Here is a 250,991-nt window from a genome sequence, read left to right as displayed (position 1 = left end):
CGAATATGGCATGCAGCCTTTCTGGCAGCATGGCTGTTTTGTCTTTTCTGGTGCGAACGTGTAGTAGAGCGAACCAGCTGGCGGGCCGACTAGCCTGAATCCCGTCGGCCGCGGTCATAAAAATGAGCTTAAGATGGTTCTTGGCCTCAATCATAAAAGTTGTTATAAAGAAATGTGAAATATATATCATTTTTGAGGATCATCGATCAATACCGATTTGCTGGTAGAAGTAACAACTGTGATACGAGAAAATTTCTTGCCAGAATCGCCTCGCAGCTGCCGCTGGCCCGCCGTTGCTGTCCGGCTCACCTGACGCCCGCAGCTGTCCGCTAGCTCCACTGCTGAAGGCGTCGCAGAAATTGACCATATCTTTAGTTTATTTTGAGATTATGCTGCCGACAGCTAAGCGATATATTAAGATACCTTTTATTGTAGTGCAGGCGACTTCCGAAGCGGCGTCCGCTGCGCCTTCGATGCGAAAGGAGCTATAGGCCTAGCGACGACAAGGGCAACCAGGCAGCATCGCAATTCGTCGGCCGGCGCGACCGCGGGTGGCGCCGTTGTCGAAAGCTCGCTACTTGGGCAGGCATGCTTTGTCGCTGCTCGAGTACATATCAGGCGGTCTTCCTGTTAATATAGCTATCATGTCTTATTTTCTGCTGCGAATTTCAACACCAAGCCAAGCAGCGGTCGGTCACTGCTGCGCGGTGGCAAAGCGTACGTTTCGAGCTTGGGCCAACAGGCGCATATCGATGCTTGCTGCTCCGAGTGTCCCTGCTTACAGTGGAACTGCAGTTTGCAAGCGGCGATCGGTGCAGCGCGCCGGCCAAGTTTTCGTACATGTGTCCCTCCCGTCGCGAATGTCACACTTCCCATGTGCACTTCTGAAGGATGCAAACATGTCTATCCTCCGTGGCGTCTTGGGGTTCTCAGCCTGGAAGTGCCAAGTTCGAGTCCGCGTGTTTGAGCATTGTTTGCTGTCTTTTTTTATTTTTTAGCCTTAAATAATCTCTCCTTTGTTTACCTGCGAGCGACTGGATTTATTTTTCGTGCCATGGCTTTCTGGCCCAACAATCAGTGCCGCTCAATACTAGGCGGCACTCAATCTAGGTTTATAATCACGATTGTTAAGGAGTTTGATTTATTTAAACGAGTTATGACAAAAAGAAGAGTGAGAGCGAGAAATGACCAAGTCGGCGGAAGGTCTCGCACGTCGTCTCGCTAGTGTGACGTGGTAGTTGGCGGAAAATCGGCCAACTGCCGTCTTGTGGGAGACCTGGCGCCGACGTCGACACGCGGTCGACTGTTTTCGCCGGCGCAGTGTGACATAGAGCCAGACATCACGACGACACGGTTTTGGCAGACCGAATCGGCTGACTGTTGGCCTAGTGTGATAGGCCCTTAAATCTACAACAGACGACAAGCAAAGGAATCCGACGCGCACCGCAATCCAGGATGGCGAGAGCATGACCGGTTTTGAGGGGAGCGCGCGCGCCCTCTCTAGACCGGCCGTGGGCGAGAGAGACCGGAGAGGCGCTGGGCTGCCGACGCTGCTAGCTGGGGTGCGACAAACCGGAAGTCTCATACCGAACGTCAGCGAATGACGTATTGCGGACCAAATACGGTCCAACCAGGACGGGGCCCAGTCCCTGAGCTCTTTTCTTTATTTTTTTTTTCTGGTGCCCCGCGAGTATGAGTTGCTGGGGGGGGGGGGGGGGGGGAGCGTAATTTTTGATCCTCTATATCTTCGTAGTTATTGATGCTTGCGCAAAAAATTTTGCGCAGGGGTAACGAGTCATGGAATGCCTGTCTCTCGTCTGCTTTACGTAACCTCAATTAATTTATTGCATAGTCCCTTTAAATTACTTCCCTACTGCGCTGCTGCATGCAGCGTCACGGCAAAAAACCAAGTCGATCGTCGCCCCGTGTCCGACGAAGGCCACATTTCCTCGCGCTGATCTCCGTGCGCTCGCATTTCCACGTGCCAGGGCTCACTGGGAGTCACTATGCTGTGTGTGCACTCAGAGAATAAGTCGGGCGATTGTGATTTCCGCTAACTGGCGCCTGCCACTGGGGCCGCGGTGGCAGGGACACACGGATGTCCTTCAAGCGGCGAACGCTTCCTCAACGCAACACGCTCAAGCTCCCCAAGGGTTCAGTGAGAGCCTCTCCACTGTTTTTCAGCTGGCGACGTTGAGCGATGGTGAAAAGAGAATGCTGGAGTAGAATGTTGAACCGAGAGGGTCAGGGTTGTTGTTGTTGTTGTTGTTGTTGTTGTTGTTGTTGTTGTTGTTGTTGTTGTTGTTGTTGTTGTTGTTGTTGTTGTTGTTGTTGTTGTTGTTGTTGTTGTTGTTGTTGTTGTTGTTGTTGTTGTCGTCGTCGTCGTCGTCGTCGTCGTCGTTGTCGTTGTCGTTGTCGTTGTCGTCGTCGTTGTCGTTGTCGTTGTCGTCGTTGTTGTCGTCGTTGTCGTCGTCGTCGTTGTCGTCGTTTGCGCAAAATATGTTCATCATAGCCACCAGTGTCGGTCTCCAGCAGCGTTGCTGCAGTCGATATTTTTTCTTCGAGTGCAAACTCATAATGCTGCATTTATGCGGCGTGCGCAGGCGCAATACTATGGTGACATCACCCTCGGTACGCCACCGCAAGTGTTCAGAGTAGTCTTCGACACTGGATCCTCCAACCTGTGGGTGCCTTCAAGCAAATGCCCCTTCACCAACATTGCCTGCAGTGAGTAAATTATCATTTGTCTCTCTGGTTACTGCAAAATCGGACACGTGAAGTAGTGAAACACTTTTTATCAACTCACCGTTGATACTTGAGGTCGTGCAAGTGTTCTTGAATACCTACACACTTTTGCTGCGAGTACCATCTGTCATGGCTCCCCGTCAAAGGAGGCAGCTAGCTCCTACCTTGTACCGTTCCGTTTTATTGAACATGCTGCCTTTTGCGACTAAATAGCGTCAAGCCTTCCAAGAAGTGTTAGTTCGTGCCACGAATGTTATACAGCAGAGCAGCTTTTGTTCTGAAAAAAAAATGACAAGGCCGGCTACGTAGATAAGGAGCTTGAAACATCAACAGAAAATAACGTCGAGAATGGGCATTTCCTTAATTTCCTGCCCAAGGGTTTTATCGTTACCAGACCACAAATGCTGCAGCGTGCGGTAGAAGGTGAAACCTTAACATTTCGGGCTCTACCAGCTCGGCACCCCGCACGGCCGTCTCTTGTCCTCCTAAAAACGTCATGTCCCACCGTGTGGTGCAGCCAAAGCCGGGAGAGTAGGCTAACTGTCCCAATTAGGCCTGCACGACGGATGGACGGATGGACGGATGGACGGATGGACGGATGGATGGATGGATGGATGGATGGATGGATGGATGGATGGATGGATGGATGGATGGATGGATGGATGGATGGATGGATGGATGGATGGATGGATGGATGGATGGATGGATGGATGGATGGATGGATGGATGGATGGATGGATATAACCTTCGCTTGGTTACTTCTATCCGCTTAAAATCTACTTTCCCTTCACTGTCCTTAAACCCCAATGCCTTGAATAAATCAGCCTCGGTGCTTTCCACTGTAGGGTGAAGCCCTTTACAGAAAAGTATCAAGTGTTCAGCCGTTTCCTCCTCCTCTCCGCACGCAACGCACAAAGTGTCTATCTCGTGGTACCTGACTCTATATGTCAGTCCTCAAAACTCCCGTCCTGGCCTCGAACAACAAAGAGCTTCCCCTACAATTATCACAGATATTTTCTTTGGCAATTTCCTGCTTAAAGATCCTGTATGTTCCCAGTGCCGATTTCATCAGCATCCCTGTTTTCCAGAGAGGTCTCTCTGTTTCTTTAACCTTTTTCTTAACAGATAAATGCTGATTTGCCCCCCTACTGCGGTCCAGATATTTGCTTGTCAATTTTCTAGTTCGCTTTCTCCATTTCGTGTCAACATTCTTTATATACAGGTATCTGAAAACTTTCCTAGCCCACTGCTTTCCCCCATTTTTCTTAATCGCTCCTCAAATGCTATCTTACTGCTAGCTTCTCTGCTCTCGAACGACGCCCATTCCATATCACCCTGTACCCCCTGATTTGGTGTATTGCCATGTGCTCCCAAAGCTAGCGTCCCTACGCCGCGTTGTTTGATTTCTAACCTTGCTTGAACATCTGGTCTCATGCACAGGACCACATCACCGAAAATCAGGCTAGGAACTATCACCAATTTCCAGATCCCCCTTACCACTTCATACCTATTGTGACTCATCATTCGTGACTCATCACTCGCATGTTCCTGCCTGCGCAGTGCTGCACCACAAGTACTACAGCAAGAGGTCCAGCACGTACGTGAAGAACGGCACCCAATTCGAGATCCGATACGGCAGTGGTAGCGTCAAGGGCGAGCTGAGCACCGACGTGTTCGGCCTGGGTGACGTGCGGGTGCAGAGCCAGACTTTCGCGGAGATCCTGCGCGAGGCCGGGCTGGCCTTTATTGCGGCCAAGTTCGACGGCATCCTTGGCTTGGGCTACCCGCAGATCTCGGTGCTCGGCGTGCCGCCTGTGTTCGACAACATGGTTGCGCAGGGCGTGGCCGCGAAGCCCGTCTTCTCTGTCTACCTGGACCGCAACGCCTCTGACCCCAACGGCGGCGAAGTGCTGTTCGGAGGCATCGACGAGGCCCATTACACCGGAAACATAACCTACGTGCCCGTTACCCGCAAGGGCTACTGGCAGTTCCACATGGACGGGTGCGTACCTCCTGGCGCGCGTTGCTCTTCCCCGAAGCGGCGAGCATTTTCAAAATGTCCGCTCAGAAACTACGGCTCATTCTGAGTATTTGTGCACGCTTTGCTTAAAGCTTGCGTTGAAGGTTTAATGTGTTAAAAAGGTGTATTTATTAAATGATGTTGTTGCAATTGCGTTAAAACCTGTAGCTGCGATAGTGAAATATGTTAGTATATCACAAGGGATGCTCTGCAGCGCTCGTGACAAATTAACCCGCCTGTAGATTTTCCTGAATCTTTTTTGTCCTCAGTCGGCTGTGCGCCGGTGATTGTTCTATACTACTAAGCTAGCTACCGCACCATTTGTTCACTGAGCTTATGTACTCTTGCTAAAAACCAGGTGAAGCGAATGTATCTGATGCAATGTGAGGGAAAAAAGCATTTCTCACAGCTGAAAAGCATTATCCTAAAATGCACCACTGGCTGTTTCCGCTCGAGCTTAATGAAGACGGAAGAATCGTCAATCATTTGAGCACAAAGCAGAACGACGTAACGCAACCTCAAACGGATCCTCAAATGGAGCTGAAAGACACACATGTGCAGCGCACTCTGTCTTGGATTGTCTCCAGGACTTTGTTGCATAATTACTCCCTTGTAAGCCAAACAACTTCTCGGCCGTAATATTAACGTTTGCTGCAACTTTCAGTGCACGCGAGGGTCTATTTAATTACGCAGGCTGAAAGTAGGCAACAACGCCACCTTCTGCAACGGTGGCTGCGAAGCCATCGCTGACACTGGAACCTCCTTGATCGCTGGACCGACGGCTGAAATCGAGAAGCTGAACCTGGCCATCGGAGCCGCTCCGTTCACAGCAGGAGAGGTGACGTTTCCTTTCCTCCTTCCTCCTTGCCCAAGTTTCTAAGTTCCGATCAGAGTATAGATAGCCTCTCTTACGTCGGGGGGGGGGGGGGGGGGGGGGGGGCGGACCCTCCGTCAGGCGCTGTTACTGGGCAATAGGAAATCGTGTGGCCATGTGCCGTGCAGGCAATGTTCGCATCGATATGCGAAACTAAATGTGCTAGCTTCCTGGTCTAATCCAGCTTCCATTGTACAGTGTTTTGCATCTCTCCTTTATCCTTTGAGAAGGCAGTCTGAAACGAAGGTAACCCTTAGCTTGAAATGATGCAGCAATCGAAATATTCATTTAAAATACCCTATAGAAATTTCCAACACCTTTTGCGTGCGATATACCATAGTAATCATGGCGAGAAATTAGTCGTTTGTTAAGTTTTAAGATACCAAGCGCCAGGAGATGGAGGCGAAGCGTTAATTATCTCCTTGAAGCACTGAACACTGCATAGATTTCGTAAACGCACCTAAAGAAAGGACGCGCACTTACACGCCACTGGCATGCTCCACACCACTGAGCTCGGAAACAGCTGTCAGCTCTCCACACGGTGGAAGCATGCAAAAAACGCGTCTGCTAATGTCGATGTCTTGACCACCACAATATGAAGTCTTGCCCTTCAGGACCTCCATAGCTCTTGTTTCCCCCCCCCCCCCCCCCCCCACCCGAAAAGTGACATCCGTAATTTTTGCCGAAGTGGAATTTCATGTATGGGCTCCTGCTAGCGCTTTTGCTTGATTTCCGCCCGCAACCACCACCTCTAAAAGAAGGACGAAAATACTCGCACACGAAAGGGGTAGGAACACCAACATCGAAAGTACCTCCTCTCCTTTTAGTTCTTTCGTCGAGTACTCTTCTTTATTTGGCCTTTTACCTTTTTTCCCCTGTAGTCTGTCTACAGTCAGCTCTAACGTAGGCTTTTCTTTTTCTACTGTAAATATTATTAGATGTGTTCGTCCTTGTATATTTCTTAACTCTCTTCACTTTCACTTCAGCATGTTCACGGATAATCTCTAAGGTGCAGTAGAATTCATTGCAAAGGGAAGGTAATGGTTTATGTATAAATGGCAATAATTTCTTTTCGATACCGTTTACCGTATTATGGGAAAGAAAAAAATGCGATGCCAGTGCAATAATGACGGTTGCAGTACTGTTAGTGATCAGAAATAATTCTCAAACACAGTTGTTTGCTGGCTGCATCATTTCCGTGCGTAACACGAACTGTTTGCTGTACACATTTAAGGTTTAACCCACTGGAACCTCAGTCTGTAGAAAGTGATGCATGCTTAGAACACTGGCTGCATAACAAAAGGGTACAGAGGGCGGTGCAGCCGTAACTCTCTGCCCCATTTTTATCTCCCACCCACTCCACTAGCCCAGTCCACTAGCTGCCGTTGGGCAGCCGGGTCAGAACTGGACACCGCAGCCTCCCATCGCTCGAGGTCTGTGAGTTGCCAATCGGCTGGTGGAAGGAGATTAGAGCAAGAATAAAGAATGTGTGCAAAATCCGCTTTCGGAGCGCCGCAGGGGTGCATACTGGCGTGAACAGTCCCGGGTGAACCAGGGCTAGTGGGCAGGGGAGAGGAAGGTGCGGGATTGTAGCTGTCGCCACGTCACCTGCTGCAATTTAGTGAGAGACTTGTGCGGAGGGGGATACGTTAGCCGTTGCTCACGGTAGTGTAGAGTGATCTCGTGATACGCGACCATTCGATCTCGAGCGTCTCCCCAGGCGTCGGCGGCTCCTGCTCGGCTGACGAAACCTCGAGCTAAAGAATGAGCCGCCTCGTTACCTGGGTGGCCGGCGTGGGCCGGGACCCAGAGAAGCTGAATAGGTCGGGTAGGGGCGGGAGACCGGCTTAGAAGCCGGAAAGCGGGTTCGGAGATGCGGCCTTTTGCAAAGTTTACAGACCGCGGTCTTTGAGTCGCTGAAAATGTGGGTCGCCGATGTAGTAGCGATGGCTAAGGCTACGGCTTCCTCTTCCGCTTCCGCAGGAGTGGAGGCAATGACAGTGCCTGGCCGTAATAGAGGTGTACCAATTGGACACTACCGCCAGGGCAAAGGCGGAAGAGGAGGTGTAAGAGGCTGCGTCGACGTAGACGCTCTCAGGCTGTGCGCCATAGTGTTTGTGTAGGGCTGCAGCCCGAGCAGCACGACGAGCCGCGTGATGCTCGGGATGCATGTTCTTGGGGAGGGGTGAATGGTGATGAGGTCCCGTGTGCGGTGTGGGAGGGAGAAGGTGTGGGTATAATAGCCAGGGGGGTGTAGGCCAATGGCGTCAAGAATGTGACGGCCGGCTAGGGTGGAGGAGAGCCGATCAAGTTGGGCAGGTCGATGGGCCTCTGTGAGCTCGGCGAAGGTGTTGTGTACGCCCATCTTAAGAAGGCGTTCATTCGACGTGTGCTGGGGAGGTTGAGTGCCGTCTTGTACGCCTGACGGATGAGGCTGTTGACTTTGTTCTCCTCTACTCGTGAGAGGAAGAGATAGGGCAGGGAGTATACTACCCGGCTAAGGACGAAAGCCTGGATCAGGCGGCGGAGGGTCGTGTTCCCGCATGCCTCGGTGTTTGTTAGCGATTCGTCTGATGAGGCGAACGGTTTGTTGAACGGTAGCAGTGAGCTTGGTGATTGTGGCAGTGTTCTTGCCATTGTTCTGGAGAACCATCCCCAGGATGCGAACTTTGTCTACCTCTGGTATGCGGGTGGCATCAATGGTGACATCGAGGCCAGGTGGGGGGAGTTTTGTCCCAGTCTTCCCCGAGGGGGGCGAAGGACCAGAAGTTCCGATTTTGTAGGAGAGCATGCAAGGCTGACCTGATGGGCATAGGAGGTCACCACATCTGCCCCCGCTTGTAGTGTCTCTTCAATGGTGCATGCTTAGAACACTGGCTGCATAACAAAAGGGTACAGAGGGCGGTGCAGCCGTAACTCTCTGCCCATTTTTATCTCATGCACACCTTTGTGGGAAAGCATCGCTTAATTTGTATTTGTTTTGCATTTCGCCTCCATCGAAGCGCGGCGAACCCGGGCGCGGCAGCCGTGTTTCGATGGAGGCGAAACGCAAAAGGCGCCCCTGTGCTGTGCGATGTCAGTGCACGTTAAAGATCCCCAGGTGGTCGAAATTATTCCGGAGCCCTCCACTACAGCACCTCTTTCTCTCTTTCTTTCTTTCACTCCCACCTTCCTAGTCCTTTCCCTTACGGCACGGTTCGGGTGTCCACCAAGATGTGAGACAATTATTGCGCCATTTCCTTTCCTCAAAAAAACAATTTTCAATTTTCTTTCACTGCAGTATCTGGTGAGCTGCAAATCCATACCGACTTTGCCAAAGATCACATTCAATCTCAACGGCCATGACTTCGTGCTGGAAGGAAAGGACTACGTTCTGCAGGCAAGTACTTCATCCAAACCAACGCGCGATTTTCCGTTACCGTTAGTCATTGAACACTTCACCAGTTTTTCACTATATCGTGAATCGTTGAGAACCCATCTTTGTGTCATCACTTTCTGCTGCCAATTCACTCATTTTTTGCCCCGTTTTCAGAGCGGTGTATTTCGCACTCGCCTCTCTCGCTGACTGACCTATGCACATGTGAAACACAACAGGTCTGTCTCTCTGTGTCGGGCGGCAGCTCTCAGGCCGACAACATATGCCAGAACCTGAAACAATACGTGATTTAAATGCGGCGGGATTATCTCAACGGCGCAGTTTTCTTGATTGTCGAACCCACCTGCAAAAACGCAGACCCCTCTGCAAGTATACTTTGTCGCTGCGGACGTTGTTTTGTTAGCGTGTTCCCGATTTCTTGAGGCTGACGCCACAGAGACCCTGTTCTTCGCAATTTACGCAACTTGCCCCCCTCCCCGCAGGTGAGCCAGGCGGGCATCCCCCTGTGCCTGAGCGGCTTCATCGGCCTGGACGTGCCGGCTCCGCTTGGGCCCCTGTGGATCCTGGAGATGTGTTCATCGGCCGCTACTACACCATCTTCGACAGGGGCAACGACCGCGTTGGTTTCGCCGAGTCTCGCTAGAGCGGAGTGGCCCTTGCTTGCAGCGCGGACGGCCCTGCTTTAACTCTTTCAAACATTCGTTTTGTGTGACTGTTTGTAGACTCGACAATAGACTGCAGGGTGTGCGCATCCAAAACGCCCTTGCTAACGCCGACTGTGGCGCTGTATCTTCAAGCGAACGCCAGGGCCCTCAAATCAAGTCGCCAATTGCGAGAGATGAAATAAAGCAGCAGCCGTTTTCGACACTGCATGAGCTGTGCGCCTGTCGGCAGATTTTTGTTTCATTTTTGTGCGCGCATACGAATAAAAAAAAAATTAGACGGAATAGGCGGAGTCGGCTGCATGACATTTTCGTGCGTCTGTATCCTGCCCGTCTGTAGTTGGAAGATATAGAGCTATAGAATACTGAAGAATGTCATCCTTAAGACGAAGTGACGAGAGAACAGGCGTGAATATACAAATATGCAGTATAGTGGGACAAATGAAAAAAAATAAGGCCCATGCGATTTCGTAAACGGCCCACCCGAATATGCAGTCAACACGACCGCAAAAACGGTGCCATCAAAAGTCCAGATTTTTCTACAACGATGTATTAGTGATCTATGATTAGACGCACATTTCACCGACAATTGGACTGTGACTTGACCAAAAAAAATAGCGCTCACGACCAAACACCGCGTCATCTCATTAACTCGATCTGACCGCCTATTGTCTAAACGCGAATGCGTCGAGTCTCAACAAAAGACAAATTTTTTTACAGCGTTTTTTAGGCTCTCATTTTTGCAAGAGGCCGAGTTCAAATATACTTTTTCAAGGTGTTTTGAACTCCCTGTTCATATTCCGCTGAAGGTAGGGGTGAATAAAAATTAATATTACGCATCATAACCATTTTCAATATTTAGCAATTGTTTGAATGTTTTAATTACATCAAAAAAATTCTCCAAAAGAAAAAGGAGGGATATCAGAGAGAACAGGAAAAAATAGTATATTCCGGCTTGCATAGATGTACATCTACAGCTCACTCATTCCTTCTTACATTGTCACGCGCATATGGGATCGGAGAACCTTTGCGTCCTTTTTTAAATGCCTCTACTGCAGGCTGACGATCGAGGTCTCACCGAAATATCAGCTGTCATTCGCAATAGGCAATATCGCCACAGCAGTACTTGGTCGCCGCGGCAGCGTGATGTTAGTCTATGCAATACTCCCGTTCAAGGCCATCGAAACCTTGTCATTTCTTCAAGCTGCTGTACACAATTTAGTCGAAGTGTTTTCAAAATATTTGAAAGTTAGCAGACAGCATCTCTGAAGCGCTGTTTTCACAGACGTCGTTAAAAATGTATCGAGTATCAATATGAAAAAAAAAATCTGGAGATTTCGTAGGCGCAAATAATAATAATCCAGCTTGCACCTTGTTGCATCTTTTAACAAGCTGGATTTGCATGCTGAAATTTGCCCTTTTACTGAATGAAATATTGCACGGCGGGTGATGGGCGGTAATTTCTAGCGCCCAATGATGCGCGCAAATTTTGCCGTTTAAGCTCATAGGGACGGCGTCCAGCATGCAAAATGTGAGGAGATGAGAGGGAAAGACGCGAAGACGTTGGAATTCGTATCGTGACTGATGATAGCTAAGCTTCTAACAAATGCATTTAAAAAATTTGTGCTGGAGGATGATTCGTGAAGCGGCGTCCTTTAGCATCCCAGAAATACCGCAACTTTATTTAAAGCCGCTTCCATAACCTCTTTAAGTTGTATCTATGGCTCCTTATCTGCGAGTAAAAACTCTCTCCGACGACAGTGTGAGTCATGACTATGACTAGACGGCCTTAACGAAGAAAATAAAAACGTTTATTTTGGAGGCCAAAGTATATATATATATATATATATATATATATATATATATATATATATATATATATATATATATATATATATATATATATATATATATATATATATATATGTATCGGTGAAGCATACTCTTACACTTTCATGTACTTTCGCGAAAAAGGCTTTTTTTTGCAAATCGATTTCCAGCGTCGTGCCTGTCAGTGATGCTGAAAGTGTAGTTGCAGAGGAGCGGCCTCAGAAAACGAACCGATATAAGGTTCATTGGCTTGCTCCTGTGTTCGGAGCTGTCATTGCTATTGCGCTTTAACAACTTCAAAGCACAAGGAGCTGGGACGGCGTACTCCAATAATGTAGTCAGAGGCTTCTGTAAGGTCTGGTCCTCCTGCAGGGCGCTGTCAGCAAAAGCTCTTAGAGAGTCCAGGACAAACAGAAGTTAATCATATGGATACAGCAATCCCCCTCAGTCTTGGCTACGAGTGAAATGCAGGAGCAGCTGGTTGCTAACCGCCTTCGTATATATAAAGAAATGCAGTTCTCGCAGCCTGTCCATATGCTCACCTACAACTCGTACGCTGTCGCCGCCCACATAGGCGGTGGCCGAGATCTGAAGAGATGGCAGGTGCTGCGGCAAAACTGCCGTAGGACTGAAGAGCGGGCTTGTTGGTAACACATCTTTACAGAACAGCGCGACAAAAACACGGACAAAGAGGGAGTACGACGATACAGCGCTGGTGTCGTCGTACTCCCTCTTTGTCCGTGTTTTTGCCGCGCTGTTCTGTAAAGATGCCTCAGTCAGTCTCTGCCATACCAATTTCGCTCTTGGCAGCTTCGGCACTGCTTGCACAGCTAGCGTCAAGGGAGGTTTTGGAGTTCAAGTAGAAGCTGGCTGGCCAGACGAAACGGTATATCAGCGAGCCCTGACATAGCAACACTCTCTTTGTGGGCAGTATTGGACGCAGCATTAGACGCAGCAATGCCGGTCTTTAGCAGCTTTTCGAGGCCTGACAGTGCAGCCCGAACGTCCAAGATGTTGCACCCGGATGACATGTGTAAGCTTCCGAAAAGGGATTCAATGGGATCGCTGTTGAACTTTCAGGTAAGCACGAAAAAAAGTTTCTCTTCTGCCAGTAACTATTTCACAAATGCCACTGTGGAATACGTGGTTATAAAAATGGCTTCATACGTTTCGTTTCGTTTCGTTTCGTTTGTTTGTGTGGAATGTCCACACCTTTTCTTTAACGGTTCTGAATACATAGGAAAAGTGATCTCAAGTCATTCCAGTCGCAGATCATCCCTGTAGTCGAACTGACGAGTATCTGAAAAATTCTGGTGTATGTGCTGCATTGAATCACTAATATCATGAAGCACGAGCCACCGATAAACGTTTTTCATGAACGAAATTGTTGGTCCTGCGGCTGAAAATGACTTGGCACAAGTGTGCCCAGCCTGATCCCTGAGGTGTTCCAAGGCAGCGATGATACTCGGAGACATGAGCTGGACGATTCTTGCCACATTCATTTATTCGAAGTTATTGGGATAGACGTGCTTCCTGCTCAGATAACGAACACTTTTTACAAACTAGTCCTTCTGCAGCTCGTAGAGGTCTTTTAGATGTTGAGCATAAATCTGACCCTTCGGGCCAAGGTCACGCATTAGAAACTGTCACCTCACGTTCTTCAGCACATGGCACGAGTCGAAGCTAATAAAGAGAAGCCTGTCGTGTTCACAGGGGTGTTCGATTCGGTAGGTGAGAAGGCCATTTCCGAGCAGTTTCATGCAATTCACGTTCAATTTATGATTGTCAGTTACTAGGCGAACAATCCTAAATCCACAGACTTCAACTTTCTGCATGACAAAAATCAGCTACTTATGCAGTTGGGGCCCTGTTAGCTCTTTAGTATAGAGTATGCAACTGGAATTCGAAGCATTGTTGTCAATCCACTCAGCGCTAGATTAAGGGGGGGGAGTGCTGCAGCCCAGGACATCGCCTCGGACAGTAGGAGAAGGGGGCCCATTTATTCTAACCTGCTTATTATATGGAACCATAGGCAACGGAACTTTGAGCGACATATATGAAGCGAGAAAACTAGAACGAGCAGACGCCCCCCCCCCCCCGCCTAATTTAACAGCATGCGTTTAGCCTGATCATTTGGGGAGAGCTTGCCGAGCTGCGAAAACAGAAATCTCCCGCCACCCCGGCGGGGCCCTCTTTCTTACGAAGCGAGGTGCGTTTGCTAGGAAGAGTTTTCGTGGTTTCCTGTCAGTCCGTCTGTCCAGTGCTGTCTGGAGAGGAGGGGCAAGAGGGAAACATCTAAAGCATGTAATGTGGGATGAGGATCTAAAACATCCCTTGCCCCTCGCCTCCACCACGCCACCCTCCACCTCTCAAATAGTTCCGCCGCAGTCCTCATAGAAAGGATGTGCTGCAGTACGCAACAGTGCCTCCCATTCGACTTTTCTTTACCGTGATGGTAATTTGGGAGAGGGAGGATGAGCCCGATAGCAGATGATGATGAGTCTGATGGCAGAGTCTAGGCAGGAAAGGAAATGAGACGTCACACGTGCTTTTGTCCGCGTGCCGTGGGGCATGGAATGTTCACTGTTCGGGCTAAGGATGTGGAAGAGTGAAGGGTGAAGTTGGAGAGCTGGACACAAAGGCCTGTCTCCAGGGCCCACTCCTGCCTAGTGGCTGCGCACCCTCGCGCGCGCTCGACGGAGAAAGTAGGTCAGACTGGCCGCCAAACTTTCCAGAAAGAAGTAGAAAAAGATGATTCAGAGGCGACGGAGGGCGGTGGTGGTGAAAAACTGCAAGCCCTAATTGTTACATCCTGGTGATGGGATTGCTCTTGGATGCGTGTCGTGGCCGGAAGGTGATGCTTCTCAGCGACTTCCAAAGCCCAGTCCACTAGCTGCCGTTGGGCAGCCGGGTCAGAACTGGACACCGCAGCCTCCCATCGCTCGAGGTCTGTGAGTTGCCAATCGGCTGGTGGAAGGAGATTAGAGCAAGAATAAAGAATGTGTGCAAAATCCGCTTTCGGAGCGTCGCAGGGGTGCATACTGGCGTGAACAGTCCCGGGTGAACCAGGGCTAAGTGGGCAGGGGAGAGGAAGGTGCGGGATTGTAGCTGTCGCCACGTCACCTGCTGCAATTTAGTGAGAGACTTGTGCGGAGGGGGATACGTTAGCCGTTGCTCACGGTAGTGTAGAGTGATCTCGTGATACGCGACCATTCGATCTCGAGCGTCTCCCCAGGCGTCGGCGGCTCCTGCTCGGCTGACGAAACCTCGAGCTAAAGAATGAGCCGCCTCGTTACCTGGGTGGCCGGCGTGGGCCGGGACCCAGAGAAGCTGAATAGGTCGGGTAGGGGCGGGAGACCGGCTTAGAAGCCGGAAAGCGGGTTCGGAGATGCGGCCTTTTGCAAAGTTACAGACCGCGGTCTTTGAGTCGCTGAAAATGTGGGTCGCCGATGTAGTAGCGATGGCTAAGGCTACGGCTTCCTCTTCCGCTTCCGCAGGAGTGGAGGCAATGACAGTGCCTGCCGTAATAGAGGTGTACCAATTGGACACTACCGCCAGGGCAAAGGCGGAAGAGGAGGTGTAAGAGGCTGCGTCGACGTAGACGCTCTCAGGCTGTGCGCCATAGTGTTTGTGTAGGGCTGCAGCCCGAGCAGCACGACGAGCCGCGTGATGCTCGGGATGCATGTTCTTGGGGAGGGGTGAATGGTGATGAGGTCCCGTGTGCGGTGTGGGAGGGAGAAGGTGTGGGTATAATAGCCAGGGGGGTGTAGGCCAATGGCGTCAAGAATGTGACGGCCGGCTAGGGTGGAGGAGAGCCGATCAAGTTGGGCAGGTCGATGGGCCTCTGTGAGCTCGGCGAAGGTGTTGTGTACGCCCATCTTAAGAAGGCGTTCATTCGACGTGTGCTGGGGAGGTTGAGTGCCGTCTTGTACGCCTGACGGATGAGGCTGTTGACTTTGTTCTCCTCTACTCGTGAGAGGAAGAGATAGGGCAGGGAGTATACTACCCGGCTAAGGACGAAAGCCTGGATCAGGCGGCGGAGGTCGTGTTCCCGCATGCCTCGGTGTTTGTTAGCGATTCGTCTGATGAGGCGAACGGTTTGTTGAACGGTAGCAGTGAGCTTGGTGATTGTGGCAGTGTTCTTGCCATTGTTCTGGAGAACCATCCCCAGGATGCGAACTTTGTCTACCTCTGGTATGCGGGTGGCATCAATGGTGACATCGAGGCCAGGTGGGGGAGTTTTGTCCAGTCTTCCCCGAGGGGGGCGAAGGACCAGAAGTTCCGATTTTGTAGGAGAGCATGCAAGGCTGACCTGATGGGCATAGGAGGTCACCACATCTGCCCCCGCTTGTAGTGTCTCTTCAATGGTGCCGACATTACCCGTGGAGGTCCACAGGGTGATGTCGTCGGCATATAAAGAGTGCGAGAGGACGGGAATGGCTGAAAGAGCCTTTGCCATGGGGATGAGAGTTATATTAAATAGAAGCGGGGAGAGTACCGATCCCTGAGGGGTACCTCGGCTACCGAGGGTGAAAACAGGGGAGGAGAGAAAGTGAGCCAAAAGTGATTTCAGCTGTGCGGTGGCAGAGGAAGGCTGAGATGTACTGATGGGTACGAGTGCCGACGTGTAGGGACGACAGGGCGTCCAAGATGGCCGAATGATGTACATTGTCGAATGCCTGTTTTAGATCCAGGGCCAGGACCGCGCGCGTGGAGGACGTCTTCTGAGAGCTGAAGCATGATATCTTGGGTGGACAGGTGGGGACGAAAACTAACCATCGTTGGGGGGAAGAGGAGGTGGTCGTCCATGTGTTCCTGGAGGCGACCAAGGACGACGTGCTCAAAGAGCTTGCCGATGCAAGACGTAAGGGAAATGGGACGGAGATTCCTTATCTCAAGAGGCTTTCCTGGCTGAGTCCACTGCGAAGGGAGGGTTCCCGTTCGCCAGCAGTGATTGAACAAGTCTGCAACAGCCTCCACGGACTGGCCGTCGAGATTGCGGAGCGCCTTGTTGGTGACTCTGTCAACGCCGGGGGCGGTCGTGGTCCGAAGTTTGTGCATGGCCCCCCGAACCTCCGCCGGAGAGATGTCCGCGTCAAGTTCCGGGTTGGGGTCTCCTGTGTACGGGGGGAGGGGGTGGGAGGGGTGGTGGTGAGATATTGATCTTTGAGGGCTTGGAGTAGTGCGCCGTCTGAGAGGGGGAGCTGGTGCAAGATGCGTGTGACATGCTTGTGTTGGATGGCCTTCGTGTGACCCGGGTCCAGGAGATATCTGAGGAGGGACCAGGTGTCTTTGAGGCCTAAATTGCCACTCATGCGATCGCAGACCTGGCCCCATTGTTGATGGGCCAGATCGCGTGCATGTGTTTCAATCTCGCGTACGAGATGAGCGATACGGCGTTTGAGGGGCCGATTGTGCTTTTGATTGAGCCAGCGCCTTTGCAGGCTGGCATGTGCTTCCCACATGTGGAGGAGCCGGCTGTCAGCAGCCGACGTGTCCTCAGGTTCGGGAATTGTGGAGGTAGCGCGGGCGACATTGCGATTGTGACTGGCGGTTTATTCAGAGAGGTCCGTGATGGTGTTCGGGGTTAGGTGCCGAAGTTGGCGGAATTTGTCCCAATCCACCACCTGTGTCCCTCGTCGTCTTGGCGAGGTAATGGAAGAGATATTGACCTCTGTGGAAATGATATAATGGTCGCTGCCAAAGGAGTGTGTCGTGTTGATCCATCGGCTGTCGCGAATGTGTTTGCTAATTGTGAGGTCTGGGCTGGTGTTGTGCTGAACACTGGAACCAATACGGGTGGGGATCGTGGTGTCATTCAAAAGGAAGAGGCCTTCGTCCTGAATGAATGACCACAGGGAGGTGCCTTTGCGACAGTTCTTGCGGTACCCCCAACTGATGTAATTGGCGTTAAAGTCGCCCACTACCAACAGGGAATTGTTCTAACTGATCGAGAGCGTCTTGCGGAAAGCCGCAAGAAGAGGAGCAGGAGGACCTTTTGGGGGGCTATAGAGATTGAGGATGAAGAGGCTAAGTGACTTGCGTGAGGGAGAGAGAAGCTCCAGCGGGAGACCGTCTATGTCGTCTACCTGTAATGGGTGCTCTATCGCAGTGAGATTGCGATGTACGTGCGTGGCGAGCCTGGTCTGTGGCTGGGTAGAAGGTTCGTATGCGGTGTAGTTTCGGAGCTTCACTGACGTCAGAGTTTCCTGAAGCGCAATGACCACGGGGGCGTCGCGGCTGGAGAGGGTTTGTAAGTAAAGCTGCAGGTTATCTCGCTTTGAGCGAAAACCCCTGCAGTTCCACTGCCACACCTTAATGCGTTGGGGTGTCGCAGCCATGTTGGGCAATGAAGGAGAGAGCGGAAGATGCAGGGGGTGGCGTATGACCTCTGGGGAGAGGCTAGTGAATCTGTCTAGAATTTCGCGACATTGGCCTCCAGATTGCTCTGGCGGGTTTCGAGCGCCGCCACGCGGTCAGAAATGTTCTTCATCCACGTTTTAGCTTCGGAGCGGAACGTGTTTAGCGTCGCCATCATGCGTTTCTCAAAATCTTGCATCGAGAAAATATCTTCTTGAGTCTGGTTATATACCGCGTTGTAGAGTATCCCTTTGACGGCGTTGTCGGGGGCCGCGACGTATGTCTTCATCGGATACTGTTGGTCGTGGAGCCTGAGTTCTTGAAGTTGGACATATCGTTTCATTCGGGCTTCCGAGGGTGTACTCACGGTGAACGAGTTATTGTAAGGGTTGATTCGCAGCTTGTCCTGGCTCCACGCTTGCGCGTAGTCGATCTCTGCGCCAGTGCAGAGAAGCTGGAGAAGAGCTCCGCCGTTCACGGGCCGCAGGTCGAGACCACCGCCCGGGCGGAACACAATCTTGAGGTCTGAAGCTGGTAGACGAGGAAGTGGAGCGTGTGAGCGGATGAGTGAGCTTGCCTGGACCTGCCCGGGAACTGGACGCTGCTGACGCGTCATTGGACGATGACGGCTTCGTGGTGGGGTAGAGCTTGTTGTGGGCCCGCGGACGGCGCGGGACCACCGTTGATCATTTTCGAATTCTTCTGGGGAAATCACTTCGCCATCGACGCGGTACTCCATCTGTGACGATGTAGACCCGGAGACGAACAGGGCGATGAGCAGCCGGCGGCGTTAGGCCTAACCGGTGACGGCGTTCCACGCCTGGCGCGACAGGAAAATTTTCCAAAATCGGTTCCAATGGGCGAAAAGGGCCGAAAAATGGTGCGTAGAGGTGCACAACACCTTCACTGACTGTGTCCGATAGAAAGCAGGTCACTTCAGGTCGATATTCCGCCACCACGAGCAAACGTTGACGGAGCCCATGTGATGCACGTCCTCCATCACAGCGGCGGCGATGCGTCTCCCACGGAGGGCGCGTAACTTCGCCCGCGCTAGAAGTCGCCCTCTCCAGTTCGTTCTCGCGCTCGGCGTCGACAGAACGAAAGAAAAATCGAGAACCTCCCAGAACAGACGTTTGCTCCTAGCCAATAGGAAGACGAGACCGGAATGGGAGAAGGAGTGAGTTGGTACGGACTCGGAAGGAGGGAATTTGTACAACGAACTCTATGCGTATGTGAATGCCTGCTTTGGCGCTAGTAACAGACAGACGCGGCGCGCGTCTATGAAAGGAAGTTGATCGCGGGCTGCGATTGAGCCCCGTGCCGCCGGTTAAGCTTGCATAAGCCCGCCCGCTGAGGAGCTCCCGGGGGACGCACCACTCTCTGCCAGCCACGGACCATCCAGGCAGCGTGCGCCAGTCATTGGGACGGCCACCGTTGGACACCTGCGGTCGCGTCGGACTGACGAAGTGCCCGGTGCGGTGAACAATTAGCGGTGAACCATTCATGCGAAAATGCTCTGTGGGAAGCATCAAAGTGGTGCGTCTAAACGAAAGGCGAAGTTAGAAAGAGAAGAGCGCGAAAAGAAGCTACCAAAGGTGACAAAGTACCTACTGAACGCAGCGTCCGCGGAGCAGTATGATCGCTCTACCCAGAGTCCGTGTCAAACTCCCATAGTACCGACTGTGCTTCTGTGGAGTACTTGCCCACTCCATCACCACAGTTTCCTGGCAAGAAGCAAGGTTTGACTCATCTTGGTTGTCTGGATCCTGTGAAAACGGTGCCAACCTCGGTCGTCCATATTTCTGAGCAACCGACGCTAACCGAGCTCTGTCCTGTTCCTGAGTCAGCAACGTCTATGCTACTCGGCCGGGCCCTGTCACAGTGCTCCAGGTGTCCGGTCCGCCCCGCCCGATTTCTACTACTGCTGATCAACAGGTGCCACACCTCCCCGATGAGCCTCCTTCCACGACGAGCGCCAGGAAACAACACTCCAAGAACCGACTCACTTGTTTCTGTTAGTTTGGCTTCAAATAATCATGTTCCCACCCACAAAGTGTGCCTCGAGAGGACGGACGAATGAGACGGCTTCTCGTTGCGGCAGCAGAGAAGTACAGACACCCCCGCAGCAAGAGATACGTTGCGAGATTCTCCGAAGTGACCCTGCTAAGTGGCCGGACGTTATTACTGACAGATTTCGGGGTTTATGCCTTGAGAAAGGGCCGCTGTATTTTCAAAATCGAGCAGAAAATTTTCCGTCTTCGGAAAGGCAATACAAAACTCAGAAACGCTATATGTCACCTCATCTTTTCTTGCGAAAGGCTGTAAATGGGGAGGCGTACGAGCGACACTGGTTAATGTACTCGGAGTCCAAAGGTTCCGTTTACTGTTTCATGTGCAAACTATTTGCTCTTTCAAGCAACCCCAGTGCTTTCACCACGCCCAGTTTTTCTCATAGGAAAAGAGCAGAAGAAAAGGTTTGCGCGCATGAAAATAACGTCGAGCACTGGAACTGCGTGGCAGCATGGCTCGCCCGCTCTAACTCGAGCAGCGCAATTGACAAGGAGCTGGCTAAGCATCTTGTCACTGAGACCGCTTACTGGACAGAGGTGTTGAAGCGCGTAGTCGTTGTAGCTAAGCTTCTAGCTAAGCGCAACCTAGCGTTTAGGGACAGCGAGGAGATTTGTGGTTCACCGAGAAATGGCAATTATATGGGAGTGCTTGAGGCCATTGCCAAGTTTGATCCCTTCCTAGAGGAGCACATCAAACGCTACGGGAACAAAGGAAAAGGTCACCCATCGTATCTGTCAGAAACCATTTGTGATGAATTTATCGAGCATATGGCAAAGGCTGTCAAGGAACGTCTCGTTGACGAAGTGAAACGCGCAAAATACTTCTCTTTAATTGTTGATTCGACTCCAGACCTTACTCACGTTGATCAGCTGTCAGTTGTTTTACGATACTATTTAAATGGGAAAGTGTACGAACGCTTTCTTGGATTTGTTCCAATCGAATCGCATACCGGCTTGTATCTTTTCGATACCGTGATGTCCCTCTTGACGACCAATGGCATCTCAATTGATGATTGTAGGGGCCAAGCTTATGATAAATCGAGTAATATATCAGGAAAATACAAAGGACTGCAAGCTCAAATCAAACACCTGAACGAATTGGCTGTCTACGTCCCTTGTGCTGATCATACATTGAACTTAGTTGGCGCGTGTAGCGTTGGCAGTTGCCTTGAGACAGCCAAATTTTTCACTGTAATTCAGAGACTGTATATGTTCTTTGCTGCCTCACCTAAGCTATGGACGTATCTTTTGGACAGCATGGGCGGAACGGGCCATCAGCTAGTTTTGAAAAGTCTCTGAGACCAGGTGGTCAAGAGACGCTGAATCATGTAAGGCCATTCTGAAAAACTTCAATGCAGTCTTGTGTTGCCTTGAAGCTATATCAAAGAACGACGAAGAAAACGGTGAAACTAGGAACGAAACGCACTCTCTCTTCAAGAAAGTGACAAAACTAGAGGCTGCATTCATGGCCATTTTCTGGAGTGAAATTTTGGAGCGATTTGGCAAAACGAGCGTAGCACTTCAGAGACCAAGCGTAGACATTTCAACTCCTGTAGACCTGCTGAGCTCTCTAGAGGCTTTGTTAATTATTTGCGACCTCTCTTTGATACCTTCGAAGAGAGAGCACGCACGCTAAGTACCAATCAATGTTATCAGGATGAGGGCAAACGCATCGTTTTGAGTAGGCACCCGGACGGAAAGAGCAATGGTGCGCTACAAGGTAGAAAAAATTTATCTTAGAGACCTACATTGTTGTACTTGACAGTCTAGGCTCTGCTTTGAGAGAGCGAAAGGCTGCCTACACTGAACTCTGCGAAAGGTTCGGATTCTTAAAATTGCTGACAGAAGTTGGGAGCGAGGCTTCTCTGGCACAGCAGGCTGAGAAGTTGGTGAAAACCTACAAAAATGATTTGTAGCCAGCATTTTCTGCTGAAATCGTTCAGTTTGCGAACTTTCTGCACAACTCTGTGTGCCAGGACACGAGTCCCCTGAAAATAATGACGTTGCCGCACAAAATAATGCTTATTGATGTGTTTCTGAACCTTTCTATTGCTTTGCGTATGTACTTAAGCATACCGGTGGCAAACTGTGAGACCGAGCGATCGTCTTCCAAGTTGTCGCTGATAAAAAATCGCCTTCGTTCGAGCCTCTTTGACGACAAGGTGAACTCGCTTGCTATCATGTCCATTGAAAGTGACCTCCTCCGCGATCTGTCCTTCGAACAGACTATATCTGATGTCGCCAAAGCGAAGGCGCGAAAGATACCATTTTAAAAGAGAACTGTCTGCGCTATACATGAATAGTTCCAATAAGTTCGCTGTGTCGCCTCCCAGCCTCCTCCACATTGCCAATGAAACGCTGAGCAGTGTAATTCAAGATATGCAAATCTTCGTTGCTCGTCTCTTGTTTGTTCTTGTGACATTTAGCGGACTTATAAAGAAGAGTATTTTTGTTGTTTTTCATAGTGTCACGTTTATTTGGTGTCGTCCTTGCTTCTCTTGCATTTAACGAAAATATTTTCAAATAATCTTTTGTAAATACAATTGGTAATTTTCATCTGTATTCTAGTGCATTTTTATGGTGTTTGTATTGTCTTAAGTATTGTATATATCTATTGCATATTTATAGAGTGACGTGTATAACGATTACTGCAGTCTAATGCTTGAGTTTTAATAAAGAATGTTTTGGATGCAATCATGCCTCTCCTCACGGGGTTAAACTTAGTGATGCAAACACAGCCTAGCTTCAGAAGGATCGACATCTGAGCTGTGTTGTCTTTTCTACGTTCTGGTTCGTCATGAATGCACTAAACTTTTTCTTAAAGCCTAGCTTTTGCTGAAAACAGAATGTAGATTAATCACAAAGTGAACATATGTATTGGTGTTTACAGCAGCACGCGTTTCAAGCAAGTTTTGTTGGTTTCCTTATAATAATAGCAATAATAATAGTCCCGTTGATCGAACTTCATTCTTTTTAATTTGGTGGAATTAAAATGAAACATGGCATATTTCCAGTAGCATAGCAGGCGACCGAGGGGGGGGGGGGCAGTATAGGGAAAGGGGGCCTGCATACGCATTAGCCCAGGGCCCCCATTATTCTTAATCCTGCCCTGAATCCACTGATGACAAAGCACAGGAGCGAACTGTCCAAGACAAGGTCACCGTTTTGCTCTTCCAGCCCAATATCCACTTGCCCAACAAAGCAGTCACATTGCTTGTCGTATTGCAGCTTCTCCTTTACTCTCATTTCGTCCACGATGAGCGAACAGACCTTTGACTGTGGTTTGTCCAAGTTCTTGGCTTCAGATATCAGCCGAGTTTCCACCAATTATCTAAAGCCGGTCTCACAACTTGTAGTTCCAATATAGTTGGTTAGTCTTTCGGTCTGGTAGATTCAAAAGCGTCTCACCTCGAATATGTGCGTAGGCCTTTGTTGACAAATGCCTCAGTACCACACAGCGTCGAGTTTTCTTCAGACCAGGTAGGTCTTTTTTTTTTTCATGAAATTGGTAATTTGATCCATGAGAAACAAAGCTGAAGCCTCTTTTTCGGCTATTTCTCTGGTGTAGGAAATGTCTGCCGTCAAAGAATCCTCTTGTAGTTTCTTCAGCGCCATTTTAATTGTGCTTGTCAACGGTCTACTGCAATCTCAGTATCCGGCTCCTCATGTGTCTCTCTTTTCTCTTCCACTTAGCTTTTTCTGTAGCGAGCAAAGTAGAGTAAAACGAGCTTTTGGGCAAGTTGGTTACTTTGCTTCCACATAACTGCAGCGTAAAAAATTACGAGCACAAAAAAGGGGAGAAACACATACGACACGGACAAAAGCTGCTTGTCCGTGTCGTATGTGTTTCTCCCCTTTTTTGTGCTCGTAATTTTTTACGCTGCAGTTATGTGGAAGCAAAGTAGAGGTCGATTTGCTGTCGACCTGGACACTTTTATCGCACGTAGCCGTCTGGTCAGCCTTGAGTACGCATACATTTTGGCGCTGTAAATCTACAGCATGGTGATCTCTTGCTTCGCCGGCAGCATTTACAGTGTCCACGGGCTCCGATTCTCTGAGATCCTATGGTGGTTGCACCTCGGCGGCGGTCGTTCACCTGTAATATACCTTTAATAAAGTTTTTTTTCAGACAGACGACATGCTGAGGACGCTGAGGATACCACGATCCCACCAATCCCACCCAGCCCCACCCACAATCCGCTCCGGCTGCTGCTGCTCTGACTGAAGGGAGAACGGGAATGACGGAAATGAAATGGCACGGGTAGTACACTGTAGCACGGGTCTGCCCACTGGCTCGAGCTGAGCCAGGCCGGCCAGCAGGGACCCCGGAACAGGGGGGGTGCAAATGGGGCGGCCTCCCCCGCCCCCCAACATTTTTCAAGAGGGGGCAGCGCCTCCCCTCCCCCCCCCCCCCAGTCTCCAATTGCTTGCACTTGGATCAATTTCTGAAAATTGAAACACTTCAGTTCTAGGACTCTTAATGCAAAGCTCAGTGGAGCTGAGCTACTTCGCTTCGTAGCCAGTTGTAAAGCATTTCGTATATGAGTAACCTAAGCCGTCATGTCCCAACAGATGTCGACTGTGCAGTGTACATGATCATGATTACCAGAATTTAAACAAACTATGCACAAACTTTTTTAACCGGTTGACCACTCCTCGTGCGCACATCTATAAAGTTGCCCATTTCAGTTCGTTTTATATTGCCGTGAATTTTTGCGCCGTTTGATCGTTCGCATTCAAAACCGCCGGCACACGGCTTTATCGTTTTGTTTTGTAATGCTAGATGCAACCAGGCTTATCTCCGTTGATCGTGGCCACGTGCAAATGCTTCCACATTTTTCCAGATTGGTGTAGTTGCTGTTGGTTCTTTATCTCGAAGGTTCGTTGCCAGCTTTAAATTGAGCGCGGCCAAGAACTGCATGCATTCATTTCGATGGCCGCCCAGCGCGCTGGTGACTACTGCCACCGCCGAATCATTCAGTTCTTAGTGGGCAGGAGTCAGCCCCTTAAACAGTTTATTTTGGAAGCCTTTTAACGCGATAGCGTTAAGGGCCCCGTGTCGCAAAAAATCAATTGTCGTCGGCAACGGCCGTGAGCGAAAAATCCCTCCTCCTGCTCGCAATGTACGCCACTGCTCCAACAGATAGCGCACGACGGCAGCGCCTCCCGCTCGTCTCGTTCGGGCGCAGTAGGGCCGTGCGGGCACGCAGGAATCACGCGGTGAGCGGCTAACAACGCAGCGCACATCCAAAGCACGTTCACCACGAAGCTTTGCGGCTTGCTGCCCGTTCGTTTGGCGCGGAAGCTATGCTGGCGTTCGTGGCATCGGGTTTGTCGAGAACGATGTGCCGAGGAACTACGACTGCAACTTGAGTCCCGCGCGTTTCGGCAAGGCGCCTTCCTGGTCGCTTCATTGTAGGTGGGGAGTGGCTCTATAAGGCAGTAGAGAGTTCTAGCGTATCGTTACCGTGCTTACGTTACCGTTTACGGGGCCCGGCCAGCGACATCTGCGCATGCGCCTCACTTACCGGTCCGGTGGTGGTAGTGGTTTTTTATCAAAATAATAGTAAAAAGGAAGGAAAGGATTTTTGCTAGCCCCGGCATCTGCCATCGATACTGAAGCACCTGAGCTGGGGCAGCGGAAATAAAGGATAGCAGGCAGAATGGAGAAATTAAATGCAAGAGGTGAGGGGACAGGAAGAGGATTGGAGGGCGAGGTAATATACGCAAAAACTATTTACACAATAAGAAATGTGTCCAGGTTCCTGTTCTGTCCCCCAAATTGGGAAATGGCGTAGCGCTCCTCGTTTGGTTGGTTTATGGGGTTTAGCATCCCAAATCGATTCAGGCTATTATGGACGCCGTAGTGAAGGGCTCCGGAAATCTCAACCAACTGGGGCCCCCCAACGTGCACTGCCATCGCACAGTATATACACGGGCCCCTAGAAATTCGCCTCCGTCGAAATGCGTCCGCCACGGGCGGGATCGAACCCGCGTCTTTCGGGTTAGCAGCCGAGCGCCATAGCCACTGAGCCACCGCGGCGACATAGAGCGCCCACGATGCCGAAATACCCTTACAAGACACTTCTTGTAGCAATTTGCGGATTCCTTTCGATGAAAGTATTGACAAAAATTATCTGCTAAAAACGATCTTCATTAATAATGTTTATAAAAAATAATTATATAAAATGCCTAGCAGTTCAGCATTGCTAAAAAAGGAAATATTGCGCGAAAGCATGGTTATTTGCAGGTGGACACCACCGCCACACAGTACCACAGAGCGCGATTGAGGTGTCCACTGACCCTCTTACACACCTTTCCTTTGCGCCCAATAATAATAATAACCAAAACAGCGGATTTAGTGCACATTATTTATTTAGGATTTAGTAGCGACTTTTTTTGTTCCCTTGTGGGAACCCGACCGCGGCGGCCTCGTTTTTACGGAGGCAAAACGCCAAGTCGCTCGTGTGCTGTGCGATGTCAGTACACGTTAAAGATCCCCAGGTGGTCGAAATTATTCCGGAGCCCTCCACTACGGCACCTCTTTCTTCCTTTCTTCTTTCACTCCCTCCTTTATTCCTTCCCTTACGGCGCGGTTCAGGTGTCCGACATATGTATGAGACAGATACTGCGCGATTTCCTTTCCCCAAAAACCAATTATTATTATAATTATTAGTACACATTAAAGATCCCCAGGTGGTCGAAACTATTCTGGAGTCCTCCACTACGGCACCTATTTCTTCCTTTGTTCTTTCACTCCCTCCTTTTATTCCTTCCCTTACGGCACGGTTCAACGGTTCAGGTGTCCATCGGGATGCGGGACAGTTACTGCGCGATTTTCTTTCCTCACAAACTTTTTTTTCAAGAAGGGGAGCAAACGGAAACATCTGCAGTTATAACTTAGCAATGTTTTCACCGTCCTGAGTGCATGCAAAAGTAGTTGTCAGTTGGGAAGTGAAGTGTTTATCAAGTACCCATTACCGGTCAGAGACGATAAAGACAAGTTGGGCTTAACGTGGCCCATGGAAAACTATTATTTTCTGCAGCCCACACAGTAGGCTCGGCAGCTGCCTTCATGGCGACATATCGATGGAGCTTAATGTTTCCGACGAGAATTCCGGTACAGCAGCCGCCGCTCCTGTCTAACCAGTGCAGGTTTAAGGGGAAAGCCTTTAATGGCTCACCGTTTTCGGTCCGTGCGTCCGCGCAATCTGTCACACTATTTCGTCATCAATGGCATAATTGCTATAACCCATATACTCTTAGCAATTACTAAGTAATGTACGGTTAGTAATTAGTGACCAATTAGTCATTAATTAGTCATTAGTACAAATATACAATAAAAGTTAATAAGAACAGAAATAGAAATAAAGCAACATTTCGAACATAAACGTAAATGAAAACTTTAAAAATAAAATAAATAAATAAATAAACTCAAAAGAAAATAAAAATGAGCCAAAATTAATCAAGACATAAAAACAACAAAAGAATTGCTATGCCTACAGGCGCCGTGAAACCCCGCGTTCTAGGAAGTTCTAGAAAGTTCCAAGCTTTGGCATTCCTGCACGTAAGCAGACTTAAGTGCCCTCGGAATTTTTTCACTGTAGAGTCAGCAATATTCTCGTTTCAGCAAAATCCATCTTATCATCAATTCACACCAGGAACTTGTCAGCAGCGTCTTATCCGGCAGTGCGTTTCTCTCAGTCGGCAGCTCTCCCATCATAGGTGAGCGTTGTGTTCCATATTGGCAGCGTTTCAATCCAATCACTGTCGGCAGCGTTCAAAATTCAATAGTGCCAGTTTCAGAAGATAGCGTTTCACTTTCAGCCAGTGGCGTTCCATTCTCAACCCCCGTCTCCGTCTCAACTGACAGTGCATGCTCATCCCCGCTGCGGTGGCTCAGTGGCTAGGGCACTCGGCTGCTGGTCCGGATCGGCTGCTGGTCGGCTGCGAGCCCGGGCACTCCGGATCAGTAGCCGAGCGCCCTAACCACTGAGCCACCGCGGCGGGTCCAGTAGTAGTAGCTCTTTAGACTTTAGATATGAGGGATGTGCCCCTGCGGGCCAGCGACTCCTCAGGCAAATTAAGTTACCGCGACGTCTCCGGCTTCCATCCATTGAGCGCCATATGCAGTCCTCCTTTTCAACGGGTCACCTGGCTGCAGTTGACAACTCAGGTAATTCCGGACTTCCTCTTTTCCTTATTCTATCTTATGGACTATTTCCCCTTTTTGCTTGTCCGAAGTAGTTTTCTTGCCATTGGCAACAGTACAATATATACAACCTGCATCATGCCTGTAAATACTTATTTTGCGGCATTTCTAGCCACTTCAAGCACTTGCTGCAATACGGATGTTTCGAACATGTTCCTTTTGTTGTAAATCATCCAAAAGTTACCCGTTATGCAGCAGACAGAAGGTCCTAATTAACGGCATGATAGAACGGAGTGCACACGCTTTTAGATTTGGAAACCGAAACTGATGATCCTCTTTCAGTAATATGTGGAAGTTAGGTTAGACTTTTAAACACTTTCTGCACTCTGAGACATCCAGAAACATGTTTTTTGTCGTTAAAAAACTAAAACTTGTTGTTTCAAATCTGAAAAAAGGATGAAACAGCATGATCGGGCGCCGCACATCACAGTCTCCCAGCCTTTGAAACCGAAATTGGATGGATGGATGGATGGATGGATGGATGGATGGATGGATGGATGGATGGATGGATGGATGGATGGATGGATGGATGGATGGATGGATGGATGGATGGATGGATGGATGGATGGATGGATGGATGGATGGATGGATGGATGGATGGATGGATGGATGCGGCGGAACCCTTTAAATCAGGCGGTGGCTCAAGCCACCTAGCCATGACTTGTGAAATTTTACTCCTGTCTTGCTCTTAGCCACCAATCCTATAACCTTCGCTTGGTTACTTCTACCCGCTTAAAATCTACTTTCCCTTCACTGTCCTTAAACCCCAATGCCTTGGATGGATGGATGGATGGATGGATGGATGGATGGATGGATGGATGGATGGATGGATGGATGGATGGATGGATGGATGGATGGATGGATGGATGGATGGATGGATGGATGGATGGATGGATGGATGGATGGATGGATACGGCTGAACCCTTTAAATCGGGCGGTGGCTCAAGCCACCTAGCCATTTCTTGTGAAATTTTACTCCTGTCTTGCTTTTAGCCACCAATCAGATAACCTTCACTTGGTTATTTCCAACCTCTTAAAATCCACTTTCCCTTCACTATCCCTAAACCCCAATGCCTTGGGTAATACCCCTGTCACACGGCCAGTTTCAATCACCCTCGAGTCGAGGGTCTTCGAGATTCTCAATCGCCATCGAACTCGCCGCTGCTACACGGCAAATCTCAATGGCCATTGAAATGGTTCTCGTGTCTTATGCCAAGCTTGTGTGGCGCCACAATCGCTACTTTGGATTTTGCAAAAATAACAAAAATATTTGATAAATGTATACTAAATGCTGAAATACAGGCATACGCGAAAGTCGTTAAAAACCCTTTTAATTGCACGTACGTGACGGACATATGCATACACTGCTGTAGCCACTCTAATACAAGACGAGCCAAAACCAAGCCAGTCCAACTGCGTCGGAGCGCTGCTTCGTCAGGCTTAAGACCTGGGAAATCGCCATGATTTCTGAAAAACAAGAACTATTTGTCTCTTAAAACTTTATGCGAGGGTAAGAATGGCCAAACCGAAGGCGAATACAACAGCTTAGAACACCATATTGCTTTGAGGGATTAGCGACGAAGCCCGCTGCGAAGCGGGCGGGCAGGGCGCCGCCATGTTGTCAACGTTAAGTACGCAAGCAACGCAGACTGCAACGCAAAAAATGGGCTTAATGCACTTAAAACCAGTCTAATATAATTTTAGAATAATTCTACAGACTGCTTGCATTAAATTTTATGCGAATAGTGTTTGTTCATGTTTTTGTACCGTGAATGTGTCGTGTACGAAAGCGCGCTTGGCGCCGCTCGAAGCAACGCTAGCAACCTTGGGCAGCGCTCGAAGGCCGGCTGCGTTCCAATACTCTAGACGTCTAACAAGACGTCTAGTGTGACGTCTAGGAAGCAGTCTACATGTCCATGTATTGGAACTTGTCTGGTGCTCACGCCGCCTCGCGGCATAATAATGTAACTAAAGCTTATGAACAGTTGTACTACTATTTTTCACAAACTGAGCAATAAAGATAATTAAAAACGTGTTTTCAACAAGTTTACACATTTCTTCTGGAATGAATTTGCGCGTAAACCGGACTGGTGGATGTGCCTATCGGTCAGTCTACTTGTAGCAGACGGGACCGCTCTCCGAAGACGACGCTAAAGAGATATGCGATTAATCTTTTATTATTGATGCTCAACTGTGCATGCTCCTCGAGCGTGCTCGCCCAGACGGTCCTGTAAACATAAGAATACGAAAGACTGTAATTAATATGCGCGAAATACGATACGGCTATTATACACTGCAACAGGAAAACACATACGTGACATTAAACCCGCTGTCTGCCGTACGTGGCACTCGGAGACAGCGAGAGACCTAAATACAGCAGCGATCTTTAATCCTGCAACGACTAAAATCAATTCGCAACATGCCGGTGTATTTGTTCTGAGAGTGTAGAGATAAAAAAGAATGCACGCGAAAGAGTTGATGCAACTAATACAGCAACAGAAGAACACATTTGTTAACCGTCACGCCAGCCGTCTTAACGCCCGTCGAGAAAACCAACGACAGCGACGAGTATTCTCTAAAATCAAGTGCTAATTAAGATCCGGTATCGTCCGGATCACGTAAACAGACCTACAGCGTCTGCTGCTGTAGCAAAGCTCTCAACTGCACGATTTTCTCCTGCGTGATTCACTGCTAGGAATCGCACGTGCACGAAGATTAATTAGCCACTAGTTTGCGTACCAAATAACATTATGGAATGACTCACATTTTTCCTTTCCTATACTCCGTGTACAGTCCGACGCCCGCAAGAGCACGACTCGCTCATCCGCGTATATCAGATCCGCCATCTTTAGACAGCAAGTTAGCCTGCATCGATGTGGACTTCGGCGAAGCAGTCTTATGAGACTGCTTCGCCGAGAAATGGAACGCGTCCCAAGATGGCGGCTGTCCGGCTAGACGTCTAAGTAGCCGTCTACTTGGTACTATTGGAACGCAGCCCGTGTGGCAGCGCTCGATCGCCTTTGAGTCGATAGACTATCGGTTCGAGGGCCCTCGAAATGCCCGTGTGACAGGGGTATAAGTCAGCCCCGCTGCTTTCCACTGTAGGGTGAAGCCCTTTACAGAAAAGTATCAAGTGTTCAGCCGTTTCCTCCTCCTCTCCGCAAGCAATGCACAAAGTGTCTATCTCATGGTACCTGACTCTATACGTCTTAGTCCGCAAAACTCCAGTCCTGGCGTCAAACAACAAAGAGCTTCCCCTACAATTATCATAGATATTTTCTTTGACAATCTCCTGTTTAAAGGTCCGGTATGTTCCCAGTGCCGATTTCGTCAGCATCCCTGTTTTCCACAGAGCTCTCTCTGTTTCTTTAACCTTTTTCTTAACCGATAATTGCTGATTTGCCCCCTTACTGCTGTCCAGATATTTGCTTGTCAATTTTCTAGTTCGCTTTCTCCATTTCGTGTCAACATTCTTTATATACAGGTATCTGAAAACTTTCCTAGCCCACTGCTTTTCCTCCATCTTTCTCAATCGTTCCTCAAATGCTTTCTTATGCTAGCCTTTCTGCTCTCGAAAGACGCCCATCCCATATCACCCTGTACCCCCTGATTTGGTGTATTGCCATGTGTTCCCAAAGCTAACCTCCCTACTCCCCTTTGTTTAATTTCCAGCCTTGCTTGAACCTCTGGCCTCATACACAGGAACGCATTACCGAAGGTCAGGCTAGGGACATCACCCCTTTCCAGATCCCTCTTACCACCTCATACCTATTGTAATTCCACAGTGCCCTATTTTTCATGACAGCTGCATTCCTACTAGCTTTGTTCATTACATATATTTCATGCTCTGTCAGATACTCAGCACTGTTATTTATCCACACCCCAAGATACTTGTACTTATTCACTACATTTAGCACGAACTCCTGTATTCTATGCCCGCCGCCCTCTTCATTAAATATCATGACTGCAGATTTTTCCTTACTATACTTGAAGCCTAATCTATCTCCCTCTGTACTGCATATGTCTAACAACTTCTGCAGGTCTTCCTTGTTGTCAGCCATTATCACTATATCGTCCGCGTATATTAGTCCCGGCAATGTCCGTTTAATCAATTCCCCTTGCTTGGAAAAAGATGGGTTGAGGCCTAGTCCGCTCCCCTCTAGCTTGGTCTCCAACCCTTGCAGGTACAACATGAACAACAAAGGGGACAGAGGACATCCATGTCTAAGCCCCCGCTTTATCTGTACAGGCCCTGATACATTTTTTCCCCATTTTATGAGCACTCTGTTACCTCTATATACAGTGTTGTGCGTTTTTATCGTGAACACTTTAAAAAATTTCCCCGCCTCAACCGCTGGCTCATTTGCCGTGAAACTGCACACAGAGCATGCGTATTATGGTAACTTTTGTATCGTAGCAAGTTTTACAACGGTGCTTACTTAGTTGAGCCGTGCATGATGCGAAAACGTAATCGTCTACGTAGAGATCGGCAACCAAAACCCGCAGACGACGCTTTTCGCTGAAGGGCGGCAGTGGCGCCATCTGTTTTGGACAGTGGAAACCGTCACGATAAGGCCGCCGAGGCGAGCATTGCAAACAATATTCTTTAAAAGGTAAAGCCTCGTTAAATCATTTGTTCTAATATTTTCCCGCTTAATTAGTCGAAAATGTTGTAAGCGCTTCAGTAGAAGCAGACGAAACGACAGGAACGGCATATTCAAACGGCCCGCGCTCCTTGCAACGCTCTCCTCGACGGCCTTGTCGTGACGCTTTGCGCTACCGCAAACAGATGGCGCCACTGCCGCCCTTCAGCGAAAAAGCGTCGTCTGCGGGTTTTGGTTGCCGATCTCTACGTAGACGATTATGTTTTCGCATCATGCACGGCTCAACTAAGTAAGTACCGTTGTCAAACTTCCTACAATACAAAAGTTACCATAATGCGCAAGCTCTGTGTGCAGTTTCATCGCAAATGAGCCAGCGGTTGAGGCGGGGAAACTTTTGAAAGTCTTCACGATAAAAACGCACAATACTGTATATCTTTTAAAAGATTAATTACTCCATTTTCCACATCCAATGTGCCCAGTATGTCCCACAAATGCTCCTGAGTAACGTTGTCATAGGCTCCCCTAATATCCAGAAATGCTAGCCATAAGGGCCTATGTTCCTTTTCCGCAATTTCTATACACTGTGTCAATGAAAATAGATTGTCCTCCAACCTCCTTTGTTTCCGGAACCCATTCTGTAGTTCCCCTAACACCCCCTCGTTCTCCACCCAAGCCTGCAGTCTATCCTTTATAATTTGCATCACCACCCTGTAAACCACAGATGTCACTGTTATGGGGCGATAGTTACTTACGTCTGCTTTGTCCCCCTTTCCCTTATATATCATGTTCATTCTACTTAATCGCCATTCATCGGGGACTTTCTCATCCACTATCATTTTGTTCACTACCTGTATTAATGTTTGCTTGGATTTTGGTCCTAACTTCTTTATCAACATAATCGGGATACCATCTGGTCCTGTTGATGTGCCACTAGGAACCTTCTTCTCTGCCCTTTCCCACTCTCCTTGCTCAAGTGAAGCTATTGCTGTAGCCGGTCTATCCTCCTTCGATAAATTATGTACCACGTGCTTTGCTGTATAAATTTTTCCGTCATCCTTGTTCCTATGTGTTTTATTGCTTCATCCCCTTCTAGTCGATCGAATACCCCCATATGTAACAATAAACCTTTGTTCTAGCCTAGTTTTATTACTCATTGCATTTAGATGTTTCCAGAATTTTTGGGCTGCCTTTCTATCCTTTTTATTTACTTTTGACATCCATTGGGCACCCTTTCTTCTAATTTTCTCATTAATCAAATAGGATGCGTCCCTTCTACACTTTATGAAGGTATCCCATTTTCTGTCTACTTCGGGTGTTGGTTCCCCCCTCTTCTTGGAATATCTGTGTTCCCTGGACGCTTCCTGGCGCTTTTCTATTGCCCTCTTGACCTCCTCATCCCACCAACTCTTGGGTTTGCATCTTTTCCCTTTTAGCTTTACTCGCACCTTAGCTAGCTCTAGCTCCAGTAATCGAGTTAATTTGGTATAAGTCCATTCTGTTTCACTATCCTCAAAAATTACTTTCTCGATTTGTTTGGCTGCTGCTTCCAATTGCTTTTCTGAGTAAAAATTCCCCCCTGATTGTTCATCTTGCTTTAGTCCTACATTGCTTTTTCTTCTGAAGCTCAATTTGATATGCTTGTGGTCACTACCTAGACTTCTGGAACCATCTTCATCTATGCTCATTACCCCTAATCTATTATACATCCTCTGTGACATTAGTGCATAATCTATCGTCGAGTGCAGACTCCCCGCCTCCCATGTTATGAGCCCTTCACACTTCTCGGTGCTGTTGCATACAACTAAATCATGTCTGTCACACATGTCCTGCAGCATGCTTCCTGTCGAATCCGTGTACCCATCCGTGTACCCATCCTTGGATGGATGGATGGATGGATGGATGGATACGGCTGAACCCTTTACATCGGGCGGTGGCTCAAGCCAGTACCTAGCCATGTCTTGTGAAATTTTACTCCTGTTAGGGTGGCTAGACCGGGGAGGTGTAAAGATCGCGGCGCTTTCCCTCGGCCGCGCCTGACACCTCTGCGCACCGATGCCGCCAGGGGGAATGCGGCGCTGCAGCTAGCGGCGCGGTAAGCTCAGCCGTGTCGGCCTTGCACACGCCGTTGTAGTTCAGTCAGTTCAGTTCGTTTCGTCGCCTGTATTGGAGTGTCTATAGCAGCGTTTTTTTATGCGAGGGCGAGATGCCTTCAACAGCAAAAGTGGCTGCGGGAAAAGTGGAAGTGGCTGTAGGCCATCACAGCTATGCTGAGCGACACAGCGATGCGCGGCTGATACATTGCATTGCAGGCTATGTGGCTAAGAAGGGTGTTTTGACAACTCATTGTGAAGCCTGCAGAAGCTCAAGGGACTCCGGAACAGGAGGGAGGGGGGCGGTTGCCCCCCAGTATTTCTCCAAAGGGGGCAGCGCCCCCCCCCCCCCCCCTCTTCCCTCAAGTCTCCAACTTCTTGCACTCGGATCAGATTTCTGGCTAACACTTCAATTTCAGGACGTTATAATGTAAAGCACAGCGAGGCTGAGCTCGTTCGCTTCATACCCAGCCTTAAAACGTTTAATATCAGTAACTTAAACCAATCATGTCCCAGCAGACATGGTTAATTGACTGAGCTGTGTTCATGAGCATGATTACTAGCATTGAAAAAGTATGGAGAAACTTTTTTAATGCAGTCTATCACTCCTCATCTGTACATATTTATATATATGTAAAGTTGCCCATTTCAATTCAGGTTTTATATACATTACAAATACACTTTTGAACAGCGTAATATGATAATATTAACAAAACGAAATAAAATAATTAAACATTTAAATAAAAGATGGAATAAACAGACAAAGAACTAAAAAACTCCAAGACCTGCCCGCCACTCGAAAAAAACTTCCGGAGTCCCAGCAGAACAGCATGTCTCTGTGATAAAGGCGACATACCCAAAAAACTTCCAGCTGAGGCAACTAACGAGTTGGACCTTGGGGGCCTTTTACATTCGTCAGTCTCATTTTACGATCTTGTCAACGTCCTGGAAAACGAACTTGCGTTCAGCCGAACGCTCTTGCATGCCGAAGCTGCGGCAGAGATTCTACAGTCAATTGGTGATGTGCCAAAAATTGGTTGTTCTGAGCATTCTGTGCGCTGACAGCATCAGGTGTACGTTTTTATTGCCTCACAAGGATTCAGTTCTTGCTTAATTAAGGGTATGAGGATAGTGAGAAGAAACAGAAAACACTGAACCCTTGTGTGTTGTAGATCAAATTCTGCAAAAGTCTCTCCCCCCCCCAGGTGAAAATTTATTAATAGGATTCTGCTTTCTAATGGTTTCATCTGGTCCCAGAAGGAAGCCATAGACCTGGTTTGCTGCTGGTTGAAATGGTCCCTGTAGGGCACCCAATGGTGTTTTGCTTGGATCTACTGGTCCCAGAATTAAGGAAGCCTTCTGGTTTTGAGGGTCAGCTGGTCCCAGAGGGGAACCAATTCTGGTTTGCTGCTTGTTGAAATGAGGCCTTCAGTTGTAAATCGACAATTTCATGCCCACATGTGTTGCTTCACTGTCTAGAATCGTCGGAAATTGCTTACATGAGCGTCAAGATGGCATACATGCTACAGGCGCGCAAGCGGCGACAAAAACTGGTTTGTGTGTTGGGCCGGCGCTCGACTACTGATCCGGAGTTCCCGGGTTCGAACCCGACCGCGGTGGCTGCGTTTTTGTGGAGGTAAAACGCAAAGGCGCCCGTGTGCTGTGCGATGTCAGTGCACGTTAAAGATCCCCGGTGGTCGAAATTATTCCGGAGCCCTCCATTACGGCACCTCTTTCTTCCTGCCTTCTTTCACTCCCCCTTCCATTACGGCGCGGTTCAGGTGACGAACGATAGAGACAGATACGTACTACGCCAATTCCTTTCCCCCCAAATTATTATTATTATTATTATTATTAATATTATTGTTGTTGTTGTTGTTGTTGTTGTTGTTGTTGTTGTTGTTGTTGTTGTTGTTGTTGTTGTTGTTATTGGGGCGCTTTCAGCCAATGCGACTGCAGTTGCGAGGTCCTACGGCACGCGTTACAACATGCTCTTCTCGCCGTAGCGGCTGCGTTTCGATGGCGGCGCACCGCACAGAGTCAGTGCACGTTAAAGAAACCCAGGTGGTTGAAATCATTCCGAAACCTTCCACTACAGCGTCGCTCACATCCTGGGCATCGTCTCGAAATGAGCACGCACAATACGCGCTTCAGTCCAGCTGCGCAATGCAAACTGCGCTTGTGAAGCAGCATATTTCATGGGAATAAGGATGCGAGTTCACGAAAAATTATTTTATGGTAAAGATTCGTTCTTTGACACTCGCAGAAAACTCGCGGTAAGCGAAACGGGCTCATTTCGCCTCAGTGGTAAAAATTTAGCCTACGCGATGCGCTCATTTCGGCTGCGCGCCTTTCCGCGCCTCTGCCGACAGCGCCGCCACACGGCATCGGCGCGCTGCGGGGCCAAGCTTCCCCGGCCGGTTTTCACACCTGCCCACTCTAGCCACCTTACTCCTGTCTTGCTTTTAGCCACCAATCAGATAACCTTCGCTTGGTTACTTCTAACCTCTTAAAATCCACTTTCCCTTCACTATCCCTAAACCCCAATGCCTTGGGTAAGTCAGCCCCGCTGCCTTCCACTGTAGGGTGAAGCCCTTTACAGAAGAGTATCAAGTGTTCAGCCGTTTCCTCCTCCTCTCCGCACGCAATGCACAAAGTGTCTATCTCCTGGTACCTGACTCTATACGTCTTAGTCCGCAAAACTCCAGTCCTGGCCTCAAACAACAAAGAACTTCCCCTACAATTATCATAGATATTTTCTTTGACAATTTCCTGTTTAAAGGTCCGGTATGTTTCCAGTGCCGATTTCGTCAGCATCCCTGTTTTCCACAGAGCTCTCTCTGTTCCTTTAACCTTTTTCTTAACCGATAAATGCTGATTTGCCCCCTTATTGCTGTCCAGATATTTGCTTGTCAATTTTCTAGTTCGCTTTCTTCATTTCGTGTCAACATTCTTTATATACAGGTATCTGAAAACTTTCCTAGCCCACCGCTTTTCCTCCATCCTTCTCAATCGTTCCTCAAATGCTATCTTACTGCTAGCCTCTCTGCTCTCGAAAGACGCCCATCCCATGTCCCCCTGTACCCCCTGATTTGGTGTATTGCCATGTGCTCCCAAAGCTAACCTCCCTACTTCCCGTTGCCTAATTTCCAGCCTTGCTTGAACATCTGGCCTCATACACAGGACCGCATTCCCGAAGGTCAGGCTAGGGACCATCACCCCTTTCCAGATCCCTCTTACCACCTCATACCTATTGTAATTCCACAGTGCCCTATTTTTCATGACAGCTGCATTCCTACTAGCTTTATTCATTACATATTTTTCATGCTCTGTCAGATACTCAACACTGTTATTTATCCACACCCCAAGATACTTGTACTCATTCACTACTTTTAACACGAACTCCTGTATTCTATGCTCGCCGCCCTCTTCATTAAATATCATGACTGCAGATTTTTCCTTACTATACTTGAAGCCTAATCTATCTCCCTCTGTACTGCATATGTCTAACAACTTCTGCAGGTCTTCCTTGTTGTCAGCCATTATCACTATATCGTCCGCGTATATTAGTCCCGGTAATGTCTGTTTAATCAATTCCCCTTGCTTGAAAAAAGATAGGTTGAAGCCTAGTCCGCTCCCCTCTAGCTTGGCTTCCAAACCTTGCAGGTACAACATGAACAACAAAGGGGACAGAGGACATCCTTGTCTAAGCCCCCGCTGTATCTCTACAGGCCCTGATACATTTTTTTCCCATTTTATGAGCACTCTGTTACCTCTATATATTTCTTTTAAAAGATTAATTACTCCATTTTCCACATCCAATGTGCCCAATATGTCCCACATATGCTCCTGAGTAACGTTGTCATAGGCTCCCCTAATATCCAGAAATGCTAGCAATAGGGGCCTATGTTCCTTTTCAGCAATTTCTATACACTGTGTCAATGAAAATAGATTGTCCTCCAACCTCCTTTGTTTCCGGAACCCATTCTGTAGTTCCCCTAACACCCCCTCGTTCTCCACCCAAGCCTGCAGTCTATCCTTTATAATTTGCATCACCACCCTGTAAACCACAGATGTCACTGTTATGGGGCGATAGTTACTTACGTCTGCTTTGTCCCCCTTTCCCTTATATATCATGTTCATTCTACTTAATCGCCATTCATCGGGGACTTTCTCATCCACTATCATTTTGTTCACTACCTGTATTAATGTTTGCTTGGATTTTGGTCCTAACTTCTTTATCAACATAATCGGGATACCATCTGGTCCTGTTGATGTGCCACTAGGAACCTTCTTCTCTGCCTCCTAGCGGCCATTCTGTACAATGTTGAGGCGATCTCTGGGGCCATTGAAATCGAGGAGATGCTTCAGGCATTGCACTGAGCCAACTGAGCCACCGCGGCGGGTTGCTAGATTTCCCTTTCTAAGTTCGGGGCCTGGCAACCCTGCTTGCCGGCATTGTGCGTTCAGCGCGAGCAGTTTTGACTCGTAGTTTGCAAGTCTTTGTTACGAATTCCTGCTGCACTTCCTGCTTTAATATGGAAACTTGTGAGGACCCGTTGCCATTCTCAAGACCCAACAACTCCTATGTTATTTCCTGGCTAGATTTTTTGCTTGATGATTCTTTGCTTGAGAAGCACCTCTCTAGCGAGAAACCAGGTTTGCACCACTCATCTTTTTGTCTTAGTTTTTTTTGCCGTATAAGTGTTTATCCGGTGGCAGTTTGTTGTTACAAAAAGTAAATCTCGAGTATGACTTTGCAGCTTGATTTCACTGTTCAGAGCTCAGTGCTGTAACCACCGCGTGTTCTTGGAGTCAGCTGTCATGCTTTTATGTCGCGTGCAAAGCCCGAACTTTCGTTAGGTGCTGGCCGAATCGGCGGCAGTTCCTGTAGCCATTTGTTCCCTGATTGCTGAAAGAATTTCCGTGCTGGCTATTTAATACACAAATATATAACTGCCGTTAAGCTGAATGGTAGTTGAAACTGCTTGAATGCAAGTCTCGGTGCATATGGAAACTTGGTCAAGTTTCACATTCGATGTAATTTTGAGTCGCATGCAGAAAAAAAAGAAACTTTAGCAACCTTGTCTTAAGGAAGGATGCTTTGATTTTAGGTGAGCATGTATAGTTATTCAGTGCTCATTTTTCGCAGATCCATCCCCATTCGAACTTGTCATTCAGTTTTTGGCAAATGCTACCGACCCACCACTCCAAGGACCCAATGGAGGCGCCATGGCCCCAGGCAATGGTCTTCAAGGCATAGTCGGCTTGGATGGCACTTCAATTGAGCCTGGTAATTTTAAGTTGCAGTGAAATCAAGAAATAAGCAAGCATGTAGGGCATCTCACAATATAAATGTTTTCTGCCTATTGTAGCCATTTGGTCACTGCAGAAACCAGCTAAGTTCTTAGAAAGCAGACTTTGCAGTTTAGGTTTCAGCTATGAATAATTTTTTTTTTTTTTTTCACAGTCAACCAATCGAAGTGGCATACTTTGTGGCCACAAAACTGAACTTAAGTAAAAGGCCAATTTCCCTTAGGCAGAACCAAGAATGGTCAGCTCTATGTGGTCATCATCCTTCTCATCACTCCCTGCTTGTTGTGCAATTTGTGACTGACTGCCTATGTGCTTGTTATCTGTATATGTTGCAGAAATGTTGAATGGCCCAACATAATTGGTACTTTGCTATGCTGACGCTCACTGCTTGCTTGAGGACAAGAAATTGCGGGTGTGCGGGAGTATGCAGATTTTACATAACTGATCAGAATTTGAGAATTCAGTTGTCCAAGCTCAATAAATGGACACTTTTTCAATTTTATATGTATGGTCCTAATATTTTGTAGGTTTTCAGTCTATTACACTCGTAGTTTAGACTTTTCAGGAGCAGTTTAGCCTTTGCCTGTAGTTTGTTCAGAGTTTGAAGGTGACACAGCCTTTTAGGCTGCTGTGCACAATAAAGTAAAAACAATTATAGCAGTGGAATGCTTGAATATTGCTTATTTTCACTGTGCTGTCTGTCCATGTGGCTTATTATATTTAAATCTTTTTAGGTAGCCCCTGCCTGTCTAATGTGTTCACGTAGCCCAATGTGCCGTAGGCAGTGTGGGCTGGGCGATGTTATTTTTCATTCTTTTACTAATGCAACAAATAAATATGTGTCCATGTCCAAATTTTCAGTCATTTGTCTTCACTGAGAACCATTTTGTGAATAGTTTCCATAGTCACTGTGTTACCCTATGCAGGGTGAAACAGGGAATGTGTACCGCCATTTGTTAAAGGCACTAGAGCAGACATACAGGACAAAAAGAAAGAAAGATTGGAAGTGGTGAGCTTCCGTGCCCAGATCTAACTGGTATCAGCAAACTCTTAATCGCACAAAAGCCACATCTTGGCCTCCCATTTCACTCACCAGTTTATGACATCGGCCGCTGCCAGTCAGTACAACGTTTTTCTTACATGCCGCTGATGCTTTGGCAGCACATTCTGCAACATGTGGTGCAGCTGTGCTTTTTGTCAACACTGCAACTTTTGCTGGCCATGTCCCATGCCTTACACAATGGCATAAGTGACCTAATAGTTTTGATTCTGAAAAGTGTTCCCAAAAAGACAGCTTTTGTTTTGTTTTGGTTTTGCTGATTGCACTTTGCACTGGACACTTGAAAGAAAGGCCAAGAACGATATGAAAACAAGCCAGCTTCTGAAGTGGGCCAGTTTGCCAAGTGCCCAAGTGAAGTGGGCCAGTTTGCTGCTGTCTCTTGTGCTGTTTTCTGTGTAGCCATCTGAAAACAACCCATATATTTGAAAAGCACACTACGAAAGCAAAAACTTGTACTAGACTATAAAAGGTAGGTTTCTGTTGTGCAGAAAAGCCCCCATGTCACCAATGCAGCTTGTGTTGCCTCCCGCATCAACCTTGCATGGTGCTGCAGTGAATGGGAATCGTAAAGGCAGGTGGAAGGTCGTCTGCATATACTTGGGACATAAGGGATCCCTTATCTGCCCAATGAGATTTCTTCACTGGATGGCTCTGAACGCAAGCAGCTACTTTCCCTTGCTCATGCTTTGAAGTTGAATTATTTCTTGGAATCTTTAGAACCAACCTGAAATGTTTGTTCTTTGCGTTTCCTTTGAGTGAAATTCCACCACAAAAACTGGCAACTGGCCAGAATAGGAAGTGTCTTTTTATTCGGGTGCCAGCTGCCAGCATTGAAAATATTTCAGTCCAGATTTCAGTCTTCTTTCCTCTGGCACCCACGAAGGAAAACTGGAACTAGGCTTGTTGGCAAGCTCAGCCAGTATTTAGTAAGGAAAAATGCTCCTTTCCTTTTTTCAGATGGACTAGCCTGACTTACTTTTGACAGCAGGTGTACTAAATGAGTGAATGAATGCATCTTGCCTTTAGTAGGCGGATTGTTTAAGCCCATGCAAGTCATGTTTTGCAATGGTGCATTCAGGCACTGCTCCTTCTTTTTCTGCTTTTGCTTCAGAATGCATTACATTTTCGTGTAATTTTTGATTGACCAGCTGCCATAAGGTTGTAGTGTTTTCAATACAGTCGTCAAAACTAAATGAGATTTGCTTCATTCCCTCACTTAAGGAACAGTGTAACTGGGGGTTGTGAATATGGTCTAAGAGCAATATAGGCCCAGGCAAAGTGAAAAAACAAACAAACAAACATAGAACTGTCGTGAAACTGTGTGAAGCCTTGTATGCTACATTAGCATGTCAAAGGAGTAGAAGTGTGCTACCAGGAGCAAATGGCCGGCAGTGGTAGCTGAACTGGAGAGAGAGAGAGAGAGACTGAATTTTTAAGGGATAGGGAGAGAGGTTGGCATAAAATGGACTGTTCTAACTGGTTATTCGGTACGGAGGATCGTGGAGTAAAGAGACAAGGAGGATTGGAGTGATGAGAGCAGGGACAAGGTCGGTGCAAGTGTGCGCAAGCTGGTGTCTAGTGGGCCTCACCATAGCCAGTGTCAAGTCCAGTGCTGTGCAAGAAGCCAAGGCACGCATGACTTGACAAGTCAGTTTTTGTGTCCAGCTAACCTGAAAATTATTCAGAAAAATGCCGTTGTACATTGTGCCATACTTATTTTGTACCTAAAGCTTATGTGTAGATGTGACATAAGTTTTGAGGGTCTGCATTTTTAGCGGGTAGTACATTGTCTGGGCCACTAATATTTTTTATTGGTTTTTCACTTCGATCGGCTACTGTGTCAGGGTGATTTGTTAACAGAGTATAGGTATACAATGGGACCATCACTTAAAGTTACTGCTAAGGCCTGATGTGAAAAAAGCACTATTTAAAAAAAAAAGATGTTTTCAGACAGCAAGGTGAAAAAAAAATATATCCATATTTCTAAACATGAAATGTATAATTCTTAGCTCTGTTAATAATCAACTTGGCCCGTATTCTAATTGATCCATGGCCATTTAGGGTACCACATGACAAGTGGGCAACTAACAACTGTTCACTAAAAACATCTCTTCGTCATTTTGTACTTGGAAGCGCCCTGAATGAGTATTATTTTTGGTACTTGAAAACTATTCGAAAATGATTTCAAGAATATTCAGTTCATCTTGATGTTTAACTTGGTGCCATGGTAATTTGTGCTCATTTTAATTTTAAAAATTACTGTTCATACATATCCCTTAGAAATTCCATGCTTGCATTTTTATTCAGGTTATTTTGGACTTGTATGTTTAGTGAAGTATATTCAGGTATAGTCTCAGGCTATTAAGTATGCATTTATTATTTTTTCCTGCTACTTAGCTGAACTCTTCATTGCAAGAGATTCACATTTTTTAAATCTTGAGCCGTTCACATGTGTGATGTTTGGTTGTTAACAAGTTACACTACACTCACATAGTTAAAACAAAAAGATTATGCAGCAGTAAACCTCCTACATATTTGCTGAAAGTGTGGCTTTCTGTACATAGGCACATATAGCAATAGTAGGCATGTCACACTCAAAAGAAAAATTGCTGAACTGTTATTGGTTAAGGCTGCTCTGTTCATGTGCACATGATTTCAGGCTCCCCTGAGGAAGAACCAGGCAATCGAAAATCACAGCCCCTGAAGCTGCTGGCTCTGAAAGCAGCAGCTTTTCTTGGCTGGAACATGGACCTCCTTGAACAAAAGTAAGGCTTCTCATCATCTTTGATGTGTTCACCAAGCTTTATTATGTGTGCCAGCCTTGACGTCACTGTACATAGGCTTGCACAGACAAGGTGTAAAAGACAGGTGTCAGGAGGCGGTAGAGTAGAGGAAAGAAATAGAAATTGTTTACATATTATAAACCTTTTCCATTGGGCGAGGGAGAAGTCGAAATGCCTCCTCTCTTGGCTGTTACAAACTGACTCCGCTACGGTTTCTGCCACACTAGCGCCAGGTGCCCACAGCAACCCAGTGAGCAGTATGGCAGTGCCCAGGGAACCCTCATTGGAAAGGTCTATATACAGGAAAGCACATGCAAGCACTAATAAAAGGATGGACAACTAAATGCAAATAAATGTCCTAGCACTGAATCACTCTTTTGTGAGTGAAGCTTCCTTTGGAAGGGCAATATTTTTCAGATTTCTTTTCATATTTGTTTTTTGTTGGGAACAGAAAGGAACTTCTTCATGTGATGTACCGTCATTTTATTTTGTCTTGTTCACTGTGTATTTTTTCATTTCTTTTTCAGACTGCCGTTGACAATGCAGCAAACATTGATTGCAGAACTTCAGAAAGCAGCTGGTTGCTCCGATTTGAATGAAGAGCAGAGACTGAGCAACCCAGATGCAGCTTTTGCCTGCATGATTAAGTCCCGCTGGGTGGTGCACACACTGATGCGTTCTTCGGTGCCTGTTAAGAGCTCCAAAGGAATTGCTGTTCAGCTGTAAGTTTAGCTGCAATAGGGCTCTAGACATCAATGTTTAGTATATATCGTTTAACTTCATCTGGTTAGATCTCCTGTTAAGCATGGTGCTTCCTGTGAATCGAGCTGCTGCTGTATTATTTATTTCACCTTACTTGTGCATTGGCTAACCTTCTGTGCACAGCTGCTGGCTTATAATGTATTACTGCTGGATTCGCTCACCAGTTTCAACTATAATATTAATCCTTGAACTGTTCCTCACATAGCTCAGTGTGACCATGTCTTTTCGCTCACATCCTCTGAGGTTGGCATGAGAGATACACAGTCAAGAGCCTTCTCATGCTAAGATTTCATTAGTAGACTATTGGCATTTTGAAGCGAATTCAGTATGCTTGTGATTATGCTCACTGTGACACTGTCTGCTTCTGATCTTTTAAAACTTCTTTCAATATTTTGGCTGGTCTATTTTGTTTCCAGTGCATTTAAAAGTGACTTGGTTTGGACTCAAACTTTTCACTTTCTCACAAGCAATTCATCAATATTTTTGTACCTGTCACAGTTCTTTTTTTTTTGCATGATGCATCTGCAGTCATCCATTTACCTAGCAGCAGTTTTTCCTGGCTTAAAATTTCTTTATTATTTTGTGGAAGTTTAAGACTCTGATCATTGAAATGAGTCTTTGGCAGTGGCATGTTTGAATTAGCACGAAACTGTCAAAACAATGAGAACATAATGCATTATGCATTTTGAGCATAATGTTTGTTTCCGGCATTTCGACATATTTTGTAATATCATGTTTTTTTTTTAGTTCATATATTTTATGTGCCCTCATGTACTGAAACATTAATGAATGTAGTTGTTTACGTGAACATCAAAAGGAGCTGGAACCAGCCATGTGTGGGAAGTTGCACAGTGGTACTTTAGAGGCCTGTATGCGAGACATTTGATGCTGTTTGAAGCAATGTTTACATAACTGGATATATTACTTGACTTTTTGATTGGGGTGATATACAGTTCTACAGGACGCTGTTGACGGTCACAGGTGGCAGGTGCAAAAGATTGGTTGGGACGACAGGCTCTCCAGGGAGGCAGCAGCAGCCAAAGAGCATTTAGCTTTGCTTGCAACCTCTCAATGAAACAGACTCTGGCCGCTAAAAGTGAAGTGTTTTTCCCGAAAGACCTATGTAGGAACATAGCCACCAAAATTATGAGCATGCCATGCTGTGACTTGTATATCTTATACCTTATTTTGGAGTCCATAGTAGAGAGGGGGGCTCTCCCCTCCCTTGTTCACTGTGTGTTGTACCGTATTTGTGGGTTACAGCAATATATGTCAGCAGGGCTTCGGAAAAAAAGTTGCAGGTTTCTTTACGTGGAAAGTTATTCACAAAATATGTGTATGTCAGGAAAAAGATGAAAATGCTGCAATTGTATAGTGTTGAAACTGATACTAGAACAAAAAAGGTTATGCCATGAGATGCAAAATCACAGAGCACTCATATGTGAAAGTATCACATTGCAAATATGCATGCAAACAATGGATAATTTTCAACCCTTGTGGAAAAAATGTCTCAAGTCCACGTTTATTTTTCTGCATTCTCATTTTGCCTGAATGCACGTGGCAGTCCTTTATTTCTGTAATGGTGCACATGGAGGTTATGTTAATTAAACCTTCCTGTTAACTGGTGAAGCAGCTCTGCCAATTGAGGTCATTTGAGAAAACTGCAGGAAGGGTTATAAACTTGTATTTTAGTTTAGATTATCTTGGTGCACTTTTGTACAGAATAAGTACACATTTCCTAACTGTGCTTAGACCTTAGAATTGGTTCAAGGTTTGCTGCTCTTGTTTTCTTCACTGCACTCTGAAGCACAATCATTATGGCCTGTTGCCTGCTGAAGAAAAGTTTCTTTTTCATTTTTTTAGCCCTGGGCAGGTGGATCCAACAGTGGTGACTCCAGAAATGGCTGATGCGATAACAAAAAAGGTGGGGGAACTCTTTTTGTTTAGTGCAGTCTTGATAGGTCCTTTGAAGCAAACTTCTTAACCACAAAAGGGTCAGATGACGAGAAAAAAATGCTTAAATAAATTACTTTGTCTTCTTCAGTTGACCCTGAATTTAGGCTAGATTGTCTAGGTCTGTTGCCCAGTGGCTGGTATTTGCCAAGCATTCATTTAACAGTGTATGAAAAACCTGCTAAGTAGGGGACTTTACATCGTTATAAAGGGCTGAACGATTTAACTTTCTGGAGAGCTCGCCTTCTGTTACTCCTAAGTACCGAAAGCTTCGTTATGAGTACCGTCCCATTTTGCCCTGCTTTGTTTCACCAGGTACTGTTCCTGTTTTTTAGGTTGGGACCTCTTAACTCCTTCCTTACCACAGAAAACTAGCAGTCTTGGTGTGATTTACTTGAAGTATTTATTCAGCTTTAAATGCAAATATTTTGGGTTATTGTTGTGAATCAGTAATTTGAAAGAAAAGTAGTCAATTCCAGAAAACAGTTCTGGAATATGCTTATGTGTTGTATTTTGTAGCTGAAATTATGGAAAGTTGTGATTTTCTTTGTGTAAAACTTCCTAATCAGAAAAAAGAAAGTTTGTTCCTGCGACCACTGTGCTATTCACTGAAGCAGTCCCTGGAGAGGCTATAAATTTAGTACAGGTGCACTTCATAGGCATTGCAAAAAACACTAATCTTATGCTCAGCTAAGCACTTTTTGTAGCGAAGCATGCAGTTTTGATACTTCTCGATGACTTGAGGCTTATGTTTAGGCTTTTCAGGAATCAACATAGGCTCAATGTTTTGAACATATTCTTATGAAATTGCTGAATGGATGTCATGTCTGGAACCATCACTGTCACTTTCATGCAGAAATCATCAATCGATACATCAGCAAGATAAATGCCATTTCCATATGTGATCTGTTTAAGATGCTATACTCGATGCGGTTCCATCATTTTGAGAGATTTCACAGAGAGGTGAAAAAAATTCTATGGACGATTATGATACTCCCTAATGTGAAATTTGAGCACAGCTCTGTCTGCTTTGGTGGTGCGAACGGCAAGGTCCTCTCAGTGGTGGTGACGAGCTTATGCTTCGATGGCGTGAACGGCAGGATCCTCTCGAAGGCGTCACCTAGCCTGTACTTCAGCACTGTGAACTACCGGGTCCTCTTGGTGGCGGCAATGAGTTTGTGCTTTGGTGGCACGAACGGCAGGGTCCTCTCCGCGGCGGCATGCACCTCTAGATTTTGGCGTCAGCGGCACTGAGCCTCTGCTCAAGCAGCTTGTTTAGCAGCAGCAGCATACGAAGTATTTCCACTAGTTATCTCGCTCATTCTTCAGAAAGAACTGGCTGAGGCTATTTTGTATTGTATTATATAAGCAGATGGTTTATACTAGGAAGATAATGCTGTGAGTGGCATGGCCGATGCAGGCAATCTATTGCATGCAGCACATTTCGCAGCACCACCCGTCAACGAAGCGGAGTGTGGTACGACTGTGAGGAGGCAGCACATAGGTGCGTGTGGGCGCGTGCCGTGCCAGACAGACCTCCCCTCCCCTAGCCACCCTACTTCCACTCATGCAGGGGTGATGGACGACAGTGCTGATGGTGCCATCTATGAGCGAGCAGTGGTACTCCCGTTCACTTGGTTACACCGACAGCAACGTGGCTCAACTCATGAATGGGCGCTCAGAGCTGCACTCTAAAAAAAGAAAAGGTCGTCTTATGGAACGTGAGCAAACTGAAACCAAAAGTGAGGTATAGTTAAGGGTTGGATCACTTCTGAAGCACCTCTGCTACCCCATTGTCACCCACTGCACCTCCAGAACAGTGCAATAAAACCTGTATAATTTGAGGTCAGGTAATTCTAAATACCGGATAATTCAAATAATTTCTATGGTCTCGTAATTTCTAATGTAAATTTTACTGGATAATTTAAACCCTTGGCCTGCACCAGTCCACTTAATTCGAAAATTGGAGTGTTGTGGGCATGACCAATCCCTATTTTGCTGCAAACCCTGTGAAGTGACGACCCTTCGGAGCCGCAAGACAGCACCACAGAGCAGTGCTGGTGCCTGATGTGAAGTGTCGCAGCCCCAGTACTCCCTGCATCGAAAACAGCATGGTACAGCTTCCAGACCACCAAAAGCACGCCTAGAGAGGAGATGTGCTTCACTTCAATACAACAGGGGATGCCAGTTGCAGTGTCATGTAGTCTCGACGCATGTCAAGGCAGCGTCTAGCAGCGGCACTTGCATCAGAGCACCTCCTTCCATCTGTGGCAGCGTCATTGTGTGTCCCATGATGCAACCATTTTTGTTCCATGTCCGCAACGAGTTGACTGTGCACAACGCTGGCCAGTGCTTTTTCTTTGTTTAGTGTGCTGTGGTTGAGGGTTAGGTTTCCGTGATCTCTGATTACTTTAAGTAATCTCAAAGTTCGTCCAATAAAGGTACCGCATTCCGGCAACAAAATTTTTTCCTGGGTCCCATTTTTTTTTTTTTTCCATGCTTGGTTAATTTGGATATCTTCCGCGGTCCCAGTCAGTTCAAATTAGGTAGGATTTACAGTATTCTGTAGTATAAACCACAAAAAATTGGACCGTTGATAATGCGATATGAGGATATATGCTGTGAGCTGTATTTACTGGAAACATTACCAGGTATGGTACACAAGCCCAATCAACTTTCTTCATGATATAACCTCCCCATAGTGTAGGGTCTATCTGATACACTTTCACTAGAAAGAAGCTTCATTGAAGCACATCATCCAAGAATACATTGCACTGGAAGAAAAGTGTGAGAAATGCACTCCATTTTACACAGACAGGTCAAAAATGGCTCATTATGCTGGACGCGCAATGTTACAAGAAAACTGGGAGAAAATAATATGATTACCTCAAAGTGCATCAATTTTTATTTCCAAATGCACATTGTCTGTGTTGTAATTAAGAAAATATTGCATGATAACATTAAGAACAATATAATCTAGACCAACTAGCTAAGCGTACTGATACAGCTTTAAAGCTGTTATAGCTTTAGTTTAGCCATATAGCCCTGCATTCTGCCATGGAACTGCCCTCGGACTGCACATTCTTGTGCCCTTATTATAACTTCCTCCTTCCATGATGGCCATCCTCTGGGTTCTTCCCATAGTAGCCACCTTCCGGTTTCGCATTCCTCCGCTCTCGCCATAACCTCCCAAGCCACAAGGCCACCCATAGCCTCCCACCTTCTCTCGCTCCCTCTCTCCCCTAAAAGTGAAGAGAGGTATTTCCCTCTCTCCCTTTCTCCACCTGGCCACCGTGGCAGGTAGTCGCCACCATTCGGGAGGTTCTGGGTTCGATCCCCAGTGCCGCCGGGTACCCACCGGTTTTAATGGGTGCAAGATTTCCCCCGGCCTGGTGCTCGGCTCTTCTGGGTGGGATGCTTGGGAAAAGGGTCTTGACCACAGTTGCTCTGATGGATCAGCGATATGTTCCGCCGTCAACAACGTTAAATCGCCTCGTGCGGTAGAAGCCCATTTGTGAACCGAAGCGGTGGCCTTGTGGTAGAGCATCCGCCTCGCATTCGGGAGGTGCTGGGTTCGATCCCCAGTGCCGCCGGGTACCCACCGGTTTTTAATGGGTACAAGATTTCCCCCGGCCTGGTGCTCGGCTCTTCTGGGTGAGAAAGGGTCTTGACCACAGTTGCTCTGATGGATCAGCGATAAGTTCCGCCGTCAACAACGTTAAATCCGCCTCGTGCAGTAGAAGCCCATTTGTGTAACTGAAGTAATAACAGCTTTTGCTGTTTAAGTAACACTTTGGAAACTGAATGATCAGGTTGTGAGACAAAATGTTATTAGAAGTTCTGCTCTAAAAACTTGATACTAATGCGCTGATTGCTCTGATCCTCTCGTGCAGTGGAAAGCCCTACTTAACCATGTAATGGCCTTAGGTGAGTGATGATAGTAAGTACGTGGCAGTATGCTAGCAGACGAAACTTTACAACGAGGGAGTTTCACAGTCTGCAATGGCATGTGTCCCGAGTTTGTGGAGTAATGCCTCAGGATGCACAACCACACTACTTATTCCAATGATACCGTTGTCTCGCTACTCCAATGGCTTCTGAACTTCGTTAATTTCCTTCTGTGACTGAGTTTAACTCCTATTCAGAAGCCAGTTCATGGTCATCAAGGACACTGATTTTTTTTTTTTAGAACTGAATTTAAAGGAATGAATCCGGCATACTTCTCTTTTCTTTTCAGTTCAAACTGAAAACTCCAACCTCTAAGCACAATTTCGCAGGTGTGCATAGGATGGCTTACGCATTGGTGCTCCAGCTGCTTCATTTGCACTATTTCCATAAATCTGCATTTCCCTGTCTTTCTACTCCAAAAGTTGCAGAGTGATCAAAAATACACTTGAGCTGCACTAAATGAAGCAGATCCCTTGCAAAAAATATATATATATATATATATATATATATTCGGAGCAGTGCTTATTTTCACTCAGCAACATTCGAAAACGTTTTTGTGGCTGACAATCCCAAGTGCCTGTGGCGGCCAGCAGTAAAATGTTGCAGTAAGTAAGCCGTATTATGTGCGTGCAGCTAACAAAACTTGACGCTTCAAGCTGTAGTGACTGCGGCTGTGTATGCCATTGAAGTTTACATTTACCGCATTTCTTTTCTCAGTTGCTCTTAGAAATGCTCAACTTGGACACGTTAGTAATTAGCTTTCAGCACATGTGGGTAAACATAGAACCTTTTTAGAGCTGTAAACTGTCATGCGTGTGCAGGCGCAAGTTCTGATTTGCTGGTGTTCTTGGTTTGAGGTCCTATTATCAGCATGCTCTTACCTAAAAGCACTACTTTCTTGCTTATGCCTGACCTGGTATGCCTTGCATGGTGTGAAATTAGTGCAGTAAAACCTCGTTAATGCAGACTTATAGTGACTAGGAAAAACGTCTGAATTTTCCAAAGGTCGGAATTGACAAATAACTCCCAAAAAAACTGCCCAAAACAGTTCGCATAATAGCATATTTATTTAGTGAAAAACCAGGGCTATGGTTCTCTGTTTCTGAGATGGAAACAGCATGGCTACGACGATTTCTCAGTGTTCAGTCAATGCTTTACTACGTGCGCAAACCTGAGAGTGTCGAACCATAACTGCCCCAAAACAGCAAAGGCCCCCGCAGCCTCCTTGGACGGTGTGATGCAGTAGTAGCAGGACCTCCCCACAAGTGTAGTCATTGCACGTGAGGAGGCTCCACCACAATAGTCGTGAACAGTGCGTGACGAGTGCGCATTTTTGACGCACAGGTAGAACGGAAGGACCATACTGCTAGAAGCAAAAGAAATGCAGCGGTACTGAAACAGCAAGGCTTGTTCTGAAAAAAGAAAAAAAGAAGACCAGAGGCGTGCAGCTATTGCTTATAGCTGCCATCGCCACGCACGGGTGCAAAACTCAGAAAAGTGAAAGCAACACCATGCCAGCGGGCCTATTTTTCATAGACTCGCATCTCGGACCAACATCACACCGGCCATTGCATGCAAGTCAAAGGTGCACGGGCAACATTGTACCATGCAAGTCAGGCTTGAGAATATTTGGATGATCACATCCTTTGCACGTCATACCACGGTTCGGCTCCCCCCACCCCCCCACACCTCCTTGCCCATCGGGAGTTTGTCTGAATTGACCGATGTGATCTCAGCTGCATCCAAATTAACAGGCATGTGATGCCATATGCCATAGACTTGCATGGGCATTGGCCGGGACCTCGCCTTTCGTATGAGTTTTCTTGATTTCCTAATTGACGAGACTTTACTATATCAGTATTTTTACTGTCATTGTCTTAGTACACTCTTTTGGGTGGCGTCTTAATTGTATATAAAGAGCTCCGGATGACTCGTTGTGACTTCTTCCAAGTTCCATGCATAGACACCTGTAAAATTAATCAGGCTCATTCTATTCATGACATTGTGAAACTATGCAGAAGTGAACTGCAGGAATTGAGTTTTAGTTTAGGTTTCCATGTACTGTTCTTCTTTTGCATGTAGAATTTACATATCTAGAGATTGCCTGAAAATGCAGTACGCTGACATAGTATTGAGCTTTTGGCACTGGCTGTTTGTACAGCAGTCTTTTCGTGCACAGCCAGACAAGTGCAATGAATGTGGTTTTGCGACTGAGTGACTTCCCTGTAGAACCATGTCCAAAATGTTTTGAGTGGAAAAGAGTGCTGAAAAAAATCATCTCTTCTGTCTTAAAGTGCAAAAGCTTGGAGCACATACATTGGCGACAAACTTTGTTAGAAAATAGAAATTTGAACCTTGCCTATGCACTTTCCAAGTTTGATGAACTTGAAAAGAATTGCAGGCAGCATTGAGTACAGCTAAAAAAAAATGCTGATGAACATGTATGATTTGCGGGTTTTTACTAAAGTACACTTTTCTGAACTTGCATGCAGAATGCCAACATCAATAAAATGTTTGTTTTGAATAGCTTCTTAGTGTAGGTTTTTTTATAGGTAGACTTCACTGAACTTAATGCCGTTGCTAAGAAACTTTTATGAATGGCTCCATTACTCCATTTGTTGTGCTCCAGGGTTGCTTCAAAATTATAGTTCTGATACAGTGTTGCTCACAAAACTGCATCAAAGTACTACTTTTTCTGCTCCAAAAATTGTTCCCAAATTCAAGTTGGCTGGACCATAACTGCATTACTTGAAAGTGTCACTAATATGTTAAATGCCCGATTTTACACCATCATTCAAAATTGATCACTTTGAATGGGTGTAGCAAAAAAAGAGTTCAGCTGTTTGCTAACAGTGTGCTGGATCAGGATGTTGATGTTGCTTGCTCTTTACATGCTTGCAGTGTGAAGAGGAAGTGGAAGAAGCAGTAGCTTTTCTAGAGAAACTTCTGTCTCGGCGAGCGACAGGCGGGTTGAGCGTGCGAGTTCCTACATCCCAGAGCTTCTCTGTTGTCAAAGCAGAACTTTTGGACCCAGAACATGATTGGGAGAAGGGAGTAATTGCCACTGCAGATGATGTCTGCTGTCAGGTGAGCAGAGCCTGCCTTCTTTTGATGGCTAACTTGCAAGCCTTGTTTCATCTCTTTACTATATTTGCGTGACAGTTTTTCAGGAAAACTGCTAAGTGCTGTTTCACGACTGCATTAATGAGAGCAGCGTTAACAAGATGAGAAATATGGAAACTAGAGGAAGTTGAGGTGGGCAGTAAAGGAATGACTACTGCAGTGATGTGCTTGCTCAGATGTATTTTTTGAGACAAGATGTCATTAGCCACTGGCAAGTGTTATGTGGTTTGTGTCACCTTAAAGACTGCTTTTTAAGAATTATAATCTAAGTTTATGATCCACGTCGCATGGTTGCCTTTGGGCCAATGGCAATTGGCAAGCATGCTACAGAACTTTGTCACAAATTTACCATCTTGAAGAAAAGCAAGGGAGTAGCCTTAGCAACTTGTACCTTTCACCAAAAGGAGTTGCCTTGTATGCTGGCTTATGTACAAATTTTGCTGCTGCTGATCAAATGAGTTCTACCAGCTCTTTGAGATCCCATGGGGTTATGTAAGGTTTGGTTTGGTTTATGGGGATTAATGTCCCAAAGCGACTCAGGCTATGAGGGACGCCGTATTGAAGGGCTCCGGAAATTTCGACCGCCTGCGGTTCTTTAACGTGCACTGACATTGCGCAGTACATGGACCTCTAGAATTTCACCTCTATCGAAATTCGACCACCGCAACCAGGATCGAACCCGCGTCTTTTGGGTCAGTAGCCGAGCACCATAACCACTGAAACACTGCAGCGGCAGGTATATAAGGGATGGGATAGTCTGCACTGTGCTGACTCGGCATAAGCTTTTGTCAGTTCCACAAGTGCTCAAACACCATACAGTAATCCCTCGTTATAACGGAGTCAGCGGGACTACGAAAAAATTCGTTTAAGCGGTAATTCGATATAAGCGACCACCCGAGAAAATCTAAAACAGTCGAGCTTTAATTGCGCCGCAGCGGCGAGGAAGTCAAAATACAATGCATTCAGTGAAGCAAAACTTTATTCAGGTGCAAAAAAGGCAGTGAGCTTTGACTGTTTCAAGTTCTTACCGGGCGCGTGCAACCCCTGCTCTAATCTGACCAAGCATTGCACGAGGCCACAGTCGCCGCCCATGCATTCAACCTTGGGCGTATTTCGAATCGCGAAGGCAGTGGCCGCTTTTAAACCGGGGGGGGGGGGTCATGGAAATACTGTGGCTCGAGTCTGATGTTGTGTTTGTTGTGCTCAAAAGACGATTAGCCGCTCATTGTAGGTACGCAGCGCGATCGTGAAAACTGAACGGTAGGGGCTTCACATGATTACGGGCAGTTTTGTTCCCGAGGTGTACAGCTGTGAAGTTTGCAATTGAGTTTTTCGGCGCACTGTTGTCGACGGCACTGTGCTAATTCTACGGTTCGGGTGTCAGTGTTCGCACAGCGTTGCGTCCGCGCCATTGACAGATGTCTACGAACAAAATTCAATGACCCTACCACGCATTTAGAATGTTTGTCTAGTCGGATGGTGTGAATCAAGCATGACTGGCTCGAGAAAATCGCCAGGGAAACACCGTGGTTGCGTTGACCTGCCATGCTGACAGCCTGACTCGCCGCTGGAGACGCTCGGATTTTTCGTGTTTTCGGCAACTTAACGGTCGATTTGCACCGTCAAAAGTGCAACGAAGCTAGGGGTGGTGTTTTATTGCGATGCAGGCTGATTATGACAAGCGGCAAGCAAATTTCTAGACCGGCTTCCACGAAGTCGTCTTCCCGATTTGTTAACGTAGCTCCTCGCGTCGAACACGGCAAAGGGCGTGCGACCAGTCAGCAGCTCAGCAACACCGTTGTTCACTCTTGCAAGCACGACCTGCGAGTCGCCTTCTCTTTTGAAGCGAACACTCTCGGAAATGACGTTGTTCGCGCACTTTCGAGAGTTTCGTCTGCTTTGGCTGATGTGAAACGGTTAGGCTGAGCGACGACTACGGCAGCCAGGGAGCAGCTCAGTTCGTTGCCGAAAGCTCACCTCGCTCGTGACTCGCAAGCGTGAATGGGCTCATAATCGGAGGGACACTTTTCTTATGCTTTTTGGCACGTTTCAGCGCGAGAAATTTTCTTTAGAGCGGTAAAATTTTGCTCACCGAGCGCACCCCTTGGAATACTACGGCTCAAGTCTGCCCGCGGTCTTTTGGCCACTTTTTCGGCATCCAAGAGACCGCAGTTTTCTGGCATCGCAAAGCATCACGAAAATTTTATTTTCGTTTGGATTCTATCACGGGGGACACCAGCGATGCGACTGCGACTGATTCGGGCATGCTTCCGTTCGCATCCGCTGTAAACAGCTGGGGTCATCAGTCGTAGGTTTGGTACTTTTGTGGCCTGTTCTATGCCTGCCTGAGGCTAGTGCGTCGGCGGTATTAATTTGTCACTGCATATGCAAAAGGCTCGCCACTTCACTCTAGTCGGGTCAAGCTCGTGCACTTCCACTAGTGCGGCTTAAAATGCATGTGTTTAGGTCGGGGCGGGAAGAAATTTCGAATAAAGCGATATTTCGAGTAAAACGATTTCGTTATAACGAAGGATTACTGTAGTTAATTGATTCTAATGCACCCTAATTTATAACGCACACCTGTTTTTCACGGTTGGAAAGAAAGTGCAATTGCTTAGATCGTAACGTGCATCAGATTTTTATGCTTCGATAAAGAACCTGAGGCACCTGGGGCCACCCGATTGCCACTGGTACGGTGGATGCGCTTATTTCGATTTTCAACCATTGGGGGTACTCTTTTTTTTTTAGAACTGCCAGGCAGTGTGGCATACACAAAAGGGGGTGAATGTTTTGATTACAGGAACTGTAAGGAGGCTTAGAAATGTTTTCTTTGTGTTTGACTTTTTATGACTCTTCTTTTACTTTTCCGACTACATTTTGGCTCTTTCCATTGGCCATTTGGCAGTTAGTTGTTGCCACAAGTTGGCAACACTGTCTGCCACTCAGTATGCATGGTGAACTTTTGTCAGTGCTGACCAAAAATTTCATCCTCTTCATACTTCACTCTTTCTCATCTTCTAAAGCTAAGTGTTTAGTCAATGCAAGGTGTTTTACGCTGATAAAATAGCACAAGTAATTAACACAATTTAAAAGTGGTACTGATTCTGTCTTGGCTGATCAAAGTAGTCTGGTATAGTATGCTGTCTTGGCTTTACTGAGGAACCCTCGCACAAGTCACTATATTTCTAGTCACACCAGTGTTTTACTGGTAAACAGCTTAATGTATGCATTTTTACTCCCTCAGGTGTCGTATGAACTTGGTGCATTTCATTTCTACAAGGAGAACTACAGGCGGGCTGGGGAGCTTTTTGAAACTGCTCTCTCTCTCCACTCCAAGGTGAGCTACTATGTGTTATTGCTGCTGAAACAGTACCTGAGACCTTTCATAGGTCACTGTCATGATGGCTAGTGTATTTAAGCACAGCATTTAAGAGTGGACACTGTTTTTTTTTAGTAGTTTCCCATGAATGTGTAGGGTGGATATGGGAAGGCAAGAGCACTTCTTAAATGAAGGGGCAAATGCCTTTCCATATCTTTCCTTCCCGTCCTCGACAGGACGAAGATTTTAAGAAGGTACTGCTAAAAATGTACATGAGAGAAAGATTAAGCCTTCGTTGTTTGAAACCGTGATGCCACTTGTGTCAATAACTTGTCAACTGACCTACTTACAGAAGAGGCAGTCTACTTTGAAATTAAGTAACCACGTCTTCCATTCAGCAACTTTTCAATATCTTCACCTAGTTTTTTAGCCATCCCTTTTTCTTTCAGCCTTTTTACCGCATTTTCAAATCTTAAGATGCCCATGCTTGTACCTTGTCAGTTAAATATTCTGTTGAATATTCAAATGTATGGTTTTTTTTAGTGTTTGTTGTTTATTTCTTTCAAAATTAAAGGGGAAACCAAAGCAAAAGGCTGTAGGCCTGACTTGGCCTTGACTTCCTGATGCACCCATACGTCCATTGTTCACACTGATGGGTCGTGTGAACCATTAATTGTGATGTGACCCAATAATCCACATCCTCATTACACCTACAGCTGATGCTGAAACTGGTGTCTCATTCCATTTACACCCCTTCGACTTTTTTACACATGCTGTCAGAAGGCTGACAGAGCTGTCCAGTCCAAGGCATTAGCGAGCCTCTTAACCCTTTCCAGACCTAACCTTTTCCAGACCTAATTACCACATTTACTTTACCCCCGAACGGCACTTACTTTACCCCTGAATTACCTCCAACTTTTTACCCGTATTTAAAAAAAAAATTGGCTGTGGTTTAGTTGTGGTTAACGCTAGCTGAATTGCAAAAGCTTCATTTCCTCGACACGTCGTCTACGCAGCGTCTCATTCCGACGCTTTCGAGAACTCAAACCGGTCTCTTCCGCAGTTGAAGAGTCACTGCTGGACGTGGCACGATTTCTTTTAGCCGCATCTTCGTTACGACGCTTCTCGAGTTCTGTGGCGCGCTCTTCTGGCGTCTCTTGAGCGCGTTCTCTCTTCCTTGCTTCGTTCTGTCGTTGTTGCGTCTCTTTCGTGCTCTCCATAACGACTACAATACACTGAGGTGAAGCGCATATTGTCACCGACAAACGTAGAGCGACACAAAAGGGGGCTTTTAATCCAAAGGCCAAGAAGACCAGCAGCGCGCGTCCGAGCGGGAACGTCATCTTCTTCGCTTCCACACGAGCCCAGCCATGCTGTTCGGCCGCATGGCGGCGCTCGCAGAATGTGAGCAGTGTGGCATTGCCCCCCTCCTTTCAAGAGGCATCGCCTCGATGCTTCCGGCAAAGGGAAAAATAGAATTGAGGCACCGAAAGGGCGAAGGTGCGTGTGGTGGCAGCACTGAATGTGAACTCCGACAATGGCTAACGGGCGTAATACGGCGTAATGAAACGGGCGGTTTCATGCGGGCCACGTGGACGACTTCAGACTTGGGCAGTCGAGAAGAGCGGACGACTCCTTGTGGAAACATTTCATAGTTCACCTCGCTGAGTTGACGTAGCACTTCGTAAGGGCCGAAGTAGCGGTGCAAAAGCTTTTCAGAGCACCTGCGCAAACGTAAAGGGCTCCATACCCAGACGTGCTCGCCGGGTTGGTAAATCACCTCCCTGTGGCGGACGTTGTAATGCCGGGCGTCAGTTTTCTGCGGGTGTCAAATCCGTTGTCTGACAAGGTGGCGAGCGGCTTCTGTATCACGAATGAATTGGTCAGCGCCGGTGACAGACGAAGGGGCACAATCTGGGAGCAGCATGACGTCCAGCATGGTCAGGGCGTCCCGGCCATACACCAAACGGAAGGGAGTGAAGCGCGTCGTTTCTTGGAGGGCGGTGTTGTACGCAAACGTGACGTAAGGGAGTATTTCATCCCAGTTGTGATGGTCAGCGTCGACATACATAGACATCATATCTGCATTGGTCTTGTTCAGCCTCTCAGTCGGACCATTCGTTTGAGGATGGTAAGCAGTCGTTTTTCTATGACTGGTGCCACTGAGACGCAGGACCTCATGTGTAAGAGCCGAGGTAAACACAGTGCCCCGGTCAGTTAATACAACCGCGGGGGCGCCGTGGCGAAGCACAATGTGGCGAACAAAGAACTGTGCAATTTTAGCAGCGGTGCCACGGGGAAGAGCCTTGGTTTTGCAGTAGCGGCTGAGGTAGTCCGTGGCAACATCAGTATACCGGTTACCCATGGAGGACACTAGGAATGGGCCCACTAAGTCCATGCTGACTTGCTGAAATGGGATTTGCGGTGGATCAATTGGCTTCAGAAGGCCGGCCGGTTTTGTCGGCGGTATCTTCCGTCGTTGACACTCACGACAGGTTCGAACGTAGCGTTGGACGACCGCAGCAAGCCGAGGCCAGTAGTACCTGTGGCGGAGGCGTCCTAATGTTCTGGAAAAACCAAGGTGGCCAGAAGAAAGGTCGTCGTGGCACGCAGCGAGAACTTCCTGACGAAGCGCGGTTGGGACAACGAGGAGATGCGCAGTTTCGGTCGGGCCGTAGTTTTACTTGTAGAGGACTCCATCTATTAAGCAAAGCGATGAAAGTCCGCGAGAGAAGAGTCTGGGCGGAGACGGAGCGGTTCCTTCGAGGTACTCGATTAGAGGCAGCAGTTCGCAGTTGGCCCTCTGGTGGCGGGCAACGTCGGATGTGGTGAGAGCGCCGAGGAAAGCAGAATCGTCGTCGGGCGCATCTGGTGGGCACGGAAGAGGAGCTCGGGAGAGACAGTCTGCATCGCTATGTTGCTGACCCGACTTATACACGATAGTGATGTCGAACTCTTGCAACCGAAGGCTATACCGTGCAAGGCGCCCCGACGGATCTTTGAGGTTTGCAAGCCAACACAAGGAGTGATGATCGGTGACGACTCGAAATGGGCGGCGGTACAAGTAGGGACAAAATTTGGTGATTGCCCACACAACAGCGAGACACTCCTTTTCCGTGGTGGAATAATTCATTTCGGCACGGGACAAAGTGCGACTTGCGTATGCGAGCACGCGTTCCACACCGTCTTGCCACTGCACAAGCACCGCACCGAGGCAAACGTTGCTGGCATCTGTGTGCAGTTCTATGGCGGCTTTCTCGTCGAAGTGGCCAATGATAGGCGTAGATTGGAGGCGGGCCTTAAGTTCCGTGAAAGCTGTTTCCTGATCCTGGCCACAGAAGAAGGGTTCGGAGTCTTTTGTCAGGCGAGTCAGTGGCTCTGCGAGCTTGGAGAAGTTTTCAACGAACTTCCGATAATAGGCGCAAAGCCCCAGAAAACGCCGCAAGCTTCGTTTATCTGTTGGCTGGGGAAATGCGGCAACGGTGGCCGTCTTTTCTGGGTCAGGGCTAACGCCCTGAGCGTTCACAATGTGGCCAAGAAACTTGAGCTCCCTAAATGCGAACTGACACTTTTCAGGCTTCAGAGACAGACCTGCGGAACGAATGGCCTCGAAAACAGCACGCAAACGTTTCAGGTGCTCCTCGAACGTGTCGGAGAAAATCACGACGTCGTCGAGATACACAAGGCAAGACTGCCACTTCAGGCCAGTTAGTACGGTGTCCATCATACGTTGGAACGTTGCAGGGGCTGAACACAAGCCGAAAGGAAGCACCTTAAATTCGTACAATCCGTCAGGAGTAGCGAAGGCGGTCTTTTCTCGGTCACGTTCATCGACCTCGATTTGCCAATAACCGCTACGAAGGTCGAGTGACGAAAAGTAGGCAGCATGGCGGAGGCGATCTAATGAGTCATCAATGCGCGGCAGTGAATATACATCCTTTTTGGTAACGTTATTGAGACGTCGATAATCCACGCAGAACCGTAGGCTGCCATCTTTCTTTGCGACGAGAACAACAGGTGATGCCCAGGGACTCGTCGATGGTTGTATGACGTCGTCGCGGAGCATTTTGGCAACTTGGCGGCGAATGGCATCACGTTCCTTCGACGAAACACGATAAGGACGCTGACATAGTGGTCTCTGTTCACTATCGACGATAATGCGGTGCTTAGTTATTGGCGTCTGAAGAAGCTTAGAGGTTGACGCAGAACAGTCGCGGAAAGAGTCAATAAGGCTTTCCACGCGGCGTTTCTGATTGGTCAGAAGGTCAGGGTTCACGTCGATCGTAATGGCTGGTGCCGTGTCCTGTTCCGCTGTTCCGGGGTCCGTTGTGGATAAGGCACATTGGACGTCATGCTCGTCAAGTTCTTCAAAATGGGCAATCACTGTGTTTTTCGTCAAATGTTGGGGTTCGCTACTAAAGTTGGTCACTAAGAGCTCGGAAAGCGCGTGAACAAGGTCGACAAGGGCGCGAGCAACGCAAACTTGCCGAGACAGTAGCAGCGACATGTTCGCTTCGGCAATGCCCCGAGTACCGAAGCTGGTATCACACTTGACTGTGACAAACTTGCTTGCTCTCGGCGGTATCGTTGTGTGGTCGTCAGAGATGCGTAGTGCTGCTCTGTGCGGCTCGGGGTCTGTGGCAACGGCTCGCTGTGTCGAAAACGATACCAATTGCTCATGCAGGTTGACGACCGCCCCGTACTCTTTAAGGAAGTCCATGCCGAGAATTAGTTCTTTGGAACAGTCTCGTAGCACGGCGAAGGAGCCAATGAAAGTTGCACCTCGAATATTTATACGGCAGGTGCAGACGCCAACCGGCGTCACCACATGGCAACCAGCTGTGCGTATCTGCGGCCCATGCCAAGGTGTTAGAATCTTTCTGAGGGTCGTGGCTAGGTGGCTGCTCATGACCGAAAAGTCGGCTCCGGTATCCACGAGTGCTGACACGTCATAGCCATCGGTGGCAACAAGAATTTCGGCGGCGGAAACAATTCTTTGACAACTCGTCGGTGAGGTGTTTGGTGCCGTCGTGGATGGGGTCGTCGGTGAGGTCATCGGTGTGGTCGTCGACGCGGTCGTCGGTGGCATCGTCGTTGCGGTCGGCAGTGAGATCGTGTTCGAGGTTGGCGGCTGGGGTCGTCGGCGTTCGGGTCGTCGCATACAACCGTCGGATGGAGGCTGTTCACTCTCTGCAGCAGCGGCGGTCCTACCCTTGGAGGCCGCCGTCTTCAGTTTTCCCGGCGGGGGGACGTGCGTCTGAATTGGCCAGCAGATGATGCATGACTGGGAACTCGTCTTGGAGACGGTGACCTAGACTGACGTCGTGGAGACGGTGAGGGCAGCACATGATCGGCTAGGTACTTCTCAATGTCTCGCGGTCTCTCGCCATAGCGTGGTCAAGGTGCGCTCGGGGGAAATCCTCTTAATCCCATCCGCCGGTATGGGCAGTTGCGGAGGACATGACCAGGCTTCCCGCAGTGGTAGCATAGTGGCCAGTTGTTGGGTGTGCGCCATACGTCCGCTTTTCTAACAGGGCGCGGGTCACGCAGCTCGACAGGGGAAAGGTTGGTTCGGCAGTAGGGCGGAATGCCCGTGGCACTGGCGCAGGTCTCCACTGGGCTTCACTGTAGCTCATGATGTACGGCTCCGGCTGCGGTGTCTGTAGGGCTTCGCTGTACATGATGTACGGCTCCGGCTGTGGTGCCGGTGGTGGCTGGACCACTCACCGAATTCCGTATATATATATATATTGGCAATATATTGTAAGGGAAGACTTCACGGGAGACGTTTATTCTCATCTGCTGGCACAGACGTGCTCCCAGTGAACTTATGCTTCTTATATTTGGAGTCAACGTTTTTTGTTTTGTTTTTTTTGCTCAGCGAGGGGTGCGAGATGGGAGGGTCTACTTATAGGCGGCACTATACAGTATATATTGCGCGTTATGACCTTTGTAGAGTGGGTTTGGAAAATTTTTGCGCAATTGTGTGCTCCCGTTTTGAAGCCTTAATTTAGAAAAAAAAAGTGTGCAAATTACGCTGGTAAATACTGTAAAAGTGTTCGATATAAAAAACGGATATCCTGAGACTAGCACATGTAGGAGGAGGGTAATTCAACAAAATTCCATTGTTCTTTATCGTTGTTTTTTTCATGATTCTAAATGAAATCAGTGCCACTTATAGATGCAAAATGCTTATTCAAGCAATTTCTTTGAAAATTTAATTTAATATCAACTACTTTGAAACAGAGCTCGTCTTTACTGAAGTATAGCTGTATTGGTGTGTAAGAATGACATGACACACAGCTTGTACCTCTGTTGTTATTTTTTCACCATGTGTGAGAGCCAGTGTGCGGTCCTATGCAAGTGGAATTCTTGAGTGAGCTGAAGACAAGCACTGGCTAATATGAGAGGTGGCGTGTGAGAGTTGGGGCGACCGCATTCCCAGTATCCAGATTTCCATCCTTGAGTTCACAGCATCTAGCTTTCTGCGTTAACTAAAAATTTGTTATGTGAAATTCTCGAAGATTAAGCCAGTACAGAAACTTTTGAAGTATTCACATGGTGAAGGAGCTCCTTCTGGTGGGGGATTCGTATTTTTGATTTCTGCCTTGTTCAGCAGTATCATGCTATGTGCACAAAACGGATTTTCCTGTGATGATTTTTCCGGATGCACAGCATGAACTGTTCGGTGAGTTAGTTGGCTTTTCGAAGGTTGAAAGCTGGATGGGTTTCAACATTCGGCATTGTTATACTACCACTTGGTTCTACATCATCCTGCAGTTTTCTATTTTTTTTTTTGCTATTTCTTCATCGAATGAATCGACACCAACATGTGTGGTGGGCCACTCTTTAAACTTTTTGTTTTCCACATGAAAAGTGCTTGCACTGAATGTAGACTTCTTCTTTGGAGGAAAGAATGTTTATTGGTACATAGAGACTGTGGAAGAAGCGATATTTACATGACATAAGCAGTCACAGGTAACTCAAATACAAGCAAGCTGCTTATTCTCCAGTAGGGCTTCCAGGTCTCAGTGATGCTATTTGGAATCATTATTACTTGCGAAATACTTTGGTGCTTGTAAATGTGTTTTGCTTAAATAATTTATTTCGAAGGAGTAATGTGAGCCATCTGTGGGCCAGCGTGAACTTTGGGAGGCAGGGACGTAGAGACACATTGAAACACGAAGCACAGTGCTGATTAACAGCTTTTAATGAAAATGGGGCGAAACGGGCAGAAATATATACAGTGGGAAGAGGCGGAGAGAAGAATGGCGGGAAGGCAAAGCACATAGAAAATGGGGCCGCAACAAAAGCAAAAAACAAGAACAAAACCTTGGAAAAGATGACGGAACAGCCATCGACGGGAACGCGTAACCAGTGAAACCAGACAATCTGAGGCCGTGTTACAATTCTGTGGGCACATGTGCTGAGAACTGGCAGACAACCGAAAAACAGTCCTGAGAGCAGTCACAACATAAGATCTAGGCCACAAACCAGACACTGAAAGAACCTATAGCTGCGTCATAAAAACAAAAAAACTGGGGAAAAATGAAAAATAAAAAATAAAAATACAGCGCCATCAAAGAACACGCCGAAACAAAGCTAAAAGTTTGAAGCATAAAGATAGACATGTGGCTACGAAAATTGTAAAAACGTGTAAAAACCTTCCCTTCCCATCTTCAAGTCAGATGAGAATCGAGTTAAAACCAATAAATGCCAACGGTAACACGGCTAAACAGGGCTAGAAAAGGCTAAAAACATGATGTGGTGACTAAAAAAAGGTAGAAACATATAAACGATGGTGAACAGGATTCTAAGAACAAACGGGGCGAAAAATTGGCCGGTTCATGGGACAGGGCAAACATCATGGAGGTATGCTCTTTCTTTCGTCGACAGTGCAATTGACGCGGTGCTTACACAGTCCTTTCCTTTCTTATGGATGGCAAGAGCATTGATGATCTCCCTGGCCGGCCTATCTTTTTTTCTTCCAAGGATCGAGATGTTGTCCAAGTTGGTCGTGCATGGGTGCTTAGGCTTATGTGAGGCTTATACCCCTGTCAAGTACGCAAAATAAACTGCACTTACCGTATTTACATGGTTGTAAGTCGACCCCTCATATCACATTTCTGAGAAACAAAAAAACTTGGAGGTCGTTTACGCTTGGCCTTTAATTATAGAACGCGATAGCACTATCCTGCGGCCTCCGCTTATCGCCAGCTGCTGTCGGCTGCCACACGCGGGCGTGCGTTGCGAACGTCGAACTTGTGCCCCGGCGTGCAGTTGTTCGTTTCTTCGACGTAAAGAACGACAGCCATCTTGAATGTAGCCGTGAATGAGCACCAGTCGCTTACCGGACCCAGGAGCACAGATGATGAATGTCGAAGCACTACATTAAAAACTTGTGAAATGCGGCCGGCAGTCATAGGGGAAAAAAAAACTGAGGAGGGAGCGTCTGGCAATAGCCTTGAAGCCTAGTCATAAAAAGTAAAAAGGCATTAAAAAGGAGAAAGTCGGTCCCGCCGTGTTCATGCCACATGATAGCGTGCGGTGACATCTAGCCTCGCTGGGCGCGCGCATGCGCAGACTAGCACGGCAGACTGACTGTAGATCAACCTCCTTGCTGTAGACTTCCCGCGCCATGGGCCACGCAGACGCGCGCACTAAAACATACCAACACCAAAATACTAAGGACTCACTGGGAGAGCGAAAAAAACGGGGGAGGGAGCGGCTTCACGAGCGCTTGGATTGCGAAGGCTGCCCGCTTGACGTCGCGCTCCCTCCCTTGTTTTTTTTCCTCTATGCCGGCAGTAGTCAAATGCGTCAGAGCCAACGAGAAACTACGTGTGAGCGGTGTTGGCTCTTCCGTCGGCTACCGACACTCCCAGGCGCCGCTGCGGTTCCGAGTGGTGGTGCCGTCGCGAATAGAAGAGCGGCCCTTCCATCAACTATAAACGCTCCCTTGAGGGCGAAGTGCGCGGTTGAAAGTAAAAAAAAAAAAAATTGGACGAAGCTTATTAAGAGTAGAACGCGAATGCGTTATCGGGTCGTCGCCGTTTATCAGCAGCTGGAATCTGCGGCCACGTGTGGGGAATGGGCTGATGCCAGTTTGCTGCTTATCGACAGCCATCGTCAGCCGCCGCGCGCAGGGTGGGGATAGCAATTCTGCGTGCTGACATAACAGCTGCTCAAGGCCAGCACCAAGTGCACTTTATTTTGCGTGCTTGACACGGATATTACTTGCACTTTTCGAGGAGATTAGGAAAAAAAAGGTTTTCTTCCTTCAACACAATTCAAGAGAGGAAGTGGCGCCAGCCAATAGCAACAACAAAGCATATGCAGTTTCTACATCCCTTTCATACCTACTAGTTTATGTCGACCATTTGAAAAGCCATTAACATAGGTTGATGAATTGCTAAATGTTGGAACTGTTGCCAAAACGGGACTTTCTTGCTCAGTTCAAGACTATTAGACTCTTAAATTTGGTGATCCCACAATTGGAATCACTGGGCCTGAAAAGGTTAATGTCATTCAGAATACCATACAGGCTGCAAGCCATTGCTGTGACTTGTGGTGTTTGTAAACTTACACCATGGTTTATTGTTACTGTTTTGACAGGTAAAGAAGATGGTGGTGTGCCAGCTGGACATGGAGCGGCTGAAGGGCTTCAGCATGGCATGCAGGCTAACTGCCACTAAAAAGAGTGGTACCCTGCTGGACAAGCTCAAGGCTACCCTGCATGGCACCTGCAAGGTTAGGCTTTGCACAGTGGTAGTCGTGATGTGCATTGAGCTTGGTTAAGCATTGCAAAACATTGAAATTTTTAGAAGCAGGCCATTCTCATTCCAGGTTTGAAGCAAATCAATAAGGCCTGGTTGTAGTCGCCTGTCCATTCAACACTTAAAGGGGCTGCGAAACACCGCTTGAACGGATGCCGGTTACACTTCAGATGGATTCTTTATGTCACACAGATGCTGACTCAAAAAGAATTATGAGAATCGATGCATAGGAACCGGAGTTATTCAATGAAGAAATTTCAAAATACAAGCAAACAAAATGCTGCCCTCAACTCGATTTTCGCGCAGCTTCCCATTCGCACTTCACTCTCCCAATGATGACACTTAGTTCGACGAATCAAAACAGTCTATGTGAGCACGTGGCAGAAGTTCACAATCCATGGTTGCCTGTTCTCTGTAACTCGTTCATGCCAAGGCTGGCAGCGCCGTTTGCATGATTACAACGACCATGTGAACGTCCAGCTGACCCAGCGATGCTTCACCGTCACGTCGACGGCGCAAAAGAGAACACTGATCAGTGACATTCCCTCTCTTATGGATTTGAACTCGAGCGCGAGATACTGCGACGGTGCGACAGCCTGCGCAAGATAGCAGACACATTTAGCATAGCGCGTACCGCTACTGCTTACCGCCAACCATCGCCAGTCGCTCCTAGCGCGTTGGTTGGTCACGGCGAGCAAGGAGCGCGCGCTGTTGACGGGAACGTGGCGCCATCTGCCGCCGCCGCCCGGTGACCCTCCACAAGCTGACGATGCGCACTGCCTGCTAAGAGTGAAACGAACGCATCCTTCCTTGTGACTGAAACGAACGCTTATAGAGTGCAATGGCACGATCGGATCGATTCCGCAAGGCCGCTCTCAGATATATCGAGTAGCCATAAATGTTGAGTGCTAGGTCGTAGGATGTTTACAGAGAGGTGCAAAATCCTTCGATGCAAAAAGTAGCTAGAGCCTCTGGTGGTGTATTTTTGTTTTACTTACTTTACAGTGCTTTTATCTAGGGCAAAAAAGTTGGTTTCGTTAATGTAATATAAAATACAATAACTTGACAAGACGTATCTCTAGTAATTAACACAATTTGCAGTATATTTACTCTTTGTCCAATCATCAAGCTACCCCTAAGTGATGTCATATCCGCTGCTAAAAACCGCCACTGTATGGTGACACCGTCAGTGCCACGAATTTGTTTTTGCGAGCGAATTAAAATATTAAAGACCACAGTATACGCGGTGCGACCGGTGCTAATAGCATCACTATTACTCATTCTATGCAACCAACAGGCAAAACAATGCCCTGAAAATGTGTTTCGGGGCCCCTTTAAAGGGACACTGAGGAGAAATTGAAATTGGCTTGTATCGATAGAATACCAGCTCCTGATCACAAAAACGCCGATCTTACTGAAAACAAAGCTGTTGTAAGCTAGAAAATAGCAAGAACCAAAATACAGGTATCGCCGCCACAGGCCAATCTCGCAAGTACAAGCTTGGTGACGCCATAGGAGAAGAGACGCCACCTTGGAGGAATTTTCCTTCCTAAAAATTTCTGCGAATCACTGAGGCTGACAAAGGAAGGTTGCGCATATCAATATTGAAGTAAGTTTTGTTTTAAAACCAATAGCGCACTTTTATCACACAAGGAAGGCAGAAAGAAGACAACCTGAATGTTGGAAGCAAAGAAAACCGATGCTTGGCGGTGGCTCAGGCGGCCAGGAGAGTTTCGATTTGTTATGGCGCTTCGCGTCTATGAGCTTTGCTTGCCCCGTGGTTTTGTTTTTGATGCGCCTCGATTTACAAGCGCCGAACAGTAGAGAAACTCCAACTGCCGCTTCAAGTGCTAGTTAACCTTTGAAGGAGCCGGTTAAGGCTTGTCAGACGATCGCCACGGTTGATGAAAAACTATGATGGCACAATGGTCGGTGATCGTACAAGGCAGCACTTGTGTCTTCGCACGCTCGCCCGGCGAAACATTTCCGGTTGTGCCAGTCAACTTCAAACTACTTAACGGAAATCATTTATTAGGGACGGAAGACAAGGTACAAGGCAGTTCAGAAAAATTGCTGATGCCCTAGCTCTGTTAGGCCAGGATATACGTAGCAAAAGCGAGGAGATTTCTGCATTGGAAGAGTACATTCACGAGATGCGCCTTCATTGATGGTTGCAAGTTAAGCCATCGTGGCGGAGTGGTAGCGTCTCCGCCTCAAACGCCGAAGGCCCTGGTTCGATTCCTAACCTCGGCACAGGGTTTTCTGTTTTGTTCAGTGCGTGAGTGGGCGGGGGGTTTCAGTGGCTCCTATAGATGCCGCCACCGAATACGTTGGTTAGCGGTTAAGCGCAGGCTCTGTTAAGGCGCGTTTATGCTCCAGCGTAACGCGCGCGCGCGCTGCACGGCGACGTCATGTCAGCCAAAGCGAGACCCTCTGTACTCCAACTGCGCTTGACCGCCGACGTGTTCGGCGGCTTCGGCGCACTCTGACCACACTGGCGGGGAGACTTGGAGCATGTCTCTATTTCGCGCCGAGTGCGCCAGCCGCCGCTGGCCCGGCCAGACTGGTTTGCTGATTCGGCTCCGTGGCGAGGTGCACGTTGTGACTTAATTCAATAGCTTCGGCATTTGGACGGAGCTGTTCTTTTTGAGCTCTCGGCTAATTTAATCTATTCACAGCACATATCTGAAGGCACATGCAAGTGGGCGAGAGAGCCCTATCCAGTGGACCCGTTGGGTCTAGCGGAAGCCGTTGAAGCGTCGTGCGCTGGCTTTAGTTTCAAGCCGCCAGCTTTAGGCACTACTGCACTTGAGCACCCATTCGTTTTTTTGCAGAAAAAAAAAATAAATAACTTGGCCCTTGCAACCGTAGGAGACCTCGACGCCGCCTGCTGCACCGTGTGACCGCGCCGTTCAAGGAATCATGATTCATTGGCCCCAAAGCCCCGGCCAGCCTCCGATGGGCGTAAGGCGCCGACCTTGTCCTGGCCCCTCGCGACTCCCCACACGGGGGTTATGATATTTAGTTTGCAATGGCTGCTCACTGAGGAAGGGGGAAACGACCCGCCGGCGCCTAACCTAACCGTGCTCAAAGCATCGCACGCTCTGTGGGGCTGAGGTCGCTGAAATGCAGGCCGGAGTTTTTGCGAGAACTACGTCGCCGGGTTCGGGAACGGGATCCATCGTAACGCTGGCAAGACGCCGGTGCAAACGTAAATGAAGCGACGGTAGCGACCCCTGATAGATGCCTTTAACATGCGGCGGTGGTAGCTTTCATTTCGGCAGTTGCTAGACCGCACCGCTAGCCGCCAGAAATCACGGAGTCTCCGTTAATGTCACGTTTTACGTCACTCCGTCCTGTGGCGTCATAAGAGTTCTCGAGTTTGAATCGGAGCGGCGGGAAAAACTTTTTCAACTTCGAATACAAATTTCTTTGAAATAAATGCATCCTTCGCTCCCGGACAAGCGGCAACAAATCCATGAAATGCCGAACTATCACATTTTGCTAACAGAAAGAATTTGATAGGGTTCTCCTCAGTGCCCCTTAAATAAGGTAGCATAGTTTAGGATTTAACCAGTTTTAACTTTCTTTACCCTCTTGACTTCCATAGTCGTCAAAAACAATTCTTTCTCGAGATAAATATTCGTGGCTAACTCGATTAAATCAACAGCATGAAGGAAACATACTGAACTAATTGCTTGACTTTAGAACTATTGCAACCACATTTTTCCAGGGACACTAACGTAAAATAGCAAACTTAGTAACATGTATACAGTATTCCTTGGAAACACTACCAATATTTTTTCTGAGCGGAAAGGCGGCCGCGTTTTTGAGAAAACTGCGAACGAAATTCCTGAAACACTTCCGCATTCGAATCGCCTGCGAAATTTGCTCACGTCAGCATTATTTTATGGTGTCGGCATTAGAGTCAACCACAACGAAAATATCAAGCTTGTGTCATGTGACATGACATCTGCCAGCTTTTGCAACAGTGGCAACGGCAGGTTGTAGATTTCTGGCTGGACCACATTCCGTAGCACACATCAGCGCTTTCACGTCTGGTGTTTTTTCATGTTCAGGCGTTATCCACCGGCAGTGCGGGTTTTGTCATCGATGAATCAGTGTCTCGTGCACATGTGGACATCACCAGGTGGGGGGTTTTGACAACAAAAACTGCGCAGCGAGCGAGTGGAGCATTTTGGCATAGGACTATTTCTGCTTCAAGGGAAAGCAGGGATGCACTCTTCAAAAGTGTTTTCTTCATTGTCAAGCATGACTTGCCAACTTTGTGGTCTCGTGATCGATGCATTAGATTACAGTAAAACCTCGTTAGTTCGAACTTCAAGGGACTGAAAATAATGTCTGAATTGCACAAAAGTATGATTTATCGAATGACCCCAAAAAGACTTAACTAGAGCCACTTGCAGCTTGGCAAATTTATTTGGTGGAAGGCTATGCTATGGCTTCTTGCTTTTAAGATGAGAACTGTGTGAAAACGACTATTTTTTGCATTCCCATCAGTGCTTTGTTGCATGCATACTGTCGGGAGCATCAAAGCAGAACTGCTGCAAAGGGATAAGGGCCTCCCTGGCATGCTTCACGGTGTGACACAGTGATGGTGGAGCTCCACTACTACTGTGTCACACCGCTCACAAGCGGCAATATCGCATATAAGGATGCGTCACAGCATAAACAGCGAGTGGCACATGACAAGCATGCAGTTTCAACACGCCAGAAGAACAGAAGAGCCACGCGGATGAATGTGCTCAGCAGTGCCGCAGTGACAAGAAAAAAAATATTGATAGAAAAGACCAGCGGCACATCAGCCGGCACCTAAAACCGCTCATTTGGGCTCGTGCGGTTGGGTGGTGCAGAGCTCAGAAAAGCAATACTGAAACTACGCAGTCTGACTTTTGTTAGAGACGGGGCCATCCATTCGTCGTCATACATGCCGCTGTACGCATTTCAGAGGTACGTGAGCGACCCTGCAGCCTGGAACTCTGGTTTTGAGTAGAGCTATGGGGTCAATCGCATGTCACGCTGGTTAGCTCTGGACACGTAGTCCTTTCGGGAGCCCGTTCGCATTAACTGGTGCGAGACCTGTAGCATCTGAATTAACAAGCATATGATGCCATAGAATTGCTTGGGCGTTGGCGGGGCGGCGCTGGTAGTTCAATTTATGCAGATCTTCTAATCAATGGGATTCAAATCAACAAGCTTTTACTGTACTGTGCATTTTTGGGTGCACTCTCGTTGTTGTTTGCAGTGAAGAACACTGTGCAGCAATCTAGTGAAGTGATTTATTGTTGGATTTGCTTTCGCATTGAGCCCAGCCAGCTCGCCATTTGTGCGCATTAGGGGTTCACTCAAGAACAGGAGTGAACAATGTGCCCTGGTGGGGAACCTGCATCTCTAGTGCTGATGCAGGAACTTCCAAGGCCAGGCAGGTAATAGTCATGAAATAAAAGGTATCAGGGAAAAAATACTGCGGCATCCATCCGCTCGCATGAGCTTGCATCTTGCCCATTTTTCATGACTGATGTCTGGAAGCAAATGCAACGGATCCCAAAGTTTTGAATGCTGATATGTATAAGTTTCTTCTCAAGAAAAACTAACAAAAAACACCTGTTTACTATGACTGTTTTTGTGGGACGCAAAACATGTGTCTAAAATTCTCCGAGAATTCTTCGTGTGTCTAAATTCTTCAACCTCTCGCACGACGCGTTTAAAAAAGTTTATACAAGCGCACTGCCTATAAGGCGTGGCTGGTTCTCCGACGGTACTTACCCATAGCCGTAGAAATAGCGCTGTACGAGAAAGGGATGAACAAGTTGTGGGAGGCGAAGAACCTCTCGTGGCCAAGCACAGTTGCAGGAATCCGCAAGTGGTGGTGCCACGTGTACTTCACTTTTATGTGCTTTTGTGCCTTGTTTTCGGTATGGTGACATATTTGCTGTCAAGGTGACTCTAGCAGCACACTAAGGACGAGGCACAAGAACAAGAACTACGAGGGGACAAGGCGCTGAACTATCAACTTTTATTTTGAAAAACGAGGCGGACCAGTATTTAAGAAGAGCCCTATCAGGCCACGTGACCACGAAAACAAGTCAAAAACCAAACGAAAGATGACACAAAAACTTCAGGTACAAAGAAGCGAGGGCTAGACCTCACGTGACTAAGAAGGGAAAAGCAGAATGCGAACAAGGAAAAAATATAAGATATCTTCATACAAAAGAAACCAACTCAGGTAAAAAATTTGCACAGCTCAAACTTATACAACAAGAAGTTCAACCAAGCATAAAAAACCAAACCTAGAGCCACCTGGAAGGGAAAAAACAAATCGCCAAAACTATGACATTATGCATGATGACAAACTTGATGAACAATGATCAGCCAACCCCAACATGGCAAAAAAATTTGAAAGCAAGAAAGGGGAAGTAAAAACGCTAAAAACAATGGAAATGCCAGCAATGAACACAGCAAGAAAAGAAAGTAAAAAACACTAAAATCTTGACGGTGAGCGTGAAAAAGCCAACAAATAACACGGCAAAACAAAAAAACACCAAAGAAGTTAAAAACCTTGATGTGAAGAAAAAAAACCAAGCAACTTAAAAAGTGTTGTTAATATCTAAAATTTCGTTTTAAAAATGCCAACTCTTTTTCCGTCAAAGAAACTGAAGGTTAGCTGGCACACTGATCATTCGAACGGATTATGTTGGCAGCTTCTATTATCTCACGTGTCAGCTTTTTTCCCTGTTTCCCTATTACTGTGGTAATTTTTTACCTGAGTTGCTTGGTTTCCTTTGTATGAAGATATCATATTTTTGCCTTGTTCTGATTGTTTTTTTCCTTCTTAGTCATGCGAGGTCTTGCCCTTGCTTCTTCATACCTGAAGTTCTTGTGTCATCTTTTGTTTGGTTCTTGATTTGTTTTTCGTGTTCATGTGGCCTGACAGTGCACTTCTTAAATACTGGTCCGCCTCGTCCCGAACAAAAAAGTCATGATCGGAATTCGCACGTTGGAGTGGCCAAGCTTTCTTAGTTTCGAGTAGTAAAATTTGGCTTCCTTTTTCAGTCATTCTCTGGTGGCACTTCCAGCTGCAAGTGCCATCTGCCTAAAAGAAATTGACATTTGTTCAGTCTTCTAAATAATGTGTAAAGTTCTTGTTTATGCTGAGCTTATTTACTGTGAAGCATTTTTTTTTCATTCTTTTTGTTTGCAATATTTCGTTTTGTTGTGCCGCCTGCTGTTTTGCAGATAGTCTCAGCATTTTTTTTAGTTAGGTTTACTGTGTTTTACAGAATCACTGTGTGTACAGTTCTCGTTCTGGTGTACTTCGCCCTGAAAGAACTGTTCAAGCAGTGTGTAATATCACAGTGGTGGGAATGCCGTGCTAATGGCGCCACTCTGCGCCATTCCATTAAACCTGCTACATGCTGCAACAGGTTTATGCTTTTTGATGGAATTGCGCCAAAATACTATTTCAGCAACTTAGAGCCGTGACAAATGTAAAGAGGCTGAGAATGTGTAGCTAAGAAGATGACTGATGAAATTCGACCCCATCCCGTTTTGCTTTCTAGCCCTTTGCCGTCTCTGCTTTTAGTACACAGTGTGTGCGTGTTTTGCACTTCTTTGATGGTGTTGCCAATGCTGTGCCATATGAACACGGTGAATGCACATGCAAAAAAAAAAATACTTTTAAGCGGCTCAAATAGGGCCAAATTTGGGTGCTCCTAGATGTATCGGGCTTTCGCACAGCGCCGTAACATGTTCCATAAGTTCAGTGTAAGACAAGGCCACAAGAACAGTTTCGGATGCACTTCAACTGGTAGCTCGTTTCCTCGAACCTCATTCGCACTCGCTTTTAACAGTGCCGTCAACATCCAGGCTTCCGGTTTGTTTGTGGAGTAGAACCATATTAATTTGAACTTTCAGTCTAGAAAATTGGTTTGTGTAAATAAGAGTTGTAAATAAATTGAGCAACTTCCAGTTATGGGGTGGCATTCTCCGTGGGTCGGCATACGGTAGCCACATTGCACATGCAGATGTGCACATGTGAGCTCAAGCTTGTGTCGCTGCTGGACGTTTTCCACAGCACGAGCTTGAATTATGTTGTGCGAAAAAGTCCCAACAAAGTCACTTCTAAAGCAGCAAAGCGATTGGAAGCAAACTGCAACACTGAACTCATCAGCAGAGAAAATAACCGTGCTCTTTTAGCACCAAGCACGTGAGGACTGATCATGTGCAACAATATGCTTCGTCACTCGAGGTGCGGCTATGTTGGAATGCAAGAAACCTGTGCTATGCCATGAAATGGTGACAGCATGGTCGCTGTCGCCCGGTACGACCCCTGTGCCAAGTGGCCTGTTTATTCATCCCAGCTTTCCCGAACCGAATTTCTTCAATTGGAGCGCATTCGAGATAGCTAGCATCGCAACACAGGAGTGCAATCATGTGCCAATTTTTAAATCTCACGGGCTTTATTTAAGTTTTAAAAAAATAAACCAGGCTAAAGTGATATTGAATAAAACAATTGAAATGGGCGTTTCTCAACATTCACTGTAACTTTTGCACTGAAAAATTTGTGCTAATGTTAACAATACAGAATATCACTCATTTTTTTAAACAATAAGTAAATTTGAGTGCATTAAAGCACAGTATGCAGACCTCGCTAAGACGACTGCCTACAATCCTGCTCTATTCAAATCTTCATGTAGTGCATTGTCATTTTTAAGGCGAAAGCCTTTAATGGCTCATCGTTGTCCGTCCGCCCGCCGCGAAATCTGTCACGCTATAGCTGTCAATCAAATGACGTCAACTCGATAAGAAAAAAAATCCTTTTGCACAGTGGGATTCGAACCATCATCCTTCCGTTCCACAGCTGAACGTGCTAACAACTATGCTACTTCCTGCCAACACATATGTTGTTCTGCTTGTCCAGCTTAAGGACGCTGGAGTGTGTTTGCGGAAAGGCGTCGAATCAGACGGATGCCTCCCAAACGCCCTCCAGTGTCTCCAGCATTTGAGATTCACAAACAATTGTGTACTTAACATCTTAACCACACATCAGTGACACAAGCAGCAACACCGCGCTAAAGGCTTTCGCCTCACCGCACTTTAGGTCAACAAAGTACCCCCTGAATTTTTAAAACCATGGCTCAAGTTAGTTGAAACCCCCTGTATATTCGCATTTTTATCCTATATTTCAGTATCGGGCTCCTGCTACAAAACACGAGGAAGCTGCTCTGAATTGAATTTTTGCCTGTTACAAAGCCTGCTCCAAAATGCTGTTGGACATTCCCACCACTGATGTTATTACATGACCATTCCGAAGTTCTCTGCAGGCTTCTCCTGGCTTAACGTCATCGGGAAAAACATATGGCTTCTGACAACGTGATGCTGCAGGTATGATGCATACCGATGCAGTGTAATCTGGTGAAGAAAGGCTGCAACGCAAGCCGAGGCATCTCTAATCTGGAAAAGAAAGTCGGCAGGGGAACGCTCGGCAAATGAAAAACTGGTTCAGAGGCCAGAGTAGAATATTTTGCCCATTGGGCCATGCCATTTGACGCCACATAGTGTACAACAAGAAGTGGTCTATTTTGCACACCATGCATATTTCTTGTGTTCTTGTAATGGTTATTGGAGTGTATACACCAGACACAATGCTCATCCTTGTGCAATGGGGCTCAGTAAACCTCCCCTATTGACAGCACTCTTCACTGAGTGTGGGTTAAATTGTCATCAGTATTGAACTGTGACGCTTCTATACGCCTTTTCTACTTGCTATGATGTTGCATATGTGCAAGTACATGTGTCCATTCATGTTTCTTACTTGGCTGCATGTATTGACAAAAATGTTAGTTGGCCAAAAGCATCGCAGTGCTAGTTGCAGTGATGATTCTAAAAAATTATAACAAGACCGGGATAGTTGTACAGTAAAAGCTCATTAATTCGACCCTTGTTAATTTAGAAATCCAAATAATTTGAACACAAAGCATGAAAATTATGAAAAAAGAAGCCTTCGTTGATGTCACTGCACATGGCCAGCCAAGTCATGACCTGCATCCAGATATCGTCAGGCTTGGTATCACAGTATGAGCCACCATTGCATAAAATACGAATTTGTTCATTTAAAGGGGCTCTGAAACGGGCTCTCAGTAAAGCTGTGTGGTATTCCTGGGATGTTAAAGGATGCCACTTCACAGATATCCTCCAGCAAGGATTTTTTTAATGCACCTTTTAGAGGCTGAGTTATTTCTACTCAAAATTTAAATTTCAGCGTCTGCATGCCTTTCTGTCTCCTTTCGTCATTTTTTGCATGCTGAAAGGTCGGCGCTCCTCTGCCGACCCCACCACCACCAAAGCGCACGAGGATTCCCTGGAGAGGGGGGGGGGGTCATCTTGACCCACCAGAGCAATGAGGCCGAGGCTGACCGGCCGTGGCTATGGTAGCTGCCTGGCTTCTGAAAGAGTCTAGCCAATAGCCATCTCTTGGCGGAGAAGGGTGTGCAAGCATGAAAAAGTTGCGGGAAAGGTCTCGCCAACTTTCACCTGCGATTGTGGTTTCTCTGCTGCTTGTAGAATTGTAGAAGTTTATTATTTAGCTCAGGTGTTAATGACAACACAATGTAGCGATTGAGCGAGTTTATGTGCTCTGCTCAGACAGTGCTTCAGAGCCCCTTTAATTATTGCGAGTTCCTCACCTTAAAAAAAAGCAATTTTCTGCAGCAAAGAAACAGAGGTCTAATTAAGGGTGGCCCGTTTTTAAATGGCATCAAATAAACGGATTCCTTATAATTTCAGTCGATAACCATTTAAGTGTATATGCTGTGATCAACATGTGTGTGCAAGCTGTGGGGCTCCATGCTGTGTGGTAATGGAACTAGCCTTGACTCTCTTGTGCAGGCAACAGTTCCCGTACTGCTGGAGGACAACATCAAGCGGGAGATTCCTCTGTGGGAGAGGGAGATGGCTGAACTGTATGTTCAGCAGAATTTTGCTGGGTAACAATTCCTCCTCTCTTCTTCCTGTCACTGCATGGGGAGCAGATGTAGTTAGTCTTAATTTTGTATTGAAAGAAATGTGTGTGGGATATATTCCTTATATGTTCATCCTTAGGGCCGATCATTAATCTCATGTGAAGCAACTTCAGTTTCTCTATATTGTTATTGTGTTATCTGATTTGACAGTAAGAAATGCTATGTTAGAACTAACCAGTATTTATCCTTACAATTCGCTTGAAACAGCATTTGCAATGCTCTATGTTAGAGGCTGTTTTTACATCACCTGCAAGTGGAGTTCCATGCTTATTGAATGTATTCAACCATTGGTAACACCTGTCTTTTTTTATGATTATTTGCACATGCTAATGTTTGCACCCCCCTTCTTTTTTCTTTTTGGCTACAGTACTGAGGTGGCTGCACAGGTGTTTCTGTGTAATGCTGTGCGCCGCATAATCAGTGGTGAGCTGTTCATATCTGGAGCACAGGTGAACTTTGCCACTCTTGACAAAGGCTGCATCATGTTCCTTAATGAGGTAAGTAAAAAAAAATGCTAAGGCACCTGATTCACAGGGTGTCCTGTATTGCACAAAAGAAAGCCATTTAAACCGGCAATTTAAACCAGCAAGCAATTTTAAATGTTTGAAAAACTATTTCTGCCATAGGTAAGGTAACATAGATGGCAAGCAATTTATCACTTGTGCAACTTAGCAGTTGTTTTTTATTTCTTGAAATTCAGACAGGTAACAGTAGTAGATTATTCTGTAGTGGATTTGCCTGTTAATACTATTATTGATATGACTGCAAGGAAGATTTATGGCAACTTGCACACACTGGAGCCACCTTTGCTTGCACTGCTAATTGATGTAGCTGTCTACTTCCATGCATTTTTCAATGAAATACTATGATTAGCTAACTTGGCCAACTCTCTGCAATAGGTATTTTGCAGATTCCAGAGAAACTGATGGCTAACTCACCTAACGGCAGTTGAAGCCGGAGATTAACACTAGTAGTGTGTGACACCATCTTCCAGCTGTGACTGAAGCCAGTTACCATTGGCTGACCAGCAGTTGAAACTGCGTAACAGGGGTGTTATAAAACTGATTTTGCTTTCGAACAAGTAAATGTTTTGTTGCCATCTAGTCTCATTGCTTAAGGTGAATTCCACTGGTTGATCTGGATCGGGTTTGCGACTTCCAGTTGTCAGCACACTCTGCGGCAGAACATGCATTCTATCTTCCGAGCAGAGGCAGATTTAGCCAGAAATCCAGGGGTGCGATGCCATCACTTCTGCAATGACCAGGCTGTGTTTGCCTGTTTTCAGCACAGCTTGAGACATCGTCGGTTAACCCTGGACGTTTGTTTGCATTTTTGACTGCGCCGTAGTGCGTCGTTTAATTGTGTAGTTGCACTTCTCGTCCTAATTAATTCGGAAAGCAGTTAGTGGAGCTCAATGACCACTCCAGCAACGATGGGGAGGTGTTTGTCCTAGAGAGGTGCTTATTAAAGGGCTATAGGCATGTAATTTTGTCGCATGTTTTCTTCTTTCAATTGATGCGTTAGACATTAGAAAACACGGCTCAGTGCATGGTATTCACCTGTGATCATTAAATAATTTATTGAATTTCTCTCTCATGGTGCTTCAGTTTCGGTTTCATCAACTGAACGATGGCAGTGATGTGTAGTTGGCTTTAGGTCATGTGAGGCACAGAAAGCTATAAATGCTGATAGGTAGTTTTAACTCACTACAGCGCTGAAATCAGCGTGCTTCATGAGCTGGAATTACAAAAAACAACGTATCAGCAGTTATATTGCCGTTATTTTCGTGCCTTGTGTGACCATAAGTTCAACTGCACTTCATGGATATCTTTCAGTTGATGAAACCGAAATTGAAATAGCATAAAGAAGAAATTCAATTACAAATTATTGAGCAATCGTAGGTGAATACCACAGGGTGCTCCATGTATACCAATGTCTAACGCATCGTCTGAAAGAAGAAAATACACAAGCAAAAATTTGATGTCCATAGTCCTTTAAAAGAATGTTTCCTGAATTGTCTCACAAGCAGTCAGAAATCTTCAGCTACATCGCCACCACAGTGCACAACTATTCAACCAAGTGGTGCACACATACACAGGGCATGCTTTCATCCCCAGTGTTTATCCCGGGTTGTCGTTGACCATTCGGCATAGCAAAGTGGGCCGCACCTCACAAGCTAAGTGCAAGATACTGTGTCATCATCACTGGTAATTGTCAGGCGAAGATGTGCAGGTGGATACCAAGCCCAGCTTTTGGGAAAAGGTTGCGAATGAGAACTTCCATCTGGCTCCCTGTTGGAGCCTATTTGTGTTTCAGTGGACGGTCAGCACTGGGTCGCCGTGTGGCAGATCTACGTAGTCACTCTGGTGTGGATTCAGCTCTCTGCTCCAAATCGTGTAGTTGAATTCGTCTTTACTGTAGTCATTGTAGGGGTTTTTTTTTTACTCTTCATGTTGGCTTTGTTGCTGGCTGCTGCCTTTGTTGGGCCCTTATTGGTTGTCAAGAGCGCCATAGTGACTCATGGCAAGCTCAGGTCATCATCAGATGTGTATACTTCACAACTTCACAACAAGTTTTGATGTCGCAGACTCTTCATATTTGAAACATGTAGAGTTAAGGATAAGCTAAATTTCACACAAGCCAGAAATGATTAGGCACTGAAGCAATATTTAGGCTAGAGCCATCTTGGGTTATATTGACATCCTTTCACAAATTGTGAATTTTTGTTTGCAGCTGCTGAAAAACACTTTTTTACCTTAGAAAAGTCATCTATATGTTGTTCTTTCTTTTCTTAAGCTACATCAATTAAAGTACCCTGAGCAGTTCCTTAGCATTCCGCTGTTTTATGCATGTGGAACCTTTCGTGAAATAAACTCAGGCTTTTGATGCAAAATATTCAGGCTTGAAATGGTAGGAACCTCCCGATATATTTGCATAATTTTTCACTGGAATACTGTTCATCTTGAGAGGGCATTTTCTGCCGTCAGTGTTATTGTTTGTTGGAAATAACATTGCTGCCTATTTTGTTCTTTTGTATTCTGTTGCCAGGTGTTAAATGCTGTTATACCAACTCTGGACGAAAAAGAAATGGGCTTCATGAGGAATTTCGTTGGGTACGTTGCCATTGTTATTCGTCCATCCAAAATTCCCCCAATTTTTTCTTTTACCACGTTTGTGCTAACATCCTAGCTTCAAATCTGAATAGAATGGTAATCAGTCAGATAATTCAGTAGCACTAGTACTTTCAGATATTTGATGAGAATTCAAATATTTGATATTGGAATTCTCAACTAATATGAGCCCCAAACAGCTAGCCACGCATGCATTGCTGCTAAGATTGTTGCTCCCCATTTCAAATCTTTTGAGGCCATATCGCCGGGCCAATGTTAATCTGCTTCAAACTGCATAATTTATTATTACCGCATTTACTCATGCAGTATGATCATTTTTCTTTTTTTGCATAGAATTAGGGCTTCATAAAGGGGGTGCGCAAATTACATGGAGATTTCAGGAGCACGTCCTTAAAGGTGCACTAAAGAGGAATCTGAACTTGTCTTTTTACCGCTGGAACTCGATCTACACGTTCCGAGTATTCTTAGAAACTTCGAATTATTGTCCCGTGCGGCCAATTTCCCTATCTTAAATCGTGTTAAACGTCCCGGCTCCTGCTTTTGAATTCAACGCTTAAGGTAGGAGGAAGGAGGAGTCAGCCAGTGCGGGCAGTGTCTTTCAGCCAGTCTCGTGGCGGCTAATTTGTCCTGGTTCCCGTCTTTTTTTGAATTCAACGTTTAAGGTAAGAGGAGTCAGCCAACGCTGGGAGTGCCTTTCAGCCAGTCCCGTGGCAGCTAATTTTCCTAATTTTCCACTATGTTGTCTGCGATAAACTGTTTATTCACAGAAACCTAAAAAACAAAAAAGCAAAAGCGAAGCCGCCACGGGACTGGCTGAAAGGCACTCCACACTTTGCTTGACTCCTCCTATGTTCAGCATTGAGTTGAAAAAATGGTGGGAGCCGGGACGTTTAATCCGATTTAAATTAGGGAAATCGGCCGCACAGAACAGTAATTTGAAGTTTCTGAGAATGCTCGGAACGTGTTGATCGAGTTCCCGCAGTAAAAAGACAAGTTCAGATTCCTCTTCAGTTCACCTTTAAAGCTCTACAACAGTCATAACCCGTAATATATGCCTTATATTGCCACTTTTACATTGACACTCCAACATGCCTCCCCTCGTTGGCCAAAAAATTCGATACATTCACAGAGCCAGCAGTCGGGCAAATTGAGATAAAAGGTGGCTCAGCTGACTAGCAGCATATCGAACAGCAAACGGTTTGGTAGTTTCAGATTCTGGCACATGCCAGAGGTTACCGGCAATTTGCTCTCGCAACTCTTCATCCGGGAAAGCGACCACCAGCACGGACAAGCCAAATAAACAGCATGCAATTCCAGTTTTAGGAACGTTGGTGTAGAGGCGTCTTCACACCACTCGCACCTTTTGCAGCTGCATATGATGACGCAGCCGCGCTGATCTTCCCAAGCCTGCCTTGCGCACACCAGGGTGCATGCTAGTTGTCTGGCACAGCAGGGAGCGTAAAAGTGCGAGTAAAATTTTTTTTTTTTCGTTAACGAGGGTAATAAATTAGGGGCATGCAAATGATGTAAGTAAATATGGTAAGTTTTTTCTTACTTTTTACCTGTGATAGGTTGCCACGCATACCAGTGTTACAGGTTCATCTGTGCAGTCTGTCCAGTGTGCCTGCCTGATGCAGTATGTCTCTTGCACTTGGCATTTGACATGACAATCGATTTTGCATTTGTTGTTAGATAACGGGCTTGCTGCTACGGCTACCGCAGGTCTCAGCTGAGCAAAGAATGTGCCTTGAAAACAACAATATGCTGTAGGCATTATTGCTATTATGTGTTACGTTTTAAATTGGTTGTTAAAAACACGTACCAGCAATAAGCCTAGAAGGCAAAGCAACGTGGCTTTGGAATGCATTACATTGTTGAAAAGGTCCTGTATGCCTCATTGATTTTATTGGGCTTTTGTTCTCGACACACCTGCATTATGTGTTTTCCTTGCTTTTTTTTTTCCACACCAACACATAATGCAGGGCGTGTTCAAAAATGCCACTTTCAGGGAGAAAATATCGCTGAGCAAATGCTGAGGGAAGATTTGAGTTCAAAACAGTGACTTAAATATCGATAGTGTTGTGCAGTATTGGGACACCTTGCTGTTACATGCCGTGTGACATTTCTCTGTTTAAACACTCTGTTACTTGTTCGCCACGGAAATGATGAAGTAGCTTATGTTGTGTCAGGGCAGTTAGCAATTTCAACTCACACTTTTGCGAGTTAAGACAGGCCTCTTCTGTTACTTTGCTGTACAGAACTTGGAAAGTAAAATGCTACCGTGTACTTAGTATGCCTTGGTGAACTGTGTAACGTCAGGCACACTATTCCCAGACTATGGTCTTAAGAGCTGAGCCATTCTTATGTCCCCCTTGTTTCTGGCTGTAACTGGAAGTGGTTGATCTAATGGATATACTACAAACGAAATGGGTGAGCAGCTTTGATAGTATATGCTTCTTTTTTTGGTTCATATGTTTCTTCGTTCACATGTTCATGTGCAATTTTTATAATCGGGATTTGACTCAAATTTGACTTTTTTTGCTGCTATTCAACAGTATTCATTCAAGTTATTTTTGAGTGAAAATTTCGCTATTTGCAAGCCCCTAAGTTTGCTCCTTCCTGCATTTTATTTTGTTCTCTAATTGGTCTTTTCATTTATAGGAGTGGTTCTGTTAATTTTAGTGATGAGGCACTCTACAGATTTGCACAGCAGCATGGATATTGCTCAGTATAACCTCAGAGTTCTGACATACCAGTACAAGTTATAGTCTGGTGACATGAAATTTGAGCACAGACCAATCACAGTGTTGTCCACTGTGGGGAAGTTTGGCTAGCATACCATTTCATACCCTGCATGTGAGCTGCATGCTGCATTTGCACCTCACTTTCCAGGTACGTGTGCAATGCCTCAGCGGATGTCGCCAAGGTGTTGTCCTGCTCAGGTGTGCTGCGCAAGTGCTTTCCCTCTGAGCAAGTGACGCCACCAGCTGAAGTTCCACCCAAGATTCCTCTGGAAAGAGTGTCTTTTGCTGGTCAGTCTGTGCAGAGTCTGTGGCTTTTTACACAGTGCAGTACCCGTCTACTGGCTAGCAGCCAACTCGTGTGTTGCATTTTCGCACCCATCTTCCATCTGTGGTTGTTGCTGCTCAATATAACTTTTTCTTCAACCCTCAACCTACAGTGACTGGCAAGAGCAGTCTGCCTTTCCCTTCATTAAAGGGCAACTGAAGAGGTTCGAGAATTCAGTGAGCCTAAAGGGGCTGAATGTGTGAAACTTGCAGGTAAAGAGTGCGAAGTCTTTTTGGGCTAACATTCGAAATGGTGAGGTGATCTCTGAATGAAGCCACATAGGCATTCAGGCTTCTCCGCAGTGCACAGCACCAGGCAGGGCCCACAGTGATGACGTCATATACAGTAGCACTATGTATACAGTGAAGAAACGGCTGCTTGAAGGAAGAAAATCAAAGCCTCCGAAGGTAAAGCTCATGAATCGTGGCGGAGGAGTGTCGGACGACACACAGCAGCATGTGGGTGAAGTCAGTGGGAATTAAGGAAGGACGTGGGATTCGGTGGGAACTTTTTATTTTTTGGCATTGAGCGATGAAATTTGACAGCCTTTTTGAAAAGTCCACTAAATGATTAGCTAGAAATTTTCAGTGGTGTATCTTCAGTAGCCTTTATATTACAAATTTTTATGTGCTTCATTGCTATACCAAACATGTAGAAAGCCTGGCATTACAATGAAACATGGCAGGAGCCTGCAGTTGCTCTTAAATTTTAGCCAAAGGAATGGTTCATGCAGTGGCATTTTCCAAATAGCACTTTTATTGGCCTGATTTTTTCTACAACATTATATCTATTCTTGCATAATGCACTCATTATCATCGCGTCAGAGTAGTTGCAGAGTAAAATAAAACAGGAAAGTAATTCAGAAATGTAGGAACGTCACTGCATAAAGAAATTACCAAGGAACACAATGCAATATACCGCATGAAAATCTGTGAAGCCATTGTCATGCTACACTTTCTGTATCAGGGAAGTCAGCCCGTAAAAACATTTTTGAGCAAACTGGCACTAAAGTTGCACAGGCAGTCATATTTTGGTACCTGAGGTCACAAAAGCATTTTTTAAAGTCACTTCTTAGCTATTCTCAGAGAAAATCTTTTTCGATATGAATATAAAGATCTTTAGATACAAATTTTGTATTTTCTAGAATTCTTTTTTTTTTTCAAGATTTTTGCGATTTGTACCCCGCATTCCCCCCAAAAAATTTCGGCAACAATGACATCATCAAGAGTTTTCCCACACTGCTCTGATGCAGTGAAGAGAAACCTAAACATCACCACTGTTTTAATCAGCAATTACATCACCATTTTAAATGCTAGGACAAAGCAACTTGGCATGCTTCACTTAGAATCTTCATACATTCGAATCCTTGAATCACCTCAAATTCTCAAAAAGCCATTTCAGCTTCACTTTAAGTCTTTTGCTGTTTGTCTACAGAGATTGCACTAATTTTCTTTTGCAGCAGCTTGCTAAGCCATTGTGCTGAGCAGTAGTTCGTATGAATAGTACTTTTTATTCTTGAAGACTGGCAATTAAAGTGGAAAGGGGAAGTTTATTGCTGAATTTGTTATGTACGCACCTTCTTGAATGCTATGACTCATCCCAGAAATAATCTGTAAAGTTCATCATTGTTTTTGCTTTTGTTTCCTGTTTCAGTTTATTTACTTGCCAGTGTTAGTACATGTGCAGCATGTGAGCTTCTGTAAATACAAGCATGAATGCTTTCGGAGTTTTTTTTTTTATATTGCATATTATTTTTCTTGTGAAACTGATGCTTACCATGGAACTGCTAGTAAAATAAAGCCTTGTATTTTTTTTCCTGGCTAGAAAATGCGGCCACAAACATAGGAAGGATGGAGCGAGCACTCGTGGCTTCCCATGATCCAGAGGAGATTGTCTCTCTCATCAAATTACTCCAGGGCGTTTCACCTCCTGTCCGATTAACATCACTGAGCTCACATGTAAGTTTAAACTTTTTTCTGATTTCCGGTCCACTGCTAGTTCTGAGGTACAGCAAAACCGCATTAATTTAACCTGTATTAATTCAAAAATTCTGATAATTTGAACTGCTAGCATAGTCCTGGCCTATGTGCATGTGAGCCTGTGGAATGCTCATTAATTCAGATGCTGCAAGCAGTTGACGAAATATGTGTCCTTAATACTGATTTCCATGATGCTTTGTTACCCACACAACTCTGACATGCAGGCAATGGTAGGCGTGGCGATGGTCAATGGACTCAAACAGTTGGCTGAAATATAGTCTGGCCGCATGGTTTCACTTTTTGAGCTTCGCCACCTGCCCGCGGCAATGATGGCTATTGACCAAACATTAGCGAACTAGCCAGCCTAGCTGTGCACCATTTTGGATGCTGATTGGTATGTCACTTATTATTTTAGAAGCGTCTCACCATTCTGGCGCCAGCACTTAAAGTTTCAGTCCACGTGGTTCTTCAATTCTTCTGGTGTAGCAACACTGCGTGCTTATCTTTTCACATAGCTGCATGCTTGCCTTCATATCCTACAGTGTGCATGCAGAAAGCATTTGGTGGAACTGTTTCAATTGTCACTGCCATGCGCCGCCGCGGTGGCTTAGTGGTTATGGCGCTTGGCTGCTGGCCCGAAAGATGTGGGTTCGATCCCGGCTGCAACGGTCTAATTTCGATGGAGGCGAAATTCTAGAGGCCCGTGTACTGTGCGATGTCAATGCACGTTAAAGAACCTCAGGTGGTCGAAATTTGCGGAGCCCTTCACTATGGCGTCCCTCATCCCTGAGTCCCTCAGCCTGAGTTGCTTTGGGACGTTAAACCCCCATAAACTGTAAACCTGTCGCTGCCATGCAGTTCTCACCTCAACAGCAGATGACCGAAGCTGAGATTTTCACCCAATGAAGTTACTGGGATGCAGATGGTTGCACCAGTTTTTTTGGGGCCATTCTGTAAATAAACCTTTAGAATTTGAGCATTCTTTTTCTCTTTCCTGCAGCTCGAATTAACGAGCTTCATTGTATTAATATTGGCCAGTCGTTGCAGTTTTTGTCTTTCTCCAAGTTTCAAAATGTTGTTTAAACAAGTTTTGTAGACCTCCTTGCGCTAATACTGAAGCTTTATGCTGGTTTTGAAAGCAGCGTACTTGTGTTGAGCCTAAGTGTCTTTGCAATATGTGTCGGAACGAACTCAAAAGCAGGTTCTATTGTGCGGCTGTTGTTTGTTACCTGTGTCAGTGTCAGAAAGCTGTATCATTGTTTTTGTGTAGTTTGATCCCGGATATGCCGAATTATTACTTTTATTGAACTGTCAGAATATTACCTTGAAAATTCCTTGCAAAAGTATAGCAGTGTTCACGTTTATCGTTTCCCGTTCAGCGGGCTGCACCCCTGCAAGTAGCGGTTCTCCCAATGGCACTCCTGCGCTAACTTTTCGCGCACAGAGCCGGGTTGGCTGCACAGCCTTGGGCACGTGCTGGCACCACTAGCGCTGTGAAACCATGTGACGAGGTGGATGTGGGGTGTGCCTGATGGTGGATGTGGGGTGTGGCCTTCAGTCCAGCATGCCTATTTTCGATGCTACACCGCTGTCATTTGGGAAATTCGGCGTTCGTTGCACCGTTTGTCACTCGGTGTAGCCAGCCTAGCTGACTGAAGGCTTGCAGCAGCTTTTGCATGGCCTGCTTCGCTGCTGAAGGCGACACAAAAATCAACGGCACCCAAATTTTGACTGAGGTATTATTGAGTAACTGAATTGTACTTCTTATGATCGCGATGACATCTTCCAAAGCAGAGCACAGTCTGCTGCAGCTTCGATGCAAAGTCAGCTAGGTCTAACGACACCCAGTTAAACGTTGTGCCAGCATGCCAGCAGTCCCCATGTCACTGCAGGAGGTGCGCTGCTAGCGTGGGTGCACTGTATTCACGCATCTGGGTTATAGATAAGCTTATCTGTTGCAGTTTTTTCTATATCAAATTATCAGTATATCGAACTATTTCATGATCCTCTTCGATTTCAATATACCGGAATCGACTCTAGTACACTTTATTCATGTGCGCATTTGGAGTTATTTTGGATTTCACTTTCAGTGCAAGCAATAAAGAAGCGTTGCCTTTAACAAGAATCAATTGGGGGAAGCAAATGAAAGCAGGGTGGTAGAAATAAATTTTTTCTTTACAGTGGCAGCTGACTCCCAACCTGCGGGAGTTTCATCGGGGCCTCCCACAGCAGTGGCAAGAGCGCATGTTTGTTCTTCTGGCCAAAGCCCTTGAGCTGCGTTCACTCAAGGTAGTAATCAGTGGCATTTTCGGAGCCTCAATTATTCTAGCATCCCAGCAGTAGTTTTAATAAAGAGATACAAACAAAAGAATTGAAAAGTCACTGAAACCAAAGAAAGCATAAGGAAATGTAACTTTTTGTAAGGTAGTTTGTAAAGTGCACAGCTTTCATATTGCTTGGTGTCATTAAATAAATTTTCTGCAAGTAGGCTGTTTTCTTAATTCAGGAAAGACTCAGAACCACACATTAGGCATTTGTTTTTCAAGTTCGTACTTCACAGGATCAGCTTTGAGAAAATTCTGTAGGTATTCTTCCAAAGAACACTTCCTTTTAATTGTACTCGCAGCAGTGGCTTGCATTTATGCTTGCAAGGGGACTGCTTTTTTGCAACACTTGAACTGACATTAGTCTGCACTACAACTTTCCTCAGACAATTTTGCCCTGGTTCTTTTTTACCTAAATGCTCATCATCTGTTGTTTTTTTTATCTGTATTTATCATCACCCTAAGCGAGCATGTTTCTGGCTACCTGTGAGTTTTCTTATTCTCACACATGTAATAACAGGGGCACTCATACCCCATGACATGCAAAATTTTTCAATGGATTAAATGTGCTTAGCGGCATATCCTAGTGAATTCACTAATGGATTCACCTAATTACTTTGAGGCATTGTTGTCTGTCTAGTGGCAGCTGCAGTATTGAGCACCCTCGCCTGTCTCCCTCTGCTCCAGTTGTATGGACCCTCACTGCTGCTGTTCCATGCGGTGGAGGCAGAACTTCGTCTGCCCCAGTGGCGTCGCCTAGCAGCCCTGTTGGTGGCGGAGATGCGCTATACAGAGGCCTTGCAGGCATCCGACACTCTGCCACTTCCAGCTGGCACACAACGCCGGCCCACAGACCTTATTCAGCTAGCCCACACCTCCTTGCTTGCATACTACGCTGAAGATGACAAAGGTGGCTACTTTTTAGCAGCACTGCTGTGAAGATTTTTCCTGCTTGCGGGCGAAACATTGTTTTTAAACTGCTTCCCATTTCTATATTGCTCCAGTGCTTACTTCTCACAGTCTGCTGAAAAGTATGCTTGTGTTTGAGTGCCCTTTTAGGAAGTATTATTCTTTTTGAGTACCCTTTAGGAGGTAGCAGAGCCTCTGTAATATGATCATGGTTGATCTAAGTTTGGGGATGCTTCAAATTTTTCTCAATGCTGGCTAGAGGCATGGTGTTTAGTACGGTACAGTTATTTCTGAAGTGATTGGTTTGTTGGATTGTGGTGGATGCTACAAACTGGCAAGCCACTGGCAGGTGCGGCCTGGCTGTCAAGGCTAGCCTCAGCGGAGAGTAATGCAATCTCTAGCTCGCCTTTCATGCCAGGGTGCTACGTGACCTCAGCAACCATATCAGACTGCTTACATAGGCATGGATTGTTAAGCTCTGCCTGTGTAACCTGCAGAATTAAGAGCTCCAGAGTTAGGATTAGGAAATGTTACTTACAGAATTAGGAATTTACATTGCTAACGAAGTGAAAACGCTGAAGAATATGAGAGTGATGTACAAAAATGTGAAATGCGACATGTTTTTAACATGAGCCCGAGCAGTGTCAGTGATGCCATATGAGAATCTGCATTTTTGCTTCCTTTTTAGAGGTGCCCGAATATTCAAAATTTCAAATATAAATCGAGTATGTTTCATACTCGGTTCATATTTGATTCGAGAAATTGATATTCGAGAATGTCAGAATAGTCGAAAATATCCGCATAGTCGGCAACATTTGAATACTGCTTTGACAGAAAGACTGAAGTTTCAGGGGTGCTAAAATTCATGTGCTGCAGTTTGGCAGTGAGGGGGGTGCAGACTGTAAATAGCCTATTAGATAATAGTGAGAGCAGTGAGTGTGACTTGATTCACAAAGTGAGGACTATTACTTAGACCGAGCCTGGCACCTCAGATGTAACTTGAGCCCTGGCTTGAAAATCTGAAACTGTGCAAAGAAATATTCATCAGTTAGATGTATTTGGCTGTTTACATCAGCTGTATATTCTATCAAAAGCGACTGAAAATGAATGTGCTGCACTGCGAGAAAATTTTGTCTCATTGAAAGGGTGTTTCACGTGGCTGAGTTGTCCTGATACAAGAGCAAAAGGAAACCAGCTGTAGCTCCATCCCAAATGAGTCTAGAGGCTTATCAATGGCAGTATTTTGATCACCAAATACTACCTCCAGGTGATGGCATAGCAGAATATCATGCAAATGTTTAGTATACGAGGCCCAGGAAAAAAACAGCAAAAGCTGTCTGGAGTGCAATGAGTGCCACTTCGCAGTTGATACACCTGACTGCTTCAAGATTTTTAGAAAAAAAATTTTAATTACTCTAGGTTGGCGATTGTCTTCAGAGCCAAATAAAATCAAAATGTCTAATATGTGACCTTTACAGCACGAGTTATTGCCAATTCTTTCCAGCAACCCAGCTCGTGCTGTGTCATCGCGGACGGCGTGTTGAAGCGAATGGGTTAAGATATGAGAACACAAGTCCCAGTCAGCCTGTGTGAAGCAATAGCGTGCAGCAAGGTTAAAAGCACAAGCTAAGCATAAGGTGTCTGGGCCATTCATGCTCTTGAGGCCGCCGTGATGCCACCATGGCTTGACAGGATAGTGTCAAGCATGGAAGGTAGTAACCAATGTTGTGGTACCATCTGTTGATAAATACAGTGAAAGCTCGTTAATTCGAACTTCGATAATTCGAAGTTTCGGATAATTCGAACTACACTACTTGGTCCGGCCAAGCTCCATAGAGATCTGTGTATAAAAAAGCCCGTTCGGAATTCGAAAGCGAGTCGGTTCAGCTACGGATTATTCGAACTAAGCACCGCCGTGTCTGGGCGGCTTGGCACACAGCAGGTGGCCAAAAAAAAAAAACCACCTTCGCATAGTTAGAGGCTGCGCACGTCGGCACGTCCTAAATGGGGACAGAAGATGGAAACAGATAAAACCGTGGAAGAGTGGGTAAAGCCTAAATGGCACCATCACCGGCGCGGCGCCGCCGAAGGGTAGGGGTTGGCGGCCGCTGTGGCGGCTGCCTACCCTCATTTCCGCGCAGCGTCCGAAACTCACAACTGAATACTCGCTAATTTGAGCCCTGTTAATTCAATAATATGGATAAGTACTGTCGGCGCGTTCCCAGCCAACGCCCGTGAAAGGTTATGACTTCGGACGGGCGCTACAAATTACGTGCGAAAAACTTTTTTTTTCTTTCACCCATCAGTCGCCAACGAAAGCACGCGGCCAGCCGCGATCATGACGCTGGCTTTTAGCATTGCCCGGAGGTTAGCCGCTGGCCGGAAGCGGCCAACGTGGGCTATCAGCGCGGACCAATCAGGGCGCGACCGCATCTGACTTCCACCCGCTTCTACAAACATGGCTGCGCCTGCCGAAGCAACCTCTCGCTTCACCACGAACTCCTCATTGCCACTGCACTGTATGTTATCTTATGTAAATAGTGTATATATCACCACTCCCCCTATCCTTTCTTACTGTCCCCTCACCTCTCTCATTTCAGTTCTTCAAACTGCCTGCTATCCTTTATTTCTGCTGCCTCAGCTCAGGTGCCGCCATAGAGTTTCTTACTATTAACTAGAGGGAAAGCTGGCGCCCCGCCTATGGGAGTTTGCATGGAGCTTCCTCGAGACCACCTGAGCCACCATGGGTGCTCTAAGCATCATGGGGCGGAGAGCTACCGACTGCAGAACGACAACTTTTGGCCAAAAAATAATTAATAAACAAACGTTGCTTGATAATCAAGAATGTCCTAACATTCAATATCCTGTCTATAAATTGCAACAAACGAGCAGAAAAGCGTGTAAATGTAAAGTTTGCCCAAAATAAGCGATGGCTTGCTCTCCTATTGGTAAGTATTGCAGACAACAAAAGCCAACATTTCATGCTTAACAGGTGCTTTCTTAAAAAGAATTATGTTTTTAAAAAAAATTTTTGTCGCTTGAACGCTTTAAGAGGTTTTTTAATGGCACTTCGGAAACCAAAAACCTTTTATTGGCGTCGTGTGCTGTTGCGTTTTCGCTACTATGGCTTTTGCGCGCTACGTCTGCGTCAAAGTCATCTGCGCCGTAGACAGAACGGGACATCTCAGTAACGCCACTCTCTGTTCCTGAAAAAAACCGACTTTCCCGCGCCAAGTAGCTCATCGCCCCATGATGCTTTGAGTGCCCATGGTGGCTCAGGTGCAGCGTCGCCAGCTTTAACTCTAGTGAATAGTAAAAAACTCTATGGGTACCGCCGCCGCAGTGATAGCAGATGTCGGGGTTAGCAAAAATCTTTTACCTTCCTTTTGTTACTATTTTTGAATTAAACACTTACTACTACTACACTGTGCCTCATGTTCACGACAAACAAAAGTTGTACGAAGCTTTCGCTTTGCCTGAAGATGCCTGCAGCACAAAATTTTAGCGATGAAACGCGCCAGATTTTCAGAATGCTTCTGGATTTTCAAAGCTGCTAGGCTTAGCCACTAGGCGTCGGTTGAGGTCGAGAAGCGCGGGAGGTTCAAACAGGTTAACTATTTTGGTTCAGAAAGAGGTCAGAAAGAATAATTCGTCCTCTTTGTTGTCATTGAATAAATAATAGGTTAATTGTAAATGCACAGCTGTTCTTTTCAGCATTTTACTAAGCATATGGAATCGCACCGTTTCTAAATTCTGGCGGCAGCGGTCTGGCGGCGGCTGCCCGTTTTCCGCCGCTTGTGGTGCTGCATGGCGGCGGTGCGTAGCGGTGCGTTGGCGTTCCGCAGCGCAGGTTCCCTCCATGTGGGTCGCCCTTATGGCGAACGTACTGAAAACGAGGCTTGCACAACCGGACAAGCGCTGACACTCTGCAAAGTTCACATCTCCCCCTTGCTAGAGCTAACGTCAAAAGGTAAAGACACCATGATGTTATCGCTGCGCAGCATCTTGGCGCACTGCCAAGAAATGTGTTGTGGACCGTGACGGTGCAAAACGGAGGGAAGCGTTAACGACTGACGTTTTTTTTTTTTTTTTCCAATTAGTCAAAAGTCGGGGGGGGGGGGGGGGGGGGGGGGGGTTCATTATGCGAGTGGGCTCGTTACGCTAGTAAATACGGTACATATACCGTAATGCAAATGGTTCTTGTCCGTTTTTTCGAGGCCATTCGATAATTCAAAATTTTTTCCCGGTCCCGTGAAGTTCGAATTAGTGAGCTTTTCACTGTATTGTAACAAAGAGCCATCTGATTGCCGAGGCAAGCCATTTCATTTTCATTCGTTGTCTTCGATTTGCTAAGGTCAGAAGGTTGCACATTATAAAAGTGGCGTAACATCGCCTGTGTTGCATGTGAGTGTAAATGGGGAGAAATTGGGGGCTTCATTTGTGAGTTTCTCAGCAATGCAGTCATTTTTTGTGCAGAAAAAAACAATGGATGTGTTCCTTAACCCTTTAACACGCTATGTACACAATTGTGTACAAAGCAAACCCGCAGCTTTTCTTGAGAGTGATTGCACCTAGCAGTGGTGTCTTTATTTCAGATGAGTTTTGCATCTTTCATGTGGTAAATAGAGTGGTTTTTTATGCTATAATAGGGAATGCAGTAAGTAAAATTTTAGAAACAGTGAGCACAGTAGCACGTCATCAGCTATTTTTGTGAAGACACATTTTGCCACCAATAGTAACATTTTTTTTTTTTTTTCAGTTTCAAGCATAATGTGCACATTTGAAATAGAAATTATTGCCACGATCCTTCGAGTGTTTACTTGATAGGTCACAGCATTTCGATGTCACTATTTTCATCAGTTATGACACTTTGTATGAAATTTTGCACATCCCTGTAGTAAAATAACTACTAGTTTTTAGCGCTGGAAAACTAACAAATGGTCTTTCTTAATGCCTGAATATGCCAGGAAAATGTTTCTTTTCAACGAAACAAAAAATGGCATTTCAAACGGTTAAGGGTAATCTGTCAGGCTTCTTCTTTCTGTTAATATATTTCTTTTTGGGGCTCTTTTAACAACCACTATCTGCTTTATTTACACTTCCTTTATGATGGATCTGTCAGGCCTATACTAAAATGGTGGAGGTAATTTGAGGTAGGTATACCCAGAAACATTTATCCCTTCAGGCACATTATCGCTTGGTTACATGTGTTTTTCATGACCTAGAGTTCACTACATCAGTGGCTGGCTGTTAAGTTTGCATTTAGACTATGTTGAAGTGGCTGTGCCCCTCAGCACTAGTTTCATTCTGTCTTTACAGTTCTAAGAATAATCATTTCTGCTTGCTTTCCTGGTTACTGTCATTTCTGATGCTCAGATTATCGACCGTGTCAAGAAATGGCAGAGCTGTGCTGCACACTACTTCTGAACTTGTCTGAATGGGACATCTTTTCCGAGATTGAAAACAAGCAGCGAGCATCAGTAGGCGTTTTTGAGGTGAGTTTATCCAGCTGTGTGGCAAGAGCTTCTAGTGTTTGCTTAGTTAGCAAGGATGTGCAGATGAGAAAGTTTGTGTCGTGAAGGTGACCCATCTACTTTTGCGCACTGAGGTGTTCGTACAGAAAGAATTCTATACTCCAATCACATGGCAGTCATCAAAGGCCTTTCCCACAGAGGCATCTGATTCCACCAAAGGAGTAGCACCTGAAAGCAGCAACAATGCAGCTATATGGCTGTTAAGCTGTTAAGGTGCCAGAAGTGGAGGTATCAGGATTGGAGTACTATTTTATTCATTGGGTGAGCCAATAAATAACTCCCTTTTATTACCTCTATAAGAAAAATGTAAACAGCTACTCTGGTCAACACCCACAAGTAGTGTTTATTGTGCTGGCCGTCATGGGCATTCGTTGCTGGTACACTGTACTCTTAAGATATGAGGAAATGAAAACTTGTTTGGTTTATGGGGGTTTAACGTCCCAAAGCAACTCAGGCTATGAGGGACGCCGTAGTGAAGGGCTCCGGAAATTTCGACCACCTGGGGTTCCTTAACGTGCACTGACATCGCACAGTACACGGGCCTCTAAAATTTCGCCTCCATCGAAATTCGACCGCTGCGGCCGGGATTGAACCCGCGTCGGACCTGAATCACATCGCTTTGCATATTAACAAAAGGAACAAAAACAATGTGCAGGGCATTGTGTTTAAATCGCGTCGCTTTGCACATTATGTATTTGTCAAGTAGAGTTTTGCCTTTTATTTTCAGCATATATTTGACTGCATGACTGGTCACCCAGAAAGCATCAGTTCATTCCAATGTTGAATATGTGATATAACTATGCGGGCAAACCCACTTAAACAATACCAGTTCTAGCAATATGTCGGCTATAACAATAAACAGCCATGGCACCGTCAAATTTACTGTGGGTCCTATAGTAAACGATCTGCTTACTGCTACATTGGTTCGTTGCTGTGTTTTCTGTTATAACAATTAAAACTGGCTGCTGTCAGCCAGCTTTAACAGAAAAAAACAGTGTGAGATTCTGACAAACATACAAGCGTTCGTAGTAGACCACACATCAGGTGCACATTGCTTTGTATGGGACTTATTTCCACCCTTCAAAATTGTGAGTGCGCCCACAGATGCTAAGGGAATGATGCCCCCCCCCCGATGATCAGCCTGCCCAAGTTGTGCCCTGAGCTGGAGGGCCCCACAGATGGTTCAGTCCCTTCGGGGCTTTATTTTCACGAAAGGCCTTCTACTTGACTATGTGGAGCAACTATGTGCTCTTGAAAAAAATGTAAGTCATCTTTGCGTGAAGGAAGCAAAGCTGGCAGACTGTAGCTTTTCTTTGAACCAGTGTACGACTTCCTATTTGATTAAAATGTTTGAATCTTTGTCTTTTCTTCTTTTTTTTTGCTAGTCTGATTATAACAATGATATTTCCTTGGCAATGCCATTTTCTTGGCACTTGAATGTTGTTATTAGTTGGTTTGACTGTACTACCGTTAGACCAATAAAAATTTTTCTACAGTAGTCTTTTTACACTTTATACAACTTTCAGTTTATGTTGCAGTAGTTTTATTAACTTAAACGCATTATAGATAAAAGGAGATTGTGCATAGATGACGCTTCACATCATACTGCAGTTGTCCAAGGCTTTGGCAGCAGTCTGCAAGGACGTCAGCATGAACAAGCTGACTCGTTCAATTGCCCAGGAGCTTTGGGATTTGTGTGAGTGCCATTGATATTTGTGTTTTCTGTCACCTGTGCCAGTCTTTAATTGGATGCAGTGTACTCAAGTGCTCATGAGAAAAAATATGATATGTGAGGTATACTGCAGTGGGAAATAGGTTTTGATACATGTATCATGTATTTTTAGGAATATGGTTGCAAAATCTTCTAATATGATAGTAAGCATGGTTATTTTTGGTGCTGTAATACATATTTGGTGCTGTGTACATATGTACGAACTGTGCAAGCCTGTGGTGAGAGAAAAATCTGAAAGCTACACCTTTATGTGCTCATCAAAATTGCTTGTGTGTATGTGCAAAAAAAATGTGGTTGAAACATACTTAAGGTGTGCAAGAATCTGACCATAGTGATGTGGTTGGGTTTGCTTTCTGTACTGTGGTGCCATGAGCATCCCTGTCCCAAAGGCTGTTTTTGAGCAGCAGACCTTATGCCTTAAATTGTGATCTCGTTAACCTCTGAGATCTGCTAGTTTTACTCTTCACTAGTTTGTCGTTCAAGTTTTGCTCAAGTTTTCTTTTTCTATTTTACTTGTAACGTTAATAGTGCATTAAATGCATTGCATCATCACTCATTGCTCAACTTAATTAGATTGGCAAACCTTTTTTCATTCATTTAACCATCGTTTTCTTTCAACCATCATTACATACCCCATTTATAACCTGGGGCAATAAATTTCGCTTTAAAAAAACTACAAAAATAAGCAAAAGGAAATCGTTATTAAGAATTCAGCTATTTGATTGCTGATGATTCTTTTAGTGTATGCTTTGATTGATGATGTTCACGTGTCAATGCCTGGTACCAGCATTTTTGGGCCCACATACGAACTTCAGACTCAAGGGATTTGAAGCACTCATCGATTGACTGAAGCAGTATAAGTGGCTGTCACTTTCAGTTGCAAGGAAAAGGGGCGTGGTGCACAAGCACTGTGCACCCATGCGATGTAAAGCCTGAATTTCAGCGCAGCTGCATAAACCTCTTTTTCACACTAAAAGTTGAACATGCGCAAAAACAGAGTTGCATTATATTATAAATCTTCTTCTTGCTCATAAAATATATTTGGGAATATAGTTTTTCTCTTTAGCAAAAAGGATGAATTTTTTTATTGCTGCTTTAGGCACAGCTGCAAAGCAAATACAGGAACATATTTATGATGCTTTGGCACCACAAATGATTGTACCAGAGCCACATTTGCTGCTTTAGCCAATCTGTGAGTGATTTGAAGTTGTTTTTGGCTCTCCCTTGTACCGTGTTAGCATTTGCTAAAACACAGAGCAAAGCTGAGCAGGAAAATACACTGTAGCTTGAAATGGGCATTGCTGCTTGTGCTGTTGTGCAGTGCTGTCAATGCTGGTCACACCAGGAACCCCCCAGAACAAAAAGGCTTCCATAACGGCTGGCAAAGATGGCGGCCAGCGAGATGCAACTGCCACACCTACCCTTAGCAGGTGATGTCATGGTCCTGTTCCGAGGCACTGGATTCCTCTTTTCTTTTTCTTTGTTTGCTTTGAGCTGACTGACGACCAGTAGAGCTGTATTTTTGAAGACTGTTCATGCAGCACAAGCATTAGTCAACTTGCTGTTTGCAAAGAAGCCTAAACAGCTCTCTTGGCATTTTATTGAAAGTAAGTTAGTGTATGCTTTTTCACTAGGAAGTGTTGCAGAGGGGAAGTGCTAAAGAAATAAGAAGTATGTGCAGTATGGTTCACTGTTGAAGGGAACATGCGGTCGCATGAAGTTGACTTTCCGCGAGGCGCTGCTGCAGAAAGCTGGAAAGAATGCCGAGCTGATTATGGTCCGGAGTTTTTTTCGGCATTCTGTCCCCGTGCATGGATCTCATTTTTTCACACCCACAACGCATTGATTACCTCTTCTCGCTGCTAAATTGGCTTTTTCCATTCTGTGGTCGCAACATTTTCTCCGGACTAGATTATCCACGTGTGAGTGACTTCGTTCATATGCCACTCAACGCGTACAGTACACGTTGTGTGGCATATGAACCACGGTACTGACACGTGGATAATCTAATTGTCAACTTCCAAGTCAACTTTTACATGCAAGTTAAAGTCCATTGATAGGATAAGAAGGTTGGTCTATGATTGGGGTCGCTCTGACGACTTCAGAATTGTTTAATACTTAGAACAGTCTTACGTAGAGTTCCAGCATCATTTTAGTGATTCTGATGTGTCGGCCAAAAAGCTGCGGTTAGTTTTCAAAAATAACTTTGAGCACTGCTTGACAAAGCATGTGCCAACTCAAGTCAAGAGTATACGAAAAGTTAACCCCTGGGTAACGCGAAAAAATATACAGCTGAAATGCAAAATTTCCAGGCTGAGAAAACTCAGAAGCAAATTTTCATTGCCTAGGTACACTGGAAAAATTCGTGAAAATTCCCGTGCACTGAAGGTAGCCATAATGTTAGCAAAAGAAAAATACCAAAATGTTACCGTTAGTAACTTCGTGAAATCTTCTCAAAAATTTTGGCGGTACCTTGATTCAAAGTCACATAAGTAATCTAATCTGCTGCCAAGTGAAGCTCTACTTGGAGCTCAAGAGTTTAACTGTTACTTTGAATCTGTGTTTACTGCTGACAATGGCATATTACCGGGCAGAGACCCTCTGGATTCTGATGGCGCCTCAGAACTCGAGGAATTAACAGTAACTGAGTCTGGCATCCTGGGACCTTGTTGCTTTCCATTAATGTTGTAAAGGCCAGTGGCCCAGACAATATTCCATATCCTTCCCGTAGAAGACATGCAATATGGGTAAGAAAATACCTTAGGCTTGTCTATGAGAAATCACTGGAAACTAGTGAATTACCACACGACTGGAAAAAAGCTAAAATAATCCCTGTTCATAAGAGTGGAAGTTATGACAACCCGTCTAATTATTGCCCCATTTCAATCACTTCTACAGCTTGCAGAATTCTTGAGCACATTATTCTGGAACATATCACGACTTACGTGGAAGAAAATACTTTCATTTGTAGCAGCAAACGCGGATTCCACAAAGGCTAGTCAACTACAGCGCAATAAATTGAAACAATACATGACCTCGCGTTAACTATTGACAATCGTGGGCAAACACATTTTCTTTCTCTATTTATCCAAAGCATTCAGCTGAGTATTACACCCAAAAATGCTTCAGAAACTACACATTATTTTGCTCTGGGAATATAACACAATGGCTTCAGGCTTATCTGACTAATCGGCTCCAGTTCATTGAATATGAAGGGTAACGTTCGGGATGTGCTGAAGTAGTGTCTGGCGCGCCTCAAGGAGCAGTATTAGCTCCATTTCTTTTTCTTACCTTCACAAATGACATTGCAGACAACGTCGACTGTACGATCCGTATGTTCGCAGGTGACTGTGTCATTTACAAAGAAATTAGCAGTTACGAAAATCAGTTAGTTCTTAACAACTTACTAGTGCAAGTTTCCGAATGGTGCCAACACTGGCAGCTGGTGCTTAACTTAGATAAAACTATCTCTATGACAGTAACCAGGAAAAAAATCCACTAATATTTAGTTATGGTATTGAGAACCAGAATTCCAGAGAACAAAGAATTCCAGATGTACACAGCGCCAACAAGAGCACTAGCTTTGACAGCATTGCACCTGATGTAAAACTGAGTTTACAGTGTAGACAAAAAGGGCATTCGCGATACACAAAGAGCCTTAAGCATTGCATTGATCCATTGTCTCAGTTGAAAAGTAGCATATATCCTCGCATGTGGCGATGTGTGCCATACGCCCACTCTCTTTCATCGTGCCATTCTCTTTCCAACACGAGGCAACCATTTTAGCTTTGCCTTTCAGTCCATTTAGTTTCCTGTAAGGGGTGCGCATAGTGCCGTTATTTTACTTTGGCATTTTTTTTTTTTCACTTTATGTCACAACTTTATCTCAAGTTTGCTGGTGCTGTCTCTCTCTCTAGCAAGTGCAACTGAAGCACGATGTTAAATTTTCTGCAAGTGCATTAGTATGATGTACACAGCTCTGCTGTTGCTGTAATTGAGTTTTTGCATTGTGGAATTTGTGCTCCGCTATTGTGACCCACCACATCTAGGTGAGAGGTGAAAACATACACATAGCACCACTTAGACAGCGCATATGGCTCACGATTATGATGCTTTTTGCTCCTTTCTCATACAAAGAGAAGGAGAGAGAGGAGGATTGGTTGACTTGTTATAAAGTGCTGTGACATTGTAGAGAAGAGTGGGAAAAACAATGAAAAAATGCAGCTAAAATGGCAAAACTACATACTAAGGAATTTAGTGGCTTTAGAAATCAAACGAATGACGTGTCACCAAAATGTCTGGAATGCAGACAAATAGAAGAATAACACTTGCAGAGGCTAATTGCCAAGCAGTGCAAGAGAAAACTTATAGGAGGGGTATCGCTGAGACAAAAAAAAAAAGGAACAAAGTTGTTTGATTTCAATGGCTGTACCATATTTACTCGGTTCTAATGCGCACCTTTTTTCCTGGAAAAATCACCTAAAATGATATGTGCTTTAGAATTGAGTACGAAAATGAAACCACGTCAGCAGCACACTGTTGTCTTCAGCGTCACAAAATGGCGGCTTGGTACTTTTACGCATCAATATTATCGATATCGCCTACCGCAGTCTTGGATACTAAGAGACCTCGCAAGCATCTGAAGTGTCCCATCAGCAGGGCACCGACCTGGACTTGAGCCAGCATGGAAACATCATTTGCGAAGATGGGCTGAGTTCACTAAGACGCTGGTTTAATTGAGCTGACCTTGCATGCAGGGGCTTTCTAAGCACACAGTGGTGCAGCTGGGCAGCCCTGCACCGAGGCAGCACCTTATCTGTTCCTAGAAGATGCTGGCCAAGCATGCAACTGCCATTGGTGCTCCCGTCTAGGGCGCACTACCAAGTTTGCCGAACGCGCCACTACCGCCGGAGCTCCTGTCGCAGTAACGCGCCATGATGTTATCGGAGCACAGCACCTTGGCGCTCTGCCAAGGTCTGCACTGTGGACGCCGACAAGGGCACGAAGGAGCTAGCTAAGAAAACCTAACGCTTTAAAATAAGATGGTTTATGTACGGAGGCAAGTGGCGATTTGGCGGCCACACGTGCATATTTCTTTATTGAAGCATGAAAATTTGGTGTGTGTTACAATCGAGGGTGCGTTAGAATCGAGTAAATACCGTAACTGTGCTTTGATGACACTGCAGAATCATTTTGGGAGCAAGTTTCTCACACCTGCTCAAGTACAACACTTGCAACCAGAAAAGGGCCACAAGCATTTTAAAGGTTGATCTCGTCCAAGTGGGATGCCATGCACAATATCATGTTGTTTTGCTGGATAAGAAGGAGTAAGCTGTGCTTTTCATGAACAAAATCCATATGTATGACAGAACTTGTATCACTGTAGGAGAAATTTTAAGACTTAACATCCTTAAAATGTTTTGCTCCACTTTCCCTTACAGGCATACGTTTCATTCTTTTCTGCAACAGCTGAAGGTGAGATAGTGAATTCTTGATTTTTTTTAGGAGCAGCAGTGCAGTGTTTCTTATTATCATGAGTGGTTGCTGTGGCATGGCTGATTGCTGTCTTAATTTTGTTTTAGTAATGCAGCGCTGCCATATTGCTTGCTTAAAATATTGCTGCATGTGCTTCTACCAGCTGTGCCCCCCGAGAGCTGCTGCTGGAATAATAGCTCACTTTTTTTACTGTAAGCACTGTAACATTGCTGTCTACTAATTGGGCATAAAAGGGTTGCAAAGTAATGCTTGATTCCTCTCTCTTTATTTTTTACCATTAATGAGACCAGTTCTACCTTGCCTTTGGTTTTAGTCATCACAAGGATGGGAATTGAGTGTAGCAGCTGCCTTGCCCTCACAGTGGCACTGTTAGCACATGCAGCATTTTCAGATTTAACTTGCGTGATTATGTGCTGGTCATGGGGAATTCTGCTGAACTTATGGATGCTGACATCCAGAATGTTGTTTAATCTTTAGTGCACTTTTCTCTTGCATTAGGGTTTTTGTATGTAATAGAGCTAAGTCATGGTATTTCATTAACAAATGACTTCTTCTGCCAAATCTTTTTTAATTGCAGGAAGGTGCACTGAGTGGTAGCTTTTTGCAGATACTTAAGTCAGTATTTGCTAGGTGCAGAAACTAAACATGCCATGAGGCTTTTTTTGTAGTTGATGGCTTTACAGAGTGATAGTGATGCAAAATTGCTGCATTCTGTGAAATCGCTGAAATTGCATTCAGAAGGTGCGGTTATGTAAAGTTGCAGTCTTTATTTCACGTATTTTTGCATTAATGGCTTTATTTTCTATGTTCCATGAGTGCATGCCAGTTGCCGCCCGGCAGGTTGGATGCTTATGCGTGATGTCACACGTCTCGAGGCAAACTGCTCCTGTCGTACGATAGTGGCACTATTTCAGCTGTCATGCCTGAGAGATCAGAGTTGGCTGAGTTGCCTGAGAGATCAGAGATGATTTTCTGTCATTTTATTCGAATCAATGAAAAAATTGGAACCAATGAAAGTACAGTAAAACCTCGTTGATATGTTTTAAAATAAATACGGAAAAATGCATTATTTGGGAAAACGTATGACCAGACCGCCTAATTTTGAGGAATGTAACTGTTGAATGAGGTGCAAAGACATTAACTGATAATTTCACTTCATATAAAAATGTCGATTAGCATTTCTTTGCACAAGATCTGAACAAATCCTTTTCTAATGCTAGCAAAATTTAGTCCGCGCTTTAAACAGCGCAAACACGGACTAAATTTTGCCAGCATTAGAAAAGAATTTGTTCAGATCTTGTGCAAAGAAATGCTAATCGACATTTTTATATGAAGTGAAATTATCAGTTAATGTCTTTGCACCTCATTCAACAGCGCGGAAGGAACTTCGTAACGCATCCGGTCCGCCGATGGCAACGACGAAAGTAACCAAAATCTCCTCCTCGTCATTCTCGGATGCTTCGCCCAATAGCACCGAAGTACTGCGGGGAAGCCAACGCGGCGGCTGACTGTCGCAGCGTTCTTGCTTTTAAGAGCGTGAGCTCTTACTCATCACGTTTCAAGATTTCGTGGGGGCTGCTACCACCCTGAGATCACAGTGCCATCTGTGGCAGCAACTAGAAAGCAGCAAATCTCACATTGAGACTTCTAGCGCCATCTACAATAGCATTATAGAAGCAACCACCTGCCGCGTGCCAATGATGACGTCATGGTCCAATATGGTAGATAGAGGTGGAACTATGTGAGTATGACGTCAGGGGACGAAATAGCAGAAAACTGAAAAGTTAAACTGTCCCGTTACAGGACAACTGTATTGTATGCATTTGTGCTGTGCTATTGTTGCTGAGAGGAAGAAGGAAAAGGAAAGTGCACAGAGTAGGCTCAAGCCGAGCCACGCTCGCTGCCGCATGCTCAAAGTAGGAGAGGTAAAGGATAGGAGAGCAAAGAGTGAAAGAAAAGACGCGCCGCGCTAATATGCCCCGGGCCGATCCCGGAGGCAGTGCAATAGCGGACCAACCAGTTCCAGAGTGCTTCAAGCCAAGCACTCTGCCATAGTCCAAAAATAAGTTTAATATCTTATGTTGAAGGACCCGCAGCTGCCCCGCCGCGGTGGCTCAGTGGTTAAGGCGCTCGACTACTGATCCGGAGTTCCCGGGTTCGAACCCGACCGCGGCGGCTGCGTTTTTATGGAGGAAAAACGCTAAGGCGCCCGTGTGCTGTGCGATGTCAGTGCACGTTAAAGGTCCCCAGGTGGTCGAAATTGTTTCGGAGCCCTCCACTACGGCACCTATTCTTCCTTTCTTCTTTCACTCCCTCCTTTATCCATTCCCTTACGGCGCGGTTCAGGTGTCCAACGATATATGAGACAGATACTGGGCCATTTCCTTTCCCCAAAAACCAATTATTATTATTAAGGACCCGCAGCAGATATTAAATCAGGTGAGCGATAGTACAATTTGTTCCGTTATATATACTCTATCAACAAGGGGCACCCATCCGGGGACAGTTGTATACCGAATTTGGTAGGGAAATAAAACCCTGTGGGTTGTGGTATAGAAACAAAACCACAATTAAATCATGGGTAAACATTGTATACATAGAATTACTAATTGAAGCGTTACCATATCACACCGCAAGTCAAATTCTAGGCCCACCTTTACCCCTCAAACGAAGCAAATTCCGTTTGGGACGTATCTTGAGGGTGTGTAACTCGACAACGGGCAGACGTGCATCGCAATTTCTCTGACAGATGGCGCTAGGCGTCGATCGCTCAGCTAGGTGGAAAAGTTGTTACTTTTCTGAACTGCTTAGGGTTTTCTTCACTGGCCCCGCTGGATGCGGAAAGACTTTCGTTTTCCACATGGCCAATGAAGCTAGCGCTCGTTACTTCGTCTTCCAGACGGTGGTGGCCTTTTTTTTTTTTTTTAACCCTAAAACCCGGCCGGCTCGTATGTAAGGGCATCGCTGTAGTTCATAGATGCTTCGCCCCCTTGCCTTTATGTACCGCGAAGAAACCTCAGCGTTTCTCCTTCGTGTCTCGTCCGCGCCAAAATGGCTGTCTGGAATGCTAGCGCACTGCTTTTATTTTTGTTGTTCATGGTGGTGCTTCACCTCCTTGTATCGAGGCACTGCAGAGAAGCCACCACGGCGGGTGATTGCTGCTGCATTTCAGCTGTTCATGTCGTGTGCTTCCACGTTCGGCCCACTTGCATGTTTACACATGCGCGGTTGGCCAATAAACTTATTATACGACCAAAATTTGTCGAAATTTTAAACGTAGTAGCTGGGAAATTGTGTTTTCCGGGAACATATCAAAGGGGCCATGACAGCCTATTTTCACGCATACCCTGCTTATCGCATTTAATTCTCAACACGTTGAATTAAAATTCCCCTAAGTTTCAGTTGATTCAGTGCCGTAAATATTTTTAAAACGAGTTTTTTTTTTGTTTCTTCTGCGAACTACTTACTGGTCTGGCAACCTCTAATCGCTGACGTCACAGGGGCACACCTGCCCCGCATCGTCTGCTGCGCGCTGTTGAGGTGCTTGCATGCACACCGTAGACGGCGGTCGCTCGAAAGGTCTTTGTTTAGCTTATCGAAATAAAATGCATTTTCCGTGTTTTCTTTGCGGAAGTCTTCAGCTTCGTACGCGAGCTGAGTGATCCCTGAGAAAGTGGACTTGCTCGTGGCGCCCGTTTTGTGATTGTTGAGGAAACAGAAATCGATGCACCCCTGCTTTATTATTTATGCTCAGAAACATGTTAGTTTTGTGCTATGAGTGTGGTCTTTTTTGCGCAGTTAGGGTGAACTAGAAGAGAGAGTGTGCCAAACGAAAGCTGAAAAGTGAGGCAAAAGAAGGGTAATTTTCGCTAGGACCACTGCGAACGTTATCCTTCCCTAGGTGCCTTGTTAGAGGCGGCCGAACCCGCACGCTGCGTACCGTAGTGGTTAGAGAACTGACTTCACACGCGGAGGACTAAGGTTTGATTCCTGCACAACGAAAAATGTTATTTATTTTTATTTTATTTTAAATCACAGTTTGCTTTAATGCAAAAAAACTGTGGTAGCCAAAAAAAAAAAGGCAACCGAAACTGAAGTTTGTGCAGCGCCGCCTTGCTGCTGCCATGGACTGCACCTTGTCAGAATATAACGGCCTGAATCTCCGTGCCATGCACCGCCAATTTTGAATGTGCGTTTAGAGTACACCCGACGTTACTCTCCAAGCTCCGATGAGCAGATGAGCAGATGCCCCCTTTCTTCCAATAAACAGTTGGTAGTGTGAGCATGTGTTGTCTTCATTGCAACGCAGTTTTTTCAGTCATGCACCAACTCGGCCCACAGGCCGTCATTCTAATGACAGCGCATGTCTGCGTGACGCACTTTGTGCAGCTCGTAGACGTCAACCTGAACGAAACAATTCCCAACACTGTTTGAAGGGCATATTTGTCTTACTCATCTGCTAAAAGCACAGATCGGAGTTTGGAGAGTAACGTCGGGTGTGCTCTAAACGCGCATTCAGAATTGGCGCTGCGTGGCACGGAGATTCCGGCCATTATATTTTAACGGCAGCAACAAGGCGGCGCTGCACAAACTTCAGTTTTGGTTTTGGTTGGCTTTTTTTAGCTACCACGACTTGTTTGCACTAAAGCAAACTGTGATCTAAAATAAAAAAAAAAACATTGTTCGTTCAGCGAGGATCGAACCCTAGTCTTCCGTGTGTGAAGCGAGCTTATTAACCACTACGCTACGCAGCGCGTGGGTTCTGCCGCCCCTAAAAAGGCACCTAGGGAAGGATAATGTTCTCAGCGATCCTAGTGGAAATTACCCTTTTTTTGCCTCAATTTTGATACACAGGCAGCATAGGCGTTTGACACACACTATCTTCTAGTTCACTCTAGCGGTCTAGTGCTCCCGTATGTGAAAAGCGGCACGTGCCGTGCATGCCTTCGGCGATGTGCGCCGTGAAAGCTGCAGCGTTTTGTAGCTGGCTACCAATTTCTTGTCCGCTATTCATCGGCTCAATAATTAAACTCAAATTATCACAAGGTGGCACTAGAGTAACCTTAAGGCATGCAAGGAGGAGGGAAGAGTGCCGAATGAGACGACTTCCCCGCTGCATGTGTGCATTTGTAAGTCGAACATACATTCCTTTCGGCTCGTAGAACCCTTTTGCAGGAACCAAGCCGCTTGCAAAACCCTACGCGACTCGAATGCTTTCACTGCCCGCACCGATGAATAGTCGCCGCCGTCTAAATGAGTGCTTAAAAATAATAGTACATCATTTAGCGTTTACTGTGTGTGCGCATTGTGGCCCAGGAATGTGACGATTACGACAACTGCAGCCCCGCGCTGGGGTTGTTTACATAGCTGTGCGCAAACAGTATATGCTTGTTTGCGTGGCATAAAATGCAAGGTGGGCTTTTCTTATCTTAAATAGTATGTAGTATTGCTCACATATTGTAGTTTTACTCATTTACACACTATGATAACACTGCAATAATTAAGCGCCGCTGATGCTATATCGCCTGCTTGGGAAACACATCGCATACGTAGGACCGACGCTTCCCGCTTAATTGTTTCTGCTTCCTCTTATGTCAACAATATTTGATTTTAAATCGCTTTAGCTAAAAATACGTTCGGACATTACTTGAATTAATGAAACCAACAAGATTTGTTGTCCACAGTTGACGCCGACGGCTGCTGCTGGCTGCCTTCAGCACATGCTGTGAAGACCGGGTCACATATCGACATTTCCCCCTTATTGTACTCGCTCCCTGCGATGTAGGCAGTTGTCGTTTTGGGGGAACTGTAGCCAAAACTACGCTCGACAGCTATTTTCAGCCGCTAAACATGCGAATTCACTCTCCGCAATCGTCGAAATCGTACACGCGAATCCTGCGTACTCGCTAGGCCTCGTCACGAAAGGGGCCGGAGGTTCACCGTCGACCGAAATTCAAGAATCTGGCAAGAGTTCCCCGCTGATTAGTAAGAAAGTATAAAGATGTGAAATGCAGCCGCTCGTTTCGCTTTTTTCGATACGGATAATGTGCACAAGTGCAGTTTTTCGGGCCGTCAATTCACCGGGCCTGAAGCTTTCGTTCGACCGCACAAGCACAGGCAACGGTGACGAGCGACGAGCAGCACCGTCATACACTGTTTTCTGCCCGTGTCACTTGTCTCGCCGATAGGTTCTATGCACAGGAACCGAATGAAAGCACATCTTCGCTGGTGCACGCACATCTCGTATGTCGCTGTGGCTAGCATGATCAGGTCGCATAAGTTTGAAAGTTTTTAAGTTTATGGAATGTCATGCCAACTAGTCCCCCGCCACACTCTGCCAGTTCTCACTAAGTTCACTCTTTACACTACTGCAATACGGGGTCGTTGATCGTGCTGGCGTCGTCGTCGGTCTAGCGTGACAGATAGGTGCATCAGCGACGGCATTTGCATACCGACCAGCCAACCAACTGCCGATCGCCGTTGCATCGGCCTAGGGTTACTGTTATTAACTGCGTTACTGTTATTAACGCTTTGGCGGCACCAGTCACTCATAATAGGGGACGACTGCTACTTCGATCCCCCGCGAAAGTACATGGGGGAATGGGACCTCGCTGCTCACATTGAAGCAACGAGAGCGGGCGACGTTGCTCCGTGTAGGCCCTAGTGAAGTCACGAGAGCATTCAGTGTGGCGGTCGCTGCCGGTGGGAGGAGTTCCCCGTTCTCAATTTCGATCGCATTTTTTGGAATATACAGCGCGTCCAGGGCAGCCAAATTTCCGAAACTGAATCATAAGCTCTTGTATTAGTTACGGAAGCACAAAACTGCAATATGAAGAACGGCCATGTCATGGCCCCTTTAACCGGAATAAATATAGTGTAGCTAGACATTTTTAATGTCCGCTATTTCGAGCGTACGACCTGGGAAATCATATGAACCAGGAGCATATCAATGAGGTTTTACTGTACTCCTGAACGGTCTTTTCACAAGAAAATGCACATGTAACAAATGCTGCAACGTTTTCATCCTTCGTGCTCTGTGTAATTACGTGCACTCAAAATGTGCTACAGAGTGCAGGTTTTTCTCAACGTACTCTGCTCTCTTTTTATGTGACCTGTAATTTTTATGTACTTTAATTCCCCTTTTCACTAAAGCATGGCTGTTGTGTTTCCTGTCTTGCATTTTCTAGATAATATGTACGGCAGGGCATCAGGTTTGAGCCGCTGTCATTTCAGTGACATGCTGAGGGTTCACAACAGAGCAAGATTAGTTAGTTTCGTAGTTGCTATTAAGAAAATGACCCTAATAAAAAATCAGACCCGGAAGGTTTATCGTGAACACTGTGGCACACAGATCCACATTTTTCTAAGCTTAGTATCTTTCAGAAAGGCATGACATGGTGTGTCCCTTACCCCCACTACACTATTGTTACAACCTTGAGTGAAACAGAGCTTCCCCCCCCCCCCCCCCCCCCAATGCCCTCCCCTGGTTGGCCCGGCAGCCGCGTGGATCAGATTTGAGCTCAAAAGATTTCGGGCACAAATAGCTACACAAAGCAGCAGCACTCCCAAACAGCTGCAGCAGGCACACACCGAAGCGCGTGTCTGCTAAAAGTGCTTGCTAAAAGTCAACAAGGTGAACATCTCGTGTAGAGCTGGGAGCGTTTGGACAGCGAGGTGTCTTTTTCTGTACTCTCCTAAGGTAATGAGCCCAATTCACCAAAAGATTAGTATTGTTTATAAGTTATTATTCCCACTGCTCATTTTTTCAGTTTTAATACGTTTCACAGCCTTGTACGCTATCTTTTGTACCATGTGTGCATGGTTGTGACACAAATGCTGCTAGATATCGCACCGTTTTTGAGCTATTACACCCTGTTTTATCCATGCACACAATTCATTTCACTCCTTTTTTTCCTCTTTTGCATCGACTGGGACAAGGACAACATGGCTTTGACGATTCTATTGTCGTGTCTTGCCAAGATGTATAATATTTTGAGGGTGAGTACCTTTTCTCCATCCTGATTTCCTGTCAAATTGGCACTCATCTAGATGAAAGTAGCATACAGTGGACTCTTGTTAAGCCAAACTCGCGTAGTTTGAGCTTGTGTTGGCTTAATTTGGGTTAGGCTCTGTCAAACAAGCTCCCCTCAATTCCAGCTTTGCATAATTCGATAGAACAAGTTTTCAGTCCCCTTTGAGTCTGATAACCGACTATTTTGTCCTTGGTTCTTTCTGCCATCTTGTAACGGCATCTTAACGGAGTATAGGCACCTAATTTTGATGGCATGTTTTCTTCTCTACAATGACGCAGAAGACACTGCTACGCATGAATCACCATGTGATATTCGCCTACGATGGCTAAATAACTTATACTCGAATTTTTTCTGTATTGCTGTTTCGGTTTCAACAGCCGACTGTTGGCTGTGACGTCAAAGAGTGCTTTTGTGTCACGTGAGGCATGGAAAAAACGTCCATACAATCGCTGCTTCATCGTTTTAATTTACTGCAGTGCTAAAGCGTGCCTTCCTCAATAGCCGGAATGACAACAAAATGTGGGAGAACCGATTATATTGCAGTTTTTTTCATGTCTCAGGTGACCTGTAAGCACACGTTGACGTCACAGTCCTCATTAGGCTGTTGAAACCAAAACCAGAGCAGCACGGGAAAGAAATTCAATTATAAATTATTCAGCGGTCGTAGGAGAATACCAGGTGGTAATCCATTTATATCAGTGTCCTACACATCATTGCAAACAAGAAAACATGCACCCAAAAGTTAGGTGTCTATACTCCTTTATATTGTCTAAGGGGCATTGCGTTATCCCTGGTCTTTATTTTGATTTTAAACCTGGTGAACTCGGTTTTTCTTGTGAACTTAGGTGACATGCTTTGACATGTTGCATTGTGGTTTGTAGGATAGGAACTTGGTGGTGTCTGTCGTATCATTGTGGAGGGGGCTTATAGTTACATTGTTGTGCCCACAGAGTTTAATACCATAATACAAGAGGGAAGCCTGGCAATGCTGTCTTCTGGAGCCGCCAATGTGGCATTTGATCGGCCTTGCATGGGAAGTGCGGGAAGTACAGATGAGCACAAAAGTTTGCAGAACACAGCAGCCGGGATTTCTTGGCACTCTAAGCATGCAGCCACGAACTGAAGGAGGGTGTGCTCCGCATTCCCCTGCATGACCTGCACAGTGCACCTCTCAATTGTAGACTGGACCTCCACAAAGCAAGAACATTTGTCTTTATTGCGGCTTCCATGTTGGCAACACCTCTGTGGGCATCTGTATAGGGATCTTAAAGTGGTTTGGACACCAAGCTTTCAGGCTTTTAGGCTTTTTTTGCTTTTTTATTTTTTGCTGCTAACAAGGAACAACAAAACAGAAGAGGGTACAGTAAAACCTCGTCAATTCGAAGTCATTGCGTCTGCGAAAAATATTTTAGTTAAGCAGGCTTTCATATTAACCGAGCATAGTGAAAAAATGGGACACAGGCAAAAAAAGATTTCTTTGTCTGAACATCGCTACCCTTATTGGACGAACTTTGTGGTTACCGTATATATTCTTTGTAAGGCAGGAATTTATTCAAAGTAGCTGGGAGGATGGGAGCAGCAGCGCAAACAGTCCAAAGGCCCCCAGGTCGGGCACAGACATTCGTGGCGATAGCAATACGGCTGAGGTGCAGGGCCATCTTCTTCTTGGTCATGAGTCATCTGCTTTGTCTGTCATCTTCACAATCACCCCCGGGGAGAAGAGGAGCCATCCTGGCTTATTATGGCGACTGTAAGATGGCGAGGTTGTAGTAAGGCTTGAGACGCTGGATGTGAACTATCTCGCGGCCGCGGAGATTGGGAAACGGCATGAGGGGTTTGACGACTTAATTAACAGCTTAACAGGAGATGTGCGCTCCAGGATGTGGTAGGGGCCGTGATACTTAGCGAGAAATTTCGAGGACAGTCCAGGAGTATGTGTCAGTATCCAGAGCCACACAAGCATGCCAGGAGAGAAGTGCGATGGGGTGTGAGCGTTGTTGTGGCGAAATTTCTGGCCATACTGGGTGTCAGTTGTGAGTGACCGAGCGATTTGGCGAGAATCTTCTGCGTGTTGCGTGGCTTCGGAAACGGGTATACAGTCGAGCCCACATATAACGGCTCCACTTAAGACGAACTTTCGCTTACAATGAACGAGACCTGTGCGACTGTCAAAGTATGCATTGTTTCAATGGCACAAAATCACACGTATAACGAACGTCATTCAGCCCTTCTGATCAGTCACAGCGAACGGACGGCGTAAGCCCGGCGCCGCGATGTGAGATAACCTGCCTCTGACCCCTTTGTGCGCCCGGCGCGCGTCATGTTTTCCCGAGACCTATAGCAGGCCAACTGCCCTCCTCGTTTTGCGCCTCTGTCGAGCAAGCTACCCTTCCCCGCCGACGTGCCTTCCAACATCGCCCTCCCGCCCCTCCTCGCAACTCCGCTCCCCTTTCCTCACTCTCTTACAAATCTGCGCGTGGCCTTCACAATCAACCGCGCTGGTGCCAATCGCGGAGGCCACGCTCCGTGAAGCAGGCCTTCCGTGAGAGCCAAGAGGTGGCTGCACTGACGCTCACGGACGCCCCTCATTGGTTTCTCCGCTGGTGCTGTGCGTGCACGTTGCACGTCTACCCCATCGCGCACTTTTGTCACTCTTGTTGCGGTGTGGACATTTCAATGGCTTCGTTAAAATCTCGGGCCTGGTTGTAATTCGGGATGGCGGATGGGAACACCGTGCCCGTTTCCATTGTATTCAGCGGTAGAAGTGATGAAAGCGGCCTGGGCGGAGGTGACGGCCACTGGCGAGCGGAACTGCTTCCGCGCAAGGCTGGCTTCATCGACACAGTGCCTGATGCCGACCCTGATGCTTCGGAAGATGGCCAGCCCGGTGGCGATTTGTGGCAGCGCGTCGTCGACTCCGACATGGGGGTCATGACTTTGGTTGGAATGATTTTATTTCTGTCGATGACGACGCCGACACCGCGGTACCGTGCACGGACGACGGCATCATTTCTGAAGTGCGGGATGAGGGTGACGCGGAGGAATCAGATGAGGATAAAACTTCCGAGAAAGCACCCATAAGCGCGCTTGTAGCAATGAGCTACATAGAGAGCCTCAGACAACTTGTCTATGCCAAGAGCCTCGGCGATAGCATGCTTCTGCTTTAAATAAACTGGAAACCTCCCACATCGGATCTGCATTGCAGAAACAGACGTCCACCATGGACTTTTTCGCAAAGAAAAAATTGTGTTTAGACAAGCAACTGTCTTTAAAGCTGGTCCACTTACTACGAACTTTGGGATATAACGAACGGACGCCGCGTGACGCTCATGTTCGTTATAAGCGGGCTCGACTGTATTTGGAGACGTCAGGTTTGTAAGGCAGAATGGTGTCTATTGTAGCAGACGGATGACGGCCATAAAGAAGAAAGAAGGGAGAGAAGCCAGTAGGTGGACTGCTGAGCAGTGTTGTAGGCAAAAGTCACATAAGGAAGGACGAGATCCCAATTCGAGTGGTTGGATGCGACATACATAGAGAGCATGTCCCTGAGGGTGCGGTTAAATCGCTCGATAGGGCCATTGGTCTGCGGATGGTAGGCGGAAGTGGTTCGATGTATTATGTTGCACTGGCAGAGCAGGGCTTTGATGACATCAGAAAAAAAGGCGCGTCCGTGGTCGCTAAGTAGTTCGCGAGGTGCACCGTGACGAAGGACGAAATGCTGCAAAACGAAGGAGGCAACGTCTGTCGCTGTAGCAGACGGAAGGGCGGCGGTTTCGGCATACCGCGTCAGATGATCAACCGCAATAATAGCCCAACGGTTGCCAGCGCGGTGTACGGAAGGGGGCCGAAAAAAATCAATGCCGATCCGGTCGAAAGGGTGTGGTGGGCAAGGGAGTGGCTGGCAACTCTCCAGCAGAATGATGAGGAGGAGCCTTGCAACGTTGACATGCGAGGCAGGAGCGTACGTATTTAAGTACAAAGGTCTACATGCCGCGCCAGTAGTAGCGCAGCCGGATGCAGGTGTATGTCTTGAAAACTCCCGCATGACCATGTGGAAATTTGGGGGGACCAGACTCCCCCCCCCCCGCACTTCCACACCGCGGATGCAGCGTTTCCACTCGCTGACTGTGGGGGGGGGGTTCGTGCTCGAGGGAACAAAGGGAAGGGACTACAAAGCATGAGGTCATATGCTATTTATTACACTTGCAATTAATACATAGAGCGGGCCAGCTAGCTGCAAAACATCGACGAGGCATTCCTCGGAAATAGAAGACTACGTAAGAAGGGCTTCCGACTTACCGGCTGGGGCAGGGCGCAACTTCAGAGGTATCAGCGGTCAACATTTGTATGCGCCGGCAATGGCGGCCGGGTTTTCCCGTGCGCACTGCATTCTTGGGTCAAAGGCATCCCTGAGCATTTGCTGGAGAAGGTGCTGAGTGCACGCGTTAGCTACGCTCACTTCGCTGCCTGTAACCAGAAGCACAGTGGCGAGACACATCGGATCTCCGTGCACCTGCAACTGCTCGCGACGCTGGCCGGATCCCGAAGAGACCCTCAACGGCTCCGCAGAATTTCGCGTAACCTTCGAGGTGGCACTCCCGTCGCTGTTTCCGCTTCCCCCATGAGCGAGACTTCCCTCCTCGCCCCACCAGTGCCATCCTGACCAACGCCTCCTTCCTGACGCCGGATGGTGAAAATGGGCCACGTTGAAATGGAGAGGGGAAACAGGTTCTCCACATCCCTCCCTCCTTAAATGTTGGCCTGCGGTTGAACTCATCCATGGATACCACTGACAAAGTGTCCACGAGCGTTGCGGTGACGACTGCAAGACAGCTCATACAGACGGGGTGCTGGGGTCATCTGATGAGCAGCAAGGTCACTGGGCACCCGTCCTTGTCCCGCAGCAGGCACCCAAAATTAGCGTGCCGGGAGGGTGTTATTCGCACTGACACGCCTTTGTTGGAAGGTAGGGGGGTTGGCCCCCCCCTATCGTAGCCGCTGCAAACTTCTCGCTGGAGAGTCCGCAGCTTGTGATGACTCACGGCCGCAAGGCACAGGCAGGGACCCATATAATGGACAGCAGGCCGGGGCGGCTTCTCTCGAACTCTGCATATCGCTCCTGTGATCTCCAAAAGTTTGAATCATAGGCAATGGAGACCACGCAAGCTAACCATTTGGTAAAATGCGGAGCAATGAAAGTGCCAAACAATCCTATCCGGCACCGCCCAAACACTCGGTTCATTTGAGCGTAGCTGGCTTTCTTCGGTCGAAGCACATTCGCGGTTCGCTTTCCGGCATGGTGATGTTAAGCTCACTTGAACTGCATTAGCGTTGCTTGTTCCGCGAAATTATCCAGTCGCTTCGCAGCCGCAAAAAATACGAAGTTCGTTTGAACAAAGTCAGCTTTCTGTAGTTGAGAGAGACTTCTCGGCTCTAGTGAGGTTAATATAAAACAAGCAAACATGTTTGTGTATGCCTGTGCCACGGTACGACTGCATCCTCCCAAATGCAACAGGCAGCTCCCGAAGAGCCTTAGGCCTACTCGCTCTGACACGTGCCGGTGCCAACAGCTAGAACACAACGCCACGAGGCGTTACCTTTCTGCCTAGGTGACCCACTCGCTCACTGCCATATCAGCAACTTCTGAGCGAACGACGCACACCGCTTCCCGCAGTGTTGGAGCGCCTTGGTGCTTTTCCTGCAATAATGGCTGCAATTCAAATCAGCTGATTACGGCACCCGGCTCCCAGAGCCAACGAGACATAACAGAGAATATTTACAACTATATGCAAGAAAAATCGGGCCACCCTTCAGGCTTCCGCATTCACTCGCTTCTGGCTTGCTGTTCTCCGTGGACGGCTCGGTCTTGTTCTCCATGTGCGGACCTCGTAGGTTCACCTTCCAAAGGTGTATCGATGAAGTGCTCAACAAATGTGTAGCATGCACGGCAATTCCCTCATGCTGCTATTCCGCTCATCTTGCTATCAAGAAAGCATCTCAGCCTTACTAGGAACTACGAATTCGGGTCAGGCCTAACGCTGTTCCAAATTCGGGCGGGAATTCCACGAACCGAACTGACTGTCGTCCCTAGAGCTGGCCACACGTTGGGCTGCCATTGTGGAAATATGGGGGGCACCAGCCTTCCGCCCCCGCACTCCCATTCTACGGATGCAGCCACGGATGCAGCGTTTCTGCTGCATCCGCGGAGTGGGAGTGTGGTAGCTCGCCTCATTGGAGTGCTCCCAAAGCTGGTTGTCCTCTGTGCCGTCTCTGGCTTTTGACAGCCTTGTGACTCAAATACTCCCGAGATGGTGTCCGCTGACAACGGATGCTACACGTGTAGAATCCAAGCGCACACTTGCTGGACGGACGCTCGCTTCAGCCACCCTGTCGGAGTTGTTCCGTAGTTACCCCAGCCATCCACTTGGTGTATCATTGCCGAAATTTCGTCTTGAATGGCCGGTTAACGCAAACATCGAGCAGCTGCAGCACGGCTGTTCCTTTCCCAAGTCATGCGCACTCACAGAACAGTGATAGTTTCTGCTCTATCCTCTGCTATGAGTGCACATGATTCACAGCAAACAATGGAGTGGTGAATGTGTCACTGTTTATTGATTGCACATGACTTGTGTAGTGAACTTGATGTCACATGATGTCACAGCATGCGCAAACTGAAATCGCAACTTTAGGAGAAAGACAGTACTGTAATGAAATACATACCTGCCAACCCTCCCGATTCTCTCGGGAGACTCCCAATTTTTAACTTAACTTTCCGATTGTATGACCACGTCCTTATATCTCCCGAAAAGCTGTCTCTACCCACGAAAGAATGGTTTTTGGGAAACCGGCGCGACAGTATCAGCAACCGCGCTGTAATCGCCAGCATCACCATCGGCGGTCGCACTAGCACCATCGGCATCATCAGCTTAAGAGCCAATCAAAGCCAAATCAAGCAAAGCCAAAGTAGCTGTGGCTTGTGAAATTTCATGCGTGATTTCGTGCTTGCTGTTGCTCACTGTACTGTTGCTGCTGCTTGTGTCAATGTTTAGGGTTAGCTAGGCCGTCTGTGTGCGGTGCACAGCGAATTCTTGTGTGCTTGATGTCATGGCGCTATCAAAGCCCAAGAAAAGGTACCGTATTGACTCGCATAATTTTTGCAGCCCCAACTTTTTACTCTGATTTAAAAAAAATTTACTCGCATATTTTATGCACTCAGTTGCACCAGACCAACACGTACGCGGTTGCACGCAAGGCAGGTTTGGGAAGATTGGCGCGACCGCGTCGCCATGTGTGGCTGTGAAAGGTGCGATGGGTGAGGGCATGAATTGTGCGCCGTTTAGCCGGCTCGCCCGCGTTGGCGGTCACTTTCCCAGACGGTCAGTTGCGCCCAAATCCGATACATTACTGAGCCGTTTGCTGCTCGGTTTTCCGCTAATTTGCCGAGTCGCTCGCGAGGGCGCCATTTTATCGCGCCCGTTAGCTCCTTTGCCACCCATATGCTATCTTCGTTATTGTATTGTTGCTGGCTTATTGCTGTAAGCTGCACACGCGCCATCATGCCATCCCGTGGGGAACTACGTAACGTGGGGTGTGGGGAGGTATGCATGTTATATTTGAAGTTAACTTTTTTTTTTTGTAACGAAAGCTATATTGGCCACGAACTCGCAGTTTCGCCGCGCTAGCATTCCTACCGTGGTCGCACCATACCACGTGACCAACCGCGTGACAAACCACGTTGTCAACAACTAGCCAGACAACCAGACTAACCTGGACTTCCAATCAAGATTAACTGTGGCTAACCAAGCTGTGCCTTAGCTTTTGCTACGTATATCCTGGCATAGCCGAGCTAAGCCACTGCCATTTTTTTTTTTTTTTTTTTTTTTTTTTTTTGGCCAGCAAGGGATGCTAAAGGGGGGCCAGGTCTACATATACAGTATATGTTCCGTGTTATGACCACTGTTGCATTTTTTAGGTCGTGTTCAGAAAATGCAGCCTTAATTTAGAGAAAACGCGTGCAAATTATGTGAGTACGGTATTTGCACAACTTTTTGCGATCTTATACTTCTGAATTTGACATAAAAAAAAGGTGATTCCCCCCCCCCCCCCCTTCCGCTTTCTTTGGCGCAAATAAAAAATCTTCCGATTTTTGAGCTCTCCAGGTTGGCGGGTATGGAAATGTCTGAAGCACACAGCCATATCTCTTCCCATACTTTGCTCCTGGAAGCCTGTTGTCATCACCAAAATATTGAACCTGAAAATTTGGTGTCTATACTCTAAAAAAAGTTTATCTTCAGTGCCCTTGTGCAGTGGTGGGAATGGTGCCCAGTTGCGCCAACCTGCGCCATTGCATTAAACCTGCTACATGCTGCTACAAATTAGTGGTTTTTGATGAAATTGCGCCAAGGCTGCACTAAATTGCTATTCCAGCAACCAAGGACCACAGTGAATCTGAAGAGGCTGAGGCTCCGGCGCAATGTGCACAGCTGCTACCACCTAATGTGCAGAGGCTTGACAGTGGTTCCTTCTCACAGTACTTGACGAGAAAGATGATCGACGGAATCCAACCCCATCCCGTTCTATGGCGAGTGTTCATGCGAAAAGAAAAATTGATTTTAAGAGGCTCAAATAATGCTAAATTTGGGTCTTGCTAGATTTATGAGACTTTTGTGGAGCACCGTCACATGTGCCATGAGGTCAATGTAAGACCGTGAGAAAGGTTTTGGATGCACTCCAGCTGATATAGCTCAATTCCATGGACCTCATTGTGCTCTCTAGCTGTAACTGCGCCGTCATCATCTGAGCTTCTGATTTGTTTGTACAGTAGACCCCATTCATTCAAAAGTTCAGCACAGAGAGTTGACTCGTATACCATATTTACTTGTGTAAAGAACCCACTTTTTTTCTCTTAAGAGAAAGGTTGACATCAATTTGGGGGAGAGGGTTTATTACACAGGAAGAAAAGTTTCCACAGATTTTTTTGTAAGAGTCGAAATTTCATATACAGTCACCTGATCGCTCGTCCGCCCATCAGTCATCAAGAAAAGCTCACAGAAAACAGTTTGTGTCCCTGCATCACTCGCATTCGTGGGTGGAAAGTGTTTAGCATCATTTGCTGCAAAAGGTATTTGCTGTATCACGGCATGATCAGACAGGTTTGCAATAGTCAACAGCGGCGGCCAGTCGCAACAAGACAAAGTAGACATGCTGAACACTGGCCCTGATGGTCAGTCACGCGTTTTTCGTGAGGTTAAAAAAATGTTAATTCTCATTGACAAAAGTGGGGAGTGAGTTCATTATGCAAGTGGGCTCATTACGCGAGTAATTATGGTAAATTGAAGTTACAACTAAATTAAGCCACTTCCAATGATAGGGTCGCATTCTGTGTGGGTTAATATACAGTGACTGTATTGTGCACACGTGATATCGAACTTGTTTTTGCCGGACGTCTTCTGCCACACGAGCCTGAATTGCATGTTACGATTCGTGGAAGTCTAAACCGAGTCTGTTCGTCACGAACACTTGAAGAGGAAGCAAGCAAAACACATGGCCAGCACACGGCAACACCAAACCCATCAGCGGAGGTAAATAGCGGTGCTCCTTGAGACGAGGACTGTGCAGATGCAATAATACACTTCGTCGCCAGAGCTATGTTGGACTGCAAGAATTGGAAACCTCTCATGGCCTCTTGCGAACCTGTGCAGTGCCCAGGCACTGACCTGTGCTACGCCGTGAAATGGCAATGACATGGTTGCGCTCATACCGCAGCATCATCACCTCAACGAAGCAAAGTGGTCGCGCTCCTCCTGAAACGATTGCTGTGACTGCAGTGGCCTCTATGTTCATTCTGGCTTTCCGTAACAGAGTTGGTTCAATTGGAGTGTGGCTTGGAGTGCTAATGTCACAACGTAGGAGTGCAGTCATGTGCCGAATTTAAGTTTCACAGACTATTTTTTAGGTTTTAAGAAAGAAACCACACTTAAGTGACAGAACAGAAACAAATAATAGGTGTTTCTCTACATTCTCTGTGGCTTTTGCACAGAAAACTGTGCACGAATTTTGTGAGTGCAAAATTTTGCTCATTTTCATTTGTTATACGATAAGTGAATTTGGGCGCGTTTACAAAACAATACGCAAAGCTGGCCAGGATGGCTTCCTACAACCCTGCATCTCTGAGATTGTTGTGCAGTGCATTGCCATTTTTAAACCATAGCATTGTCACTGTAGCACACATGCTACAAAACACGAGGAAGCTGCTGAAAATTGAATTTTCACCTGCTACACACACAGCCTGCTTCAAAAAGCTCTTGGCTATTCCTACCACTGCCTTGTGGCTTCTTTTACTAGGTCTAGGGAAAATCTGTCATTGCAAACACATTGTAACCAGGACCAGCTTGAAAGAGAACTTTTCTTTACAAGAATGAAGAAGGAGCACTTCTGTTCCGTAGCACTTGTAGAGCTTAACTCTTTCCTTACCGCACCTAATCAAATCGGTCAGTTTGAACGGTGGCATGAAATGGGCCGTTTCTGAACAAGTTGCAACATCAGTATGTTGCAAATGAACTGTACTTCAGTTTCAAATTCAATTTTTTCAGCAGCCATATAAGGGGAGTATTTTTAAACTTCCCGCAAAACCTGTTAACACGAAGCAATCACGGTGAGCATGGAGTCCAATGTGGCGTCCTTGTGTCGCACCAGCCCTGCTCAGCAACAACAGTGTTCTCACAACTCTGCAGCATCGGCACTTGACCTTGTAGATGCAACTTTGAATGGGCGTACCCTTGTTGTTAGCATTTTTTGTGTTAGTTTTCAATTGAAATTGTAGCAGATTTTGTTTCGTGGCAGTCTGCATGACAGTTTACATGACTCATTAAAATCATCAGTTTAAAAAATCGGGTTTTTAAAAAATCTGTATCTATGAAATCGGTACTTTTTCTTTTTTTTTAATGCCTGATTGAGTCTAAAGGAGGCATTGCAATGATTTATGCTTTAGCACCTGCTGCAGTGACTTAATGTCTATGGTGTTCAGCTGCTTAGCACAAGGTCATGGAATTGAGTTCCGGCTGCATTTGGAAAAAAGGCCAAATTGAAAAGCACTTGTGTGCTGTGTGATGTCAGTGCACATTAAAGAACCCTGGACGGTCAAAGTTAATCTGGAGCCTCCCCCTACAGTGTCTTTTTCTCTTCCTTCCCCTTTCACTCCCTTTCTTCATACCTTTCTTCGAATCACAGTGCAGGTGTCCACCATGATTGGAACGGTTATTTTTCCTTTGCTTTCCTCATGACCATCATCCCAGCTGCAAAGCTTTAGCAGAGAAAAATTATTTTTCAGGACGACAGTGGATCTGAGGTGTGCCTGGAGTACCCACAGTTGTGGCCAGCAGCAATAAGCAGGTACGCTCTTCATATGTGCACAGTCAGGCCCATGTGAGTGTGCTGGGCGACATAGCTGCTGGCTCTCCTGAAGTTTGCTTGCACACGTAGCAGTGATAGTAATAATAATATTCATTTGCGCATTCTGCCTGCAAGGCATTTTGCCATGGCTAATGCAAAGGCCCTTTGAACTGTTCTATAAAAAAAGATGCAGCATAGAAAGGAGGAATGATGTTTCTGTTCTGCTTATTGCCAGTAGCCTGTGGCCTTGTCACTTTGTTTGCCATGCAAGATGTGACCAGATTGCTTTGTAACCACCATAAGCACGTGCTTCAATTTCTACGATGTTCGAGATCTTTATGGATTTTTTTAACTGCAGTATCTCAAAAGTTCATTGCCACCTTTAAATTGAGAACAGCCCGCTTTCTGTTCTTTGCCTACGGGTAAGCTCGGTTTCTTTTGAGGGCGCAAGTTCGCTCAAAAAAGAGCTCATTTGAGTGCCACACCTGCCCACCCTTCTTTTGTCCACAACATCATTCGTGCCTGCCATCACAGACGTGACGATATGTACAATGCTACCCCTGTAGGATCATTCATAGCACATGAAAAACTTGTGCAGCCTCACTCAAGCAAGCACTGCCAGGAAGGCTATGCAAAAGCCCTACATGGTTTAAGAGCCTGTAGGCAGCCAAGCTAATTGTTTCATATTGCATTCCGTGTGCCCAAGTGGATAAAAGCAACTGAAAACTGTGTTTGCTCTCAAAATCAGAGCACATGAGCATTGATGAACAGCAGCACTATTTGAAGAAGTTGTGTCCTGCAGACTGTACCAGTTAGTGAATACTTCTTTCTTTTTGCATGTAGTGATAATTCTGAAAGAAGGAAAAGAAGATATTGCAGAAGCCATAATAGCTCGCAAAATGGCACAGCTGCCTCTGTTAAAATATGTATGTTGAAACATTATAATTAGATTTGTTCTGTTTTGCTGATATGCCTATCCCACCTTTATTTTCTTATTTTCTTTGGCATTCGTGCAACACATTCACATGGTAGCATTTTTCTCACCGGTATTCTGTTGTATGTGCTACCAACATTTGCACTTCATTCTACATGTATGAAAACTTGTGTTACTAGATTTCAAAAATGCTGTGAATGTTAGTTTACCTTCCGCCTCACCAATGCCAATGCCAGGGCATGTGAACTTTGGTAGGCAGACAGTTTGCCTCTTCAGCTTTCAGCTTGGGCCAAAGGGCATGATCTCTCTGACCATCATGGGGCTTTCTGTGTTTATATGTTTCTGTGGAGAAAGGACCATGTGAAATAATTTGTTGTCATATTTGCTGGTGGTCCAAACACTTATGGTGCATGCTTTCTCCTTGGTGCACGCAGCCCATCAAACTATTGCAGGGCAACAGCGATGGATGTGTTCCATGCCACACTGCAGCACTGCCTTGCCACCAACAACTCCCATGCTGGATGGGTCAAGGTTCTGGCAGACTTTTGCTATGGTATGTTTAGTGCCCAGTTCGTATTAAGGACGAGCGTGGCTCTTTGCCATGGTAGAAGCACAGTGAACCAAGTAATTAAGGCATGAGATGAACTCTATATTATCATTAACGCGTGTCATAGCCTTAGAATGGAATGGAAGAAAGAAAAACAGAATGAATGAGAAAAGAAAAGGGACTGATGAGGAAGAAAGAAGGAATTAATGACTATCATGAGGCACCCTTTTTGTTGGTATTAGTGGCTACACTTGTTTTAGCTACATTTTACCTTTTGGAGGTATCATCACTAAGTAGTTGCAAATTGTGTGACAAGAAGTTTTGTATGGACAGGGGAAAAGTCAGAATTGGAACATATTGTTACGTGGCAGCCAGCTGAAGGAAGAGATGTGAGAATCGATGGCAGTGAGATGATTTTTAATTGCGGCTGGCCTAGCACGAGTGCTCCGTCCCGTGCCACTGCCAGCTTCGTCATCTTCATGACACTACCCGGGCTGCCGAGCGATCGTCCCAATCGTGAATAGAAAAAGACACTGACGAAGAGATGCGCTCAGTGGTGATGGGTTCAGAGGACAGTACAACAGAAATGGCATGGTGTTGAAGTGCTGGCCGCCACGATGAAAGAGATGGGTGAATGAATCCTGGTCCACGAAGCTTCCGGGCCGCAAGTCGCCAGGAGCCGATGGCCGAAGCTCTCGGACGCACCGAACGGCAGGGGCAGGGGGGCTGTGTCCTCGTGTGGGCAGCGTCTCGGGTCGGTCGGGTCGGTCGGGTCGGCAGGTCGTCATGTCTTGTGATCAAGGCGAGGGACGGGGCTGAGGTGAGCGGCGAGGTCAGTTTGGGCTTGGCAGGCTGGGGCACGGCCAGGCGGCGCGGATCAGGAACTCACGGCCGACGAGTTAATTATTAAAAATTAGTTAATAATTTTACTACTTAAGACGATTCACCGCTTTTCTGGTGTCTGCCAACACTGGCCAGAAAGCCATAGTTTAACGCCAGAAAGGACAATTTTTGAAAGTGTTCGCTGAAACACCCCGGACGTACGGACATATTTAAATTCTGTAATAGTTGTCCTCATAGAGCTGGTTATGCAGCCCAGCGTCTTGAAACATTAATGAAGCAAACACGCCGAGCGGTGCGCTTGCTAACGTGAAGGCTCATGCAACATTAGCTATCCACAGGTGTTCTTCATGTCGCAGACGCATGTTGTGGCATGAACCTCGTCCGAGGAGCACTTAAAGGGACGCTTGGAGTTCGATCTGTTGTAAATCAAGGCACGTCCAAAACGAAACCATGTGGGCACGCAAAGTGCATAGCCATGAAACACCAAAATATACCGAAACTCAGCTGGCTGGCAGTTTTTTCTTTAGCTTCCACCATTCAGGTTGTTTTCTTTTCAGTCCTCCTCGTGATAAAAGTGCACTAGCGGATTCAAAACAAAACTTATATACTTCAACATCGTTGAAACGCGTAACCTTCGTATATGTTTGTCAGCCTGAGATCCGCGGCATTATTCAGCTATTTCGTCATCGCGCCTGTACTTGTGAGACTGGCCTGTGGCGGCGATACCTGTATTTCAGTTCTTGCTCTTTTCTACCTTACAAGAGCTTTGTAAGAGTGATCTTTTTGTGGTTAGGAGCTGGTATTCTATAGATACAAGGCAACTTCCATTTCTCCTCAATGTACTTTTAGATAGAGAGAACAATCTGCTTGTCGGTAACGGAGGGCTAGCCACATTTGGAGTGGGCTATGAGTAGGCACACTACAGGCCAAAATGCGTGTCGAGCTGGGTATGGGTGCTCTATCCCCAATGCTGCTGCGATTCAGTGTTCAGGGCAGAATCACTCGCAGCACAGATGTTCACTTGAGCAGTTTGCTTACTTACAAGCAGATTGAGGTGACACATTACAGGAGTGTTTACTAAGCCAGAGCTAGAAGGCATCGAATGAAAGCACATATCCGCTGGTGCACCTCGTGGATATCATATCACTGTCGCATACGTGCCACTAAATGCCAGAGCAAACAGTGGCGGTCCTCGTCACACCACCGTGTCACATCTCTCTCTTTTATAGCAAAAGCTTTACTTCACAACCAGAACTGCTAAAGCCTGACCTTGAATTGACCTTGTGAGCCTAAATAAAGTAAATGAATAAATAAAATAAATATTGCTGCGACCAGGTTTCAAACCTGTGGCGGCGCGAACAGATCAGCTTCGCTGGCCTGTGCACTAGAACGCTATGTTATCTCCGCAGCTGATCACGGCTCATGTTAAACTACAACACACTCTCGCACTGTACTTTGCACGTCGTTGTCTTCATTGACTAATACTACTATCGAACTAATATTGTCACCAGACGTGTCGACGACCCAGCAAAGCAAAACCACGAACCAACCAGGCTAAGCGGATGCTTTCGCACATCTACTCAATTTAACTACGTTAAAACCCTGCCACTTTTCTGTGCACATGGAGCGCATTCTTTGGAGTGAATTTTCGCAAGTGAAAGTGCATCTGCTACTAATGCAATACTTTCAGCTCATGCAAATCTGCATGAGAAATTGTCAAGTACCATTTTTGACAGGTCAGAGTTGTTGACATATCTTTTGCATGGGCTATCGGTACATGCTTACTGTTTCTTCAAAGGCTGTACTTTGTTATTCACATGAATATTTTCTTAGTGATGCAGTGTGCCTGCACAGTAACACACTGTAGTTTGTATGACACTTTGCAGATCATTTCTTACTGCGTTGGTGTGAACTTTAGATTCACTCTGAATCGAAAATCTTCTGAAGCTGTTCGAAGCATCATTTCAGGTACTGAAAGAAGATCCTGTACAGATAAAATTTGTCAAAGTTTTTGCGTCAAATGTGTACATAGAGTCATTAGAGGGCAAAAGTAAAAGCAGAAAGAAAAGTTACAAATTGTGTCAGTGGCCATGGAGGCCAGGAAGACAAGCTTACTCACTCTCAGCTCACTCGCTCTCACTCACTCACCTTTTCCTGAAGGCTTGTAGGATGTTGAGTAAGAGTGCAGCCGCTATGCTCACATAGCTCCTGGTTACCGTCATGGTACAGGCGATGTCTCAGTTTCGCCCTCTCTCTCTCTTCCTCTGCAACAGCTCAGGGCCACCATTCAGCTGCGCTCAAGCACTATCTGGCTGCTTTACTCATGAGCACCGACTACTTCACTCAGCCACCCCCAAGGTCCCTTGCTGATGACCTCATGTATAAGAAGATGTCCCACTGTTGCAGCAAGTTGCAGTGCCACACGCAGGTTGGCATACACTTGTTTGACTGTTTTTCCTTTTGCTTCTTTGTTGGCACTGCACAGCATTATTGGCTGGTTCTACCTAAAGTGTCTTCCACAACAGCAAAAACGCTTTATCTGGTCAAACTCAGTCATGTGAAATTTATCAGTGTTATTTTTCTTTTTCTTGTTTTGCACTCGAAACAAAATGATGCGCTATGTTTTTGCAGTTGTAGGTGTAGCATTGTTTGATAATTATGAAACTTTGAAGAAAATTGAAGGTATTGTTTAATACATGCTAAAAAGTGAGCAAGTTCTGAAGTTTCAAACTGTAGGCAAAATCAGGAAGTGTCTTTAGAAAGAAGTGGCTACTTTGAAATCATTGTCCTTTTGCAGACAGTGTGAAAATGAAAAGCACTAAGAATCCTGAAGTAAAGTATATTCAGCCTTAAGTTTTTTTTGCGCGATTTAGAGATGCTTGTTTCTGTTTTTGTTCTTTTCTTTATCTTTTGGTCTTTAATGGCGAGCGTAAAAATGTGAGATGGAGAAAATGTTCATGGACAGGAATTGGTTTCAGTTTCGCGATAAATAACTTAGTTGTATGCCACAAGTGGGGAATGACACAGTGCACATGGAGTTTTCAGAAACAAACATAAGGTAGCAAAGAGAGAAGTGGGATTGCTGTCAAAACGGTGCCCAGGTGTTTTTTTCTGATGTGCAATAGGTCAGTTTCTGCAACTAGAGAGCTTGCATGTCATTGCAAGAGGTTGTCAGAGTGGCAGCAGTCATGAAGTGCCACTCTCTACCTCTTGTGACATACCATGCTTTTAGCATTCATTATGGGTGTGCGAATATTCGAAATTTCTAACAGTTTGCGAATAGTCTTTACTGTTTGATTCGATTCACACTGAATTTCACTATTTTAATCTCCTAAACATTCAGAAATTACAAATATCTTGTTTGTTAAAACTTGCGGCGAAACATCACGACGTTTCCAAACGACAGTATCTTGCTGTTGGCTCATGAGTTAACTTAGCACTCTTGTTGTGTTCCTTCCTTGTTGGACACCTGGAACCTCATGTCGATTATCCACTAGCCTGAACCCTAGCCCTTCTGAGTTAACTTGCTCTTTCCGCACAGAATCGACTGCCAGGACTCTCCAAAAGCACATGCATGGCAATGCTAGGCCTTGCATAAAATCAGTGCACTGACGATCGTCTAGAGCCGCCGCTGCACATCGCGGGTCGGAAAATGAAGTACAGCCCCACGCGGCACATCATTGCATTGTGCCACAATGCAGTCAATGACTGGCTATGAACAAGACTGGCGGCGATCCTCTCATTTTAGATCATTATGATTGGAGACGCTGATGGTCTTGTTCTTGTCGTGGAACTGTGATGATTGTAAAAATGTTTTTTCTAACGCAGCATTACATGTCAAAGGCGTTAGTCACACTAATTATACTCTTGTCGTAGACCATTTGGAATCGGCGTTAGGCAAAATACTGTGCTGACGACATCCATTCTCTGTGGTCTTGTTTTAATCTAGCTGTTATGTACTCAGTTGAGAATTTTGTTCCACCTAGGAAAGTTCAAACTAGGTGCCATAATCCTTGGGTTAGTCGCGATATTATTCACTTAAAACTTAAACTTAAATGGCTCAGGAAACAGAAAATCTGGCACTGTAGAGTTTGTAGAGATTAAAAAGAGCTTGATGGGTAAATTAAAGGATGCGAGATCTCACTACTTTAATGTTGCTCTTCCCGAGTTTATTAATGATGATCCTGGGGATTTCTGCGGCAAAGCAAAGAAGTAGTTAAAGCACTCATTTCAGAGTGAGTTTTCGTCCCTTAGCACCTATTCTATAGAAATTGTAAATATTGACCAGAGTAATGTCCCCCAGGTTACAAGTCAAGGTGTTTTATCCATGCTTCGTAGTTTCAGCGACAGAAAAAGATGAGGGGCTGGATAGCATTTCCAACATTTTCTTGAAACAGCTCGTGGGGCAGATAGGCATATTTTTAGCAAAAATATTTCAAGTGTCCTTATGTAGCAGCCAAGTCTCGAATGACTGGAGAATTGTATGAATTATCTCAATACACGAAAAAGGAGACAAGTTGTTGCTATACTATAGACCACTACTATAGACCAGTTACTATTACTTCACCGAGCTTAATTTATTAGAACACATAGTAGCAAGTATAGTAGGTCCTGTTTAGCAGGCAATTGCTTACCACTGTGCCAGCATGGGTTTAGAAAGGGTATGTCATGTCAACCACCTCCAGCTAAATACAACTAGTAGTCATGATTTCCTTGCAGGCCTTGATGGGTCCAGGTAGGTAGGTGTTATTTTTTGGGGGCTTCTGTGGAGTATTCAGCAAAGTACCCCATGACAAATTGTGATATAAATTAGTATGTATTGAACTTCTGTACTATCTTATTAGGTGTATAGCTTATTTATATGACAGAAAACAATTTGTCAAGATTTGTTACAATGTTTCCGATGTAGTCACTGCGAGTGCCGGTGTTCCGCAGGGACCGCTGCTCTTTTAGTGCTGGTGCACTAAAACCCCCCTTCTCAGATTTCGTTGATGTTTGTTTGTCCGAAATCTCTGTCTGGCAGGTGGCAACCTGCCCGCCGGGTTGTGGGCAACCTGTGATCAGGCTTTATGGCGAATTATGCAAAACACTCTATGGCCGCTAGTCGGTTTCTAAACCGTGGTGGCGCAAAAAGATGAGCTTCGCTGGCCACTGCATTAGACAACTATTAAAAAAACCCAGTCTCAGATTTCGCTGTTGCGTGTCTATCTGAAGCCTCTCCCAGCGACCTTGAGGAAGTAGAGAATTATCAATATCGCATATATGGGTATTAACCAATTAACGCTATCGCACCATACCCTAAAGGTGAAGCTGAAGTCCAATTTCGCCAATGTTTGTCTGAAGCCTGCTTGACCGTGAAAACCGGAACCGAAGTGAAATGAAAACCAAAGTGCTAGCGAGCCTAATTCGCATTTTGCCTAACCACGCTAAATCATCTACCATTTTTAAAATTTTTATGAACAACTTAACTGAAGGAATCCCGGAATCCATATCGCTAAAGCTCTTCGCTAATGACCGTATTGTCTTCAAAAACATTAGTTGTGTCAGAGATCATGAACAAGTGCAAAGTGCAGTAATAAAATAGAAAAATGGTGCAAAATATGAAGCATGCAATTAAACATTGATAAAACGGCGCATAGTAATGGGAGTTATTCAGTGAACAAATTTCAGAATACAAGCAAATAATATACTGCCCTCAACTCGATTTTCGTGGTGCTTCCCATTCCCATTTCACTTTCCCAATGACGACATTGTGTGGGACCAATGAAAACAGCCTATCTGAGCACACCGCGGAAGTTTGCACACAATGGTTGCCTGTTCGTTGTAACTCATTCTTGCTAAGGCTAGCAGTGTCATTTCCATGGTTACAACAACCATGTGGACAGCTGGCCCAGCGATGCTTTATCGTCACGTCGGCAGTGCAGAAGGGAACATTGATCAATGCCCTTCCCTGACTTATACGAACTCGAGCGCGAGATACTGCGACGGAGTGATGACCTGCACGAGATACTTAGCGTAGCGTGTACCACTACCGCCACCGCGCCCTGCCACTGCGCGTTGTTGACGGGAACGTGGTCCATCTGGCGCCGCCACCCGGTGATCATCCACAAGCTGACGATGTGCACTGGTAAATGTGAAACGAATGTCTGTTTTCTGTGCGTCCTTCCTTGGGACCAAAACAAACACTTGTAGAATGCAATGGCTCGATCAGATCGATTCTGCCAAGCCATTCTCAGATATGTACAGAGTAGCCGTAAGTGCTGTGTGCTAGGTCATCGATGTGTACAGAGAAGTGCAAAGTCCTTCGATGCAGAACAATAGCCAGAGCCTCTGATGGCGTTTTTTTTTTGTTTTGCTTGCTTTGCAGTGCTTTTACAAAAGGCAAACATGTTGGGTTTTTTATCGAATATAAAACACAAAAACATGACTAAACGTATCCACTTATTAACACAATTTGCACTATATTTATTGTTTGTCCAATCATCAAGTTTTCATCCAATGATGTCATATCCACTGCCAAGAACCGCCACTGTGTGGTGACACCATCAGCACCATGAATTTGTTTTTGCAAGCTGGTTAAAATATTAAAAACCGGAATGTATGTGCCACGACCGATGCTAGTAGCATCACTGTGCAACCAGCAGACCAAACAATGCACTGAAAATGTGTTTCAAGGCTCCTTTAAGGATTACATGGAAAAATAAATGTAACTCATTGCAGTATAAGTTTGAGAGCTCTCACATGAAAGTAGAGAAGTATAAATACCTGAGTGCCACTCTCACCAGTGACCCTTTGTGGGGAGCACGCATCACACAGATCTGCTCTTAAGCATTTAAAAAGCTATGTTTTAAAAGAAGAAAATTATACCACACCCCTGTGAAGATTAAACATTTAGCTTATCGTTAGACATGCTTGAACATTCAATTTCGAATATTCGGACAAATAGTCATTCAATATTCGATTCGATCCTAATGTTTTGTATTCAAAGTTCGTCTCGACCGAATAACGTGTCTGGAACTTTTGCTTCATACGGTTTCGGGTCAACGAACCTCCTCGGGGATGGCACCGTGGCACGCACGTGACCAAAGCCCCAACTCCGCGCCACGTGCCTGTGCTTCTGCACATATGCCAGAGCCGGTCTACATATGCTCGTGGCAACAGATCTGCACCTGCCGGGTGTCTGCAGCCGCGCTACCCATGGTGCAAACATGCAATAATCTGCACGGTGGCATACATCAGTAGAGAGTTTTAGCATAATGTGACGTACGCTCTGTAGGTTACTGGAAGTTTCCTCTCGCAGCTGTTTGTACGGGAAGGCAACTACCAGCACGAGCAAGCTGGATAAACAGCGCGCAGTCGACTTTTCCTTACCGAGACCAATTTACAAACTAATTACCAACTTTTTTTGACACCACTGACTCACCGTTCGCAGCCGCATGCGGCGGCACTGCCACGCCGATTTTCCCAAGTCTGTCCTGCGCGCTCCTGCGTGCATGCTGGTGTGCTTGCTCAGCAGAAAGAGCAAAATATGCCAGCAAAAATTTTTTTCAAAAATCTGGGTAAAAAGTTAGGGGTGCGCAAATTATGCACGTGCGCAAATTAGGAGAGTAAATACAGTATATCCCGCCATTATCACCAACATTTTATGCAGTATATTTTGCAAAAACTAACACACTGATATAGTTTTTTTCTGCGCACTGTTGAGGACTGGAGTTTGCTCCAAAAATAAATTTTTTATGCCAATAAATTTTAAGATGCTCTGGAAGTACACTTGTAACACTGACATGAATTATTGTATAGCTTTGTGTATTTAAGGTGTAAATTATTTTTGTGCTTGTTTGAAATGTATTTTCTCTCTTCCCACTCCTGCTTGAGCCTAAATAAGGCCTGCGGTATAGTGAAATGAAATGAATGTAACAGCACACAGCGAGAAAGAGGAGACAGGGGAGAAAAAAGAGACACAACACAGCGCTGAACTATCAATAGGCATTTATTTGGCATGCTAGGTTAAGTAGACGCTGGCAAGCCAAAAATTGAAAACAAAACCGAAATGAACATGGTAAACCCTTTACACCGACACCCCCACAAGACAACAATGACTATAGCAAGTACAATGCAAGAAATTATATTCTTTCTGGCATACAAATGGATGCGGCATTTACAGAGCCCTCACCAAGCCTCCTGATCTCTGTGCTTGAATGCGCCATTCACAGAAGCGGCCCAGCTTGTGGAGGATAGCAAAAGGAGTAGAGTTGTGACGTGCCTGCGGTGCAGCAGTTATTTCATGGTGACCACATTCATGTTCCCAGTTTTCGTCATTTACAACCTAAAGACTGCATATCTTAGGCCGCAGACAACAGGAAAACAGAATACGACCTGCGTGTACGGCCCGCATGTAAGGCCCATGTACAGTGTATGGCCCGCGTAACTGCACCGTGTACAGCGCAGCCCGCACACTGGGGCATTTAATGGCATGGTTTCGGTGTTGGTCCTTCGGTTCACAACAGCATTTGTGCCCGTGATGGGGCTTGAGGTCCGGCGGAATCAGAACACGTGGACTAAGCGGGCTACATGTCGTGAACACTGTGTTTGGGGTGGCTTTGCACAACCGCCGCCTTCAGCCGACGTGAGGAAGTTTGGAAAGGATGGCCCCACTCACGTTGCAGCTCAGGTTGCTGCTTTTGTGTCTGTTTCGCAAGCCACCTTGTTACATCTTGCTGCGATATGTTTTATGGATTTTAACGTCCCAAAGCGACTCTGGCTATGAGGGACGCCATAGTGGAGGGCTCCGGATAGTTTTGACCACCTGAGGTTCTTTAATGTGCACGGACAACGCAGAGTACACGGGCCTCTAGCGTTTCGCCTCCATCTAAATGCAACTGCCGCACTCGGGATTGAACCCGTGTCTTTCGGGTCAGCAGCCGAGCACCATAACCACTGAGCCACCGCGGTGGCCCTGCTGCGATAATATACCGCTGACATCACTCCTCAAGTAAGGGGGTATTTGGCGACCTTGCAATGCTTCAGCTCAGTTATCCAAAGAATTGCAAGCAAGGTATTAATCTACAAAATAAGTTTCATTACTGTTACTACTACATAATTTTACCTTTTATGCCTGGTAGGCCTTACAAGTATTGTAAATTATGCTGATTGGCAGAAACAAAATTTGTTTGCAATCTGTTTCTTTTCATAGCTGTGTTTTGTGGAAAAGCATCAGCTAGCAGTACTGATATTCGAAAATATTTGATTCACTTCGCAACGAAAAATTTAATATGCCTTATATACTCATGTATAAGCCACACTTTTTTTCATCAAATTTTCTTAGATGCGGGTTATACACAAATCGGGCCTATAGTTACACATTAACACACTGTGGTGCCACTGCTACTGCTGTGTCAGATAATTAAAAAGCTGGCGACAAATGCGAAGATTTTATTTCACCATTCATCGCCGCTTTCGCGCTAATCGCTGTCAGACGAGTTCAGCTCATCGGCGCTCTTACCGCTGTTGGACGAACTCGCCTCATTGGAGTGCTCCCAAAGCTGGTCATCCTCTGTGCCGTCAGTGGCATTTGACAGCCCCGTGACTCTAAAACTCCGAGATAGTGTCTGCTGACAACGAACGCCACGCGTATAGAATCCAAATGCACACTTGCTGGATGGGCGCTCGCTTCAGCCGCCGTGTCGTAGTTGTTCCATGGTTGCCCACGGCCATCTACTCGGTGTAGCGCCGCCGCAATTCTGCCTTGAATGGCCGGTTAACACAAACAACGAGCGGCTGCAGCACGCTTGTCAGGCCACCAGGAATTACGGCCAGGTCTGTTCGGCAGTCTGCCAGCCGTGTCTTTACTCGGGTCTGTTAGGTGCCCTCTAAAGCTGGCGAGCACAAGAAGGGCTTTGCGGCGTAGTAGATCTCCTGGTCGGTTCTGCCACACTGTTTTGAGCCATTCTATGACTAATTCGTTGGACATCCAACCTTTTTCATGCTGCTGGGCTACGATACCATGGGGGAACCTCTTTCTTGGCAGAGTCTTTCTCTTAAAGACAACGTAGGGTGGAAGCTTTCTTCCATCAGCGGTGATGCAAAGCATCACTGTGCACCTTTTCTGTTCAGTGCCAGGAGTGCGCACGGAGATACTTTTTGCCCCTTTGGCTTCCACCGTGCAATTTTCAGGGGCATCGAACCAGACAGGGGTCTGATCAGCATTGCCTATCTGTGCGAGGTCGTACTCATGCTCCCTGCGAAGTGCGTTGATAAAGTGATGAAACTTCATTATTTGGTCCTTATATTCGGCTGGCAGTTTCTGGCACAACGTCGTTCAACGGCAGATGGAGAGTTGGTGCCGTTTCATAAAACGTTGAAGCCACCCTCGACTGGGTTTGAAGTCCGCAGGTCGAATGTTCCTGTGCTGAGCAATAGAGATTGTTTTCATGCGGATCATTTCCCTAGACACCACGAAGCCGTTGCTCATAGTAGTGCGAATGTACTCGACAAGGTCGTCTTCAAGTTTTGGGAACTTGCACTGTTTCCCACGGAAAGGCTTCCGGGTTCAGGTAGTCTTGATGAGGTCTTGCATTTGCATACACCAGCAGAGAACACACTTCTCGTCGACGTCAAACTTGCGCCCGGCCTCCCGTTTACTGTGTTCCTTAGCGTATTTTGCCACTTGAAGTTTGAAGCCTGGAGTATAGGACCCACAGCGCTTGTGCATTGCTTTCTGTTCGCGTTCATAAGCACGCAGCCTGCCACACAACAGTGCACGCAACTTAACAGATTCCGCAAGCAGTCCACACACTTCCGAACGAAGCACCGGATAACAAAGACCAATTGGCGCTGGGCAAGGTGCCGTGAAAACAGGTGACAGAAAGCCACGGAAACGTCTCGTTGCACAACGATGATAATGGATGTTGTGTGGGAAAAACTAACTGGTGCCATTTTGTAGCACTTTGTGGGAGTAGGCGCGGTTTTTTTTTTGCAAATTTTTGCTGACAAAAGTGAGGGGTGCAGGCTATACACGAGGGCGGCTTATACACGTGTATATACTTATTCACACACCTCTAGTATTCATGTATTTTGCTTTATTCCAGTTTTAGTAGTAAAACTACACCTTTTATTAGAAAACTGAGGTTTATCCATATGCTCAAAACTACTACTCTGTCTTACATTTAAGTTCTCGTGAAGAGAACAAAAAATGGTCATTGCATCGGTCATTGCATCATTAAGACTGTCGCCATTTGAATACACCCAGGTGGAAAGGCCCTGATGGAAAGCAATTGCCACTCTGGCGAGGCACTGCAAAGGATTCTGTGGTGCACTGAAATGGTAGTGCTGTTGAAAACTGTCATTCTAGGCATGCTGTTTAATAATGTGATCTCGCACACTGCAGGCTGCCCTTTTCTGCCAGCTGATGGAGGAGCCAGACTACAATGCAGCATTCAAAGCCTTAAACGAGCGCCAGTGCCAGGACAGCTGTGACTCGCTGTATGAGCATGTGTTTGACATAACACTGCTGGAGTTCCTGGTGAACCTGCACACGCGGCGCGGCGAGCTGGAGTCCCGCCAGAAGGCACTGCAATGCATAGGCCTGCTTGAGCTCAATGCTAGCAACAATGAGGAGATCCAGCGAGAGGCAGCCAACGTGCGCCGTGGAGACTTTCTGCGGGTTATGGCTCGCCAGTACCTTTGAGTGAGCCATCCGTGTGAAATACACGAACACTGTTTTTGTGTGTTCTTAATAGGTATGTGCAGATAGAAAAATTTTTGCCAGCATCAAATTATGCCAAATAGTGGTGAAGAAAGCTGGATTCAGATCAGATTTGTGTACTGAAAGGTGCAAATGAAATTGTCAGAAACAAAGAGAAAATGGTCACACTCCAAAATGTGCCCAGCCATTTTGCTGCTAGCTGAATACACTAAATCGATTCATGCCAACAGTAATGAACAGATGAAATCATTGAGGTTTAAAAAAAAAAGGCTTGAACCAAAGACAAAATGGGAATAACGCCCAGCATTTTGCTTGTTCACAGTTCTCATACAGGTCCTGCTCTGGAAATTTTTCTGCGCCATTGTTCATTGGAAATGCACAATATGCTGCTGTGAATAGCTCAGGGCATGGTTCATAGCGAGGCAAGTGTATGATCTTTCATTCATTTCATTTTTTCCAATTTTTAAAGCAGCAACTTGCAAGCTACAATGGCAGACTGTTGCCTAGGGTCACAGGCTACCTTTCTATTATCTTAGCATGATGTATGTCTACTGGACTCTACTACAGTCATGTTATAAAGTCACCCCAAAGCAGTTGTTGCAGTCCCAGGATTGAGTGTGGTCTCATATTCTTTCATTCTGAAAGCAACTTTCTATTCTAGGAACCGTGTTTTCCTGGAAGGCTGTGCTTCCTGCAGCGCCTTTTTTCACACACCCACTTCACATCTCGGTTCTCCAGTTCCACCATATTCATATGCACACTACACATGACCTTATAGGACGTGCTTTTCTCAGCGAGAGTGCTCCAGCCTCTCTCTCCCCTTTGTCAAAATGCCATCATGCTCACATCACTTGCACCCCAAGAAGAAAAGAGAATTGTGTAGTTATGTGACTGGAGCAGCAATTTGGGTGCCTCATACTGTTGCTTCCTGAGTCAATGTCCTGCAACTATCCACAAAGGGAATATGTCCACTTTGGTCCATGCCAATTGACTGGAGCCCCAAATGTGGAAGCGATGTGATGGTTGTGCGACGACAGCCGACCCCCTACGTTGTGTTAAGTCATCTCAGCTGAAACTGCATTTGCCATCATATATCAGTAATTGTAGTGCAAAAGTTAAAATTGTAAAACTTGTGCTTTAAATATTTGCAGTTTATAAGTGTTCAAAATGAGGAACGGGCTCACAACTGATGTGGTTCAAATGGCTGTAGCGGCATTTGCCGTTTTCTAGAGCAAAAGAATGTGCCCAGTTTAAGGCATCCCTCAGTTGGACATGACAACACCTGGTGGACAATTCCAGAATACAGGCCCTGCTGACATCTGTCACAATGCTTTGACCATTCAGATGGCAGTGCTGATACCTACCATACTCCTACGAAGCACTGTTCAGGCAGATTAAAAGATGCAAACGATCTAGAATCGGAAAGAAAAACAAGAGCAGGAGCTGTTGCACCAGTTGCAAACATATCGACTGTAATCGCAAGCGCCACATCCTTGAAGCAGTCGACAGTGCCCTCACTGATGAGCACCAGTTTGCTGCAGACAACCTAGAGTCAATTGAGGTCAAATGGTTTCAAGTGGGATTAAATAGTCCCAGCTGAGAACTAACTGGCCCCATTTGGCAAGCAACTGGTCCTATTTGTATGCAAAGTGGAAGCAGATGAGGGAAAAAAGTGCGCACAAAGCCTGCGCATATTTGCACTGGAATTTTTTTGTTGTTGAATTCTTGCGACACTGCATCTGTACCAGCTCAGAAAAGGTACAACATTGCAATGAGCTTTGGTACGCGAGGCACTTAATGTTGAAGAGGTGTGTGAAAATGCAACCTGAGTAAAATGTTTTTACGTATACAGTAGGCCCTTTAACTTCCAATGCTTCATGACTAGCTCATTCTCGGGACATCGGTTACTGGTGCGCAACGCATTTATGAATCTCGAAAGACATGTTGCCATGATGATGGGAGTTCTAAAGCATTTTTTTGCAGTTTTTTTTTTATTTCAATATCAGCATGCAACTAGAAAACTAAAAGGTTTCTATGCTTTCTCTAGCTGCAGTATTTTGTTGTTTTGCATTTGCTCATTTTTATACTATTGCTTTTGTTTAATTGCTGCCCTTTGTAGTACAAATGCTCTTGGTGTGCAGTACCTAAAATTAACGCCTTGAGGTGTCATATCTTTTGAGAGGAAAATTATTTAATGGCATAAAACGAAATTTTGTGAATTTGAAAAAAAGAAAACATTACATATTCCAACACATTTTTATTGCATACATATTTGCGGACACTGTGCCTTGTAAATGAGGACTTCATAGTCTCATCCAAAAATATGGATGCAGTACCTGAAGGAATCGTGAAAAAATTGACATTTCAATCTTCAGCAGTACTAATGACATTAAAAAGAGTAGCACAAATGTCATAATTCCAAGTTATTAGGTCGCAGCCTTGGTTATGGACTTTATTAAATCATATGTAAAGCCAGTTGAATTTTACTGTAGAAAGGCAGGTACACAGAGCAACCGTGTGATGCCGTATGAACAAATAATTTGATACAATCAGAAGCAACTCTTCAGCAAGGCTTCAGCTTCGCCCCACTCTCAGTAGAGTTTAAAGAGCGAGCATCATAATGTTGCCTGAGGAGAGTGCTTCAAGGAGTGCAGTGATTCACGACAGCTTTCCGGGTCTTCTGTGCACAGAAGACCCTTTACCCTCATCCTCCTCCTGGAAGAGGGCAGTCCACTGTGCCTAACATTTGAAGAAAAAAATAAGAGGAATGTCAGTGCTTGGCACAATATGCTAATTTTACACCATCAATAGTAATGAACACTGTCGCCAACAAAACAATAAAGGGGGGGGGGGGAGCAGACCAAGGTATAATGTACTACCAAAAAAGCAAATGCAGGGAAAGTCAATGAAAATGTTATTCACAAGCCAAACAATTGCACACATTTTCAAAAATCTGCAGCACAGGCACAAACAAGGCTGAAGACAAAAAAAAAAACATTTCAAATAAATTTTTTCTTCCCCTTTAGAATGATGTGCAAAAGATCGGTAAACGTAGATCACTATGCAGAACGTGCCTCCGCCTGGGCAGTAGACAATTTGTAACTTTCTTCTACAATGTAGTTGTGGTTTCAGCAGCCAAACAGTGGCCATGACATCACAGGTAAGGTTGAGGTCATGAGAGGCATAGTTAAAACTTGAATATAATAATAGCTGTTCATTTCTGCCCCAAGGGCAGGCTAGCATTAACAAGTGGAGAGAATTATACATTAAAATAACGAAGCAACAATTATATTGCCATTTTGTATTCCTCTCGTGACCTAGACCTTGCGATGTCACCTTTAGGCTGCTGAAACCAGAACTACATGGAAAAGAAATTAAATTATAAACTATTTACCATGCATAGCTGAATTCCACATGGTGATCCAGGCTTGCTATTGTCTTGTGAATCATTTTAAAGCAAGTGTACATACAACAAAAATTTGGTGTCTCCATCTTCTCAAGTTTTTACTTTTATCATGACAGCCCTGAGGGCCCTCGCAAGACTCTGCAATCCTATTATAAGGTTTTACTAACTGCGTTGCACAACATAATGCACAAATTTCTTCCACAAACCTGGCAAGTTTCTTATGATGCAAATACAATCTTGGCCGATTTGAAATTCAGAATGATGAAAATTTTTTTAAATGACGCAGCCAAAATGCATCATGTAATACTCATGTTTCATGATTATGGTATTGCTCACTTGAGCAGGGATGATTAATATGAAATGGCACAGGTGGCAGGCCTGCCACAGCATAAAGCTGTGCAATGCCCAGCACACTACTGTGCCCAAGCCACGGAAGTACGCAACTACACCTACCATCTATAATTGCATCTGCCTGTGACAATTTCTAAGCCCCTGGTTGCAGAAATCTTCAACCAATGAAAACTAAGAAGAATCTGAGGCTACAGTACTCTCATCACAGACACACCTGTGCAGCCAAGACAGTCGATGGCACTGTCCACAAAGAAGCCTGACAGTTAAAATGGCAATAAGTGAAAAAGCAAATGCTGCATTATCTCAACGTTTTGCAACATGCCATAAATTCTGGCAGCACGAACGCCGTCATAGCAACACATTTTTGTGCTCTGAAGCACTGTTCATCAAAATTTACAGTAGAAAAGCGCAGATGAGCATTATGGCCTTTTTTCAGCCCAAAAGTAAAGAATTACTTTCTTTGGTTTCGCTTTTTGTGGAATGGATTGTTTTTGATCGCACAGATTTCAAATGATATGCACACTTCCAAGGTTTCGGGGAAATTCATTGCTCAACAGCATTTACAATCAATATTGTGTTCACTGTGCTCACCACAGTTTTGGAATTACAGAATCAGTTTCAATTTCGAACCTTGTTCTACTATGCCTTTAATATATACTAAGGTAGTGTCAGACCTTTATTTTGCATAATTTTTGCAAACCAATTCCACTAACAGCAATGACAGGTTTCTAGCATGCTATTTTGACACACATTCTGATGTGTCTAAACCAGAATATGTCCAGAAAATTTCAGGCAAACTGGGAAAACTGTCGCAGTACTTGGGGCTATATTATTTAAATGCGCATCAGTTGTACTAAGTTCACAGAACGGCCCAGTGACCTGCTATTAGATGACAAAAGGCAAGATGACAGCTTTGTTTGTGTAAAAAATGCCTTTTATTCCTTTTATTTTCACTTGATAAATTGCTGCAATGCTCAAAAAGACATTGGTAATCAGCAACAGTGCCACAGGACAAGCTATGCCCTACTAGGGTATGTAGCATTAAATAGAAAATTACTGCAGTAGCCTAAACATAGATTCCATACCAGCTGATGCAGAAACAGTTGAAGCATAATGTAACTGCCTGCAAACAACTTCTAAGCCAGCATTACTTAAATGAAACTTAACATTATCGGTGTACAAAGTACCATGTTTACCCGATTTTAAGGTGCACCATTTTTTTTCTCATAGAAATGGAACTTCAAAATGGTATGCATGTTACGATCGGATACAAGACAAAACAGCACAAGGAACAACAGACGAGTCTTTGCCATCACAAGATGGCAGCTAATCCCTTTTGCGTTAGCAGTAGGCATTTTGTTGATGTTGGGCCCAACTGCTCTGCTACGATTCTCGCTGTTTTCCCTTGTCATCACTCCCAGTACACTGGAAATTTGTGCAGCTGTTCCAAGAGGTAAAACAGCTATGACATCTATGAAGGATCGTTACTTCTGTTATGAGGGTGGCTTTAGAAGAAAGTGAGCTTGCTCAATTAGAGCTGCATTACATGCTTCTTGTGTTCCAAGACTGAAGAAAAAAGGATTAAATGTCTGTAAAACTTTACAAAGTTTCTTGAGGGTTCGGCACAAATTTTTCCTTTTCTATTTTCACTAACACTTGCAACAACAAAAGTGCCAAAGAGCGATTAGTACTAACGCACATGCTGAAAGAAAGAAGCATCACTTCAAAACAGTGCAGAAATTTTGCGTTCTCAGCTTTCATACGAAATTGGGGTGCATCTTAAAATTGGGTAATTATGGCATACAGCTTTCCATAGCTACTTCAACAAGGACTGAAACAAAAAAATAGTCTTTTTCCACATACAGTAGAATCTGTGATACGAACACGGTTGATACGAATTCGTAAAATTTCCTGGCCGGAGTGCATTGTGCACAACGTGCGGAATTTCCGGATGTTCAGAGCTCTCTCCCGTGCCACCCTCGAGCACTAAGTGCGGCTCTCACATCGCTGAAATTACAATCGCTAATCGCGTGGTACGCACCGCAAGCAGCGGCGGCGCAGCCCCCTCACATCGCCGAAATCGCGCGGTACGCACTGAGAGTAGAGTAGCCACACGGCCGTGAATAAATCTCATCAGCCACAAACAGCTCTGCGTGCATGCATTTTCTGTGCTTCTGGATATGAATTTTGTTCGTTTGGATGATACAAATTTTTCCGCGACCCCGTGAGATTCGACCCCGTGAGATTCGTATCACCGAGATTCTACTGTATACCTATGTCACACTGCAAATATATATTCAAGACTAGAAACTTTCATACTTGTACAGTACAGGTAATACAAAGCCAAGCTTTGTAAGGCATAACACTGGCTGCCTAGGATACACACTGTGCAAATGTGTGCAATGCTACCACAAAGTTTCTGAGAGCTCAACTTCAATCTTCAGCGAAACTTACCCGAACTGATGCCTCCAAGCCCACCAATCTGCCTCCTACGTGTAGGCCCAGGCGGTCTACACAGAGAGGAAATGCAAATGATTTTCTGTTAAGTACTGGAACCAAATTCTGGCAACCAAGGCAAATGGCAAACACGAAGGCTGGTGCCCTAAGGACCGTTTCACATGCATGCGATTTTCGCCTGCAACACTGCGAATTCTGTTGGTCTGCGACTGGGGAGGGCCGTCGGTCTAGTCGCACACGGCTTGCAACCGAGTTCCGTCAAGTTGGCATTCAGTCACAGCGTCTGTGCATTCGCTCTGCGACTGACCAATGGAGATTTCTGAAAGGCTGTGCGCTAAAAAGACGTTCACAGGAAAAAAGGGGTAGAGAAGTCTTTTTAGCGCACAGCCTTTCAGAAATGAATATGTACCAACTAGCCCGTCAGAAAGCCTTACTAAACTAATGGGGACCGCCGAAACAGCATGCGACGTGCGGTCACGTGGGAGCTATTGCTGCGGCGGAAGCAAAGCTGTTTACTATAAACAAAATACAAAATATTGCCTTGCATCTAAAAATAGTGATTTTAACATCATCAACACATTTAATGCACCATTTCTGTCGCGTTTAATCATGGGTTGCCTATGCAAACATCAACTTTGCCTGTCCCTCCAACCGAATTCACTCGGTACACGTTGCATGTGAAAGCACTGACCGAAAATCGCACTGCGGCAACACTGACTAGGCCGACTATTTTCGTTCTAGTCGCAGCATGTGAAAGTACAGCGGCTGGAAGGGGAAGTGTGATGGGCAGTCTATGGGTGCCATGCGAGGGAGGCATGCAAAGAGCGAGGAAAACCTTTGGCTCCACTAGGAGCGCTGCCATTGAGAGGGGAGCCGCCGTATAAATGGTCATGAATGAATTCACGGCTTTCATTGCTCTTCATCTGAGTTGTTGCATGCAGATGCTGTACAAGCGCTGCTTTTGATTGCTTTGCCAATCATTACTCGTTTTTTTTTTCTGTAGCTCGAAGTGATGTGCAATGCAGCAAACTCTCCAAATAGGCGACGCCATCAGAAGAACAAACACTTTGTGGCTGACTGTCAAACTGGGTACAAATCTCGTGTGAGAAACGGCTCACTTTTTCGATCGCCAAACTGCAGTGCAAAGGTGTGCAGTGGACACATTATTTCCGGCGAACCGACAATGAGATTCTATGTAATTGCGTGGTTTCCGAACAATCTTTGGCATTATTTCACTGCAAAGGAAAGCAGGAGGAACAAACTTTAATTTGTCATATGACAAAGAGGGTATGGGTTAGGGATAAGGCTTAGACAGGTGCGTGAGCCCTTGCGACGGCGCTAGGTGGCTTGAAGACCATGCTTCTTGGCGACCTCCAGGGCCCAGCCCATTATCAGGAGTTGTACCTCCGGGTGAGGGCTGAGCAACGCAGTCTCCCATTGACTTTGGATTTAGATTTGGAAGCTCAGAGGTGGTGGGTCCTCTGGGCACTCAAATAGGATGTGATTGAGATTTGCTTTAGAATGATTGCAGAGTGTGCAGCGGGAATTGTATTCCGCGGGATACATCAGGGAGTATATATAAGGATTTGGGAATGTCCCCGTCTGAAGGAAAAGCTTCTTGATTTCACACTAAATTTACTATTGGTTTCTTGAGAAGGCTAAAGCAGTCTTGTACGAGAAAATATGTAACCGGCTACGAGTACAGTTATTCAACCTGGATTCAGTGGTCAATTATAGCCCTACAAAATTAACTGAATCTGAAATCAGTGGTTAACTACAGCCCTAGAAAATTAACTGAACAATTACAGGAAAGTATTTGATCATTACTACATTATTTTCCTCCCATCTTTTACTGCCATAACACAAATTTACTAAGGCTACAATAAACTGGTACTGCGGCTTGCTTGATGTTTTGTTTCACGTTGTTGCAATTTTCAAGAGGAGCTGTTTTCTGAAGTTCTCACCGCTAATTTTCTTGCACGTCCTCGTGAAGAGATCAGAACCTACAGTGAACACTCCCTCAATGTATGCAGTATGAAAACCTTACACACCAGCTTGTAGTTTGCAATATTTCGTTGCTAGGGTCCAAGTCTTCTACAAAGCACTGCACTTCGTGTTTACTCTGTGTTTTGTGTGACCTCAGAGTTAGGTGTAGTGGAAGGTAAGTTACAATGCCATCTGACACGACAGGGGTCCTTACTAAGTGGCCGATATTTCTTCGGATAAGAACGACCGTAGAAGATGGCGGTGGCCCATTTATGGTCAAGACATGATGGCACACAATGCTTCTTCACAGCCGGTCTGTTTTCGCTCTGTCACGAAGGAAACATCCCCGCTAGCACCAGTGTTTGCAGTCAGGTTGAGGTTCTCAAAGCTACGTCACTGCTTACAACTTGTTTTTAGAAACTAAGTAACTAATTAATATGTAACCAATTACAGGAAGAAGGTAACTGAATTACCCAGAATGTTACCACTATGAAAAGGGAATCGAATAATTACAATAAAGGTAATTGATTAAAAGTAATCAATTACTTATAATGCGTTACGTACAACTCTGAGATGAATTTTGATCAAGTCGGTTGAAAGAAACCGTAAATAAATTTTTCGCAAATATATTGCTACAAACCTTTGTACCTCATATCAAAAGCCGCCAGCACGCACCTTATGATTTTACGTCACACCAAAGGTAGCCAGATTCCTCTGGAATGACTGTAGCCGCGAGCAACTGTTTCTATGATGTTCGAGATTATTGTAGGTATTGTAGATGCCTTATCCAGAAGGTTCATTGTTATCTTTTAAATTCAGTGGAGCGGAAAGAGATGTACAGTCTGATCTTCGACAACCGCCCACCACATTTGCTACTGTCACCACGGCCAAGTTCAATTCATTTCAGTGTACAGGTTCTACCAGTAGTTTCCTTTAAAAGCCTTCTTAATTCTTTCCGCCCTACTGCTGTCACCATCACACACAATATTTAAGCTTAGTCACACAAATGCACTCACGAATACACTGAATAAGCGAAAAGCACAGAGTGTCAAAGACATTTAAAACTCAAAAGGTGCCACAGAGCTGAGCACGCTCAGTCTATATTTGTTTTTGTTTTGTTTTTTAAGTGCAGGCTACAAATAAATTGAACTTGGGCTTGCAATTTCACCTTGTGTGCGCTTAATTTACAGTTTGTAATCAAACCTCTGGAGACTAAAAACTGAAGGCAACATAACTGCTCTGAAGTTCGTTACTGTTTCTGATACAAATTTCCTTGTGTGTCAAACAAATAGCTGTGCATATGCTCTGAAAGAAGTGCACACTAAAAACAAATGGGTTAGTAGTGCGTGAACACCATCTTCTTAAGTTTGTATGCACAAACATGAAAACGTCCCACCTCAAAGCATGCCAGACATATTTTTCAACCGTTGTTTGCAGTGCAGCTAAATAATTGCACAGTACAGAACTGAGAATTTGTGGAAGTGGCAGAATGTTACATATTTGTGTCCACTCGAGGAACTGAGTTTTTTCTTCACTCTTAATTCATATAGTTCTAGACAAATCAAGGTGTGAGAAAACAATGGGTAGTCTGGATGCACGCGCCAAATATCAGTGCTACCTCCAGAGTTCTTGCTCTCGTGAGGAATGGCTGCCCGTCAGCTTTTTGCATTCCGTATCTGATGACGAAAATCAAATGTCTGCAAAGCAGAGAACCACTAACGCAGCGCTAGCCGCCAGATTGCCTGCATTCTATGTATGCTGCATAGCTACACCATACTGACATAGCTCTCGTGGTGCCGCCTGTGGCACCATTTGACATTGTCATCGCAAACCTGCGCAGCCTCGCGGTTGTGCCCGTCACACTTCCTCTTCCAGCCACCGTACCCTAATCAAGAAATGCATGGTCCTGAATTACCAAGTTGTCCAAGTATAAATGTCTTTAAACAGACTTACGTAATAAGGTCAGCCTCATGGTCTCTTTACCACAATGAATGAAAGGTAATTTTAGCTTTAGGTCACAAGTATACGTCACCTTCATTCCATCAACAGCAAGCACTGCCAATGCACAGCATTTCTGTGCAATGGCACTTCTTTTTGACTTTGGCCTTTATGAGGTAATGACCCAAAGCGAAAAAGGCTATGAGAGACACCATAGTGGAAATGACTCTGCACAGTGGCCGCTCGCGCGCACTTATTTTTGAACAGAGCCTGGACATTAGCACACGAGCGGTGCAAACTTGATTACTTTTTGTATTTCGTAAATAGTGTACAAAGCTCTCTGTCTTTTCTTGCTATAACTCCCCTCTATACTTCTCCTTGCTATCCTCTCCCTTTCCCTTTCACCTCCACCGACTGCAGCTCGGGTGCTTAAGATATTAGATAGCAATTGCCGCGGCTGGCAACATTACTTTCCCTCACATTTTTTTTTTTAAATAAACCAGCAGTACTACTACTACTACTACACCATAGTGGAGAGCTCCCTAGATTTCGACCACCTAGGGTTCTTTAACATGCACTGACCTGCCGTCGTGCAGTACTAATGCCTCCAGCATTTTGCCTCCATCAAAATGCAACTGCCGCGGCCGGGATCAAACCCGCATCATTTGGGTCAGCAGTCAAGCATCATAACTACTGAGCCACCGCGGTCAGCAGGCACTTCTTTTAACGTTCAGCTCTATGCAATAGACCCCTGTAACAGTTGCAACTTGGTCTCCACAAGTGCCTACAGTGAAAGGTTAAAGGTATATATGATGTCTGAAGTAAATTAAACCCGCTTATGAAATCAAGACGTACATCTTGTGAAATTGATGGTCATACTGTGCCTATGCATGAGCGTTTCACTGCTACATTTGTGTGACAACATACCACCACCCCAAATTTCAAATACCATACCATGGACCATGTACGGCCTTTGTCAAAAGCTTCTAGAGCCCAAAGGGTTTTCTTCTGAGCCATACAGTGTGTAATTATGCAACACCAGTTTTCCAACTCTCTTGATGGTGTGAGACACTTTCATTGTCACCCTTCCAAAACTTAATGCTTTCCAAGATCCTACAAGAGCATCACTACACGTCTTAGAATCAAACCCTTGGTCTCTTATTCCAAGTATGGGCTTAATTTTAACAATGGCTGCAGTACGCACCAGTATCTTTTGATGATGTGACCATATTACATTTACTTTTGGCACAAGTGGTATAGTTCTGTGGTATGCAAGTCAACCATATAGTTAAGCCCTAATATGCTAGCCATGTTATTCATTCAATGCATGTATGCAAAGGGATCATAGCTCTTTAAGTTAGAAGATTCAACACACACATTCCAATCAGCCATATTTGAGCAAGCATTCTGACATGCCTTGTATAAATGGTTTCATTTGGTCAGCACATAATCACTTAGAAACTGGATACTCTGTTTTGTATCTTTGTGCACATACCTTCTTGAATTTGTCCCACCAGACCTTGATGCCGATGATCTGCTTGAGCTGCTGGAATCCATCTGTAAAGCGAATTTATCACAGTGAGCTCAGGCATTCTAATCAATTTTACAATATTTCCAGTGGAGGTATCAAAGGCACTTACCATGAATAAAGTCTGGAAGCTGCAAGGAAAAAAAAATAGAGAAGCATGATACACAAGCACAGGCATAACACAACGCAGACAGAGAAGCTCTGTATGCAACATATAAGAACAAGTGGCCAACTTGGTCACACAAGCATGGAAGGCATGGGCTATCGCCCTTGCTTCTTTGTCATAACCACTATAATGCAGAGCATGTAGCATATTTACTCTATTCTAACGTGCACATTTTTCTGGAAAAAAAAAATTCTAAAAATGACATGCACGTTAGAACTGAGTATGAAAATGAAACTACTGCAGCAATGAATAAGGTGTTGCAGCAGCAGTTTCATTTTCATACCCGATCCTAACACACATGGCATTCTTAGATGTTTTTTCCGGAAAAAAGTGAGCGTTACAATCTAAGTAAATATGGTAAGCCTGGCTACTTCAATTGCAACAAAGAACCTGCATGCACACTTTGCTTTTGCTAAGTTCAGCACATAAAATTTGTCACAGAGGGACATTATTAAGGCCTCCAGCAAGCCCTTGATAAGCATTAATTACAACTGACAATGAATCGTCAAACACCGGGCAACTCCAGTACAGTGAAACTTAATGCGACACCAGTGTAGCATCAGGAGAATTCACTGAACGAGAAAATGCTGAATGTGCCATAAATAAGAACTACAATGACTTTTAGCGTACCAAATATTGCTTCAAGTCTGTTCAAGTTCTCTGGAGATTAATGTAAAAAAAAAAGACTAGAGAAACTAACTCCATGTTGCAGGTAAATGAAAGGTGTCCTCAGCATGCAGAGGAAGTTGTTAAGCAATAGTGGCTGTGCCTTTGTCTGCTTCCCAGCAGTGTCAGCTTTTCAACAGCAATATTGCTCCCTTCACAACAACGTTCAGCAATTGCTGTCATTGCCAGCTAAGTTGCACAACAACACAGCAGTGCTTTGCATATACTGCAGAGGTCTTGCACAGTATCACAAACCTAAACCCAAATGAACCATGTGTTTGAAAAATTAGCATTTCCATTTCAACAAATTTAGGTTGAAATGAGAAAGGCATACTGCAGCCTGATGCAGGGCAAAGAAAAACAAATTGCGGCAAGTAGCACCACAAGTAAAGCAGCAGGCAGTGCCACATGGTTAATTGTTTTGCAGCGTGTCTTTCTGTACATATTGTGATGAAAAGCTGCAAGCCATAATGATACTGATTTACGTGTAATTGACAGCATTTTCATCCAGTTGCCACTGCCTCACTCTACAACACTAAGCAACTTGTATCTGGCTTCTAAAGAGATATTAACGCCATATAATAAATTAAATTGTGGCGTTTAACGTCTTGAAGCGACACACGGGCTATGAGGGCCGCCATAGTGGGGGGGCTCCGGATTAATATAGACCACCGGGGTTGTTTAACGTGCGCTGACACGCACAGCACAAAGGCGGCTTTTGCACTTCGTCATACACGCAATTTCAACAGCACCAAAGCCCCATGACATCATCTATATAAAGCATAAACAAGTGTGCGTGCTTAAAATTTACAGTGGGACCCTAGAACAACTTTCCGTGCAGTAGAATTTAACGTTTAAAAAAATCCAGGCAATGCAAGTCTAGCTTGAAACCAGAAAACCATAAGGAAAATGCCTCATTATTCGGCGTTTACATTCTCTTCCAAAGTTTTACTGAAAATCTTCAAAGATCATGCGAGGAGCTGGACGCAAAGTGGTAAGTAGTCCTCTCTGTGAGTCGCAGATGTGTCACGGGTCAAAGAAGGGATGAAAGCTCAGCTTGTTTAACGCCAAAATCCAGAACAACGATAATATACCACTGGTGATCACCCTTATCAAGTGCTGAGATGGAAACGACGCCGCCAAAAATCTTATTTTTATGAACTTGTTTCTAAGAATAATACTCCGCGACGTCAACTTCAAAGCTTTGAATGACTCACAACAAGCCGACCATCCGTGCCAATCCTTGGAAGAATTCGGTGATGGTTCCTATTCTCCACAGAGGTCGAGACTCCAAGATTTCGCCCCCTATAAACGTAGAATGCCATTGTCACTATGATGAGACGAGTTTTGAATGCGCCGTAGAAGAGCATTTTTCCCCCGGAGTTTCAAACTTACGTTCGTTGATGTACGGCATCTTGCAGGTCAGCAGAGTACCGCGGAGGCCAGATCAAAACGCAGCACCTGCTTTCCTTGAATAACTTCCGTCAAAAGGCCGGTTGCGAAAGGAAAATCGGCCCCATCAAGGAGCCGCACCCCGAAGGCAACAAAACCTTCGCAATTTTACGTGGCCTTACTGGCTTGGTGGGGTTCGGCTTGGCCAGCTTGGCCTACAGTGGCTTGGCCTGACTCCTAACAACAATGACTCCGCTACTTCTGCAAACTCATTTAGTGCTATTTACATGTTCTCTGCTGCACTTAATTTATTTTAATATGCAAATTAAAATAAATCCTAATATAGTGTTTCTAATTTAAGTTGATGTATTATTATTTGGTTGGTTCAATGGTTCAATTTCTTGTTTGATCTTTGTCCACTAGAGCGCCCGCAGTGAGATCCCGTCAGGCATTGCAAATTACTAGGCCTCCCTTTTCTTAATCCGCCAACGATGGTACGTGTCGCATGCGCTTTCTGTCGTGGTACTGTGAAAATATTTCGTGTGTTACTATGAGCAGATATCAGTGTTGAGATGTGTTATGACGTATAATGATGTCATAAATCTAAATATGGCTCTCTTTTTTAGTTTAGTTTTGAGAACGATGTTAGAAGTGAGTGAACTGGCACGGTAATGAGCCGCACGTGTTAACCCTTAAATCCCTTGTCCTCGCCGCCAGGATTAAGCTTTAACGTGGTGCATACAAGGGCTTGGCACAAAGTTGGCTTGCATTACTTTGGGTTTGTTCTAATGGTGGGTGTATTGTTACTTGAACGTTTCAACGTTTCCTTAATGGTTGGCTGTTCAGCCACACGTGTAGCAGCCTTACTCTATCGGGTCGCCGATTGCACATAGCACAAGCGTTTCGTTCGTTTAGCTTGCACATAGCACAAGCGTTTCGTTCGTTTAGCTGGAAATAGTCTATCGATTGCTGTATATAGCGGCTGTTGAGCAACATGTGATGAACCCGCATACCTTGATAGGAATTGCCGTCAGATTCGTACTTGATGACGACTTGAGTTCTGAGCGTTGCTCTCACACGGTCTGCTGCCATGTAGATGTTCCCCATGATATTAGTTGGAGGGCGCGTTCTAATTTTGAATGCGCTTGATTGATTGTTAGGTCGCACTGTAAAATAACGGAGTTCGCTTACGAATTTTAAATGGACGACCAGGACTTTTGTGACGTTGCTGCCTGGGCTCGGCGTGGTTGGCAGCCTCGAGAGCGCGTGAACATGAACGCTTCATTTCCCGACAGACGCTGCGGACATTCGTGGAGGTCGGCCGGGTGGCCTACCTAACCCACGGCAAGTACAGGGGACGTCTCTGCAGTATCGTCAATATAGTCGACCAGAACAGGGTGCGTGTACGATTAATATTGTGCATGAGTCGAGGCTGTTCGACACGTGGGCATGCTTGTCTGTAGAGCTGGAGCGGTGTGCTTCGGGGCAAATGCAGTAAAATGCTTACTCCGTGAAGGACAAGTATCAAGTCGCTTTATTGTTTGTCAATGCGGCTGCTTTCGAGTGCTATCTTTGCCTGCGAAATCCAATATCTGCGTTACACCGCACGAGCAATTTTGACAAGCCTGTTCACATCTGTACATTGTTTGGTTCTCTTAGACCATTTTTATTAAGTTCATTGACTTGATTTAATGTCACTGTCCAAATCTTGTGAGCACTGTATGTGCAAAGTATGAAGTTTGAATGCATGCAGTACTCAGCTTTTATTGCTGAATGAAGCAGAGTCTGACCACTGCTTCGTTTCTGTAATAAGAGCACATGGGCTGCAAGCAGTATTGTTCCGATCCTATTGATGGAAACATTTAAGGTGGTTGGTATTGTGCTGGCAGCCAGGGGCATTACCAGGCTGACATTCCAGAACTTTCCTCTGACTAACTACAGAAACCCACAAAACATTATGCCATGGGAAGGGATTTTGATATTCATCTTCTAAGAAGAAACCTGCTCTGGGCATTCTGTGCAACATAAAAGTAATTTTGATCAATAGAAAGACACTGACCACTGCTAAATTTGCTGGCGAGCCTAAGCAGGGAAATGTTTAGGTGATCTTTTGGAAGTGGTCTTCATGTTAGAAACTGCCAAATAACATGCGACCTTTCAGTAATTCTGGTGTTCCGTGGTTTGGGGCAGCCATACAAAACTTGCATTATCCTGGATTGTGCGAACTGAGAGTTTAAAACACCGATAGAAGTGTGGCATGGAATTTCTGCATATTGAACATCAAACTATGTCATGATGACCCTTTTTTTAGTACTGAACGAGTACAAGGAACAAGAGTGCACAGTGGACAGGTTCAGTTCACAAGTTTCATCAGTAGCACTAGGCTGCAGACCAGTGCAGAGTTCAACTTTGTGGTGCCCTTGGGCAACAGCTCTTGTTCATTGCGTCTACTTTTGGCAGTTCCAGGCCACATAGTTTGTGATTCCATAAGCTTAGTGATTACTTGGGTTGATTGGCAAGAGTAGGGTCAGCCTAGTACTTTGCCTGGCTTGCACTGATATCATAGCTGCTGTATTAAAGGACCAGGAGTATAGCAGAAATCTGTACACATGTCTAATATGTGTCTCGTAGAGTCCGTGTTATCTACACACTTAGTATATACTAAGTAGCTAATCAAGGGCAAGTGCTGGGTAATAATTATGGCCTGGTTATTCTCCCAGCTGCCAGCCATTTGGAATAGATACTGCCTTAAAGGACTGTGGGCACCAAATTTTTGCTTGAGTGTTTCCTTCTTTCAAATTATTGCATGAATGCACTGTGGTATTTGTGTACTAAATAATTTATAATTAAATTTCTTCTTGACGCTGTTTTGGTTTCATCACTCAAACTATGACGTATAGTTGGTGTTTAGGTCACGTGAGGCATCAAGTCTACTATATAATTGCCGACCGGTCATTTTTGTCATTCCAGGCCTTGGAGGAGGCTGGATTAAATGCTGTAGTGAATTAAAACTACATATCAGCGATTATATTAGTTCTAGTGGATCACGTGACCAAAACATCAACTTCACGTCAGTCATTCCGTTGATGAAACAGCATAAGAGAAGAAATTCAGTTATAAACTAGTTGCTGTAGGCAAATACCACTCGATAATCCATGTATTCTAATGTCTTAACACATTGTTTGACTGAAGAAAACTGTAAAATTAGATATCTGTATATAATCCATGACATCTGGACTGACACTTTTGCACCCACTTGATTTTTCATGATTTCAAGTGGAAACTTGATAGAAATGGGTAGGTAAGGTGGAGGCTGACATGATGAACCTGTATCCATGATAGGAATTGCCGTCTGATACGTACTTGAAGATGGCTTTGTTGGTTCTGATCATGCCTTCCGTCTGCCTTTTGCTAATTCACTTAATGTGACAGTTAAGGCTAAAGTTTGTGTAAGCAGATGCCAGCAAACATGGCAGTGCAACTTGTACTCCCATTGGGATGCAAAATGGTGCAAGGTATAGGGTCCTTGTTCGGGCCATGCACACTGTTCAGGCTAAAGTTCAATTTCAAGGTTGCTTTTGTCTTTGTAACTTGATTGTTATGCGAGATTTGGTTTGCAGTTTCCTTAGGAACATTTGACTACCAGTGAAGCTATTCAGAAGATTTGCAGAAGTTGATAGACATCTGTGGTACAGAGGGAGATGGGTTAGGTTTCAAGTTTCATAAGGAAAAGTCTGCAGTCATGACTGGCGGCGAGCATAGAATACAGGAGTTCACGCTAGAAGTAGTGGACCCTGGGGTATGGATAAATAAGGGTGCGGCATGTTTGACAGAGCGTGAAAAATATGTAATGACTAAAGCTAGTAGGAATGCAGCTGTCACGAAAAACAGGGCACTGTGGAATTACAAAGGTACGAAGTGGTAAGAGGGATCTGGAAAGGGGTGATGCAGTCCTGTGCGTGAGACCAGATGTGATGAGACCTCTTGTGGTAACAAAGGCAGTTCGATGTGACATTCAATCTTGAATATGCATTTTGAAATTGAAGCAGAGTACATGCTGGTATATGGGCCATGGTGGTGTGTGTTTGTGTGTTCATGCACTGTTATAGTTGTTACTAAAGGTGTGAACAGGTGGTGAAGAGGGCTTTCAGTTGTGTAAGCTTTTGTTTCGGTTTCAGGCTGTTGTCGATGGCCCCGAGACCGGAGTGCCTCGCCAGGCAGTGGCGTTTAAGCACATGAGGCTTACCAGGCAGAAAATCAGAGTACCAATGGGCACGTCCACAAAGGTTGTGCGCAAGGCCTGGAAGAAAAATGAGGTGTCCCAGAAGTGGAACGAGTCTGCACTTGCCAAGAAGCTGGCTGCTCGTCGCCTGGTAAGTCGTGCAACTCAGTAGCCTGTGTATTGGTATCTTCCTTTGTCGTTTTGTGCTGATTAGACTAACTTTTTTGACATTCTTCGTTAATTTCAAGTTGACATTATTCTTCAATCCTTCTAGCTGAAGAGAAGAATAGTGACCTTATGATTAGTGGTAGACAACACATGAACAGCTGTAGAAAATTTGTTGGGGGGGGGTTTTCTTTCATTAATTTGGCATACATCATATGGGGTAACAGCATATGATGAACGCATCCAGGAAGTGCCGTCTGACTCGTACTTGACGATATGTGGATGCTGATTAGCACGATTGTTACTTCCTGTGTGATGTGATGCTCTGTTGTGTCTGAGTCTAGTTTTTGTTGCTTTCCAACAGAAGGCCAACATGAATGACTTCGACAGGTTCAAGCTCAGGCGGGCAAAGCAGTCGGTACGTATCACATTCAAAATGAGTCAAGTTTTCAAGAACCAAATGAAGCCCATGGCTATGGCAGCATGTACACACTTGTGGTTCCATTTCCTCACTGCATTCTTTTGGGAGCTCTGAAGTAACTGCTAATGTTGCTGCATGCCAACATTATAAGGCTTGTTCTGATTTTGTGCTAATTTTTGGCATTTAACAAATTTATTTTTTCTTTGTCATCAGTATGTTCAAGGATTGTGGCCTTAGGGTGTTATTTCTGGTGCACATAATGGCCTGCGTGTTTTTGTGAGCTTTTACCTCATTTATGTGATAGCATAATGATCTTGTCAGGCCATTTGGTTGCATCGCCTTCTGGTGTCACATGTGGCCCTGAGGTGTGAAATAAAACAATTAGCCGCAAGCAGAATTTGAACGCCACCACTGGCCGCTGCATTAGGCCACTCCGCCATCACCATTACTTTCCATTTCGCCTGCTAGTCTGCCAGCCTCTGGCATTATGCTTTAGATGTCAGTCATGTTTCATTTGACCGCAAGTCGCTCCAGAAAGAGCACATATGTACTTGCGTGTGCAAGGTCAAATTGATCTTGGTGCTGTAATAGATTTGCCAGTTTGCTGTGATTGCACAAGTGGCTGACTTGTTGCTGTTTCTTGTCCGCAGCTCAACAAGGTTGTACGGCTCCGATTCTTGAAGTTGAAGTCCCTTTCTAAGAAGGCTGGCAAGAAAGATCGGGAGGAGAAGGCCAAGAAAGCAGCACCCAAAAAGTGAACCATGCATTCTAAAAAAAATAAAACGGCTGGAAACGCATCTGCACCCATATAAGGTTTCTTAAAGCTTTCTTTTGCTGCCTTCCAGGTGACAGCCACATGCTCTTTGCAAATGCAAGGCTGCTTTGTGCATCAGTGAAATGAGAAGTACCATTACAAACAGCCAGAAGTGGGGCCCAAAAGAAATTGTTTCTGATGTAATGGTTATCAGTTGCACCCCTTAGTAGGGATGGGAGATTTCTGCTGTCGCTGGTAGTGGGGGGCTGCAGAATCTGACAACGGTGTTGTGCCCAGGCATTGCCAGTTGCAGAATGCTGTGGTGGGTTAGCAGAGGTAAAATATATGGGGGTGTTCTATTGCATGGTGCAATGAAAGGGGAGCTAAATGCAGCCAAACAACTGCACATACGAGAGAGAGAATAGAGGCTGTACTAACGATGGTAGTCTTAAAATCTGAAGAGATGGGAGTTATAACTCGTGTTAGGCTTGTCAATTCTTTCCACTTGCTGGTTAGTCATAGCAGCAGCTTTTCCTTCACCTCGCAGTGCTGCAAAGAGATTGATAGTGCATATGTTAGCACTGTTGATGGTGGGAAAAGCCTCTGAAGGTTTGTGGGCTATATAGTGCTTGCATTTTACTGTGAATGTGGTGCATCAAAATTGTAGGAGCATTATTTGACTGAAATGACCAGATGCTTTTCAGTGCATTTAAAGGGACTAGGAAACGACTTTCAGAGGGCAAGTAAAGGAGACCAGTAATGGGTATTCACTCCTTTGCAGGAGTTTGAGCTGGCTTCATTAGCAGCGATATTGGCTATTCAAAAATATGCTTTTACTCATCTCGTACGTGCAGTTACTTGCTTGGGAACTGCTCCCCCTTTTTATGAACAAGTCGCCAGTTGTGCCCATTTTCCCGCATGTATGTCGTCTTCCTGTACATACATCTTTCATTGCCTTTAAAATCTCACGTAGATCATTTAATAAAGGGCCCGGAGCGGGAAATCAGAACAATGTGCGTGAAGGCTCCCATCTCGGTAGCACTGCCAAAGTTGCAATGTGCAAAGGCGACATTTGGGCTGCGGAATATAGTACCATGTAATAGGTAGTTTTATACCCCTGTCACACAGACACTGTAAATGTACTTTAAACTGATGCTCCATTTCTCCAAGCCGACCATCCGGAGGGCGGTTACCGTGAAAGGTGGAGGCTATTGGGAGAGCAAAGGAATCTGCAACCAAAGGAGGGGTCCCGCTATGGCGAGAGGGTGAGAAGGTGCAACCGCTCAACGGTTGCCATGGGAACCAACTGGAGGCTACCATGGAAGGAGGCTTTATGGTGAGAGCTTAGGAAGGTTTAGCCAGGGGATGATTAGAACGGTACCCGTCTGGAAGGTGGTTACCGTGGAGCAGGCACGTATCCGAGGCCCCCCCCCCCCCCCCCCCCCCGAAATGCGGCTCTCCCGCCCTTTCCCCCAAATTTTTCCATAGGTGTGCATGCACAGCGAGGTACCCCCTCCCCCACTACAAAAAGCCTTGGGCCACTCCAGAACAAGATTTCTGGCTGCGTGCCTGCCGTGGAGGGAAGAGGAGTAGCGGAAGTGGAGGATGATTACCATGGAAGGAGGAGGGTATGGCAAGAGCGTGCGAAAGCACAACCTGCACGTGCTTGACACAGGAACCAACCGGAGGGTAGTTATCCTGTGGAGAAGGAAAGTTGCCATGGAAAGAGGGTACGGCGAGAGTAGGATTTGGCAAGAGTATACGAAGGCGCACCATGGCAACCATCCGGAGCGTGCGGCAGCTGCTGTGAAACGCTGCCCGAGGAGAGGTTCCTTGGCGCCACTGCGCTTTTAATGCGGAGGGCTGGAGAGGAGACCAAGACGAAATATTACTATGTGTGGAAAACTAAAAAGAGCGCCTTAAATAGAACGACATATATGAGGTCGCTCTCATATTCTCTACCACAACATATAGGAAAGTATAGCCGTCGTGGTGGCTCAGTGGTTATGGCGCTCGGTTGCTGACCCAAAAGTACAGCGACCTAGAATATTGGCTAGTGTGCTCACTGCGCCGCGTCTCCATAGGCCGATGTGAAGCCGCCGGTGACATTTTTTAGTTCCCCCTTGTCCGCTAGGTGCCGCTTTGGGAGCACATGGCAATACACCAAATCGGGGGGTACTGGGTGATATGGGATGGGTGTCGTTCGAAAGCAGAGAACCTAGCAGTAAGGTAGCATTTGAGGAGCGATTGAGAAAAATGGGGGGAAAGCAGTTGGCTAGGAAAGTTTTCAGATACCTGTACGTAAGGTATGTTGACACGAAATCGAGAAAGCGAACTAGATAATTGACAAGCAAATAGCTGGACAGCAGTAGGGGGAGAAATCAATTATCGGTTAAAAAACGGCTCTGGAAAACGGATGCTGATGAAATCGGCACTGGAAACATACAGGATCTTTAAACAGGAAATTGCCAAAGAAAATATCTATGATAATTGTAGGGGAAACTGATGTTTGAGGCCAGGACGGGAGTTTTGCAGACTCGGACATATAGAGTCAGGTACCACAAGATATACACGTGTGTGCGTAGAGGAGGAGGAAACGGCTGAATACTTGATACTTTTCTGTAAAGGGCTTCACCCTACAGTGGAAAACAGCGGGGCTGATTTATCCAAGGCATTGGGGTTTAAGGACAGTGAAGCGAAAGTAGATTTTAAGCGGGTAGAAGTAACCAAGCGAAGGTTATCTAATTGGTGGCTAAAACTAAGACGAGTAAAATTTCATAAGTCATGGCTATAGGTGGCTTTAGCCACTGCCCAATTTATAGGGTTCAGCCTTATCCATCCACTAGTCGCCTCGGCACAAGTAGGTGCGGTCATGCGCTTGGGAGTCGTTTTTCTGGTGGTTGTTTGTTGTGCTCATGTCAATTTGTGCTTGCTTTGGAGGACTCAGTGGTGTGCTTAGAACATTATTTCGTCTCCCACGAACCTGCAATGCATGGTTTGGTTTATGGGGGTTTAACGTCCCAAAGCGACTCAGGCTATGGGAGACGCCGTAGTGAAGGGCTCCAGAAATTTCGACCACCTGGGGTACCCAGCGGAAGGCTCGATCGGTACGGGACAGATTTCTGCCGCGGTGAGGAGAAAGTTTCATTCCCATGGCGGCGCGCTTCCAAGCAGGACAGCTCGCTTCGGACTGGATTCATCGTTGTTACTGCTTTTGTTGTTGCGTTCACTGGCAATAAAAGGCGCACCCATTTCTAGCTTGGTCTCACCTCGCCTATAAGAAGACGTATGAGTGAAATATTTGCTTTACTTTTTTATTTAGAGACGATTGTGCCCCTTCTAGGCTTAAGCGGAGAGCACGTTTGTTGACAGGAATTGTTAACCGGCCTAACTAGATGGCGCCACAAGGCTGAGCGTATCCTTCCGTCTGTGTTTGCATACGCTGAACTAAATGTGGGAACTGTGAGAATTGCTGTAACGTGCCGAAAAATACCAGCGTTTAGTCTACATGATAGTGCATACGCTTATGGCTCGTAGACAGCGTCAATTGTTCTTTTCTAACCATATCTGTGTACGTCGCGAGTGCCGACGTGGCTCCCAATTTCGCTCGCTCTCGCCGCCGAATGCCCAATTATGAACGAGTCATCAAGCTGTACTAAGGCTAAAAAGTAAAACGTAGCGTCGTCCGACCACGTTGACATGTTTACAGTGGAAACAAAACTCGCTGGTGTCGCCTCGACTGTCGGGAGCACCGGGCCGGGAAAGACCAGTGTGGTGTAGTTGCCAGACTCGATGTGTGCGAGTAGGCTAAAAAGTCCGTGGTCCGCCGCCCGAAAAAATGCTCTCGCGCGATCTGGCCCGCGGACCTCGTAGACTGGAAGCGAAACCCCACGTGACCGCTAGTCCGCGGGCCATAACGGGTCCGTGGTCCATCATCTGGATACACCTTTAACTAGCACTGACATCGCACAGTACAAGGCCCTCTAGAATTTCGCCTTCATTGAAATTCGACCGAACAATTTTTTGTCACGAAACAGAAGACCCCAGGGCTTGGAAAGAAAATGATTTCAGAAATTAAAAAACTCACTAAATTGACCAGTTTAGCAAAGGGAGAAGTCGGCCTGGCTGGTGCGCGATCTTGCAGCCAGAAATAGCGCTTACGCGTGAAACAGGAGATCGGGGACACGACGCTGTCCCCACTTTTCGCACTGCGCGACACGTGTGCCAACTAACTGTTTGAGCACATGCATGTTCCGCTGAAACAACGCCTGCGCTTCCCCTCTCTACTGTCTCGAAGTAAAGCCATTACGGCTAGTGCACATTGTCAGAAACTTAATATTTTATTCAGTACCGTTCATATAAATCAACAGCAGAAACGCTTTGTTTGCCACTAACCATATACCTCTACAATGCAAAGTGGAGAACTATTTCTCTGAATACGCCGTATGTAGCCAGCGCGAGCACGTGTACTTCGAGAAGTTACTAAATTGAAAGCTTAAGCCACTGCTGTGATTTGCAGGAACTGGAAACGCGCCTACAAGGCTTGAAAACCTGTGCTCAACACCTCTCCGCTACGCCACTCCCTGGCATTTTGACTACCACGAGCCCGCTAGCGAATGCAGCGCCACCTCGTTTGCAAACATGCAGGAGGTCTATACCAACAGACTAGGACTCGCCCACTCGTCTGTGGTTCCATTGAGAGACAAAGGTGTAGAACAAACTGACGAGCGTCTTTGTGCAGGCTGCGTAGCCTGCCAGCATGAATGACAAGTGCGATGCCGATGCAGACACTAGTCAAAAGGGGACGATGGGCAAGGGACGAAGAGGGGTAGCCCCGTGCAGGGTGTGGACAACTGAAATCTCCTGCCCAAAGCACATCTATATCTGGTAGGTATCCGAGACGGCGTCTTCGTCGAGGGCGCAACATTGTAATGATAGTTTGGTGACTGCGAGCGTAGGTTCCGTTTACAGTACAGGCAACATTGTCCTTGTGAGTGGTGTTAATATCAGAAATAGCATTTTGAAATGCAGCAAAGTTCTTGGAAACCAGGGTTACCAGGACAAGAAGATGAAAGGGGTAGGGAATAGGCGGTGGGGACTGGTGTAGGGGGGGGGGGGGATGCCTATAAGGACCTCAAAGAGCGTCGTGCGCCACGTAGGGTGGCACTTTGATATGCTCTTCGTAGGGTAGCAGATCGATGATACGTCCTGTTGCTTCAGCCACAGGATTTTGAACGGAACGAATGCGAAGGCAGACATACTTTTCCTTCCGATGGGTATGGGCCGGTGGAGCGTGAATAGCGCTGACCACAAACGAAACAGCGAATTTGGAATGGCGCTTGGCATTTATTTTTTGACTGCCTTCCATACCCAGCTAGTACAAACTGAGATATAAGACGTCTTCAGAGCAACTAGCCAAAATGAAAGATGGCTAGGAAACGGTGATAACAATAATGATAATTGGTTTTTCGGGAAAGGAATGGTTAGTGTCTTATATCAGTCCTATAGCTTGTCTAATGTCCGGGTCGAAAGGCATTTCAGAATAAGTCTTCTTGGCGTAGACAAGAAACTTCTAAAGCAGTCTACAGAATACCTCTTCGAAACGTATAAAAAGTGTAGGAATGAGCAATAGGAACACCTTTTCTATATGAATAGAGATATTTTAGAAAATGGAAAGATTTCTAGCCCCCCCCCCCCCCTTTTGTTTCCGTGAACTTAGCTCGTTTTTGTCAGCAAAAGAGGAGCTAGAGCACTGTGGGCCCACACCAAGCTTGCACAACAATCCTGCTGCAAGCTTGATGCTGGTGTCAGTTGCTGCTGTTCCGTGTAGATGAGAAAAATGTCAAAGCAACGCTCTTTATTATGACTAATAAAATATCCAAAACAAATGACACAAGCAGCATCTGAGCAGGTTCCACTAAATGGGGTAACGGAGAAAAAGGGTCATTCCACGCAAAACGTCTCGTCGTTGCGTTCGACCATTTTCAATTCAAAAAAATTCGTGGAAGGTTATCCTAATGGGTGTAATGAAAGCCTGAAATATTTTTGCCAAAAAAATTTTGTAAGGTGAAGGCTGTTTGAATATTTAGAACAGGCGAGAAACCAGGCACTGCTCAATAATTAAAAAATTCAAATTGTTAGGAAACGCTTCACAATTTTTTCATTGACACAGATTCTGGTTTTCGATATAATTCTCGAGCATGCAGATTTATACAACAGAAATATTTTTAAAATATCGAAAAAGTATGAAAATGTACCATTTTTGTGGTTTTTGTTTTAAATACGAACTTGCTCGGAAATTCTGAAATAACCGTTTTGTTTAGATGTCGAATTCCTATAACAAATGTTACAGGTAATGAAACTGCGTGCATCGAGGTAAAAAAAATACTAAAGTTGCAAAAAGTGCGTTTTCAGCCTATAACACGTTAATTTCACTCTGAGGTCGTCCAAGTAAAAATACAAGCAGTAACGGGTTATATAAAACAGTATATTGCCTTTCATTTCTAAATGTTGTATTGCGGTAATTTTTGCTTAAAGTGAGAAAGTGAAGTTTTGTATATTGCATTCCCAAGATCTAAAATCCTGTTCTGAATGAATAAAAAGAAAAATAGTGGTTGAAATTTCCGTATATATATTTCTTTTATTTCACAACATCACTAAACCCTTAATTTCTGGAGTTAATCTTTTGAATTTAAAGGGGTTTATCGTCCCAGTGCAACTCACTATAAGGGGCGCCATAGGGGAAGGTTCCAGATAATTTCAACCACGTGGGGTTCTTTAACGTGCACTGAAAGCGCACAGCACACGGGCCTCTTTCGCCTCCATCGAAATGCTATCGGCATCGAACCCGAGTCATTTCGGTCAGCAGCTGAGCACCATAACCACTGAGCCACCGCGGCGGCCTTTCTAGAGTTAAGTATTTACCAAAAGAAAAATACGACCAAAATAATTCATGTAATTGGTGCCTTCATGAAATTCCTAAAATAATGTCCTCGGAACTTAGTAAGATGCTCACCTAGAAACCCATCGTTTTTTTGCATGCTTAGAGCTATGCTTCTCTGAGGGGAATGCACAAAGTAAAGCAGTGTCAGACCTGCAGGATGTAGACCATAATCATCGGATATGTGTAGTAAGTTTGCTTGTTTTCGCAATTCTTGCCGACCATTCACGTAGTGGATGACACAGTGGATGCAAATTACATAGCTGATTTCATTATCGGGAAATCACATTCGTTTCTCAAACTGTAAAGGCACTAAATATCAATAAGTTGAACTGCGCTGCCGGGTGCTGCAGTGCCGTCGGGACTGCAGCGCAGTCATGGTTGCTCGGAATCGGTGGTCAGCCCAACCTGAAAGCAATTGAAACTAAATGCAGCAGCGGTGGCGTCAAGACTTTCAGTGCGCTGAAATCCGCAGAGAAGCAGGCGTTGACTCTGAAAAGCATAACGGTCATCGCGCAACTGCTATGCGGCCGGGAACCTGGGCATGGAGGAAAGCACAGGGCCACCACGGCCAGTCTTGAAGGGGGCGCGCGCGCTCCCCTCGAGACAGGCCGTGACTGAGCTTCCGGTTAACGCGGTGAGTGCCACGAGGCGGCGCTGGCGATGTCGCTGCTGGCGCCACCATACCAGCGCACGGAGCCCATTTGAAAATTTCCGAGAGCAAGTAGATATTTAAAACAAAAATGGTACATTTTCATACTATTTTTCGATTTAAAAAAAAAAATATCTGCCGTATAAAGCTGCATGGTGCGAATTATATCAAAAGCCAGTATCTGTGCAAATGTCAATGAAAAAATTGTGAAGTGTTTTCTATAAATTTGATTTTTTTAATTATTGAGCAGTGTCTGGTTTCTCGCCTTTTTTAAATATTCAAACTGCGCTCACCTCACGAATACATTTTTTTCGACAAAATATTTCAGGCTTTGATTACACACATTAGGATAAGTTTCCATGATTTTTTTCAACAAATTGGCAATGGTCGAGTGCAACGTCTGGGACGTTTGGCGTGGAATGGTCCAAAAAATAGCGTACCTGGAATAGGTCATATCACAAGCATGTGATGCAGATGAAGGGTTCATCAGAAAAAAAGCTAATATCCCATTCAGGATTTCCTGAGACGTGCTACTTTTCCTAGTCGCGGCGACATGCACTTGTTATGCCGCGAAACATTCGTTTAGATGGTGGGCAGCCCAAGAAAAATAAAAAGCGGCTCTGACCATCGCCCATGGCGCAACGGCCTAAATGAAATTTAAATAATGAGGCACAAGCAGATCGTAAACGTTCCCGCCTCCTTGCACAGACTGTCGCGCACCGATTATTATTTCATCCCGCAATAGCCTCTATAAGCCGCAGAGTTATTGAATAGGCTGCAGCTGAAAAACATAAGTTAAACGGAACGCGCGCATGGAAATGCGTCAATATCGTTTCGACTCGTATGTTTAGATTTGGTTTATGGGGGTGTAACGTCCCAAAGCAACTCAGGCTATGAGAGACGCCGTAGTGAAGGGCTCCGGAAATTTTGACCACCAGGGGTTCTTTAACGTGCACTGACACCGCACAGTACACGGGCCTTTAGAATTTCGCCTCCATCGAAATTCGACCGCCGCGGCCGGGATCGAACCCGCGTCTTTCGGGCCGGCAGCCGAGCGCCATAACCACTCAGCCACCGCGGCGGGCGACTCGTATGTTTAATGCGCCCTCTGATTGGCGCGCACATAGCGGCTTTGCCTCTGAGAAAAAAGTAACGGCGCTTTAAAGAATAGTTCTGGTCCAGTGCAAATAAAGTGTGCGCACATTCTGCGCCTGCCCGGATATTGATTCACCAGGCTTATGTAGTCTCCTCGCCTACGAAAGCAAGTAAACTACATAAGCACGGCGAATCAGTTGTAGCAAGAGCGACAGCGTATTCTGTACACTAATTTGATAAAAGAAGCGAATCAAGAATGCACATGCATGCGAACAATATAGGAGTACTGTGACAATATTGGGGCATAAAGACAGTTTTGCTGCCCTTTAAAACGAGCTTTGCTCGGATCACGAGATTGGAGAACGAGATTGTGGGTGGACCGGGTGCGTATAAAGAGGCAGAGGGAGACGCAGAGCAAGCAGGAGGGATTAATTGTGGTTCCTGAGTGATAATCCAGGAAATGCGGGAGATATGGGTCGAACGAAACACCGCCGCTCACCCCAGCTGGTACAGGACACTGACAATAGGCAACAGTACATGCGGCGGCAGGTAAGTGCATGTGACACCAGCAAGTGCATGTGACACCAGATGGTGTCTGCTGGAGTTAGCTGGTGACCTCATCTGCTGCAGCGACACCCCCCCTCGGAGACAGAGTCGCTGCGGCATTCAGTAAGCACGATCCACCATATAGTCACCGCCACCAGCTTCGTCCATATAGCAGCAAAGCATGCAGACACCGTAAACCCAGTGAGACGCTGCAGGATGGATGGATAAGGTTGAACCCTTTAAATCGGGCCGTGGCTCAAAAAGTTTACTCTTGTCTGGATTTTAGCCACCAATCAGATAACCTCCGCTTGGTTCCTTCCAGTGTTGTAGACGTTACCGAAAAAAAGTAATTACATACTTTACTCGTTGCACTAAAAAAAAAAGGAACGCGTTACCGTTGCCGAAAAGTACCGCATTTTACTTAGCCGTTACTCCATGGCCATAAATTTTATTCAGTGCGTCTTCGCTGCAATTAAGGACTCGCGATAACAATTTTATAAAGCTCATATTTGACAAAACTTCTAGCCCCAAAAAACGTTTTTACCCAAAATCCTGATTTAACGAGAATACTTTGCACAAATGTGCAGGAGCTTAGCAATGTTTTAGTGGCGTAAAGAAGTCGGATACAACTTAAGTCCGCAGTGAAGCTCCGCCCACAGAATTCCTGCACGCCGAAGAAGTAGTTCGCTGCTTAAACGTTCCCCGTTGCGTAAACGAGAAGCTTATCACAAGAAAATAATTAGGTTTAGAATTTGTATATGTGAATTGTTTGATATAGACAAACATTCAAAGGGGCCATGATATGGTCGTTCTTCATATTGCAGTTTTGTGCTTCAGTAAATAATACAAGAGCTTATGATTCAGTTTCCGAAATTTGGATGCTCTCTATATTCCAAAAAATAAGATCGAAATTGAGAACGGGAAAGTCCTCCCACCGGCAGCGACCGCCGTATTGAATGCTGTCGTGACGTCACTAGGGCATACACGGAGCAACGTCGTCTGCTCTCGTTGCTGCAATGTGCGCAGCGAGGTCTCTTGTCCCCTGTACTTCCGCGGGCGTTCGAAGTAGCAGCCGTCCCCCATATATAAGTGACTGCTGCCGCAAAAGCGTTAATAATAGTAACGCAGTTATTCTTCGGTATAGGTATAGGGTCCGGTTATACTAGGCCGATGGGACGGTGATCGGCGGTCGGTTGGCTGGTCGGTATGCAAATGCCGTCCCTAATGCACCGGTCTGTCACGCTAGACCGGCGACGACTCCAGCACGACCAGCGACCCCGTGTCGTAGTAGTGTAAAGAGTGAACTTAGTGGGAACTGGCAGAGTGTGGTGGGGGACTAGTTGGCATGACATTCTGTTGAGAATTTTAAACCTTATTGTACCAGATGCTAGCCACGGCGACATACGTGATGTGCGTGCACCAGCGAAGATGTGCTTTCATTCGGTGTCTGCGCATAGAACCTATCGGCGAGGCAATTGAGCGACACGGGCAGAAAACGCCGCACGACGGTGCCGCTTGTCGTCGTCGCCTGTGCTTATGCGGCCGAGCGAATTCTTCACGCCCCGTGAATACACTCCCCGAAAAACTGCGCTTGTGTACCTTATCCTTATCGAAAAAAGCGAAACGAGCGGCTGCATTTCATATCTTCACACTTTCTTACTAATCAGCGGGGAACTCCTGCCAGATGCTCGAATTTAGGCCGACGGTGGACCGCCGGCCCCTTTCGTGACGAGGCCTAGCGAGTACGCAGGATTCGTGTGTGCAATTTCGGCAATTGCAAAGGGCGAATTCGCAAGTTTTAGCGCCTGAATATAGCTGTCGAGCGTAGTTTTGTTAGAACGGATGCTTGGGCGCGTTTTGGCCACAGTGCCCTCAAAGCGACAACTGCTACATCGCAGGGCGCGAGTACAATAAGGGGGAAGTGCCGATATGTGACCCGATCTGCACAGCATGTGCTGAAGGCAGCCGGCAGCAGTCGTCGGCGTCGACTGTGGACAACAAATCTGGTCGTTTTAATTATTTCAAGTAATGTCCGAACATATTTCTAGCTAATGCGCTTTAAAATCAAATAGGGACATAAGAGGAAGCAGTTACAATTAGCGAGACGCGCCGTTCCTACGCGAACCGTTTCCCAAGCAGGCGATATAGCATCAGCGGCGCTTATTGCAGTGTTATCATAGTGTGTAAATGAGTAAAACTACAATTTGTCAGCAATACTACGTAATATTGAAGATAAGGAGAGCCCACCTTGCGTTTTATGCCAAGCAAACGTGAAGTACTGTTTGCGCACACTGCAGCTATACGTAAACCCCAGCGCGGGGCTGCATTTGTCGTGATCGTCGCATTCCTGGGCCACTATGCGCACGCACAGCAAACGCTAAATGATGTACTATTATTTCACACTCATTTAGACGGCGGCGGCTATTCATCGATGCGGGCAGTGAAAGCGTAGGATTTTGCAAGCGGCTGCATGGGTTCCTGCAAAAGGGTTCTACGACCCGAAGGGAATGTATGTTCGACTTACAAATGCACACATGCAGAGGGAAAGTCGTCTCATTCGGCACTTCTCTGCTCATTTCGTGCCTCAGCGTTCCTCTAGTGCCACCTTGTGGTAATTTGAGTATAATTCTCGAGCCGATGAATAGCGGACAAGAAATTGGTTGCCAGCTACGAAACGCCGCTGCTTTCACGGCGCACATCGGCGAAGGCATGCACGGCACGTGCCGCTTTTCACATACGGAAGCACTTCACTGCTCGAAAGAAACCACACTCATAACTTAAAAATAACATGTTTATGAGCGTAAATAATAAAGCAGGGGTCCATCGATTTGTTTCCTCAACAATCGGAAAAGGGGTGCCACGAGCAAGTCCGCTTTCTTAAGGATCTCTCAGGCCACGTACTAAGCTGACGGCTTCCGAAAAGAAAACACTGAATTTATTTCGATAAGCTAAAAAAAAAACAAAAAACTTTTCAAGCGACCGCCGTCTACAGTGTGCATGCAAGCACCTTAACAGCGCGCAGCAGACAACGCGGGGCGGGTATGCCCCTCTGACGTCAGCGATGAGTGGTTGCCAGACAAGCAAGCAGTTCGCAGATGAAACGGGAAAATTCGTTTTAAAAATATTTACCGCACAGAATGAACTGAAACTTGGGGGAATTTGAATTTAACAAGTTGAAAAATAAATGCGATAAGCAGGGTATGCGTGAAAATAGGCTGTCACGGCCTCTTGCTAGCGGAGTAATACAGGACGCAGGAAACGGCGGCCCAGTGCTCAGAACTGCTGTTTTTTTTTTTTAAGTTGTATCCTGCTTATAACTCTGTGGCACGTGGCGAAGCCATTTTCTGAATTTGACATTAAACAGAAAATGACACTTCAACATAAATTCTAAATTCACAACGCTGAACTCTCAACAAATTTATAGTAATTCTGAAAAATGCAACGTTCCAAAATGCTCGGCATGCTTCCACTCTTTAGAAAGGTGTGTGTGAGTGGTTTGCGAAAGGGAGGTTGGTGAAGGCAAGTGTGTGAATGCGTGTTCGAGCTCGAGCTTTGTGCTTTATGGATATTCTTTTTCTTTTAGTTGGGTGCGTCGTCAAGGGCAGGTGTTTTCCGGCATGCATGCGAGCCGCAACAAGGGTCGTAGAGAGAACCTGTACGTTTTGATTATTTGCAACATCACTTCAGGTGCTCTGCGCTTTATTTCTCTAAAAAAGGGGGTGGATGGGGGGGGGGGGGGGGTGACAATTGGAATAAGAAGTAACTGCAGTATTTCCCGCTCAATTTAATCCAAACGCCAAAATATTTAATCTGAGTGCCGTTCAATTTAAACCAGGTGCCACAGAAATTAATCGAAGCGCCAAAGCATTTCATCCAAACGCCAGCGAATTTAATCCTCATGCATTCTCAGCACTAGACCGCTCAAACTTAAAACGCGATCTACAAATCCCAGACGCGTTATCGATGAATTGTTACTGACGAACCATTAGACACCCAATGAGCAAGTAATAATAACCTTTTTAATCATAACAAATTAGGGCCGGGTATTTATACCACCCACCACATCAACTCAGGTACAGGCTTAGCGCGAAGCATATTGCAGATATGCATCGGCGGTGTCCTGCAACTAGCATCATCCTGTCACACCTTTATTATCCTGACAAGATGAGCGACTCACACTAAGGTGATGACCAAGATAAACTCCCTGGGATCAGCCGATAGTCCACTCACATGACTTCGCATCACTTGCAACCTGACGTCCCACATTCTCAACCAAAGTCATGAGGGGTATGGAACGAAACGTTATGTCGAATGTAATGACGCTATCACTTCTACACACCTTTAGCTAGCACATTCAGTGTGTTCCTACATGACATTAATAAACTGCACCAAGATTTGCAATTCTTCCTGCCTTATAAAGTCACGTGACTTTCAGCAAAGGGGAGGCACATTCGCGACCAAACAACATTGGTATCGGATTTCCCAGGACAATACGGCTATCCTTTGCACATAGTTGTTTCGTTGAGTCCACTCTCCGGTCTCACGCGACTTGCAGTATCATGCATCACATCAAGTCGCTATTGCGATGTTATCGCTATCACTAACTCTAAACACTTTCCCTGCGTCATTACAAGTTGTGACATCACAAGGAGCAACTTTCATCATGACGGGATGTTATGGCAACCCTGCAGTGATGGGTATCAAACCAATCGGTTTTCCCTGTGTAATAAGGCAGTCATGATGATGATACGTGTTAGCAAGTCATCATTCGTCGTCATGTGACTTGCAGTATCATGAATGACGACACGTCACTTTCGCAACCCTATGATGTTGGGTATGAAACGAATCGGTTTTTCGTGCGGAATAAGGCTGTCGTTAGGTCGAAAACACTTTTGTTGCGGCACTATGAGCTGTGACGTCACATAGATCGACTTTAATCATGACGAGACTTTATTGCTACCGTGCAGTGATGGGCATCAAGCGGTTCGGTTTTCCAAGTTTAATAAGGCTGTCGTGAAGACGATACACTTTCGCCGAGTCTTCACCTGGGGTCACGTGACTTGCAGTATCATGCATCACGATACTTCACTGTGGCAACCCTGTCATATGTGTGTAAAGAATCAGGTTTTCGTGCGGAATAATGCCATCGCTGGGTCCAAGCACTTTCGCATCGTCTTTACGAGTTGTCAGGTGGCACGAAGCAACTTATCATGATGGGCATATTTACGACAACAGAGAGATTGGTATGAAATGAATCGTTGTTTTTTTTTTGCAGAGTAATAAGGCTGTCGTAGGGGCGATGCGTTTTTGCAGACTTGCCGACCCAAGTGGCATGTGATATCGTGTGCCATAACACGTCACTTTTGCAATCCTAGTATGCTTGTTATGAAATTAATCTGTTTTCAGAGAGTAAATAAACTGTCGATTGGTCTGCACCACAGCATTTTTCTGGAGGAAACACAAATTTGTTCCACAATAGGTATTGCCGGTTCGGCGCAGAGTGGATGATTTGAATGACTTACACACAGAATAATCAAGAATACTTTGCTGCAAGGTGGCTCCATCGATTTCGACAAACTGCTTTCGTTTTGATAAATATGACGTGACCCAATTGATTATTTGATCCGGAATGCCTATTAATTTCATTTTTGTTACTAGTTTATGATCAGGGACTCTATCAAAGGCTTTGGAATAATCTAAAAAATCATGTCGATCTGGCCACCGCAATCAGGCACTTTGGCAAGTTCATCTACAGTGACCACTAGCTGAGTTGTGGAGAATCCTCGATGGAAGCCATGTTGCGCTTTTGTCATTATTCCCGTCTGGTCTAAGAAATTGTTGAGGTATTTGGTGAGTACGTGTTCTAGCACTTTGCAGGAGGTGGAGATCAGTGAAATAGGGCGGTAATTACCAACTTGCAGTGGGTTGCCACTTTTGAAAACCGGAACCACGCCGTATAAATTTTCCATTCATCTGGTACTATTCCCGATCCAAGAGTCTTATTAAATATTATTATAAAAAGCTTGGCTAGTATTTCAGCGTACAGCGTACAGTGGGAATATTATCGGGGCCGGGGGACTTCTTGGGGTCCAGCCGAAGGAGCAGTTCTACTATTCCTTCTCTGCTTATGGTAACGCTTCTTTCGAGACTGTTCAGACAGCAATCATTAAACGTTGTATTAGATTTGGTAAACACGCTTTGGAAATAAGTATTAAAAGCATCGGCTATCTACTTCTTTTTATCTGTAATGGCAGAGCCGTTGGCAATTATTTTGTCAAGTTTTCTAGTTGTTTTGTTTGAGAAAAATTGCCTAAGTTTACTTGGATTTTCCGTCACGAAACGACCAAGCGTCTCACCAAAGTAGCGCTGTCTAGATTCTGGTATCAGTGACGCAAGTGTAGCTTTTAGGCTGCTAATGATAGAAATGGCAGCGCAGAGAGTCCTAAACCTTACCCAAAGTGTATTGACATCACCACTATCGAATGATTGTAGTGAATCTTCGAAATAGGAAACAATGCTAGGATTATCCGCTAAAGCAAAAATTTTTACCGTTACGATCCTGGAAGCAACCTTCAGGGATCCACGTAGAAGTGGGCAACAAAAAATACCAACTTATGGTCCGAGATTCCATCATGCACTTCAGCAGTAGTTTTTTATGCCATTTGGACAAAGGATTAGGTGTAACACTGAAGCTGTTAATTCAGTTACAGGAGTGGGGAGTAGAACCACCTGCTTAAGATTATAAGCTAACAGCATGTCCAGAAGAGTGTCTGCACTTGGTACTTCATACGTGCCAGCAGTCAGCGATTCCCAGTCGACATTTGGAAGATTAAAATCACCTGCTATAATCATGTTGTGTCTTCGGTATTTACCTAGCTGATCATACAGTTTCAACATAAAGTCAAGGTGAACTTCAGGCGCTCGGCAGACACCAACGATAACAATAGGGTTACCACAAAAGTCAATTTGACACAACACACTTTCATGCTCACTGTCGATGGGAGGCAGAGCAAAAGATAATCCATATTTAACCAAAATCGCAACTCCACCTCCCCTCGATAAGCGATCCTTGCGGTAGCCAATGTAAGAAGGTGGAAAAATGCAACCGTCAAGCACATGAGGCTGCAGCCATGTTTCAGAGATAACCACCACATGAGGACCATAAGAAAGTAAAACATGCTCAAGACGTCCCTGCTTGTTGCACACACTTCGCGCATTCAAACAAATAAGGCGACAATCTTTCAGTTCAGTCAACCCATTATTGTCAAGGCGTCAGGGCTCTTCTGGCAGCTTCGTGCTACGCTACAGCGCCCTGCAGTTCTTTTCATCGTCCCACGCATAAAGGTCGTCATTTATCAGCAGTTTGTCTGGACCAGCTTTGCTTTATCATTAGGGCGACGATCGTCTTCAAAGGACTGCCACAATTTCTTTCTTTTCTGCTATGTGACGTATGAGTAATCATGCGAAACTGATACCCCAGAATCCTTGAGTTTGGAACAGTTTTGAAAGATTGCAAGCTTCTCGTAGTTAAACACGCGGAAAATTACTGGCCGAGGTCGATCCTTGTGGGTTTTGCCAATTCGGTGGATCCGTGCAACTGTGCTCACTGAGACGCCTAGTTTATCTTTACATACTTTCTGGAGGACATTTTCTTCTAAATCAGCTCTCGTTTCTTTCGGGCTTTCTTTTGTACCAGACACCACAACGTTGTTCCGGCGAACGCGGTCCTCGTAATCCACCATTTTTTTTCCTTGTGTTGCCAAGGCTTTTTGCAAATACTTCACCGATTCCTCAAGTTGCGGTATCCTAGCTTTCTTCGTTAGCTTTGCATAATTACAGAATCTCGTCTAGTTTTAATAGTTTTGAGTTTATCTCAGAAAGTATTGTATCGCGGCTCTCGTTGCCTGCCTTCTTTTTCTGCAGTTCTTCCAGGATTATGCTCAATATTTCCTTTTGTCAGGGACCTGGATTAGGCTCAACGTCCCCGCACGCAAGAATCAAGAGAACTGACCAGCAGTCAACAATCATGCAAATAAACTTCTCAGGGCACGGCAGGATCACTACTGCGTAATGGCTGGAACGAATAGAACAGTATGGATTGTAGAAACCGACCTGCACAACCAGCCAGGCAAATTTAGCCATGCTGCTCTGAAGAATGCTGCTGTGCCCTCTGAGGTTCATAGGGCGGTCCGGAGATTTGAAAGCGTTGTCTGGTGACGTCGCTGTCGCGGAAGCCCGGTGATGCCACCTGATGATAGCAGCTTGAATTCCGTGTTGGTCACCTTGAAAAGTCGCTGACATGAGGCCCAAGCATTCGTTGTCGCACGGCACATGCCCAGCCAGACCGGACTTGGTGGGTCCAGGCGGCGGCCCGGCGAGGCAAAGAACCTGCACAACCAGCCAGGCTAATTTAGCCGTGCTACTCTGAAGAATGCTACTGTTCCATTAAGTTCCATAGCCCATTCAAGACACCATTCTTCAATGGCAAAAACTGCTTTTTGTGCAGAGCTGTGGTCAGGTTCGGGTGAAATTTGTTTAAACACAACACAGTCGTTTGCTAATAACTTAACACAGGCATCTTCAGGAACAACCGCAACTAAATCATTGACATATATTAAAAACTACACTGGTCCAAGCACACTTCCCTGGGGAATTCCTAACAACACTTGAAGCAGTCTTATTAATTTCCACATGTTGCTGTCTGTCTGTAAGGTAGGCCTGAATCCATCGAATGATAAAAAAGGCACACCCATACATTCCATCTTATAGAGAAGTTTTCCATGTGGTACCTTATCGAAAACCTTGCTGAAATCAAAGAAAACCACGTCCGTTTGACCAGACATATCAAACACTCGCGCAAATTCATGCACAGACAAAACAGTCTGAGTAAATGTGGATAACCCCTGCCTAAACCCTTGCTGATTATCAGACAAAAGATTATGATCATTCAGAAACTTTCGCAGGTAGCCGGCGATATTATGCTCCAACATTTCATTTATTCAGTACCCAGAGCGCCCAACATCATAGGGTTGCCAAAGAAACTTGTCGTGATGCATGATACTGATGATTATGAATTTTTGTCGCGCAAGGGCGTCTATGGCCAAAGAGCGCCATAACTTAAGGTATTTTTCTATTACTCAAGGTGGGATCAAAGACCCATTTTCCAAGCATTTCACCCCTTACTAGCCGAGCACCAGGCCAGGGGAAAGCTTGTACCCATTGTATTACAGGTGGGTACCCGGCGGCACTGGGGATGGAACCCCAGTGATGCATGATACTGCAAGTCACGTGACCCCGGATGCTGACTCGCGAAAATGTATCATCTTCACGACAGCCTTATTACACTAGGAAAACCTATTCGTTTGATACCCAACTTCATAGTGTTGCCAAAGTGACGTGTCGTGATTCACGATACTCGAAGTCACGTGACCCCGCATGATGACTCGGGTGAAAATGTATTGTCTTCAAGACAGACTTATTCCGCACGTAAAACCGATTGGTTCGATACCCAACTTCATAGAGTTGCCAAAGAGACGTGTCGTGAAGCGTGGTGCTGCAAGTCACGTGACCACGGATGATGACTGGGCGAAAATGTATGATCTTCACGACAGCCTTATTACGCTAGGAAAACCGTTTGGTTTGATACCAAACATCATGGGGTTGTCAAAGTGACGTGTCGTAATTCACGATCCTCCAAGTCACGTGACCACGGATGATGACTCGGCGAAAATGAATCATCTTCACCGCAGCCTTATTCCACTAGGAAAACCTATTCGTTTGATACTCAATTTATAGGGTTGCCAAAGAGACTTGTCGTGATGCATGATACTGCAAGTCACGTGACCCTCGAGATGACTGGGCGAAAATGTATCAGCTTCACGACAGCCTTATTATGCTAGGAAAACCGATTGGTTTGATACCCAACATCATGGGTTGTCAAAGTGCCGTGTCGTGATTCACGATCCTCCAAGTCACGTGACCACGGATGATGACTCGGCGAAAATGAATCATCTTCACCGCAGCCTTATTCCACTAGGAAAACCTAATCGTTTGATACTCAACTTCATAGGGTTGCCAAAGCGACGTGTCGTGATTAACGATCCTCCAAGTCACGTGACCGCGGATGATGACTCGGGTGAAAATGTATTGTCTTCAAGACAGGCTTATTCCGCACGTAAAACCGATTGGTTCGATACCCAACATCATGGGTTGTCAAAGTGAGGTGTCGTGATTCACGATCCTCCAAGTCACGTGACCACGGATGATGACTCGGCGAAAATGAATCATCTTCACCGCAGCCTTATTCCACTAGGAAAACCTATTCGTTTGATACTCAACTTCATAGGGTTGCCAAAGCGACGTGTCGGGATTAACGATCCTCCAAGTCGCGTGACTGCGGATGATAACTCGGCGAAAATGTAGTTTCTTCAAGACAGCCTTATTCCGCAAGTAGAACCGATTGGTTTGATACCCAGCATCATAGGGTTGCGAAAGAGACTTGTCGTGATGCATGATACTGCAAGTCACGTGACCCCCGATGATGACGGCGAAAATGTATCATCTTCACGACAGCCTTAATACGCTAGGAAAACCGATTGGTTTGATGCCCAACTTCATAGGGTTGTCAAAGTGGCGTGTCGTTATTTGTAGCGGCGCTGATGAAGATGAAGTTGGCGCGACCTGCCTGTCGGCATATTTTGATTTCTTATTTCGGAAGTTGCACTCGTTGAGTTTAGATTTGAATTCGTCTCGGACTGTGGCAATGACGGAGTTTATGTATTTCCTAGTGTTGGCGGACTCGTTTGCGAGCTAGTTTTTTACCATCTGAATAACTTGTAGGAACTTTTTATCCTGCTCCTCCCTGTCAGCCCTCAGCTCTGCAATGACGCGCTCATAAACTGACTGTGAGTTTGGCCGGGCTTCGGGTGTTTTGTCGGGAGTTGTTTGTGCCTGCAGCCTGACCAATTTAAGTTCAGCTCGCAACGCCTCGTTCTGTTTTTTTAGCTGAATAATTTCTGCTTTCAGGTCGTTAAACTCCTTTGATATCGCGTTTCCGGGGAGGAATGGAGGCAACCCAGCATAGCCCACCTTTACGATGCGTCTTGAGTTGTCTTGCTTCTCAGAAGACGGTCCGCGTTCTCGGGTGCATGGCGTCTCCTGTGTCGGTGGATCCGCCTTATGTGCGAAGGAGACCGACCTGATGGTCCCCTGCTCTTTATGATGTCTTGACTGTTCCGTTCCGGATCGGCCTGACGAGTTGCGACGTTGACTAGACTTAGATCTTGACCTGGACCTGGACGTAGAATTGGAGGCCGCTCTTCTGCATGGATTCCTTCTTCTCGAACTGCTCTTTTCGGCTGGTGCGTACAGCTGCCGCGTAGCTCTTGCTGGTGCCACTGGTTGTCGGTTTCTCTTCCTGATCACCGAAATGTTGATGTTTCCTAGCCTTACTGATGGGATCCAGAAACTTTGCTTTGCATTCCCTTGAGTAGGTGTGGTGGTTCCTCTGGCATGCCGCACAAGTTGGGGTGCAATCGTGAGCTTCCCCGGGATTCAGCTTGCCGCACGAGTCACATTTCGATTCAGCTGGGCTGGAACAGACGTTCGGTCTATGTCCTTCCCTGCCGCACAGTACGCGAAACGGTTTAGTTTTCCTATAAAGAAAACATTTGCGCTCGATCCGCCCGTACGTAACAAAGAAAGGGGCTTTGTATCCACTGAACAGTATCACCGTCGAGTTGGATCTGCCGAGCCTTCGGACGCCTAATATTTCGCGGGTTTCCGAAAAAAAGTCTTTCTCTAGGTCTCTGTCTGATGCGTTGGGGTCAATCCCGTGCACCACACCTTTGCATGAGTCTTGCGGTTTTGTCACGTAGGCATTGAGGTGGTACTTTTTCCCGTCTAGGTTGATGTGATCGATCTTCGCAAGTACTGTGGCGTCTTCGACATGGCAAGTTGCCGCGATGATGATGTTTTGCTCTTCAATAACTCTGATGTAAGGTTTGGCGCGTAGCGTCTTGCCACGTAACGCGTTTTCGAACGCGACGTTAAGTGGGCATACACTCCCACCCTATATTTTTAGGTCCAAATGGTCTTTCGGCTTGGTAATCACTTTAAATTCATACTTGTCGAGGTCAGGCAGTCTCGGGGGCCTTTTGCGGCTAGTGGTATCCGCTGCTGGTGACTTCGGGTCATCTTCGTATGCCTTCGGAGCCGAGTGCCCTTGTGCACGCTGTCCTGCCCTGAGGTATATCGTCTTCCATCCAGGTTCTGGCTGTGAATTATCAAAGTTCGCCTCGCCTTGTTTGCTGCTGATCGGAACACTTCCGAATCCTCCAGACTCGGGGTCGTAGCCATGGGTGTGGTCCACATCCATCGTCGAAGCCGTAGCGGAGTAGCTGCTCGCTGGTCAGGCCGAACGCGGCAACGGACGCCGGGCCCGGTACCGAAGTGCTTGCGAGGCTTAGCGATCCCACGACGCCAACGTATGTGCCCCATCCATGGTTCGGCAAGTGCCACGCGAGGACGCGCCAGTATCTTGCCAACCTTCAGACCCAGCTGCCTCAAACTACACCCCGGTCTCTCCCAAGTCTGCTCCACCGGCCCCTATGGACGGCCATCCACCTGTGATCTCCCGTCCCACGGCGCCTGCTGCCCAGCCCTGCTTCCTATGGCTGTGGCGCCTGCCCTTGGGCCATCATCGTCAGCACCATCTCTCGGCCCGGGCCCGGACTCGCTTCTAGTCCCAGGTTCGCCTGCTACCTCAAGCCAAACCACAGTGAGCACAACTGTCACTCCTGTCGCGAGGCACGCGTGCACGCCACCCCAGGGCCTTGTGCCGCCTAACGCGCCACCCGAAACGCCTGCCCCGCTTCCCTGCTCACCTGGCGCCTTCACCAGTGCCTGTGTCTCCGCGACAGACGAGACAGCCCTACCGTATCCTTCCCATTTCGACAACTACGCCCCAGACTTGCGTCTTGTGCCCCCAGCCACCCGTCCCACTGCCACAGTGAGCTCGTTTTTGCATAAAGCCGCTGCACCTCGTCGACAACTCCCCTATGCATGGCTGCCCGGCTCCCATGCAGCAGACCTCGAGCCCAGTGTCGTGCGCCGTCGTTTCACCGTCGCCAGCGGCAGAGGCATCCCCTCCTCTTCCATGGCGGCGGCTTCCGCACGCCATTTCTTCGTCTGTACCCGTTAGGCCAGCGCAAAGCCCATATCGCCCGTAACTCCCGCCGCGGGTTGCATTTTCTGCAATGGCATTTTCCGCCCCGCTTCAACCCAACTGGCGGCCCCACCAGAAGACCTTTCGACTGCAGCACGCCTAGCTTACCTCCATTTCATCGACTTCTCCCGCCTGTTCCTTACGTCATCATCTTCATCATTTGGCTCCCCTCGCCTTTAGCGCAGCAGCCAGGCTCGAACGCCTGAGTTTGGTTCACCCGCCCGGCAGCCTTCACGAACCTGTGTCCTGGATTTGACCCACCTGTACAAACTTGTACATACCGGTCTTTTTTTTCTTTATCGCGCACCGCGCTAGGGGGGGGGGGGGGGAATCTGTGGCGGCGCTGATGAAGATGAAGTTGGCGCGACCTGCCTCGCGCTGACCAGAAGTTCTCGCTCGTGCAACAAAGAACGCTTGGGGCAACCGGCCTGCCAGCAACGTCAACAGCCCGCTCCGCCGGCTCACCAGCCGCGGCTACCGGGACACCAATAAATGTGGATCGCCTTCCACAGATTCACGATCCTCCAAGTCACGTGACCACGGATGACTCGGCGGAAATGAATGATCTTCACGACAGCCTTATTGCGCACGTACAACCGATTCGTTCGATACCCAACATCATAGGGTTGTCACAGAGACTTGTCGTGATGCATGATGCTGCAAGTTACGTGACCCCGGATAATGACTCGGCGAAAATTAATTATCTTCACGACAGCTTTATTACGCTAGAAAAACCGATTCGTTTGATACCCAACTTTATAGGATTGCCAAAGTGAGGTGTGATTCACGATACTCCATGACACGAGACCCCGGGTGATGACTCGGCGAAAATGAATCTTCATGACAGCTTTATTAAACTGGTAAAACCAAACCGTTTGATGCCCATCACTGCAAGGTAGCAATGAAGTCTCGTCATGATTAAAGTCGATCCATGTGACGTCACAGCTCATAGTGCCGCATCAAAACTGTTTTCGACCTAACGACAGCCTTATTCCGCACGAAAAACCGATTCATTTCATACCCATCATCATAGGGTTGCGAAAGTGACGTGGTCATTCATGATACTGCAAGTCACATGACGCCGAATGGTGACTTGGCTAACACGTATCATCATCATGACAGCCTTATTACACAGGGAAAACCGATTGGTTTGATACCCATCACTGCAGGATTGCCATAACGTCCCGTGATGAAAGTCGTTCCTTGTGACGTCACAACTTGTAATGACGCAGCGAAAGTCTTTAGAGTTAGCGATAACATTGCAATAGCGACTTGATGTGATGCATGATACTGCAAGTCGCGTGAGACCGGAGAGTGGACTCAACGAAATAGCTGTGTACAAAGGATAGCCGTATTGTCCTGGGAAATCCGATACCAATGGTGTTGGGTCGCCAAAAGCGCCTCCCCTTTGCTGAAAGTCACGTGACGTTGTAAGGCGGAAATAATTGCACATCTTGGTGCAGTTTATTAATATCATGTAGGAACACACTGAATGTGCTAGCTAAAGGTGTGTCGAAGTGATATAGCGTCATTACATTCCACATACCCTTTCGTTCCATACCCCTCATGACTTTGGTCGAGAATGTGAGACATCAGGTTGCAGGTGATGCGAAGTCATGTGAGTGGACTATCGGCTGATCATAGAGAGTTTATCTTAGTCATCACCTCAGTGTGAGTCGCTCATCTTGTCAGGATAATAAAAGTGTGACATGATGATGCGAGTTGCAGGACACAGCCGATGCATATCTGCAATATACTTCGCGCTCACCCTGTACTTCGGTTGATGTGGTGGGTGGTATAAATACCCGGCCCTGATTTGTTATGATTAAAAAAAGTTATTATTACTTGCTCATTGGGTGTCTAATGCTTCGTCAGAAACAACTCATCGATAACGCGTCTGGGATTTGTAGACCGCGTTTGAAGTTTGAGCGGTCTAGTGCTGAGAATGCATGAGGATTAAATTCGCTGGCGTTTGGATTAAATGCTTTGGCGCTTCTATTAATTTCTGTGGCACCTGGAATAAATTTAATGGCACTCAGATTAAATATTCTGGCGTTTGGATTAAATTGAGCGGGAAATACTGTAGTAACGTGACACCTCACGTTACCGAAAACGTTACCGAAAAATGTTAACGGAAGTATGTATGTTACCTGTTACAGTTCCGAAATGGTAACAAGTGTCAAATCAAATCAAATTTTATTTCTGCCTTGAAAAGGTACAGACAGCGGAGGCACAGAAAAGGCTATAAGATACAGCTTGACAAAGCCGCAGCCCCCTTTAGCTTGGCAGCGGCTTGACAGCAAGGCTTATAAAACAAAGACACTTGGTTAACGTATTAACAGGTATACAATAATGTAACTACAAAATAAAGTGAAACAACATAATACAATATTGAATCGACATTCGCACTCGACAAACACAGATCGATAGCAAAGGAAAAGGATAAACATATTCTACATGTCAATGTACATAGCACGCAATTATTTTTTTGAACTAAAGAGGTCAAAATTATTAAATGCATATGTATTTAACAGGGAAGGAAGAGTGAATTGCAGGCGTTCTCTACCTGAATTTATTCAAGGAGTCGGTACCACCCAAGTCTCCGCATACCTTGTCGTGTAGCTGGCTTCTCGGGCATGGAATTCAGCAAGGTTATGTATGTAGTTTACATTCCTACGTGTTTCAAGTTTAAACCGGATACTTAGACGATATTTATACAAGTTGTGAATTTTTACCACACCACTTTCTAAAAAGAGATCTGCGCTTGGATTGTCCCAGGGGACACTGTAAATAAGACGAAGGAACTTTTTCTGTAGAATATAGATACGTTGAAGACAGCTATCCGTGGCTGTACCCCACACTAAGTGGCAGTAGTTTAAATAGGAGTAGAAAGGGGAACTATAGAGGAGTAGCTTTGTTTTTCTTGGAATAACATATCTCAGCCGACTTATGACCCCGGTTAGTTGAGCCAGCTTCGTTGTTATATGGTCCACATGGTGATCCGAAGTCATGTTGGAAGAAAAAACTACTCCTAGACATTTAAATTGTTCAACCAAATCTATACACCGCGAGCTTAGTTTAATCTCGATGGAGGAAGGAAGCACTTTATTTTTGGGACGAAAAATAACAGCTCGTGTATTCTTATATTTAATACGCATACATTTGGATTCAGACCATTTTTGTAATTCAATCATGCTTTCATTGCATTCCTGAACAAGGAGATCAAGATCATTTCCAGTAAAAATATACTTGTGTCATCAGTGTAAATAATAAATTTCGCAGCGGAGTTAATGTTAGAGATATCATTTAGATACATAATAAAGAGTAATGGTCCCAATATACTGCCTTGTGGGACACCAGAAGTAACGTTTTAGTTCAGATTTCATATTGTCTATGCATACAGCTTGTTTTCTGTGCGATAGATATGACTTCAGAAGCATCTGGGTCTGTCCTCGAATACCATAACACTCTAAGTTTTTTAGGAGTATACAGTGGTTCACTAGATCAAATGCCTTCGAAAAGTCTACGAAGATACCAATAACGAAGGTCTTCTTTTCAAACTGCGTTAGTATATATTCCTTTTGCTCGAGTAGCGCTAATTCGGTTGATTATTTTTACAAAATCCAAATTGATTTGGAGACAAAAGGTTATGTTTGTAAATAAAATGAGACAACCTTGTATGTAGACTTCTAAAAGATAGGGAGTATAGATACTGGTCTATAATTTCCTAAATCATTGCGGTCACCTTTCTTATACAGAATCGTTACTTTGGCTATTTGCATTTTGTCAGGAAACATACCGGTAGTAATACATAAATTAAATATTGTGAGCCACCGCTTGCACAGGCGTCTTTTTTTATTCGGGAACAGCCGGGCACACAGCGCGCGCTCCACGGAGCCCAGGCAAGTGACGAAGATGATGATGGGGATATACAAATGAAAGAGGTGAAAGTTCGCGCAAAGCGCTCACACAAATAGTTCCCCGGCAGGAAAGCGGCCATCCTGGCCGCAGATTAAATAGAAGAGGGGCGACGGGTGTAGAGTTTCATCCGCGATACATGAACCACTTCTTGAGAGCGGCGACGGCGGTCGATTACGGGGTGCGAGGGAACAACGGCGTAGTTGACCGGAGATGTCTGCTGGGCGACAAGATAAGGTCCGATAAAGCGCTGGAGAAACTTTTGCGCACAGTCCAGGCGTGCGGACGGGTGTCCAGAGGAGGACCTCATCTCCGGGTCGGAAGGAGACCGTACGGTGGTGCAGGTCATAGCGGTGTTTGCGGTCTTGCTGAGTGGCTTCGGTGTTGACGCGGGAAAGGTGGCGACAATATGCCATCCGAGAAGCGAACTCTTCGCCCAGAGACGCAGACGGAGATGCGGGAGCAGAAAAGAAGGCGGTATCGAACAGTGAGGATGGAACACGGCCATAAATCAAGAAGAAAGGGCTGTAGCCAGTGGTGCGTTGAACTGCGGAATTGCAGGCAAAGGTGACAAAGGGCAAAATGTTGTCCCGGTTCTTATGGTCAGGCCGAATGTACATAGATATCATGTCAGACAGGGTACGGTGAAAGCGCTCGATGAGACCGTTGGTTTGATTATGGTAGCTAGAACATGTCTTGTGGACAGTGTTGGTGGCGCGGAGGACCTCTTCAAGCACATGGGACAAAAATGTCTTCCCACGGTCGCTGATCAGGACACGAGGAGCACCATGGCGCAACACTATCGCATGCAAGAAAAAGTCGGCGACTTCAGAAGCGGTACCGGAGTGAAACGGGGCTGTTTCAGCATACCGCGTCAGGTGGTCAATGGCGGTGACAACCCAACGGTGGCCAGCTGGCGTAAAGGGAATGGGACCAAACAAGTCGATGGCGACGGTGTCGAAAGGCACGGATGGGCAAGGAAGAGGCTGTAGGAGGCCGGCAGGAACGGATGTTGACCCCTTGCGACGCTGGCAAGACACACAGGAGGATATGTATTTGGCGACGCTAGTAGAGAGCCCAGGCCAGAAGTATCGGCTCTTGATACGGTCATACGTCTTCAGGTGACCCAAATGACCGGCAGAGGCGTCGTCGTGGTAAGCCTGCAAAACTTGAAGACGAAGGGAGCGAGGCACAACGGGAACCCACCGGTGACCCGTAGGGTGGTAGGTGTAGCGGTAGTGTGCCGTGCTGAAATCTGAACTGGCGAAGTTGGCGGCGCGAGCGACTGTTGGGTGCTGATTGGCCTCGGAGACGATCAATGATAGTGCGGCAGTATGGATCAGCCAGCTTATGGGAGGGCAAATCGGCGTGGACGTCGACTGGTGCAACAACAATGGGTGCACAATCCAGAGGGAGGTCGGACGCCTGAGGTGAAGGGCACGTTGTTGAGGGGGCCGCAGCGTGAGTCCGGGAGTCAGGCAACGGGCATCGAGACAGGGCGTCAGCGTCGAGGTGTTTTCTCCCGGATTTGTAGGTGATAGTGAAGGTGTACTCCTGAAGACGTAGCACCCAGCGACCCAAACGGCTGGACAAGTTCTTCAGTGTCGACAGCCAACAGAGCGCGTGATGATCGGTGACAATGGTGAAGTGACGGCCGTACAAGTAGGGGCGAAATTTCTGGATTGCCCAAACAACGGCGAGACACTCTTGCTCTGTTATGGTGTAGTTACGCTCAGCTGTAGTAAGAGAACGGCTGGCGCACGCTACAACCTGCTCTTGGTTGGCATCGTTGCGTTGTAAGAGAACAGCGCCAAGGCCTTGTCCACTGGCGTCAGTATGGAGAATGGTGGGGGCTGCCTCATCAAAATGGCGAAGCACAGGCGTTGAAGTGAGCGCCTGCTTGAAGGCTTGGAAGGCCTCTTCGCATTCAGTGGACCACAGATAAAGCGTCTCAGAAGTCAATAGTTTATGGAGGGGGGACGCTATGGATGCAAAATTACGTATGAAACGGCGGAAGTATAGGACGCTAAGCCCAGGAAGCTGCGAAGTTCTTTCAGGCGCTGGGGGCGAGGAAAACTGAGGACAGCGGCAATTTTTTCAGGATCAGGTCGGATTCCGGCCTTACTGACGATGTGGCCGAGTACTTTGATGCTTTTGCTGGCAAAGTGGCACTTTTTGGTATTTAATTGAAGACCGGCTTTCGCAAGGCACGTGAGAACTGCGTTGAGACGGTGCAAGTGCTGGGAGAAGTCGGACGAAAAGATGATAATGTTGTCCAGATAGCAAAGGCAGGTCTTCCATTTCATGCCCCGTAGCACGGTGTCAATCATGCGCTCAAATGTGGCCGGGGCATTGCACAGTCCGAAAGGCATCACATTGAATTCGTAAAGACCGCCAGGGGTAACGAATGCGGTCTTCTCCTTGTCTGATTCGTGCATGGGGATTTGCCAATAGCCCGAGCGGAGGTCGAGGCTTGAAAAGTGCTCAGCGCCTTGGAGGCAGTCCAACGCGTCGTCGATGCGAGGGAGCGGGTAGACATCTTTATGGGTTATTTTGTTAAGGGCACGGTAATCCACGCAGAAACGAATTGAGCCATCTTTTTTTACGGACGAGAACGACAGGAGATGACCAGGAGCTTGTAGACGGTCGAATGATGGGGCGCGAAAGCATGTCTGCAACCTGGTCCTCAATGATCTTGCGCTCAGATGCGGAAACGCGGTACGGACAGCGCCGTACAATAGCTGAGCCGTCCGTCTCTATGCGATGGGACGTTACAGAAGTCTGGCCTAAAGCGGACGTGCACACATCAAAGGAGTTCTGGTGGGTCATAAGAACTTCTAGTAAGGCTGTCGACTGCTCAGACGTAAGGTCAGAGCTGATGGCGGCTTCGAGCGCAGAGGAAGAACACGGAGCGGGAGTATCAGCTGGTAGCACAGCACATGAAATCGGGTCGGTGTCGAGAGGGACAGGTTTACCTTCAAACAGGAAACCAATAGTAAAGCCTTTGGGTAGTAACATGGACTGGCTGGTAGTGTTCAGCGCCGTGATGACCGCGCAACCACGGACGAAAGATGTGAGGCAAGAGGCAAGAGCGATGCCTTGGGAGGTCCAGCGTGACGAAGGCATGACTAAGGCATCGCCGTCAAAAGCGAAGTCTAAAGTTGCAAGGATGAGCTGTTCACGGCCAGGGGGCAGGGCGAAGTCGACAGCAGCGACCACACGTGGTGGCGAACAGTCAGAGTCTGGATCTGCTATGTGGATGAGGCGGTCGTTGCAAGAGATGAGGGCAGAAGACGACAAAAAGTCCCACCCCAGGATTATCGGATGAACGCAGGATGGGAGGATAACGAATTCAATATGATAGCGCTGGTTAGCGATGAAAACACGCACAGTGCATTGGCCAGTGGGGTGGATGAGCGTGCCGTTGGCTCCACGGAGAGGCGAACCGGTGTATGGAGTTGTGACTTTGCGCAGTCGGCAACACAGGGCAAGGTGAATGACGGAGAAAGCGGCACCCGTGTCTATGAGAGCTTGAGTCCACACCCCTTCAACACACACTGTCAACATATTCGACGGGCGGTCGGGAGGAATTTTAGAGTTCGCACGGCAAGCAGCTTTCCCTCCAAAAACTGCTTCGTTTAGTTTTCCGGGCTAGGAGCGAAGGGCTGCGAGACGGGACGAAGAGGTGATGAGCGACGAAAAGGTGAAGGAGAGCGGCAGCGAGTAGAACGGGAGGACCGAGTGATATCCTGGGAGTTTGGAGGCGAGGGGGAGCGACGGTAAATTTGGGAGAACGGCGAGGCGGAAGGATCAAGCTGGCGCACAGGTGCACGTTCGAAAGCAGCATAACCGCGTCGTTCATCTTGCTGTCGCCGGCGACCGACGCGTGAGACATGACCGCGGATCCCGCAGTAGTAGCAAGTAGGACGGGGAGTACGCCAGGCTGGAGAATAAGGCGTTGCTGGAGGACACGGAGCCACGGCAGCCACGTTACCGCAGACAGGCGTTGGAGTAGACGTAGGGACCGGGGCGGGTGGCCTCGATGCAATGTCGGCATAGGTGGGCGGGCGAGAAGGTGTCTGAGGGGTGGCAGGGGCTACGGCGCAGGTGAAAGCGGCCAGCTCATCTTTGATGACGCTCCGCAAGTCAGGTGTAGCAGGCGGGATATTAAAGGTGGGAGGGCCAAGAGTGGTGGGCTGCCCGTAGAGTTCCTCGCGTATCAGGGCATGGATGACGGAACGGAGGTTCCCATCGACGAGGACGCTGCCATCACTGGGGTCTGGCTGAAGGCGACATGACTGCAGCTCATCCAGGCGCTGGCATGTGGAGGTAATGGCAGATACGCTGGAGGGGTTCTGGGCTATCAACGCGGTGAAAGCAACGGTCCCAATGCCCTTAAGAATGTGGCGAACGCGCTCCGACTCAGGCATGTCAGCACTAACGCGGCGGCAAATATCAAGAACGTTCTCGATGTAAGAGGTGTAGGACTTCCCAGGCTGCTGAAGCCGCGCGGCAAGCTTCTTCTTGGCTAGCTCAGAGCGGCCTGTCGGCGTGCCGAAAATTGGCCGCAGCTGCTGTGTGAATGTAGGCCAGTCGGCGATGTCATCTTCGTGATTAAGAAACCACGTCTTTGCGACGTCAGTCAAGTAAAAGACGACATTCAGCAGCTTGTGGGAGTCATCCCACCGGTTGAACGCACTGACCCTGGTGTAGTTGTCGAGCCAGTCGTCGACGTCGTCGCCACGAAGTCTGCCGAAGACTTGAGGGTCGCGTTGACGGCTGGTGATGGTCCAGGCTGGGGCAGCCGCAGCAGTCGGGGAAGGCGGCGGGGGTGAACGCGTTCCGTTGCCTTCCTCCATACCTGAGGGCTGCAGACGCAAAAGACGGCCTCATCGGAGCTCCAGGGAGAGCGAAAGACGGGTCCGAAGCGAGAGGTAGGGGATACGAATAGCACCTCCGCCACTTGTGAGCCACCGCTTGCACAGGCGTCTTTTTTTATTCGGGAACAGCCGGGCACACAGCGCGCGCTCCCCGGAGCCCAGGCAAGCGACGAAGATGATGATGGGGATATACAAATGAAAGAGGTGAAAGTTCGCGCAAAGCGCTCACAATATATTCGCAAGAACAGGGGCAATAACCGCTACAACATGCTTCGCAGGCCTGATTTGAATGCCATCAATGTCACAGGCATGGCTGTTATTAAGGTTCTGTATGACTGATATAACTTCTGCCGTAACCGGGTTCAAAAGTATTGTATCATTATTGTAGGAACTAATGTAACTATTGCAATCATGTAATGGTTTGGTATGAGAGAGGGTTGTGAAAAAGTTGTTAAAGGCATCTGCTCGCTCTATCCCAGATATATCTTTATCATCAAGCCTTAATGTCCGTGGGGCAGGGTGCGGTTGATGTTACTAAGTTACCGAAAAAAGTAGCACGTTACCAGTAAGGCCGTTACTTGTAACGCGTTACGCGTTACCGCCAACACTGGTTACTTCTACCCGCTTAAAATCTATTTTTCCTTCACTGTCCTTAAACCCCAATGCTTTGAATAAATCAGCTCTGCTGCTGTAGGGTGAAGCTCCACTGTAGGGTGAAGCTCCACTGTAGGGTGAAGCTCGTTACAGAAAGTACCAAGTGTTCAGCCGTTTCCTCCTCCTCTCCACACGCACCGCACAGCGTATATCTCATGGTACCTTATTCTATATGTCTTAGTCTGAAAAACTCCCAGCCTGCCTCGAACATAGCTTTCCCTGCAATTATGATAGATATTTTCTTTGGCAATTTCCTGCTTAAAGATCCTATATGTTCCCAGTGCCGATTTCGTCAGCATCTGTTTTCCATAGAGCTCTCTGTTTCTTTAACCTTTTTTCGTAACCGATAGTTCCTGATTTGCCCCCCCCCCCCCCCCAAATGCTGTCCAGATATTTGCTTGTCAATTTTCTAGTTCGCTTTCTCCATTTTGTGTCCACATTTCTCATTTACAGGCACCTGAAAATTTTCCGAGCCCACTGCATTCCCCCACTTTTCTCAATAGCTCCTCAGATGCTATCTTACTGCTAGCTTCTCTGCTCTCGAACGACGCCCATCCCATATCACCCTGTAACCCCTGATTTCGGTCATTGTCATGTGCTCCCAAAGCTAGCCTCCCTACGCCGCGTTGTTTGATTTCTAACCTTGCTTGAACATCTGGTCTCATGCACAGGACCGCATTGCTGAAGGTCAGACTAAGAACCATCACCCCTTTCCAGATCCCTCTTACCACTTCGTACCTTCGTAATTCCACAGTGCCATGTTTTTCATGACAGCTGCATTCCTACTAGCTTTAGTCATTACATATTTTTCATGCTTTGTCAAATACGCCGCACCCTTATTTATTCACACCCCAGGATCCACTACTTCTAGTGTGAACTACTGTATTCTGTGCTGGCCGCCCTCATCATTAAACATCATGACTGAAGATTTTTCTTTACTAAACTTGAAACCTAATCTATCTCCCTTTGTACCTCGGATGTCTATCAACTTCTGCAAATGTTCCTTATTGTCAGCCATTAGCACTATATCATCTGCGTACTTTAGTCCTGGTAATGACTGTTTAATCCATTCGCCTTGTTTGAAAAAAGAAAGGTTGAAGCCCAGTCCGCTCTTCTAGTTTGGTCTCTAACCCTTGTAGGTACAACATGAACAACAAAGGAGACAGGAAATCCTTGCCTAAGCCCCCGCTGTATTTCTATAGGCCCAGATACATTTTTTTCTTTTGATAAGCACTCTTACCTTTCCTTTATATATATATATATATATATATATATATATATATATATATATATATATATATATATATATATATATATATATATATATATTAAAAATTAATTACTCTATCTTCCACATTCAATGTGCCCAGTATGCCTCACAAATACTCTTCAATAACGTTGTCGTGGGCTCCCCTAATATCCAGAAATGCTAGCCATAGGGACCTGTGTTCCTTTTCAGCAATCTCCATACACTGCGTCAATCAAAACAGATTGTCCTCCAACATCCTTTGTTTTCGGAACCCATTTTGTAGCTCCCCTAGCGCCCCCTCGTTCTCCACCCAAGCCTGCAATTTGTCCTTTATAATCTGCATCACCACCCTGTAAACCACAGATGTCACTGTTATGGGACGGTAGTTACTTACCTCAGCTTTGTCCCCCTTTCCCTTATATATCATGTTCATTCTACTGAACTGGCATTCATCGGGGACTTTCCCATCTACTATCATTTTATTCACTACCTGTATTAATGTTTGCTTGGATTTGGTCCTAGCTTCTTTATTAACATAATCGGAATACCATCTGGTCCTGTTGGTGTGCCACTAGGAACCTTCTTCTCTGCCCTTTCCCACTCTCTTTGCTCAAGTGATGCAATTGCAGTAACCGGTCTATCCTCCTTCGATAAATTATGTGCAACGTTTCTTTCTTTAAATTTTTCTGTCATCCTTGTTCCTATATGTTTCATTGCTTCATCCCCGGGCTTTTAGCCGAATACCCTGATCTATCAGAATAAACCTTTGATCTAGCCTAGTCTTATTATTGATGGAGTTGAGATGTTTCCAAAATTGCTGAGCTGCTTTTCTATCCTTTTTATTTACTTTTGTCATCCACTAGACACCCTTCTAATTTTCTCATTGATCAAATACGATGCTTCCTTTCTACACTTTATGAAGGTATTCCATTTTCTGTCTACTTCATCTTCTGATTCCCCCCTCTTCTTGGAATATCTGTGTTCCCTAGATGCTTCCTGACGTTTCTCTATGGCCTTCTTGGCCTCCTCATCCCACCAACTCTTGGGTTTGCGTCTTCTTTTTCCTTTTGACTCGCACCTTAGCTAGCTCTAGCGCAAGTAATCGAGTTGATTTGGTGTAAGTCCATTCTGTTTCATTATCCTCGAAAATTACTTTCTCATTCTGTCTGGCTGCTGCTTCCAATTGCTTTTCTGAGAAAAAGTTTCCTTCTGATTGTTCATCTCACTTCAGTACTACATTGATTTTCTGCTGAAACTCAACTTGATGCGTTTGTGGTCACTACCTAGACTTTTTGAGCCATTGCAGCCATTGACCTTTTGAGCTGTTGCAGCTCCAGAGGAGGGCATGTCAGCGACGAGGCGTACGTAGAGGTGGCCACAGTTTCCTGAGGTCGGACAGCAGCACAGAGGCGCGCGGACGCAGCACGGTGGGAACGTCGTGCGAGCAAGGGAAGATCGCCGAAGAACCACTACACAGCGATGGTGCGAAGTGTGCGCGCTCGATGGTCGCTGCATGGCGGGGAGGTAGAGACAAAGGATCAGTTGGTTACCACCGTGCAGCAGTGGCGCGAAGGGATGAACGCGCGATATCCGTCGTGCAGCAAGGAAACTGCACAAAGGACAAACGCAGCGACGCGGATACGGCTGCAGGCACGCGAAGGTTCTCACGAAGACCGCTGCAGGACGAGTACCGGGCGACGATAGGAGGTCCGCAGGGTACTCACGCATAGCGGGGGTGCGAAGAGCAGGGCGAGCGCACGAAGGCACAAGCAATGGCTGCCGTGCAGCGGAGAAGCCAGACGTGCGACAAGGGATCCATAGCTGAAACACGGCAGAGTTGCGGTAATGATTACGTGCGAACACAGGCGCCTCCAAAATTAGCACCACGATAAGGAATCTCCACATCATGAATCAGGCTTGATGCATGAATTTTGAAGAGAGTGCGCGCCGTTTCAGGCGTGCAAATGCACCGTGGAGGCAGCAAAGATGGCGGGACCGCCGCCGCCTGCCAGCGTCAAGACAAGCAACTGCGCACCGAGAGAAATGCCGAGCCGAAACAGCCCGCCAGAATTAGATGCGCCCAGGCTGCAAAAACCTCTTTAATCTATTATCTGCTTTAAAGGTGGCAGTAATAGAACCGGTCCTCAACCTCGTACATACACCACAAGAAGCCCGCCAAAATTGAATGCTTTCCCTCGACAGTTCGGAAGGTTCGGCTGGGGACGTCGACCGGGTTGGAATTTACTTGGAGCTCGAGCGGTGTTGAAGCAGTCGGAAGATCATCCGATCTGGGTGCAAGCGCAGGCTTCTCGCAGTTCTCGTCCTTGTACGTTAGGTTTGAGATTGGTTGGTTGGTTGGCCTCAAATAAAGATGGCACATGCCCACTATGAGGGAGTGGCCAAGGCACAGGCGGGGAATTGCTGGAAACAGGAGCGTTTAGAGGGGCAAAAAAGGAGTAGAAGTAGGGTACGTATACGCTGGCAGATTGTATAACGCAACGACAGGGGATTACCTATTTCACAACGCTTCCTCATCTTTTCCCGTGACGTCGTTCAGACATTGCGCTGTCATTACGAAATATAATGAATATATTCTAGTTCACTATATATTCCGAAGTAAAGCCCGCGACGGTAGAATTTCTACATATTACAAATATTACTCTATGCACGTCGCTCGGCGGCATCGCCATATTCGGTTCCTGCAGCTCCTTCCTGCAAATAGAGACACTACAGCACAGCTCCAGTTGTAATAAATTGAGCAAAAATTTGGTCAAGGAGGCATCGCTTAGTTTAGATTATGTTCGGTAGAAAGAAAAATAACGGCTCACTTTGTATGTTTAGGCGCAGTAGTGTACACCTCCCGATTCTTGGCCGATCCCCCAGTGTGGGAATATGCCATCTTTTGTAAGGTCAACAACAGCAACAACAACATTCGAGAGCAAGTTGCTTGAATACAGGAAGTGGTATGAGTATGATAACGTGCATACTGTATCCACGGTGTTTTCTTAATGTGATTCCGCAACGTCTCGCACCAACTGCAAACGTGCAAACTGTCGTCAAGTGTATCGCGAATGCTCGGGAGCAGATCAAGCGAGATCGGATCAAGCCAAAGGAGGCGCTGGTAGCACGTGATTGTCAGAAGCACGTTCTAAGACAGACAACTGACGCGTCGGTGAAAGGGTTTTCATTAGAGTGAGCCTGGCCATGCACATTACGCATGCCTTACAAGAGCACGATTAAATCACCACCACAATTAAATCTCGGACAGCAGTGATGAACTGTGCTCGAAACAATGTGTGCAGCGTTGCGGCGCGTGTCCTTCGCGGGGCGTGGGTGAGTGATGGTGCAGTGTCGATCAAGTGGTTCCCGGCCCATATGGGTCCCAGTGTTTCGTGTAAAGGGAACGCAAACCCCAACGAGACGGCCAACGCTGCCGCGCGAGGACTGGCGAACCGCGCGGCGGCTACGAGTGCCGGGCCCTCGGGATGGCAGCCCTTCGATATCAGCAAGCTAGGACCCCATGACCACCTACAACGACGTTGTAAAATGGTATCGTTTACGAAGGAGGACTATGCCGCCACCACACCCGGGTCTCACCCGGTCGGAGGCAGTGATCTACAGACAGTTACAGACCGGCTCGTTACTGACTCCAGTGATTGCTAAGCATATATGCGCAGAGGTGTATAAGAGTGACGAGTGCAGATTATGCGCGAAGGAGCGGGACACTGCGGCCCATATCCTGTGGAACTGTGAACTTTATCCGTGTGAGGCCAGTGCGATGACAACGATCCCGCCGCAGTTTGAAGCTGCAGCACGGAGTTGAGACTACGACACCCAACTTCAGGCCGTCCAGCAGGCCGCGGCGGCCATCGATAGACAGCGACCGGGGAACTCAGCGGGGGAGGGCGCAAGCCTCACGATACCTGCGGATAGCACCCGGATGCAGTCTTAAAGGCTCTGACGTGACGACGTCCAGGCCGCGTCGCGGTAACTCGGCACCCATGTTAGGGTAGCCATACCGACTGCAGGATTTCAGTAAAGTTGATTCTCTCTCTCTCACGATGAAATCATGGGTAGGCCTCTTATCTTTCATAGGTACGTATACAACCTAATAATAATAATAATAATTGGTTTTGGGGAAAAGGAAATGGCGCAGTATCTGTCTCATATATCGGCGGACACCTGAACCGCGCCGTAAGGGAAGGGATAAAGGAGGGAGTGAAAGAAGAAAGGGAGAAAGAGGTGCCGTAGTGGAGGGCTCCGGAATAATTTCGACCGCTGGGGATCTTTAACGTGCACTGACATCGCACAGCACAGGGGCGCCTTAGCGTTTTGCCTCCATAAAAACGCAGCCGCCGCGGTCGGGTTCAAACCCGGGAACTCCGGATCAGTAGCAATTTCCTACGTATACAACCTAGAAGTGTCAATTGGTGGCTCAAAAGCAGAGAGGTGGCATAAGGTTAGAAGTGTAGGAATAAGTATTTAAAGAAAATGGCGGATTTTAATAACAATTTACAACACTGTTGAACAAAAATTTTAAAAAAGCCGGGAATGGTGGCAACTGCCAACACCCCGTTTCAAAGAGGACGCTTCTATCTTCCGTCCATCCATCCGAGCAGATAGCCTCCTAGGCAGATGTCCGTTCTAAAAGGCTTTGTAGTGGCAAAAGCGGCGCTCTCCCTGTGAGGCTTTAGAAACGGTTGCCGTGGCGCGGCGCTGGCGTAGACTCTTGGAGCAGAAACAGGGCGTCGTCGGTACGCGCGGCTACGAGGGGCCGACAGGGCAGTCGCGCTCTTTGTTATGGCGTTATCACATAAGTATCCCGTTTTTTTAATGCATCACCGCTTCGCTGCCAATGAAGATGCACAAAACGAATGGATAATTCTTTTTAACCTTTCAAAGGGAAATCAGTGGTGTTTCAGTGCCGACGGCGCACGGGAGGCAAGGGATGGCGGCCGCTACCTCGAAATTTGCCCGGCGCTCCTTTTTGTTCCTGGAGGAATTGATTTTGTTCGCCCGAGATATCTACTACCGGACGAGCGCAGAAAGGCTCGACAACCCAGAACACGAGGAAACGCTAAACACATACAACGACATCTGCGAATATTACAAGCCCAGCAGGAAAATATTCCCAACACCACACACAACTAAACAACGCAGAGGCCAAAAGCCTTCGAAGGCTGCAGGCTGGAAACTACCCCAACCCCGTATGGCTACACCCCCTCAAGATCGATGACAGAGACCACGATAAATGTAAACATTGCGGACAGAGAGGCACACTAGACCCTTTTCACCTGGGGCTATGGTCAACATCCTAGACGCAGAAGCTTGGGAGTCCCTCCTTCAAAGCGCAAACCCTGAAGACCAAAAAGAAGCCATCCGCCTGGCGGCTGAGGCCGCGAAAAATCAATGTATTCTTGCGCGCTTTTAGTTGCGGAGTCTCGGCCCCCTGCTCGGGCCTGTGCACCTGAGTAGGGGAGTAGGGGACCCTCGTATATTGGTGGAAACAAAGTTTTCAATCAATCAATCATTGTTCGCTCACAAGCACCTAAGCGGTGTAATCTTTGCGTTGCGTTATTCGAAGCCAATATATCGCTGTCTCAATGGCGCAATTTGTCCTTTTTGTTTTGTCTTGAAGAGGAACAATGCCCAAAAATTATTAACTGCCCCTTCGACTTACGCCATCACCGTAGGATATCCTGGGCAGCCCTTGGAATGGTAAAACAATAACCAACTTTTGGCTGCAAGTTTGTTCTATTTGAAAAAAAAGGCAACTGCCAATCTTGGTTTTTCCGGGGTTTTGTTTCATTATTTTTTTTTAAGAAGGTCAGGTGGAACATCTTCCAGACGAAACAGGATAGCGCCTGAACGATGAGTCCGCAAGTGCCTTTTACTGTTTCGCTCACTCGTTGAGGTTCACAACACAAAACACCGAACCCTTGATTTTTTTTTTTTGCTATGCAATAATTCACCATGCACCGTTCTGATTGTAGTTTTATTCGGGAAAATTTTATAATGTTATTTAAATATCATGCTCTCCAGGCGTTCTTATAATATATATAACGCTACTAGGCGATTTGATAGCTACCCTTCCACAGTTGCACATTTCATGGCTGAAGGAACGGGCGGATATGTAGCATCAGCTTCATGGGAGTACGACGCCCACTATTTTCAAAATGAAGGCCATTCATGCATCCATGATGCATTGATGCAAATCGCCTTATAGTGCGCGATTTTCTACCCATGGTGTCAGGGCTTATTCTTTGTTCAAGTTCACTTAAATTGGTAACGCCATTAATTATAATGGCCAACCCATACTGTTACTGGAGCCGCCGCGGTGGCTGAGTGGTTATGGCGCTCGGCTGCTGGCCCGAAAGACGCGGGTTCGATCCCAGCCGCGGCGGTCGAATTTCGATGGAGGCGAAATTCTAGAGGCCCGTGTACTGTGCTATGTCAGTGCACGTTAAAGAACCACAGGTGGTCGAAATTCCCGGAGCCTCTTCACTACGGCGTCTTTCATAGCCTGAGTCGCATTGGGACGTTAAACCTCCATAAACCAAACCAAACCAAATCATACTGTTACTGGTTCTTCTTATACTCGCTTCTCAAAGCTTTGGTTTTCACAGCTAATTAATTAATGCAGACCTTATAATTGAGTTCAGTGTCGCTCCTGCCTGGTCTTAGAAATGACTGTTTTTCTAATTTAAGTTTAACGTTAACGTAACCACAAGCCAATTATAATTGCAATTTTAGAATTATAAAATGCTAATTTTGATGCAGGTAACAACGCAACGAACTTCCGTTTTAATAGAGCATTCATTTCGGGCTAGGACGTACATTCTCAGATGGCACATATTCACTAATAAAATAACAGCTACTGATCCTTGGGTATCTTTTCCCTGACATTACGTGTGACCTACATAGCATGGGCTAATAATGCCATTTTACCAAGCATGGGATTCGAAGAACTACTTACAATACATGCTTGTGTTCATTACTTCTGTAACTCGGTTGCATAAGCACTATAATGAATGCGTTCCTGCAGTTTGCCTAAAGCACATGATTTACAGGACTCAGGTTCTCATCTTACATGTTTTAATTGTGTCTGCATCTAAAAGTTTCCAGTGTTCAGTCTTTCTAGCTTTAGAGTCCGTAGAAGTTGAGATCGGATCAATAGCATGAATGAAAATGCCGCTGTCAATAGAGCTCTGTTGCACGCACACACGGTCATGTGGTTTAGAATCTTCGGCAATGTTCTTGATGCAAGGATATTTTTATTTAAATTCCTCAGAAAACGGTATATGATACGGCATGGCAGCAGTATTGAGAAAGGAGAATAGGGTGTAAAAATAAGTGGGCTCGTTCCGCCTTCGACTCTGGAGTACACGCACAAAATTTGTTCGCAAGAAAAAAAATAAATCGTTTGCGTCGCTACGCCGATGACTGAACTGCGCATTGAAAAACCGCGGCTAAGCTTAAATTAAAAAATCAGTGCAATCGCATGCGTAAGTAACCTGAAAACGCGCAGGGAATTCGTTTCGCGGGGCGAAACGCGCGCGTCTACCGCAGACGCCGTGGCTGGCATGGCACACCGGTTGCTCGCAGCGCCACCGCGGCGGTCATTCATCAGCAGCCCCCGCCGCAGCCGGCGGACGGCAGACTAGCAAGTATTTCTAGGTGCCCTACTAGCGCGCTGGTAAGCGCTGGTTGGCCATGGTACAGTGCTCTAGAATATGGGTAGTGGGTTCAGGAGCCGGCACGCTCCATGCGATGCGGTGAGGCGGCGAGTGTCGACAGGTCCCGGATGTAAGCGGTTGCGCTGTTGTAGCGTGGGCTGTAGGCTCGGCGCGCCCGCGCGCGCGGCTAGCAGTCCTGCCAAGCTGCCTGCAGCTGTTTGTTGCTTTTTTGTGCGGTGCATTTTTCCTCTTTGTGAGTTCGCGGCGTTAAGACTACGGTCATGCCGAATCGTCGGCGTCAACGGCATTGTTTTGCTCCCGGCTGCAAAACGGGATACCAGTGGACGAAAGGCGATCAGCCGTCGCTCTTCGCTGTGCCAAAGGATGAGAACCGACGGAAGCAGTGGGAACGCAACCTTCATCGAAAAGATAAGGTTTTGGACGAAACCTGCTGTGTGTGTGAGCTACATTTCGAGCCATCATGCATTGTGAGGGACTTTATACACATCATTGACGGCAAAGAAGTCCGCATCCCGCGTGGAAAGCCGGAACTTTTACCCGATGCGGTGCCAACTTTGCTGCCGAACGCGCCGAGCTATCTGTCAAAGAAAACACCGCTACAGAGACCACCTAGAAAGAGGAAAAGCACAAGTACATATCCTAATGAAGCGAAAAGACCACAAAGTAATGCTTCCGACGTTAACAAGGAATCGAGGTGTCCGGGCATTGACACTGAGAGTAGCGTGTTGGCGAACGACCAAGACCCTTGTGAAGTTGACGAAGCATCTGTGCCAGACGATTTTTCTAAGCTGGATGTTCCTTCAAAGCCAGGGCAGTGAGTTTACTGCAATTTGTGACAAAGGAGGGTTGCTCTACCCGTCTCGTGTGCTTTTTTTGATGGTGAGGAGGCTGGAAAACCTTTTCACAACTTTTTTTAGTCAGGAAAAGCTGTGCAGTAACAGCATAGTAGATGTTATGGTGCTGGGAAAATCTCAGATTTCATGTGGTGTAGCGTGCAGCCAGCACTCAGAAGCGCTCACAGTCAGCATTCTCAAGTTTTATGTTTTGACAAGGCTGCATTTTTATGTTAAATCAATCAATGAGTCGCGAGAAGCTCGCAGGAAAAAGAAGCTTCATGCTAAGATGGGCAAGTGCTCATAGTCGCGCAAACAAGAAAACATGGCATTCCTTTGAGAAATTCAAGAATATGTCTCACACTGTGCATACATAGTTGGAGCGCTGCAATAAAGGAGTGCTTTGTTTTATAAAAATTATTTTATCTTGGCTTGCATTCATCAGCGTTTATACATCGGCGGCAATTGACCCTTCGTTTTGATGAAAAAAATGCATGCATCAAAACAACAATTAAAACAGGGGCATGAAATCTAAAGTTCGACGAAAACTCGTCCGGTCAGGTAGAAGATTCATGTAAAAAGGAAAGGAACGCCGACCAAAGGTTGTTAGAAAAAAAGACGTTTCGGCTTCCCTACGGAAGCCTTGATCAGAGTTATCAAGGCTTCCATAGGGAAGCCAGAGCGTCTTCTTTTTTAACAACAACCTTTGGTCGGCGTTCCTTTCCTTTTTACAAAACAGAGGCATGCATACCACACTTAAAATTATCGCATTCACATATAGTACGCTGTACACACAGCGGTCTCTAAGTGAAGCGTTTTTTTTAATTCCAATTTCTTGTTGCCCCGCCCCTCTACTAAAACACTTCCGATGGCTCAAGCTGGAGTACACTCGGCCACGTTTGCCGACAGCTTCGAGTTGGCCGCTGGATAACCCCGATGATCGATAGAATGTTTGCTCCTCTCCCTGTACTCAGTCTTTCCTATGGGCGGCGATAATACTAGTATGCACTAACGTTGAAATATGGGAGCCGTACCTGCAAAAGAGCACGATCAGCGTTGCGAAGCATTAACGGGGCCGCTCGTCCGCACCACCGCGCTATCGGCTGTTGGCTACTACTACATCTAATTTTCTTGATTCGCCGACAATATATGTGTACAGCTTCACCTAATTGTAGGACCTGTTTTAAAAGACAGAGCCTTGCTTATTTCTCCGACGATTCTATGCACAGCGCGCATCCACGGCGCGGCGCGCCGCATTTCATACAGCCCATGCTCTGGTGGCGCCATCTGGTATCGTCGACACAAGTCGCCTCACCGCTGGCCGCTCCCTGAACCCACTACCCATATTCTAGAGCACTGTAGCCATGGCGAGCAAGGAGCGCGCGCTGTTGACGGGAGCGTGGCGCCATCTGGCACCACCGTCCGGAGATCCTCCACAAGCTGACGATGTGCACTGCCTGCTAAATGTGAAACGAACGCATCCCTCCTTGTGATTGAAACGAACGCTTATAGAGTGCAATGGCTCGATCGGATCGATACCGCAAAGCCGCTCTCAGATACATAGACAGTAGCCATAAGTGTTTAGTGCTGGGTCGTAGGATGTTTACAGAGGTGCAAAGTCCGTCGATGCAAAAAGTAGCCAGAGCCTCTAGTGGTGTATTTTTGTTTTACTTGCTTTACAGTGCTTTTATCAAGGGCAAACAAGTTGGTTTTCTTAATGTAATATAGAACACAAAACTTGACAAAACGTATCTCTAGTTATTAACGCAATTTGCAGTATATTTACTCTGTCCAATCATCAAGATGGCTCAAAGTGATGTCATATCCGCTGCTAAAAACCGCCACTGTATTGAATTTGTTTTTGCGAGCTAATTAAAATATTAAAAACAGGAGTATACGTGGTACGACCGATGCTAATAGCATCACTATAACTCCTTCTATGCAACCAACGGGCAAAACAATGCACTTAAAATGTGTTTCGGGGCCCCTTTAACAGCGCGCAGCAGACGACGCGGGGCGGGTATGCCCCTTTGACGTCAGCGATCAGTGGTTGCCAGACCAGCAAGCAGTTCGCAGATGAAACGGAAAAAATTCGTTTTAAAAATATTTACCGCACAGAATCAACTGAAACTTGGCGGAATTTTAATTTAACAAGTTGAGAATTAAATGCGATAAGCAGTGTTGGATGTCGGGCTCGGAGTAGCTCCCGACGGGACCACGGGGCAGGAACAACGCTTGCTCCGAACACCGCCACCACCACCAGGACAGGACTGCCGACGAGTTAAAGGAGTTGGATGATGGGAGGAAGAAGACTTTGGGGTTTATTTACATATTTTTACATTGTCCAAGATCAAAAGGAACTTCTCTCCGAAGAGAGGATCTTAAAAGGCTTAAGGAGCCTTAAAAGGGAGCATGATCCCTAAATAGAGCACACAATGGGAGCACCCAAAAGGGAACACGACTGAGCATTACATGGGAGCACAGAAGAGCACGATTTTCACTGCACTCGCTGTTCAGTTTTATACAGTTCTTGTTCCCCAGATTCCCCAGGTTGAGGACGTCTCCGCCATGGTGGGAGTGGCCTATCTTGTATTATCACGCACAAACACGCACCAACATACGTAGGGATACGCCCTCGTCACGTGTCGAGCCAGGGAGAGGGGAGTATGCCCTTGTGTCCACGTCGACAGCGGAGGGGGGTGATCTCGTAGCCAGCCGAAAGATTCCATGCACCGCCGACACCTGTCCTTTAGATCTCAGTCGACGCCCCGGACAAGAACGCACGGTCGGGTCTAGTAGCCAAAAGGAGTCGCTTCGTCATTTGCCATGCCTGCGAAGATTAGCGGACGACGACCGCCAACTAGCTGCCTTATTCTGGGAATGAGGCCACATTAGTTCCCTCAGCTTAGTCAGGGCCATTGGGGATTAACTGCCGCTCGATCCCTGCGGCGGCCTCTCCGCTTCGCCAAGAGTCTATCCAGTGTAGCCGCACGGTGCTGTCAGGTGCTCGACGGTCGCTGCGGCGGCGTTCAGCGGGCACTCGCTCCCCTTGCTTGGTTCCCGGAATCCACCTGGGCAGCGCTCTCGGTACTCGGGTCTCGAACGTGGGAGCGATTCTTATCGCGTGGCTCGGAACCATACCGAAGAAGCTTAGTGCTGGTTTCTAGCAAGTGAGCGTTGCTGACCACGCTGCCAACACAAACGGGTGGGCGCCTGAATGTAACAGCAGGGTATGCGTGAAAATAGGCTGACATGGCCCCTTCAATGGAAGTGTGTTACTTCATGCATACCTGGCCATATCTGTGCTTCAGCAGATGGTTTCGCTCACATTTGACGACGTGAGGAATGTCACACATAAAATGAAGGTGCTTCCCCTCAGGTATACAAGGATGTTGAATCTTGTGACGAGAGGATGCAATGTTGCCACTGATTCCCATGTGCTGCCACATTGAACGATCGTTTCCAGCACCATATCGCTGACCACCGATATGACAGTCGCTCCATACTTGTGTAGTTGGATAACTGCCTCCAACACAAGTTGCGCCAAAATATTTTCAGGTGCAGCTCCTTTCGTGGTAAAGGTCGCTATGGGCTCCGTGCGCTGGTATGGTGGCGCCAGCAGCGACCACATCGCCAGCGCCGCCTCGTGGCACTCGACGCGTTAACCGGACGCTCAGTCACGGCCTGTCTCTGGATGGATGGATGGATGGATGGATGGATGGATGGATGGATGGATGGATGGATGGATGGATGATGGATGGATGGATGGATGGATGGATGGATGGATGGATGGATGGATGGATGGATGGATGGATGGATGGATGGATGGATGGATGGATGGATGGATGGATGGATGGATGGATGGATGGATGGATGGATACGGCTGAACCCTTTAAATCGGGCGGTGGCTCAAGCCACCTAGCCATGTCTTGTGAAATTTTACTCCTGTCTTGCTTTTAGCCACCAATCAGATAACCTTCGCTTGGTTACTTCTAACCTCTTAAAATCCACTTTCCCTTCAGTATCCCTAAACCCCAATGCCTTGGGTAAGTCAGCCCCGCTGCTTTCCACTGTAGGGTGAAGCCCTTTACAGAAAAGTATCAAGTGTTCAGCCGTTTCCTCCTCCTCTCCGCACGCAATGCACAAAGTGTCTATCTCATGGTACCTGACTCTATACGTCTTAGTCCGCAAAACTCCAGTCCTGGCCTCAAACAACAAAGAGCTTCCCCTACAATTATCATAGATATTTTCTTTGACAATTTCCTGTTTAAAGGTCCGGTATGTTCCCAGTGCCGATTTCGTCAGCATCCCTGTTTTCCACAGAGCTCTCTCTGTTTCTTTAACCTTTTTCTTAACCGATAATTGCTGATTTTCCCCCTTACTGCTGTTCAGATATTTGCTTGTCAATTTTCTAGGTCGCTTTCTCCATTTCGTGCCAACATTCTTTATATACAGGTATCTGAAAACTTTCCTAGCCCACTGCTTTTCCTCCATCTTTCTCAATCGTTCCTCAAATGTTATCTTACTGCTAGCCTCTCTGCTCTCGAAAGACGCCCATCCCATATCACCCTGTACCCCCTGATTTGGTGTATTGCCATGTGCTCCCAAAGCTAACCTCCCTACTCCACGTTGTTTAATTTCTAGCCTTGCTTGAACATCTGGCCTCATACACAGGACCGCATTACCGAAGGTCAGGCTAGGGACCATCACCCCTTTCCAGATCCCTCTTACCACCTCATACCTATTGTAATTCCACAGTGCCTTATTTTTCATGACAGCTGCATTCCTACTAGCTTTATTCATTACATATTTTTCATGCTCTGTCAGATACTCAGCACTGTTATTCATCCACACCCCAAGATACTTGCACTCATTCACTACTTTTAGCACGAACTCCTGTATTCTATGTTCGCCGCCCTCTTCATTAAATATCATGACTGCAGATTTTTCCTTACTATACTTGAAGCCTAATCTATCTCCATCTGTACTGCATATGTCTAACAACTTCTGCAGGTCTTCCTTGTTGTCAGCCATTATCACAATGTCGTCCGCGTATATTAGTCCCGGTAATGTCTGTTTAATCCATTCCCCTTGCTTGAAATAGATAGGTTGAAGCCTAGTCCGCTCCCCTCTAGCTTGGTCTCCAACCCTTGCAGGTACAACATGAACAACAAACGGGACAGAAAACATCCTTGCCTTCTCTCATGCTGTTTCGGTTTCGTTTAAACAGCTGAACAAGCAGACGATTTTTGGTCACGTGAGTCATGCAAAAACTGCGATATAATCGCTGCTTATTCCTTTTTTTGGGATTACAACTCTTGAGCAGGCTTTCGTAAAAGTTGATGTGAATTAATAGACGAAGGTAACGACGATACTGCAGTTTTTTTATGCCTGGATCTCAACGCGTCTGTTACATCACAGCCGCTGTTCGCCTGTTGAAGACGAAAACCGAAACAGCATCTTGTTGGCGCAATCCACGCGGTTGTCCATGTTTTCTAATGTGCAGCATATGCAGCACATCACACCAAACAAGTAACTAACGATAAAATTTGGAGTCACTGCTTTTTTAAGGTAATGAGATGAAAATCTGTATTTGCGACTTATTTCTTCAGCTATACTTCCAGGCTGGAGACTACAATATTGACTTTAGCCACTATCAACTGCTTTCGAGACGGAGAGGAAGAAGCACCTAAAGGTCGTCTATAAACTGACGGCAGCTCATGTGCAACCGACGAACCTGCAGAGAATGAACATGTGTCTTGCTGTGCAGGTTAGCTACAAGGGGAACATACACTTTAACGCGTTCAGTGTTGGGAGTGGTGTCATCAAACACTACTTTCCCTGCGGCTCTTCAGTCGGAGCACTGCCATTGGCTTGCCGGTCTACAGTGCAGAGGGTGTTGAAGGACTGGTTCAGACGGAGGGAACAGAGGCCTTCGCGAGAAGAATGAACGATCTTTTTGATGCACTGAACACAAAACACCCGGCGGAAGGGATCCGAGTAAACTCGCCAAAGATTCAGGCACTTTTCCTTAATGTGACGTCAGTCGGAAGGCTCGGAGTTGTTTTTCGTCGTGATATACACTTTTTCTTTTCAAGGGTTTGTTTGACTCAGTAATCATTGTATTCTTCGGGCAGGTCATCAGGGACTTCCTCCATCTACTTGATCAAACAGAGCACAACCACCAACATCAAAGCATGCTCCTATTTGCTCCACAGCAAACGACAGAATCGCTACGAGTCACCTTGCTGTCGGGTTTAGACATAACTGATGAGCTGCAGAAAGCAGGTGTGCCTTATTACCTGACGGCCAAGCTGAACCAAGATCCCTTGGAGGTAACACGCGTGCATAATGATGAAATTCTGAACATAGCTCAATTTCCTTCAAGTAGCAGAGTATAACCCAATGGGCACTGAAACTCCCTAGCTTCGACATTCTGCGGACATTCTGAACGCCCGTAAGACGTGCATAGGAGTTTTAATGTTCACTGGGTAAGCGGCAGCCTGTTCTAAAGAGCGCAATTTTCTTGAAGTAGCAGCGTATAAGCGGCAGCCTGTTCTAAAGAAAAAAAATTAGCTGTAAACGGGTGCAATTACTAACAAACTTTTCGCCTGCTTTCTTCCTTTTTCTTCAGAGATTCTTTGGCAATGTTCGCTCTTTTCACGCCGATGATGACCATGCCACGATCATACAGTTCAGCCAGATTTATAGGCTTTTGTCCCTGTTCACTCCTGTGAAGAATGCAGTGAAAGGGAACTGCTCTGGAGCCGCTGAAAGTGTCCTCGTGTCGCTGCATGACAGCCTCGGAGAAAAGGCAAAGGCTGCTGCGGAGCTCAGTAATGCTGCGGAAGAAACTCTGTGTAAGAAGCTTCTTAGTATCGGCTATCTTTCGGGTGAAAGTGATGACCTGGGCGACCATGGATATGAAAGAGCCGGGCCAGAAGAAATGGTCGTCTATTACTTAGGATATGTGCATAAGAACTAAAGCAATGCATTGTAAGGATTGCGCCAGGTCACGCTGACGGCTGCTCCTGAACACGCCAGCCCAAGTGATGTTGTCCAGGGGCACTTGACTGACCTGAGGTCCTTCAAGCCAGGATGCCTTCGAGAGCCGTCGCTAAGGCTGCACACAGTCATAAAGTAGATGGAGAGCATTGTTCACAAAGCCCGAGAAACGCTTTGTATTTGACGACCTGTTCTGAGACGTACTAGACGGGCTTGAAGAGTACTCTGTGCCTGCAGTCGGTTGTGATGTTCACTGCAAAGAAGTCACTGCTAAAGTGATCAAGTTTTACTTTATCATGAGGATGCACTTTTTTCCGGGAAAATGGTCTCTGAAATGTTGGAGTCAGCGAGAAAAAGAGCATATCTGCTTTAAGAACCCATAAATGGAACACTTTTTGCAGCAAGGTTTTTTCTCTTTCAGTGGAAGCGTTTAACATTTAAAATAAATTTCTCCTCAAGAGCTCGATGAATTAGTTGTTTTTAAAATGGCGCAGTTTAACCAAGAAAGCGCCGTAAAAGAACTGTACAATAAAATATTTAAACAAGTTTGCCTTTCCTTCTTCATATATAGTTCAATTATTCGAACCTAATGAACACAAGAAACAGAAGATTCTTTCGCTGCATAGATTCGGCCTCACGGTGTATGATAGTAACTTTGCGCGTAAGTCGGACTGGTGGCTGCGCCTATATCGGTCAGTCTATTTGTAGCAGACGAGGCCGCTCTCCGAAGACGACGCTAAAGACATGCGATCATTCTTTTATTATTGATGCTAAACTGTACATGCTCCTCGAACGTGCTCGTCCAGATGGTGCTGTAAGCATAAGAAAGAATACGAAAGACTGTAAACACAAAATTAATAAGCGCGAAAGGTGATACGGCTACTATACACTGCAACAGGAAAACATGCCTGCAATTGCTGTTTGCCGTACGTGGTACTCGGCGACGGCGAGAAACCTAAAAACAGCAGCGAGCTTTAACCCTGCAAAGACTAAAATAAATTCGCAACATGGCGGTGTGTTTGTTCTGAAGCTGTATGGAGATAAAAAAAGAATGTACGCGAAAGAGTTGAGCCATGCTAATACAGCAACAGAAAAATACATTTGTTAACCGTTACGCTTGCCGTCTTAACGCCCGTCGAGGAACCCAACGACAGCGACGAGTATTAATCCCTAAAATCAAGGCGCTAATTAAGATCCGGCATCATCACATTATAAACAGACCTACAGCGTCCGCTGCTGTAGCAAAGCTCTCAACCGCACGATTCTCCCCTGCGTGATTCACTGCTAGGAATAAATAGCACGTCCACGAAGATTAATTAGCCACTAATTTGCGTACCAATTAACTTAAAGGAATTACTCACATTTTTCCTTTCCTATACACCGGGTACAGTCCGACGCCCGCGAAGAGCTCTACTCGCTCATCCGCGTACATCAGCTCCGACATTTTTAGACAGCCAGTTAGCCTGCATCGATGTTGACTTCGGCCGAATGTAGCGTCCGGTGCTCTACCAACTGAGCTACGGCGACGGCTGTCCAATCTGCTGCTCTCGTGGGTATTTATGTTTTGCGTGTAAGCGAATCTTTAGAGTGTCTTGATGCCATAGGTAGCATAAGAGGGTTCTCGCATTTTCCGCTCTCGCCGTTAGATGACGTTTACGTCACACTCGCGGTATTAGAGGGCGTGCTACGTCCACCGCTATGGACGAGGGTGGCGCTGGTGAACACTCTCATCATTCGCTTACACGTAAAACATGAATACCCACGAAAGCAGCAGATTGGACAGCCGTCGCCGTAGCTCAGTTGGTAGAGCACCGGACGCGATATTCGGAGGTCATGGGTTCGGATCTCACCGGCGGCATGGTTGTTTTTTCTGCTGCTTTATAAGTAATTTTCTTTAAGCGATTTATCGAAGTATTATTCTCGAATTGATTGGAACTATAAATGAAAACAATACAAACATTCCCCTATGCACCTTCGTTTCGGTGACTGTTGGCTTCCTTCATGTGTTTGTCAAACGAGCCCCTAATTTCATTTCCTCGTCTGCTAATAGCTTAACGAGGGTCTCGATTCTGGCAGTCTTGATGCCATAGGTAGCATAAGAGGGTTCTCGCACAGCTTCCGCCCTCGCCGTTAAATGACGTTCTACGTCACACTCGAGGTATTACAGGACGTGCTACGTTTGCCGCTATGGACGAGGGTGGCGCTGGTGAACACTATCAAGATTCGCTTACTGGCAAAACATAAATACCCACGAAAGCAGCAGATTGAACAGCCGTCGCCGTAGCTCAGTTGGTACAGCACCGGACGCGATATCCGGAGGTCGTGGGTTCGGATCCCACCAGCGGCAATGTTGTTTTTTCTGCTGCTTTATAAGTAATTTTCTTTAAACCAATTGGTTGGCACTACAAATTGAAAAAGAATAGAAACATTCTGTGCACCTTGGCTTCGGTGACTGTTGACTTCCTTCACACACACACACACACACACACACACACACACACACACACACACACACACACACACACACACACACACACACACACATATATATATATATATATATATATATATATATATATATATATATATATATATATATATATATATATATATATATATATATATAGAACAGAACATATATGCGTCTCATGCAGCAATCAACGAGTGCGCTGTTTCATTTCACAACGCTGATAGTGGTTTCCATATTTTAGGCATATAATTAAATAGTGGATGTACCTCGAGGTACATCCACAATGTGATTGCTGCCTTGAAAAACGCACTTCACGATCAAACGTTCCTCGTCGTCATGAATCGTTCGCTCGACAGAGTAGACGTAACTAATGAGTTTCTCCCCTTTAGTTCGCTTTGCGTAAGTGCGAGTCAATGTAACCAATCTTCTTGAAGCCGCAGTGCAGACTGCGACAGCGCGAGCGCGTACACGTGCAAGAAAGCGCGCGGCGAAAGCAGCGTGTGCATCGGTCAACGCCCCAGTTTTTACATTTATTCCACAGATGGCGCTGCGCATTAGAGCAGCAGCGCCACTCGGCGATGCTTTGGCAGCCATCGAGTTTCATTTTTGCCCGTTTGCTCGTTTTCAGTGTGTACAACGACGCGACGACGACGTCGGTGGTAGCAGCGGTCACACCAGACCCTACAACAACGCCAGCACGACCAAAAGCCGAACATGGTTGTAGTGTGACATGATGTTTCAGGCCAACGACACCCACACAACAGGCCTGCGGACGGTCGCCCTTCATGTCCTCGGATGATCGGCGGCTGAGCGATAACTTCATCCTTGGTGAGGTGACGGCGTGAATATCTCTGAGCTTGTCTTTACCTTATCCGCATTGAAAATAAGCTAGACTAGCGGTGATATTTTCCATGCGAGCACTTCAACACTCACCAGCGATAAACGCTGGCCAAATTCTTTAATTTTAATCGAAGACAACCCCTTCTCGCGACGACTAGGACTAGCGGGCTCGTAGGGTTTGTGTGTGCAGTATTAACAAGTTTTAGCGAATGCAAATGGCCCACGAGTGTAGTTTAGACAACAGTGACCTGAAATCGAGCATTGCTTATTAAACAATTAGGCCGTTTCGATTAGCGGGAATCGTCACCGAACATACTTCTGGATAAAGTGATATAAAATCCAGTATACTGGCCGCATCGGAGCAAGCAGGGATAATTAGAGAGAAGCGGCGGTTAAACGAGACGTCAGAAAAGCGGCTATCAATTAAGTGTTTACCAGGCGGGTGATCGCTGCTAGATGTGGTCGCTTATCACACGTCTTCCATGGCCTGAGCCAATGTTACGCACGTGTGCTCCCGCGCTCGCTCCTGAGACGATGAGTGCCTGTTTAGCGTCAGCTAAGACGCGTTTTAAGGCGATAGGGTTTAAGGGGCACAGGAAGGGGTGTTTGAGCTTGACTTTAAAATGTTTGCACTATGAAGAGTAGAGGCCACCGAGCGTTCATGCCGCGTACGAGACCTCAGAAGCGAGCGGGAAATTTACAATAATTTTTTTTAAATTCCCGCTTTCGCACCTCGCGACGACGCGCGGTGCCGGGCTTTTGCGCGAAAACCTGGCATACGACGTCACGTCTTGCAAATGACGTCAGCAGCCGGGGGTAATCATTGGTTCACAGCGCCAAATTCTTTCAGACGTCACGCGCTACCGCGGCCACTCCGCGCGCGCCCCAGCCGGCGGAGGTAGGGGAGGTGCCGAGTGAGTGGGGCCGGCGGAGGAGCGCCGCCGCTTTGGCGTGCGAGAGAGGGAAAGGCGCGAAGACGCAGAAGTTCAAATTTTCTCTGCATATAACTCAGCTTCCACAAAATGCATTGGAATAATTCTTGCTGGCCACCACTTGATGTGGGACTGCCCGGCGCTGAAGCCGGCGAGAATTCGGCACCTGGCGGCAGTGGGACTCTCACCGGACAATCCGGATTTCTATATTGCCTGGACACAGGGTCCATATCATCGTTCACTTCTTGATTTCATCAAATCAGCCCACCTTTTTTCATTTATTTAACCATCTTACTCATCTCTCACTTCATAGCTTTTTATGCCCTGAGGCATAAACATCGCTTCAAAAAAAATTCTTGCTGGGGGATAATTATGAACCGTCGTCTTTTAACATCCCAGAGATATCGCGCCTCTATTGAGACCCCCTTTCTCGGTCCCTTTAAAGGTCCCGTTCTGTAGAAAATTCGGTATCGGCGTTTTGAGAGAAAACTCACGGGAGTGCCTCTGGCAGGTTAGGAGGCAGGTGGACCACCTAGATCACGTGACCTTGTGGCGTTATCACAGCCTGCCCACTGGATAGTGAGTAAACTGCCCACCATGGTAGGTGACAGTTAAATTAATGATTGGTCGCTCGGGAAGAGCAACCTTGGTCGCATAAGGCCCGCCGCTGGGAGCACCCGCCATCGCAGTGCAGTGACTGCGCCAGGAGCGGTATGAGGACTCCGTGGGATCTGTGAAAGTATAGTAGAGAATGACCTTCTGCATATATGAGAATTAACCCATTACGCTATCTCGTCGCACCCTTGAGTTTGAGCTTAAGTGTCCCCTCCAATTTTTATTGCGAAAGCAATACTGCTCGAGGTTTCCGCTCTTGGCCGTCGACCCGGAGAATCCACCATTGAACTTTAGCGTGACCTATGTGTGACGTCATACCAGCTGTAGAAAAGCGGGGCCCCAACTCGACTCGTCGCGATCGTCCCAGCGAATCCTTCATGCTGCAGCTTCGCGCCGCTGCCGCGAGGAGCGCTCGCTGTACGTGGCGTCATGCCAGCTGTGGAAAAGCGGCCCCCCCAACTCGGCTCGTCGCGATCGTCCCAGCGAATCCTCCACGCGCCGCTGCCTGGGGGAGGCGCTCGCTCTACGTGACGTCATGCCAGCTGTGGAAAAGCGGCCCCCCCAACTCGGCTCGTCGCAGTCGTCCCAGCGAATCCTCCACGGTTTTCCATTCATCCATCCTGTGGCGAAACGCACTTTTGCGCAGTATGATCATATGGCCAATACGGGTGAAATCACTCTGGCTAGGGTAAAGTAGCTTTCACTACAAAATAACACCAGAAAAAAATTACAACGTGTACTGCCATCGTGGGAAAACCCGCGTTCTTTCGCATTCCTGCACATAAGCAGGCTTAAGTGCCTTCATAACTTTTTTAACGGTGTCTAAGTACTAATAATGAGTTTTCCTTGACAGTGAAGTGGCCTTGAGTTTGCATGAACACATATTGGACGCATGTCGCGGCTATCAATATTTTTCGCGGCGTGGGAATTCGATAGTGTTTTTGAAGAGATCGAGTTCGTTCCTCCAGGAAGGGTAATGGCTGGAAAGAGCCACAAGTACAGATTTGCCCCGCGGAAAAAGAATGCAAGGCGGAGTGGCCATTATCAATCCCTTAGAACAGCCTCTTGAGCTTAGAATTGGGCACAGTTAAGAGCAGTTGACTTCGGCTGACTTCGCCTGCCCAGAGCAGGTATGCGTGAGCGGTCTGTGGACACGTCTGCCGTGCAGTGTGTTGTATGTGCTGCACATAATCCCTGTCTGAAGGAGGCTTGAGAACTCAGCGCGGTGTTCTCGCTTGAGGCCGGTGCGTGCGGAGACCACGTGCGCATCTGCGCGGGCATGGGAGGTACTAACACTGCACCTAATTATTGTACCGTCGTCTGTCGCGTCGTTCGTCGAGGACGCGTCGTTCGTGGAAGAACGCGTAGGCATGTAACTTGTCAGTCATTTTGCTATGCATGCACATTGGAAACGGTGGCTAGGAGGCTGCTCGCTTGCGCAGGACGTTATGGGAAAAAGGCCCATTCCAGAAGTTCTTAGAGGAAATCGTAGTATCTGGTTCAACGGATTCCTCATGATGTCCAGATGTCAGTGCGGAAATAATTGCTGAAATAGCGTGCAAACAAAACTTATTATTTAAAATAAAAAGATCAAACGAATTCGCACTTCATGCGCCCATTTCGCTCTCCCAGCGCCGAAGATTAGGCGCCATAAGCTGCGTTTACATGAATGCGACAGTAGCGCATCGTATCGACTTTCTGGCGTATCACACACATGCAAACCAAGAAAACGCGTCGTGCCAATCCGCCAGGGAGGGATAGATCTAGAAAGGCAAGTAGACTTTCGCGTTGAATGGAAACAGGTTTTTAGGAGCCCCTCCTCCTCCCTGCGCTAACTATACAAAGTACCCTCAGCCAGATAACAAAAGCGACGTTTGCATGAACCCGACAGGGCAGGGTTGAGTTATTGGGTATAAAAAGGGTTACTGGGTTCATGCGCCGCCGTGTCGGGCCTGGGTGTTAACGTACAAGGTTCTGGAGCACTGTAGTTGAGGGGTTGGGTCCAGTCAACTCCGCCGCAAGGGGTAGGTTAACTCACCTCAACCCTGCCGACAGGTGCTTGTAACCGCTATCGAGTTGAAAAGTCGGGTGAGTGGGAGGGCAGACGATAAATGCGAACCTGTTTTTCGCTTGCGCAGTCACGCCTCCGAGACAGCGGTGGCGTGCCGCTATCTTGGAGGCTGCCGTTGCTCGCTCACATTGCGCTGCTCGACGCTTCGCGTTGCTGCAGTTGCGCCGGTCTTGACTCGCTAAAATCGAGTTCATGTACACACACAGTCGTCCAGTTGAGGCGACCTCGCGAAACCCAACCCCCTGACTCGACCCGACGCTACAGTGGCCTAGAAGGGGCAGTGCAGCGGGCGGAGGCGGAGGCGCATTGAGGAGCCTGACTCCGCTGGTGGCGAACGGAGCGGCGGCGCTGCAGTCGACCAATCTTGAATGTGATCGCCGTTCGGCACGTGGGAGTGGACGCCCGCTGTGCTTGTTAGGCGGTGTTTCTCGTTTTGTGCGTGCGTGCGCGCGCGCGCGCGTGTGTGTGTGTGTGTGTGTGTGTGTGTGTGTGTGCGTGCGTGCGTGCGCGTGCGTGCGTGTGTGTGTGTGTGTGTGTGTGTGTGTGTGTGTGTGTGTGTGTGTGTGTGTGTGTGTGTGTGTGTGTGTGTGTGTGTGTGTGTGTGTGTGTGTGTGTGTGTGTGTTCGCTACTACAGCGCCCGAATGGCCCAGAAGCAACGCCCGAACAATGGTGTCGCACCGGGGTGCAATACAGGATACTCCCGGATCAAGCAAACGGCCAAACTCTCGCTATTCAAAGCACCCGCCGACCCGGAGAGAAGCATGTGGGAACGCAACCTTCGCAGAGACGACAGGAGACTCACACCTGATTGTGCTGTTTGTGAGTTGCATTTCGAGAAGCATTTCATCATCAGGGACTATGTTCATTATATAACGGCACGGAAGTGCGAATTCCACGCGGGATCCCGACCCTCACACCGGAAGGCGTTCCAACTATTTACAGAACGTTGCCTCATATTTAAGCAAGCGCTTGCCTGCTAAAAGAAATGAAAGGAACAGGAAATCTGTAGAGGATGTCGTGCCCAAGAAAAAGCCTCGACTGTCTACTGCAGACGAGCCTGATGTCTTGGACGAGCCGCACGAAAAGCGAAGGCGCCGTTGTAACAGTTGCCTCCTCGAAAGAAGCGAGACTGCCTGAAAAGTACTGGACGTTTCATGAGCTACGTAACGCTGACGATGCGTGTTTTACGTCTTGCTCCCTGAACGCCGGCACAGGGGACGTCAGCGTAGAAAAGGCAGTGTTTTTCACTGTAAACAGCGATGGTGTTTTCAACTCGAGAATGTTTGTGCTCCGGAAGCTCGTAGGAGAGGCGGCAGTAGTTACAATGCGGGATGTGGAAACCGTCCTGGGTCAAGCGTGCGCACTGCACTTGTGCAAAGGAGCAGCTGCTCATCGCGATTCCTTGTAGAGCAACCTGACTAAAAACTTACAAGGCCAACTACAGTTCAAGTGTGGGTCTGTTTCCAGCATTAAGTGCCTAGGAAGCGCAAAGGAGAAGGGGGGGAGGGGGGGGGGACGCCCTGCATCAGCTGCAAGTATTTAAGGAAGAACCTTCTCACGCGGCAGTCGCGATTGAAGAAGCGTAGGAAAACAGCGCCTAAAGCCCGGGATACATGCGACGTTTTTTCCGACGATGTTCGCGTGGCAGAAAACGTCGCGGCGGCGCGACGCCCGGCCGGAGATACATGGAGCGAAAAAGCGGCAGCCCGCCGCCGCGTATCTCTCAGCGCGAAAGCAATGTTATCAACAAGTGGCAAATATCATTGAGCGAGGAGCTCTTTGAGAGCAGCGACGCTGACTCCTTATTCAGAATAACGAAATTGTTCATTTAGACACCACTGTACTGATTGCAGCACGCGTGCATAGATATATACGTGGTTTTGCGTGCTCGAATGCATGCGGTCGCGTACCTTTCGACGCCCGCTCAGCCGTGGCTACCATCGGCTGCGGTTTTCTTCGGCACCTTCGCTTCAGGGAGGAAAAGCGGGCATTTCGATCCAAGATTCGGTCCTGTTCTCCAAAAAAAGTGACATTTCATGTCTCGTGAAGCGTTTATTTTCACGATAACAACATTTTCGTGCAATAAACACAGCAGAGATCGTCGGCCATGGCGGCCATGTTGGCGGCGGCGGCGGCGGCGGAGGCGGCCAAACCGGAAGAGCGGGCTTTCTGCGCTGCTATTGGCTTGCTCCAGCTGCCGCTTCCGGTCTCTCCGAACGCCGCGCGTCAATATCTGGCGGGGCCAGATCGGCGGCGGCGGGCGTTTTTTTCGAGGCCGGGCTTCAAATGCGTGCCGTCGGGCGAAAATAGCCCAAAAAACGCTCCATGTATCCTGGGCTTAACACCTGTGAAAGTGCCGAGCGGAAGCTGAAGGTATGCAAGCGCAGAAACAAGAGGCTCTTGTTGAGGCTAGGAAGCCTTAAAGAACACATTCAGAGACTGGAAAATGAGTCTTCTGCTAGTACTAAAGAAGAATTAGCAGCAAAGATAGAATCACTACCTCCAAAACAGCAGCTTGCCGTCAAACAGTGCTTTGAAGCAGCAAAAAGGAAGAGTTTATGTGGAATGCGATACGACAATGAATGGATGCTGGAGTGCATTTTTCTCAAGATAAGAAGCCCAAAGTTGTATCAGTACATGAGGAAGCAAAACATCCTTGCACTTCCAAGCGTAACCACAATACGCCAGTACACTGCTCGCTACAGAACTGGTTATGGCTTCAATGAAAAGATGCTGAGCGTGTTGAAAACCAATGTAGCCCAACTTGACAATATCCACCGGCATGGAGGTGTCGTCATTGACGAAATGAAGCTTTCTGAGCACTTGACTGTGAGCATTGAAGGCAAGATTGAAGGCTTTGTAGATTTGGCGCAGTACACGCCTAAGGGCCAAGAATCACTGCCCTGCAATCACGGACTTGTCGTCTTGTTTTTGCCACCTGTGGGCAGCTGGATCCAGGTGCTTGGAACATTCAGTAGTGATGAGAATGTCAGAGGTGACCTATTAGCCAAAATCATGCTGGAGGCTACAGTTTTGGCAGAGAAGGCTGGCCTATTCGTGGACTACTTAACCTGTGATGGAGCTTCATGGAACAGAGTGATGTGGCGCAAATTCAACATGTATGCTTATTCGAAGGAAGTGGTCTGCAAAACTGTGCACCCTGTTGACAGCAGCCGCTTTCTTTACTTCCTTTCTGATTTTACTCATCTCGTGAAAACCGTTCGCAACCGACTTTTGACAACCTCGCTGAACACTCCTGAAGGGCTAGTTTCATAAGAGTTTGTGAAAGAAGCCTTCAAACTGGACAGCAATTCGATAACCTTGAAAGCTATGCCAAGTATCACCACTGTTCACTTAGCTCCCAACAATTTTGAGAAAATGAGAGCGAGTTATGCCTTTCAGCTATTCGGACACAGTCCACTGCAGACATTTTTTTTTGTACTGCACTCAGCTTGAGAGACAGTGTGGCAAAATTCAAGCTACAGAGAATTTTTTTATGCGAATGAAATCTTTGATAGCTGTAATGACTAGCAGATATGCCGCAGAATCTCTAGGCCCAGACTCTACTAACGTGGAAGTCATAAAAGAAATGCTTGTTTTTCTAAATCTATGGGAGGCTCATGCCGACAAGCAGCCGTTCCTAAGTGTGTCCTCTGCAGAGGGGCTAAGGGTAACTCTTACTGTTACACTTGAGCTGCTCGGCTACCTGTACAAGGTGGTTGGATTCAGCTATGTTCTGACATCCCGGCTCAGCCAAGACAAGATTGAGAATTTTTTCGGCATAGTAAGGATGTCGTCAGGCTTCAATGCGCACCCAACGCCACAGCCGTTTCTGCTCACATTTAACTGCTTATCATTTTACAACCTGTTCCGAAGTGTTACAGGTGCCAACATCAACGGAGATACTATCAGTTCTTTCCTCAGCGTTGAAGACCAAGAAAAAACTGCAAAACAGAAACTGGTGGACATTGTCAAATCTTACACAGACAATCCGGCACCTTCATCTGCTTCAGGCGAACCTGTGGACCATCCCTACACCGTGAGGAGGAGTGACTCTAGGCTTATATGCCACATTGCTGGTTATGTGGCAAAGAAGTGTGTATTGCCAACCAAGTTTCCTTTTTGCACCGACCGTATTTTGCTCCCGGCACAGGAAGGGTGCCGCTTAGCTGCAGCGGAATATATTGTTGCGGGAAAGAATATATTTACAGTTATTTACAAAAACGAATGAACAGCTACGGGCGGCACTCAGAACACAGCCAGAGATGAGTTCTCGTCTTCTTCCTCGTCCACTCGTTCACTTGCTCAATGTCGTCGTCGTCGTCTACCCGCTGCAGGACCCCCGGCTGATGAAACGCCGTCTCGGCGTTAGAGTGGTGGCGTAGGAGCGTCATGATAAGGTTTGAGGCGGCATACATGGACGACGTCGGTAGAGGGGCCAGAGGACGATGGCGAGGACGCAAGGGGAGCAATTTCATAGGTCACGTCGGTGACTCGGCGCACCACACGGTAAGGGCCACGGTAGTGAGAAAGGAGCTTCTCGGAGAGACCGACGCTGCGCGACGGCGTCCAGAGAAGGACGAGTGATCCGGAGTGATATTTGACGGCCGGTGCCGGCGGTCGTAGGCGGACTTCTGGGAAGTTTGAGAGGCACGGAGCCGACTACGGGTTATTTGGCGAGCCAGTGTGGCGTGGCGTCCTGAGCGTAAGCAGTGGTGGGGACTGAAGAAGGCGGCATGAGTGTTTCCAAAGGCAATAGGGGGTGCCTACCAAACAAAAGGTAGAAAGGGGAATAGCCTGTTGTGTCATGCCGTGAAGAGTTGTACGCAAATGTCACATAAGGCAAGGCTGCGTCCCAATCGCGGTGGTCCGGTGAGACGTACATTGCTAACATATCGGTGAGCGTGCGGTTTAACCGTTCCGTAAGCCCGTTGGTTTGTGGATGGTAAGCTGTCGCGAGCTGGTGCTGCGTGGCACACGAACGAAGAATGTCATCAATCACTCTGGACAGAAAATAACGACCGCGGTCGGTGAGCAGTTGACGAGGGGCGCCGCGGTGAAGAATTACGTCTTGGAGAAGAAAATCGGCGACATCGGTAGCGCAGCTGGTGGGCAAAGCACGCGTGATGGCGTACCGAGTCGTATAATCAGTTGCGACAGCGATCCACTTGTTACCGGAGAGGGACGTGGGAAAAGGGCCAAGAAGGTCGAGGCCAACACGGTGAAAAGGTTCCGGAGGTACGTCGATGGGTTGTAGAAGACCGGCAGGCAAAGTGGAGGGCCTTTTCCGGCGTTGACACAGGTCGCAAGCGGCAACGTAACGCTTGACGGAACGATACAGACCAGGCCAAAAGAAGCGGTGCCACACTCGAGCGTACGTGCGGGACACGCCAAGGTGGCCGGCTGTCGGCAGATCGTGCAATTCCTCAAGGACAGAAGAACGTAGATGTTGGGGTATGACGAGGAGCAGCGGAGGACCGTCGGAGCGTAGGTTGCGGCGATACAAAATGCCATTCTGGAGCACATAAAGTTGCAGAGACGGAGATCGATTTGCAGAGCGGAGGCCATCAAAGATAGGTTGTAAAGATGAGTCGTTGCGCTGTTCGTTGGCGATATCGGTGAGAGCAGTGGTAGCTAAGAGGCAGGGTAGGGTCTCAGCGCCTTCGAGGTCAGGTGGCTCCACAGGGTGTCGGGATAAACAGGCAGCATCCTGGAGGTGACGACCGGACTTGTACACGACAGAGTATGAATACTCTTGAAGGCGCAAAGCCCAGCGACCAAGGCGACCGGTGGGATCTTTTAGTGGAGACAGCCAACAGAGAGCGTGGTGATCAGTGACGACAGTGAATGAGCGGCCGAACAGGTACGGGCGGAATTTAGCGACGGCCCAGACAAGGGCGAGACACTCGCGCTCAGTAATGGAGTAATTTTGCTCTGCGGCGGAAAGTAGGCGGCTGGCATAAGCGATGACGCGATCTTGGCCCTGTTGACGTTGGGCTAGCACGGCACCGATCCCATATCCGGAGGCGTCGGTGCGAATCTCTGTGGGAGACGACGGGTCAAAATGGGCTAAGATGGGCGGAGAGGTTAGCAAATGAACGAGGGAGGAAAATGAGTTTTCTTGAGCAGAGCCCCAGATAAAGGGGGTGTCGTTCTTAAGAAGGTCGGTGAGGGGGCGAGCGATGCCGGCGAAATCTTTGATAAAACGCCGAAAATACGAGCACAAGCCGACAAAGCTGCGCACATCTTTCGACGACCTAGGAAGAGGAAACTCCTTCACGGCTTGAATTTTGACTGGATCTGGGCGTACACCAGAAGCATCAACCAGCTGTCCGAGAATAGTGAGTTGGCGGCGACCGAATTTGCATTTCGATGAGTTCAGCTGGAGTCCGGCGTTACGAAACACTGTCAAAATACTGGAGAAGCGTTCGAGGTGCGTGGCAAAAGTAGGTGAGAAAACCACAACATCGTCTAGGTAGCAGAGGCAGGTAGACCACTTAAAGCCGCGAAGAAGGGAGTCCATCATTCGTTCAAAGGTAGCCGGTGCGTTACAGAGTCCGAATGGCATGACTTTAAATTGGTATAAGCCATCAGGCGTCACGAAGGCGGTCTTTTCACGGTCCTTTTCATCTACGGCAATTTGCCAGTACCCCGATCGAAGATCAATTGAAGAGCTTAGATGACTATGTGCTACGACGAGACCAATAATTGCGACAGTGACGGGAGATGTGGCCAATGCGGTGGCAGAGGAAACAAATGGGTCTGTCGTTGGGTGTCCGCCGGTCGTTAGGGTTACGGCGACGTGGAGCGAAGTATAGAAGGTCGTTCAGGAGCAATCGCAGTGATGTCGTGTGGTGATGAAGGACGCACAGGGCTGACGGGCTGGAGACCAAGGTTTGCAAGCTCTTGACGGACGACGGCTTGTACCATCGAGATGGTGGGCAAGTGGTTGTCGCCATCACGTAGAGGCAGGGAGGCAGGGGACATAGCTTCGAGTTCGCGTCGAATGATGCGGGTCACATTTTCTGGAGGCGCAGGAGTTTGCCGGTGCAGCAGGTCTTCACATGAGGAAGTCGCAGCCGTGTTGGGGAGCCGTGTGTACGGCTGACTAATACGTCTGCTTTTAGCTTCCTCGAAGCGGCGACATTTCTTAATAATGCCGTCGACTGTAGTGCAGTTCTTGCAGACGAGCAGGTTGAAGGCGTCGCCGGCGATCCCCTTCAACACGTGACCCACTTTGTCAGATTCGGGCATGGTATGGTCAACTTTGTGGCAGAGGGCCAACACGTCCTGAATGTAGGAAACATAGGATTCCGTAGACGTTTGAGCTCTGGACGCAAGCTCCCTCTTAGCGGCGAGTGTTCGGCCGAGTGGCCGTCCAAACAGCTCGCGCAGTTTCTGCTTGCAGACGTCCCAGCTGGTCAAATCATCTTCGTGAGTCTCGTACCAGACGCGGGCAGTGTCTTTTAGATAGAAGATGACATTCGCGAGCATAAGAGTCGGATCCCAGCGGTTGTACGTACTCACGCGTTCATACATGTAGATCCAGTCTTCCACGTCAACGTTGTCGGTGCCAGAAAATGTCCCAGGGTCACGAGGGGAAGAAAGAACGAGCAATGGCATTGCCGGTTGTGATGTTTGCTGGGAGGCGTCTTGGGTCATGGTGAGCGAAGTCAGCTGGCGGCCGCTGCGGAGCTCCGTCTTCTGTAGGCGTAGAGGAAAGCCGCACCTCCACCAAATATGTTGCGGGAAAGAATATATTTACAGTTATTTACAAAAACGAATGAACAGCTACGGGCGGCACTCAGAACACAGCCAGAGATGAGTTCTCGTCTTCTTCCTCGTCCACTCGCTCAATGTCGTCGTCGTCGTCTACCCGCTGCAATATAAAGCACAACGACCATGGTGGCTGGGTGCACTCCTCACTCGAACTATTCAGGTTCATCACACGCTTAGAAGACGTCCTTACGAACTGCTTTAGCGCTCGGAAACTGCACTGTAAAAGCATTATGGATGTTCTGCAGATGATTCAAAAAGCTGTTCCAGTACAGGTTGGATGCGAAGACCACGTAAATAGCTTAACGCCGCGAATTGTAGGCTTTTATGTCACCATGAGGCTTCATTTTTTTGTGAAACGCCTCAATAAATCAAATCATCTGAAGAAGCGTAAGTCCACCAAGTACCTCAAGCTCAGCAGGTTGACGTAAGTGGAGGGCTTGCCTATACAGATTGTTAACATACATGCATGTGCACAAACTGCGTCCTTGTGTTTCTTGCAACATAACGTTACAAACACCCCACTGCATGGTCTCTTAAACTAAAGCAGTTGTTCTGCAATTTGTTTGAAGTTTCCCTCTTTGCCTTCTGCCTCAGTGTTTGTGTTGGTTCATTTCTGCAACTGATTCATATGGTGGCGTTAAGCTGTTGAGAATAAATTGCTTGTGTGGGCGTATTGCAGGGCTCATATTTGTTTATTCCATGAATGGATTCAATCTGCACTTATATTATTGCATGAATTTATCATCCAAGGGGAGTAATTAGCTTCTTTTTGTCGTACCATCCAGTTCTTCTGGGTGTTAATAATTTGCACAAGTTTTGAGTTCTCCAATATCCTTGTCAAAAGTTGTACCAAAGTTCAGGAAGCGTGTAGTGTAACTACTAATTAGATAAAAGCAATTAAAACCGCCGCGCTACTGTCGAGTTTAAATTTCATCTTTAACGTGTTTATTACCGCAGCCGCATGTCAGTGGTGGATACAGAGACACCAACGTCGTTACAGCGGGTGGTTTGTATCTACCGTATGCACTTTGCATATAATTTCTTCGCTGTAACCAAAGAATATAAAATAAACTCTTACAAACGGTAATTTTGAAGAAAAGCACTTGCGTGCGATAAGATCATACGAACGCCTCCGTGAAACACGAGCCATTCGCTACAGTAGTTCAGTCCGCTAGCTTGGAAGATAGTTCGACCGCTGCGCCGCCGCTGCTGGCGACGCTGCAAGGGTCGCCTGGAGAGTGGCGCCCGCTGCACTGCCCCTTCTAGGCCACTGTACCGACGCTATTGGGTACATGCAAATAGGTCTAAAGCAGACTGCGCTCAAGATGGGGACAGCTTGAATTCCCTGGCAAGCACTGGGCGAGGGGTCATCGTCCCGACGGTCTTGATGTGGTACGTGTAAATAGTGGCGTGTCGGCTCCGCGAAATACGCTAGGAGATACGATGCACCACTGTCATATTCATGTAAACGCGGCTACAAATCAGAACCGCGCCTTGCACTCACGCAGCGGCAGCTTGCATGCACTTGAGTTGACTTGCCAGCGCAGCCCCCAGGAGCGCAAACTGGCCATGGATGTATGGATGGATGGATACGGCTGAACCCTTTAAATCAGGCGGTGGCTCAAACCACCTAGCCATGGCTTATGAAATTTTACTCTTCTCTTGATTTTATATCCGCCGCGGTGGCTCAGTGGTTATAGCGCTCGGCTGCTGACCCGGAAGGCGTGGGTTCGATCCCGGCCATGGCGGCTGAATTTCGATGGAGGCGAAATTCTAGAGGCCCTTGTACTGTGCGATGTCAGTGCACGTTAAAGAACCCCAGGTGGTCGAAATTTCCGGAGCCCTTCACTACGGCGTCCCTCATAGCCTGAGTCGCTTTGAGACGTTAAGCCCCCATAACCTTCTTCTCTTGATTTTAGCCACCAATCAGATAACCTTCGCTTGGTTACTTCTACCCGCTTAAAATCTACTTTCCCGGCACTGTCCTTAAACCCCAATACCTTGGATAAATTTGCACAAAAGCGAGCGCCACCTGTCGTGTAAACAGGGAAGCTCCGCTGGCACTCGTGTTGGAAAGGGATTCTCGAACAAACATGTGCAAGGCAGCGTTCAGCAGTTCACGTGCGCTTGTTTTGTTGTCTTAATGTTGTTTCTTTGCCGGAAACATGCGTTTGCTAACGAAAGAGGATGACAGAGGAAAAGAACATCCCATTTCTGTTTTTTGAAACGGGGTGGAGCGAAGAGTTTTCACTTTGTAGCCTGAAAAACGACCATGTGTGGCAATACCTGAACTCAGCTACCTCAACGGAACGCCGAATGGCCAAGTGAAAATGTGCATGATTCACTTGTGCATGAATGTGCGCCTATGCGCGGGCTAGTGCAACAGTATAATGGGATGTACTTTCCTAATGCGCAAGACATTTATGTTTGCGCTTCCTTGATATGGCACGAGTTTCTGCTAACTTCCTACAGCACATTTTGTCGCAGGCCACAGCTTAGTAAACGACCCGTTGTACTATCTCAAGCATGGCTCGTGTTGATACGGCAGAACGTTGCTTTGTGTGCTAACGGGCCGCAGGAGCGTTAGAATGTGCGGATATACACGAGCCTCCCGCTGTTCATATACCACAGCTCGACATTGTGGAATTTCTGGTGAGTGTTCATGCTAGTGTATATCATTCGGTTTTCTCCGAATACGCACATACGTCGATGGCAGAACTCTTCTAGAACGATCGAGCTGTGTGTAGTTGGCAGCAAGCGCGAAATATAGCATGAACACCCGTTTCGAAATGTGCTGAATGCTCGCATTACTGGCCCCATCAACGGCTTCGTCTTTTGCGTCTTGTATCTCGTCGCGGCCTTTATTGCGTACAAGTCTAGCTGTTGCAAAACGCGTTGCAGTTGCATGTCAGTTACGTCGCAGTTACATCTCACATCAGTCGTCGCACTACAGCGCAGGAATGCACCGCCGGCTCATGATTCCCAAACAAGACCAATGGCCGCGCCTTCACCGCGCATGCGCAGAAACGTCGTTCCACGTATCCGCGTTCAAGTTGCAGTTAGGGTAGGTGCGACTCCCCCCGCCATCGCCCACACTCAGTATCCTGTTGCCTTCTTGTCACATTTTTGGCTACGGCGTCCGTAGCACGGTTTTATTCTTTGCTGCCTTCTCGATATTGGCAGTTCGAGCAGCAGCCTGGCTTCCAGCTGGCTTCCACGATATACTTTTAAGCGAAATGAAAACTGTAACCACAAGCTTGATTCTTATTAGTTTTCATTGGCTTGTACTGCTCTACTACTGTAATTTTTTGTTTTTTTTTCACCACCGAAAAGCGTACAATACTTAAATTATATTTTGGATCTATTTCCTTAGTACAGAAGAATTAGGTTAAGGCTTCACGCCCACCAATCAAAAAGGGAGCGGCCAACTTGGTTGCCACCTCATGTCCACTGCTGAAAATCGCCGCTACGCTTCGTCACCATCGGCATGAAACGAGGATTTCTGGGGCAGATTAAAATATTAAATATTCATACTTCCGCGGTCTCCTTGGAGGTCAAAGAATTGCCATGTCCCGTGCTATGCATATACAAAATAAAATTCACATGCTTGATTTGCGTCGTCCTGCTCCCTCAAATACATGATAAGAACAACACCGAAAAGAGCGCTAGGTATTCGCGTTGTTTGCCGGCTTGAGCCGAGCCTGTGTAAATCGAGGCCGGGCCAAGTCCATCAGCTTCCTGGGGCGGGCAAAGGAAGGCCCTGCTGACACCGGGCCCCGTCCAATCAAATAATTGCGGCCTGTGCAGAGGTCTACTATGCACCCACCCAGCAACAGTAAAACCTAAGCGCCCACTGCAGTACTCGAGATTTCCCCTTATGCTCAATAATGCCGATAAGCGGGCAGTCGTTGTTTCAGAGGAGGCGCGACAAGAGACATCCATCCTTCTAGCAGTGGCTAGGCGAGGAGGAGAAGGAGGAGGAGCAGGAAGAAGAGGAAACGCAGGGAGGTTACCCAGAAGGATAACCGGTTTGCTACCCTGCACGGGGGGAAAGCGGTGAGGGATAAAAAGATGAAGGAGAAAGAGAGTAGCAGGAAATTTAAATCACTAGGCAAAGTCAGCAAGCGTTCGGTAAAATCACAGCCTATCGTGCAGGCCAGAAGTTCTCAAGAAGCGGAACAGTGCATTGGAGGCCTTCACCGTCGACGATCGCCGCGGCGAGAGGCCGAGAATCTAAATTTCTGTCAGTGGGCGTGGTTCTAGGCGCTCCAGCGCACGGCAGAGAGACTGCCTTTCGGCGCTGTAGGCAGGACATTCACAAAGAGTGTGGGCTATAGTGTCGTCCACGGTGTAAGAATTGAGAGGTGCACCAATGGCGCCGCTTGTCCTGTGCTCCGAACGTTGCGCGAAGAGTCTCGCAGTTTCGCTGCCTGCCGACAGATGGCGGTACACAACAGCAGGCCCTCCCGCTGTTTGTGTCGTTTCGTCTGCTTGCAGTGAACGCGCCGTTGAACGTAAGTTTTCTTCGGCACGGACTTCCAATTCGGTCTGTATTGTTGTTCTTTGACTGAAACATGACTGTATTTTGATTCTGGTTGCGTATGGTGCTGTCGCCTTAGCCTCGGTGCTTCGACAATGGGACGAAGGGGCTTTGTTCCGCGATGCACGACAGGCTAAAAGTCGTGCAAAGAAAAGTTGTCGCTGTTTTCGGCACCAAAAGACGAAGGACGTTTGAAGCTGTGGAGAAATTCCGTCCCACGTAAGGACCGTTTGCTGCCGCCTTTAGACTATTTATGTGAGAAGCATTTCGAGCCTCATGTCGTGTCGAAAACGTGGGAAGCCATGAGGCCATGTACTCGTACATACACCGCAGTGAGCGTGTCCTGCGAAAGACGCGGAGCCAACAAGGTTCCCTGACTCCTCTGCACACCTGTCGAAAGTCAGGAAGGAAGGGAAAAAGCCTCCTGAGAGGCACGATATTCCGGTGCCAATTAAACGCCATGTTCACGATCCGCTCGGCGGCCCTCAAGAGGATGCGGCGAATCAAGACCCGTCTACCGAGGAGGGCCCGCAGGAATCATCCTCCTCGGACATCACATCGCGCGGCTTCAACTACTTGTTTGAAGTGTCGCCGAACATTTCACCTTCTTGCTCTTGGAGCTGCCATCGACTCGAAATAGATAGTGTCAGAAGCGTATAGTTTTCGAAAGCTGAGCGCATCAAAGTTGACCACTTGACAGCGCCGCCAATCCCGTCTGCTCCAGTCGTGTCGACAAGAATCGTAGACGTCACTCAGCCGAGCTATTCACTTTGTTTTGTGCGGGTGGGTTGCTGCAGCGCATGACGCAGGAGCGCTGCGGCAAAGCGGAGTCGCCATGCATTCGGTCATTCTTTTTATCCTTATTCTTTTATTACTCCTATTTCCTGCTCTCTTTTTTTTAATCTCTTTTTTGACGGCTGACTCGCGAGTTACATTGCTTCGGAGGAGATACATCGTCGTGCGCTTATGAAAGCTACAGTTTTTACTTCCCAATTGCCCTGATCTCAAGGAGACAATTATATGGCTCAGCTTTTACACTACTGGGTGTAAGTGAGGATGCGTCAATACTGCAAAGCTAAGAAAAAAGAAATCGACACAGGACGCAAACACTGAGGAAACTGCCAAAGCTTTCGTAAGTATATTCTTGATTGCAGCGTGGAAAGGCCGGGATTTTAGTGAGAAAAGCGAGGTCTAATTTCCGTGCTGCTTGTCGCGTTGGTCGTACATGTGCTCTTTCGCTCATGAGCGACACCGATTTTAGAGTGCCTTACTTTCTTAGACAATAGAGCTAGTCATATAAATTCCCAATGAAGGTTAATTACGAGTGAAATATTGTGCTGTTTCAGTAGCGTGCGGACTAATTCACAGTCAGGTCTGAGCTCTTTTGGCGTGCCTGCGATATTTTCACACTATGCCAAGAATTTATTTAATGTCTGTAGTACAGAAAATAGCAGCTATCAAGTTCTGCTCAGACCGCTCACTATGGTCCGCACCACTTCTCATTCTGCACGCCGCGTTGAACTAATTTTCCTGAATGTTTTTCGGTTTGGCGGGTTGAGGAATTACGGATGACCGATCAATACAGGCATCCACTTTTTATCGGGCTGGTTGCAAGCGAATGATGGAATTCCCAATGTTTCGCACACGCTAAAAAAACCTGAAGGTCACGAGAACGACTGGTAAACACTGATAATTATCGGAAAATATGCGTCTTATTTTATGGTTATTTACTCATTATGGCTAAGCTTTGTATTTAAACTAGTTATTATCATTGCCTCTCAATGTATATTTCCCCAATATTCCAACATTTCCTTGCTAACGTCTATTCCTGCCCAATTTACTTCGCTCTTTCTAACTTCAAAAGGGGCCGCAGTCGTGTGGCGCCATCTGGCCGAGAGCCGAGAACTGCGAGGTGCTCTGCGCCACATGCGGAGCGCTCGTTGAGACACCTTTCTATTCTTACACCGTGGTCTCGTCACACCCGCAGACGGCACATGCAGGGCTATCAGCCATACCGATGAAGAAGGAGTAATTGTTGGTGAAAGCTACACCAAGCCGCAGGCGGCACAGCAAAGTTGCTTCACGTCGTGGTAGGCCGGATGGAAGCCGGAGCTTCATATCTGAGTCCAGGGATTTTAAACGCGAATTCGAAAATTGGCCTGAATTCCACGCGGCAAGCGTGATCTGCCGCGCAAGTGCGCAAAGCCTACCCGCTGAGCCAGATCTCGAAATAGGGATCGACACAAAATCGCCGTCGTGGTGGGCAGTTCGCGCGACCTCGTCCACCCGATGATTGCCTGCTGTGTCGCTGTGTCCTGGTAGCCATTGGTAGATAATGTCGTGCCCTTTATAGATGGCAGAGTAGCTAGGCGAAATTTTATAAAGTGCCGGACACAGCCCATAGCGGCTCATTGCACCCGCGAAGTGCCTGCGCCCATTCCAACGCCGAAATAGTAAGGCGAACAGGAACAAAAGACTGCCGTTCTCGCAACAGAGAAATCCTCTGGTTCGGTCGTCCAAAGACACCGGCACGCTGTCTATATATATGCTATATATGCTGCCCTGGGAGCATATACAGGAAAACTATGCTGCCTCGCCCTCGAGCGCCCTCTGCAGCGAATTTTTGCTCCCCTCAGCTGTCAGCAACATAAAAAAGCTAAGGAGATACCATCGCCGCGAAACACACTGGGCAAACTTCACTGTCGTGTCCACCCACCAGTCGCATCCGCTCACAGCCACTCAATACCACTCGCATCCACTATGTCCACTTGCATTCACTCACCACTAATCTCGACTCACACCCACTCACACTCATCTCCACTGAGTGTGAGTGAGGTGATATGCGTGCCCTCATGAGTGAGTGCGCCGACCTATGAAGCTGCCCCACTCACATCAACAACTCCATCCAACGAGCGGCGGACGTCCTTGAACAGGTGCAGCGTATGAAGCAGGGGGAGTTGGAAGGCATCTGGCAGCGAACAGCTTGCGAGAAGCCAGCCCTGGTAGAGTACCGCCATGATAGAAAAGGAGCCCCCATATGACAGTTGTGGGGCCAACTGTGCGAAGCACTCGTGTCTTTCGGCCGAAGTACACGGAGAGGATGAGCACGACCAGGGGAAGACATAGCTCTGAGCACGACGTGCCAACTTTGCGGAGGGGCCGAAGAAACCATCGGGCACATTTTGCTCGAATGTGCTGGCTTGCAATCCTCGGCTTCTGACACACAAAGCAGTCTCGTATCTGACGCTACCGACGGATCCAGCAGCCTCGGAGCGCTAGCAATGGCGCTAGGTTTTCGCCTACCCGAAGAGCCACAGCGGTGGAAGTTGATGAGAGGACCAAGAGGCGCCTTGAGCATCATTGGCGGACACGAAACGCGCACCCTCCTTTAGGGTTCTGGGGGGACCAAAGCGTGGTTTAGCGACGACAGTGCATTAAGTAGTTTTAATGTTTAGTTCCATTTATCCTTTGACTTGATCCGGTTTCGTGCCGTTGATCTCCCGATCCCAAAGGACAGCCAGCAGAATCATAATTATCGACTCCCTCCAACTCCAGACAGAGGCGGCGGTGGCAGCGCCTTCCCTTTTGCTGAGGGAGGAAAGAGGTCCTTCCCACCGTGCCTGCAAGCAATTTAGGCCGGACTCGGAATTGCGACATCCAGGCAGCTCCAGGGGAAAACAAAGGCCTTCACCTCTGTACTGGCAACGGCGACGGCAGGGAGAGGAAGCGACCGTTTCCCACGGCGACGCTGCAGACAGAAGACGACGACCTCGTCGAAGGCAGGTGATCTTCTAAGAAATGGTTCTTCAAGCTGGCCTTAGCCATCGCCGGGTTCCCTCGGGACTGCTTGACCTGATAGAGAACATCTGTCGTCGCCAGAAGTGCTGCGCAACGGGGGCCTCATCGCCAGCGCCAGCGCAACTGCTGCGAGAACACCCCGGTACCGCCTCCTGCTGTGGCCGGTGCCGGTTGGCCAGCTCAGAACTGTGAAGGAACTGCAGTCCCCATTTAGAGACCTAGAAGTGAGAAAAGCTTTGAAAATAGATGTGATGTGTGTGCTAAGCAGTCCCTGTCAGTCCCTCTCGAGGATGTCTTGCCTCCGCCTCCTCTCATTTTGATTTCAAACTGGCCATTATGTAAATATTTTGTATAAATCTGTCTCGTTTCTTTATTGCGACCCCGTCTGCAGCTTCCTCGTCCCTTCTCCGTCCCGACCACGCTGTCCGAGTCCCAACAACGGAGAGGTGGCCTCTACTGACATCTCTGGGAAAGAAAAGGGTGCTACATGACTCAGTAGACGATGATCGTCTTCCCGCGGGGGACCTGCAGCGTGTTGCGAGAGGAGGCTTCCTGCATCTTACATCTTTTCGAGACAGCGTACTGGACCACAAGTGGTGGCGGCGACAGCTCTAAACATTTCTAGCTGCTTATGCGAGAGGAGAAGAGGACAACACTGTGCCACGAATTAGTGGTGATGGCGTTTTTTTAACCTTTACCAGAGTGTCGCTGCGGCAGAAAATCTGCCGGCAGTCAATTACAAATTGCAGTCCCCCGGTAGCCAGCAGCAGCCTCAACCTCTCAAATGAGCCATCCCACGACAAATACTAACAGGCGTCCTATACGTACGGCACTGGACATGTGCCGGATGGGATTGCTATCAAGGACGCACACTTGAACGCGAGTAAGTAGGAGCGCGGAGTGACAGACCAACGTGAAAAAAACTTCCAATAGGCAAGCTTCTTCCTTTCTCGCTACAAGTGGGACAGAGGCGAAATTTCCTTCACTATATGCTTCCATTTCGAACACTTTCGGGGATTCATTCTCGGAGTATGCACCCTTACCGTTTCAGAGTTCACTCGCATGAGAGCAAATTCCGAAAACCATTTCTGAAAGAAAGAGAAAGAGGGAGAGAGAAAAAAAAGAAGACTGAATGGATACGCGCTACATTATATTTAAGTTATACTGGGCATACACCCTCTTCGTGTACTTTTAACTTGATATTAACGACGCATGCTTTCTTCACTGTTCGTTGTTTTATGCGCCACGGTAATTTCTGTGCCGAGTTGCACTGTGCATTAAAAAAGCCTGACTCTATTCTGGAAAGGAGGATAGAAGGAGGCCAGTGTCACCACTAAGCTACACCGCTCCAGTTTAAAGACGAAACAAGTAAACCTAAAACAAAAGGCAGTAGAGAAAGACACATTCACGCCATCTTCTTGAAAACAAAAGAAAAACAGGACAACTATCCACCTCTTAGTTTCTGCGACATAATCAACAAAGCTACTGGATGGCTGACTCTGTTGTGATGGGGCATGCGTTCTGAGCGGGCAGCAGCCAAAGACAACGTGCTTAAAATCAGTTGCTGGGCGAGTTGGTACTTCATGCTTACATTCACAGCGCAAAGACAAACACGGACTTGAGGGGAGACACCACAAAGCTCCGAGTTCAACAACGTTTATTGCTGCGCGCATCGACTACATGTAGCATACAGCGGGCATGCGCAGCAACGAAAAGGAAAGTCATGTGAGACTGGTAGCAGCGCCAACCCGCAAAGGAAACACATCATCACAGGTGCAAGGAAGACAACATAAAGCTAAAACCTAAACGTCAGGACGCAAACAAGAACAAGAACCATGATACCCTAGTTGGAAATTCCTAAGACCCGACGTTCTTTATCACTTAACAACACCGAAGGGGTGCTGACACAATAATCTCCTTTTTCTGCAATCTCACCAGCCTCTGCTATCTCCCTGGCAGTTTTGCTGACATACTTATGAAGAATTGTTGTTTTTCCCAAAAAAGGACCACGTTCCTTACACTGTTGGCAATCACGGCAGTGTATGCCTATAGATGACGGGATGCCCCTATGACACTATTGCTGTGTTCCATGAGCCTCTCGTTTAGACATCTGCCAGTTTGGCCATCTTCGGCTATGGGCTGGCTCAGGCAGCAGTCCTGCGAGCGCTGCTTTCCGTTGGCGGAAACTTTCCCTCGAATTTGATAGGGCAACGGAATTTCTGTGGCAGCAAGAGCTTCCTGCGCTTCGCCGGGTGCTTCCGCCTGGGACACCTCATCACGGAAACACTGTCCACATCGTCGGTGATGTCCAACTACCGTCTTATGTGCGACAGGTGCTCAGCTGCGGACCCAAGTTCGCCGTGGAGCCAAAGAAGACAGCCGCCGAACGTTTGGCCATGGTGAGGCAAGTGTCAAGTCTTGCTCCTGGCTCGGAGAGTGGGAGATGCCTTTCGGAGGGTGTGGACGTTGTCTCTCGTTGTAAAGCCCAGTGTCGTAGATTGCCCATCCAGAGAACTGTGTCTTATTTGCGGGATAATTCTTTACCGCTTCTAACTGGCGACAAAGAAGGAGGCTTTGTGGTGCTGTCGGAGGACACGTATAAAGCAAAAGCAGAGGAAGCGGTGTTCTCGGTGTTCGATAGAAGAAATGAGGTACGTCTGGAGCGTGTAAAGAGTGCAACAAAAAGATTATGCAGCTCCATGAATTTGGATAAGCTTGTTACGTCCATAGACTAGGCGGAAAACCTCGGCCTGGAACTTTTCTTCGCTGCAAAAACTCATAAAGTGGACTGCTCACTGCGGGTAATTACTTCTGAGAATGGGAGATGGCAGAAGTCGCTTGCAAGGTTTCTGCAGCAAAACTTAAATTTTCTTACGATTGACGACCCTTTTAAGGTGAAGAACTCGGACGAGGTGATCCGATTCCTTAAGGACAGGCCCAAGGCGAACCTGTCGGCTTTCTCAGTCGACATTAAAGACCTTTATTATTCTATTCCTCAGGACAACCTGTTGATCAGTGTCAGGAACTGCATTGACAGACACAGAGTGATTCCGTTTCAGAACAGTTGTGGTCTGTCCGTAAATAACTTTCTGGAATTGCTTTCAACGTACATCAAGTCTACATTCGCTGTTTCGGAAGATAACATCGTCACTCAAAAAAACGGAATATGCATTGGCTCCTGCGTTGCTCCTGTTTTGAGCGACATTTTTCTAGCGGAGCGGGACCGAGAGTTGAAACGCAGAAGTGAAGGTTCCAGTGTTGCGGGCATTTTCAGATATGTTGATGATTTTCTCGTTTTTACCAACTCACAGGATATGTCCAATCAGGCTAGCATGTTCAGTATCCTTGATATGTTTTCCGAATGCTTTCATCCACTAATCCTGACGCATGAAGAGGCTGTGAACGAATTCATCAGATTTCTTGATCTGGGCATTTATTTTTCTGCTGACCATGTGTGTTGGGCATATGAACCGCGAGGAAACAAACCTGTCCTTCCTTTTGATTCAGCCCACTCAAAACTAGTCAGACGGGCAATTGTAAAATCTTGCTTTTGCAGTGCTCTTACGAAATCATGCGAGCATCGACTGGATTATGCGTTTTCTAGCCAGGTGACCCGGTTGAGCGGCTCTGGCTACCCGTGTTCACTCTTGTTATCGGTTGCCGAGAACATGCTCAAAGAAAGCAGGGAAGTAGTGCCGGACACCGTTGGGACTGACACAAATTGGAAGAAAAATGTGGCGGTACTTCCGTACATGCACACCGTCGCCCACCAGCTCAAAAAAAAATAGGGAAAAGAGCAGGTGTGCATGTGGTGTTTTCCGCACCAGAGAAGCTGTCGAAACTGTGCAAGAGGGTAAATTCCACCATTACTGGCAGCGATTCCTGCACTGTTAGGCACAGGCAACCTTTTGTAGAGTGCGCAAAAAACGTAGTGTACTCTATACCTTTGCCCTGCGGCCGAGCCTACGTTGGCCAAACTGGCAGATGTCTAAACGAGAGGCTCATGGAACACAGCAATAGTGTCATCGGGGCATCCCGTCATCTAGGCATACACTGCCGTGATTGCCAACAGTGTAAGGAACGTGGTCATTTTTTGGGAAAAACAACAGTTCTTCATAAGTATGTCAGCAAAACTGCCAGGGAGATAGCAGAGGCTGGTGAGATTGCAGAAAAAGGAGATTATTGTGTCAGCACCCCTTCGGTGTTGTTAGGTGATAAAGAATGTCGGGTATTAGGAATTTCCAAATAGGGTGTCATGGTTTTTGTTCTTGTTTGCGTCCTGACTTTTAGGTTTTAGCTTTATGTTGTCTTCCTTGCACCTGTGATGATGTGTTTCCTTTGCGGGTTGGCGCTGCTACCAGTCTCACAAGACTTTCCTTTTCGTTGCTGCGCATGCCCGCTGTATGCTACATGTAGTCGCTGCGCGCAGCAATAAACGTTGTTGAAGTCGGCGCTTTGTGGTGTCTCCCCTCGTGTCCGTGTTTGTCTTTGCGCTGTGAATGTAAGCAAGTAAGAAAGACAACGTGCCGCGCCGACAGGTAACTGGCCACCAGTAAGAGCGTGCACGGGCCGCAGCAGAGCCTTACATGCGCGTTCCAGTCCGTGCCTCTTTCTGGATGTGGGCAAACGACCCTCAATGGAGGGTTGACACTATCAACAAACAAACAAGCAAGCAAACAAACGAATAAGCGCACTTAAAGCTCCTCACAAGTCCGGACTGATAGAGATATACTTAATACTTGTACATACACGCCTATCATGTACATGCATGCAAACCTGGGCATAAAAGCAGGCGCAAATAAAATGCGCACAGCACTCACAAATAGGCTCACACTGCACTTGATTGGCCCGTGCTCAAAAACGTTTTCAACTTTCGCAGTTGTTAGTAATGTCCTCAGGGCCAGCAGCTCGTCGAGTCATTTCACAAACGCGAATTCAGTATCCTTGTCACTCCCTCTTTTTTTTTATTGTCCGTCTGCAGGACTTATTGTCTTAACAAAGCTGTTCCAACGAACCACGCGTTCGGTGCCCGCAGAAGGACAAGACCTCTATCGAGACGGGCATCAAAGCGTTGGCGAGCGTGACGGCCGTCCGCGCATCCTGGGCGCGCTGGCGGAGAACCTCGAGGCCACCACGCCGCCCCGTGCGCGCGAGGCAGCCATTTCGCGCCGGCCAACAGGCTGCGCCGCCCTCCCCCGCGGATGCCTGCACGCGCGGCCGAGGCGACCGCGGCGGCAGCCGGCGTTGGTGCCGAGGAGGGCTCGGCGAGGCGGAAGAGGAGCCGACACGCGTGTCGTCACCACGCGGGGCAGGCGGCCGCGCCAGTGCGTCGAGAGCGGGGCTAGCGGGGAAAAAACGTTGGGTTTTAACGTTGTCAAGCCGAGTGGACGTCCTAAAGCATGTGTTTAGCCTGATTAGCTTGTGGTTTTCTTTGCTGGGTCGTCGGCACGTCTGTCGACGATACTAGACTCGGGTTAAGCTCTTATCGAGGTTAAGCTGATCTGATCTGTTCGCGCCGCAGATGGAAGTTGATGAAGACGACTATGTGCAGTGCACAGTGCGTGAGCGTGTTGCAGTTTAGCACGAGACGTGATCGGCTGCGGCGATAGCTTGGCGCTCTCGTGCAGTGGCCAGCGAAGCTGATCTGTTCGCGCCACCGCGGGTTCCAATCCCAGTCGTGGCAATATTTATTTATTTATACAAGGTCAGGGTCAAGGCTTCAGTGATGGCCCGTCTTTTGCAGCTTTGGTCGTGAAGTAGAGCTTTCGCTCTAGAAATCGGGATATTAAATAACCATCGAAGCCAACGCGCCGAGACTGCAGACAGATGGCCGAATTGTGTGAGAGAGAAAATATACATATCCTGCGCACTTGGCGAACCGCAGCAATATTTAAGCCCCAAGAAGAAGAAAAACTCGCGTCACCGGTGAACGCTCCACCTCGACTTCAATGAGTTTCCCATCATTGCACAGTAGTGAGGCGTGAGCGATAAAATGCCTAGTTAGTGTGTTTATTCCCTATTCAGTCAACAAAGTATCGAAAGATGAAGCTAAAACAACTTTTCAGAGCAGTAGAATGCACTTTTGGAGCTTTTCAAGATTTGGAACATGTTTACTAGAAAGGATGTTTAACAAGATAATGCCGAAAGAGCGTATGCAGTATCTCTGACCAAGTTTGCATTCGTTCATCGAAGCCATCTCCAATGCAAGTAGAACCACCATCAGACTTATCGAAATCCTTTGATCACGACATATGTTCGAAAAAGAATATTAAAGCATAAGGGGAGGGAAACAACGAAGAGCGCAAGTATGGGCGAGTGTGTAAAACCCGGCAGAAGATTGAAATCACGGCCTAAAACGGTTACAGACAAGCACGGTGAAAACAGCACGTGAAAAGTCGAGAAAAGTTTATAAGTGGTCTTTCACAAAAGCGATTTAGTTCAGCAAAAGCAAAACAAGCGGCGTGCCGACACACTTATCTCTAGTTTTAATCATGTGAAATACTTCCAGTACCTCCCTTTTCGGTATTTCGATCTGAACTTAAGGGTCCTGTTTTCGAAAGACCAGTTTGCAAGAAACCTTGCCCTTACCGTCGCCCTTACCTTTACATCCATTACAATGCTGCGCTAAGTAGCCTCCTGAATTATTCTTTATTGCCAAACTATATGCGCGTGTCTTTTCATTAAAGAAATCTGCCAATTTGTCCAACGTAGAACCTTCCGCAGGTCTTTAAAAAGGCGACCTATTTTTTATATTTTTTTTATTTTCAAATCGAACGACAAGAACGAAAGGGAGGTCGTGGAAGCACCACAGGGATCTGTGATTTCCCCGACTCTCTGCAACGTGGTCTTGGCCAAATTACCTCCGTTACTGGACCAAATTCCCGGAATAAATCATGCCCTCTACGCGGATGACGTAACAATATGGACGACAAAAGGCTCCGACGGGCAGAGACAAGCCGCATTACAAGAACTCATATACGCGGTCCAAGGCTATGCGATATTCTGCAGCTTCACATGTGCAGCCGAAAAGTAGGAGCTACTCATCGTCCGGTCAAAACGACCGCTGAGAAGCAGTCCCATGACAGGAATCGAGCTACATCTATTGAAGGCGAACTCGTACCTCAGGTGGAAAGACTAAGCGTACTAAGCCGTTACCTACAAGCCAATGGACGGGCACCCTACGCGGTGTAATTAGTGTAAAAGCAGAACATGCAGATCACGCATTTGATACGATGCGTCTCCATCAGGAGCGGAGGGATCAAAGAAAATGTACTTTGCATATAGTCAGACTCTAATAGTCAGCCGAATAATATACAACGCCCCGTACCATCACTTTCAACGGGTCGAAATGGAGCGACTTAGCGTTCTTTCGCTAAAGCTCAAAGCTTCTCCAGCAGAGTGGAGGAAATGATCGAAGCACAGAAATTTGGACATTGGACTCGCCTCCGAAACAGGGGGCTGGGCGAGCCCTTCTGAACAGATACGCTACCCCGTACCAAACAACCTCTTACCCTGAGAAACCATAGCACTGCCACCTCGAATCCGGGCCGAAATGCACATAGCTCCAATTCAAATAAAAAAAAAAAACATGCACCCGGAACACATGACCAGCCGGCGCGCGCGAGTCCAATCCCTTACTCGGGAATGCGGGGCGAACCCTCACGTCTTGTATATGGTTGCGGCCACTACTCGACAGAAACAGACGCAGTAAGCATCGTGGCCACTGACGAAACAGGGAGAAATCAAATGACCGGCTCCATCAGGCTTGTACTCGAGCAAGACGGCGGAAGAGGCCGCCATTGCAATCGCGATACAACACCTACATCATAAGTACGCTAATGAAGCCGAGAAAGAAATATGCATTAAAACCGACGTCATATCACCGAGTCGCAGGCAGCATGTCGGGCATAGGTATTTCGCACCCTACCCGCACAAGCAAGACACATTCTATCACTGCCGTGCACGCCAGCAACCTTCCCCTTTCTATTCGCACTGTTTGGGCCCCAGGCTATGCCTCTCTCCCTGGCAATGAGCGGCACACGCGCTCGCCCGAGATCTGACTCACCGGGCAGGCACCAGCGAAGGAACAGGCTAGAACACCATAACATCAGTCCTAACACGTACTGCAGACGAAGAAATCGGTGACGAAGCACAAGCCTCCAGCGGGGCGCCTCCAACTTCAGAACCGCTCACTTACACGAGCATACAACGAATACTACAAAACACAACGAAGAACGCTTCCATCACCCCACAGAAATCCTCAATAGGGCCATCGCCTGGCTCCAGCTCCAGACTCTCACGTACCCTGACATTTTTCACCAGCATCTTTTTTTCCCTGCGCAATACTCCAAATGATATACACAGTACAATAATCCAAACCCAACACTCTCACCCTGTAAGGGAGTGCCCGAATCCTCTAGGAAACCAAAAAATGAGCCGACGCTGAGGCAGCGATCGAATATCGAGCGTTAACACACCTAACGTAGGTTGCCGGTTCGAATCCCTGCCGTGAACAAGACTCTAACTTAACTAGTAAGTTTATGCTGCACGAAACGCGAAATCGTATGCCACCACCCCGAACACTCTGCGACAAACGGTTGAGCCGCAATGTTCATACGAATATTCGTAAAGGCATGGAATTGGGGATACATAGGTCGCCGGTTTGAATCCCTGCCGCGGGCTGGGCTCTATCTTAACAAGTCAGTTGATGCTGCACAAAGCACCGAATCGTACGACCCCATCTGGAACATTCTGCGGCACACGGTTGGCCCACAAATGTTACACGAATGTTGGGACTAAGCGGTCCGACTTTGACGCCTGCCAGAGAGGGATATATATATATATATATATATATATATATTATGAAGGAAGCTAACAGTCACCGAAACCAAGGTGCACAGGGGAATGTTTCTATTTTTTTAATTTGTAGTGCTGATTAGTGGGAGAATAATACTTCAATTGATCTGTCGTTTAAAGAAAATTACTTCCAAAGCAGCAGAAAAAAAATTAGGCAGTGGCTTAGCTCTGGTTAAGCCCGGATATACAAGCGAACAGCTGCAGTTATGCTTGGTTTGACGTCATGGTTATGCTTCGTAGCTTAGCTGGTATTGTATACATTGTTTATCTATAGGCGTAGACTTGGTTACTCAATGGCATATGTTTACGAGTTAGACACAGGACCGACAGTATTAAACTTCTGTATTTATTATTGTTGGACACATTGTCTTGCAGTTTCTCTAGAGCCATAAAGACAGCCCGGTGATCCGAGTAGCAGCAAGCGGCTGTCTCTATGGTTTCGCTGTTGTGCAGCCAACTCCCAAGCGAGTACTTCTGGATCAGGCGAATTTAGTTTCCCAGCTTTTCTGCGTAGTCTAGCAGCAGCCACGCTCTCCTTCCCTTCCATGTCGAGTGCGCACGCCTATTCTCTGGCAAGCGCATTATATAGCCTCCTTGCGCATGCACATGACGCACATGTGCAGTAGCGCGCGGCTGCGCCGAAAGGTCAGGCGACGGAGTCGGTGGCGGCGAGGAGCGACCACCTGCGCGGCGCGTGACGTCACTCGTTATCGCGCATGCGCATAACTCACCAGCTGCCGCCTGCGCCGTGCGTGACGTCACTTGTGCTCCGACACACGCCGGCTAGCGCGAAGCGCGGTGTTGACTACCGTAATGAAGCTTTTTGCTTCAAAACAACCATGCAGCCGGTGGGATCCGAACCCACGACCTCCGAATATCGCACCCGGTGCTCTACCAACTGAGCTACGGCGACGGCTGTCCAATTTGCTGCTCTAGTGGGTATTTATGTTTATTTTGTGTAAGTGAACCTTGAAAGTGTTCACCAGCGCCACCCTCGTCCATAGCGGCGGACGTAGCACGTCCTGTATTACCGCGAGTGTGGCGTAGAACGTCATCTAACGGCGAGGGCGGAAACTGTGCGAGAGCCCTCTTATGCTACCTATGTCATCAAGACTGCCAGAACCGAGGCCCTCGTTAAGCTATTAGCAGACAAGGTAAAGGAAATGAGGGGCTCGTTTGATAAACACATGAAGGAAGCTAACAGTCACCGAAACCAAGGTGCACAGGGGAACGTTTCTATTTTTTTTATTTGTAGTGTTTATTAGTGGGAGAATAATACTTCAATTGATCTGTCCTTTAAAGAAAATTACTTCCAAAGCACCAGAAAAAACAACCATGCCGCCGGTGGGATCCGAACCCACGACCTCCGAATATCGCGTCCGGTGCTCTACCAAGTGGGCTACGGCGACGACTGTCCAATCTGCTGCTCTCGTGGGTATTTATGTTTATTTATGTTTATTAGGGATTTTTATGTTTATCAGTGGAAAAGCACAGCTTTTTCCCCTGAAGGAAAAAGCTGAGGGAAAAAGCTGTGCTGCGTTAATTTAACGACGTAGTTATGTGCGGCTATCACGCCCGGCAACTGCCGACAAAATCTCCGCTGCACGCGTATTCCAAGCGGTTGTGCGACAAACGAAGAAAACATGCTTTCGGAGCATAAGTTCGTCTGCTACGTGCACCCCAAGCATGGCGGCCAGCGGCGTTGCACCGCAGCGCCGCGGTGCGGCTGTGCTGGCTAACCTCTGTCGTTATTTCTGCCATAAATGACCACAACGTTGTGTAATGTGCCCGGGTCAGCCCGTATATCTGTACAGATTCGATGTTTGTGCGATAGTAATCCAGTGTTACGTGTGCATTTTTCTGCACGAAACCCAGTTCCCAGCTAGCGATTCAGATGAGTTGTAATGTTTCGCATCTTGTTTCAAGGTAAAAATAAAACAAAGCCCCTCTTGCCCCATTTCTTCATTTTCATCTTCCACTTTGTTAGGTATCCGTTCTCTTCGTTTCCTGTGTATTATAGCCCATCTATTGTTGTCTTCGCGTATATTTGGCGCCGCGCTGCTTACGCATACCGTGGGAGCGACATCGTCCGTCGCGCATTCCCCCTGCGGACGAGGCATAGGGGGACTGGCGTTCAGGGTGCGCCGGCAGACTCCCACCCGCCAGGCCCGACGTCGCGGACTGTTTCCGCCGCCCCGGGCTCCTCCTCCTCCTCCTCCTCTCAAGCGCGCGAGGAAACCTGAGATCGAGCCAGGGGAGCAGCGAGTCAGCAGAGATGGCGGAAGAATGCGGGGCCGAAAACACGCTCTCAGTGGGCAGAGGTGCAGGCTCGCTACCGCTGCCGCCGCTGCTATCCGGCTTTGTCGATACGAACCAGGTTCGATCGGAGCTTACTGCCCCACACGCAGCCCGTTACTTGATACCAAATTACATTAATACGTAACGTATCGCACATACTACCGTCATAGCTTCATGAGGAGCTTTATCAGGAATAGGCGTCGTCATACTATGTCGTCACCCAGAGCTGCCGCTTTCACTTGCTGCTTTCCTGCGGGACACGCCACTTGGCCCGCAAAGCGAACGCTCTCGACAATGTGATGTATCCAAGGGTTGGACTTTTTCGTTTCAACCAAAAATAAGTGCGTCGAATTCAATTTTCGAAATTCGGCTTGAACCGAAAAAGGTCAGTATCCTTGATATGCACGCCGAAGCTATAGCTGGCTATTGAGTAAGACTTCCACTCAGTCAAATGAGAAAAATAACGAAACGCGGAAGCCAGGCAAGTAGCCCGACGGTGTACCTTTCGGTTTTTTAATGCAGCTGGGCGTTTTTAGGTATTGGTTCGCTACCTTAACCGCCTTTCCGGACTGAGGGACTCCACCTCGTCGCCAAATGTCGTCTGCTAGTGTAGCGCTATTCACTGCCATCACCCGCTTAGGGCAGTTATACTTGGTTAAGCAGGTTTCTCCACTGCATGTAAGCACACTCGAAACCATGCACAAGAATCCCAAAAAACTGACATGTTCTTGTTACCGCTACGGTTATGAGGCAGTTCCATAGCTATCGCAAAACACGCATACCACGTGATGACCCCCCCCCCCCCCCCCCCCTCTCACTCAACTTAGGGCAAGGACCAAGCGATAACATGGCAATTCAGATTTTAAAAATTAACTTCAATTTGCGTTTCTAACAGTTCCTTCATTTAACTTTCGTTACTTTTTTATTGGCGATAATATTTCCTCCCGCAAGCGCCGCTATTATTGTGTTACAAATAATTAACTATCATTTCTTTTTTAGTTACTAGTAAATCAAATGCTTAGGCTGACAAGAAAGCGAAGAAAAAATATATGTAACTTTTGACCCGACAGGAGACAGGAATACCACCAAATGTCACAAAAAAAGAGTGGTAATTCAACCCTAGTAAATAATATTCGCCGAGAGAGATAAACAGCTTTATTGAAACACCGGTCAATGAACGCCAGGAAAAAAGTTCATCTCCCCCGTCGCCCATAGCCGTCGGCAGGAATCCCTTGGGACACAGCAGTAGCAAGGGCTTGGCTGATGATGTCCTGCTGTACGTTAATGTCTGAGCTGCAGAGCAAAGCCTCCCAAGATTCTAGAGTGCGCGAGCTATCGTACTTAGTCGAACATGTCCACACCATGTGGACCAAACTTGCTACCTCGTAGCAATGTTCGCCGAAAAAAAAGAACACTGCACTGTGAAATAAACACCGGCAAAAGTCCTCCAAATTTTGAAAACAACACATACTTAAAACTCCAACTCTTGGATATATCATGTGTGAACCTGGGAGTGGACGTCCTCGCGGGATGTGCTGCTCAGCTATTCCCGTGATCTCCTCGCCGCAGGTGAACAGCGCGGTAGTCTTCCTCTTGAGCTGTTGAAAAGTAATTTCATTATTTCTTTAAAAAGAATTCGTTGCAACTATATATTCTGACACGAGAAAGCGTGGTGCTGACGTCTATACGGCACAAAAGAACCTAAAGGACTTTCACTGCGAATGGATGGGTGGAAGGTAGGAGCTAGCGTCCCCTTTGAAACGGGGTGATGGCAGTTGCCACCATGCTCAGCTTTTATTTCTTTTTTTTTGTATAACTGTGTTGTAGGTTATTAAAATTCGCAATTTTCTTTAAATACGTCTCCCTACAATTCTAACCTTATGTCCCCTCTCTGCTTTTCAGCCACCAATCTTCCAGTCGCTTTCTGCTAATTTCCACCGTAGATTTATTTGCATGAACATTGTTATCTTCAAACCCAAGGGCCTCAAGAGAGTGACCGTGCCTGCATCGACATCGGTATGGATACCATCACGTTTTAGCATGAGGTATTCTATTGTTTCTACCTATTTACCACACACAGCCACATGTGTCATCTTCTTCGTTAAATTTCTGCGCCACTTTGAAGTCAGAGCCAATAACGAATCGGACGTCCGCAGAGCCTTCACGTGGACGCTGCCAGACACCGTAGTATATCCTAATCAGCTGCCGGTAGAGCGCGCTCTACCGCACATACATTTTTATCTGGGTCTCGTCATGCCAGCGACTTTCAGACTACACAGCCCTAATCGGAACTGACGGAGGGAAGAAGAGGTCACACTTCGAGGGTGCTGGCAGCGACAGAGCGAAGGGGGGTCAAATTCGAGCCTTTGCAGGCAAGGTATTATTACCAGGTCTGGTACTACTCTGTCAAAGCTTACACGCCGCCGCAGTTGCTTATATATGTGTAAAAGCTATTGGTTATGTCGCTCGGCTGCCGCCCCGAAAGATGCGCGCGTTCGATCCCGGCCGCAGCGGTCGCATTTCGGTGGACGCGAAATGCTTGAGGACTGTGTACTGTGCGATGACAGTGCACGTTAAAGAACCTCAGATGGTAGAAGTTATCCGGAGCCCTTCACTACGGTGTCCCTCATAGCCAGAGTCGCTTTGGGAATTTATAACCCGATGAACCATATACTAAGGATAATCATGTCCAATTCTTGTTCTTTTTTTCGCCCAGAACACAAAAATTGTTTATAGAAAGCCAGCCAGAGGGCGCATTTTGTAACGTTTCATTTTCCTTTCCTTTTTTTTTGGGGGGGGGGGGGGGGGGGTCCTCCGTCATCGGTCGCTTCTTCCCGAGGATGTAGGCTGTGGCAGACGATACCAGCTACAGAGGACCAAAAGACAGGCAAACTAAAGGAAACGTTTATGCGTTATGGGGGTTTAACGTCCCAAAGCGACTCCGTCTATGAGAGACACCGTAGTGAAGGGCTCCGGAAATTTCGACCACCTGGGGTTCTTTAACGTGCGCTGACTTCGCACAGCCCACGGCCTCTAGAATTTCCCCTCCATCGAAATTCGACCGTCGCGGCCGGGATCGAACCCGCGTCTTTCGGGCTAGCAGCCGAGCACCATAACCACTCAGCCACCGCGGCGGCTAAAGGAAACGTTACAACGTACGGCACCGGAACAGTGTTTGCTAAAACGCTTTGTACGTAGCACAACGACGGTCACACCTCCCGCCTACAGTGGTGGGCAGCGGAACAGATAAGGGTTGCGCGATAAGGAAGGCTCGGCCGAACGCGTGTTGGTGCGATGCTACATAAAAGATAAAGGCAGCGGCGATTGGCAGCAAGCTGGGATTGTACGTGCGTACGTTACCACACAATAGTGTGCCTGTGCCGTGAGAAGAGGGTTTCATTGCACAAAAACACGGCAGCACGAATTTAGCCCTGGACAGGTCACGAAAAATAGTAATCACCCCGTCGTAGTGGTTGTCGCAGGGGTTCTTCTTGATTCACCATTTCCTCTTGACTTCTAAAATAGAAGAAAAAGTGGTAGGGTTCTCACGTAGTGAAACCGAGTAGACGTGCGAAAGCAAGGGGTGAGAGCACCCCTTCTTGAAAGGTGCGAAAGCAAGGAACCTTAAAGGTGACCTCACCCTCCGAACTTACCCGAGTAACTCCGAGGCTTCACACAAGATTCTTGGTAGGGTTTCACCCCGTTAAGTAGTGTCTTCGCACTAAAAAAAATAGTTGTCTATAACACCACCCTGCGCTTCATTTCAGCGCGGTACGTAAATCACGCTGCTGACAGAGCAAACTAAGAAGTCTCGCACCCGCCACCTCGCAAGAACTGCAAGCGGAACTGCAAGAACAAAACTGAACTCTTGCAGTCTTGACTTCTCAATATTTTCTGTTGATCTCTGTTGGTCCACATGGCAGAGGAAAAGAGGGAGAAAGGGGACAAGCATTGTGCCGGGGCCGTAGATGCCAGGCAACACAGCTGAGCATAAGCTCAAGAAATTAACGCGGGGATGAAAAAATGAAAAATTAATAAAACGAATGAATGACGTGACAGATCAAGTTGTCACGTAAGTGATGGCGAAAGCAATATCATGCGACCTTCCCATTTCCTCCTCCAACTTTGAAGAATAATCCAGTGTGTACTAGGAGGAGGGTGGGGGGTGGAAGTTGGGTGTAGGGAGATTACGGGGGAGTCACCGAAAGTCAGTTTCGAAAGAAACAATAATTACCAAAAGGTATAACTTTTTATATGCAATCAGTCATTTAATAATGTTTTGTAATTATTACCTTGTTTGAAATCTGTTCCCCTTTTGGGGGGATTGCCACACCTGTTCCGCACTTCTAGCCGTTGACCGATTCTGCCTCACATTGGCTACCCATTACAGTAGCGGAGCCTCGGTCCCGTATGCGGAAGGTGCTTGGCTCGAGTCCCGGTGCCACCCGGAGATCTACCCGTTTCTTTATTTGTTTTTTCATGGGTACAAGCATCGCGCAACCACTTGCTCGGCTCTGTCGGGATTACCTCAACTGGCAACCGTTCGAGTGTCCACCGAGAAGTGAGACAGTTACTGCGCATTCCCTTTCCTCAAGGAGGAGAGAGAAACTTTATAGTCCTCAAATGTCAGTTTTCTCCTTCCACAGTTACAAAACATTACCGCCGTGAAAATGAAATTTCTTTCGGTCTCAGTTCGCTTCATTCTTATCCTCTGCGATCCACCTGCATGTGGTGGTCTTGAATGAGTGTGGAACTTCCCTACAGGCTTAAGTGGTATCCGACTATAGTCTTTTTTTTTTTTCGGCCCACTGACATCCCGTAAACTTATGCTGACGACTGTACCTCTCTGAGGTACTGTGTACTGCCATCGCACAGTACACGGGCACCCTTTGTGTTTCGCGTCAGTCCAAATGCCGCCACCGCGATCGGGATTGAACAACAAAGGAAGGCATCCATGACTGCTTTTGGCATCCCCATGACCGACACCGTAACTTCGGATAGTGACACAGGATTAGACTCAACTGCCAGTCATCAACTGAATGCAAAGTAGCAATCACATGGTTTTTTCTCTTTTTTTTTGTAAGATGCGAAGATGAGCCATACTTCACCAGAGCTGGTACTTGTCTAGATGAGAGAGGAAAGAATAAAAAAAATACGCCCCGAGGACGCTTCGGAGTACATAGAAGTTATGCGCGGAATCTGGAGCAAGTGCAATGTGCCGGACCCTATAGTTTTGTGAACGCTGTTGCACGCTTGCGATCTCACACCATATCCGACATCTGCGCGGTACAAGCACGTTGGCTCCGTGATCGAATGGTGTAGCTTCAGATTCCAACGTGCACAGAGAAAAAAAAATTCATTAGAGGTATTTAGAATTCCGGAGACGTATACCGGTTTTACGCACGGCAGCTGCGCATGAGCAATGGCAAGCGCGCGGTCGCGCAGGGCCACTGGGCGTGAGCAACAGGCGTACATTAGTGCGTCTCGTCTTATTTGTCGTCGTGCGCACAGAAACGAACGTGGGAGTCTTTGGGACGTTCAGGTTAAAAAAAAAAGAAAGAAGAGATTGAATGCACATAATATATTCTGGCCTTATGTTTCATCTTGAATCTTAACTCTTTCTTCACACCTAATCAGCACGGTTTTCGCAAAACCCCATTGATGCGAAACTCATCTGCTCGGTTTTGCAAACAATTCGTTTTCCATTCTGGATTCTTCATCATTCGTGGATTGCATTTTTATCGATTTTGCGAAGGCATTTCATACTGTGTCAAATAAACTGCTACTTTTCAAGCTTACAAAGCTAATTCTTGATACTAACCTTATGAAATGGATTGAGTGTTTTTATTTTTTCGAATACCGTACACAGTAAGTTAATATTAATGACTGTGACTCACCTGTATGTACTGTAACATCCGGAGTTCCTCAAGGCTCCGTAGTAGGTCCTCTGTTTTTCCTAATTTATATTAACGACCTGTCTGATCCAATTGAATTACAAATTAGATATTACACTGATGATTATGTATTGTGTAGACATATGTCTAAGCCTTCCGATACCGTCACTCTTCAATCTGATCTTGATAACGTCTCTACTTGGTGTCACACGTGGTCTATGAAGCTAAATGTTGGTAAGCGCAAATCAACGAGAATAGCGTTACTCTTAACCAGTCTTCATGCCCGTATTTCCTAAATAACTATCCTTTAACTTCTGTCTGTGATTATAAGTATCTTGGCGTATATATTTCAGCCAACCTATCATAGAAAACTGTTTAAAGTTTCAGTTTCATTCTGATTTACAGAAACCGGAGCAAAGGCAAAAGGCAAGAAGCCTGAAAAAGGCCTCTGCTCCGATGCAGTCAGCAGACAGGCATCAGAAACATATAGAACTACAATTGCGAACAATTGATTCGCTTCTTAGGGGACAAAAGGGATAAGACAAGCAGCACTGAAAGGCCATGAATGCTAGCAAAGCACAAGAAAAATAAATCAAATGGATTCAATGTTTTCTTGCAATATTACATGCTTGAGGAACTTTTTGGGGAATTGGCTTGCTGAAGATCAAGTAGTTTTTCAGTGCGATTTAGTAGAGACGGTATTTGGAACTGTACGTGTTGCCTACCGTAGTTTGACCTGTCTATAGGGATTTTTCTGCTATCTGTGCGGAAGCAGTACTCTGCAGCGGAGTTTGCTGCGCTGTAAAGTTTCTGGTTCTGTACATGCTTCAAGAGCCTATAACAGTATAATTGGTTAGCCTTTATCAGGGAATACTTACTGAATAATGGATCTGTCGGTAAATATTGTGGTTGCCCGTGATAGTTTTCAAATATGCGCAGGACTCGTTTCTGTAGAGTAATCAGCTTATGAAAATTGCCCAGCGTAATGTTCCCCAGATTAGTGAGCAATAAGACATTCTGTAATAGAAAAGCGTATAATATAGCGAGGTTCCAAGCCATTGTGGTTCCAATGGGCTTAGTTTATAAAGTCAACCTGCTGCCTTACTTAACTCGGCCGCCAGTTTCGACACGTGAACATTCCATGATAAGGTGTCCTGAAACCACACACCCAAAAATTTTTGAACCTTAACACGCTCTAGACTGACACTATGAAAATTAAACTCAATATTAGTGGTGATTGGTTTATTTATGAGTGCGAATATCATTTACTTTGTCTTGCTGTTATTCAGCTGCAAGTTATTCTTGTTAAGCCAGCCCGAAAGGAGTTTCAAGTAATAATTAACATCATATTGAAGTTGAATAAGTGATTCACTCGCGAAAAAAACGTTAGTGTCGTCTGCGTACATAATTATTTTCGGGGAGTTTGGTATGCTGCAAAAATTATTTACATAGATTAAAAACAACAGCTGTCCGAGAATAGACCCCTGGGGAACACCATTCTTTACTTTGGCATATGAAGAAGATTCTTGATTAACGCTGACGTATTGATACCGGTCGGATAAGTAGCTGTGCATTAAATCTAGAGCGATTCCGCGCACCCAATACGTATTGAGTTTAGATAAGAGAATGGTGTGAGACACAGAATCGAATGCTTTCTTCAAATCAAGAAATAAGCCAAGTGTATAAACTCTACGCTCGAAATTATTGTCATGTTTGATGTCTAGTAATGCTAGTTCCGACGATCGTTTCTTTCGAAACCCGTATTGCATGTCATTTACTGCATTATATTTATTGAAAAAAATTTCCAGCCTATTGTTCAAAGCACTTTCAAACACTTTGGAAATGACGGGCAATACAGATATAGGTCTGTAGATATTGACTGCTTGTTCATTACCACCTTTAAAAATCGGACAAACGCGTACTATTTTTAAATATTCAGGAAAAACTCCAACTTCAAACATTCTAATAATATTGGATAAAATTGGAGGTATTATATCTGAGACATATTATATAGGTACAGGTTTATGTCGTCGAAACCAGCAGCAAGGCTGTTTTTTTATTTTGTTTATCAATCTTTCAACTTCATCAAACACATTACTAATTATGCTAACCGAACACTTGATTTTCTTCGCCGTTATTTCTTCTTCGCTCCTGTGTCTCTAAAACTACTTCTATATATGTCTCTTGTCCGCCCGAAACTATAGAGTATGCGTGTTCTATCTAGAATCCCCACAACAAATCACTCATACAAGCCCCCGAATCCATCCAAAATCACGCAGCTCGTTTTATACTTTCTAATTAATCAAGTTCAGCCAGTGTAACACTTATGAAGAACACATTGAATCTTCCTTATCTTTCCTTACGCCACCGTATTTCTCGTTTGTCTTTTTCAGAAAGCGCTCGTCCCTGCCTGTTCCTGCTTTGTTCGTGTTGTTTTAGCGCTTTCGAAAAATAAAAAAAATAAAAAAAAAAATTCCTTCACCAATGAATACCCAAAACAATCGCTTTTTCGTATCCCTACGTATTTTTCGTCCCGCATGAACCACCGTTTCAAAGTTACCGTTGCAATCTGCAGGACTCATCTTTATTCCGATTCATTTGTTCCAAAGTCTAGCACGGACTGGAGCCACCTGCCCGCCTCCGTCGTGTCCATCACTGCACCTGACGACCGCCTTCAAATCTCCAGTGTATAATCATCTTGATTAATCCGCCTATCACTCACTCCTCTCTGTAATGCCGATCGACCCTGAGAGTAAATAAATGAAATGAAACTCTCTCAGTGGTCTGAGGGCACGCAGAGCCATGAGCAGCCACAACTGATTTCATTGCCTCTTCCTGGAAGACCGCCGTGTCCAAGCAGGGCCCTTGCCACTCAAGCAGGACATCCTATGGGCAGGTAGAGAAACAGCGGACAAAAGAACACTTCGCCGTCGCGAAGGGGCCGATGTTTTTTTTCTCTTCCCAAGAAGGCAGGCGTCGGTGCTATACTGAGCTAGGGTGCCTCAATGCGCCCGCTCCCCCAGACGGCACGCGCATCGAGGCACCCTTAAGTGAGCAGGCCTTAGCCCCGCGGGCGCGTTCCTTGTGCTGCCCGACGTTGGAACCCCCCCCCCCCCCCCTTTCCGAGAAGCGCTCCTACGCTCGGCCACACCTCGCACCTCCTCGACCTCCCTGCCCGCTGGACCCCCCGCCGCCTTTCGTCTTTCGGCCGTCCATACATTCAAACAAGCTCAAGGCTGGAGCTTCACTCCTCGGACGGCGGACACAGCGTACTATGACTGTGTGGCGCTCTGCTTCACAAGTGGAAGGTACAGCCTCCCGAGATTTGAAGGTAGCCGCGTTCGTTACGGTCAAAATGGACTACTAGACTTTTTCGTGGCGTGACATTCGTTTAATCTACAGTATTCGGCTACCTAAACTCATGTATTCATTTCAGCCTTTCTGCTAAACTAAACCGGGTAAGAGCTTTTAGCCTGAGCATGAGTCAGGACCTTACTAAGGGGCAAAAGACGGGCAGCAAGAGCATGACACAGCTGTTAACTCCCACAAAATGCATTGCAGAAAGCGCAGGATTTGAACATGCGCAGTTTAGATTATCATGAGACGGCTGAGCTCCTTATTGTCGCCGTAGAGGCATTGGACGAGCTCAGTTCATTCCCGGCCACAATCGTTACGTTGGCTTTTTGACGAACCTGCCTATGCAGTATATTTTGAAGCTGTTAGCACGGTTTCTGGCTCAGTGCATAGAACGGTTCTATAGTTAACATTGGATGCAACAGATGATGGTAGTTATGGCGAACACCTACAGCTGTCAAACTTGGGGCTACCCGCAGAGGAACAGTATGATTCAAGCAGCGAATTGGCTGGAATACAGCGTGACTCAGACACTCCGTGTGCAGTTCCATGTTTTGAACGCTATCACACAACTGAAAAGTTGGGTTGACGAGCAGAATTTTTATAGTTGTGGCATGACATAACCCCTAATCATTCCCCTCGAAGTGTTAGAAACCTTTCAGCAATATTCACATAAAATGGCGCGGTATTCGTAATATGGCCAATAAAGCTTGCTTAGGCGGTCCGTGTCATTTTTTCTCATCTTCTGAGAGGCGTAGTTTATATCTTAGAGCTGTAAAACTTGAGCCATGCTGGCATCGTTTTCTTCCGAAACGTTGGCCGTTAGAGGAGTACGGAGGGCGTACTCACGCACGCGTCTCCTAACTCTGCAATCCTTCTTGCCTCAGTACCATCAGGTGTAAGCCTATGCTGTTGCTTTTTCCAACAAAGGGGCTCTTCACAAAGATTCGCACACACGCGATATACAACGTTGCACAACACATTCGTTGTGCTCTCAATTTTCTCCGGGTTATGTGATGTGACATGGAAGCAAGGAAGCAAGTGGCATAGGCTTGCATAGTTTCTTGAGGAGCCATTTGAGTTCACATATCAAGAGATATGAAGAATAAGCACCATCAGAAAGAATTTCCGATTGCTGCTCAAAGCTGCTTGTCATACATAAGGTGCGAGCAGGACTTCGCAACGGTACTGTTGAAATTAATATTGACAGTCTCTTTTAACCAGCTTCGTACGTGCAGAATGCTTATATGGCAATAAAGGCTTGCTGCTTCATGCCATGCCTCTCGAACAAAAGCTGTCTGCAGAAAAGTCATTGCTGATGTCTAGAAATGTCATTTTATTACCCTGGGGAAGTGCCGATGCACTTCCAGAACAAGGTTAGAACGTTGCAATATTCCCCCCCCCCCCCCCCCCTATTTGATCAATGTCAAACGCGGCTAAAAGGAGGTTAACATAAACAGGCGCTATGCATTAGCCGGTGCGTATTGCCTCCTCTGAACGGAAATACCTCTTCCCATTCCAGTGAGTCAATTTATATTTCAGAAAAAACGTTAGAAGTTCTAAAAATTGTTATCCATGCACTGACAACGAAGAGCACAAGCTTTCTTTTTTTTTTGCATTTCAACCCCAGAGAAATGCGGGAAATTACAGATAAAACGCTACAAGTTCAATAAAACTGTTCGCCATTCACTGACACCGCAAAGCACAATGTTTCTTTTTTGCTTGTATTTCATCCCCAGAGAAATGTAGGCACTGCGGCTGGGGTTCGATTCCGAGACCTCGTGCTCAGCAGCCGAACGCCACAGCCACTTATCCACCGTGGCTGGTATGTGGGTGCGAATCAGTATCTAAGAAGTGCAGGAAGTGCCCCAGGAAATCGTCGTTTTACTGAAGAAAAAAAAAGGGGCTCCGTGCGCTGCAGTTTGGCGCGCGCGAGTGGAGCCACCTGGTTAACAGCGGTGGCGAAAGGCGGACGTAGCCAACGCAGCTCTCTGGTTCAGTTTGCAGTGAGCGAGGCGAGCGGTGAGGTGTTTCGTCCGAAGGCGAAAACAAACTTGGATAATTATGGGTGCTCTACCTACTGCTGTGTTTACCCAATGTCATAACAGCTATAAACACACTGCAGTCAAGGTACCGAATATATTTAAACGCTTTTCTTGGACATCGTGCATGCTAACTCATGCACAGAGGGTATGCTGGAAATGAGTGCACTGTGGAATTAAATTCATGAGAGTGAACTGGAAAAGGGTTTACATTGACTCGGGTGTTTCGAACGTGACATCATTGGTAGGAGCTTCTTTATGTCTATATGTAGAGCGAAGGAATGCGTTCAGTCAGTCACAGGAAATGGTCTACGGTGAAGTTCTTGGAGCTAGCATCTGAAGTTTAAGTCTTCGTTTGTTATGCTCATCTGTGGTTCAGCGTGTCAATTTTGTTTCTAGTTTTTTTTTTTCGTGCGTGTGTGTATGCAGTGGGAGCGACGTCGTACTTCTGAGAGTGCTATGTCGTTTTTCACATTGTTTCACCTAAGCTTTTGTGTATTTATTTGCATCATTTTATTTCCTTCAGTGGTTTAAAATTTTGTATCTTTATTTGTTGCATTTATGAGATCTCAAATCCTGTTCTAGACGAATAAAAAGAAAAATAGAGAGTGGTTCAAATTTCTCTCTACATATATATTTCTTGGATTTCACAGCATCACTAAACCCTTAATTTCGGGAATTAATCTTTTGATTTTAATTAGGTTTATCGTACCAATGCAACGAAGAATATAAGGGGCGCCATAGTAGGAGGTTCCAGATAATTGCAACCACTTGGAGTTCTTTAACGTGCACTGACATCGCGCAGTACGCGGGCCTCTAGAATTTTGCCTTCACCGAAATGCGACCGCCGCAACCAGGATCGAACACGAGTCATTTGGGTCAGCAGCTGAGCACCATAACCACTGAGCCACCGCGGTGGCCTTTTTATAGTTAAGTATTTACCAAAAGAGCAATACGACCAAAATAATTCATGTAATTGGTGTCTTCGTGAAATTCCTGAAATGAAAGTCCTGTGGAAGATACTTAGCAAGAAATTCATCGTCTTTTTGTATGCTTAGAGCTATGCTTCTCTGAGAGGAATACACAAAGTAAAGAAGTGTCGATCCTGCAGGATGTAGAGCACTATCATCTGATATATATGTGTAGTAAGTTTGCGTTTTTGGCATTTCTAGCCGACCATTCATAGTCGATGTCACAGTGGATGTAAATTACATAGCTGATTTCATTATTTGGGTCAGAGCCTTGTTTCTCAAACTGTAAAGGTACTTAATTAATCTCAATAAGCTCAACTGCGCTGCCAGATATTGCCGCGCCGTCGGGACTGCAACACAATCATGGCTGCTCGGAATTTGTGATCAGCCCAACTTGAAAGCAATTGAAACGAAATGCAGCAGTGGTGGCGTCAAGGCTTTCAATGCGTTGAAATCCGCAGAGAAGAAGGCGTTCACTTAGAATGGCATCGCGGTCAGTGCGCGTCTGCTATGCGGCCGGGCTGGCGCGAACGCATCGGGCATGGAGGAAGGCGCAGGGCCACCACGGCCAGTCTCGAAGGGGGCGCGCGCGCTCTCCCTGCGAGAGACCGGCCGTGACTGAGCGTCCGGTTAACGCGGCGAGTGCCACGAGGCGGCGCTGGCGATGTGGTCGCTGCTGGCGCCACCATACCAGCGCACGGAGCCCATACACAGAGATGATTTACGAATATGCGCTGAAATGCTTCCTACGGGTCTCAATATGACCGCTTATATTTACAATTCTAACTACACAAACAGTTACCAACCCCCTCCATTCAAGAAAGAACTGTGATT

General features: G+C 46.7%; 4 protein-coding genes and 1 pseudogene across 5 annotated transcripts in view; 4 read left to right on the top strand and 1 right to left on the bottom strand.

Annotated features, from left to right (window-relative positions):
- Positions 1 to 9,887, top strand: part of LOC144114530 (lysosomal aspartic protease-like) — a 20,058-nt gene extending 10,171 nt beyond the window's left edge. The window contains 6 exon segments of the mRNA XM_077648336.1: positions 2,604 to 2,727; positions 4,306 to 4,747; positions 5,459 to 5,603; positions 8,920 to 9,018; positions 9,498 to 9,576; positions 9,579 to 9,887. Of these exon segments, the coding sequence (XP_077504462.1) occupies positions 2,604 to 2,727; positions 4,306 to 4,747; positions 5,459 to 5,603; positions 8,920 to 9,018; positions 9,498 to 9,576; positions 9,579 to 9,658 (969 nt within the window). The 3' untranslated portion in view covers positions 9,659 to 9,887.
- Positions 9,888 to 39,275: 29,388 nt separating this feature from the next.
- Positions 39,276 to 136,158, top strand: LOC144114527 (integrator complex subunit 8-like). Its single transcript, XM_077648332.1, has 24 exons — positions 39,276 to 39,501; positions 39,995 to 40,135; positions 43,878 to 43,983; positions 44,529 to 44,723; positions 46,627 to 46,687; positions 53,566 to 53,751; positions 57,032 to 57,124; positions 66,722 to 66,856; positions 77,791 to 77,888; positions 78,292 to 78,421; positions 80,973 to 81,037; positions 83,948 to 84,087; positions 85,949 to 86,082; positions 88,285 to 88,392; positions 89,115 to 89,337; positions 94,713 to 94,831; positions 96,482 to 96,566; positions 97,924 to 98,032; positions 102,044 to 102,077; positions 110,037 to 110,096; positions 121,461 to 121,522; positions 122,891 to 123,009; positions 126,120 to 126,274; positions 135,233 to 136,158. Exons 1-24 carry the CDS (start codon positions 39,381 to 39,383, stop codon positions 135,530 to 135,532), a joined length of 2,979 nt encoding a protein of 992 aa, XP_077504458.1. The 5' UTR covers positions 39,276 to 39,380; the 3' UTR covers positions 135,533 to 136,158.
- A 1,629-nt stretch (positions 136,159 to 137,787) lies between these two features.
- On the bottom strand, positions 137,788 to 149,643 carry LOC144114529 (uncharacterized). The gene is made up of 6 exons (XM_077648335.1): positions 149,444 to 149,643; positions 149,266 to 149,353; positions 147,329 to 147,347; positions 147,184 to 147,245; positions 141,762 to 141,817; positions 137,788 to 138,289 (listed from the first exon to the last, which is right to left on the bottom strand). The coding sequence occupies exons 1-6, from the start codon at positions 149,460 to 149,462 to the stop codon at positions 138,255 to 138,257; spliced, it is 279 nt and encodes a 92-aa protein (XP_077504461.1). The 5' UTR covers positions 149,463 to 149,643; the 3' UTR covers positions 137,788 to 138,254.
- A 177-nt stretch (positions 149,644 to 149,820) lies between these two features.
- On the top strand, positions 149,821 to 155,060 carry RpL14 (ribosomal protein L14). 2 transcript variants are annotated; one of them, XM_077648333.1, is made up of 5 exons: positions 149,821 to 149,934; positions 150,736 to 150,837; positions 153,619 to 153,813; positions 154,192 to 154,245; positions 154,899 to 155,060. In XM_077648333.1, exons 1-5 carry the CDS (start codon positions 149,932 to 149,934, stop codon positions 155,004 to 155,006), a joined length of 462 nt encoding a protein of 153 aa, XP_077504459.1. In that variant the 5' UTR covers positions 149,821 to 149,931; the 3' UTR covers positions 155,007 to 155,060. The 2 variants fall into 2 exon arrangements, with proteins under 2 accessions (XP_077504459.1, XP_077504460.1); XM_077648334.1 differs by lacking the exon at positions 149,821 to 149,934 and adding an exon at positions 150,213 to 150,231.
- A 36,621-nt stretch (positions 155,061 to 191,681) lies between these two features.
- On the top strand, positions 191,682 to 214,668 carry LOC144115504 (uncharacterized; annotated as a pseudogene).
- The last annotated feature ends 36,323 nt before the right edge of the window (positions 214,669 to 250,991 follow it).

The sequence above is a fragment of the Amblyomma americanum genome, chromosome 1 (genome assembly GCF_052857255.1).
Source record: "Amblyomma americanum isolate KBUSLIRL-KWMA chromosome 1, ASM5285725v1, whole genome shotgun sequence".
NCBI lineage: Eukaryota > Metazoa > Arthropoda > Arachnida > Ixodida > Ixodidae > Amblyomma > Amblyomma americanum.
This window is presented reverse-complemented; position numbering and strand designations above follow the sequence as displayed.

Excerpts from the sequence above, each read along its gene's own strand:
- LOC144114529 (XM_077648335.1), bottom strand. Across the intron at positions 141,818-147,183 it reads GGTGGGACAAATTCAAGAAG|ACCGCCTGGGCCTACACGTA; the intron begins GTATGTGCACAA and ends CTCTCTGTGTAG. Across the intron at positions 138,290-141,761 it reads GCTTGGAGGCATCAGTTCGG|GCACAGTGGACTGCCCTCTT; the intron begins GTAAGTTTCGCT and ends TTCAAATGTTAG.
- RpL14 (XM_077648333.1), top strand. Across the intron at positions 153,814-154,191 it reads AGCTGGCTGCTCGTCGCCTG|AAGGCCAACATGAATGACTT; the intron begins GTAAGTCGTGCA and ends GCTTTCCAACAG. Across the intron at positions 154,246-154,898 it reads TCAGGCGGGCAAAGCAGTCG|CTCAACAAGGTTGTACGGCT; the intron begins GTACGTATCACA and ends TCTTGTCCGCAG.
- LOC144114527 (XM_077648332.1), top strand. The coding sequence starts at position 39,381 with ATGGAAACTTGTGAGGACCCGTTGCCATTCTCAAGACCCAACAACTCC. Across the intron at positions 81,038-83,947 it reads TTCATGAGGAATTTCGTTGG|GTACGTGTGCAATGCCTCAG; the intron begins GTACGTTGCCAT and ends CTCACTTTCCAG. Across the intron at positions 86,083-88,284 it reads TAACATCACTGAGCTCACAT|TGGCAGCTGACTCCCAACCT; the intron begins GTAAGTTTAAAC and ends TTTTCTTTACAG.